Below are 217,493 nucleotides of genomic sequence, written 5' to 3' on the forward strand. Positions count from 1 at the left end.
TGTCTATGACGTAGGCCTAATGACAACCTACCCGAAGGTACGTAGCAACGTACCTTGGCGAGAGGCCATGTGTGCGGAATCCCAGCGCCAGTATGTTGTTTTCGTATTATAATGATAATTCGATGTTGCAATTGCAAAGTGTAAGCGCGCCACCTTGTGTTGGTCTCTTGGCCATGGTTATTAAAGACAGTTACACGTAACCTCAAAGTTGTCTAGTATATTTACTTCTTTTATATTAAGTTGTGCCTTATTAACCCATGGCGCAGAATATTTTCTATTTCGAGGCCGCTTTGTAAAAAAAAAATATTTCAAATTTCTTGTGTTTCTCTATAGACACTAATGAATGCAGTTATAATACGTTTTGTTGTTAGAAAGGTGTGATATTTGCTTACTGAAATATGTCTTTTCTACTTCAACATAAGTTTGCACTTTGCAAAGAACAAGAGAAAATAAATGGCTTACCGTACGTAGGGCAAGTTCGCTCATTTTGCGACGGGGTAGGTCTAGTCTGCAGGCACAGACCATCATTGGAACTTTGATCAACAAGTGTGCCTCCACGCAAAGACTAGCACATACAAAACTTGCTGTTCCAATACGCGAGAGAGCCTTCAGTACACAAGGCATGAGTAGGCTGCACATTCAGACCCTTAACTCGAGCGAAGGGTTTGCCCAGCAGACTAGGGTAGGTCCGCCATAATAATAAACCTATAAGTGTCCTTGTATACATATGCTTGATATGTCAGTATATTGATGCTAAATCTGATAACTTTTCATAGATCATTAAAAAGAGTAGTAGTAGTTGTACCAACATAAAAAAGAATGTTTTGTGCCTGAGAACCCATCGTTCGTTTTTTTTTTCGATATCACTGTTTTTCCTAGTATATGGACGAACTCGTCCCGCCTAACGGGCGAACTGTCTCGGGTTGGCGGATTTTTTTTTTCTGTGCCTGTTTATGTAATAACCGTGTGCATGTTCTCTGTGAAAATAGGATAACAGTACTTGTAGATATTACCTATAGACATTTATTGTGATAAAGCACGACATTCCTACCAAAAAAAAATTACGGCTCTAAAAGAGCGGAAAAAAACGAACTCGCCCCGCTATCCCCTATCACGTATCATTTTCCAATTTTGTATTATCTTTAGGCTTACATGTGAATGATCTCTCAGATTTATCAAATTGTCTATTACATGCATAATCAATATATTATTTGCTATATGCAATCCACTCTCTGCAAGCAGTGTGTACTTTTTAGGGATCCCTCATTTTCAAACACATTTGATTGGATATTATTTTGTACAATCTTTTACTATCATCCTATTGTATATACATGATTTGTATTATATTTGAATTCTATTTGTATTTTATTTATATTTGTGATGGAAATAACGGTAAACAACCATTAATCTTGTATTTTCGTTTGGTTTTTTACTTCACTTCTTGACTCTGATGCCGATGATAATGACGATAATGGTGATGACGATAATAATGAGGATGGTGACGACGAAGATAATGGAGATGATGACTACGGATGATGATTATGATGATGATGTTGAAAATGAAGATTATGGTAATGGTGATCAGGATTGATGATGATGACGGGATTGACGGCGACAACGATGAAATGAAAATTTTGCCAATTTTTTTTTTGTATAATAGGATAATAAAAAAAACGGAATGGAAAATGATAGACATCTTGAAAGACAGGGTGTTGTTCTGTTTCGCATACATTCGTTATTCCGAAGCTTCGTTATTCCGAAGGTTCGTTATTCCGAAGGTTCATATTTCCGAAGGTTCGTAATTCCGAAGGTTCGTTAGTCCGAAAACGAAGTGAGGTTCGTAATTCCGAAGGTTCGTTAATCCGAAAACGAAATGAGGTTCGAAATTCCGAAGGTTCGTTAGTCCGAAAACGAAATGATTAACGAACCTTATTTCGTTTTCGGACTAACGAACCTTCGGAACAACGAACCTTATTTTGTTTCTGGATTAACGAACCTTCGGAACAACGAACCTTATTTCGTTTTCGGATTATCGAACCTTCGGAATATCCGTACCTTCGGAATAACGAAGCTTCGGAATTACGAATGTATGCGAAACAGAACAACCCCCTGTCTTTCAAGATGTCTTTCATTTTCCATTCCGTTTTTTTATTATAACGAACCTTCGGAATAACGCCACAAATGTTCGGATTAACAAACCCTTTTACGTTTTCTGATTAACGAACATCGAGGTATATGCAATTTACGTGTTTCGGAATTACGAAGTACAGTGTAACCGTTCTGTTTATAGGAGGGGGTGGGGTGGGTTAGAGAATTATTCGAAACTGTGTGTAATCAGTTATATTAAAATAATTATGAAGCATTCTCATCGCATACCACCAAATGGAAAGCCACTTAGCTCAGATGAGTATCTCTCATTCCAGTATTCCTCAGCGGTCCAACTATGAGATGCTTCGGGTAGGTAGCCGGCTAGAAGGGCGGCAAAAATGAACAGGGACGTTTTCATGATGCTGAAACGCTCTCAATCTGAAAGATAGTAGAACATACAAGATTATATAAGGCCAACAGCCTTGTCAATAGGTCCACCTAATCTCCTCAACTGCACTGTAAAAAATGAAGTGCTAATTTAATTAGCACTTACAGTGCTTGCATAGTGACTGCACTATATACGAGTGCTGATTTTTTAGTTCAAATTTATTCAAATCAATTCAAACTAGAAAATCAGCACTCGTAGTGCAATCACTTTACAAGCATTGTAAGTGCTAAATTAGCACTTCATTTTTTACAGTGTACTGGAATGTGGTCATTTACCTACCCCATAAGTCCATATTCTCTGAGCAGCGTCATCTTGTGATAAAGGCCAACTTGAATTATAAAACACTAATCAATACATTCGTACCGCAATAACTATACTGCAAGTATCTAAACAAGCTAGAAATTTTAGTTTATCTATTGATCATGTCTATACAAATATAATTATAGGCTAGTTTATTCTCTTTATAAATAATAGTTATCTCCATGTGTAAAAATAGGTCTATTGATTTTAAACACACCGGCCCGTATTCTGAAGTCATGTTTAAGTTAAACTCAGGTTTAAAGTTGTGGTTTAAGTATGGACAGCCAAAAGTATCAATTTTTTTATTAAGTTGTACGTTTCTTATGTTTGCTGTGCTCTTTCCTGATTCATCGATGGTGAAGATAATCATCTATTTATACTTCCTAGACAATTATGAATGGTTTGAGAGCTCAATGAGCTGAAACATGATTTCTCTACCGTTAGTGATTTATGTTACAATTGGCTATCCATATTTAAACCACAACTTTAAACCTGAGTTTAAGTTAAACCCGACTTCAGCATACGGGACACAGCCTATAATAAGCGACAATACACAGTGCATTGCTTGTCACTTTTCTCCTGCTTTTATTTATGTATTTATTTATTCAGGTTTATTTAAAAGCGGGGTACTCCTTTTTGTGCCCAGGTGCCTACATTACAAAAGGTCCCTGTATATACATAGATTTATTTATACAAATGAATGAATTACAATTATATTAAGAAAAATACAATACACAAACAAAATTACATAACATATTCCATGCTATCACATCGAATGAATTGATAAGAAATTAACAACCTAGATTAAAAGCAAATGACAATTCAAAAGACAATGACTATTATTGAAATAAAGTAAAATTACTTCAAAAACAAAAAGTTGGTTGAAATCAAACGACATAAAATTAATATAGTTGTAAAACTTACAATTTAAAAGACAATTAATATTATTAATATTAGATGGCATAATGCACATAACAATAAAATAATGAGGAGAAATAAAAATATATAAAATGAAACAAACAAAATAATAAGTTGCTTCTGACGAAAAATAAGCGTTCCCCTGGGCCTACACTGTTAAAAAAAAACCCTGATTTTACAGGGGAAAAGGGATTTTGCAGAATGCAATAACATAATCATTCTGTTAATTCATAAAACATGAATTTTCTGCAATTTAACAGAACAGGTCTGTTTAAAAAGGGGAAAATGGTGTTTTATTTAAGGAAATTTATAAGGTTCCATACACCATATACCAATATCCTGTAATTTTACATGATATAATGTAAGATTACCGATCTGGTAAGATTACAGGTGTTCTCGAGACTCTGCTGCAGGAACTTCTTTTTATTTTAATGACACAGTGTGTGACACAGTGTGTCATTATCTACACTGTTGTAAGAGTGTGAATCGTTCTTCACATTGTCCAGTATGTGAACACGCTGTACGACACTCACATTGTAGAGATGTTCACACTGTTATATTTTGGCATTTTAACATTCTGTGTAAATGACATTTTCACATTGTCCACTCAGTAATCACGCTTAGAGGTGTAGCGGTGTATAGTGATCTTCACACTGTTGAATTGGAACATTTTAATAGTGTAAATCGTTCTTCACAGTGTCCAGTATGTGAACACGCTGTACGACATTCACATTGTAGAGATGTTCACACTGTTATATTTTGGCATTTTAACATTCTGTGTAAATGACATTTTCACATTGTCCACTCAGTAATCACGCTTAGAGGTGTAGCGGTGTATAGTGATCTTCACACTGTTAAATTGGAAATTTTTAATAGTGTCATAATTCTTCACAGTGTCCAGTATGTGAACACGCTATACGACACACACATTGTAGAGATGTTCACACTGTTATATTTTGGCATTTTAACATTCTGTGTAAATGACATTTTCACATTGTCCACTCAGTAATCACGCTTAGAGGTGTAGCGGTGTATAGTGATCTTCACACTGTTGAATTGGAACATTTTAATAGTGTAAATCGTTCTTCACAGTGTCCAGTATGTGAACACGCTGTACGACATTCACATTGTAGAGATGTTCACACTGTTATATTTTGGCATTTTAACATTCTGTGTAAATGACATTTTCACATTGTCCACTCAGTAATCACGCTTAGAGGTGTAGCGGTGTATAGTGATCTTCACACTGTTGAATTGGAACATTTTAATAGTGTAAATCGTTCTTCACAGTGTCCAGTATGTGAACACGCTGTACGACATTCACATTGTAGAGATGTTCACACTGTTATATTTTGACAATTTAACAATCTGTGTAAATGACATTGACAAATTGTCCGTTTTTTTGACACACTGTGGGCATTGAGAGCTGTTAATAGTGTACAAGGAGTTCCTTATACTGTAAATTTTTAGCTTTTTGAAAGTTTAGAAATCATTCCTCACATTGCCCACAATGTGAACACAGCTTTAACACAATGTTGGCAATGTGCCGAGAAATCACTGCCTTTGGACAATGGACAACATCTGCAAGAAGGGGGTCAATTCACGAATTCATGAATTACACTATGATTAAAAAGCAAATCACACAATTACAGTATTGTATCAAAACTTCAGTATACTTGCAAGATATATCTCATGATTTTTTTTTCAAATGAAATATGAAATAATTTGATCATTTCATTTCATTAAAAACGTAACTGGAGCAGAGTAGATTCGGGACCAAAAAGTATATGTAAACCAAATCCGCATGCATTCGTAATTCCTAAGGTTCGTTATTCCGAAGGTTCGGATATTCCGAAGGTTCGTTATTCCGAAGGTTCGTATTTCCGAAGGTTCGTTAGTCCGAAAACGAAATAAGGGTCGTAATCCCGAAGGTTCGTTAGTCCGAAAACGAAGTGAGGTTCGTATTAATTCCGAAGGTTCGTTAGTCCGAAAACGAAATGATTAACGAACCTTATTTCGTTTTCGGATTAACGAACCTTCGGAACAACGAACCTTATTTCGTTTTCGGATTAACGAACCTTCAGAATTACGAACCTCACTTCGTTTTCGGACTAACGAACCTTCGGAATTACGAACCTTCGGAAATATGAACCTTCGGAATAACGAACCTTCGGAATAACGAACCTTCGGAATAACACCACAAATGTTCGGATTAACGAACCCTTTTACGTTTTCGGATTAACGAACATCGAGGTATAGGCAATTTACGGGTTTAGGAATTACGAACCTTCGGAATAAAGAACCTTCGGAATTACGAACCTTCGGAATTACGAAGTGTAACCATAAAAATCAAAGGTAAATTGGGATAATTTAAAACAAGAGCTCGAAGAAATCAACTGGGATAATGTATTATTGTCCACTGATTGTCAAATTGCTTGTGATAACTTTTATCAAACCATTTTGAAATTAATAGACAAATATGCACCAGCTAAGAAACATCGAATCAAGAATAAAGTATCCCCCTGGATGACACCTGAATTGTTGAATTTAATAAGAGACAGAAATGAATTAAAACTAAAAGCAAGGAAATCTCGGAATCATGAAGATTGGTCTGCGTATAAAGCACTCAGGAACAAAATAACAATGCATATTCGTCAACGCAAACGCGAATATATTGCATCATCCATTGATGAAAATAAGGGAGATCAGAGTTCAATGTGGGCTTCCCTTAAGTTTCTATTACCAAGTAAACACACAAACACTATTATAAACTCAGTTAAAGTAAATAATAGTAATTATATAACAAATCCTAAAGAAATTGTAAACGCGTTTAATAATCAACGCAGGTAAGGAAGTACAGCATGAGATACCACATACTGAGAAGTCTGCATTAGATTATTTGACAGGAATAAACACTTCTTTTGAATTTCATGAAGTAACAACCCAGAAGGTAAAAGATCTATTTAAAAAATTGCCGAAGGGAAAGGGATGTGGACCAGATAACATTACTGCTGAATTTATTCATGAAGTACTTCCTTACATAGTCTCACCAATGCACCATGTTGTAAATCTTTCTTTAAAAACTGGAAATGTGCCACAGCAATGGAAAGTTTCAAAAGTGACGCCTATCTTTAAAAAGGGAAATAAGGAAGAGATGGCAAATTATAGACCGATTTCTCTTATGTCTGTGTTAGCAAAGGTTATCGAAAAAATAGCTTTTGAACAAATGTATAAATATGTAACTAGTAATAATATCTTAGTTGAGAATCAATCGGGTTTTCGGCCCCAAAATTCTACCCACACGACAGTCTTAAACCTCACAGAAGATGTTTTAAAGAATATTGATGAGGGATTACTTACTGGATTGATTATGTTAGACTTGAAAAAGGCGTTTGACAGTATTGTGCATAAGATTCTCCTTGATAAATTACACTATATTGGTATACGAGGTGTCAACCTCAATTGGTTTAAGTCATATTTATCCTCCCGATCTCAATACGTTTATATGAATGGTGTCAACTCAGATTATGCTACCGTTGAATGTGGCATACCCCAAGGTTCAGTGCTTGGACCATTGCTATTCTCTCTCTACATAAATGACATTGGTAAAGTAATTAAAAATTCTAAATTATCTCTTTATGCTGATGATACATGCAATTATTTCAGTTCCAAAAATGCTACTGATATAAAATCTGAATTGGAGAGTGATCTCCAAGCAGTATCAGAGTGGCTTGCATGTAACAAATTAAAGTTGAATATAGCTAAATGCGAATTTGTTCTTATTGGTACCCGAAATCGTATACACAAAGTTGATAATGATATAACTGTATCCTTGAATGGCGAATTGCTAAAAAGAGTTACTAAAACAAAATATCTTGGAGTTGTAATAGATGAATTCCTAGATTGGGGAGCTCATATCAGTCATATGAAATCCAAGATAGCTAAATGTATGTATCTTTTGAAAAGAATTAGACCTTATATATCGCAAAATGACAAAGTCACTGAAAGACTTAGAATGAGAAAGATAATGCTAATTCACAAAATTTTGTATGGAGCTGTTCCAGAATATATAAGTAGACGATTTAACTATCAAATATATTACTATAGAACCCGCAAATCGGCTTATAGTCTTTGCATCCCCAAAGTAAAAACAAATTATGGGAAAAGGCGATTAGAATATAGAGGTGCAATTGCCTGGAATAATCTTACAAATGACTTGAAAGGAATAAGGTCCACCTTCAGCTTCAGATCACAACTAAGACTCCATTTAAATGAAGCTACCATTACGAATGTGCTTTGATTAAAGCTTTAATCAGACATATTGATGAGATTTATATAATGATTTCACTTGGAAAGGGCGGGGAAACACAAGGGGAATAAGGAATACCGATATGTATATTTTTAGTTGTATACCTAAGTCCAAGATAACTGAATTTTGATAATTCATATCCAACTTGCACTCTGTAATGTTAATCTATCCACTTTAGTTGTTTGTATCTGTGTATTATTGTTATTTTTTAATGAATTAGTTTGTTTGCTTAAAAAACTATGATCATTTTGTGTGTTGAATATTGTATATTGTATCACGGCCCCTTTGTAAAACAGCTATGCTGAATGGGCTTTTAACCGTGGTGAAATAAATAAATGAAATGTAATTAAATGAAGGGTTATTGATAAGGGAAGAGAGGGGCTGTTTTGGAGACCAACGTAGAGTTATAAGATAACAATCAATCGATTTTATTTTCAATTCATTAGGAATAATAAAAATGGATCGAAGAGAATCAATAAACAACTTATGTAGGATTATGATATTGGCATCTTGATTCATTCACTTCAGCTATATGCCTATACAGATGCCAATGAAGTTATGAGCTGCAGTAAACTTATCTCGTCACGTTTTATATGGCGACAGGGTGACACAACGTACCTCACTATCTCGACAAGTCGATGTCATTTTAAAGCTTCGGTAGAGATTAATATATTCTAAAAGTTGAGTGAAATTATCTTCTCATTTTCAATGGAGAATAACCCTCAATTCTCTTCACCGCCCCCCCCCCCCCTTCGCTCTCTCTCTCTCTCTCCCCCTCCGTCTACCCCTCCATACGATCATTTCACTCTTCCTCGCTCACTCCCTTTCATACACACGCACTCCCTCACCCACAGGCCACTATCCATACATCTCTCTCTATCCCACACACACATCCTTATACACGCCTCTCTCATCCGCACAATTAAACACACTCCCTCACCCATCTCTTGCTCTCCCCCCCCCCCCCTCTCTCTCACACACATACTCCCTTACCCACATTCCCATATGATCTCTCTCTCTATCACTGTCTCTTTCACTCACACGCACTCTCTCACAACCTATACATACGTCTCTCTCTCTCTCTCTCTCTCTCTCTCACTCCCTCTCTTCTCACACACACACACCCACCCTTCCGTACACCTCTTTTTCGCACACACACACTCTCTCACACTACCTCACCCACCTTTCCATACATCTTTCTTTCTCACTCCCTCTCTCTCTCTCTCACATCATTTTCATATCTGCTACCATGATCAGAAATATTATTGTCTAATCAGTTCAGATTCAATGGGTATGATGATTGAAACGTTGATTGATTTGATATAAGTATCGATTTTTCGATAGCTAGGAGAGATATCTTAATAGATATCAAATGCAATCGATTTTAGGTCCGTGATCCTGACCTCATTCATTGCTATACAATTGTTTCTCTGGCTTTGATCGTCCAGTCTCTTTTTCTCAGTGTTTGGCTTTCGGTTTTCTCTTTTTTCAATTCAATTCTTTTCTTTAATTCAACTCTTTCCTTTTCCATACGCAATATGCTTCATAGCTGAGACCTCTTTGTGTGACTTGCCCTGCATCTGGTCAGTGATTTAAAATATGTTTGCATCAATCTGATTTCCACCTTATCGTTTCTTCTATTTTTGTTTCCTGTATACGCATTTATGATTAAGTCGACAATTCACTATTTTTTTTTTCATTTCCAAGACGGATCCACACTTCACAAGCATTGCTTTTAGTAGACCCTCTCATTTCCATTTATGCTCAATTTTATAAAACTGTTTTTTACGAGATAAGAATTTTCATCTGTGAAATTGTATCAGATTTATATTACTTTGTATTATGTTTGAATGGAAATGTAATGAAGAATTTATTTGCATTATTTTCTCTTTTGATATGTATTTCTCCTTAATCATACATCAAAATGAATGAAAAATGAAATTGACGTTATTGATTCCAACGTATATAATAGTCGCTAATAATAGTTGTAAATATTATCTTAAGAATATAAAAGGCAAATTACGAAACTTATAAAATGACTGCTGCAGTATATCATAGAAGCTGCAGCGGCTTTATCCAGAGTAGAAATTGTACTAGTACTAGAAACCGTGGAAGTAATACCGTAAAATTGCGGTTTAAATTTGTTAGCACGGCACGTTGTTTAAACCTGTCACTCTTTCAACTGTTGCTTAAACTTTTAAACCTGTCCAGTTTTTGTTTACTTTTTGTTCAAACCTTTGAAATTCGGGACATTTCGAGCACTGTTTGAATCACTGAGGAACAGGGTATGTATATTACTAAACGAATAATGCGAGCGCGAAGCGCGAGCTGGACTTTTTTTCTGACCTGCAACATTTCATAAATTGATATATGAATCAATGAATAAACATATAAATAAATAAATGAATAAATAAATAGATAGATAAATAAATAATTGAAATAATCTTACCTTCGATCTTAGGTAAAAGTTTCGTATTCCGACCCCTTTCAGTAGTAGATTAAATGGTGCTTAGGATCCGTCTGAACTTAGGCAAACATTCTGAATCATATATGGCATAATGCTTTAGGAAAAGGGTGAAAAATCTCACCTTTAATCGGTGGAAAGTCCAGGATTCCGACCCCTTGTCAAAACTAGATTAAATCCATCCATCCAGTTTATCATCAATGGTCATCAGATATGTGGTACATGTGTACCTGAAGCGTGAAACAACTTGAATGAATGAACAGGCATGAGGGGGATAGATATCATCAAAATCTTTGTCAAAACGTCAGATAATAATCAATAAACGTGATACTGTGAATCTAATATAAATTGGGAGTCAACAACAACGAATAAAATGCATTGCTAATCAGTGGCGTACCTAGGATTTTCCACAGGGGGGAGGGGGCAAAATCGGCCGCCAAAAAATTTGACAAGCAAAAAAAAAAAAAAAAAAGGTCTTCAATTTAAAAAATATAGGTTTTCGTACCAGAAAATAGTTGACAAGAAAAAAAAAAAAAAAAAAAAAAAAAAAAAAAAAAAAAGGTCTTCAAGCTCATCAGGGGGCAGTAAAGGTCTTCAAGCTCGTCAGGGGGGGGCAAAAAAGGTCTTTTAAGCTTGTCAGGGGGGGCAGGTATATGTCTTTTGTATGGGTTGTTGCTCGTCAGGGGGGGGCAGAGTGCCCCCCCGCCCCGTAGGTACGCTAGTGTTGCTAATGGCTCTTCGATCACTTCGCTTGTCTTTTGATTAATATCATCAACTGTGAACTTAACTCATACCAAGCCACATACAAACCTTCGTGCACCTGTACTCGTACTTTTTATTCAATCATAATAAATAATTTGATCTTAAATGCTTCCAGAACAGGCGTTGCAAAGCATGACACTCATCCTGTTTCCTTGTATTGTGTCGGTGGATACAGTTAAAATAATTCAATTTAATTCAATTCAAAATGGTTTATTAAAAATACTTTCTTTGCGGTAAAAGCCGAATTGCAACAGTTTACATTTCAAACAGAATCATCAATAACAAGGTAAAAATAACTTAGTACTACGAACAAATTTCAATATAGACATATTTGTAACAAAGTATATCATAAATAAATTTAAATCGATACTCATTGAATAAATAGGAAAATATGAAAAATACATGTAAATATACCAAATGTGTTACCATGCTCATTTTAGATTTTCTCATTTGTAAGAAATATGTCAATTTATACCTGATATTAGATTGTAAAAAATAATACAAGAACATGGGTTTCAGTGAGTGTGTTTGTAAAGAGAGACAGATAGAGCTGATAGATGGAAAGTGAGATGTAGAAGAAAAAGAGAAAAGCAAGAAAAGGCATGGAGAGTGAGATAGAAGAAAAAAGCGAAAGAGAATAGGGAGAAGGAGAGAGAGAGGGGGATCACAACCGGATATGCTGAACAATGTCCTAATAATTTGTGTGACAAATGGCAAGGCATGATAACTTAGAATTATAAAAATTACATGCATAATGTTCACATTTATTTGATAAGAATAAACTTATCCGAACTGAGATGAGTGGATACAGGAAATGAATTGGAAAGCAGATAGGAATAGAAATAGTGGAAGAGAGAAGAGAGGCAAAGAGAGAGAGAGAGAGAGAAGAAAATAAATTGATGGTGGAAGGGAAACAGAGAGAAAAGGGCAAAGAAGCAATTAGGTCAAAAATTTTCATGCATACTGCAATATTACATATTTTGGCAATTGTGATTTCAATTAAAATTTTAAGTTTATGGCTAGATATCAGTGAATAATTGCTCATATGAAAGAAAAACATTTTGATTAACAAAGTAAAATCAAATGAAATTCGAATTCGCCAACATAAAAAGAACTCAACATCAGAACTATTATGTAATCTGCATTTTACAAAAAACAACAACAACCTTTTAATGATATCACATTTAAAGAGTCCAATGAATGATGAGTTCTTGAATTCTCAGCCATCCTCATTTTTATGTTATTATTCATATAACGATAGGGGAAGATATTTAAGAAAACTACTCCTTGTAATCAATTCTTTTAGAGTTATGGTGCCGAATCAACGAGGGCAAGGGGCTATTTCTATATCGTGAAGTTCGACATCGCATCTTTACTATTCCGGTCGAGCTTCTAGTCTGATATTGACAAGTCCTATTTTGAGGTAGAAGATGATACAGTTTAGGCGTGGGGATTTGCATAGACTTCGCAAACGCAAGACAGAGTTTGACCCGTCTATCTTCAAGGGACATCAGTTTTGACTGGAATAAAGTAATTCACACTGGACAAGGCATTTTCATATTATTTTATAAATTAAACATACACACACACGCACCCTCACAGGCAACCCTCCCCCAAATATATATATATATATATATATATATATATATATATATATATATATATATATATTCAATATATATTAACGTGGCGTGAATTTAAAATGCATTGAGACTTTACACATGGTAGATGATGACACTTACATATAACAATAAATATTATTATTGAGTATATTAAACCAAACAAAATCATCCTTATTTAGAGGGTCACTATTCAAGAATGACAAAATATTAATGTTCATATTTCATATTTACCACAATATGAGAGAAGCTCGTCAACTTTTCATTGGTACGTTGACAGCATGTACAACCCGACTACTAACACAGGAAGCCCCCCCCCCCCCAAAAAAAAAAAAAAAAAAAAAAAAAAAAAATAGATGAATAAAAAGTTCAACTTGTATCTCAAGTAAGTGATTTCTTTTTGACTGGACATAAACACTGAACAGTTTGCATTCCCCCTTTTTCCGAAAATTGTGAAGAAAAAAAAAATTAAAATTAATACATACTGTATTTACCTTTTGCCTTTTGGATTAGTAGTGAATTAGTCGCCCATGTGAGCTGTTTCAGCGATACGTGTAAAGATACAATACAACAACCAGAAGTTTAAAATTGCGATATTCAATGATCTTGCACCTTTCTGCCTTGGATAACTTTACTGATGATACTGACGTTCGTCAGAGCTTCGACACGGTTTCGCATTTACGACTCTTTTTTCGCGTCGGAGATAACTTTAAGGTAATCGCAGACAATGTGTTTGCCTTGACATCAGCACGCTTTGCGATTTTATGACTTTCGTTCTCTGCGATGATAATTGCTGTCTGTGTCTTAAAGAATCAATTCGCATTTCCTACTAGATGGAGAATGGCGCCTCGCCCCAGTAGCAATGCAGTTTCTCGTTATCAAAACTCTCCCTATTGGCCTACACTGTTAAACCGATGTAATGTTCACATATATTTGATTAAAAGTTTAAAAGTCATGTTCAATATTTGAGAATGAAATATTATACTTTATTGTTAATAACTGAAACACTTGTCTAAACAATTTAAACTATTTAACAACTGCTGTAGGGTTGATATAGTAAACAGGTTGCATTGTATAAAATTCGAACATCGGTTTAAACAAGTTTAACAAGATTAAACAGTTTAAACAGGTGTTTAAAATCTCAAACAGCAAAGTTTGATATTTAAATCTAAAAAAATTAAACATGGTTGTCTAAACTATTAGTAAACTAAACAGCGTTGTATATGATTTTAAACAGTTTTTTTACTGTGTATAGGCTTCAGTCTGTGGCGAAATAATGAGCCAACAATAAGCCTGTTCACGGTTGTAAACTGCACACGAGCAGAAAAAGGTCATTGGAGACAACCATGAAGGTGGCTTTCAAATTCACTGACATAGGCATTTGTGATTTGATGATTATTCATGTTTCCTTTCAAAATATTTATCAATTCCAAGCTGAAGAGTAATGAATAGAGCCTTCATAATCACTGGTATTTGACAGTAGCCTAAACAATAGTCAAATGTGCCAAAGGCAGACAATAAAACAGATTTCCAAACTTTATCCCTGATGTACTATTCTAGTCACCTGGTCTATACAATGCATTTTGTTCTTAGAATTTGAATACTCTACCGGTAAAGCTTACGCAACATCTAGATTTGAAAATGATACTTGATAGTGCTTATCCTAATGAAAAATCACAAAGGTCATTTGAGAAAAGTTGATCATGAGCTAACCGTGAACTGGCTTATTCTTGAGGGGCACACAACAGGGAGTAGATTTTTATTTTTTATTTTTTTATTTGCGGAGAGCAAATATTTTGGCATTTGTTAAGTAATAATAACTAGCTTTATATTAGTTTTCAAATCATTCTTGAAGAAATATTGTTTCGTATTTCACTTTTTTTCTAAAATCAGGCAATTATGTATATATGTATATATATCACTGGCGTAAATCCGTGTTGATGGGTGGGGGGGATGACTGAAATATTTTGGCATTTTTTGCAATCATGTTTTTAGATATGCAAGGAATTGTCATTGATATATCCACAGTGGCGTACCGTGGGTCACGGCATTGGGGGGGGGGGGGGGCACCAGCAAAATTTTTGAATGACTGAGTGAGTGACCTAATAGAGACATTTTAAGGACAATGTCATTAAACGGATATGTATCTCACTGATCAAATAAAGCGAGCGCGAAGCGCGAGCTGAAATTTTTTTATATTCACACCTAAAAAGGGACATTATAATCAAATTTGTGTAATCATGATAGGTACCTGTCTCGCTTAACAATGCGAGCGCGAAGTGCAAGCTGAAAACTTAAATAATTCAGACCTGAAGTGGGGCATTCTAAGGTTTCTTTGTAGGAATTAACTAGGAGCATACGTATTTCATTAACCAAATGATGCGAGCGCGAAGCGCGAGCTGAAATTTTTTGATATTCAGATCAGAAGAAGGGACATTTTAAGGACTGATTTTAGGAAATCATGAAGAGCAGACATATCTCACCAATCCACTAATGCGAACGTAATCACGGAGAGGAAATGTTTCATATATACGAAGACCTTAACATGGTGCAATCACTTTTGAGTCATGAAAAAGAAGCATATGTCACTACATAAAACAATGATAACTCAAGTGCTAGGAAATATATTTGGTTCATATCGACTTGAAAAGGGGGTGTTTTAGTACAACAGGATTATATATATCTCGTTAAACAGACAATGCGAGCACCAGGAACAATGAAGACGTAGGCCCTGGGCAAATTATGTTTCATAAAGTTATGATAAAAATCTTTCTTATGTAATGTAACTTAACATAATTATAATATAATATAACATTATAATGAATAATATTTTCTTCTTTCCCACTACGTTTCTCTTCCTTTCTCCCTCTTTTCTCCTCCCCCCCCCCCTTTCCCCGTTTTTTTTTTTTTTGGTCAACCGATGGGGGGGGGGGGTGTGCCCCCCATGTCCCCCGTAGTTACGCCACTGTATGTACATATGGAAAATACCCCTCCAATATTATTATCTTTTTTACCCAATGATGGTTTAATGGTTTTATTAGCGATTACATTCAACATTTTTTGACATTCCATCTTAATCCCTTCCCAAAGACCCCAACATTGATGAATTGGAAGAAACGGGGGTTTCTCTTCGGTGTTATAATAAGGACATAAGTATTTCGTTTGGAAATGGTGAACTGGCTCTTTATTTGCATTTTATGATTCAATAATATTATTTTATTTGTCAAGCGGTATTTTTGGAAGAATTTTCACCAATAAAACAATTATCTCTTGTGATTTTTTTGTCATTTCTTTCGTAAAAAGTGGGGGGGGGGGATGTTTGTACAGGCCATCCCCCCCTCCTCGAAAATTGGGGGGATATATCCCCCCATCCCCCCCCCCCGGGATTTACGCCAGTGATATATATATATATATATATATAGTGTGATGATAAGTTTACTTCTACCAATCGCTGTTGAGTTGTGAATATTAAACATAATGAGATGAGGCGAAGCCAACTCAATAGATGACGCAGGACACCATTATTTGCTTTAGCTTTCGTCTTTTAATTGAGACTTCGTCAGAAGCGTCTGAAAAATATAAGGAGATACAACATCCAAGTTTGTTTTGCACATCAATGAATTATCACCAATATATTCAACTTGGTGTCCTGCGTCGTCTATTGAGTTGGCCTCGCCTCATCTCATTATATATATATATATATATATATATATATATATATATATATATATATATATATATATATATATATATATATTGTTTTATGTTTTATTGATTTTCATGATTACAAAGAAAACAGATCACCTAATTATATATTTACTTTCCTCCTCATACTCTAGAGCGGGCGCTGATTTTTTTTCTTTTCAAAATTTTTTCTCCAAGGTATTTTTACAGTAAAACGGATGAGAAGTTTAAATAACAATAAAACAATAGATATTTTATTATTATCTGCAAATTCAGCTTTCAGCTATCGTCAACAGGTATATGATAAAAACAGTTCTGGCTTGTCTAAACCATAGGCTGGTCAAGATGTTGTTAGAGTGAGAGGAAGGGGGGAGGGCAAAATTACGAAATTCACTGTCTATTTGTTTCATGAAATGCTGCCCGGGATTTTAACTGAGTCTGCATTATTTTTCCAAGGCCAAAGGAACGGGCCTGGGAAGCGGGGGTGCCGGGGATGCATCCCAAAGATTTTTCTTGGGGGTGCTGCGAGTATTCTCCATATGGAGCACCACACTCTAAAAAACGAAGAGCTACGAAGAGCTAATTTAGCTCTTAAAGTGAGCGTGTATAGTGACTGCACCTCGGAGTGCTGATTCGTCTTTTTAAGTTCAAATTTGAACGAGAAAAATCAGCACTCCGAGACAGTGCAGCTGGAATTCTGGTAGGTGTTTAAAAATGAAGAAATGTACCGAAACGACGAATATTTTGTGGTGAAATCCCTTTTTCCGGGGGTGTCAAATTTACATCAGCACCAACAGTCAGGGCCCTGGCCCAAGGCCAGGAAATTGGGGCAAGGCGGGGTTCATCGTGCGCAAGGTGAACTAAAACTCACATTGCTCTTTCCTCAAAGAGAAAATGATTTCCGCATTAAGGTTCTACCAATTACACGTCAAGCACAAAATACCCCGCTTTCTTCCTCTCCCTGTTATTTAACTTCCAAATGGAGCTCACTTCATAATTCCTAGAGACTGATGCACACATGCCAGCCACATTGTCATGATTGTGGCCCATCTTTTTTAACGTAAGATGGAAATGCGATATACTAAATTATCGTGAACCGGTAAACTTATTATATTTGTTAGGGGATAATAATTGGTAGAGGCATATTGGTCAACAGAAGTTGAATTTGTATTTTCAAAACGTAACAGTTTTTACTTTAAACCAATTCAAGGTTTTAATAAAGGTCAACAATGTAAATTATACACGAGTCACATCCATCATAGGCATAGCAATCTTACACAAAATGTAGTTGTAGGCCTAATTGTTTTTAGCCGTTTGTCAGCTGTGGAAACTTTGAATTTATCTATCGTTTTTATTTCAGATGCCTCTAAAAATGTATGAAGAAAAAAAAAATCAAAACTGCAAAATAATTTCACATTGATTTAAGTGAATATTTGTCCTCCCATTCAGAATTGAACAGTTATGATGAAATTCCCTTTCAAAAGAAAAAAAATTCACAAGACGAACTATTTTGTGTTCCCTGCCATTATTTCCTTGTTCTCTTCAAGTTCGTGGTTGTGTTTTTTTTTTCTAGGAATTTCATCATTGTGTTAAAGTGAAAGGATATGGCTTTATTATTCGTGGAAATAAGACAATATAAATCTAACTGACAAACTTTTCTTGCAGGTTCGTTTCATTACTTTCTCTAGCAGTCATTCACCTATAGATTTCCCACGTTTCTTACCCCCCCCCCCCATATAATAAGGAAGGAATGCTACCGGGACAGAAACGGAATCTCTTGACTCTGGATTACAACATTATTTGCAATCGTTCCTCCGGTGCAAATCTTCGGATGATCTGCAGTCCCAGTAGTCCACCAACTTTCGACGATAGCCTCTCAGCTCTCCATTGTCATGATTTGCATTTTCAAAGGAATCGATGGGTTTTAGAGAGTTTCCCCGTAGTCAAATGCGAAAACTCTCTAGTGTTTTGTGGTCTACAAATGTATACCCACATCTGCAGTGTGTGTACCACAGCTGATTCAAGGAGTCTGCATAGCAGACTAGGTCTAATGTGGCTCGCTTCGCTCGCCCTTTCGGCAATGTTCGGGCTGTTCGCAACAGCGCGCTTTGCGCGCTGAAATCGCTCACGTCATACCTCACGAGCCATTGGCTGCATATAACAGACTAAGTGTTTTGTTAGTTAGTTTTTTTCTTGGGGGGGGGGTAGAAATATTGGGTCATAGCCGCGGTTGCACGACAGTTTGCTCCTGTGACACTTGCTCCGGTCTTAATATATCAGAGGGCATAGGGTAATTAGAGTTGGGAATGTAACAGAGTTTTCGATTCAGAGTAATGCCAAAATAATTATTAGGGTTTATTTACTTTTGGAGGTTAGAATCTATGGTTGGCTTAACCTGCATATTTTCTGTCGGAGCAATTGTCATAGAACCCCTAGCCGCTAAGCCGAACATACTCATATACTCCCTTATACTGCAGCTATTTATGTGATGCCCCCAACCCCTCGGAAGGAGATGTGCACCTAGCCTGCCACTGCCTTTTTTATTTGGTCCAATGCTAATTCGTCCAATTGCCAACTCGTCCACCATATCAGTTCGTCCAATAACCACATGGTCTAATTGCGATTTCGTCCACTCACCATTTCGTCTAATAACCAGTTGGTCAAATAGCCATTAGAAATGTTAATTTGGCAAAATGAATGAAAATAAAATATTAAACCAACTGGTTATGAGACGAAATGGTCATAGACGAACTGATAGGGATTAGACGAAGTGATGATTGGACCAAATGGTTGGTATACGTAATGTTGATGGACGGAATGGCATTAGACTAAATGAAGGTAGACCATGTGGTGAGTGGACAAGTTGGCAGGGCTAGTGGACGAATCGGCAAATTGCCCCCACTGACTCCAAGTAGGAGAATCGAAACGCCCAGGTAAGGTTTTTAGGCCAAATGTTTTTTCGATCACTTTTCGGGGATTTCCCCCTCTTTTCACAGAGTGTATAAGCCCATTACCCGGTAACATAAAGCGCAGGGATTGAACGTAGGGCTGTTCTTCGCAATTGATCATACACAATAACCAATGCGATCAATTGTAGAAATCAACCCTACAATCAATGGCTAACGCTTGTGCTATGGGGCCCGGGTCATTAGGAACACAGCGTATCCTGTTATGTCGACCTCGATATCACCTTCATTTCCTGATCATCCTGATTCTGGAGTATAGGAAGGACATCCTAAATTGATAACATACTTTATTGTAATCTTATTGTTGTGTTTGAAATGAAATATTTAACAGAAAACCTACTTTATTCCATTAAAAAAAAATCGTTTTTTAGATCGACCCAGCTTTTGGAGTCATCTTCCAAACGAAACAATTAGCTGTTTATCCTGAAATACGTTTGAATGTAAATTAAATTATTTTTCTGTCCAGCTCTGGGCTCAGTTGAAGGGGAGTGAACTGTGTGTGGTCTCTCATTGGCTGTGTGTTATAAATACATAGTCTTAGAACATACATTTTTAGATATCTACTTATAGTACAGAGAATAAATTGGCCTATTGTATTGAATGTTTTGAGAAGAAAAGTAATTGTATTGCTACTTGGTAACATAATTATTGCGGTATAAATATGTTGAGTAGTAGTTGAGCAGGTTATCATTCAAGTGGGTCTATATTACTAGACTGCACTAGCATTATGGGTCAGGAAACTGGCCAGGTATGAGTAGTTGAGGACTCGAGATGGCGCTATTGGTTCGCATCTGCTTTAAGATGCACTGGCTGAACAAATATAAGTTATGTATTTGCTTTGTTTTCGACCACCCTTCTTCTTTTCAAAAGGTACTGCGTTAGTTTTTATTTTTTCGCTCTCTCTTTTCTTATCTCACCCATTCCTTCTCTTATTTTGATTATTTCTCCACTTTCCATGTCATTATAATCAAAATGTATCGTGTTGAGATTGTATGTTATCTATAATTGTGAAATATGAGAATGAAATTGTTGTTAATGCTTAGTTCCCACTATGTATCATATAGATGTAACACTATATTCTGTCAATTTATTTTTGGGATGCATGGTGAAAAACAAACAAAGCAAATCGAATCAATATCAGAATATAGATCAAAGGTTAACCAATTTAATGGTTTTTTTAAAAGGGGATAGGGCCTATTATGATTTTCCATTACAGGTTAATGGTTTAATTAGGATATTTATGAGAGAAAAAATAACAAACAAAAAACAACAGTATGTGGGATGAGGAATAAAGAAAGTAAAATATGAAATGGAAACTTTTTTTTATTCTTCCACTGCTCTCACCCCCCCCCCCCCCCTCTCTCTCTTGAAAGACATGTGTAGTATTTCTATATAACATTGTTCATGCTAGTAATTCGGGATTTCATACCGATTATTTTTTATCAGGAATTGTTAGTCGCTGACAATTCCCTGCTTCTGTTTATGTCGATTTCGTCATTTTATTTGGAAATTTGCCATAAATTAAGTCAACGTGCCTGGAGAGATGTAGGAAGTATTTTAATCGAATTTGCGCATGCGTAGAACTAACCAATCACTTCGAAGCGTTCTCAACTTTCCACCTGTCTGAAACTACAGAAGAGAGAGAGAGAGGGGGGGGGGGTGCACTCGAATAGACCTACAAGAGTGGTGCACAACTATGAATTTTTACAAAGAAGGAATATATTCTCATGATTATTTTGTATAGCAATAGTTGGAAAAGGGTTGCCTTGTTACCCCCCCCCCCTCCGGTGGTTAAAACAAATCTTTCTATCAAGTAATCGTTTGGGGATCGATGGCATCTCTTGGTCTTAAGAAATATGATTGAATCGAATAAAAATCCAACCAATTAATTTATCAATGATAAGTTGTGTAAATATGATTTTGTTGATTTGTTGATTGCAACTGCCTGTCCAACTCATTGGCCTCGGGTTTGACCTCCTTTTCTCTGGGGGTATTTCAAAAAGATCTGGCCCGGACAATCCATGTAATAAAAGATATATATATCTTGGGTAAAAGAGAAAGTGGTTGTTATTTCCTGTTCAGACCTAATTAGGTGTATTCGAAATCCCGGATCCTGAAAGGGCTTGATATTGAGGCAAATAAAAACAGTTTGCAACCTGGTACAAGCGTCAGTCGAGGCGTTTGAAATACTTTTACCAAGTTCGCTAACATACACTGGTTGATTTAAAAAAGCGTCTCCTCTTGGTTGACTGAAGATTGGACTGCTTCAGCCCTGATTGGTGTCTTAATCAGCCATCATGGGGTTGGTTGCATTGTTCTTCGTCCTTTCCATTAGTGCATCGCTGATACCTGGAGGAATAACGAATTCTGCGTAAGTATAACACACAGGGAGTGGATTATGTGCTCCCGTTTTGTCCAGTGTTGTGTGCGCCTCAATGACGACTTGCTTGCTTGAATACTCCCCAGGGAGTGGATGATGTACATATTGGTGTATATATCCAGTGTTGTGTGTGCATCAATGACGACTTGCTTGCTTGAATACTCTCCAGGGAGTGGATGATGTACATACTGGTGTATATATCCAGTGTTGTGTGCGCATTAATGACGACTTGCTTGCTTGAATACTCCCCAGGGAGTGGATGATGTACATACTGGTGTATATATCCAGTGTTGTGTGTGCATTAATGACGACTTGCTTGCTTGAATACTCTCCAGGGAGTGGATGATGTACATACTGGTGTATCCAGTGTTGTGTGCGCCTCAATGACGAATACTCCCCATGAGTGGATGATGTACATACGTTGTGTGCGGGAATGACTGATTGGATTCAAAGACCGGGGTAATAAATGATTTGTAAGCGCTTAGGTAGGCGTACGCCATTATAAATAATGAAACTATTGATAGGCCTATTATAAATCAAATTGGTTCAGTCCCCGTTTTGGTATCATTGTAAATAGTCTATTCATTTTCCGCTTCCGAGGTTTAAGTTGCCTCCCTTGAATCTCTTGTCCGTTATCCTCATTTGTTTCCCTCATATTGTATTTCTTAAACACTTGTAGGCTTATATACATGGACAGCAATATCAAATGAGCCTATATTTTTAAATGATAATTGAGGGGACGTATCAAAAGACATTTGCTTAACCCTTTCCACGCGTAGGCCTACTTCCCACAAATGCACGCTCGGTGCCGTGCGAGCATTCCACGTTCAAACAAATAATCCATTTTATTTATCCTTCGGTTCCATAATAATACCATCTGTGAAATTAGATTTTACCCATTTCTGAAAAAGCTTGTGATATCCTCTACAACTTTACTTGAATCATTTCCCCCTCAAAATGTTGCAGTGAAAGGTTATAGGGAGTTGAATTGAGCAAGTCCACTTTGTTTAAAGCTCCTTATACCTCACTGAAATTCAGCAGAGAGGGCGCATCAGTAGGTCGAATACTTTAGCCGACGTATCGAGTCTGGCTCATTTTGGGCTCTTAACTATTTCAAGTGTTGAGAGTCGGATATGAACCCAGGATCCACTCAATTACTAGTACCTAGTACCCACTGGTCGTGTAGTCTAGTGGTTAGAGCATACTCGTAATCGCAAGGTTGTGAGTTCGAATCCCAAACTCTTCCAGTGTCTCCACTTTAATAAAAAGAACCGAGAATAATTGAAATATCTGTCGTTTACAAGGTCATCGTGGAGCAATCGCAGTGATCTTTTCAGATCGTATAACAGATCATATCGGATCAGTCGTGGCAAAGGGAAAAGGGATACCAGGTACTTCACTCAGTTAATGGAATCCAACAAAAAGAAAGCAAATATACGTAAATTATCAATAAGAGATAGAATAACTTTTGATCAAAATGATATAAAAAATGAAATGAGGAACTTTTATAGCATGTTATATGCAAAGAGAGACGATAAGATCCTTGATGATGACTTTTTCTCCGATGTAACCAATTTATCAGACGAATCGATGAAATCATGTGAAGGGAAAATTACGGAAGGTGAATGTTTAGCTCCCTTAAAAGGAATGAAGTTAAATAAATCACCGGGTAATGACGGGCATATAAATAATAACGTAGAATTTTATTTAGTGTTCTGGCCGCTGATTGGGGATGTTTTAGTTGATGCTTTAAATAATGCTTTTATAAGAGGAGAACTTTCGCCATCACAAAGACAAGCAATTATTACTTTAATTCATAAAGAAGGAAAGGATCCATTATATATTAAAAATTATCGGCCCATCTCACTGTTAAATGTAGACTACAAGATTTTGGCGAAGGTACTTTCAACAAGAATAAAGGAGGTGTTGCATGAAATAATCAATGTCGACCAAGTAGGATATTTAAAAGGAAGGAATATTGGGGAAGCTATTAGACTTATAGATGACATAATCTTTCACTCGGTAAAAAATGATATATCGGCATATCTATTGGCCATTGATTTTGAAAAGGCATTTTATTCGGTTTCACATTGTTTTTTATTTAAAGTAATTGCAAAGTTTTGGTTTTGGACCCTCATTTTGTAAATGGATAAGTACTTTGTATAAAAAAGCTGAAAGTTGTGTTTTTAATGGCAGTATTTCAACAGGTTACTTTGATATAGGGAGAGGGGTAAGACAAGGAGATCCGTTATCCCCCTATCTTTTTATTTTATATATTGAAATTTTGGCTAACAGAATAAGACTTGATCCAGAAATTCACGGAATTAAGTTTGGGAATACAGAAGTTAAGCAAATTTTATACGCAGATGATATGACAATTTTTGTAAAAGACACTTAGTCGATTGAAAAGTTAGATATGCTGTTTGAATGTTTTTCCGAAACGTCAGGGTTGAGGATGAATAAAGATAAAACCTTTATTATGTTACTGGGACACCATGGAAAAATAGATCAAATTTTACCTTTTGGTAAAGTGGAGCAGATGGTTAGGATCTTAGGTGTATATTTTTCATTAGATAGAGAAAGTCAAGTAAGAATAAATTAAAAAGAAATACTTAGTAGAATAAAGAAAATTTTGATGTGGTGGAAGCAAAGGGATTTGACATTAATGGACAAAATTCAGCTAATTAAAACATTCCTACTATACTATCTAAATTGATAAACGTTTCTTCTCTTACCCTTGTCCCTACATGGGTAATAGAGGATGTTAATACATTGATCTTTGGATTTTTATGGGGTGGTAAAGATAAAATTAAAAGAGACATTGTTTATTTAGATTATGAGAATGCTGGTCTAAAAATGACAGATTTTCAGTTATTTATTAAGACACAAAGAATTATGTGGATTAAAAGACTTATAATGGGAGAGCCAAAAATGAAATGGAAACAATATTTCAGATACTTAGCACACGGTATGGGAGGATTGCTAATTTGTTATAGTAACCTCACAATGAATTTGATAGGATTTGAACTGCCTGAATTTTATACAGAAATGTTAGATGTATGGTTTAATAAGAAATTCTTTTTACTTAAAGACGAGAAGAATAAAAGAAATGAGATCATTTCAATAATAGGTTCATCCGTTTCAAAGGACAAACATATTTTAATGAAAAGCTGTTTTTGAAGAATATTTATAAACTCTATCATATTGTAGATAAAGATGGGAAGATGAAGTCTATCTCGACCTTTCAAAAAATGGGTTTGAATCGTTTTGAAAAAGAAAAGATATACTCAAAATTTTTAACATTCCATACTTTTGGAAGGACTCGCTAAAAAAAGAGGGTCAAAGTTCCATAGATAGTGAGTTAATTTTGGATTTTCAATTGAAGGGCAGGATTTTTGACTTGCAAGACATCACATCATAAAGAATATATGATACTCTTGTAAGTATGAAAACTGATATACCCCAAGCATTTAAAAGGCTTGAGGAAAAATATAATATAACAAAAATACATATTTCTGATATTTTTCTAAGACCACGAAAATCCACTCTGAACAGTAGACTCAGATAATTTCAATATAAAATATTACAGAATATACTGTACACAAAAAAATATTTATATTTATTTAAAATGACAACAGATGATTTATGTTCATTCTGCAGTAAAGAAGAAGAAACATATGATCATATATTTTTTCATGTGATAAGATAAAAACTATATGGAAAGAATGTGGGAACATGCTTCAACTCCCTATTATCATGATTATTACAAATATAGATCAAAAAGGTGTTCACGTAGGCGTGGAAGGTTCAACTAGAGGAGAGGCTCAATTATTAAATCACATAATAATCCTAATAAAGTATATGATTTTAAAAAATAGTAGAAACACAAAATTTCCACCGACTCTTAACCATATTAAGGAAAAAATACAAGAAGATAGACTAGAAGAAAGAAAACTAGCTGAACAGAGAGGTCTATTAACAAACCATTTCAGAAAATGGGACAAGTTTATTTTCTAGAGATGCTGGGGGCAAAGAAAGTTCAAGCATACAGTTATCATGGTTATTAAACACTCAAAATGCGAGGGAGATGGTCTGGTCCGTATTGTCGCACCCCTCCTGGAGCGGGTCGGAGCAGTCATTTTGGGGTGGTCTTTGTGTCTTTGGTTCCTTCTGAAGTGAACATAGAAAAATAATAATATGTATAAAAAATAACAATACGCTGTTTCGCTCCAGAGGGAGCTAGAGCGCGCTCTCGGGGATATGGATCCCGCTTCTGAAGAGACTAGTCTCTTATCTCTCTCTGGGGGGGGGGGGGGGGGGTGATTGGGGGCCGGAGTGGCTCTTTTGCATTTGGAGTGAAGATTCAGGTGCGCAAGTTAGATCTTGGTTGCGGCACAGCACAGAATGCAGATTGAAATGGTGGGTAGTTGGGGTTTAGGGGAGGGAAGCAGGCCGCGCTTCCTGGGCTTGGATGGGATGGGGGGGGGGGGGGCAGTTGGGATGGGAGGGTGTTTTACTTCTGTTACTCATTCAGTTCAATTGCGTCGCTATAAATTCTTTTTTTGTCATATTTGTATTTTTTTCCTACAGACTAAAGTATCTACTTTGTTCTAAATGATTTGAATGTTATATTCTCTATTTTTTTGTACAATTTTTTTGTATTATGAATTATTATTTATTTGACTTTGTGAACAGTGTTACTTGTATGATTTTGAACTGAATGAGTTTAATAAATACTATTACAAAAAAAAATCGTATTGATCGTAGAGAAAATTTTGAATGGTTCAACCTTCAGTTATGAAATCGTAGCTTTCGTAAAGGATCGCGCACAGTGGGAACGAGGTGTAGGATCCAACCCGTGGCTTGATGGAAAAATTATGGTTCCTCATTCAAGGGGAGTCCGACTCGCCTAAAAAAAAAAAAAAAAATCAAATACCGAAAAAAAAAACAGATATGGGTGAAAGAGCCTTAAAGGCATGGTCCGGGCTAAAAATATTTAAATGTAAATAAATAGAATAAAATTCACAGAGCAAAATGCTGAAAATATCATCAAAGTCGGATGACAAATAACGAAATTATTGAAATTTTAAGTTTACCAATATTTTGTGAAACAGTAAATGTGCACATCGTCATGAATATTCATTTGGTGGGCTGATGATTTCACGTCCCCACTTTCCCTTTTCTTATCTTATTACATGATATCATAAATATTTTATTTTGTTTCATACATAATTATGTAAATGATGTGTCTCCATTATGATGAAATAAGTTGCGGAAACTTAATCAGTTGTCAATCCAATTGTTTTAGTTATTGGTATAAAATTTTTGAATACACCTAATTTAATATAATAAAATACAAAAGAACAAGTGGGGATATGACATTATCAGCCCACCTAATGAATATTCATAAAGACATGCATAGAACTGTTTCACCGGAATAATGCAAATGTTTAAAATTCAATGAACTTCGTTATTTGTTATCCGATTTTGATCAAATTTTCAGCATTTTGCTTTGTGAATTTTACTCTATTTATTGAGATATAAATATCTCCAGCCTGGACCATCCCTTTACATTTCAATATTATAAGCAGAGTATGGCCAGGCCGCTTTTCTCCAGCAATTTTATGCCTTGAACCTAACTATTTTCATGGAAAAATTTGATTATTTTTTTTATTTTGAGAACCGATAGATGCACTGAATATTGTTGAAGTGGATAGGAATATCAAACCAAGCTACAATACGATGTTGATGGCTGGATGACAAAATTATTTCCCTCCCAATTTCATCAATGTCGTATAATTATTGTTCAATTGTTATTATTTTTAGCATTATTATGAGCAGTACGCGATTTTTTATTGCAATATTTTTTTTCGGTTTATAACCCGCCCTTTTACCAATTAATTTGGAAGTATATACTAAATGGAAAATACTATTATAGGTTTTAGGTCTTCAATCAACTGGCGCAAATCTAAGCGGTGAAACTATACATTGTTGAGGGGTGTCAATCTATTGTTACATCCTCCCACTTGATAAGCATGACGTCACGGATTTGCACCTATGCTTTAACCATTTCATAAGGAAAGTGAATTACATTTTTTTAGAAAGTCATATATTGACTAGTTTTTTATAATAATCTAATCAATTTAAGGATGGATGGGAACATCCGGATAAAAATAACTTGTTGAATCTGTCGTGCATCGTGGAGCAAAAAAACTCTCGGATATCTTCTCTTTCTTTCTTTCTTTCATTTCTTTCTTCCTTCCTCCCTCCCTCCCTCCCTCCCTTCCTTCCTGTCTCTCTTTCTTTCTTTCTTCCTAATTCCTTCCTTCCTTTCTTTTTTTCTTTCTTTTTTTCTTTCTTTCTTCCTTCCTTTCTTTCTTTCTTTCTTCCTTCCTTCCTTCATTCCTTTCTTTCTTTCTTTCTCTCGCTAATTCTCTCTCCCTTTCTCTCTCTCTCTCCCTCTCTCTGTCACTCCTTTACAGCTTCTTTATGGTGACATCCCCCAATGTTTTCCGAGTTGGAGTGCCTGAGAAGGTGTTGGTTACCCGGGTTAGAGGCGGTGGCAACAACGACATTTCCGTAAAGGTCTCCCTCTCTAAACCAGGATCTACAGATGAGCCGTTTTCCCATGAAACGAGATCTGTTGGTGAAGGTATGTGCGGATTCTACAGGCTGAAAACATCATGATTTGACAACACAAAAAATAGCCAAAAACAAATAATGAAAACTTGATCAAAATCGAAAAAGGAATAACAAAGTTGTGGCATTTTGAAGGTTTGTATTATTTCGGTGAAACAGTTCCAGGCATGTCTTCATGACAATTCAATGAACTAACCGATGATGTCATATCCCGACTTGTTATTTTGTATTTTATTACATGAAATTATGTTTATTCAATATTTTTCCTCCTTAAACTAACAAATTTGGGTTGATAACTGATTTAATGCATTATATATTCACTGCTGCAACTTATTTTCCTGAAGGGGACACAGTGTTAACGCATGAGGTCTACATTGATGGCATATGGGTGAAGTAAACCTTTTTGGGGGGCATTTGAAGCATTTTTCAAATGTTTCATTATTTTTCTTTCGTTGTTATATTGCTTTAAATCAGGGATTGATGCCTATTGTCAGGGTTTAGATCTATACTTTGAAACATTATTGCATTTGCTGACGTACAGTAGATAAAAGGACAAACAGTTCAGGGTTCCATTTCACAAAAAAGTTAACATGATAACAACTCTTGCTTGTCAACACCATGACAGCAGTGAAAATTTGTTTCCTGGTTGGCTCTTCTAAACAAAGTTGACATTTTAGCAAGAGTTGCTATCTTATCAACTTCTTTTTAATAACATGGGACCCATGTTGTGCGAGCCTCAACAAACATGACAAAGTTGCCCCCTTTATAATGCTACGGATAAATGGTTGAGTAGCTGTTCTTCTCCTTGCACCAAACTGTAGCTTCTTCTGTCGAGTTTGAGGTGGTAGTTCGACCCGAGGACCTTGTGAACAATGAGGGAGAATTCCAGCACATGGTGTTAAAGGCGGAATGTCCTGATGACATCAGCATACTCAATAAGGAAACAGAAGTTCTTGTAACGCTCCAATCTGGATACGTGTTCGTCCAAACCGACAAGCCAATCTACACCCCAAATCAAAACGGTAAAAAAAAATTTGTTAATCTTTTTTATTTCTTTTTTATATTTCTTTCTTTCTTTCTTTATTTATTATTATTATTATCATTTTTTTTTTTTTTTTTTTTTTGGGGGGCGCCTTTGTTTCCATCAATAATAATAGCAATGATAATATTATCCACTAGCGTACCTATGGGGGGCAGGGGGGCAGACTGCCCCCCCCCTGACGAGTCACAACCCATGCAAGGGACGTATCCCTGCCCCCCTGGCGAGTCACAACTGATCCCTGACGAGCCACAAGTAGCCCCCTCCTTTGAAGTTGAAGACCTTTTTTTTTTTTTTTTTTTTTTGCTTGTCAATTTTTTTTCTAGTATGAAATCCTTTATTTCGGGTTAAAGACCTTTTTTTCTTTTTATTTGCTTGTCAATTTTTTTGGCGGACGATTTTGCCCCCCCCCCCCCTGTGGAAAATCCTAGGTACGCTACTGATATTATCTTAGTCTTGCATAGCGCTCTTCATGAGATCCATTTGTATCAGGAGAGGAGAGACCCAATCAACTTTCGATCGAGTCTTACCTGAAGACCTTTCTTTTCCCCCACTCCAACATCATCGCAAGAATAACTTAATAAATTTTAGCACTACTTAGAGAGTATTTGAACTGAATGATGATTCTATTGAATACTGTTTAAATATACTTGTGAGGAAGATACTGGCCTATATAATAACCCATCATCATCATCATCATCACCATCATCATCATCATCATCATCACCATAATCACTTCATCATCACCACCACCATCATCATCATCATCATCATCATCATCATCATCACCATCATCATCATCATCATCATCATCATCATCACCACCATCATCATCATCATCATCATCACCACCATCATCATCATCGTCATCATCGTCACCATCATCACCATCATTACCATCATCATCATCATCACCATCATCACCATCATCATCACCATCATCACTTCATCATCACCATCATCATCATCACCACCATCATCATCGTCATCATTTTCAGAACATGGAAAATACTTGTTTAGGGTACTTTTCGAGACCCCATGGTCGCGCATGGTATCCACTCGTCAATGGAAGTCCCCGGGGGGGGGGGGGGCAAAACTTTAAAAGGACCTAAAAATGTTTTGACAGTCAAGAAATTTTGTTTAACAGTACGGACAGCCGGAGGGCAGCAACACCGATGGGAATTAAGTGTTGACACCCTGTACGTTCGATATTAATCATATATATGTCTTATTGAGTCATCATTAGGTCTAATTTTTTTTTTTCATTTACCAGCGTATGTTCAATTCGGTATTGTTTCTTGCTATCCGGGCTTGTTATGGACTTAAAAAAACAGAAAAAAGTTAGGGAGCAACAAGCTTAAGAGCATGTAATGATTCTGATATGCCGGGCTGATATGCAACACTCGGTTTGTAGATTCAATGAGCGAGTGAACGAAAATCACATTGGCGGTCATTCAAAAGAAGACAATAATTCAACTCCAAATTCCCCCCCCACCCCCTGCCCCCATCCTGTACGCCATGCACACATATAGGCGTAGAATAATTTAAAATTCTTTCATATGTTTCTATTCACTCTAGTGATGATAAAGGTGATGTCTTTGGATCAAGATATGCGTCCATCTGATCGAGAGGTATGTTCGTAGTTACCTCATGGGAAAGTTTGTGACCGTTCATTTCTTCCATTTAAGATGGGGCAAGTACACTGTAAAAACTCCGGTGTTGATTTAACGCCAGCCCGGAGTCTATATGTCAACACCAGAGAAGTATTGAAAAACACCAGTTTGGAATAAAATCGATGCTATTTTAATACTAAATGGTGTTGTACAAACACTTATCTGGTGTTATAGACCAAAACGAAATTAGTTTGTTGTTGTTCTCTGGTGTGGACATATATATACACTCCGGGCTGGTGTTAAATCAACACCAGAGTTTTGGCAGTGTAGCATGCCTGACACTGCAAGATTCACAACTTGCTTTGACCAGGGGAGAGTTTTATTAACATTTATAATTATGTTCGACAGGTTGTCATATTTGACAACTTTCCTTGATTTTGATTGACTAAAGAACCAGTTCCTATGAAACTGTCGGATAAGTACTTGTCAGACGTTTTATCCAACAAGACCTTGGTGCTCTCCTGGGGCCCGTTTCTCAACACCTGGACAAGTTAGTCATATCTTTATCCACCAACCACGGAGTTAGTTCCAATCTTACTAAACCCGTTTCACGAAGGGCTTCCTAACTAGAATCCCTTGATATCGATACTATCGGTAGAAAGAGCAGACGAGACGTAGCCTTAGTCACAAAATAGCATAATTTTTGAAAAGCAAAAATGTGATAAAACTGCAATTATTGTGATTAATTTGGAAATACATCTAATAAAAATAATAGCAGAGGCAAAATATGAACCATGCATACTTAAACCATGAAGACTTGAGCATCTAATTGCTGAGAAAATCAAATTATGAATATATCATTTCATGACTAAAAAATCACATGGGGACAATGAGATGGGTATCCCCGGGATAGTAAATTTTGATAGTTTACGAAAGTAAACCACAATTGTTATCTTTGTAAAATAATGATAATTATACGTTTATTTATGGTTCCAAACATCATCAAAATATAGTTTAAATTAATTTTTTTTTTTTTACATACCGAAACACACGATTTGACAAATTCTTTGCATAAATTAGAGATAGAATTTATCAAAAATGTTGATAAGTGTTTGAAAACGACGAATACGAGTCCAGTTATGGATGACCTGCCGTGGTAGAATCTTTATCGATTCAATTACTTTACTATTTTAAAATGAGTGGTTTTGTTGCGTTTTACCAACAGTTTTGATAGTTTCTGTGCATAACAATTATTATTGAATGATCTATCACACCTGTTTTGCAATGTAATTTCAACTTCTATGAATGATTACGTAAGATTACAATTGTCAAATTTCGAGGCAATTTTGCATGTCATAGTCTACCCACGTGATGCCACTACGTCATTAAAGGACAAGTCCACCCCAACAAAAACTTGATTTGAATAAAAAGAGAAAAATTCAACAAGCATAACACTGACAATTTCATCAAAATCGGATGTAAAATAAGAAAGTTATGACATTTTGAAGTTTCGCTTCATTTCACAAAACAGTTATATGCACATCTCGGTCGGTATGCAAATGAGGGAACTGATGACATCACTCACTCACTATTTCTTTTGTATTTTATTCTATGAAATATGAAATATTTTGATTTTCTTGTCATTGTCATGTGAAATGAAGTTCATTCCTCCCTGAACACGTGGAATTCCATTATTTTAACATTTTGTGCTTCAGGAAAGGAGGTCCTAATCATCAAATTTGTAAAAATTGAAATATTGTATTATTAAAACAATAAAAAACAAAAGAAATAGTGAGTGAGTGACATCATCGACTCTCTCATTTGGATGTAACTGGCTCGTTCATATAACTATTTTGTTAATAATAAGCGAAACTTTGAAATGTCATAACTATCTTATTTTAAATCCGATTTTGATGAAATTTTCAGCATTGTGCTTGTCTGATTTTTCTCTATTGATACAAATCAACATTTTTCTGAGGTGGACTTGACCTTTAAGAAAGAAGTTATGACAGGTTCGGAGGTGTCATAAATATTTAGTGAGGTTGTTGTACCCGATCTTGGTAAAGAGGGCTTCGTGAAACGGTTAGCGGACAAGTAGCTCACTATCTCCGATTTAGTCAAGAAGTTAGACTTATGACGGTGTTGAGAAACGGGCCCCAGGGCCCCGTTTCTCAACACCTGGACAAGTTAGTCATATCTTTATCCACCAACCACGGAGTTAGTTCCAATCTTACTAAACCCGTTTCACGAAGGGCTTCCTAACTAGAATTCCTTGATATCGATACTATCGGTAGAAAGAGCAGACGAGACGTAGCCTTAGTCACAAAATAGCATAATTTTTGAAAAGCAAAAATGTGATAAAACTGCAATTATTGTGATTAATTTGGAAATAAATCTAATAAAAATAATAGCAGAGGCAAAATATGAACCATGCATACTTAAACCATGAAGACTGGAGCATTCAATTGCTGAGAAAATCAAATTATGAATAATTCATTTCATGACTAAAAAATCACATGTGGACATTGAGATGGGTATCCCCGGGATAGTAAATTTTGATAGTTTACGAAAGTAAACCACAATTGTTTTCTTTGTAAAATAATGATAATTATACGATCATCTATGGTTCCAAACATCATCAAAATATAGTTTAACATAAATGTTTAAATTCTTACATACCGTAACACACGATTTGACAAATTCTTTGCATAAATTAGAGATAGAATTTATCAAAAATGTTGATAGGTGTTTGAAAACGACGAATACGAGTCCAGTTATGGATGACCTGACGTGGTAGAATCTTTATCGATTCAATTATTTTATTATTTCAATGAGTGGATTTGTTGCGTTTTACCAACAGTTTTTATAGTTTCTGTGTATTACAATTATTATTGAATGAGCTATCACACCTGTTTTGTAATGTAATCTCAACTTCTATGAATGATTACGTAAGATTACAATTTTCAAATTTCGAGGCAATTTTGCATGTCATAGTCTACCCACGTGATGCCACTACGTCATTAAGAAAGAAGTTATGACAGGTTCGGAGGTGTCATAAATATTTAGTGAGGTTGTTGTACCCGATCTTGGTAAAGAGGGCTTCGTGAAACGGTTAGCGGACAAGTAGCTCACTATCTCCGATTTAGTCAAGAAGTTATACTTATGACGGTGTTGAGAAACGGGCCCCTGGTGACTAGAATTACGTACAGCTCATTCAATGAATGATTAATGAAGCTATTTCTTGAATTTCTATACTTGGAATGCATTCGCATGTTTCTATGTATAGGCCTATACTTTTTTTAGCCAACTGTTATATAAATACCAGTTGCCAATGGACGAATGTTGCTACCCATTGGATTGAAATAGCACATTTCAAAATAATAGGCCTATATGAATAAACAGACATCAAAGTTAGTGCTCATCTCAATATATTTAATCACCATGCAAAGTTTGAACAATAAAAAAATGAAGCAATTTCAAAAAAAAAAAATCAAGCCGCTTATTGTTAAAGTGATGGGCTTAACGAGCGCTAGTGCTCTTTATTAAGGAATAATAATCCCTGTTACCAGGCCTCTTCGGAGAGGACCTTAAGCCGTCAGTCATCTAGCTGTTTGCTTGCTTACAAGCATTCATGCTTTCTAAGGAATCAGGTAAAAAAAATCCCCACAACGTACTTGCTCATACGATTTTAAACAGTGGTTTAAAGTGTATGAACTTCGATCTCTTCCTTACAGTGTATGAACAAAGTAACAGATGTTGGATAACATCAAATAATGATGAGCTGTTGATTGTCAAAATCTTTTCTTGTCATATTGCAGATCCATGTTGAGATCATCAATCCGAATGGTATCAGTGTAAAACAACTTGGTAGGACTCATGCTGAAAGCAACGGCTTTCTGTCTGGAGAGTACACATTTCATGATCATCCAACTTTGGGCATATGGAATGTGACAGCCTTCTATGGTCCGGATGTAAGTATACACCATCGCGGCCCGTACGTATTCTGAAGTTGGGTTTAACTAATTAGACCACGGTCTAACTCTGTTCTATAATTAGGGAAAGCCAAAAATGTCAACATTTTATTTTTGTTGTATGTTTCTAATGTTTAATGCGCCCTTTCACAATTCTATACTATTGAAGAAATCTATCTTATTGCCAGACAGCTAGTGTATGACTTTGTGTGGGAATAACTTATTCATTGAACCTATACCGTCAGAATTGGCTATTCATAGTTCAACCACGGCGTAGAACTGGAGTTTAAAAAATCATTGGTATATCATCCGGATATTTCAGTGGTTTATATTAAATATAGACTTAAGAATATGGGATAGTACTCCGTTTCTGATCTTATAAGGGGGAAGTTCACCCCTACCAAAATTATATATTTTAAAAATAGCATAAACATAATGAAAAAACGGGTGAAGGTTTGAGGAAAATCCAGTAAAGATTAAGTAATTGGAATCGTAAGTTAAGTCTTTGATTTGTGGCATGTCCTTTCACTAACGCTCCGATCCCCAGGGGGAAATTCCCTCTTTTTGTTGGGGGAATTTCCCTTTTTGTTACCAATGTCTTTTATTCCAGACGTCATTGACAAAGTTTATATTTCATACTAAATTCAAAATGAAGAAACTCAGGATCTAGCAAAGTTTTGCAAAAAATCTGGTAAAAATTTATAAGATAAGAAGTAAAATAGACCCATTTGGCTTTTATACCTATTTCAAAGTTGGATTGACTTTGCAGTGGTAAAATTTGATATAGAGTCTAAGCATGGAGCTAAGGTTAGTCTTGTCGATTGAGCACGCTCGCTGTAGAATATACCCACAGTATTACCACACGTATTTCCAGTTCAGTGCCCGTACTGCACAACATTTTACACTCAGCTCAACGCTGTCAAATGAATTTGAAGCCGGAGTCGGATCGTGATTAGCTCGGTATTTTCCAGTCAACCTGAAAAGATAGATTACCATAGATCTATTATTAATTATATGTATGTACTCCTTCATTTTACAACTGTGGTATTCATTATTTTTGTTTAAAGGGGAATCCAGCCTTTAAGTTTAAATTAAACAGAATGGTGAAAGTTTGAAAGAAATCGGTCAAGCAATAAGAAAGTTATAGCTGCTTTGAAATTGAGATCACTAATACTATGTAGATTTCAAATTGGCAACTGGGTAAGTAAATTATGACAAGGGGCAAGGACAACTTTCCCATAGGCCATGTACTTTATTATCAGGGATTTGTGGTTTTCTCCTAAGTACACATTCCCCTGGGGCATCTAAATATAACCCAGGTAGTATATTGTTTTATGTCCTCATGAAAGAAAGATACCACCTTTTGGGAAAAATGACATTTTAGCCATAATATGTATTGGAGTACATGGGAGAGTAGTCCTTGCCTTACAAGTTATATCACTATGCCATCCCATATGCGGCCAATTTGAAGTCTCCATGGCATGGGTATAGTGATTACCAATATTTACAACTTTAAAAAAATTATATCTTTCTTGTTGTTTGTCCAATATTGTTCAAACTTGTCTGATTTTTCTTTTCCTTACAAAAACAAGTTTTTATTTGGGTTGGATTCCCCTTTAATGAGTTGAGGACATTTTTAAAAGGCAAGATGGCTGTGTCCGCAGCACAATGGCAATGCACTCATGCCTAGCCTGGCCAGGCTCCTGGAGAGTAAAAATCAGTCTACTATACCATTGCTCTCAATATACCGTAGGTTTTCCCATGGTGAAACTAGACCTAAAATCTAAATCACACATTTTACTTATCGTTTTGAGCCCAAACTAACGAGGGCCAAAACAATATTTACCCCCCTCATTTGATAACGGTGCGTCTATATTTATTTTAAAAATAGTAGTAAATTTGAAAAATAATTAATAGCACGAGCGTTTACTTACCCAGTCTGTTATCATCGCCATCTTGCCGTCTTTATCCTTACCTAGATACCACACGCATGTATAGAGGGCGACAATATCATGAGCAGTGCCAACTTAGATAAAAAAAAACTTGCATCGGCCCAAGTCTGCATCGGCCGATAAATATCATGAATCGTCAAATACATGTACTTGCATTGGTTGATAAATATAAAGATCGCTTTATGATGTTTATCGACCGATGCAAGTATTTTATTAGTAGGCCTGCACTGTCCCACATGCTTATCTGTGTTAGTTATCATCAGAATTATCAGTTTTGAGCTAAGATTTCATGATTTCACAATAATAAGTTTGCATAAATGTACCAGTTCTAGATCAATTAACCTTGAATCTTAAGACTTTCTTATGAACGAAATAATTGTTTGCTGCAACTACTTTCTTATACCTTTAACAGCTCAATAATAGGGCACTTAAGTACCGTGTCAAGTCAAGTGTGACGTTTGAAGTGAAGGAATATGGTGAGTAAACATTTATTTGCTTGTATTTAAGGACAGCTCATTTCGGAATAACTTCCATATGCGACCAGCCACCCCAAAATCAACAATAATTCTGTAGTCACATTTCCTTTACTAGTAGACTTGTTAACTGCAAAAAAAGGGATGAACGCTGCATTTTTTAGTACAAATGTCCCACTTGGCACAAATGTTCCTTGAGTCAAAAGAAAAGGATTCATCCAAAGAGACACGCTGTATCTATGCAAATAAGCAAGTAATTTGTATAAATTTGCATATTATGTCGATATAGTAAAAACAAGTATTTCAGAATATATTTTTAACCAGAACTGCCCTAAAATTGGAAATAAAGACTTAGGGTAAGAAAGGGAAGAACATTGTCATAAAGTAATTGGGATATCCTTGTTTATTATTACCTAATTTACATAAATTATGCAAATTATAATTTAAAACAGAGTATTTTTTCATGAATCCTGAACTGCTTTTAAAAAACAGCAACTAATACACAATGTCAACATTTTACATGAAAGAGAATATATTAGCGAAAACATCGATATGCTTCATGACAGTATTAGTGTCTTAATTTGCTTAGAAAGAGGGCAAATATGTCCAAATGTATGACGTGATATTGCGCTAAAACGAGACCAAAACAATCTCTATGTCACAGTCACACTCACGAATCAGACAATAAAGCGATCAATGGTATGTCATTCGAGATAACACAATCTCAACACAATAGCTTCCATCGGCTTCTCGTATCACTTTTGTTGGTGTGTCTGCCACACCGTAATCTATGATACATACGGACAAAATGCATTTCGGTATCGGTAAAACACTATTAATTTTGTTTTATTTGTTTCTCTTGGAAAATTTTCAGGAGACATTGCTTTGCAGGTTACTGCTTTAATGAAACTCTGGCACATGAATCATGACGAATGTACCCTACCTCAATCCATATTTTAACTTTATTAATATATATATCTTTTTGGAGACCCCGAAGTGGCAAAACTGCATTCCCCGCGGCATTCCCGCTACTTTACAAAACCAGTTTGACTTGTATTATCGACTTGGAAAAGACAGATGTATGAGACATCAGTTAACATGTTTCCAGAAGATAGTTTTTTTTATTTAAGCCTACGTCCATGGGAGCCCTTCGAATTTACCCCATCCCCTCTCTGTATTTCGACACTAAATAAAACAAAAAAATATCGTGTTTTAAAGCCACCGGCAAGGCAAATTGCGTTTTTGGTATAATAAAGCAACTTTTATATCTATATTTCATATTTATCTATATTATTATTATCATTATCATTAATATTATTATTATTATTATTATTATTATTATTATTGTTATTATTATTATTATTGTTGTTGTTTTGCAGTTTGTAATAATGCTCTAGCACAGTAAAGGCTATAACCCAACAGGAGCATGCCTAGGATACCCTTTCCCCTTTTGGTTTTATGTATTCAAAAATAGTTTATTGTCTTTAGAACTCATATCTTGGAATAGATTGAGGTGAAAATACTCTACAATTGACATGTAGAAGAGCTGTGGTACATTGAAGAAAAGCCACACGTAAGCTCTAAAATACCCCTTTATTGATTCCACTCTATGTTAAATTTAAATATTTTTAGAGTCCATTCGGAAGAAAGATACATTTCTACTACACACAGTAAAGCCTCTTTACTTTCTCCTCTTAAAAAAAAAAAACATAGAAGTCATTGTTTTATATCGCATAAAATAAGTTCGTGTACATGACGGTGGCCTGTCGAAGTTGCCCAACCCTTTATTTTGTTTTGACAATATGTATTTTGAATATCGTCTAAATGAAGCCCTCATCTGGAAAAGGGCACTTATTAAAGGCAGCATCTACATTATATAGAGGAGGCCCTGGTACTTGGAAGCGGGGGCTGAAGCACCCGCAAGATTTTTCTGAAGGGGGGGGGGGGCTGTGCTGCGTGTGTTATTCTCCATAGACAGCACCCCCTGGAATTCCGGCAGATGTGACAAAACGAAAAAAAGAAACGTTACCAAACAAAAAAACTTCATTTTGTAGTGCAATCCATTTTGTTTATTTGCTTGTTAAATTTCTTGATGTAAATTTGAAAAGCAAAAAAGTTTCAATGTAAAATTTTGGTCCGAAGAAATTTAACAAGCTTCAGCCCCCTCTTCCCAGTGCCAGGGCCTCCTCTGTATAATGTAGATGCTGCCTTTAATAAGTGCCCTTTTCCAGATGAGGGTTTCATTTAGACGATATTCTAAATATATATTGTCAAAACAAAATAAACGGTTGGGCATCTTCGACACGAACTTATTTTATGAGATATAAAACAATGCCTTCTATGTTTTTGTTTTTTTTCAAGAGGAGAATGCAAAGAGGCTTTACTTTGTGTAGTAGAAATGCATCTTTCTTCCGATTGGGCTCTAAAAATATTTAAATCTAACATAGAGTGGAATCAATAAAGGGCTATGTGGCTGTTCTTCAATGTACCACAGCTCCTCTACATGTCAGTTGTAGAGTATTTTCTCCTCAATCTATTCCAAGATATCAATACAAACAAAAGTAATCTTTTAAGAGTTCTAAAGACAATAAACTATTTTTTAATACATAAAACCAAAAAGGGAGAGGGTATCCTCCTGTTGGGTTATAGCCTTTACTGTGCTAGAGCACTATTACAAATGGCAGAACAATAATAATAATAATAATAATAATAATAATAACAGTAATAATAATAATAATAATAATAATATTAATAATAATTATAATAATATCAATAATGATGAATGTAAATATAAAAATATAGATATAAAAGTTGATTTATTATACCAAAAAACCCAATGTGCCTTGCCGATGGTTTTAAAACACGATATTTTTTTATCTAAAGTCGAAATACGGAGAGGGGATGGGGTAAATTCGGAGGGCTCCCGTGGGCGTAGGCTTAAATAAACAAAAAAAACTTTCTTCATGAAACATGTTGACTGATGTCTCATACATCTGTCTTTTCCAAGTCGATTATACAAGTCAAACTGGTTTTGTAAAGTGGCGGGAATGCAGGGGGATGCAGTTTTGCCACCTCGGGGTCTCCAAAAAGATATATATATTAATAAAGTTAAAATATGGATTGAGGTAGGGTACATTCGTCATGATTCATGTGCCAGAGTTTCATTAAAGCAGTAACCTGCAAAGCAATGTCTCCTGAAAATTTTCCAAGAGAAACAAATAAAACAAAATTAATAGTGTTTTACCGATACCAAAATGCATTTTGTCCGTATGTATCATAGATTACGGTGTGGCAGACACACCAACAAAAGTGATACGAGAAGCCGATGGAAGCTATTGTGTTGAGATTGTGTTATCTCGATTGACATACCATTGATCGCTTTATTGTCTGATTCGTGAGTGTGACTGTGACATAGAGATTGTTTTGGTCTCGTTTTAGCGCAATATCACGTCATACATTTGGACATATTTGCCCTCTTTCTAAGCAAATTAAGACACTAATACTGTCATGAAGCATATCGATGTTTTCGCTAATATATTCTCTTTCATGTAAAATGTTGACATTGTGTATTAGTTGCTGTTTTTTAAAAGCAGTTCAGGATTCATGAAAAAATACTCTGTTTTAAATTATAATTTGCATAATTTATGTAAATTAGGTAATAATAAACAAGGATATCCCAATTAATTTATGACAATGTTCTTCCCTTTCTTACCCTAAGTCTTTATTTCCAATTTTAGGGCAGTTCTGGTTAAATATATATTCTGAAATACTTGTTTTTACTATATCGACATAATATGCAAATTTATGCAAATTACTTGCTTATTTGCATAGATACAGCGTGTCTCTTTGGATGAATCCTTTTCTTTTGACTCAAGGAACATTTGTGCCAAGTGGGACATTTGTACTAAAAAATGCAGCGTTCAACCTCTTAACAAGTCTACTATACGTTGGCCATACGGCGAGTCAAAATCAGCCGTTTTAACATTTTTGTACCAGTAGGAGTGGGCTATACATGGGTCAAAAATACTTTTTTTGTCATTTTAATATGGCAACAGTTTTTATTTATTCCTTGTAATGTATCTCAACATGAAATGACAATATTTTTTGTCTCGGGTCCGAGAAAAAAGTGTGCCGGGCCAAAATCCAAAATGGCCGCCAAAACCCCTCCCCAAATCACGGTTTTGGCCACAACTTCTTTATTTTTTTGTCTTTTTCTCTGGTTTTGGTGTCTATTAATATGTTTTTGGGGTAGGCAATTTTTTTTACCTAAAATTAGTACTTAAAAAAACCATTATTTGTAGAGTTAAAAGGTGATTTTACTTAAATTTACAAATTTTTAGACCCTTTTTCAGCCAAAAATTAGGTTTCATCGTTTTGTGGTTCTTGGGTATTGGACGATACGAGTTCCACAATAGCAAGTAGTTTCATATAGCTATATTGCTCTTAATCCTCTACTTTGTGTTTTACGGATATTTGCGAAATATATCTTATTAAATAAAAAAAATGTCATTTATCCATAGGGGCTATATACAGTATAGTACAATGTATTGTATACTGCACTGCATACACGTACATGTCCTTGCATTGACCACCGTCTGTAGGATATATAGTGTCATTGAAATGAGCTCTTGAATTAGATGCCTCAGAAATTGAAGATACTGTATTTTTTGTCCCAGAAATTGAAGACATGTTTTGTCAAATATGCTCATGCAGGGCGGAGAGAGAAAAATATCATTAACGATGGATTACGGTCAACCCCACATTATGGCATTTACACTGTGGCTATTCTGTTACCATTATGGTAACCTTGCCATCCCATATTGTAACTTGCATGGAATCTTGGATTCTGATTGGTCATTGATCAGCATTACTATGGTAGTTACCTAACCCCATAAACACAGGGTTAGCCACCACAACCAGGTAAAAACAAGCCTCCAAATGAAGAAAGTATGGCTAAAAATGTGATGTACGTACTGTACATGATGTTTATGTGCAATTTATGTTTATCATCAGGTTACATCATGTACATGTACATCAGCTAACAAGCAATCAAATTTACAAGTGACAATCTAATTCTAAACCTCAGGAGCTCACTTCTATGACACGATAGTTTATAATATATACAGGACTTGTTATATGCCATGGTGGTCAATGCATGGATATAGGTATGTACAAAACATTGTAGCCCCTATGGATAAATGACATTTTTTCATTTAATAATATATTTTTCGCAAATATCCGTGAAACACAATTTAGAGTAATAAAAGCAAGATAGCTATATGAAGCTGCATCATACTTCTCAACTGGTATCGTTTAATATCCAAGAACCATGAGACAATGAAACCTAATTTTTGCTGAAAAAAAGGGTCTAATAATGGGTAAATTTAAGTAAAATCACCTTTTAACTCTATTACAAATAATGGTTTAAAAGTACTAATTTTAGGAAAAACAAATTGCCTGCCCCCCAAAACATATGAATAGACACCAAAACCAGAGAAAAAGACCACTAAATAAAGAAGTTGTGGCCAAAACTGTGATTTCGGGGGGTTCCTTCTTCTTCTTCAGGTTAAATCTGCCTCCTTCAGGATTGAAGATTCTTGCAGATGGTTTATTTGGCATGTGTGTATGGCCAGGTTTAGGTGTGCAGTGCAAAATATATACAGGTGCAAGTAAAAAGTCCCATCTGATTTAGCTCTGGCCTTCCGCCAGTCTTGCAGGCGGAAGGCTTTTGGAGAAGAGGCATTGATTTCGTTGGGAGGAATAGTATTCCATGCCTTGATCGTCCTCGGAAAGAAGGATTGACAATGGTGCTCTGTCCTGCAGTGTGGTAGCTGGTAGCCGTTCCCTTGTTGCTGCGATCGAGTTCTTGTTGATCCAGTGAGTGGGGTGATGTATTCTTCCACTGGGAAGCTGACAAGATTGTGGTGCAGCTTGTACATAAGGACCAGTCTAGAATCCTCCCTTCGTTTCTGCAGTGAGGGCCATTCCAGTTCTTCAAGCATAGATGTAACGCTAGAGGTGTTGTGGTATCTGTTAAGCACAAATCTAGCTGCCCGCCTTTGGATCATCTCAATCTGGTGGATAAGACGATTGGTTGATGGATCCCATATCGAAGAACAGTATTCAACGAGAGGCCGTACTAGTACTTTGTTTTGGCGGCCATTTTGGATTTTGGCCTGGCACACTTTTTTCATGTTGAGATAAGGTAAAAGGAATGCAAAAAAACTGTTGCCACAGTAAAAACCAAAAATCACCAATTTATAGCCCACTCCTAGTACCAGCTACATAATAGGTGTTTTTAATAAAAAATGAACAAAATGGCTGTTTTCGACTCGCTGTACGGCCATCGTATAGGGGAAACTGCAGTACGAGCCACCAGAATATGCTCTCTGTATTAAAGTCGTCAGAATAATAATATGGCTTTCAAAACATTTTTTTTTAAATTTGCTTAAAGCTCTAAAAGTGAAAGAGTGATTCATCTTCATACTGCCAAAATTTCAAGTTCTAATGTGTGATAAGATACAAGATACGCATGCTTCTGTGACACTATGGCCCAAATTCACAAAGGTGGTTTTGAAAACCCACGGTTGAGTCCATGGTTTAGGCAGATTTCCTGTATAAATTACGCTTAATTTAGCGCGTATCGGGCGCGTGTATAAAAAATGTCCAATGCTGATGCGCGCTTTTGTCACAGTGCGTCAAATTGACGCCTGTTACCATGGTTAGATACGCTTTTTTATTCACGAGTCCACTGTGTGAAGAATAGACTCATCAATTCAAAACAGTGGATTCATGAATAAAATAGCGTAGATAACCACGGCAACAGGTGTCAATGTGGTGCAATGTAACAAAAGCGCGCATCAGCATTGGACATTTTTTTAAATATACGCGGTAAAAAAAGCGTAATTTTTACAGGAAATCTGCATAAACCATGGACTCAACCGTGGGTTTTCAAAACCACCTTTGTGAATTTGGGCCTAATTGTCTTGAAATTCAATGGTCGCCATTTTCCTTGCTCTTTTTCTACATTCAAGAGAGTGGAAAAAACAGTATGATTCTAATCCCTCACAATTTCTCCCTTTTTTTTCTTCATGTCTTGATTTCCTTGGCTACAGTTCTACCCACATTTTCAGTGAAGGTCGAAACACCTGCGTACATATTAGACGGGGCCGATTCAGTGGTTTCAACAATAAATGCTCAGTAAGTGACAGTTTTGCTGTGAGCCAGTCGGACGCAAGGATTTCAGGAGCTTATAAAAAATATCGGAAAAAAAATCAGTGATCATTTGTTTCATGATATTCTCCCCTAATGTTTTTACAGATATCGGTATTTGTCTTTCTGAGTGATAGTGAATTTCATTGTAAATGATAAAATATAAATGTGGGGGACGATTTTGAGCAGAAAAAAATCCAAACAAATATCTTTACTGTCCTTGTGGTTTCATAAAGCTGTATGTAAGTTATGCGAACTTTATGAACGACTCACTGTTGATCCTTTAATAGTTCGCTACGAAAACATCACCAGTCATTTTTATAGCCACTTGTACCCATCAGGTGGGTGTTTCATAAGGCTGTCAGTAAGAGCGACTTTAAGAACGACTGGTGATCCTTTCTTGTGGTTAATAGTAAGCACCAAAGCGTTCATTGGCGATGGTTTAGCGCATAAGAAAGGATCACCAGTCGCTCCTAACTTATGAAACAGCCCCCAAGACGGTTTTATGAAAGATTTTAGATGCCTGAGGGTTTATACTGAGGGTTTGCAGTTATAGGCGGGTATCCAGCATCAGATCCTACAAAGCATTTCATGGGCCCTATTGTATGGGGACAATAGAGACTGTTATTATAATGAGCCCCATTGAAGTCAATGTATTATTGGCCTGGTTCTAAATGTTTATAGGAACCAGGCCAATAACACATTTACTTCAGTGGGGCTAATTATCTATTCATGAGGTCATATCTCAGGCCCCAATGAACTAATTCTCACCAGATTTTGATCATTTTCATCATGCTCTACCAGAATATTGTATCCAAAATGCAAAAATTGAAAATTGATGACGTCACACTTCGGTACTCTATCAATTTTTCCTACAGGAAATTTGCACAATATCCCTTAAAATAAAGCTCTTTGTGATGTCATCACATTAGTTGGTACTCTAATGTTCAGGTTGATTGGATCAATCACAACTCTTTGGAAGACCAAACCCATTATAGGCCTAGTGTTGTGTGTACCATAATGAACAGCTTCATGAAAATACCGTCAAAGCCAGGCTCTATGAGGATGAGAAATCAAATAACGATCTCTTCATTATTTACCCCCTTCCCCCCCCCCTCCATGCAGGTATGTGTTCGGTAAGCCTGTGATTGGACGTTATGTCTTCAAGTATGGTATCCTTCAAGATGATGGATCTGTGGAAGAACTAGGAGAGAGAAATGGACATGTGAGTCAATTACCGTGTTTACACGCTGCATCGGCTCGCAGTTCAGAACTTAGAGCCGATGCAGAATCGGCTTTTTTGTTGCGTGTAAACGCGATTAACTTGCATCGGCTCTCGGTTCAGAATCTGCAATTTTGCACCACCAAAGTAGTAGGTTCAGAACCGGGAGCCGATGCAGAATCGGCTCTTTTACTACGTGTATTAGCCGATTCTGCATCGGCAATTGGCACGCATTTCATTTACTTTACCATTATGACGTACTTCAAAGCGCACGTATCCAGTGTTGTCTTTATCATGACGTATATTGTTGGTGCGCGTATCATTTCAGGTTTTTGCCACGCGAGCCGATTCTGCACCTCGAGCTGTAACAGCGTGTAAATGCGGTGCAAGATAAACAAAAAGCCGGTTCTGAACCAACTGAACCAAAAGCCGATCACATGTAAACACAATTGCAATTAAGGGTGGTATATACTGATAGGATGGGCTATTTGAGATGGGGGGGGGGGGTGATGGACCCTCCCCCCGTGATCTCGACCGCCATTGGATCGCGGCGAAATTTGGCACTCATATAGGACTGTATCCGGAAGTCAATTTTAACTTAGACCATGGTCTAACTCTGTGCTCAAGTTATGGGAAGCCAAAAGTGTCAAAATTTCTATAAAGTTGTACGTTTCTTATGTTTACTGTGCTCTTTCCTGATTCATCGATGGTGAAGACAATCGTCTTTTTATACTTCCTAGACAATTATGAATGATTTGAGAGCCAAATGAGCTGAAATATGTTATCTCTACTGTTATTGATTTATGTAACAATTGGCTATCCATGCTTAAATTAAACCTGACGTCAGAATACGGGTCATATATTGTTTGCCACATAAACTACAAGCCAGTATAAAAAAAATTCTTAAAATATATGCAAATTTATTTGCAAAACAATGTTTTTTGCGTATTTAAACACCAAATTTCACTTCAATTTTTTATTATTTTTTCCAGATGTCATCTTCGTAATCTCATTTACAGGTTTCCACAAAGAAAAATTGCAAAAGCCAAATTTTTCCTTATAAATGTATTTATTTGTATTTAGAATATCTTATTTTTTTCTTTGTTTTTTCTGTTTCTCGTTGTTTTTTCAATTGAGGTTATTATAGACCATCTAACACCTAAATTAAACCCTAAATTGATTATGCAGAACAAATTCTATTAACACTTTTGTGGCGTAATGACCCTTTATGGTGAAGATCACCTCATCAAAAGGTTGATTTGAATAAATAGAAAAAAAATAAAACAAGCAAATTCAAATTTCACCAAAATTGGATGTAAAATAAAAATTCCCCCCCTCCAAAAAAAAGTATACCTAGATAAAAAAGAATGATGTCATTTTGAATTTTCACTTTAATTTTTCTTTCTAAAAAAAGGTGCAAAACAAAACGATATGCAAATGAGGGAGAGTTGACGATGTCACACACTCTGACAAAGAGTGTGTCTTTCAAATAAAAAGACACACTTCTTAAAAAGCGGATCAATGTAATCGCTTCCACTGATCCGCTTTATATTCTGCAATATCAGATTGACAGCTACATATACAGACCATGGAAATATATTGTAGATGAACAGTACTTCCAAGGTCCTGTCTTAAAAAGAGTTGCAAATGATCAAATCAACCACAACTATGGAAAGTCAGCAATGTCAACATCTAAAATGCATGTTTCTTCAAAAGGGCTATTCCACGGTTACTCACGTTACATTTGGAGACACCTTGACTCATACTTGGAGCTGTAACTTCATTATTATTGATAGGAACTAAACATCTCTTTATTACAACATAGTATGCAGTCTGACTATCCTTTGTATAAAAACAAAACTTGGGAAATGTCATTATGCTCCTGGCAAATCTTCGAAATGTGTCGGTTACTCATATTACATGATTTGGACATGCATAAAATGAAAAGTGGACATAAGTGAAAATTGTCCTCATACAAGGCTTTTATGAAAGTTGATTATATCCATTTCAAAGAAGTATATTAGGGAGACAAATTTGTATAAAATTAAAAAAATAAAGAACACATGGTTTTTACTAGGGGTGCAGATAAAGTGGTTACTCACGTTACGGTTCAGATGGGCTATATGTACAAAGACACATTGAGCTCATGTCCACCAACCTATGGAATTGCCCAAAATATGTTGTAGATTCCTGTGTATTAATACATACATTGTCTTTTTGTTGTTGAAAATTCAGTGTGCTTTTCTTTGCTTACAAAGGATATTGTGCAAATTCCCTTAAAAAAATTATGACATTTAGTGCTTTCCATACAGTTGAGGTTGATTGAATTGTATTGAATTGAAATTGGTATGGTTTATTGGGAAAAATATCAAACAGGCAGCTCGCAGGCTGAAAATGTTCAATTTACAAGCAATATAATTATACAATGGTGAGAGATAAAACATAAATAAACATTGATAAAATGCCAAATGCAATTGATAGAAATAATAATAAATTAATATTACGATCGATGAACAGGCACTCAACTCAAGCCTACAGCATCGTGGACTTAAAGTAAAAGTATTAATATTCTACTATCATATTTTAAGTCAAAATACAGAAACAAACAAACAGGTCTAAATGAAAAACAATGAACAAAAGCAGAAAATGAGTGGTGTAGTTGAAACAAGGGTCAAGTGATTGAAATTGAAATAAAGTAATTCTGTTGTGTAGATAAAAACAGAATTACTTTGAGTTTAAATAATATCAAAAGAAACAGTAAATTTCAGTGTGCAGCAAAGTCCATGTTAAAGGAAATTTGATAAATAAACATTTCAACAATTTCGGAATATTGCAAATTGATTTACAGATTAACAGGATTGAATGCAGGATAATGATTAACTTAAGTACAGTATAATTAAACACAATAATAAAATGAAAAAAAGGATAAAGAATAACTCTTTGTAAGATTGGGCGCGGATGTTCAGTCAGCTCTTATGTTATTGTGATTGTTATTGTGACGTCAACACATAGCTCCTTTCTGCCTTTATTATGTAAATTTTCATCATGATACACGACAATGTCTCCAAATTAGACAGATTTCATTGACTGGAAATAAAAAAAATGACCCTGTTTGTAGTAGTTGAATATGATGGCACTTTTCAATCTCTCCAGATTATATGCGCCAGTCGCTTTCGTAAGTAGGACCTCGGCAAAGGAAAGCCCATGTGACATCAAACCATTTAGCGACAATTATGCAAAAATACAATATAGATTAGTCACCCATCCACCTATTAGTAGGTCCTACAGAATTTTGTAATATCTTTGCCAAATAACAATTCAATATATAATTGACAAAGTAAATAAAGCTATTTCCTTAGAAGGAGCCTCAAGATGGCGCTATTTAACCAATCTGAACTGATCCACATAGATTAATCAATGGAACACACTGTAGGCTTCACGGGCCTAATCACTAGAGGCAGGCCATAGATATTCATTCGACCCAACCCATTGCTATCTTTTTTATTTTGATATGGCTGATTAACAAAGTGTATGCATATGATTGTCCATCTAACACTGATTCTATTTTTGGTAATTATTGAACTTCCTTTTCCCAAATTGGGAAGAAATATCACCAATTTTGGACTATATTTTGACTGGCGGAAGGATTAGGGCTATTTTGCTGTTTGAGGTGATGAATCTGCTCCCCCCGACGGTGTCTTCAAACACGCCAATTTATTTTTAAAATGAGCCGGTCGAGGGACCCTTTTCTGGTCAGATATGGATTGCCAGACATATATCCTATCCACTGGTAGTAAACATTCGACCCCCGAATTTCATCCTTATTTTTTATGAATTTTTTAAAGTGCCAATTTAACACACGAGTCTATGGGGAATGAATTAGGCCTGTGTTACCTATAATCCTTGACCATAGCCTATTAGTAGGGAAATTCTCTGGTTGATGAAATACCTGCCCAAAAGGGGCCCAAACTCTTCAGTAGCAGATTGCTTTCACTAGTATACATGTTTCAATCATCAAGAGGTCCAAAACTGAACTTCATGGCTATATACAAGGCTACATAGGGGGTATAACAGGTAACAAATTGTGATTAGTAACTCTGTGTTTGTGTACCTAGGCTAGGCTGTGTAGGCTGTGTGTTTGTCTCTGCGTTGCACGTTGTCGTGTGTTTTCGTATACCGACGAGCGCTGTTGTAAATCGTGTATAGCACCCATCACAAGATATAGTACACATTAGATAGGCCTTGCATTAATTGCACTTGTGAAATTGGTTCATGGGGAAGGGAAGGAGAAGAGAAAACTTTAGAATTTGGCTGAAGAGTGGTGGATTCAATAGGGAGGGGGGGGGGGGGTATAGAGAAAAAGCATAGTTAGTATGTTGGGGGGGGGGGGGCTGAGAATGAGTGCTACTGCTATCTTGTTCAACTTTTACTGACTTCTAGCCAGACTAGCCCCCATCCATTTAGAATACAAGCCATCTAACCCCCCTCTCTCCCTGTCTCTCTCTCTTACATCCCTTGGCTGGGCCCTTGTCATAGGAAGATGTGAATGTATAGTATGCTTGTATGTTGATTCTCATTTCTTTTTATTGTTATCTAATTTAACTCATGTGAATCTGGTATTTATATTGTGGGCAGATCTTGAATCCAGATATGCACACTATTCATATCTACAATTTGCATTATAGGATTTGGGCCCTACATTGCATCCATTGTTGAGCTACATATAGGCAGGTAGGATGTGTGTAAATCCATAGGGCACTAGACATTAGGAGTAACATTAAAATTGGTCATTACATAACACATCTGTATATTTCATGCATTTCTTTGTGATAAAGTGAGTGTACAGATGTTAAAGAAAAGCCAGGAAGGTAAATTAAAAAGAAACCTTCATGTGCCATACAATACAGGCTTCACGGGCCTAATCACTAGAGGCAGGCCATAGATATTCATTCGACCCAACCCATTGCTATTTTTTTTATTTTGATATGGCTGATTAACAAAGTGTATGCATATGATTGTCCATCTAACACTGATTCTATTTTTGGTAATTATTGAACTTCCTTTTCCCAAATTGGGAAGAAATATCACCAATTTTGGACTATATTTTGACTGGCGGAAGGATTAGGGCTATTTTGCTGTTTGAGGTGATGAATCTGCTCCCCCCGACGGTGTCTTCAAACACGCCAATTTATTTTTAAAATGAGCCGGTCGAGGGACCCTTTTCTGGTCAGATATGGATTGCCAGACATATATCCTATCCACTGGTAGTAAACATTCGACCCCCGAATTTCATCCTTATTTTTTATGAATTTTTTAAAGTGCCAATTTAACACACGAGTCTATGGGGAATGAATTAGGCCTGTGTTACCTGTATGAAACATGCAGATAAGGATGCCTACTGTAGCCTATAACCTAGGCACAAGCTGCAGATATTGGAATTTGCTTTATGAGTCTGGTTGATTCAATTAAGTTCATTTCAATTTACTCAATCATTTAAAAATCAATATGAAACTGTACATGAATAACAATCATTGTAGATAAAGTTTAGATGAATAGGGTGCTCTTAGAAAAGCAGAAGCTTGAGGAATAGGACACCCAAAGAATAGCCTAGTGGTTAAGTTGCTGCCCGGAAAGCAGTCGATGGCAGGTGCAAATCCCACTGGTTCCAATTTTTTTCTGATTACTATGATTTTGATTACAGATCGAGCATGTGATCACTGTTCAACATGGAAATACCATCAAAATAAGATTGTTAATTGATATAGGTCACCTAAGATATCATTCATGTTTTACACCTACAAAGTTGTCTTTTGTATTTATGTTTTTAAGAATAATGTTTCAACTTCCACTACATACAACCAATGAAATGATAAATCATATCTTTTATTCCTACCACGGTTGTGTTGGTCGCAGCAGGCCAAAAGATGGGAGTGGCTGCTAACCTGTTTGGCATTCAACAATTAAAGGGATAGAGCTACGTCGATCTGGCGCTACTCAGTGCCAGTGGTGGGGGCCCACGATCCCGCACGATTACTTGGGCAAATTGAATTTTCAGAGGATTGCTATTTCTGATTTCTGTTCGGATCAATAAATATGGATTTTCATTTTGTTTTTCATCAGCTAAACGAAGAGGGAAGTTCTCAAATCACGTTGCACAATCTTGCTACTGATTTTGGTACTGCGTCTTGGTTTGACCAGTATAAAGGTCGTCGCTTCCATGCTAAAGCCATTGTACGTGAGACGGCAACCCAGTTCACAGAGGCAGGAATCAGCACAAGTACCGTCTTTGAAAGCTCACCTTACCGATTTAGTACGGAACGAACAGTCCAGTACTTCAAAGCTGGCCTCAATTTGCAAATCAAGGTAGGATAGACTCGTGTGTATGTAAACTCTACGATGGGAAGCACATTTGTACATTAGTCTAGCTGCAATAAAAAAACTTATATTGTTTAATAATAATGATGTTGGTCTTCAAAAAGTAAAAGTAAGGAGATTAGCTTATATCTGAAAGAATAGTATTTTTTTCTTTCTTTGCCCCCAATTCTGGATTTCTTGGAAATGCGCATAACTCATGTTTGAGTGAACCCCAAATATTTAACTGTGTTTTCTCATTGTGTGTAAACCTCTGAATTTTTTTTCACATTCCTAACAAGTAATTGCATTTTGACAAGTTCTATCTAAATTCAAAGCTCAGAATGTGCGTTTTCTAGCTCAATAAAAGTCTAGGAATTAATTCACTTCTGCAAAATGTGTTTATCAGTGTCCCTAAACTCATGAGATCTTGTTTATTATTCACCCAGGCAACGATTCAAAATCCAGTTATAAATTTCTTAGTAATGACAGATTTCCCAATATGACTTTATTCCCAGCCATGGTTTTTCCTTCAGCAAGAAATTTACCCACGTTCTGCTGCACTCAACCCAAGTGAGGTGAACGGGTAACCGTTAGGAAATAATTTCTCAAAAGCTGTGAGCACTGGGATTGGTAGACTAGCTTAGACTAGCTTAGCCGAGGTAATATAGGAGCGCGTTGAGCACCTGCGAGGTGGATACATGTGCTATACAAATCCGATATTATTCATTTATTTATTTCATTTTTTTATATATTTATTTGTTGATTGCTTTATTTATTTATTAATAATTATCCTTGTTCACAGCTGGATTTAACCTTTGTAAATGGAGATGTCGCCCCAGATGTACCTGTGCAAATCCAAGCGTATGGTACCGATACCAATGGCGATGAGAGCGAACTTCCTGTGGTAAACCAGGGGGCAAACGCGGTGATACCAAACACAGATGAACATGGAGGCATTCAAACCTCTCGTGACATCCAGTCAAATGTGGTCAGCGTTCGGGTAGTAGTGAGTATTATTTTTGCCAGCTCCCAACCCCCGATCTATCGCCATTAATTGTGTTGTTTATGTTATAGCGCCACCTTGTGTCGCTTTGACTTGTAGAAGCGTCTTACTGTCTTTTGCTTGCGTTGCATTGCTCTGTCTTCGGTAGTGTCTCCTACCTGCTGCGGTTGTGTTTAATAAAGGGTCAATAAGTACACCTTGTCTGTTGACTCGTTTGTTCCTTCATGGTGGCAGCGGTGGGATACAAACCCATGTCATCGAAATGAATGGTGACTCAGTTCTTTCGTATGAATTATTTTCCAAAAGGGGTACACTAGGCTGAAATTCTTATGATTTGAACAGAAAAAGTAAAATCAGACAAACAAGACACTGAAAATTTCCTCAAAATCGGACACGGAATAACATTGTACGACATTGCATGTTTCTGGTGAAACAGTTCTGTGCATGTTTTCATGAATATGTAATGAGCAACCAGATGATGTCATGCCCCCACTTATTCTTTTGTATTTTATCATATGAAATCATATTTGTTCAAATTTTGTCCACCAAGAATAAACAAGTGGATTGACAACTGATTTAATGCGTAAGATATTCATTTCTTCTACTCACATGACTGTATTTGTTACAAGGGAGACATGTATTTTTTACACACACGTAGAAAAATATCAAATAATCAGCATGTACATGTAGTAACATAAGAAAGAGGACAATGGAGACCTGTGGCCCATCTTACAAAGATTTGCGATTGATCCGATCAATCGCATCTGGAAAGCCATCAAAGTCAACATATAAAATGCATGTTTTGTAAAAATTTTCTCTAGATATGAATGTATCCATAAATTGATTGATTTCTTGACAATTTGGTGTGTTCTCCTTTGTTTACAAAAGACATCTTGTAAATTTCCTGTAGAAAAAAATTATGACACAAAATGGATGACTGTGCATTTAAACATTTAAAACAAATATTGCTAAACTTTAATATTCAATAACTTTGTTATAACTCATCAGATTTTTAAAAAAACTTCCCAGTGTTCTGCTCGATGAATTTCACTTTGTTTATTAAGGTGTATTTGTTTTCAGCCTGGAGTACCCCTTTAAGGCCACCATACACCTTATGTTTGGTCTGCGAGCTGACTTGGGAAGAAATTTGATGCAAATATTGAGACAGACGCAATAAACATACACATAATTACAAAATACAGTTAACGTCACTGTCCAGTATATCATGCAGTAGATCTATGATGATATGCTAGTCATGACAACCTTTGTTTTACGGACTTTCTCATGAAATCACCATTTAATGCAACTACTTTGAAAATTTAAGGGGGATCTAGACTACTTGAGGTAAATTTAGAACAACGGTAGAGAAAAAAATTATTACTGTCTCTTTTTTGATCGTTTTAATCTTCCTCAGACTTTCGATGGTCTGTTTCATTGATTTTCTCTTTTATATGAACTCATCCTGTTTCTTGATTGACATTCTACTTTAAATTGCAATGTTTAAGTGTACTTTTTTCTAAAAGAATATGCTGGTGTTTCTTTTCTTTAAGGTGTCTGTTGTGCAAAATGTGAAAAATTGGTATGTGCATTCTTATGTGAGTGAAGACAAAATGGAAATTATTACATGAACGTTTTTTTGTGTCATTTTTTAACAGGCCTCCACTGTGAGCGGAGACTACAATCCCGAAAACCAAGCGTCCATTTCATTTGAAGTGACTGGTTCAGACCCCGAAAATGGAGAATTCATCCTAATCAGGCCACAGAATGCAGATGATCGCAAACTAGTTGTAAGTCATATGTGTGACCAGTCACCCCAAATCACCAGGGCCCTATTGCATAAAAGTTACTATCATTACAGTAACTTTGCCATCCAGTGGTGACTTCCCTGAAATCCTTGATCCTGATTGGTTGCTTTTCATTGTTACCATAATAGTAACTTTTGTGCAACTGTGTCCTGGAGGGTTTTTCACAAAGAGTTAAGTGTGACATAGGGCCTTTTTCACACGTGAGTCTTGAATCATTGTAATGATGATTGTAATTCGTCTTTAGAATCATCGGGCCTCTCTCACGGAAAATTTGTACCGCAATTTGAGTGAAAATTAATTGGAATTCACCTCCGAACTGAGCAGAATTTGAATTTGTGATTGTGATTAGCATTTGTGATTCTAGTTTGGTTTCACACGTGCTACAAATTTGTCATTGTAACCTTACTTTTCTCTGGAATCATTATTCAAATTACCATTTTTTACCGTGTGAAAGGGCAGTTAGAGTCTCACTTAAATTCACAGTTGTTTGCAGAATAGAAGGCACCATAGAAAATACAGAGTTATGTATAGAAATAAGTCAATGAGAATAGCAATAGCCATGTAATTTTATTTAAAAAAATTAAGAGTTGGCGAGGCTGCTTGTTGTTTAAGTAATACTGTTATTGCCATGATTGAAAAATCATTGTATCATCTTTTTTACCCTTTGAATCATGAGGGTCCTGCAGCTTAATTTGGTCTTGCAATGGTTGAACCATAGAGCTATTACAGAAGGAGATCCTTCTTCCAATTCCTCTGTGAATCCTTTGCTATCGCTTCCCTCTGGCGAAGGAACGATATCTAACATCAATCGGCGAGCCGCTAGGCAAAAGTAAGAGCCCGCTTACGTAATGCGATAAGCCCGCTCGTAAAATCTGAGGTCAGTTATTTTTTTGAAGGTCCCTGCGAGGCACCGCCGAAAACGACGTTCTTCCACATAACTTCCCTTCGAGCTCTGTTTTTTTCAAAATCGAAACACGACTTGCTGTACTTCCAACATCCATATCGCTTCGTACGGATTTCTGATGTACGTCTTTCATGTATGGCTGAACTTCTGAGATGATCCCCTTTGCATACATACCAAACACGTCACAATCTGATTTGACTCAACAAAATTACAAACGGAGGAAGTTGGAGATTGGTCATGTTAGGTATGTCTGTCCTCCTTCCGTAGTTAAATCTTTCCCTGCCCGTAACTGTTTTAGAAATTATAACAAGGTGAAAAAGCATACTTTGACCTTAATTTTTATGCAAAGATCATTTGCGTGATTACAATGGCCTTGATAATATAACGATGAATCTACGGGGCATTTCTACGTCGATTGATGCATCGTCGAGTATCTTCCGGTGCCCCATGTACTCCTATTTGTGTAAGTTGAAGGTGAGTGTGATGCTTGATGCGCGAGCTCCGAGCTCGCGCGCCCTGCTCATTCACACAGTACAGGCCTCAGCTCCGGACCGTTTCGGAAAAACTTGAATTGACGCATTTGAAGAGATAGATCTAGACCTAACTTTTATGATATTTTGTTGATTATGATCTGTAAATTTTATTTATATTAATATTACCCATTGGGTACGAATGACGGCGTTTTAGATTGCATTCGATCAACTTTTCCTATCTTATTTATAGGGCTGATTTACGGGGGGGGGGGGGGGGGGGCTGCGCCTGTAAGTGTGAAAGTGCCGTGATGGACCACCCTGCTTTGAGGGGATTAGTGGTGCCGCGCATGGGGCAAAGCGTTCGAGAGAGTCAGTCCTCTTTCTGTAATAGCTCTATGGTTGAACATATCTCACTGGGAACTGAAGACCAGCACGGGATGAGCGTGTCTTTGCCTTGGTTTGGGATGTGAAGCAGAATCATGTTCCAATCCATGTCTCTTGAATAAAAAATACACACAAAAAGACAGAAATGTTAGCAATTCCAGCCGTCACTGGAAATGAAAAAAAATACTTAATATAAATAAAAGTTTAATGAAAGCACAGCTGAATGAGTCAATTTTACAAAATCTGGAGTGGATGAGTAGTGAACAGATGAACTGTTTTGATAAGATTTGCGTCCTAGATTATTATAAACAAATATTTTCATTCCCCAAAATATGCTATTAACTTACCCTAATTTAACTGGGCTATTTCAGACCAGGATATATGGGGGTGGGGGTCACACGTCAGATCCTGGCAGCTGATTGCACGTGTAGAGCCGGATGTAAACTACAAGACTATGTAGTACAATTTTTAAGAAAATTAATTGTTTATATTTTTTATCAATTAATTATGGGAATTAGAGTATGAAATTTGCCCTGAATTTTGTTTTTTTGTATGTTTTTGCCTGTAACTCACTTGATATAGCTTGTAGAATTGTGATTTTTGGTATTAATTTTACATTTCTAACAGATATCTAAAAAAATTACCAAAATATCTTTAATTACCACTGTATTTTATTGTTATTTTCATTTTTATGTAATTCCTTCATTTTTTTAAACCTTTGTTTTTTGTCTCACCTGCATAGCAGTGTGAGACTATAGGTGCCGCTTTTCCGGCGGCGGTGGTGGCGTCAACACCAAATCTTAACCTAAGGTTAAGTTTTTGAAATCACAGCATAACTTAGAAAGTATATGGACCTAGTTCATGAAACTTGGCCATACGGTTAATCAAGTATTACTAAACATCCTGCCTGAGTTTCATGTCACATGACCAAGGTCAAAGGTCATTTAGGGTCAAGACCATGTTGGGGGAATCAACATCAAAATCTTAACCTAAGGTTAAGTTTTTGTAATGTCATCATAACTTAGAAAATATATGGGCCTAGTTCATGAAACTTGGACATAAGGTTAATCAAGTATCACTGAACATCCTGTGCGCATTTCAGGTCACATGACCAAGGTCAAAGGTCAATGAACTTTGGCCGAATTGGGGGTATCTGTTGAATTACCATCATAACTTTGAAATTTTATGGATCTGATTCATGAAACTTGGACATAATAGTAATCAAGTATCACTGAACATCCTGTGCAAGTTTCAGGTCACATGATTAAGGTCAAAGGTCATTTATAGTCAATGAACTTTGGCCAAATCGGGGGTATTTGTTGAATTACCTTCATAACTCTGTACGTGTATTGGTCTAGTTCATAAAACATAGACATAAGAGTAACCAAGTATCACTGAACATCTTGTGCAAGTTATAGTAGTTTCAAAGTCGGCCTTGCTGGTATATTGAATCGCGTGATGCAGGTGAGACCCCCAGAGGCATTCCACTTGTTTATTTTTTTTATTGAACTTTTGCAGTTATGAATAGCATAAAGTAAATCAATGTAGATTCCCCTACAGGCAGGATGGTTGCAGTGAGCAAGTGCCTTTATTTATGGTTTTTCGTGGCGTGTTCTGATCATTTTTTTCATTGGTGATTTAGGTTGGTAGGAATACTGAATTCCTGATCCAGAGGGTTGGTTCATCAGGAGTGCCTCCAAACACAAATCTTCATTATTTGGTAAGTTACTATATTCAGTTCCTTTTCATTTTTTTTTTCCATTCAAAATTAATAAAAAACAGTAAGTAACTTCGAAGAACAAAGTCTTATGGAATGCTGCCCTCGAAATATAAAAATAAAAGTAACCCCCCAAAAAAAAATATGAAAAGAGTGCATATTTCAAGTAAGTCCAGGTAAGTAAGTAAATCCAGGATTTTCTAAGGGGGGGGGGGCACATTTTCTCAAGGAAAAATTTTACCAAAAAAAATAAGTAGATCTAGGCCTATCTACATTTCATCCACAAAAAAATTGACAAGCAAAAAAAAATGTCCTCACTTTAAAAAAGGGTGCACACTTGTGTTTTAACGGCATTTTTATATTACAAATTTTAATTGTGCCTCTCAAAAGGATCGCCCGAGGATCCGCCAGTGATATACAAATAAGATAAATTGAACATTCATAACATATCATGCAAAACTATATATACATGATTAATACAAGACTGGGATGGAGAGATTTCCCTATGTGTAATCAACCGCATATATTCGTAATTCGAAGCTTCGTTATTATGAAGGTTCGGATATTCCGAAGGTTTTTTATTCCGATGGTTCGTGTTTCCAAAGGTTTGTAATTCCGAAGGTTCGTTAGTCCGAAAACGAAATGAGGTTCGTAATTCCGAAGGTTCGTTAGTCCGAAAACGAAGTGAGGCTCGTAATTCCGAAGGTTCTTTAATCTGAAAACAAGATGACGTTCGTAATTCCGAAGGTTCGTTAGTCCGAAAACGAAATGATTAACGAACCTTATTTCGTTTTCGGACCAAGGAACCTTCAGAATAACGAACATCATTTTGTTTTCGGATTAACGAAGCTGCGGAACATTGAGCCTTATTTCGTTTTCGGATTATCGTACCTTCGGAATAACGAACCTTCGGGATAACGCCACAAATGTTCGGATTAACGAACCCTTTTACGTTTTCGGATTAACGAAAATCAAGGTATAGGCAATTTACGTGTTTCGGAATTACGAACCTTCGGAGCAAAGAACCTTTGGAATTACGAACCTTCGGAATTACGAAGTGTAGCCGTAAGCAATAATAATAATTGATTATTGGACTATATTACATAAAATTGCATCTACTTGTAGAAAAGGAATAGCATTTTACGTGTGTGAAGATATAAATAATATGATGTTGTAATTTCAATATTTTACCAATCTAGAGTGCCATTAACATTTTTTTTGTGGGAAACGCTGTATTACATATATATTTTTTCTGTATTGTCCTTTGTAATTATTTAGGAGATTCTTACGATCAAAGTATTTATTTTGTACTATGCTTTATATTCTGATGTATAGTAACTTTCTACTGAAATGATGTCATTAACATTTTTTATGTATGAATGTGGATATTAAAGTCCCAAGCTACATTATGATTAATATTGGCAGTGCAATGTGCTGGGCCATTCCTTTGAAACTTCCAAAAGACATCCGCAATATTTCTTGTCTTACTACCTTCAAAAATTTACTAAAAACCTGGTTACTCACACAAGTTTTCTAGTGCTACTCTTTTCTCTCTTTAGTAAATTTTTATTCTTTACTGCACCATGAACAGCTCATTATGGATACTGCCATATTACACATTACCATATCATTATTATCATTATAAATTATAAATATTATCATTATAATTATTATTGTTATTTTTACTGTTATTATTATTATTATTATGAATATTATTATTATCATTGTTATGAATATAATTATTAGCATTATTATTATCGTTGTTATGAATATTATTATGAATATTTTTATTATCATTATTGTGAATATTGTTATTATAATAATTGTTATCATTGTTATCATTATTATCATTATTATGAATATTATGAATATTATTATCATCATCATTGTTATTATTGCTATTATTATTATTTTACTTGAACAGTGCATTACAGGGGGAAGGATTGTCGAAAGCAATTTTCAACCTGGCATGCCTGATGTAGGCACATCCCTTCAAATAACGATCACGTCCGACATGGCGCCACAAATGAGATTAATCGTCTACTACATGACTGCCACCGGCAGAGTCATCGCCGACTCCCTTCGACTTGGTGTAGAAGAAAAGTGCAGGCAAAATCCTCCGGTGAGTATGTACCCTAGATGAATTTACTTTCACTCCTTAAAAGCATTCAGCTATCTACTGTACCTCGTCATCTCTCGCCTTGTAATCAGAGGGGTGTTGATTCAAATCCCCGCCAAAAATCAGATGAGGTTTTCAATCAGGGGCGCGCTCCATAAAGAATTACAACTGTTGTAACTTTGCCATTATGGCAAATACCATGGAAAGAGGGCTCAGCAGCCAATCAAAATCAAGGTTGCCATGGTAGTTGCCATAATGGCAAAGTTAAAGAGTTGCAACTCTTTGGCCCAAATTCACAAAGGTGGTTTTGAAAACCCACTGTTGAGTACATGGTTTATGCAGATTTCCTGTATAAATTACGCTTATTCTAGCACGTATACAAAAAAGTCCAATGCTGATGCGCACTTTTGTCACAGTGCGCCAAATTGACACCTGTTACCATGGTTAGATACGCTATTTTATTCATGAGTCCACTGTTTGAAGAGTGGACTCATGAATAAAATAGTGTGTATATATTGATCAATAAGATTACGCGTTACATACGCATTGGCAGTTAAGTGCGACTCTAAGTCATACTTAGCTCTACATGTATGTGAAACACCCCCCTGGTTTGATCTTTCTCATTGATTTTTTTAGGGTAACATTTTTCTGGGCTGGACCTTGCCTATAATACTGAAAATTCACTTTGTCTTTAAGCCAAATTATGTCTTATTATTTATATTTTTGATTCCCTTTGTAGCTATCATTTAGAATGCTTTTTGAGCGACCTCTAATACTTTCACTTTCAGCCAAAATATATCTTGTTTGTTATTTATATTTTTGATTCCCTTTGTAGCTAACATTGAGAATACTCCCTGAGCTAGCTAGCTACCTCCTATAATGATTTCACTTTCAGCCAAAGTATGTCTTGTTTGTTATTTATATTTTTGATTCCCTTTGTAGCTAACATTGAGGATACTCCCTGAGCTAGCTACCTCATATAATGCTTTCACTTTTAGCCAAAGTATATCTTGTATGTTATTTATATTTTTGATTCCCTTTGTAGCTATCATTGAGAATACTTCATAAGCTAATTCCTATAATACTTTCAGGGTACATCTTTTTTGTTATTTATATTTTTGATTCCCTTTGTAGCTATCATTTCACTTTTAGCCAAAGTATATCTTGTTTGTTATGTATATTTTTGATTCACTTTGTAGCTCTCATTGAGAGAAGTTCTTGAGCTAGCTACCTCCTATAATGCTTTCACTTTTAGCCAAAGTATATCTCGTTATTTATATTTTTTATTCACTTTGTAGCTCTCATTGAGAATACTCCCTGAGCTAGCTACCTCCTATAATGCTTTCACTTTTAGCCAAAGTACATGTACATCTAGTTTGTTATTTATATTTTTGATTCCTTCTGTAGCTATCATTGAGAATACTACCCGAGCCACCCCCTCCTCTACTTTCTATCTATGACCCACATTCCATGATTGAGGTTGAAATCACAGCACCAAACGATTCCTCCATCGGTCTGCTAGCTGTCGATAAGGCTGTCTATCTGCTGAGAGATAAGGATAGAATGAACAATCGAAAAGTAAGTCAGTCGGTTACAGGGGCGGATCCAGGATTTTCCAAAGGGGGAGGGGGACAAATTTTGACAAGCCCCCCTCCCCCCCAAAAAAAGTTTTCAACCACAAATTAAGGATATTTCGGACCCGAAAAAAATTGACAAGCAAAAAAAATAAAATAAAATAAGGTCTTCAATTTCAACAGTGGGGGCACACCTCTGTTTTAATGGCATTTTTACATTACAAATTTTAATTTTGCTTCTCAAAAGGGGGACACGTGCCCCCTGGATCCGTGCCTGGTCGGTAGTTGGTAGTTGCCATAATGGCAAAGTTACAACAGTTGCAAGTCCTTTATGAAACGGGCCCCAGGTTTTCAGTAATTATTACGGAAAAATGAGAAAGAATACCGGTGGTCTCATGCAAAATACTGATTTTTAAAGTTTCATTTTATGTGTTGTCCTATGGTATTTCTGTGAAAGTACTGATTTTCTTACCAAAATACTGATTTTCAGCATTTACAATACTGAAATATATGATCTTGATCAGGTGACCCCTATAGAGAGTTACGAAGTAGTACTGGTTTTCAGAAATTATTACGGAAAAATGAGAAAGAATACTGGTGTTTTCATGCAAATTACTGATTTTTAAAGTTTCAGTTTATGTGTTGTCCTATGGTATTTCTGCGAAAATTTTTGAGGGGAGGCTGAATCACCCCCTTCCCCCCTCTTAAGATTAAATACCGGACTACGGGGGTGGCCAGATTCACCCTACAGACATCACCCTCACCCCTCCACTTTACTGTGTTCATCAGTGCATCTTCCTCCATCAACCCACCCTCCTACCCTCCACCACCACTTGGTTCATCCTGGGTGGCGTTTCATGAAAGGACTTGTCAGACGTTTAATCCGACAAGTCCCATTTTATCCGACAGTTACTATAGGAACAGTACCTCTCAGCCAATCAGAATCAAGGAAAGATGTCAGATCTGAAAACTTGTCTGACGAAAATGTTGATGAAACGCTCCCAGGAGCGTTTCATCAACATTTTCGTCCGATATGAAACGCCCCCCAGGTCTCCTTGGGTCGCCTGAAAGGTTTTTCTTTACGTTGGCCCGAGTAGCTATGATTTTTAAGAACAGGGGCTTGTTTCATCAAACTTTTTATCATAAGAAAATTACAATAATAGTTAAGAAGCTACTGAAATCCTTCAATCTGATTGGCTTATAGTAAATTTGTTATAGAAATTGTGCATTTGTTACTATAACAAGTCTGTAACAAGTCTTTATGAACAGAGAGCTCGAGACTGAAACTTTCTTTTAACAGTCTATTGCAGATTTGCCTACAATCTCTTCATATTTTTGGTCTCATCCGTTATATCCTTCGTCTACATTGATCGTGCACTAATCTTTTGGTCTAATTGTTTTCAATTTTGCTTGATTTCCAGTTGGCTAGCACCATTTCTTGCAACATCTACTTTTAAAAGTCTCTATGCTTGGATAGGATGTTTTCTATATTTACTTAATTTTCATTTGACAATTAAAACATTACAAGTTGAAAAAGAGGAAAATTGACAAACTGGGCTAGCTTACAAGTAAATGAGAAATAGTCCAAGTGGGTTAAGGCTAAGAGTACACTTAGACCAAAATGAGAGACCAAATGGGTTAAGCCCTGTTACAGCGACGCATAATGTTACAGTCAACGCACAATGTCGTAGGTTTTCTACTAACACATGACGTCGCAAGTCTCAACACATAATGTCGCAGTATATCTTGGTCTGAAATTCCTGAGTTAAATCATGGTTATAATGTATGTTGTTATTGTTGTTTTTCAGATGTATAATAGGATGAAGAGCTATGACACCGGTTGTGGACCAGGAGGCGGATTTGATACTTCTCAAATTTTTAAGGTAACATAAGAGTTACAAGTCATAAATCACAGTACACAGTTTCACATTCCACGGTTTTTGCTTTTTGTATCAAGAAACCCTGTGTTTTTTTGCATATATGTAACCAAAATATTCAAATTTTACTGTAAATGTTGAATGTTTCTTACCTCGCTTGATGCCCATCTAATTTGGCAATTTGAAACCATGCTCAAATTACTGTCAAATGACTATGTTTAAAATCTGTTACTCTATTAATATGTCATATGACAACTTCTGTTACATGCTACATTTATCACATCACTACTGTTGTCACATGACTACACTTGTCACATAAATTCTGTCATATGACTACTTTTAGTTTTGTGACATGACTACTCTTGTCACATAACTACTCCTGTCATTCAGAGAACAGAGAGCCATTCATATTGCATGGACAATGATCTGATCAACTTTTGGGGTCACCAAGTCCAAGGTCACAGAGGTCAATTTCCCAATAAAACATAAATGTTTAAAAGAGGGTCACAGAGGCCACTATAAAAACGTAAACTGTATTGTCATTTTAAAGAACTCCTTGATGGTTAAACTTCCAACTCGGTTCATGACTGCATACAGGAATGGCCAGTAAAATCATGGAGATCCTATAGGTCAAAGGTCAAAAAGATCATTATCTTCCTGAATATACAGTACATTTCACAATAGCCTCAGAACCGTTTGAGGTTACAACATTTTTATGTACATATACATGTATGTGAATACAGTACTGAACAAAATTTGTCCTTGTATGTTATTAGGACTCTGGAATGACAGTGCTTACTAATGGAAATTTGGAGGTCGGTGTAAGAGCAAGTAAGTTGTTAAGTCTGGGCCCAGTCTTACAGACAGTTGCGATCGATCCAATCAACCACTTTATGAAAAGCCAGCAATGTGCCAACAACTGAAATCCATTTTTCTTTAAAATGTTTTCTAGATTGATATACATTAAATTATTGTTTGACAATTTAGTTTTCTTCTTCCTGTATTTACAAAAAGGACATTGTGCAAATTTCCTGTTGGAAAATTTGATTTGTACATACAGTTGAGGTTGTGCAGGGCCACGTCTTACAAAGAGTTACGATTGATCCAATCAATCGTAACTCTATGGAAATCCATCAGTGTCATAATTTCTTCTACAGAAAATTTGCAAAATGTCCTTTGTACACAAAGGAGAGCACACCAAATTGTCAAGAAATCTATGAATTTATGGATATACATTCTTATCTATAATTTTTTTTTGGAACAAACATGCATTTTATATGCTGACTTTGCTGGCTTTCCATAGTTGCGATTGATTGGATCAATCGCAACTCTTTGTAAGAAGGGCCCCAGATCAATCATAGCTCTTTACGGTGAGACGGGATGCTAGAATTCAATAGAGAGAGAGAGAGAGAGAGAGAGAGAGAGAGGGAGAGAACAGGAGAAAGGGGGGGGGTAGAGATATACATGTAGAGAGAGAGAGGAAGATTGAACAATTTGTTGGCATCGATGTTGTGGTTCTTATCGGGGAGGGGGGGAGCATATTGCCATTTGAAGATGGACAATTTGCTTGCACATAATGAAAAAAAAGAGCTGTTATACATGTACATGACAAGGTGATATATACATGTACAATGGAAAGGGTGTCAATTGCTTTTGAACATTCACTTTTATAGGTAAAGGGTATATACAGTTGTGCTCGAAACTTTGAGAACCCCATCGCAAAATATTCATAAATAATTGCGGAGTGTTAAAATGTAGACAACAACACAAAACAATGTTCGGCGAGTCCAGAGAAACGTACTTTATTGAGTGTAATATTCTATCTCCTGACTTTACAGTGAAATATCTAAAATATGGCAGAATTTGAATGCTTTGAATATGTCCATTTTCTGGTGGGGTTCACCAACTTTTGAGCACCGCTGTATATCACGTGATCATGAAAATGAAATGTAGGAATTTGTTTAGGGTGTGGAAAAGGATGATTGCCCGTGTAGGGTCCAGTTTGATGATCTGTGTGTATACATGCTGTGCACCTTGTAATGACATTTCATCATCTTCTTTTTCTTTGTGTAGTTGCCCTCAGCGAGCTTGCACAAATACTAATGTAGAGAGCCTTTTACCGTTTTGTCAGAGTGGAATTAAAAAAACAGACAAACAAAATCAGAAGTGGTGTTGGATTTTCTGTTTCATCAAAATGAAAACAATAAAACAAAACAAAATCAGTAGCGGTGAACAATTTTCTGTTTCGTCAAAGCAATTATACTTGCAAATGAGTGTTTAATTTTTTAATTTTAACAAGTGCAAACATGAGAAGTCTAAAAGGTTCTTTAAGTTCCTTTATGAAGAGAAAAGTAGAAAAAATGTAGGAAATGGTAAAAAAAACCAGTTTGTTCTGTCAAATCTTTGATTACACAAAAATAATCCTTGATATTAATTGTTGATTATAAACCTTTTTTCTATGTAAAACAAGTCAGAATCATTTTTTGCTCAATATTCTGTTTCCAAATAAGAAAAGCAAATAATCTGATTCCTACGATCAGTTTCAGTTTGGTTTATTTTTATATCTCACAATACAATGTAACATCCAACAAGAAAGAAGATATTAATGATGAAATAATAAACCCCTCGAAAAAAGTTTGGAAATCTGAGTTTGGCCATTAACTTCTCCCAACTCTCAATTTGACACAATACATGTTTGATATCATTCAAAAGATCATTTAATTCTCTTTAAAGTGATACCATGTTTGTTATGATTATGTCATCACTAAAAGAGCAGGATTCAAAAAGTCTTGGATGAGGTCTGAATTGAAAAGCTGCAAAATGAGCAGAAATAGTCACGAAGGGTCAATACAGAACATGATTGTTTTGTCTGTGTCAATAGAGATGAAAATCAATTCAAATGAAGCCCCTGCTTCTTCATTTTTGATGTTTTGATGTTTTGTTGTGGTTTATGAAACATCCAACAAGAAAGAAGAAATCATTAAAAATAAAATAATACAATAAATTACAATAATTCAATATAGATAGACAGTGGTAAGAACAGTCATTTAAATATTGTAGATTTGAGACAGATACGTCAAGATGAGTATATGAAGGGTAAACTATCAAAAAGCAGAGCTTCTTTTTTTTTTCAGTTTCCCTATTAGAGCATAACTTAAAAGTATTGCCAATTTGTTTTGATATCAATATGTTACAAAAAACAGAAAAGAAAAAATAAGTCGCCAGGTAAGGTTCTCTGTAAAAAGCGAAAATTGTAATTTAGTCTCCAAAAGCACAAAATGAAAAAATAGCTTATTTGATAGAGCAATTCTTCTTCTTTATACTGTAAAAATTTGAAGTCGTGAAGTTGAATAAAAGAAAAATACAAGAGTTTCTTGGACACTTTTTTTTCGGACTGCTTGGAAGTTTCAGTGAGATTACATAGAATGCACATCTCATTTTTGTCTGAGTGAACCGCAAACTTTAAAGAGAAATTCCAGTAGTTGCAGTAAACATTGATTTCATGAGAAAGTCTGTAAAACCAGGCTTAATTGTCAGTATATCATCGAGGATCTAGATCTGGTACAGTTACATAAACTGAACTTCGTGAAATCTTGAAATCTACGCTGAAAATTGTTCACACTGAAGATCACCAACACAGATAGGCACACGTGGGAGAGTGTATTATTATTGCTGGAATAAAGACCCGACGGAAGTGACCGAATCCGCGCTTATTTTGCTTATTTCTCAGCAATTACACAATTTCTTCCAGAATCCTTTGGCACATATTTTTTATTCATACAAGTAGACACTTGGGTGGTCATTATATTAGATTCTGTAAAAAGTCATTTTGAGATCGTTACCAAAACTGGAATTTATCTTTAAACCTTGTTTGCTCCATATATTTTAAAAGCATAGGAAGTGACTTTTCAAGCTCACGGTCGACTTATTGTTTTTTTTAATGGTGGCAGGTCACATATGCCATTTGATTTATTAATTCTTGTTGATCTTTGATTATTAGGTATTGGCTGTGAAGAAGAGGCTAACCGGAGAAGAAGGTCTATTGTTCCCGGTAGGACTATCATTCTTTAAATATGAATGTAATTGTGTTTTGTATTTGTTATGATATAAGTTACGTCAACAAATAACAAGTTAGATTAATTTCAAATTTGATCTTTCTTTTATTACTACAAAGGTAAACATAGTAATAAATTATCTTGCATATCCATCATTGGGTTGAAGACATGTCAGTTGTGTAATATTCTGATTACACTTTATATCCAAACTTCTCAAAAACTGGTAAAAACTATTTAAAGGACAAGTCCACTCCAACAAAAAGTTGACTTGAATAAAAAGAAGAACATTCAACAAGCATAACACTGAAACTTTCATCAAAATCAGATGTAATATAAGAAATTTATAGCACCTTATTAAAGTTTTGCTTTAATTTCACAAACATTTATATGCACATCCTGGTCGGTATGTAAATGAGGGGACTGCTGACATCACCCACTCATATTTCTTTGGTATTTCATTATATGAAATATAAAATATTTTAGTTTTCTCCTCACCTTTATGTGAAATAAAGTTTTATTCCTCCCTGAACATGTGGGATTATCATTGTTGTAACTTGTTGTGGTTTAGGCAAGGTGATACTTATCATAAAATCTGTAAAATTGAAAAAAAGAAGAAGAAATAATGAGTGATTAACATCACTGACTCTCTCATCTGCATACAACTGAGTTGTACATTTAAATGATTTGTAAAAAGGGAACTTTTTAAATGCCATAATGCCATTATGTTCAATTCTTGTTTATTGAATGAAATCAGCATTTTTCTGAGGTGGAATTGACATCTAAGTTAACCCTAAAAGGACTAGGCTATTTGAGATGTATTTAGGATGGGGGGGGGGGGTATGATGGCCCCCCTTCTGATCTCGGCGGCCGTTCGCGTGATCACGCCGAAATTTGGCACATTATTAAGCAGACCAAATACAATGGAAAATAATCACTCTTTTATGAATTTCATCTCGCAAAGACTTTGTACACAAAGTATAAAAGTGAGCCACTTTCGGCATGACATTGTCTTGCAATAAGTCATGTGGCGTCGTGATGCTATACCCGTATGCTGTAAATTTGGTCTCAAAAGTTGCGTGAGAAATAGTCATAAAATTTTGTAGCGCTATCTTTTTGTGTTTTAGAATTATTGCGCAAAGCTATCATGGCCCCCCACAGTCCTTTTCGGGTTAAAGTCCACAATGCTGGCGATGATGAGATGTTGAGACGCGACGGATAATTAGAGTCACTGTAACGCACTGAAATGTCTGTGAAGACGAAATCGATGATGATAAACAGTCGATTTCAGCAACCCATGGGTTGAAAAGTGTTCCCTAGAACAGTTTGATGAGATCTGAGAATTCCTCTCTTAAAATAGTTGCAAACAATTCATTGATAACATGAAATAATTTCACAGAAGTTAAAGCAGTATTCCACATTGAGATAAACTATGCACGGACATAAAGTCTAGCTGGGCTATAATTTCAGAGTTCTGATCTCGTCGAAGGATTTCCAAGTCTTTTATATCAATTGCCAATCTTCCAGAAAGTTCCAAATGAATCTATAATGATGAGAACATTTTGCTTTTTCCTTGAACATGTTCTGGAAGAGTCGTGAATAGCCCCAGTGAAATTAACAATGTCAACAACCAGGGGCGGATCCAGGATTCTCTGAAAGGGGGGGGGGGCGCATTTTTCTGAGAAAAGAAAAAGGTTTTCAACCCCAAATTAAGGATATTTTGTCCCAGAAAAAATTTGACAAGCAAAAAAAAAGGAAAAAAAAGGTGTTCACTTTCAAAGGGGGGGGGGGGGAACTTCCCTTTTTCAACAGCATTTTTGCATTACAAATTTGTGCCCCCCTGGATCCGCCACTGTCAACAACATACCTAAATTTATTGTTCCTTTTCCTTCCCACCAATCCTTATAGTCTTCTGGGATTACTAGTTCTTTGTTGTAAATTTCAGCTTACTGAGCATTCCACTGCCTTGTTGAATATGCCATACCATTGAATGAAATGTTGTAACATAACTTAATTGAGACATTCTAGAATATTATAGTCTATTTAAAACATAGCAGTTCTTTACTTGTAATTTCTTACATTAAATATTACAATTTCTCATGTGCATTCGCTATCTAGTTATGTGAACAACCAAATGAAATAATCCTCATACAGTTCTTCTTATGTAACATATTGTAGAGATTCGCTAGTAAGATTGCATGTAGCTTGGTTATTGATTATTTATTATTATTATTATTATTACCATTTTTACTATCATTATTAATGATATTATTATTATCATCATGATGATTATTATTGTTATTATTACTATCATTATCATTAATAATATTATTATTATCATTATCATTATTATTAATATTATTCTTATTGCTATCATTATTATTGATATTATAAGTATTTTTATTATCATGATTAAGATCATTATTATTATTATTATCATGATGAATATTATTATTGATAATATTATCATCATCATTACCATTCTCTGTCGTGCTGCACCAGCATCAGCGCCAGCTATGACAAAGTTCTAGCAAAACTTGCAGCCTAGCAAGTGAAAGGTTGCCAAAAACAGGTAAATATTTGTGATTGTGTAATAAAGAACATTTTTCTCATATTATTATCATTGGAATTATCATTATTATTATTTTCATTATCATTTGATGATTATTATAATTATCATTATCATTATTAATATTATATATATTGTAATTGTCATCATCATTGTTATGTTTGTTATAATTGGTATTACTATTTTATTATTATTATTGTTGTTGTTGTTACTATCATTGTTTGTTTCATTACCATTATTATGATTATCATGGTTTATTTATGGAGCGTTGTGGCTCAGTGGATTAGTCTCCAGACTTTGAAACAGAGGGTCGTGGGTTCAAATCCCAGCCATGGCGTAGTTTCCTTCAGCAAGAAATTTATCCACATTGTGCTGCACTCAACCCAGGTGAGGTGAATGGGTACCTGGCAGGAATTTATTTCTTGAAATGCCGAGCGCTTGAAGGCTGCTTGAGCTACAGCCAGGGTAATAATATCCAAGTCCTTTGGAAGTGCATAGAGACGTTTTTCATAATGTGTTATGCGCTATACAAGAACTGACTATTATTATTATTATCTTCCTCAGGTGAGATATGCTACTCAGTCTACGAATCATCTTGTTTAGCCACCAGAATACGTTTGAAACGTATGCTTTCTAGTACTGATTATGCAACCTATCCATGTTCTCGTCGTGCTAGAATTTTAGCATCTCAATGTGGACTAACTCCTGAACAAAAAACGGTATTTTATTTTTCTTCTTTCAAGGTCATATGAGCTAAGACATTCCTTCTGCCCTAATTTGACCATAGATCTATGCATATAATGTCATAATGTCATAGCGCCCTCCCTCAGAGGATATAGGAATATGCATGAACAGAGTTGTCAGAGGTACGCCAATTGTAGATCACCACTGCATGCAAGGCAATGGCTTCAGCCTCTAAGATGGTGGGCCGATGACGTCAATGCATAAGGTCTTACAAGAGAGTTGTAAACTACCATGAGAGTAAAAAAAAAAACTTCACACCTCACAAATCCCCAATTTAAGGAAAAAAAAAATTTCATGAACACATAACTATTATATATGACCTGAAAGAGTATGTTCTCCCACATAATTTGATACCCTATTTATGTGGTATGTGTTAACGCTTGGATAATCAGTAGGTAGGCCCTATTCTTTGCAGTGATGTAAATTTTAATTTGCACCAAAGTAAGGCATGACTGCAATGAATGAATCCAGATGTCAATGATGTCGTAATCCTACAAGGGTTGCTCTAACCATGGACCTACTACAACTGGACATTCAATGAGATTTATTTGGCAGAACATACTCTTTCAGGCCATATATAATAATTATGTTCACAGCATAATATTTCCTTAAATTGGGGTTTGTGAGATGTAATTTTTTTTTTTTACTCAGCGGTATATAGAGGACATGCAGGATGTACTATGAAGGCCTATTCTTATAGGGAGAGTTCACCTTGAAGAAAAGTTTGTTGTAAGAAATACCATACAAATAATGAAAATACTGGTGAAGGTTAAAAGAGTAAGAAAGTTATATGAACAGCTGTCCCATGTATTACATAATAAAAGACTTAAATTCAAATTTTAAAATGGTTCATGATGCCTTAAAACAATGTCTTTTAGGAGTGGATTGAATTAATTTGTGTGTTGATATACCGATGGTACTCTAAAAATTATTTTCATTTTCTTTTTAAAATGACATTGATTTTTTATATGACGTCATAAATCACTGTTTAAAAATAAAAATTTGTAAATTTGATAAAATTCCTCTTCTATCATTGATTTTGACTCATGTTAGAGTATAACTATATCATACATTTTTTTCAAACAATGAATAAGAATAGGAAATAAGTATTTGTTGTCCATTTGAAGAGAAGAAGGAGATTATTGAGCTCAGTCTAAAACACCGCATTTTTATCATTTGAATTGTTTTCAGAGATTTGAAGTGTGCTGCGAAAATCCTCCCATTCCCAGGGTAACATCTGAAACATCAAGATCAGGTGGTAATAACAACCAGATCGACGGTGTCAAAGTACGTGACGATTTTAGAGAGACTTGGCTCTTTGATGTTTTTCCTATGCCGTAAGTAGTTTTGAAATAAATATTTCTGAAGTGTTTTTTTGTCTGTGCTGAATAAAAATTGTGCATTTCAAAATATACTTTTTTGGAATAATTTTTCAATGTTCAATTAAATTGTGTGTTTCAGAATACTTGCAAAATGTCTCCGCCCTTATAATATTATGTTATATATTATCACACTACGATTATGATGTAACAAGTTCCTGAGACCCCCTTTTTTTATATAATCAGTTCCAGAGTATGGCATTTTTAGCAATCGTTGATCCAAGAGCCGTTCTGGAGACCCCCATTTTTAGACCAAGATTTAGTTTAATACAGACCCCCTCTATTTTTTACTTTCACATAGGTATCATGTTATAATTCGAGTACCCCCCTTGGTACAAGTGTTTGTTTGACACAAATTTCTGCATTTAATCCAGTACTTGTAAGGGTTCTTGTTGATAAATTTTGACAAGCTATTCATGTATATCAATTTATAGCTCAGTATATTTTCTTAATTCAAGCTAAAAGAAAAGAAAATCCCAAAATTCTTTTTTGGCTGCTTATTGTTTGTTTTGGGGACGGCTGCTCATACATGTACACGGGCAGAGTAATGCTTTAACCCTAAATAGACTGTGCTTTTTCGACGCCTAAGAAGACTGGGGGGGGGGCTGATTCAGCCCCCTCTTATCATCTCGACCGTCAATGGCGCGATAGGATGAAAATTGGCACGTGCGTTACCTATGGCATAATGTACAAAACTATATAATAAAATTCTGCGAAAATTATTGCTGAATAATTATGCTGTATGCGTAAAATAAAAAGAAATTGCTCTAATTAACAAAATCATGCCCTGAAAATGCAATTTTTGTCTCACCTGCATAGCAGAGCAAGACTATAGGCGCCGCTTTTCCGACGGCGGCGGCGTCAACATCAAATCTTAACCTAAGGTTAAGTTTTTTAAATGACATCATAACTTAGAAAGTATATGGACCTAGTTCATGAAACTTGGACATAAGGTTAATCAAGTATTACTAAACATCCTGCCTGAGTGTCAGGTCACATGATCAAGGTCAAAGGTCATTTAAGGTCAATGAACTTAGACCATGTTGGGAGAATTATTTTCAAAATCTAAACCCGAAGGTTAAGTTTTTGAAATGACATCATAACTTAGAAAGTATATAGACCTAGTTCATGAAACTTAGGCAGAAGGTTGAGCAAGTATTACTGAACATCCTGCTTGAGTTTCAGGTCACATGATCAAGGTCAAAGGTCATTTAGGGTCAATGAACTTTGGCCAAGTTGGGGGTATTTGTTGAATTACCATCATAACTTTGAAAATTTATGGATCTAGTTCATGAAACTTGGACATTAGGTTAATCAAGTACCACTCAATATCCTGTGTGAGTTTCAGGTCACATGACCGTGGTCAATGGTCATTTAAGGTCAATGAACTTTGGCCATGTTGGGGGTATTTGTTAAATTACCATCCTAACTCTGAAAGTTTATGGATCTAGTTCATAAAACTTGGAATATAAGAGTAATCAAGTATCACTGAACATCCCCTGTGAGTTTCAGGTCACAAAACCAAGGTCAAAGGTCAGTTAAGGTCAATAAACTTTGGCCATGTTGGGGTAATTGTTGAATTGCCATCATAACTTGAAAGTTTATGGATAGAGTGAATGAAATGTGGACATGGGTGTAGTTGACAAGTCTTAAGTCGCCGTTCAAATGTCATTTATGGTCAATGAAAGTGGTATTATGTCATTATATGAATGGTGTTTTTGTGAATGATTATTTTATAGTAGTTTTCAAAGTTCACACTGCTGCTATATTAAATCGCGTAATGCAGGGGAGACTGCCAGAGGGGTTCAACTTGTTTTGTTTTCACACTCTTTACAAGCATTTGATCAAATGTACATTAAAAAATTTTAACATCACATTTATTTTCTTACGTATTCTATTTTTTCAAAATTTCTTAATGTATTTCTATGTTTTTTTACATTTTTTTTTAATTGTTTTTTCAATGGAAATTGTCAGGGACTTTATTTTGACCATAAACAAGATGAAATTAATTGATTTCAATCATTAAAAGGAAAAATAATGATAGATTTATGAATTTCGGCTTAAACACTATTTGCATTGAATTTGTACATGAATTCATGTTTTCGAGCAATTTTGGGCCTGCATGCACTTACAAAATGTTGCGTAATTTCAGAAACACGTCAGTGGGGGTGACAGTTTTGATTTCACAAGTTGTGCGAAAAAGTCAGCGAGCGATGTAAACAAAATTTGTGCGGTGGATTTATCACGAAAACTGTCGAGGGGTGCTGAATCAGCCCCCCCCCCCGTCTTCTTAGGGTCAACTTTCAGAATTATTTTGTTATCATTGAAGCCAGAACGTGAAACTGTATATACAGTGTCCAAACCTACTCCCATTTACCGTTATTCAATTTAATTTCCAGTACAAACGGTGATAAGATGTTACACCCGTTGACCACGCCGAGTAGTATCACGGAATGGCACTTGACGGCAGTCAGTTTATCCCAAACACAAGGAATGTGTATTGAAGATGATACCACTGTGATGGTTTACCAGAAATTCTTTATTCAGCTTCATCTCCCGTACTCTGTCGTCAGGCTTGAACAGACACAGATCCTCGTCACCATCTTCAACTATGGTATTTCACTTGCAGAGGTGGGTATAAATTCGGTTTGAAAAATAATAATAATAATTAAATAATAACGGTATATTTACCCAGGGTAGCCACTTCAGTTCTGAAAACTGTTCTCCCAGCGGGCCCTGCTGTTATTACCGGCTAAGCTAGGCTACTGATTCAGGCTTTCTGAGGAATCATTTCCTGCCGGTATCCATTTACCTCACCTGGGTTGAGTGCAGCACACTGGAGAAATTTCTTGCTGAAGGAAAACACGCCACGGCCAGGATTCGAACCCACGACCCTCTGTTTGAAAGGCAAGAGTCAGAACCACTAGACCACAACACGCCCACTAAATAAATCATCAGCAATTTATTGCCAGCAGGGAAGTCATCATCATTCATCATCATCTTCATTATCATCATCATTATCATCATCATCATCTTCATTATCATCATCATCATCATTATCATCATCATCACCATCATCATTATCATCACCATCATCGTCATCATTATCATCATCATCATCATCATCACTATCATCATCATCATCATCATCATTATCATCATCATCACCATTGTTGAACTCGTCAACTTGTTCAACTATGGTCTCCCTCGTTGAAGGTTTGTACAATAGAACTTAGACCTGTTGCCCCCAAAACAACAAGGTGCCCGGGATTAAAGTTTTAGTGAGCTTGAAAGAGCACATTCCAAACTTTTGAAATGATGGATAACTTGTCAAAATTGATCAACAATAACCAACAATAGGTTCATGAATGAATTCAGTGAGAGCATCATTACCACCACCGCTATCATAATGATCCTCATCACCACCACCACTGTCATCATCACCACCATCATCATCACCACCATCATCACCACCATCATCATCACCACCATCATCATCACCATCTTCATCATCATTATCATCATCACCACCACCATCATCATCACTCACCATCTTCATCATCATCAATACCATCACCACCACCACTATCATAATCATTATCATCATGATCATTAGTATCACAGTGATGACATACCAGGAATTGTTTGTTGGGCTTGAACTCGTCACCTTGTTCAACTATGGTCCTCCTTATTGAAGGTTTGTACAATAGAACTTAGACCTGCTGCCTCCAAAACAACAAGGTGCCCGGGATTAAAGTTTTAGTGAGCTTGAAAGAGCACATTCCAAACTTTTGAAATGATGTATAACTTGTCAAAATTGATCAACGATAACGAACAGAGGTTTACATGTATGAATGAATTCAGTGAGAGTTTCAAAGAATAGAGAAAAAAAGAAGATTGAAAGCTCGCTTGCCACGCAAGCATGAGATGTGCACACTGTGAAATCTTGGTTAAACTTAAAGCTGTCCATCAAACATGGTGCTGAAGAAACTTGTGTATCTTGTTTTATATTCAACTTTACGACTTGAAATTTTGACATTAGAATTATTACATTTTCATATAAGCTAATTTTCTATTTCGGGGCATTTTGAAGACCCGGGGCCGTATTCTGAACATTGTCTTTTCTCCATATTTTACCTTTCTCAGAGATATGACAAAATCGGTATTCTTGGGGATGTCATAAGTTTTGTCACAAAAATTGTCATAATTTCGTCTCTTCTCTTTAGCGCGCACCAAAAATATGCGGCTTTAAATGTGCGTAATCCTTTTATACAAGCAAGAGATATGACAAAAGTTATGACAGGGGGGTAGGGGGTAGCAGTCATAAATTTTGTCATATCTTTTAGTACCAAATATCCCGATACCCTGCCGACTGAATGTCAAGCATATAATATATGACATATATGAATTGTTTAGATTAGATTGTGGTATTAGTTTCACTCATCATCCATGACAATTTTCAAAATTATTATTTCATGCTACAATTAGTTAGGCCCTACATATTAATTCCTCCTTTTTTTCTGTTTTCCTTCTTTTTCTACTTCTCTAAAATCCTTCACAGCTCCCTGTCTCTCTTTGTAATTAAGCGCATCAATATTTGCGTAGTTGCGCGTTGCCAACAACTGTATTGGGGATACGCCCTACCTGTCACGGGGCCTTCCTATTGGCTAGAAGGGCTCCCACTGGGAACTAACGATGATTTTGATTGGTTTGCTTCCGAAAAAGATGGGCGTGAACTTTGAGAGATATGACAGGGAAACAACAATGTTAAGAATACCGATTTGTGACAATCATAGCGGTGTCTTATCTTGGAGAGAAATGACAAAATTTATAACAAAAGTTATGAGTGTTCCAGAATACCACCCCAGATTACTATTTAGGGAGAATATGTTGTGAGAAGCCTTTCATGATGAAGCAGAGTTGGTTGAAAATCAGTGATTCAAAACGTCTGGAAAAAAGTACTTATTTGCAATTTTTCATCAGCTCCAAATCTTAGGATGATCTGCCATTCCTGTTCACCATATTTTGACAAAGGCCTCCTAGCAGTTGTCATTTGACGGGCATTTCATTGTTGGTTTGGGGGTATCAGGGGGGCGTTTCATGAAAGGACTTGTCGGACGTTTTATCCGACAAGTCCCATTTTATCCGACAGTTACCATAGTAACAGTACCTCTCAGCCAATCAACATCAGAGAAAGATGTCAGATCTGACAACTTGTCGGATGAAAATGTTGATGAAACACTCCCCTGGTCCCATATATAGATAATCACATTTTACATGAATAGATTTGAATTCAACCACTTTTTTTTCTTCAATATTTTTAATTTGTACCAATAAATTACAGGTTTTTCATTTTGGCTGTATAAAAAAAAGATCGTTTGGGACTTAGTGTTGGTTTTGTGGTTGGTGAATTTGAAAATGGCCAATGTCTTGTTTGATTTTATTCATTTATGCCTTATCCATTTCAAGGGCCTATAACACAAAGCTTAGAAATTATTGTATACCAGTTTTTTAATATTTTTTTTTACGATCGATTGCTTTGACTACTATGTACATGTACAATTAATGGTGAAAATCAAGTCATGATTAATCCCTTACCTCTCTGTTACAATACAGGTTACAGTATGGTTTTCTGTTGAAGAGGGTCTGTGCACTGCTGAAAATCCAGCCATGCGTATGGTTTCGGTCGAGTCCAAGAATGCCGCCTCCGTTGCATTCATTGTAAGGCCGGTGGATGTAGGTACATTTGATATCAGAGTGAATGCCTCAGCAAACGGCAAGCAAGATAACGGCAAGCAAGATAGCGTCAAGAAATCACTTCTGGTCGTGGTAAGAATCAGTTATTATTTTTTTTTTTACATGTATAATGTGAAAGCTAAAAGAATGTACATGTAATTGCACCATGACCAAACAGGGGTTTTATGAATGAAATGTACATAGATAAGTCTTTAGAATTAGAGTTAATTGCTACTATTTCGTTGGCATTCATCCGAACCATTGTATATTAAAGTCAACTTTCGTTGAAGTATCAATATTGACATTTTTTTGCACAAAATAAAAGCACAAGTTCTACTCTATATGTAGATCAATTCCTAGGCAGCAGTTTATTTTATTTTGGGAGATATGTGGGGATTTTCATGGCGATGCTCTACAAATGTTGTGATAACATGCTATTTAAAATCTCATTGGAAAGATAAAAAAAAAATATAGAAGCTTCTTGCACTAATATGCTCATACTCTGTCAGCTAACCATCATATCTCAGGGTTCCCAGCCCATCAGGGAATTCAGGGAAAATTGTTATTACTTTTTTCCAGTCGGGGAAAATCAGGGAATTTGATTTTTTTTAAATACCTGAAATCAGGGGAAAATGCCTCAAATGAGGGAAAAATCAGGGAATTTTGATCGGCCCAAAAGTTGAAAGCACGGAAGTCAGTCAGTGTTATCTTTTGTTGAATATCAGAGCAACATTTTATTGAATGACTGGTTATTGTGGTACTAATTAGTTTTACATTGTTTTTATGCTGAAAATACATTTAATTCACTGCAACAACTTAGAAAACATGCGAAACTGGGAATGAGTTTAAATAATTATAAGGGAATTTTCTAACTTCATCAGGGAAAAATCAGGGAATTTTGTTTTCTTGAAAAGCTGGGAACCCTGACATATGCATGTATTGCCTTTGCAAATTGATATAATGGTTTGCTGATAATAATAATAAAGATTGATTTATTAAGCACATAATAGAAAGCTCTCTCAATACGCTTTACAAGGTGTAAGACATAAATATTAATATAATACAAAACAAAGTCATTGTAAGAATGCAAACTAGCTAAAAGATATATATTACTGATACAGCATGAAAACAAAACCAAGCATATTTAAATCAAAGTTAACATAAGACATTTGTCAAATAGCATGTAAATTTTAATTTATTATTGTAAAATTGGAATAAACTAAATAAAATGTATTCATTATTGTAAAATTAGAATAAACTAGCATTATATGGAATTATTTCAACAAATGATATAAAAGATACTAAGATTTAGGAAAGAAACTGGTAAGTTTTAAGTAGAGATTTAAAGGACTGTCGCAAGGAAGCCTGGCGGATGTACAGAGCGAGTGAATTCCAGAGTGTTGGGACTGATTACACATATACAGGGATGCCACTTTTCCGTATTTATACGTAATTCCAGCTTTTTTCCTGCTATCTGTCTTATTTCTGTATTTCCGACTTTTCCCGTTTTGTGTATTAAAAAAATCGGAAAGTCCTCCTTTTTTCTCCCTATCTCTCCCGATTGCGATGCATGTCGATCGACCGAGATATTTGCTTTTATTCAGTACATAATTTATAAACGCGCGCACTGCCTACTACGTTCATTGAGTTATGCTTTTATCAAGGCTTTCTGATTAGAATTCTCGATATCCTGGCCAATCAATGCGAGCGACAAGTTCCGAATGCACGCACATAGACAAGCGCAAAGCAGCGGCACGAATCGCGGTATATTAGCGACTGATAAATACGTCTGTAAAGATGATGACGTCATCCAAGATGGCAACTTACGATGACCAACGAAGGAATCGAGGATGACTAAGTTTTTATCATCATTTGAAAGGAATTAGCGGTAACTGCGGTCTAAGATACGATGTTTCTGAATTTTATATATTTTCTTGTAAGTTTGGATGTAATTTTTTTTTTATAATGTGACATTTTATGTACCAAAAACGATCCGAAAATCGGGTTTCCGCCGAATGTTAGATCTAACGTTACTGCTGCATGCTGATACGGAACCCAGGGAGCTCCGGCCCGGAAAGCGGGCCGGAGCTCCCTGGGTTAGCTGATACGTTGTCTTTATGTACGCGCCAACAACTCTTCAGTCTATGTATTGGTGAGTGGAGCCAATGCGGTTCAGCTGAACAACCAAAATACAGAGACTAAAGCTTTTGGTCTAGCGTTCTATGAGAAACACACAACAACTAACTACCGTCAGTTTTTCAAACCTAATTGACTTCAAAGTCATCGATCACAACAAGGTAAGAAGCCACTTGGTCCTCGCCCCCTCCCCTAAATTTGAGGTGGGGGCGGACCCCCCCCCCCTCCTAATTTTTTTTTTTTTTTTTTGCTTGTCCAATTTTTTATCAGTGTCCATCCCAAAATTTAAAGGTGGACCCCCCTAAATTGTTTTTTTCTTTTTACACATTCCCGGCCCGCGATAAGTTTCAGTATTTTTGGAGGACACCTAGTGGCATCCCTGCATATAAGCCTGTTTTTATGAGTTTTTTTATCAATAAAAAAGAGGAGCACTCAGTTCATCAATTTATTTAAGATGAAGAAAATAAATCAGCCCCAAATGTATTTGTATGTTGGGGGAAGTATTGGTGTGTGTATGGGTGTACATGTATTAGAGTAGAATAGTTTTTCCAATCCTGGGTACTTGTGATTTCTCAATGTTTAAATATAAGAATGCAAAAAATGTAACTAATCCCACCGGGTACCCCATTCACCTCGCCTGGGTCGAGTGCAGCACAATGTGGGTACATTTCTTGCTGAAGGAAAACACACCATGGCTGGGAATCGAACCCACTTCCCTCAGATTGAAAGACGAGAGTCATAACCAGTAACCACTAGACCACGACGCCCCCAAAATTGTGCCTTGGAATAGATTATTATGGCTTTTGGGACAAAAATTTGCAATTAGAGTGAACGTGGGTACCCGACTGGTTTAATTCATTGGATGCAGGGTACTAGAGACGTCAGTTCAAGCTCAAGTAGAAGTAATATGCTAGTGTGCCTTGGAATAGATTATTTGTCAATAGGTGGCGCTATATAAATATTACTTTTATATTTACAGCCTACAGGAGTTTTAACGAGGAAAAGTAGATCTGTTACTCTCAACCCTGGTGGGGTCATGTTCACTGATGATGTCACAACGCCAGCCCCGAACAACAGCCTGGGACAAGGTACTGTATAAGAGAAAGTCAAAAGATTTACTTATAGAATATCAAAAGATTGAATTATAATCATTTTTCATTATTATAAAATGGGTTCAAGGATAAAGATAATGATGAGTGCATTCATTCTATGTAAGCCTTTGCTGTGCATTTCTTTGGGCAGCGCTGTCTATTTTTGGTGCTTCAATTTCCCCATAGGGGGCAAAAACTGTTGCCATATTAAATATGCATTATTCAATGGAAATTTTATGGCAATGATTTCGGTGCACATAGTAGGTACGCCTGTGGTGTCATACTGAAAGCAGATGTGGCCTATTTGTCTGTGCAATCCCAGAAAATTTTGAGGTTTTCGAACTAACTTTGCACTACATATTCTTCTGAACTGTTTAATAAAACAAATAATGCACATTTTGATTTTTTCATGTTATTGATGATGCAGGCATCTCAGATATATTTAATATTACTCGAAAGCAGTCAGTGCAAGTGCATCATGCTTGTCGCATATTTCTCTCACCCTTTAATGCACTTCATTGCCACAAAACTCTTTTTATATGCATCATTTGTGTAATATTATTTATCGCAGTATCCGAGAATGCATGGTTTACCTCAAACACACGAAAGCAACGTACCGTTACCTCTTAACCTGTCCCTGACTAATTCACCACACTGTATGAATTGGCTAAATTGCTCAATGAACTATTGCAACCTGCCATTTGTGAAGTACCGATTTAGCTATAAAGGATTCATTTGCTTGTGCTGAATTAATGTGTTAGATGTTCTTGTGATATTGTTAGGATTTTCACTAACATCACATTTAATGAAGCGATTGACATCTGTGCAAAGTTGTTTTTCCACAGCAACAGTGTATGAGGCGCCGTTAAATAATGATCATACAACAAATAATTGTTCTATATAATATTGGTACAAACGGCGCCTCATAACAGTGTGCCCCCCTCTATCCCTGAATCCGTCTCCATGCTGTGGGCCATGCACGGCATGGACTCTAGTTTTGTTATGAATTTAGATTGCTTTATTTTTTTCTTTCATTACAGTTGTTTCAATCCACAATAATCAAACAAATAATCAGGTGGACCTGATACCTATATCCCTGCCCGTGGATTCTATTCCAGAAACAGAATCTTGTAGTGTCAAGCTTATTGGTCAGTATAAATTTATTATTTCTGAGATTTGATTTATTTCCATTCTGCATAGCAATATAATATGGTAACAGACAGTGACGGATGACGTCATTCACTCACTATTTATTTTGCATTTTATTGTATAAAATATTCTAATTTTCTCCTCATCGTCAAGTGGAACAATGATTAATTCCTCCCTAAACATGTGGAATTATCATTGTTTAATACTACATTGTATATGGTTCAGTCAAGTTGGTCCTTATTGTCAAATCTGTAAAATATGAAATATTGTATAATTCAAACAGTAAAAAATAGTGAGTGAGGGACATCATCAACTGTCTCATTTGCATGTCACTGAGTTGTGCATATCACTGTTTTGTGAAAAGTGAAACTTTGAAATGGTGGTAATTGGTGGTAATGTCATAAATTTCTTATTTTACACCTGATTTTCATGAAATTTTCAGCATTATACTAGTTTGATTTTTCTCTGTTTATTCATATCATTTCAAAACATTTCTTCTGGGGTAGACTTGACCTTTAAAATAATACACATCTAGGTGGGTGTTAGTAAGAATTACATGCACGACTTATCTTAAGAACAGTTTGACCTTTTGAAAGGCTGTTTTCTGCTGCCCATGCAAAATGATGTGTTTAATATTATTGAAATACATATGTAGTATGATATTATGTTTTGTAAGGCAGCGATGTGAATTACGATAATAAAAGGTAAAATCATACTATTTACACAATGAAAACAAGAAAATCAGAAGTTACTCTAAGCAATAAATAAGATATAGAGATGTTATATACAAGAAAAATATAAAGAACAAAAAGAAGAAAAGAAAGAAGGAGAAAAGAAGAAGAACAGGAAAAAAAGGAAATGAAGAAGAAGAAGATGATGAAGAAGAAGAAGAATGAGAAATGTTAATAATAATAATCCGCTTTTATATAGCACTTAATACACCGAAACGACCTGTCAAAGCGCTTTACAGATATATTGGGTGATTTCAAGTCCGGTGTTGTCCTTGGTGTTGGTTTTGAAATTTGGATTGTCCCCCCTAGCTCCAAAACTTATTCAGAGTTTGTAAAACTGATCCAGATCACGTAATTGACATCTCAACAACTAGTGAGTGACTTTTCGGGCCCATCTTCATTTTATATTTGGTGTTATAATTGTGTAAAAATTGACCTAACACCAACACCAAAAGGTCAACGCTGAACTTGAAATAACCCATTATTACCCCGGTCATGGGATTCAATCAGTCATTCCTGCGCACAATGTATGCACATCCTCCACTCCCTGGGGAATATTTCAGTCAGTCGCCATGTAAGGCGCACACAGTACGGGACAAGCTACAATGACTTTCTCATCCTACCGGGTACCCATATAGATATAGAGATGATACCGGTATATACAAGAAGATAAAGAAGAAAAAGAAGGAGAAATGTTGCATATTTTTGTTAACTCGTCTGTTTATGAGATTATCTAAAATAGGGAGCAAACTGATTAATATCGTGGGTATCTCATTGACAATGTGTTATAAATGGCTAGCCGTGAAATCAACATTTTGGGACAATTTTAAATGATACAGAGGTTGAGTTAGCTTATAAATGTGTTTGTACAGATATACTAAAATGTTTTTGAGAGGAAAGGTACCTGTTTTGTTACTGGGTAAGATAATTATTGTAATACTGATATATTCAGTTATGAATTAGTGTATTTGGGTCATTCTCAAAAAAATGTTACAATTCACAAAAAACGTGTCTCGACTATCTTATGGCCGCTAGCTTCACAACCCTGAACATTTTCTACAAAAATATTATCAAGAAAATTACAATAATAGACTAGCTCCACAAAGCATATACGACCAGTGACTAATAAAGCTCTAATTTTATTACAAAAGCCTTTTATTTTTGCTTTTTGTTAGAATCGACGCTGTCTCGGGTCAGTTTTAGATTTTACTATCATTCTCTTTCCTAAGTAGTCTGTATTTCTTACCTACATTAATGTCTGGTGAGGGCAGCTTGGTGTAAACGTCCGACATACTGCGCTTATCCTAGTATTTGATGATCCCTTTGTGATTAATTTCACTTTTAACTTTGTCCCAAATTCATTTTAACCTCCGTAACGAATACTGCCACAAGTTTTTTTCCCATTCAAACTGAATGATATTATATGATAATGTGTCTACAAGTAGAGTGATATTCATTAATAAATAATTGATAGGGAATTATCATATGTGTTTCCTGTATTACACGGAAATAAAGGACTATTCTTAAAAAATAAAATGTATGACTAAACAGCTTTAACATCCGTAACGCACCTTAAGAAAATATGCACTTTGGCAGTTCTGTTAAGGATTCAGTATCTTATATGATAAGAGACACCTTTCATAATAAATACAATTTTCAAAGGTATGACTGTTAAATAAGGACCACGTTGGACCATAAAGCATAAAGACATTAACTTCCGTAACGCATTAACTTCCGTAACATTTTTTCTTGAATATGCTACAAATTTGTGCTATACTGAATCACTCCGGATCATACAGATATAAATCATATAAGGTACCGTCCACCTACTTACCCATACAAATGATAGCTATTCATCCTTGTCAAATTATTATTACACACCTTATTTTTAACATCACTTTGAAAAGAGGGAAAATTGCCAGCGAAAACAATTTCCCGAGAATTATATATATTTAATGTTTTTAGAATTTTAAATAATACATACTACAAATTTTGAATATTGGCATCTTCTTTAGAACTTAAGATTTCTAATTTCCTTTGCTATATAAAGTGCATTAACTTCCGTAACAATTACTGTTACGGAAGTTAATACACTTCTTTGCTGTACTTTGCTAAGATTGATAGCACGATTCTAGTTCCAGAATAGGTGACATGGCTTTGTCTAATGCTGTAGTCGGCAGAAATGGTGTAGAGAAAGGGAAGAAGGAGAAACAATTAAGCTTTCATGGACAAGGAAAGAGACAGAAAAACTGTTTGCAATGACTCATGAGGAGGGTTAATGTATCACCGATCAAAAATGTGAGCGCAAAGCGCGAGCTAAAACTTGTGAATAGTCTAACCTGAAAACTTGAAATTCTAGCATTTTTTGTAGAAATGATCAGGATGTTATCTGAATAAACTATTAATGCGAGTACAAAGTGCTAGCTGATTTGTTTTTCGTATTCTGACCGAAAGCTTGACATTCTAAACACTCTTTGTACCAATTACAAGGATGGGTATCTTAATTGATGCGACTGTAAATTTTTTATATGTTGATCTGAAAACAATAATTTTTGGACGTTGTAATTTGAGAACAAGATATATATCCAATAAACAATTATTGCAAATGTAAAACGCGCGCTTTTTTAGGTTTAGTCCCCAAAACGGGACATTCTACCAACTTTTTGTAATCATAAAAAGGATGGGTGTCTTGCTAAGGAAATGATGCGCAGTGAGTGCGAAGCGCGAGCTGAAAATATGTGTCATTCCAATATGAAAACCAGACATCTTAAGCACGCTTTCAAATAAAGAGGATATAAATTGAATAAAAAATAATTTCATGCAATAGAATACAAAAAAAACAAGTGGGGATTACATGTATGTACACCATCAATCAACTCTTTTAATATTCATGAAGATATGCATAGACTATATTGTTTCACTAAAATAATGCAAATCTTTAAAATGGCATAACTTCGCTATTCCTTGTTCAATTTTGATAATATTTGCAGTATTTTGTTTGTCTGCTTATTATCTGTTCAGATCATATTTTTCAGCCTGGATGACCCCTTTAACGTGCATGAAAAGCGCTTGAATAATCGATATAGGCCTACTTACATGAAAACATGGAAAGGGGTATTTCAAACTCTCACGGTTTGTTGGAATTTATAAATGAAATACGTATTTCGATAATCAAACATTTTGGCTATTCATCATTTTTTTAAATCACGAATAGAATGTGTAATTGCGTATCTCGATAAAACAAACTGATGAAAAAAAATCGCGATTAGATCATATAGATTCCATTAATAATTTATGTATTTGTGAATTTTTAGCCTCTTGTTTCATTCACCTTACTTTTTTATTATTCATTTCCCCATGTCCTTTTTTAAATGTTTTTCCCTCTTTTTCTATCTTTTTTGGCTATTGGCAGGCGGCGGGATTCCTCGTAACCCAGAGAACTCATCCTGGTAACGGGACTGCGATTGTTATATTTTGTTTATTGCCAGAAACTTTAAAGATGAACTGTAATTCTGTTGCCCGGTTATTCGGTTTTTTCATTCCAACTTTGAACAAGAACGACAATAAAATTACAGTTTCCGTTTCCTGTTTATGTTTTTTACATTTTTTTTAGGGGGCGGGGTTGGCAAATTAAGCTATGCGTTCCACATTTATCTTTATTTATTAATAAACGGTTATACGAATACCTAAATATGGATTTTCCTAAGCTAACAAACAAATACTGAAATTTGTAACTTCATTTAACTTCCGTAACGAAGATTGACAAGGGTACATGCCACTCGAGGATTTGATGGTAAAGTATCTTTTGATTCCCAGCATTGGTCATGCATTGCTTAGGATCTCAGGTTATGGATGAAAGTTATTTTAAGGTTGCCTCATTCAAATTATGAACATTAAACTGAACGAAAGATGTGCAATGATTTTTATGGTTCTTTTTGTTAAATGTTATTTGGTAAAATCCTGCTTCTGAAAAAGAATATTGAATATTTTTTCTATCTTGCAAACATTTTTGCTTCAGTAAATAAAATTGTTGATACCACACTGAAACTTAATGGTGTGCATTTCTATTTCAATCATTTCAAAGGTGATTTAATTGAGTAACATAAGTGAACAATGCTAACGATTAACCTCCGTAACGTTGATATACAGTGCTTGAGTTAATCCGGTCAGTACTTCAAATTGACGCAACAGCGACATGCCCCTTTTCTGTTGCCACTTTCTCATACATGGTACTTTCACAATCTGTATTTTTCAATCCATTTTGTAGATTTTATTTTTACGATTTTTCCTCCCATCAATTGTAGCATTTTTCTGAGAATGACCCATTTATCTAGTGGGTCTATATCACTAGGGGCATTTTCACCACAGATGGACACAGAGGCAAAAAAATCAAGTTGATATTTATGTCAAATGCTTTATGTTTTTTAATAAAACAAGACCTGAACTTTCTGAGACACAAATTTTTCCGACTCTGGCAGCCATTTTTTATTTCAAAATGGCTGCCAAAGTATGGATACAAATTAGTGTTGAAAATAGCAAATTGATACATATTTTGTTTTGACAGATTTTTAAAGAACAGGTTTGATCATGATGTTTTCACCTGTGATTTAGCTTGCTATTATAACACTTTTTTAAATCCCACAGAAAGAAACACCAGTTATTCATTCTTCTGATAAAAAAACATTGATGAAGTATGTGATATGGTATGTAATGTCAGTTACCGAAAACAAGAACTTTTTTTTCTCATTTCCTGGAAAAGAGGATATATTATATGAAACTTGGTAGATTTCCTCTCTAGGTAACACCCCTCCCTTCTACACCAAAATTAAAGATTACCAATTAACAATGAAGCCATAGGGTACCATTAAATATATGTAATGTCAGTTACCAAGTGGAGACAAAAAACGAATTGTTCAATATTTTGACACATCTTAACCTAGTAACGGAGGTATATTTACATTTTATTCAAATTATTACTCTATCTACTCAGGGACATGAGATATTTCAATTTTAATGAACACCCTGAAATTGCATGTCCTTTTGCGTAATGTCAGTTACCGACACATTTTTGCTTGCTGATGCGTAAAAAAATGTGGTTACATAGGAAAACATAGTATCAGAGTATACAGCAAGGTTCACTTTATTAACTCTATCAAAAGCAAACTCCTATCATTTGTTGTTTTAGAGATACAGACAATGAAAGGTGTGAAAACATTGTGCCGTGTAATGTCAGTTACCGTGAAAATGCCCCTAGACTACACTGCAACAGAATGTTGCATATGGGTTTATGGACCAGGTCAGATATGAGTAGTTGAGGACTTGAGATGGGGCTATTATGGCTGCTGGTCCGTATGCCTTTTATGGGGGCATTGTGGTCTCGTGGTCATGACTCTCGTCTTTCAATCTGAGGGACGTGGGTTCGATTCCCAGCCATGGTATGTTTTCCTTCAGCAAGAAATGTACCCACATTGTGCTGCACTCAACCCAGGTGAGGTGAATGGGTATCCAGTAGTAAGAAATTCCTCGAATGCCAGAGCACTTGGAGGCAGCACGGCTATAGCCGGGGTAATAATAGCAGCGCATTAGGCAAAAAGCACATTAAAAATCTAGCTATTATAATTATTATTATTATTAACACTCTCACGCAGTTTACATTTGCATTTATATCCAGGCACTCTGCTAGGTACGATAGCTACGGATCCTATTCAAGGAGTAGAAAATCTTGTTCAACAACCTACCGGGTGTGGCGAGCAGACTATGATTCGCCTAGCTCCAACTCTTTTTGTCTATAAGTACCTCCAGGCTGTAGGAGAGGATACAGGGGACCAAGAGGAACTCCTCACAGAATACATAAAAAATGGTAATATGATTGTCAATTATACATGACCAGTTACCCCAAAGCCAAAAATAAGTCGCCCAAAATGAATTTTGAGAGGTTTTTTTAGTCATCCTGCCTGAGCTTCAGGTCACATGACCAAGGTCAATGAACTTCGGGCATGTTGGGGGTATTTGTTGATTACCATCATGTCTTTGAAAGTTTATGGATCTGGTTCATGAAACTTGGACATACCTGTAAAAGTAATCAAGTATCACTGAACATCCTTTGTAAGTTTCAGGTCACATGACCAAGGTCAAAGGTCATTTAGGGTCAATGAACTTAGATTGTGTTGGGGGAATCAAAATGAAATCTTAACCAAGGTTAAGTTTTTAGAATGTCATAACTTTGAAAGTTAATGGATCTAATTCATGAAACTTGGACATAAGAGTAATCGAGCATCAATGAACACCCTGTGTGAGTTGCAGGTCACATGAATGAGCCAGTGAATATGAGCCAGTGACATCGGTTTTATTTTCAGCTGGGCATACGTGAAAAATAAAAACAACATTAAAGCAACAGCAAATATTAAACACGTGATACAGGCTTATATATTTCAAGTACATTAAGGTAAATACATGTACAGGTTTGTCTCACAAACAAATTGACCAATCAGATTGCAGGATTCATGAAAAAATGACCAAATAAGAGATACATCTACTTTAGGGGTAGAAACATGTCCTGTCTCTCAGGGTTGTAGTCAAGGCCAGTACTTTTGAGTCACAAGGGAACTGGATGAAACCTTCTTCCCATAAACTTTGTACACATGATTCGGCCCAAGTCCAGAGGCCAAGGCCGGCAAAACATGTGTGGCTTCGCTGCTGGCCTCGGCTACATTCCAGCTCTCTGTTTAAAGACCACATTTGTGGATCCGCTTTAATAATATGTACCGTCAATACTGCAAGATTGGTTCCCTTGAATAGGATATCCCATCAACACTTGTTATTATATTAACGTGACTACCTGGTGGGTGTTTCATAAAGCTGTTCGTAAATTAAGAGCAACTTTAAGAATGACTGGTGAACCTTTCTTAAGCGCTAAACCAGCCCCAATGAGCATTTTGGTGTACATGTATACCATTTACCGCAAGAAGGGATCAGCAGTCATTTGTAAAGTCACACTTACCTTACCAACAGCTTTATGAAACACCCACCTTGTCATAAAACAGGTTACTCTGTAGTACTCAGTAGAACAATATATCAGGAAAATAACTGTTTTAACCCATTAGCTACTTGAACCGGGTGTTCCCATTACAAAGCCTTTGGGAATTACAGAATTTAATAGTCAACTGGCTAAGAAGCACTTTGATTTATCTCACCTGTACACCAAAGCAAAGTTGCTACATTATAAGGGTTAGATGGTCAATAGAAAAACATTGGGTTCTTATAATGATGATGATGATGATGATAAGAAGAAGAAGAAGAAGAAGAAGAGGAAGAAGAGGAAGAAGAAGGACATTTGCAATGCTCTGGTTTCCATCATACATGTAAAATGAGGTTTTTGGCACAGAAAAGGAAACAAAAATAAATATGGAAACCTAAAATAGGGTGAAGAATCGGAATTGCTTAAAAACTTGTGGGAATAATCAGGTTTTCAGAGAAGTTTTACAAGTTTTGAGTCAAGAAATATTGCCGATGTCTTTTGGAAATTTATTCCATAGAAATGGCCCAGCGTATTGATGTGATCGATCCCCCCATGGATTATGAGATTGTAGTACAGCAAGTAAGGATAAGCTAGCGGATATTAGGTTACAAGAGGGATTGTAAGGAGTTATCTCGGTACAGATATGCAGCCAATACACATGAAGATTGGTAGCACATGCAAGGTATCTTTGGAACAATTCATACATGCCCAAGGCATAGCCGAGGGCATTACGATTGTTTCAAAGCTACATGTAACAAGTATGTGTAATTGTTAAGGCAGCGGCAAAATTTGTGTGTATTACATGTTTCATATTGTTATATCAGTAAAGTGCTGTGAAACGATGATTTTAACCGTAGTTTTTGTAACTAAAATGTTTTGCCCTGAAAAAATTGCGTTTCCCATGATATTTTGTAAATATTGTGCTCCAACTCCTGTGAATTTCTTATGTTTCCTGGTGTTAAACAACTTGGTAGGTACCTTGGGGTGTTTTACAAAGATTGAAGTGTGACTAGAGTCGCACTTGAATTCCCAGTTGCGCACGCTATAGAAGACATCACCACATTGGTCAGATCATGCGCACGGGACACGCACTACCACTTAACCATCATTCATATTCTATCATGTGTGCATCTGCATCTAAGCGCGACTCTAAGTCACTTAAATCTTTGTGAAACACCCCCCCTGGTCAAAAATCATATTTTATTGTTCGAAGTTGATATGAAATGATATTCTCCGAAAATTTCCTTCGAAACTTTGCTATGCCACATCTTCGAGCATGAGTCCTGCTTTCAAGGCATAATGCTATAATGAAGTGTGGGAATGGGTAATAGAAGGGACCCTTGCAGAATTGGGCCTAAGTCCGTTGCCGCTAATCCTTTTATAAACAGAGCGCTGGCAGCTGACGCCCATCAAGCCCATCGTAAAACAAGCCGTCACTGATGGACAGCAGAATTCAATTGTGCGCTGCTCCTACACATCGCGATGTTGTTTGTTCACTTTCAAAAGCAGTACACACAGCAGCGAACGTTAGTTAGCACTATGAAAATTATCGCAGAAACAAGAAAACAGGCGTGCATAAACATATTTTTTACGTAGTACATCATTTACAACCGCTCACAAAATTGCATTGACATCACCATGCAGATAAGAATAGCTACAGCAAAAAAGCAGTAAAAATTCGACTGAGAAATGAGCGGAAAGACATTAAAAATGCACCTTTTTAATTTGAGGACAATACTGATGTTGAAAGTCGCACTTACCTTCGGTCAGAAGTTCATTTGGGTGTATGATTCCAAAGCATTGGCGAAATTTATTAGGATTTTTTCTGATGATCAGTTGACAATTGCACAATATTGAAAGCGTGAAATAATGTATTGAAAACTGGAAATAAATTGTGCATTGCATTGTAGGTAATATAGGGACTTTCCCTATTAGCAATCGGGGCTAAAACATGACTGTCTTTGGTCGAAAGAGGGCCAGTGATCGATCGGTGACCATCATAGGCCGAAAGGAGCTTGTGTAAACATTCGCCCCGCGCGGTCGTAGTTACAACAGCGTAAAGAGAAAGTAAAGTGTATGACAGCAATTTTGACAGCTGGAAATGGGTGGTGGCCATAAAATGCTCTTGTTGAATGTCCAGTTGTAGTGCTGGAAATTGAACCCCAGACTTTCATGGTGTAGTCAGGCTCCTCAGACCACTCGACCACGGCACTTTGCTTGGTGGATCCACAATGAAGAGCGCCACCTATTGGGTGTGGCATACAGGCCAAGGTCGACATCACAGCCACAGGCAGCTCACAGCAGTGCTAGTGTACTGTAACGTGACTGTGTGTTCATGCAACCATCCACTGCAATGCCTAGCATGCCTTGGCAAACGCGAAGGAAGAATTCACCGAAAACAGTCTAAATTTCACAAAGAAATATGCGGCAGGTTTCTCTCCCATCTCATGGACCCCGGTCGACAGCATATGCAAGCCGGCCAGCGCAGCATAATTGGGAGCATGGAGTGCCAGCGTGTGCCACAGAGATTATTTCTGATAATGATGATGACTTTTTCCCATAAGGCACTGCAAATTTTTGCCAGTCCGCTGCAACCAATAGATAGTGTACCGTATTGTGAATCCACCAAATTCTCTGACTTTACAATGTCTTATTTATAGGAGTGGCAAGGGAGATCACCTATAGACAACATAACGGTGCCTACGCAGCATGGACTAATCGAGCTGGAAGTACTTGGTAGGTAGAAGCTTATTTCATCACGATATTGGATGAAAAATGAAAGAAAAAATAATCTGGAGACTGATCCTGCATATATGCGGGGCTAGAGTCTATGGGAAACGTGTTATAGCAACATCATTCGGTCTCCAATCAGTTACGAATTCCTCGTCAACCTTTGAACTGCTTTCTTTGTCTTCTCTTTGTAATATTTTTGTCATCCAGCAAGTGTAGGTTTGAATCCCAATGCAGCACTTCCGTTGTATTAAGCATTGTATAAAGTGCTATTATACAGCTGTTGCATATTATTAATGGCGCGGTCACGTTTCTCCTCTGGCGGCTGTACGGCGAGTCGAAAACAGCAGTTTTAACAATTTAAGTAACAGCTACGCATAGGTGGTGTGAATGAAAATGAATAAAATGACTGTTTTTGACTCGCTGTAGGGGAAATGTTACTGCACCATAAGCAGGGGTCAATAATAGTAAGGCCCGCTGGGAGAATAGTTTTCGCAACTGAATTGGCTTTCCTTAGTAAATAAACCATAATTATCATTATTATTTTTGTTATTATTATTAGTTAGGCTCGCCCGCTCATATTCTGTATTAAATTTCCTATTTTTGTCAGGTTGACAGCATTTGTTGTGAAGATCTTCAGTCAAGCAAAGCAGTTCAATGCTCTAAATGATGAGAGCCACGTAGAAGGCAGTGTAAACTGGCTCATAGACGAAAATCAGCAAGTTGGCGGTGAATTTCATGAAAATAACCAGGTTATTCATCAGGAAATGATCGTAAGTATCTAAGAAATTGTAAATGGTGACATAAACAGTTGAAGTTTGGTCTCTTTGCTCGTTTGACTCTCAAATCATTGTCATTTCATTGATGTGCATCCCACTGCTGCCACCAAAAAGGCAATAATTAGACGCAGTCATGGTTGAGCAGAGGAGTAGTTTTGTGTTTAGGGGTGGGGGGCACAACAATAGATGTCCCCCCATGAACAAAGGATAATCCTCTACTCCACTGCCCATGGACGCAGTCATGTTATTGTGTGCTGTTTATTAACATCACAACCAAGAGGTCGAATATCCAAATATTGATATCACAAAATTTACGACACGATTAGTGAAACATCATAAGGCACTCACGCTGTCATTTATTTGTATTTTAGGGAGCTGTAAAGGGTGATACTTCCAGGACGGCATTTGTTCTCATCTCTCTTCTGGAGGGTAGGAACTTACTGGATAGCCTGAAGAATGAGGTAATGCTCTATCTGATATGCAAATACCTTTTTTGAAATGGATAAATCCATAAACGAATCAACCCCTTTGTAAATCCGACCCTCCATTTTCGTTCCTCCAATTTGCTTCATTTCATGGCAGAGATGTAGAGAGGCCAGTGCTTCTGGTTGAGGAGGTCACTTGAGAAAACCTCCCATACACTTTGTAAACAAGATTCGGGCTGGGGGGACCTGTGAAATGTTATTGCTGTACACATGCGTGGCCAAATTATTTCCAAACACCCCCTAAATAAGTTTTTTATCTGTGTGCAAAATACCCCCTAAACAAGTTTTTCGTGGGCTTTATTTACACAATTTGGCCCCTAAACAAGTTATCGCCAGAATATGACCTTGAGGAAAAAGCTTGGGAAAAAAAGCATACCCTAAATGCATTTGGCTAGTCTTTCAAAACCACCCTTTTCCTTTTTCCTTGAAAATCAGCGTTTTTGATACCCTTAATGAGTGCACACGTGGCCCGCCGTCCAAAACTGAAAAAAACACTCCTTTAAACATGTTTTTTGGTCACGCATGTGTACAGTAATATATTTGACTGCCCCCTCCCCCCCTCCGGGATTTGGGTCTCGGCTGAGGCCGGCAAAATCTGGCCGTGGGGCCGGTCTTGACTACATCCCAGCTTCATGAACTTTAACTACTCAAACCATTATAATTTGAAAGCATTGCAATATTGTGATGGTCTTATGAAACACCAAGCATAGAAGAATCATTCCAGGAAGATACTGTATATAGTAATAATAAGTCATTGTCCCAAAGTCAAATACTTCTTTATCAATCTTCATATATTCCAAGGACAGCTCGGCTGTGGAATTCACTCCCTTCCAACACATTTAAGAATAGTGTTAATTCATATTTAGTTAGCTTGATGTAAAACCTTGTACTTTTAATTTAATTATGTTTTTTTTCGTGGCAGTCATAGGCCACTTTTTGTCATTTTATTATGGCAACATCAGGCCCAAAGAACAATCTAAAAAAAAAATAGTAATAGTAGGCAATTATACAGTGCGTATCAAAAAAAAAGTTAACACTTTGAAAAAGCCCGTGGAATTAAAAAATATACAACATGTGGATAATTTTTTCACATATATTCTTGGGTTTGGGTCTCATCTATCTAATGAAAGTAAAAGTTTTGACAGAATGTTACACTTGAGTGAGCACTGTCCATTTTTTAAAGCACGCAGAAATGCTTGTTTTCACGCTGTGTTGAGGGGAAAGGGCGAAATCAAACTTATCCTGCAAAACATTTCTCATATATTTCCCTTGCACTTTTAGTCAATTGATATAAAACGGATACATGCAAGCATTTTGGAACAATTTTGCCACCCAAATTGAAATTTCAACACTTATTAAGCACAACCTTTACCCTTTTTGTGCCCGCTGGATCTGAGGACATAACTGAATCTGATCAAAAGTTTATATCAGACATCTCCAGCATTTTTTTTCAGCATAAGTTTTTTTTTCCAGCATAAGTTTTTATCATTTAATGTGGGTTTACATTTCATTGTTCATTTAATACTTGCTTCTCCAGACTTTTCCCAAGGTTGACAGTGATTAACAAAATGAAAACCAAGCCTAAGCCATTTCATGTAGATCACAGCTCAGTGTAAAGCAAATGCCACTACGATGGCCTTGGTGTGAGGGGGAGTGGGATGGGGCGCAATGCACTCTTCGAAGTGTTTTGGGCAATAAAATAAGTTTAAAAAGGTAAAAGATATTTTCAAATTAATTTTATTAGCTAAATTCCATGTGTTTTTCATGATTAAGGTCTACTTTTATTCGCATAACTATTTCAAAGTTCTGCGCAAATCATTTTCCACTAATTTTTCAAAAGTAAGTGGTGCTCACTCAAGCGGAAATATTTTTCAACAGTTATATCGTCATTTGCTTAAACGGATCTGTACCAACGTTAAAATGTGAAAAAATCTTCAAGATATTACAAATGAATAATTTTACAGGATTTTTTCTAAGTGTAAACTTTTTTTTGATACGCACTGTATAGTGCCATCTTTCTAGAAATAATCTGTTCCGAGGTGCATTGTTATTATTGTTATTACCCCAAGCTATTTTGTGGGGTATTACATGGGGCCGAATATATATGAATTATTGAATTGCCCACTATTGAAAAAAATTGGTTTGAAAATGTTGAAATTGTGAGATTTATCCCAGGAATTCTTCATGAATTGTACTTCAGTTCAAAAAGTCATTCTACTTTACACGTATGTACATTTGTCATATCATAGCATACTTCATTCAATAAGATGTATTGAACTCTATGCCAAGTAAAAGTTAGTAAAATAACCTTTAACGGTACTTTGCATATCGTGATCATTTGTGCATTAACAATTCAGTGGTTTTTAGTGAGGGAGAATGCATTTTGAGGCATTTTACATGAAATACGTAATTTTTCTTCATTTTGACATCATGGGTCTTTGCACGTTTTCTTTCTTTACAGTCGTGCATGTGATATTGATATGTTTATAATGAAACATGCATGAAGTGCACTCCCTTACTTCCTTCTTATTGCATCTTACAGAAAATCAATAATTCCATTTCTTTGGCGATTCAATTCCTCCATAACCAACTTGAAAATGGATTACCGAGGATGTACGACAAGGCTATCGTCACATATGCCTTGGCAATGGCTAAAAGTACAAGGGCTAGAGATCTGAATAATGATCTATGGGCTCATAAAGAAGAGGATGGTAAGTAGACCAAATGAAAATTAGACCAAGTGGGTATTAGACTAAGTGTATTAGACCAAGTGGAGCAATTAGACCAAATGAAAATTAGACTAAGTGTATTAGACCAAGTGGAGCAATTAGACCAAATGAAAATTAGACTAAGTGTATTAGACCAAGTGAGCAATTAGACCAAATGAATATTAGACTAAGTGTATTAGACCAAGTGAGCAATTAGACCAAATGAAAATTAGACTAAGTGTATTAGACCAAATGAAAATTAGACTACATGTAAGTGTATTAGACCAATGAGCAATTAGACTAAGTGTATTAGACCAAGTGGAGCAATTAGACCAAATGAAAATTAGACTGTTATTTGACCAAGTGCAGCAATTAGGCCAAATAGTAGACCAAATGACAATTTGACTAATGGAGTATCACATGTAGACCAAATAATAGACCAAATAGTGTTATGCTGTTCTTAAAAAAAAAACGTAGTCCAACTGCTGAAAGATCAAATGAATGTAAACCATATTGAATTGTAGCAGTGGCAGTTTCAACCCTCCAGTAATATGTGAAATACTTTTTCTCTCCTATAATTTGCGACCAGACACCCCCAATCCAACAATAAGTTGTCCAAAATGAATGTTGAGATTTTCGTTGGGTTTTGAAAAAGCAACTTCCTAAGCTTCAAAATGATACATCTTTTGTCACGATTGTTCTGCAACCGTAAGTATTTGATCAAATGGAGAAGAAATTCAGCGAGAGCTCCCGAAAATAAGGAGAAAACCAGGTTTGAAGATCGGGGGTCACCCAGGTATGGGATACATGTATGTGCACTGTGCAGTCTCTGTGAATGTTCCAAGCAGTCTGCAAACACCATTTTCAAATAAAACTCATGAATCTTGTCTGTCATTCAACTTTACAACTTCAAATTTTGACAACTAGTACATGTATGAAGAAGAAGAATTATTTCTTTCAGAAAAGCTTATTTTTTTTAATTTGTACTGTTTGAAGACAAAATTATTGTTTTAGCTATCTAACGAGAACCCCCGGGGGGGCCACTTCCATTGACGAGTGGATACCATGCGCGACCACGGTGTCTCGAAAAGCACCCTAAACACATATTTTCCATGTTTTGAAAATGCACCCCTTAACAAGTATTGGTGTCTGAAACCCTACCCTTAACAAATATTGGAAACAAAACTATACTCTTGGCAAGTATTCCCTGAAATGAACCCTAAACAAGTATACAGCGATATTTTATTGTTGTGACACGTGTCCGTCAGTCGTCGGTTTACCTAATTTACACACCATTTGGTTTATACGGCCCCACTTTCCTCACCTCGCGCAAATCGGGACTCTAAACACGTAGTGTTGGGGCAAAAAGGACATCCTTTATACAATATTTTAGTTTTGTTTCATCATCCCCGCAAATTTGACCCTAAACACGTAGCTTTCCTAGCGAAATAGATACCCTTTTATCATTATTTTTGTGTTTTTGACACCCTTTTCACGTTACGTACATAACGTGCCCTATCTTAAAAAAGACATCCTTTTTACGTGTTTTTTGGGTCGCGCATGGTATCCACTCGTCAATGTAAGTGGCCCCCCCCCCCGGGTTTAGCTATCTAAAGAGAACCTTCCTTTGTGACTTCTGTTGGTTTGGGATGGCTGGTCACATTTATACTGTTTTGGTTGTAGACCAGTGATAGCTCTACGTATCATTGTAAGGCCATTTGACCATTATTTAAAGGGGAATCCAACCCAAATAAAAACTTGTTTTCATAAGGAAAAGAAAAATCAGACAAATTGATAGGTGAAAGTTTGAACAATATTGGACAAACAACAAGAAAATTATGAATTTTTAAAAGTTGTAAATATTGGTAATCACTATACCCATGGAGACTTCAAATTGGCCGCATATGGGATGTCATAGTGATGTAAGGCAAGGACCACTCTTCCATGTACTCCAATACATATTATGGCTAAAATGTCATTTTTCGTAAAAGTTTTATTTCAGATTATATTTTTCTTTCATGAGGACATAAAACAATATACTACCTGAGTTATATTTAGATTACTGCCCCAGGGGAATGGGTACTTAGGAGAAAACCACAAATCCCTGATAATAAAGTACATGGCCTATGGGAAAGTTGTCCTTACCCCTTGTCATAATTTACTTACCCAGTTGCCAATTTGAAATCTACATAGTATTAGTGATCTCAATTTTAAAGCAGCTATAACTTTCTTATTGCTTGTCCGATTTCTTTCAAACTTTCACCATTCTGTTTAATTTATTTTTCTCCTTCCCAACACAACATTTTATGGCCAAGGCTGGATTCCCCTTTAACCAAAAACTGCTTATCTAATAGAAGAGAGCCAATGGAGTAAATTAGAGAGTTAAAAGGGGCCTTAGCTTTCGATCATAGCAGAATCTTCGTCGGAGGCAAAATGCCAAACATATATAGTGGAACTACCATAATATAGACCATAGACATGCAACAGCAACACTAGAAACAAGGAGACAAAAAGGGCATTAGAGAGTTGTGATGTCCAATCAGGTTAGAGAAGGGGATGAAAGCAAAGGAGTAAGCAAACACAAAGGGAAGTTAGTGTAAGGCCAGTAAAAGACCTTAAACTGTGAGGGATTAAGATAATTGGGCAGGCAACATCAAACAGGATCTGGAACATAAGAGTGATAGGGGGTATGAGGAAGAGATGAATATTAGTGAGAGGTGGGTCAAACTAATATTCATCTCTTCCTCATACCCCCTATCACTCTTATGTTCCAGATCCTGTTTGATGTTGCCTGCCCAATTATCTTAATCCCTCACAAAGGCATAATATTTAAGCTACAGAATCGTATGATACAATATATTTAAAAGCAATGTAATCTACTTCTGTGTTGTGGGATTCACGGTACACTACGTAATAATAATAATAGGCATTTATATAGCGCCATCTATCTAGAAATATTCTATTCCAAGGCGCGTTGTTATTATTATTACCCCGGCTTTAGCTCGAGCTGCCTCTCAGCGCTCATGCATTCAAGGAATTAGTCCTGCCGGGTACCCATTCACCTCACCTGGGTCGAGTGCAGCACAATGTGGATAAATTTCTTGCTGAAGGAAATTACTCCATGGCTGGGATTCAAACCCACGACCTTCTGTTTCAAAGTCAAAAGACTTATCCACTAGGCCACAACGCTCCATGTAGTCTTTCATGGGCAATAGTTGGTCCTAAAAAGGAGAACCCAAATGCGATGTATCGACTAGTGTGTTCTAGTCTTCTTCAGGAAAACAATATTGTCTATGGTATGCTATGCTATGCGGTAACTTTGCTTATGGTATGCCATATGTATGTGGTGATTGTCATTGATATATTTTATTGCCATGTGATTCTTTTTAAACTCGCTACATGTTAGGGGTGCTTCAGAGATAAGTGTTAGTCATCATTAATTGCAGACGCGCACTTGATATGCGACACATGATCCTATTGATAAATATACAGTACATGCGTCCTCTTTGCACGATTTAACCAATGCGATGCAGCCTTTTATAACACCCATAGGTAGGAACTTAAGTGCAAGTCTAAGTCAGACTTAAATCTTCATGAAAATAACTACCTTGTCACTAGATTTTCATAATCCGTTGTTATTATTTCACTTTCAATGTTCAGATACTGGTGCGGTCTTCTTCCCCTTGGATTCATCCCGCTATGAATATATTGGCAACCGTCCAATGTGGCGGCGGATACCGACCTCCTCCATCGATGTGGAGACTGCTGGATACGCTTTGCTAGCACAGCTTGCCTTGCACCAATATCAGAACGCTGGCAGGGTAGCCCTTTGGCTCAGTAAGCAGCAGGATTACGGTGGCGGATTCGTCTCTACTCAGGTGATGTGATAACAACTATAATAATAATAATGATAATGATAATTATAGCTGGATTTATAAAGCACTTTTTGCCTGAGGATACAACGCGCTGCTACTATTACCCCGACTTTAGCTTTGCTGCCCATGTAGGCACTCAAGCATTCTAGGAATTTCCCAGTCACATTTGTTAGGAAGTCTGTGGATGTTATTGACCTTGTACTTATCCTTCTATTTGACCTTGGAACTTGACCTTGTATTGTTCTTGATGGCATACGGGATACAGTTGTTGCTCTTCAAGCACTAGCCAAGTATGCTTTAACATCTCTAGTTCAGTACATTTGGCCTTGTATTTGACCTTGTATTTGACTTTGTAACTGACCTTGTGATTGACCTTGTATTGTTCTTTATGGCTTGCAGGATACAGTTGTGGCTCTACAAGCACTATCCAAGTATGCAGAGCGTCCTCAGTTCAGTAACATAAACATGGACTGCACTCTATCAACAGGAGGGGATATTCTTAAGAGACATGTGATTGAAAATCACAATGCTAAAATACAAGAAGAAGTCAAGGTAAGCAGTGGCAAGTAACACAAAGCTTACCAATCATTGTAGAATATCTTTAGGGCTTATACTTTTTAGCAGGCAAAATTGTCAAAAGAGCTTGTGGATATACTTGAAAAGGTTTTAGAGTTTGATCAATGGATAAAACTTGCATCGGATGGGTTTGTTAAAGCCTGTGATCGTGCCTACGTAGTTACGTGCCCCCCCCCCCCCCATGGACATCACTACCACCTCCTTTCCATCAACCAATCACTTCATACTTGGTCGTTATACTTTTTATGTTCTCTATCCCTCAGGTCTCTCAGTCTATCGGACATGACCTACAAATCAATTCAGTTGGAGAAGGAGTTGCTCTGGCAAATGTAAGATGTTTATTTTTTTTGTTCATCAAATCCTTTTTATAGTTAGCCTATTTTTAGTTTGGTAAATCCCCTGAAAAGTATGTGTCACTGGCATTTATAGATTATATAAATGCCTGTTCCCCCAACCGATTGTGTTATGAAGGTTATAAACTTCGAATATGTTTTTATTAGATGAATTCATCGGTTTTCAGAATTTAATTGACCGGGCACCTGTTCAAAATAGACCATCTGTGTTTTGGAACTTTGCCTATATAAAACACTTTCTCAGGCATGGAAATGGCTGAAAATTTCAGGATATAATCTTTTTCAGTAGTGTTCCTTTTATTTTTGTGATCTCTATTTTACAATTGGAATTGATTTTTGTATGTACATGTTAACAGGACATCAATGAAAAACAGCCTTTTGGATTTGATTGTTTCATTTTTATCCTGTATAATTATGTTGAATATGAATAAATATCCAGATATTTCAAGTTTATGCTGGCCATGAATGAAAGTAAACTGAAAAGAGAATATTATGGTTGAACATTAATGCAAGACTTCTATCTTCATCGTCTTTCTCGATAAGTTCTTTACTTTCTGCTAGAGATTCCATCCCTCAGTTTACATTTACGAGATGTGAAGCTTGCTATATTGGTCAAAGCCAGATGTGATTATAATGTACATGTATGTATCAGAATGAAGGTTATCCAAATTTAGATGGCTAATATGAAATGATAATTGACCATTGCATGTAACTTACAAACAATTTAATAAAACGCACCAGGGACGAAGTGGTAAGGTAATGAGTGCAGCGTTCTGTCAGCCGGGACGTAGTCTAGGCCGGTACTTCTGAGTTGCAATGCCGCTGGAGAAAAACTTATCAATGACTTTGTACACATGACCCAGCCCCAAGGCCAAGGCCGGCAAAACGTGACCTTTTGGCCGGCCTCGACTACATCCCTGTCAGTCAGCTTATATCTCTGCTTCCTTCTAAGGTGGAACTGCGGTACAACACTGAAAAATCTGATCTGGACACCTGCCCATTCCATCTGAACATCACTGCTGCTGAATTACCTTCTCAGGCCAATAATGGACAAAATCTAGAAGGACTTCGAATAACAGTATGTACAAGGTGGGTTGTCTGTGCTTGAAGCCAAGTTTCAACTTTGGTATATCCCAAAAAGTGAATGTTGCTCATCCTGTTCAGCATTAGATTGTATGAGTTTGCATACCCAAGCATAGGATGTGTAAGATGTGATATAAGATTGTTTCAGTGAAACATGTAAGATAGTAACCACCCAAAATTAACACTAAATGTGGCTTTTATAGACTTGTGGCTGCTACAGATGGTTCCTATACACGCAATCTGCATGGGTAGCAGTTTTAGTGGTTTTCAGTGAAGGGAGCACCCATATGAGTAAGCATTAATGATTGTATGATTGCACTATTGATTGCAGGTTTACCAGTGAAGGGAACACCCATATGAGTAAACATTCATGATTGTATGATTGCACTTTTGATTGCAGGTGTACCAGTTAAGGGAACACCCATATCAGTACTCAAATCATAACTGTATGATTCACTATTGATTGCAGGTTCACCAGTGAAGGGAACACCCATATGAATATGCATTCATACATGTAATTGTATGATTGCCCTATTGCAGGTTTACCAGTGAAGGGAACACCCATATGAGTATGCATTCATCATTGTATGATTGCACTATTGATTGCAGGTTTACCAGTGAAGGGAACACCCATATGAGTAAGCATTCATGATTGTATGATTGCCCTATTGATAGCAGGTTTACCAGTGAAGGGAACACCCATATGAGTTAGCATTCATGATTGTATGATTGCACTATTGATTGCCGGTTTGCTGGTGAAGGGAACACCCATATGAATGTGCATTCATGATTATATGATTGCACCTTTGATTGCATGTTTACCAGCGAAGGGAACACCCAAATGAGTATGCATTCATAATTGTATGATTGCACTATTGATTGCAGGTTTACCAGTGGAGGAAACGCCCAAACGAGTATGCATTCATAATTGTATGATTGCTCTATTGTTTGCAGGTTTGCTGGTAAAGAGAGTGCCCATATGAGTTAGCATTCATGATTGTATGATTGCACTATTGCTTGCCGGTTTACCAGTGAAGGGAACACCCATATGAGTAAGCATTCATGATTGTATGATTGCCCTATTGATTGCCGGTTTGCTGGTGAAGGGAACACCCATATGAATGTGCATTCATGATTATATGATTGCACCTTTGATTGCATGTTTACCAGTGAAGGGAACACCCAAATGAGTATGCATTCATAATTGTATGATTGCACTATTGATTGCAGGTTTACCAGTGGAGGAAACACCCAAAAGAGTATGCATTCATAATTGTATGATTGCTCTATTGTTTGCAGGTTTGCTGGTAAAGAGAGTGCCCATATGAGTTAACATTCATGATTGTATGATTGCACTATTGCTTGCCGGTTTACCAGTGAAGGGAACACCCAAATGAGTATGCATTCATAATTGTATGATTGCACTATTATTGTTTGCAGGTGTGCTAGTGAAGAGAATGCCCATATGAGTTAGCATTCATGATTGTATGATTGCACTATTGATTGCCAGTTTACCAGTGAAGGAACACCCAAATGAGTATGCATTCATGATTGTATGATTGCACCATTGATTGCAGGTTTGCTGGTGAAGGGAACACCCGTACATGTATGAGTTAGCATTCATCATGGTATGATTGCACTATTGACTGCAGGTTTACCAGTGAAAGGAACACCCTATGAGTATGCATTCATTACACTATTGATTGCAGGTTTACCAGTGAAGGGAACATCCATATGAATATGCATACTTGATTGTATGAATGCACTATTGATTGCTGGTTTGCTGGTGAAGGGAACCCCCATATGAGTATGCAATCATGATTATATGATTGCACCATTGATTGCAGGTTTACCAGTGAAGGGAACACCTAAATGAGTATGCATTCATGATTGTATGATTGCACTATTGATTGCAGGTTTGCTGGTAAAGAGAATGCCCATATGAGTATGCATTCATGATTTTATAACTGCACTGTTCTTTTCAGGTTTGCCAGTGAAGGGAACACCCATATGAATATTCATATCATAACTATATGATTGCACTATTGATTGCAGGTTTACTGGTGAAGGGAACACCCATATGAGTATTCTTGATGTAGGATTATACTCTGGATTCAAGGCTGTTGAAGACACTAAATCAGGATTGACAGGACTCAAAGAGGTACCCAATACAAACTTTTTTATACCATTATTTACCAAGTTCTGTAATTCCAATGTTCTTTGTACACGATCGGCCTGGTTTCGGGAGGCAATGGAATAATAACCTAATAGCAATGTGTATTTGTAGCAGAGAATCTCCAGGTTTCTGCAAAGTTAAAAAGCAGGGGAAAAATCACAAGTCCTGGATGATTGCAGAACTCACATAATTTCAAAGAAAACTCGTTTTTTGAGGCCCAGGGAAAATAAAATACAAGGAAAAAATGTGAAAGATCATCAAATTAAAAGCTACATGTAGATTCATTACAAGTACATGTAAACTGTGTGTTTGGCATGTATTTGTCTCGTATTGTCTCCATGGAAACTTATGTTTCTGTATGATTTTTACTATTCACAATTGTTTTATCATGATTTATATGTGTCACTGAAGAGCACAGAATGTTATTTAAAACTGAAGAAAATATAATTTTTTATTCTAGCAAACAAAACGTAAGGTTTCTAATGTAGCACCACATCAAAGTCCCCAACTTCTTAACCCTATTTTAGGAATATTTCAGACCAGGATATACTGGATTCCCCCCCTCCCCCAGATTGCGGCCGCTGATTGCGTGATTGCCGCAAAATTTTGCACGCACGTAGAGCCAGATGTAAACTGAAAGATTGTAAAGTAAAATTTTCAAAAAATTTGTTTAGATTTTTTTATTAATTAATTATGCAAATAAGCTTATGAAATTTGCCCTAAATTTTTTTGGTGTGGATGTTTTCGCCTTTAACTCACTTTATATAGCTAGTAGAATGCTAATTTTGGTGAGAGTATCGATTTCTACATTTCTAACACATACATATGTATAGACAAAAATTTGCCAAAAATATAATTATTTTCTATGTATTTTATTGTTCTTTTTAAAGTTCTTATGCATTTCTTAGTTTTTTAAACCTTTGTTTTTTATTGTTTTTCTAATGAACTTTGTCGGGGACCCTTTTGCGATCATAAATATCATAAAATAAATCCATTTACACCAACAGAAGTAAAAAATAATCATACATTTATGATTTTTGGTTGAAAAACACAATTTGCATTGACTTCGTACACTGAATCACGTTTTTTTTAGCAATTTTAGGTCTGACATGCACTTACAGAATGTTGTGTAATTTCGAAATCGCGTACCCGAGGGTTGGAAAAAATGTTCAAAAAATTTCGCGCGGCAGTGAAACAATGAAATTTGTCGAGGGGGGGTCAAATTGACCCCCCCCCCCCATCAGATAAGGGTTGATGTGGCCTTGTTTCTGGCTCTACATGTATATGCTACTCATTATATTCATTGCCAAGAAGCGAAACAAGTACTTCACTCCTCGAAATACAGAATATCCATTGCAGTTTTTGAGCCTACACAAAAGAATGTGTAACTTTGGAACCCTGCGCCCGGGCCTCTCTGATTCGGTCTTAAAAGTTACAAGAAACTTGAAAGAAAAAAGGTCAAGAAATGTTGTGGTGAAATCACTTTACACTTAGGAATTATTGGGTAAATTGTCAAAGGCAAGAGGGGGGGGGGCTTCCAACCTTAAAATATGTAGGATCTAACAAACTTTTATCTTTTAACAAAATTACTGTTTTTCTTTTTTTTTTGTAGTTGATTAATGGCAGTGACTCGATTTCTTCATATGAAGCTGGCCAACGGTCTGTCATCTTCTATTTAGATGAGGTACAGTAATAGTGATGATGATAATAAAAATAATAGTAGGTTTGGTTTAATGATGCGCCAAATTCACTCTTTGGAGTGGCCAAGGTGCAATGAAAAAAAAATGAGGAAAGTGAGTGGGAGACAGTAGATACACTGTACGATGGTAAATCAATGTTGAACGTGGATTGGAAGCATGGTGTGGACTATACTCCAGGTGATGTATAATTATGTCAATGGAAGTGCACTTCTTCCATAACCAGGGAATGTCATTCCAGGGAACTTAGCCAGGATATGCAAAATCTCATGCTCCCATGCCTTTGTGGAACCAGATTTAGATGAATGTAGGAATCTGATAGGAATGTATTTGTCGACCAGGGGCCCGTAACACAAAGCTTTGCAAAGATTGTAAAATAGTTTTCTACGATTGATTCCACTGACTACAATGTATAATCAATCGTGAAAATCGAGTGTACGATTAATTGCTAACTTTTGTGTTATGGGACCCAGATCAACATTGTACTGAGGAGCATGATCATCGATTGCTTTGAGAACAGGGAGTAGTATTTTCAAAAACCTACACAGCAACCAGTGTATTGGCTCTGCTGGTAGAGCGTCCCTCTCACAACAGACAGGTTGGCAGTTCAAAGCCCGGCTGCGTCAGACAAAAAGAGATTAAAGGATGAGAGTTGCTGCTACCCTTTTTGGTGTTCAATGATTCAAGGGATAGCGCTACCTGGATCCGACACTGCACAGTGTCTGCCAGGTTCACAATCAATTGGGCACAAACAATATTGGATGTATTTTTATTTCACATTTCATTTCGGACAATGAAATATGGATTTTCATTTTTTTTTTCAATTTCATTTTCAATTTGTTGTTTCTTAGCGCTACAGGCTCCAGTAACAAAATGGTTAGGGGATTAATTGTAAACTTGAATTTTGCAATTAATTGTACATTGTAGTCAATGGAATCAACTGTAAAAAAATGTTCTGTGTTGATAGCTCAGGTTGTGCTACGGGCCCCAGATAGTTATTATTATTATTATTTTAGATCTGCAGAACATCTGATACAAGTGCCATATGAGGTACATCTATACATTAAGGACGTTCCACAGTTATGTTTGTGCGCATTATGATCTGCGCATTGTTTACACTCTGCGCGCTGACGTCACAATGAATGAACAGGTGATTAATTAGCTGCAGGTTTGAGCTGATTTTTCTCATCTTCTGCACTTTAACTGCAGATCCTATGCGTTATTTCATGAAACTAAAAAATCGAATTATTCAATGGACCATTCAAAAAAAATTCTCTACAATCTCAAAATACTTTACTCTGCAGTGCTGCCAAGAATCACGAATATTACCCCGAGTTTGAATAAATGGTAGAGTGGTTTTGATTTTTCTTCACATAGATACAAAGCATTCGCCGCATTTTTGGTGTTTTAAAAAGCACATTTGCTCTAATAAAAATGCTGATGGTTTAAAAACAAGCACATGAACCCCTATTTTTTAATGTTTGTACCTCTTAGGTATACCTTCCTCTACAACTCTGCAAATTTTGGTGAAAATGACATGGATTTTGAATAAAGTGCAGCATATATTGTACGTTTGTAGTTTGTTACTGAAATTTCACATTTTTTAGATTGGGATTTTGTTATCTTTTACGCCATTTTTAAGAACTGGCAGTGCTGTTAAACTTAAAATTGCAAACAAATAGCACTATAAATAGATTCTCCATTCTAATGATACAATTATTAACTCTCTTGCGAAATTTGATGACTTGTTCATGTATTTTGACTGAGTAATAGAGGTTTAAACTCATTGTAGTAATCTTGGGCGGTCTAAAAATGCCAAATTCGTTTGAATGCGCAATTCTTAAGAATATCAATTTTGGTGAAATTTGAAGCTCTATAGCAAAAAATCAAGCACATGGACCTATGTTAATTTTTGCATATTTCGAATATTAAGGTTCTAAAGTATCTATGAGCAAAGTTTGGTGAAAATGACATGGATTTCACTTTAACTGTGGAACGTCCTTAAGCTGTTGGAGCTTGAGTCTGCATATATGCGGGCTAGAGTCTGTGGGACACATGTATTACAGCAAAATCATTCATTTTCAAACAGGTTGAAGACCCTGGCGTGAAGTTAGTTTATGTTGGTTCATTCATTTAAGTATAACACTAATATATGTGAGGGTGGACTAGTGTGTGTGTGTTATGTTTAATGGGCTTTAGGAGAAAAAAAGCTTTGTGTAATCCTTTAAAATCTACTCGTACTTGTACTGATGATGTACATGTATTTAAATATGTGTCCATATTCATATTATTATTACTGTTATGTTTTTTGTTTGTGTTTATTATTATAACTGTTATTCTTATTATTATTATCATTAGTATTATGAATTGTTCTTATTAGTTATCAATATTTTTGTTTAGATTATGATGATGATATTTGTTATTATCATTATAATTATTTGTTATTTGTTTTTCTGTAACCTAGATTCCAAAGACAAGTGACCTATGCTTCACATTTTATGCTGAAACTGAAGTGGTTGTCGGGAATGTACAAGCGGCCGCTGTTCATGTGTATGACTACTACGATCCCGGTCAGTACCTTTTACATTTGACCTATCACCCCCAAACCCTTGATAGTCGCCCAAATTGAAATTTGCAATTTAAATCGAGCGTTTTTAAAGCACAACTTAATTTTGAAAGGGATGTACATGTATAACTCTCACTGAATTTATTTTACATTCAACCAAGTACTTGCGTGGATTCTGCTTCAGTTTCTATGCACATTGTTTTTGACATGCCTCAGTATATATTTTCTGTAGTCTGACTGAATGAACAATTCGTTTGGTCTAAAATCAATAAAGAGAAGTCACTCTTAATGTTAGATTTCCCATCAAAACCTGCTTAGTGATTGCTACATTCATCTCTGAAAAAGGGTTTCCTTTTTTTGTTTTCTGTGATGCACAAATGCATTTTTAAAGTTCAAGTTACTTGTTTAATTGGAACTTTGTTTTAAGCTTTGTTTGAAATGTTTAAAATGGATATCATTTTGTTTTGGCAGCTTAATGCTGTCCCTTCATATTTCTAGATGTTTTATTGTCTTGTTTGCAATACAGACCTGTCCTGTACTATTTTCTACAAGCCTGGCACAGGTAGTTCCCTTTTGAACACACTGTGCTCTGAAAATGAATGTATCTGCTCTGGTGGTTCACTTAGTAAGTATCCAGTCACCTCCTATATCCCCTCTGGCTCCTTACCCCCTCCTCCACCCACCCCCCTCCCCTCCATCTTCTTCTCCCTCTCTTCCTCGCTCACTCCTTCTCTCCCTTCTCCCTCCCTCTCCCAACCCCCCTCCTCTCCATCCTCCTCTCTACCCTCCCTCACTCTCTCTCTTTCCTTCCTCTCTCCCTCACTCCCCTCCCTTCCCTCTCTCCCTCTCTGCCCCACCCCCTCCCCCATCTTCCTCTCCCTCTTTCTTCCTTCCTACCCTCCCTCCCCTCCCTCCCTCCCCCTCTCCCTCTCCTTGCCCCCTCTCTCCCCCTTCCTCTCTTCCCCTCCCCTCCATCTTCCTCTCCCTCCCCCTCCCTCCCTCTCTCTGTCCCTTCCGTCTTTTCCCCCTCCCCTCCATGCCCCTCACCACTCTTTCTCTCCGCTTGGGCTTTTTAACCATGTCTGAATAAAATCAGTCTCATCTTATTGACCGATCGGGCGATGTACATTTTATTTGTGTAAAAAGATTAATTTGTTTCTGTTTATTCTGTTACAAAATTCTGCAACCCTACGGGATAATATGTATGGAAATCAAATGTATGGAAATCCATCTTTGTCATATTTTTTTCTGCATGAAATTTGCACACGTCCTTTGTAAACAAAGGGAAGCACACTGAATTTTCAAGAAAACAAAGAATGTATGAATAATAATAATAATAGCGGTATATTTACCAAGGGTAGCCAATTCTGTTCCGAAAACTGTTTTCCCAGTGGGCCCTGCTATTATTACCCCTGCTTTAGCTGGGCTGCCTAGGCACTCAAGCATTCAAGGAATTAATCCTGCCGGGACCCATTCACCTCACCTTGGTCGAGTGCAGCTCAGTGTGGATAAACCTCTTGCTGAATGAATAAACATATCTGGACAATATTTTGAACAAATTTGTATTTTAGATGTTGACTTTGCTAGCCATCCATAGTTGTGGCAGTTCGGATCAATCTTTGTAAGACGGGGCCCAGACTTTTAAAATCAAGTCAATGTTAGCCATTGTCTTTAAGATGTAAAAATGCCTGTCTTACAACAAATTATGATTAATCTGATCAACCTTAGATGTATGAAAATCCATCAATGTCATATTTTTTCTGCATGAAATTGATTGATGCCTATTTCAATTCTGTTACAGAGTTCTGCAACCCTACTGATCGGTGCCCTCGTTTATATTCTGCTAGTGAATTGGAGGCAACTGCCTGTCAAAGCCACAGCAGTTATGGTAAATGATAATAATAATCATAATAAACAGTTCTTGTATACCACATATCACATTATGATTACAATTGCCCGTATTCTGAAGTTTTCTGAAGAAGGCTTAACTCAGACCATGGGTAAACTCCCTGCTAAAATTATGGGAAGCCAAAAGTGTCAAAATTTTATTAAGTTGTGTATTTCTTATGTTTACTGTGCTCTTTGCTGATTCATCGATGGTGAAGAAAATAATCTTTTTATACTTCCTAGACAATTATGAATGATTTGAGAGCCAAATGAGCTGAAATATGATATATCTACGTACCATTAGTGATTTATGTTACAATTGGCTATCCATACTTAAACCAAAACTTTAAACCTGAGTTTAAGTTAAACCCGACTTCAGAATACGGGCTAATGTCTATATTACTCTCTATTACTCCGGCTTTAGCTTGGCAGCTGTAATTGGTTCCATGAAATTTGCTCCGGCGACAATTGCTCTGATGGAAAATCTACACGTTAAAGGACAAACCCACCCCAACAAAACATTGATTCAAATAAAAAGAGAAAAATCCAGCAAGCATAACACTGAAAATTTCATCAAAATCGGATGTAAAATAAGATAGTTATGACATTTTAAAGTTGTACTTAATTTCACAAGACAGTTATATGCACATCCTAGTCGGTATGCATATTAGGGGACTAATGATGTCATCCACTCACTATTTCTTTTGTATTTTATTTTATGAAATATGGCATATTCCAATTTTCTTATTGTCAAGTAGTGAAACAACAATAAATTACTCCCTGAACATGTGGAATTAGCATTGTTTGATACTATATGGTTCAGTCAAGTTGGTCTTTATTGTCAAATTTATCATTAAATGAAATATTGTATAATTAAAACAATAAAAAACAAGAGAAATAGTGAGTGAAGGACATCATCGACTGTCTCATTTGCATGTCACTGAAATGTGCATATTATTGTTTTGTGAAAAATAAGCGAAACTTTAAAAAATATCATAACTTTCTTATTTTACATCCGATTGTGATGAAATTTTCGGCGTTATGCTGCTTTGATTATTCTCTATTTATTCAAATCAACATTTTTTCAGGGGTGGACTTGATCTTTAAGCCATAGAACCCAACCTTGAAAACTAAATAAACCCTAATCCTGATATTTACATTCTGCTGAAGCAAAAATTCTATTGCAATCCTAACTCTAACCCTATGCCCTCCGGAGCAAAAGTCGCAGGAGCAGATGTCTTGTCATCGCCGTTATAACAGCGCATAAGCATTTTAAGGCATTAACCCTAAAAAGACTGGGCTACATGTATTTTAGATGCATCGAGAACTGAAGGGGGCCATCATGGCCCCCCTTCTTATCTCAGCTGCCGTTCGCGCGATTGCGCCGAAATTTGGCACGCACATTCTTTACCACATATATGATGGGGTGACCATAAATTGCGCACATTTAAAAAATTATCATGAAGTTGATTTTCAATCAAAAATTTATCAAACCTCACACAAAATTAATCAAAATCATAAATACCAAATGGAAGGCAAGATCCCAAAGTCAAATTTGCTTGACGGAATTATAAAGTAGGTCAAGGGCTTCACTGGCATTGTGATCTCAAAATTCCATGACGATCGACTAGTGCGCGCTCGGCTGAAAAAGTGTGATCTTATTTTGTGCACAATCGTTTTGCAAGGCTTTAGAAAAGATATTAAGTAGACAAAGGTAAGATAATTATATCAGATGGAGGTTAAAATACCATAAATTCGATTGGTGCCACATTTTACTTATTTGGAGACCTCTGCTTGCGCAGACTAGCGATTTCTTGATGCTTGTCGAGAAGATCAGATTTAATCGGAGCGGACGCCAAAGGTAACAAAATTTGCTGATGTTTTGCGAATTTTTTTACAAAATAATAGAGACCTTACCTTCAACAAAATTACCATATTGAATAATTTTAAGTCGTTCTTTCTGTTGGTAATATCAGTTTTTCAAGATATTAATTAGATATTGAGATATTCGACCATGCGCAAAATTAGGTTACATGCGAATTAAGGTCGTCACACTACCATACTGCAAGCCAGTATAAAAAATCTGTTTTATTTATTATGAATGAAATATGCAAGATTATTCGTGAAAAACATTATTTGCATATTCAACCCCCAATTTCACTTCACATTTTCTTTTTTGTCCAGATGTCATCTTTGTAATCTAATTTAAAGGTTTCCACAAAGAAAAATTGTGAAAGCCAATTTTTTTCCTCATGTATTTCTTTGTTTTTAGAATTTCTTATGTATTTCTTTGTTTTTTCATCTTTTGTTTTTCATTGTTTTTTAATGAAAATTATAACAGATCATTAAACAACTAAATTTAACCCATTGGTATTTGTCTTCAACATTCATGCTAATCTAACATTGTGTTTTATTGTACACAGCACTCAAGATCCACATTGAGCAAGAACAAGTAATAGGCGGATTCAGGGTGTACAACTTCACCGTCAAAAAACAAATAAAAAGGGGTAAGTTTCAAATTATTTAGCCCTAGATGTACTACCACGGGGTATTGAAATAGCCCCCCCCCCCCCCATTAACATTTTTATGATGAATCTGAAATGTTTCAGGATTGCACCACTTAGTTTATGACCTTTCTTTTAAAAGTCTTGAGTTAACTTTTGAGATTTTGCGACATCCTTGTACGCTGTTACGAAAGTAAGCATCGGTATTTAGGTGCATGTCAGACCCAAAATCGCTATGAAACTTTTTTAACTATTTATGACCAAATAATGTTCCCAACAAATTTTCTTTAAAAAAAAATCATACAGAGGAAAGGTTTAAGAATACAAACGTGCACTGTAGAAATTCAATAAAACAACAAATAACAAGAAATAAATTCTGGTAGCAAGATTTGTCTAAAGTACAATTATTGTGAATGCTGTTACACCAATCATTAGCATTATTCTATACTTTTTTGTTACTTAAGATTTATATTTATATTTTACCTCTGACAATTGTAAGCGATGTGATACTTTTTGTGTATAGCGCATATAAATAACCGTTATTATTATTATATGAATTAGAATAAAAAAGTATGATTACATTCAATAATTACCATAGTTTATATATATGTCGGATTTGAACATAATTTTTGCTATTTATCTTACTTTATTTACTTTGTTTATCTGTATATACTCTGTTTCTATGGTTTTACACAAATTATTACTTTATAGTTAGTGTTTCACCCAAGTTTCCATTTCCTATAGTGCCCGTAATTATTTCCTCACTTTCATTTCAGTGGTTTTTACCAGTGAATAAATTATACGATTTGCAATTTGTATCTATATTTTTTGTTCTCGTAACACTTAAGTCATTTTCATGTTATCATTTATGTAAAAATATTTGTTTATTTATGTTACTACACTTTGCCTCTATAATAACTCAGAATTTGATTTTATTTACATGTATGATATTGATGATTTTTGTTGTAATCCTGATTCTGTTTACATCAGATCATTTATGAAAAACAGCATTTTACTGATCTTATGTACCTGACTAAATATATTCAAATAAATGAATAAATAAATAAATATATAAACGAATAAATAAATAAATGAAAAATGAATAAATGAATAAATAAATAAATAGATATATAAATATATAAATAAATAAATATAGAAATGAATAAATAAATAAATATAGAAATGAATAAATATATATATAAATAAAAAAAATAAAAAAATAAATGAATGAATGAATATATAAATAAATAAATATCTAAATAAAGGTTATCATATATAATAACATATATCGATTTAGCAAAATTTACCCATGCAATTGCGTAGATTTTGCTTCATTTCAGACATTATGAGCAGTGTATAGGCGTGTAATATAGGTCCACTTGAATGATAATACAATATCCCTTCACTACTCAGTATTTTCATACAACAATGATTCTGTTAATACTAAGTACCAGTAGCTGAACAGGAACAATTGAAATTATTGGGAAATATATTCTTGGTTTTGTTGATAGTTATGTAAAAGAAAAAGGTGTATATTATTAAAAAGGCCAGTGCTAAGGGGGTCAATAAACTCTGACCAGTTTATTGAGGTTCAAACTTGTTTCATCTTGAATTGTCGTAATAACTTTGAAAGTCAGGTCACAATCAAGGTCAAAGGTCATTTGTGGTCAATAAACTGTCCATTCTGTTGATGTTCAAGCTTGTTGTTTTATTTGTTTTCATAAACGAAGGAGACGAAAACATTCCTTTGAACGGGATGAGGCAGTTGTATGTCAATGAAGGTTGTAAGTGCCCCAAAATTGGACAACGAAGTATCCCTGGTGACTTTTTACTCGTTGGCCGGGAATCCCTCAAGTACACCACCAAAGATGGAGTTGAAAGGTATATTAAAAGTAACACACATCATGGAGGGTAATAGTAAGAATTATACACACGTTTCTATGGTAACAAGTGTGTGTAATTACTCAAATGCCCAATCAAAATGATGTGTATTATTTGTTTTATAAGTTAGTGATGTGAATCATTTTTATTTGTTTAACTATTCTTAGAGACATCAAATTAACCCTTATCTAACGGAGGGGGGTCAATTCGATCCCCCTTAACAAATGTTGTTTTTTTAACCGCGCCGCTCGCTGAATTTTTACTTTCAAGTCTTGCACATCTTTTTAGAACAAATATCCGACACCCGGGTTCATGGTTCAGAAATTTCGCAATATTTTGCATGTCAGACCCAAAATTGCACAAAAACGTGATTCTGTGTACAAAGTCAATGCAAATTTTGTTCTTTCAACCAAATATCATAAATGTATGATTATTTTTACTTTTGTTGGTTTAAATGGATTTCGTTTATGTTACTTATGATCGCCAAAGGGTCCCCAACAAATTTCATTGGAAAAAACAAATTTAAAAAAGGTTCGAAAAAACAAAGAAATACATAAGAAAAAAAATAAATACATGTACATAAGAAATTGATTATATTTTGGCAATTTTTTTGTAGATATTTATTAGAAATGAAAAAAATTGATACTCTCACAAAAATTAGCATTCTACAAGATATAAAATGAGTTAAAGGCAAAACATTCACACACAAACATTTTTTGGGCAAATTTCAAATGCTTATTTGCATAATTAATTTGATAACAAAATATGAACAATTTATTTTTTGGAAATTTTACTATTCAGTGTTGTAGTTTACTTCCGGCTTTACAGGCGTGCAAATTTTTGTGGCGATCGTGCAATCAGTGGTCGAGATCTGAAGATCCTTATACCCTGGTCTGAAATATCCCAGTGAAAATGGGGTTAAGCACTAAATAAATTTTGCATATTATTCTTATTTTTATGATTATTTTTCTCATAATGAAACCATGACCATTCAATAATCTGTACCATAAGGTCGGGGGGCAGATTCCGCTGCCCCTCTACATTTTTCAAGATAAATCTGCCGCGCGAAATGTTTTAAATCGCGCCGCTCACTGACTTTTTCCTTTCAAATCTCGCACAACTTTTGAGACCAAATTTGCAATGCCCGGGTATGCGGTTGCGAAATTACGCAACATTATGTAAGTGCATGTCAGACCCAAAACTGCTCAAAAACTTGAATTCATATACGAATCCCATGCAAATTGTGTATTTAGCAAAAATTCCTAAATGTATCATTATTTCTACTTTTACTGATTAACCTTAATTAATTTTGTCTTGTTTATGATCAGAATTAAGTCTGCAACAAGTTCCATCGAAAAAACAAAAAAAACAAAGAAATACATTAAGAAATTTAAAAAAACAAAATACATGAGAAAAAAATTGTGATACCAATTTTTTTAAATAGTACATTTGATCGGATTCTACAAAGAGTCTGTGAATAAAAAATTAGCAGTTTTGGGGCCGTATGATAGTTGATTAGAGCAAATGTTTCATTTCATGCATAAATTATCATAGTTAATTCATTATATGAAAAATCTTATTATTAAAAAAAAAACTAACCATACAGCCTTGTAGATTTTATCGCACACTACCATTGTGCAAATTTTCACGGCGCTCGCGCAATCGAAGGCGGAGATCTCAGGGGGGGGCGGTCCAAATAACCCGGCTCTTTTAGGGTTAAATAAATCATGATCTGATTAATTTCAAAGTAATCAAATTACAAACAATACAAAACAAATACAAACAGCTTTATGAAACATATGCATGTTTACCTGATTGTTATTGTGGTAATATTTTATGCAAAGAAGCTACTCGGGGGGACCGTAACACAAAGCTTAGCAATGATTTGACAACATTTTTCTATGATTGATTGCATTGACTTCAGTGTACAATTAATTGTGATAATCAAGCGTACGATTAATCACTAACCTTTGTGTTACGGGACCCTGGTCCGTAATCACACTTTAATGAGACAATTTCACTCCTTTCAGAATCAGAATTGTGTCTTTTGAGAGAACATTCAGCTTTTTCGGAGTGGAAATGTCTAAATAGATCCCCAGTTCACTCCAAAGGGGTTGGTGCCTGATTGGGTTTGAACTTCTTTTTGGAGTGGAAATGTCTATAAATGGATTCCTAATTCACTCCTGAAGAAGTTATGATGTAATACCTGAAGATGTATAGTTCACTCCAAAGGGCTTGATCCCTGGTATCACTCTGAGAGGAGTGTCCGGAGTCTGATTTAGGACTAGGTAGGGAGTACTGTCACGTTATGGTCTCAAGATTGTCATTAGTTTTCACTTCGACAAACTTCTTTTCTTTGTCTAGATACCGGTACTTGTATGGAAAATTCTCCAAGATGGTACTTTATCCAAGGCAGAGTTTAGTCAGAAATTTGGACATACGCCAAGCATTGAGTACCTTTGAAACGAGCATGGATGAAGCGACCGCCTGCTCTGGTGAGAGTTAACTCACTTCAGTTCGGAACCAGTTAATAGTGGGACTGTCCTCTAACGCCATCTCTCATGACTCATGCCCAGTAACGTCACCATGCCAATAGGTATATCATGGGTTAGTATTACCCATTGATCAGTATCACCCACGTATAAGCCATTACATGTGTCTTTATTGTGATGATATCGCACAGTACACACGCTCAACTCATTTTGTTGTGAGCTTGAATTCTTATTTTTTTGCATGTGCAGCAACAGTAATGTTTGAAAATGGGAATTTTAGAAAATCAGAACTTATCAAATCTACCCTAAATCAAAACCCAGCAAAGGCAGATAAAGGAATATTACAATTATTAGATGGTAGGTTGATTACTACTATTTTTTTTCAAACTTTGGATATCATGACAAAGTTGAATTAACAGACTCATCATATCTGTTTAGAAACTTTCAAAATTTTGCTTCTCTTTATACATATTTTGTTCTTTTTTTAATGTCATTGTTTATTTGAGTTGTTTCAATTCTGGATTTAGAATAAGGTTATTTACTTAATTACTTAATGGATTAATTGATTTAATGAATACATTAAGAATTGAATGAATGAGTAAATAAATGAATGAATTAATTAGTAAATTTATAAATGAGTAAAAAATATACATTAGATAGATGAATAAATAACTAGATAATTATATTAATAAATGAATGCCCAATACGTTTAGTGTATAGTATAAACTTTGATGAAATCTGAGCTGAGTTAGTAAAACAAAAACTAACTCTAGATTCACTTGAACTAAATAATCTACAATAATAACAATAATAATTTTACATCATGATTTATTATTATAAGTGCTCACTCTGTACTTTATATACTTGCACACAATCTGGCTAAAACTGAATTAATAAAATGTACCATATCAGGTATGATTACTTGTTAACATAACAAGACACAATTGATATTTATGATAAATTGTATAATTGATTTGTAACCTGTATGCGAATTATGTGGCTCCTATAGAGTTGAATAATTTGTGCTTTTATTGACAAATGGGATCAGTTTAGCTTTGCAAATACATCTCATTTAAAAGCAGTTGCAATTCTTGTACAGTGCAGCAAATGAAGTTTCTTTTTGAGTAGTTTCAGTACAGTTAGTGTGCTTAAATGAAAGTGTATGATTAAATAAAGCTGTATTGAGAAGCATGTGGTTTGTGTACAGTTATTATGACTTTTATGTTCTTTGTGTTTGTGTGTGTGGGTGTGGCAGTGTGTGGAGGATTTGTTTTTTATGAATTTTGTAGCCATTTTAACTGTGGTTGTATGAAAGTGTATGATCAGATAAACCAGAATTGAGAAGCATGTAGTTTGTGTATGGTTATTAGACTTCTATGTTCTTTGTGTGTGTGTGGGGTGTCAGGGTGTGTGTGTGAGAGTGAGAGATAGTGTTTTAGTACATATTTTGTATAAATTTAGTAGCCATTTAGCAGTTATTGTGGTTTTAATGAAAGTGTATGATCAAATTATCCTGTATTGATAAGCATGTAGTTTGTGTAAGATAACTATGGCTCCTGTGTTCTTTGTGTGGGTGTGGGTGTATCAGAGTGTGTGTGAGTTTTATTACATATATAAATCAGTAGCCCTTTAACAGTTTTTTTTTAAAGTTCTCGTTTAAATGACCTACCATAATTGTAAAGCTTAGAGTCTCCTCTTTCATCTGAAATTACTTAATTTATTTCTCATTCACGCACGAATGAGCAAAAACAATTTGAAGACGGGATAACGAAGTCACTTGTATCTGGGTTTCAAAAAGAAATCCACGTTTTCAAAATGTTCAATATCTGCTCTTTAATTTGATACCTCAATTACAGAGAATGGCAATAAATAACAAGGTTCTGGTTATATGAAATAAGGCTTGAATTTCAATAATTTCGTTTAAAATGAAGAGGTTTTACAGGCTAGCGTTCACACTCACACGACACTCCGTTTTGTTGACGATCAACCATGCATTAATTCTTTTGTTAACCGTGCGATATCGTAGCTTCTGTGGGGAACCGGTGAAAAAATGTTTATTTAATAAAATTATGGATATACAAGCATTGTTTCGAGGAAACAGAACTTTTTTACTTCTTGACCATTTTCTGTGATTAAGTTATCAAATAAAAGAGCAGATAATGAACTTTTTAGGCATGTGATTTTCTTTTTGAAATTCAGATACCCCCAGCCAAATTAGTTTTTGGTATCCTTTCTTCAAATTGTTTTTGCTCACTCATGCGTGAATGAAGAATAATCTAAGTAATTTCAGATGAAAGAGGAGACCCTAAGCTTTAATTTGGTAGGTCATTGTCGATTGTATTTATGATTAAGTTATGATAAATCATCACTAAATCTCAGTTTCATTTTTTGTGGGACGTAATATATTTCACGTAGGCCTGTCATGTTTTTTTTTTTAAGTTGTACAAGTAGATTTCTTAATGTGCTTTCTGTTGTCATAGTAGCCTTTTCGTAAATTTTAACTCGATGAAAAATGCATGGTTGATTAAAATCATGCGAAGGTATGGAGAATCAGACTTATATTCGCACACAAAAGAAAATAAAATAAAAACGGCTGTTGGGAAGGGAATAATTGATCTTTTATATTGTTGGTTATTTTGTTTCTGAAGTTCAATGCACTTTTGTATGATGTTGTGTGACTTACAAGCACAAACTCGAAATGTGACTATGTATGTTTGTTAAGTGAGATTATGTATCTTTATGATTATTTACTTAGTTTTCAATATTATTTATTTCTTTTATCACAAGACCATTTCTATAATGTTTTTATTGTTTAGAATAAGTACACTTTGGACTCATTTGTTGAGATTGCAAACGAGGCAGTACAGGTTAATTCAATCAGCATTTTTTTCAGTAACAAAACCGAGAGGGAGTTATGAACAGAAGGAAATATTGATGGGGAGTCATAACGTATAATGGGCCAGAAAAATTAAGGACAGGCATGCACAGAATAACGGATGGAGAAGTTCTTAGTGAGTCGTGACCAAGAAAACCGAGATAGCGACAGCGATAATGTGAAAGGTCCATTTACCAAATTATGATAAAAATGTCATGGGCTCCTTTCTACAATTCCCTCTAATCAATTAATCCGTATTCAACGACTACAAAATTGGGCAGCATGATTAATTTTACAGGTTTCCCGAGATCATCCTTCCTAACCACTCTTTAATTCTTTTCACTGGCTTCCTTTTAAACAGAGAATTACGTTCAAATTACTCTTGATTGTCTACAAAACACTGAATAAACAGGCTCCACAGTATTTAAGTAACTGCTTGAATCTGTATACACCAACTAGAGCACTTAGGTCGGCCAGTGATCACCTTCGCCTCACGTATTCATTAACTCGTACATAAGCTGGTGACAGAACTTTTACGGTGTCGGCTTCAAAAATCCTGGAACGACCTGCCACTAATAATTAGACAGTCTCCAACATTAGCAATTTTCAAAAAGTCGTTAAAAACTCATCTCTTTCGTACTTTGTAGTTTTTAAAATATTACATTTAATTAATTCATTGTAAGCGCTTTGGGCCTAATGGGAAAAGCGCAGGACAAATAATAAGTAATAATAATATTATTAACCCCATATTCCTTGCCTTTTATTTTCCTATAATTTTCCCTTTCCCCTTTAACGTTCTTGATCGTGGATTTTTATTCATAAGGGGGACAGTGACCCTAACCCGTACCTATACGCCATATAAGTGGGGCGCAGGTGTTGGAAAGTATATGAAATTAAGAATTGGTCAGATAACCATGATAGTGTAAACTTTAGAGATGAGTATAATAAGCTTAGATTAAAAGAAAGAGAGAGAAGGGGTTAGAGGGAGATAGAAAAATAAAACAGAGAGGGGGGGGGTATATTGAGAGTATCAATGAAATCACTTTCCTTCTTTTTTTCACTTGTTCAAGTGCTCTGTCATTCTCTATCACTAAATCTTTCTCCTATCCCGAGGCTATTTAATAGAAATTAAATGTTCACTCCCTCCCCTTCCCCAACCCTTTCTCCTTCAGCCCGCCCCTCCTCATCAATCACATTCTCCCCCCCCCCCTCCTCATCAATCATATTCTCTCCCCCCGCCCCCTCCTCATCAATCACATTCTCTCTCTCCCTCTCCTCATCAATCACATTCTCTCTCCCTCTCCTCATCAATCACATTCTCTCTCCCCCCTCCTCATCAATCACATTTTCTCTCTCCTCATCAATCACATTCTCCCCTCCCCTTCTCATCAATCACATTCTCTCTCCTCATCAATCACATTCTCTCCCCCCCCCCCTCCTCATCAATCACATTCTCTCTCCCTTCCTCATCAATCACATTCTCTCTCCCTCTCCTCATCAATCACATTCTCTCTCCTCATCAATCACATTCTCTCTCCCTCTCCTCATCAATCACATTCTCTCTCCCCCTCCTCATCAATCACATTCTCTCTCCTCATCAATCACATTCTCTCCCCCCCCCCCTCCTCATCAATCACATTCTCCCCTCCCCTCCTCATCAATCACATTCTCTCTCCCTCGATCCTCATCAATCACATTCTCCCCCAACCCCTCCTCATCAATCACATTCTCTCCCCCCCCCCTCCTCATCAATCACATTCTCTCCCCCCCCCTCCTCATCAATCACATTCTCTCTCCCCTCCTCATCAATCACATTCTCTCTCCCCCCCCCTCATCAATCACATTCTCTCTCCCCTCCTCATCAATCACATTCTCTCTCCCCCTCCCTCATCAATCACATTCTCTCTCCCCCTCCTCATCAATCACATTCTCTCTCCCCCTCCTCATCAATCACATTCTCTCTCCCCCCCCCCTCATCAATCACATTCTCTCCCCCCCCCCCTCCTCATCAATCACATTCTCTCTCCCCCTCCCTCATCAATCACATTCTCTCTCCCCCTCCTCATCAATCACATTCTCTCTCCCCCTCCTCATCAATCACATTCTCTCTCCCCCTCCTCATCAATCATATTCTCTCCCCCGCCCCCCCCTCATCAATCACATTCTCTCTCCCCCTCCCTCATCAATCACATTCTCTCTCTCCCTCCCTCATCAATCACATTCTCTCTCCCCCTCCTCATCAATCATATTCTCTCCCCCGCCCCCCCCTCATCAATCACATTCTCTCTCCCCCTCCCTCATCAATCACATTCTCTCTCTCCCTCCCTCATCAATCACATTCTCTCTCCCCCTCCCTCATCAATCACATTCTCTCTCCCCCTCCTCATCAATCACATTCTCTCTCCCCCTCCTCATCAATCATATTCTCTCCCCCGCCCCCCCCCCTCATCAATCACATTCTCTCTCCCCCTCCCTCATCAATCACATTCTCTCTCTCCCTCCCTCATCAATCACATTCTCTCTCCCCCTCCTCATCAATCATATTCTCTCCCCCGCCCCCCCCCTCATCAATCACATTCTCTCTCCCCCTCCTCATCAATCACATTCTCTCTCCCCCTCCTCATCAATCACATTCTCTCTCCCCCCCTCATCAATCACATTCTCTCTCCCCTCCTCATCAATCACATTCTCTCTCCCTCTCCTCATCAATCACATTCTCTCTCCCCTCCTCATCAATCACATTCTCTCTCCCCCCCTCCTCATCAGTCACATTCTCTCTCCCTCTCCTCATCAATCACATTCTCTCTCCCTCTCCTCATCAATCACATTCTCTCTCCCCCTCCTCATCAATCACATTCTCTCTCTCCTCATCAATCACATTCTCTCTCCCCCTCCTCATCAATCACATTCTCTCTCCCCCTCCTCATCAATCACATTCTCTCTCCCCCTCCTCATCAATCACATTCTCTCTCCCCCTCCTCATCAATCACATTCTCTCCCCCCTCCTCATCAATCACATTCTCCCCCCCCCCCTCCTCATCAATCACATTCTCTCTCCCCTCCTCATCAATCACATTCTCTCTCCCCCTCCTCATCAATCACATTCTCTCTCCCCTCCTCATCAATCACATTCTCTCTCCCCCTCCTCATCAATCACATTCTCTCTCCCCCTCCTCATCAATCACATTCTCTCTCCCCTCCTCATCAATCACATTCTCTCCCCCCTCCTCATCAATCACATTCTCCCCCCCCCCCCTCCTCATCAATCACATTCTCTCTCCCCTCCTCATCAATCACATTCTCTCTCCCCCTCCTCATCAATCACATTCTCTCTCCCCCTCCTCATCAATCACATTCTCTCTCCCCCTCCTCATCAATCACATTCTCTCCCCCCTCCTCATCAATCACATTCTCCCCCCCCCCCCTCCTCATCAATCACATTCTCTCTCCCCTCCTCATCAATCACATTCTCTCTCCCCCTCCTCATCAATCACATTCTCTCTCCCCCTCCTCATCAATCACATTCTCTCTCCCCCTCCTCATCAATCACATTCTCCCCCCCCCTCATCAATCACATTCTCTCTCCCCCTCCCTCATCAATCACATTCTCTCTCCCCCCCCTCCTCATCAATCACATTCTCTCTCCCCCTCCTCATCAATCACATTCTCTCTCCCCCTCCCTCATCAATCACATTCTCTCTCCCTCTCCTCATCAATCACATTCTCTCTCCCCTCCTCATCAATCACATTCTCTCCCCCCCCCCTCATCAATCACATTCTCTCCCCCCCCTCCTCATCAATCACATTCTCTCTCCCCTCCTCATCAATCACATTCTCTCTCCCCCCCTCCTCATCAATCACATTCTCTCTCCCCCTCCTCATCAATCACATTCTCTCTCCCCCCCTCCTCATCAATCACATTCTCTCTCCCTCTCCTCATCAATCATATTCTCTCTCCCCCTCCTCATCAATCACATTCTCTCTCTCCTCATCAATCACATTCTCTCTCCCCCTCCTCATCAATCACATTCTCTCTCCCCCTCCTCATCAATCACATTCTCTCCCCCTCCTCATCAATCACATTCTCCCCCCCTCCTCATCAATCACATTCTCCCCCCCCCTCCTCATCAATCACATTCTCTCTCTCCCCCTCCTCATCAATCACATTCTCTCCCCCCCCCTCCTCATCAATCACATTCTCTCCCCCCCCTCCTCATCAATCACATTCTCTTCCCCCCCCCCTCATCAATCACATTCTCTCCCCCCCTCCTCATCAATCACATTCTCTCTCCCCTCCTCATCAATCACATTCTCTCTCCCCCCCCCTCATCAATCACATTCTCTCTCCCCCTCCTCATCAATCACATTCTCTCCCCCCCCCCTCCTCATCAATCACATTCTCTCTCCCCCCCCCCTCCTCATCAATCACATTCTCTCCCCCCCCCCCTCCTCATCAATCACATTCTCCCCCCCCCCCTCCTCATCAATCACATTCTCTCCCCCCCCCCTCCTCATCAATCACATTCTCTCTCCCCATCCTCATCAATCACATTCTCTCTCCCCCCCTCCTCATCAATCCTATTCTCTCTCCCCCCTCCTCATCAATCACATTCTCTCTCCCCCCCTCCTCATCAGTCACATTCTCTCCCCCCCCCCCTCCTCATCAATCACATTCTCTCTCCCCATCCTCATCAATCACATTCTCTCTCCCCCCCTCCTCATCAATCCTATTCTCTCTCCCCCCTCCTCATCAATCACATTATCTCTCCCTCGATCCTCATCAATCACATTCTCCCCCCCCCCTCCTCATCAATCACATTCTCTCCCCCCCCTCCTCATCAATCACATTCTCTCTCCCCCTCCTCATCAATCACATTCTCTCCCCCCCCCTCCTCATCAATCACATTTTCTCCCCCCCCCCTCCTCATCAATCACATTCTCTTCCCCCCCCTCATCAATCACATTCTCTCTCCCCCCTCCTCATCAATCACATTCTCTCTCCCCCCCCCCCCCTCCTCATCAATCACATTTTCTCTCCCCCTCCCCATCCTCATCAATCACATTATCTCCCCCCCCCCTCATCAATCACATTCTCTCCCCCCCCCCCTCCTCATCAATCACATTCTCCCCCCCCCCCCTCCTCATCAATCACATTCTCTCTCCCCCCTCCTCCTCATCAATCACATTCTCTCCCCCCCCCCCCTCCTCATCAATCACACTCTCTCTCCCCCCCCCCTCATCAATCACATTCTCCCCCCCTCCTCATCAATCACATTCTCTCCCCCCCCCCCCCTCCTCATCAATCACATTCTCTCTCCCCCTCCTCCCCACCCTCTCTCTTGCTCTCTCCCATCTCTTCCTCTAGCTGTCTCGATTAGTTTTATCTTTATTCATTCATTGAATACATTTATCATATCTTATCGGATGCTGAGTAAATCTGCCAACAACTATATGAAAAAATATCCAACTTAGGTTATTAGAATAATAGAAAGAGCTCACGAGAAGGGGTTCAAATATTGGGCAAATATTAAAGTGTAGAGTGTAACATTCGTCCACCAAGCACTACTTGCAGATTCCATTGTCGTGAGTATTGATTGTTTTTTAATCGTGACAATCCATATGCTTATAACAAAGGCGAAATGAGTGTGATCAAAGTCCCAAATTCATTTGGAAATTCAGTATTGTAAAGTTAATTATCAATATTTTTGTGCATGAATCATTTACAGTAATATCATTAATGATAAATAAGGAATAAAATGATTCAGTCAGATCAACGAAACCAGCTTCCCGAACGTTGGTGACAGTCATGGGCGGAAATCTGTCCCGAAAGGTAGGGGGGACAACATGGGCGGATCCAGCCTTCGCCAATGGGGGGGGGTGATTTTTTTTTAGCCATATGTTATCCCCCATCGGCCTCTCGAAGGTGATTGTTGTTTGTTTCATTGAAGGAGTAGTCCTCATGGCCACTTTTAAGCTTTATTCTTATAATTCAACATAAATATATAATATCATAATCCTTATCTATGTAATGCGAGCGCGAAGCGCGAGAATTTTTTTTTTTTTTTTTTGGGGGGGGGATTTTATGTATTTTTCCCTAAAATTTGAACATTCTGGGCAATGTTTGTTATCCTGAAAAAGATGTATATGCAACTAAATAATTACTTCAAATGCGAAGTGCGAGCAGATGTTAACTGATGGAAAAGGTTAGCCATGAATACGTTACATATTTCAACAATCAAATAATGCGAGCGCGAAGCGCGAGCTTAAATTTTTTTTGAAATTTTTGCCTAAAGAATGGAAATTCTAAGCACTTTTTGTAACTGAAACATATAATAGGTATATAACTAAACAATTGATGCGAAGCGCTAGCGGAAAATTTTGAGATTTAGACCTAAGAACGAGACACTCTATTCATGTTTTGTAAATCATGAAAATGATGAGTAATTGGGGGCCTTCCTTATACCCGGTCCTTACATTAATGCGAGTGCAAAGTGCTGCCATGAAACGTTTTTTTTTTATTTGAACTGATCGAAAAGGTACTTGTTAAGGACTGCTTGCACTTAGCCATGAAGACGTTACATATTTCAACAATCAAATAATGCTAGCGCGAATCGCGAGCTGAAAATTGTTGACATTTCTACAAAAAGAATCGAAAATTTTAATCAATTTTCGTAATCGTGAACAGGGTAGCTATATAACTAACCAATTGATGCAAGCGAAGCGCGAGTAGAAAAATTCGAGATTTAGACCTAAAAACGGGACACTCTATTCATATTTTGTAAATCATGAAAAGGATGAGTAATAGGGGATCTTTCTACATTAATAATGCGAGCACAAAGCGCGAGCAGAAAATTTTTGATATTGTGATCTGAAACTGGATAACGATTTAAATAGAGAACAAGTTGAATATCTGAATAAACATGCGCGTGTTTCAGATTTAGACCTAGAATCTAGGCATTCTACACCTCTTTTATCATGAAAAATCTGAAAAAGAGTCCATTTCAGCTATATATTTCAAGCACTTTGTAGGAAAATTGTGAGGTGGATATGGATCGCACTTGAGAGCTGATATTTTTCATTGTCATTTGAGTTTTGACATAGGACCGGGACATCCTTGGGACATGTCATATGAAAATGATGACTATATCTTCCTATTCCTCTTGCTAAGCGCGAGATGAAACAAAAGGGACAATTTAATCGTTAAATTATCAATATCTTATTTATTAATGCATAATGAGGGCGAGAAATCTGATGATATTATGGCCTGAAAACTGGACATTTCAAGCAATTTTGTAATTCTGAATAGAATACATCAGTCAAAATATTTTTAATCATTAATGCGAGCGCAAATCGCGAGCCAAAATCTTTGATAAACTGTCATGAAAATCAATATTGAGACATACATAAATCGCCAATTAAAATGCGAGCGAGTAGCCAGCGCTATCTGATACGTTTTGACAATCAGACTTGATTTTTTTCAAACTAAATGGAATACACAAAAATAATAGGTACTTAATAAATCGAAATTTGCGAGCACTCAGTGCGAGCAGATAATGTCAATATTCAGACCATGAAGCTGTCACTTTTACAGAGCACTTTTTAAATATCAGTTTGTAAATCACACAAAATATTAAATGAAAGTTCGATTTCCGAGGTGAAATGTGTAATGTATATTGACTTCCAAACTTGATATTTAAGCTCCATATTGAAAAATCATCTGACAGGTCTTTTAGTCCAAAATACATGTATTATTTCGAATGTGAATGATGCATTTTTCTCCATCATAAAAGACCAAAAATAGTAGGGGGACATTTGATATTGTGTCTCCCATACTATTTTTGGTAGGGGGACACGTCCCCCCTGTCCCCCCTGGGATTTCCGCCCATGGTGACAGTGACATCGTTCAAATCTTTCTGGAATCGACGATGTACACTATTATTTATATAGGATCCGTTGCGAATCGATTATCGGATAAATTGTGAGACTGGTATGAATGTTTAAACCCATAAAATCTTGACCAAAGTTCAAAATATTGTTTTGACGACTAAAATCTAAATTTCCAGTTTTTTTTTTTAATTTAGCTTTCCTGACGGAATAAAAGCGAATAAATTCAAAACCGTTATGATATCGTCGTCGCCTGCGAGTTGATTGGACGTCACTCCAACCACAAGGCGTACAGAAAAGCAGAATTGTTGTCTAAATTTACTCTTTGGAAATTTCATATTTAATCCAAAATACAGTTTCTTCAAATCGCAGCGTAGACGGATCGTGTAGTGTGCGGCTGGCTTTAAAGGGATGCTTTGTGCTGAAGATATTTATATCTAAATATTGAATAAAGCAAAAATTCACAGAGCAAAATGCATAAAATTTAATCAAAATTGGATAACAATAATGAAGTGATTGAATTTTAAAGTAAAGCAATATTTTATGAAAACAGTTATATGCGCGTCGTCATAAATATTCATTAGGTAGGCTAATGATATCATATCCACACTTTCCTTTTTCTTCTGTTGTTACATGAAATCATAATTGTTTCATTTTTTCATACATGTTAATATGATGTGTCTCCGTTATGATGAAATAAGTTGCAGCAATAAATAACTAATGCACTTAATCAGTTGACAATCCGATTATTTTAGTTCTTGGTAGAAAATATTTGAATTAACCTTATTTCATATAATAAAATACAAAAGAACAAGCGGGTATATGACATCATCTGGGCGTTGTGGCGTGAGCCTGTAATCCAAGCTGTGGGGAAGTTACAAATTGATGCAGAGGTTCGATCCCTGGTCACGTCTTTTGGTTGGGGACGTTAAATGTCGGTCCCAGACGTAAGTAATCATATCTGATTGATACACGTCTGACAAAAATCACACACACACACACACACTCATCTGTCCAACTAATGTATACTCATGAAGACATGCCTAGAACTGTTTCACCGGAATAATGCAAATCTTTAACATTCAATAACTTCGTTGTATGTAACCCGATTTTGATGAAATTTTCAGCATTTTGCTCTTAGAATTCTACTCTATCTATTGAGATACAAAATATCTTCATCCTGGAGCTTCCCTTTAATGTGACAGTTATATCATGCTACGATCATACAAGCGAAACTGAATCCAGACCAGTGGCGTACCTAGGATTTTCCACAGGGGGGGGCAAAACCGTCCGCCCAAAAATTTGACAAGCAAAAAAAAAAAAAATAAATAAAAAAAAAAAAAAAGGTCTTCAAGCTCGTCAGGGGGGGGGGGGGGCAAAGATACGTTTTTGCATGGGTTGTGACTCGTCAGGGGGGGCAGAGTGCCCCCCCTGCCCCCCCCCCCCCCCCCCGTAGGTACGCTAGTGATCCAGACTGACCAGCGATTGAGTTACTACCAACATGATCAATGACATACTCGGGGACATACTATCGGTCGATTTGGAATCGCTTTCTTTTGGTGTGACTTTCCATTAGCATTACAGATCAAACAAAGAAAAGCTCATCTTAATCATAATCTGGAAACCACTATCTAAATGTCTTTTATATATACATGTCATTCAATATGAAATATAGATTTTCTCTCTCAACAGAGTGGATACTTTTATAATCATTAAAGGACAAGTCCACCCCAAAAAAATGTTGATTTGAATAAATAGAGAAAAATCAAACTAGCATAACACTGAAAATTTCATCGAAATCGGATGTAAAATGAGAAAGTTATGGTATTTTAAAGTTTCGCTATTTTTCACAAAACAGTGATATGCACAACTCAGTGATGATGTCCATCACTCACTATTTCTTTTGTTTTTTATTGTTTGAATTATACAATATTTGATTTTTTACAAATTTGACAATAAGGACCCACTTGACTAAACCATAGAGTATTAAACAATGCTAATTCCACATGTTCAGGGAGGAATTAATCATTGTTTCACTTGACAATGAGGAGAAAATTATAATATTTCATATATCAAATAATAAAATACAAAAGGAATAGTGAGTGGATGACGTCATCAGTCTCTCATTTGCATACTGGCCACGATGTGCATATAACTGTTTTGTGAAATTAAGTGAAACTTTAAAATGTCATAACTTTCTTATTTTACATCCGATTTTGATGAAATTTTCAGTGTTATGCTTGTTGGATTTTTCTCTTTTTATTCAAACCAACTTTTTGTTGGGTGGACATGTCCTTTAAGAGTAAGGTTAAGTATTCAAGCTATGATCAACTGAATAAAAAACCACAAATACACGACTGATATATCCTTTCCTATTAACAAAATATATTATTATGAAAAACAAGGCTTTGATGTTTGGTCAATCAATTTTACAATCTCTCTGTGCAAACGACAAATATTGGCAATGAAGTATTTACAAGCATATAGTATCATTACACACGTCTATCTTAATCGCTATACCGAAAGAGTGTGGTTAACTCGAATACAATGCGGGGCCACAGAACCGTCTTAGAAAATGGGGGGGGGGGAAGGGTTGTGTAAAAGTGTCGGGGGCTGACCATGAAAAATCACATCAGATTAATTTTTAATCTTTGGTACACGGTTTGGAAAAAAAGTGGGCCCCGGTTCTAAATATTTTAATCTAATTCTCAGTGTCTTCTCATTAAGTTTCGGTGAATCGTTGTCTCGGTGTCTTGTATTGAAGTCTCGGGGCCTTTCCACACGTGAATTTTGAATCACCATTGTAATGATGATTGCTATTGTAATCGTGACTGTGATTAGCGTTCGTGATTCTAATCATGTTCAAATTTGGTTTCACACGTGCTAAATATTCGTCATTGGCCTTATTTTCCACTGGAATCATCATTCAAATTACGATTTTTTTTTACCGTGTGAAAGGGCGGTCGATGTCGTATATATAAGCTTCCTTATTGTCTATTTAATTCTCAGTGTCTTGTATAAGACCCTTAACAAGTCTCGATGTTTGTTTTAAAGTTTGAACCCGACTTCAGAGTATACCCTGCTGGAAAAAAACACAGTGTCGCACGGTGTGATCACAGTGTGTTCACATAGTGGACTATATATATATAAATTTATTTTTTACACTGTTAAAATGCTAAAATATATGACAGTGTGAAGATGACTTCACATTGTGTTCCACACTATGGACACACTACACTATGGTACATACACTGCAAAAACGCTGGTGTTAATTTAACACCAGCCAGGTATCTACATCGATCAGTCCACATCGGAGAGGTGTTGAAACAAAAACCGGTTTCGCGTCAGGCTAACACCAATCTGGCATAGTGTTAAACCAATATCGGTTTGATTCTTAACTGGTGTTTTTCAACGCTTCTCTGGTGTAAACCGATATAGATATGGACTGGTGTTAAAATCAACACCGGTGTATTTGCAGTGTTCTGTGGGACATTGTGTTCTTTACAGTTGGGATATGGGCGACTGTAAATACTCGCTGTCTTTTCTTAAGCCGCTAAATTAAGATAATGATCAAGAAAGTAACCAGAAAGACAGCGTACACAATAATTCCGAACCAGAGACCCCAGAGATACCATCGCCTGGCAGAGAGAGAGGCAACCTGAGCCGCTTCATAATGGCCTTGGATATACAGAGAATCAACCTGAGTAGGAGAGAAGAGGAGCAAGAGAGAATTATTTTGTAATATAATTAAGTATTTGTTGAAAATTCAACACCATAATCAAGATGTAATTACAAATAATTCAAGAAAATTACGACCATGCAGCGTACATAAAGAGTATAAACAGAGAATGTCAAACGTCCACTTATATTTAGGCGTCCTGTACCATGTCATATCGGGTTATCGCGTCGGGTCGGGCCTGTTACAACCGATAATGTCGCAGTAACGCATAATGTCACACCAACACATAATATCGCAGATTGCGACATTATGCCAAGAGCATCCAACGCATAATGTCGCAGTAAACTCATAATGTCGTAGCTTTTCTACTAACGCATAACGTCGCAAGTCTTAACGAAAAATGTCGCAGCGGTATTCGCTTCAGGACTCGAGTGAAATATACGACATAAAATATTTTTTCACTGATTAATTTGTGCAAGGTCTGGTGGTGGGGCAGGTGCGGATGCAGGGGAAGGGGTCAGTATCAAATTCATTGTCATGCAGGAGAAGGGGGTGGACTTTGAAAATTTTTAATGTGTGGACTCGTGAAACGCAAGTATACGCATACCACCAATCATCTGTGCATATCGCTGTACATGCAATTTAACTTATTTTACAAGAGAGTAAAGTCATCTGACTGAAAATTAAATCCAAATTTAATTACATTTCATTGTTGTTCATGACATTTTAATAAAGAGATTATAGCTTGTATTGTTACTAGGAATGTGCCAGCAATATATTAAAATTTTAGCGCGCGATTCTCGCTCGTATATCTTATACTGCCAAATACTGCTCAGAATGTTCATTGCTTTGGTCTATAATGCATCAAATATCCAAAAAGTTGAGCTCGCGCTTCGCGCTCTCATCTATTTAGGCAATGTGAAATAGCCTAATTGTTTGTAAGAATAAAGCTAATTAAGTGTACTTAAAACTTCAGTCTTTAGTTGGGACTGTTCCCTCTATAAACCAACGGCAAAAAATTACTTTTAGCGGCCGATCGGGGAAACATGAATGAAAACATTCTGCGCCCCACCCCCTTTTGGCGAAATCCTGCTTTATATACTGTATTAGAAACACGTACTATGTCATGTGTGCTCTGCCCCTGGACTCCAGCAGGGACCAAGAAGTTGGATCCAGCGCCCTAGTCACTAAGCTCGCGCTTCACATTCCATTTTGTGAAACATGCAAAATAAATTGTATTCCCCCTCTATCCCTATTCCTCTGCCACTCACCAGTTTTAAAATCATGGTGCCGCCACTACTCGGGGGCTCTCGTTATTTAGAAGAGAAACGAAAATAGGTTGTCAATGCATCTAAAACATTGTAATACCCGGTATTTCCTTTTAAAGAAATATATACGCATATTTTTTTCTGTGACGAGGGGATGTGAAAAACGAATCTTAAGTGATATTTAATGATTTCGTGCACATTTTATTAATTTTTGTAAAACTCTTCAGTAAGAAAGAATGGTTTTCACTTTTTTTCCAGGGATGCCGGGATGCGAAATTATTTTTCCCACCGAGTTCTGGACCGACATATGAATATTCATGACTTGCGTCTTCGGATTGAGAGTACGCATGCGCGTGGATTTTGCCTCGACCAGTGCCGCATTCACGTGAATTAGCATCGTCAAATTATAGTGGTTCCATGCTGATACAGCGTAGATCAGAGTCTAACCTAGATATAGAGACTAGACTAGAACTAAGATAATTTTTTTTTAGATCTAGGACTGGTTTTGTATACGGACTAGACATATTAAACCATGGCAAATAAGCTAATATTTGTCTAAACCTAATTAAACGTGAAGTTCGGAATCAACCAGTTCGAAGTTAACCATGGCATTAGTCGGCTATTCAGTGTTGTAGTCAAGGCTCAAACCTCCAAGGCCAAGGCCAAGGCTGTAATACCCAAGGCCAAGGCTGTAATACCCAAGGCAAAGGCATGGAAACCCAAGGCCAAGGCCTGAAAACCTCAAGGCCAAGGCATTTCAAACTTACGATATACAGAACAATGAACTAACAATACTTAGGCGGCAGACATCACACATGGTAAAATGTATGTGAGCGAGGGGACTGAGCGAGAAAAAAAAAAAACCTTTGTTTAAAACAAAAATAATTTCATGATAGAGACATATCAAAGTAATGATATAGTTACCTGTGTACACATAATCCATAATTTTTCTATAGGCGATTTACATTGCAATAATTATTATTACCACGGTCATCTGATCCTGGCATTCTCAACGTACCGTATGTTTCAGTCTCCACTCCCTGGGACTGGGGCAGCAGAAAATTATTATGGGGGGGGGGGGTCAACGCCAAAAAGGCACCCATTTTTCAAAATGAGTTTTTTTGTGCAAACAGATACATGTATTTTCAAAATGAGATTATGAACTGCGTGAAGTAATTGTGTGTTTTATAGAAATTAAGTTGAGCAAAGGCTTTCTAAAGTGATTTTTAATTATAAGATAGATATTTTGCTTTAGGTTTTACTTCTCAGCGAGAAAGCATAGCGAGCAAGCGGTTTTGAAAAAAAAAATCTGAAGTTGTAAAACTTGATTTATGGTCAATTATGGGGCTAATCATTGTTGAAATTTCCTTGCGCGATGTTGCCAGCGCGAATCACCAGCTCAAACTTCTTGACATGTCGTGTAATAAGACATGGAAATTATTTTATTCTGAGCTGGTTTTGTAATCATGAAAAAGATGTGTATCTAACTAAAAAATAACTTTGCGCTCGCTAATTCTTTTTATATACTGACCAGTAAAGGAAGCAGTTAATTACTGCATTTTAAATAAGATACATAACTCACCAATAAAAAATAATGCGAGCGCAAAGCGCGAGCTCAAAAATGTGTAATATTCCAACCTGAAAACTGGACATTCTAAGCATTTTTTGTGAACGGGAAGAGAACGAGTACAATCATTGATGCGAGTGCAGGAAGCGAGCCAAATATTTGTGATATTTCAACCATAAAGCAACATTCTATACATTTTTGTAACCATTATATTAGCAGTACTGTACTAAACAATAATTGATTCAAGCACGATTCAAAATCTGTGATTTTCGAACCTAAAATGTATTATGTTTTATTATTAAAGAAGGTATTTCTTTTTTAAAAAGGGCACATTTCATTTGAAATGTGGGATTTTTTTTTTGGGGGGGGGGCAAGAGAACACAAAGCGCAAGCTAAAATTTTCAAATGCTTAAACTGAAAATGAGTAACTTTTAGGACTCTTGTCAGTTTTCAAATTTTTTTCTGCTTACAACCACTTTTATTAAACAGTTAATTAATCATTAATTATTAATACTTATTGATAATATTAATAATTATTGAATTATTTTTTTTAATTATTATTTCTTGAAACCATATTGACACAAAAACAAATATGTTGTTTATTTCCTTGAAACTGTAGAGAAATGAGATTCAATGTTGAACGATATATGATTAAAAAGAAGTAAACATTTTTTCCCCTTTGTTTTGTCAATGTGACCCAAAACAACTATAAAATTTAGAAGAGAGATAGAGAGAAGAAGAAGTCCCACCACCAAGAATAAACTTAGACAAGGGGGGAAAGGGAAAGGAAAAGATGGAGTAAATGTGATATTATTTTTTAAACAATCTATTGCAAAATTAGCTTTTCTTATAGAAAGAGGGGGACAGGTTTTGTTCACTCGCTCGCTTCAATCGCTTTCTTCTTTTTTGGACAGAAATTTTGCTCTATATATGCCATGCTTGGCCTCAAAGTTTCTGGCTCATCATGCCATTGACATAACCCATTTGGATATGACAAAATTGGAGACTGTGTTCAAGTTTACCAAATCTTTTCAGAATATCATTAAGACTTAAAACATTATTGTTGGCCAAAGAAAATAATACAAGGAAAATCCTAATGGAATAGAAATCAACCTTGTTATTGTTCTTTAGAGTTAGCTATGTTTAAAGTTTGAAAATTGTTGTCAAAATTGCAGTCAGATGTAAAAATTATTCTTGTCATCTTGATCATGACCATTATTATTTACTGTCATTATCATCATATGATTACAACACATTACCAATACATAATGCTATTTTTCATAACTGATGTATTCTTTGTTTGAATTTCTTGACAATGGTGACAATTACAATTGATGACACTGCTAGTATACACTTACTACTGCTGCTGCTACTGTTACTGGTGATTGGTAGTATTGACCATTAGTGTTATTAAATATATATATAAAAAACAATTGAAACATTTATAATTACTTATTTAAAACAAATGAAAGTACAAAATACAAAATGCCTGGAAAAAGCCTTAAAATTTCAAGGCTCAAAATCCTCAAGGCCAAGGCTTTGAACAAGTAGCTAGGCATTAAGGCGCCTAAAGGCCAAGGCCGAGCATCAAGGCACTACAAACACTGATTAGTACTAGGAATTAATTAGACAGGTCCAGAGTTGAGGTAAAGTTAATGCAGCTAGTTTATTAAGTGTTTAAGAATTGGATATATATATATATATATAGATCTAAGCCTATAAGACCTATATATGTAACTATGTAAGGGTACCGGTAATTTGACGATGCTAATTCATTCTGAGCAACGTGAATGCTTACGATCGGCACTGGTCGAGGCAAAGTCCACGCGCATGCGTACTCTCAATCCGAAGACGCAAGTCATGAATATTCAAATGTTGGTCCAGAACTCGGTGGGAAAAATAATTTCGCTGCCGGGATGGGCATTAATTCTGCCCATCCCGCTACGTACCAACATGTTCTTAATTTATCACGTGCTCCCCTCTGCCCCGGGGAAATTGGTATAGGACATATCGCTTTAAAATTATTGTTCATACAGTACATTCCGAGTTACAATACGAAATATAATTTCTTTCTAAAATGTAATGAACAACGATAAAAGCAGATGACAGGGCTTGAAAAAATTACTGGGTGAAAACATATCACTCGATTCCTGAATAAAATACCGATGCGACATTATGCGTCGCTGCGACATTATCGGTTGTAACAGGGCCCTCTAAGTGCCCTAAAGGTCGGGTCCACTTTACCTGCCCATTCGAGAATTTTGCTATAATTTTCGCAAATCACTGGGTAGACTAAACACTGCAAAAACTGCGGTGTTAATTCAACACCAGTTCTGAATTATCAATATATCACCACACCAGAAAAGTGTTGAAACGTACAACACCGGTTTGAAATTAAATAGATACTGTTTTAACACTAGTCCAAATTCTAGTCCACATTAGTCCAAAACCAAACCGGTGTTGTTCAACACTTCTCTGGTGTGGTTATACACGGCAAAAACTCCGGTGTTGATTTAACGTCAGCCAGGAATCTATATATATCCACACCAGAGAAGTGTTAAACAACAACAGTTTCGTTTTGGTCCAACACCAGATAGGTGTTTGTACAACACCAATTAATATTGAAACAGCATCGGTTTGATTCCAAACTGGTGTTGTTTCAATACTTCTCTGGTGTGGACATATATAGATTCCGGGCTGGTGTTAATTCAACACCGGAGGTTTTGCAGTGTATATAGATTCCGGACATGGTGTTAAATTAACAGCGCAGTTATTGAAAAGAACCGACCTTTCGAGAATTTAGGGTACCCTTTTCTCGAATGGTTTGGTTATGCGATTGCTCGACCAGACGCGACAACCCAAGAGATGGCACAAGCCCACTTAGGCCTTCTATAATGCGAAGAAAGATTAACTTTTTTTTTTGAGCGATGTTGTATTTTATTTCTGATTTGATCATTATGTAAGTATAAATGCACTGCAAAAACTCCAGTGTTGATTTAACACCAGCCCGGAATCTATATATGTCCACACCAGAGAAGTGTGATACAACACAAGTTTGGTTTTGGTCTAACACCAGACAGGTGTTTATACAACACCAATTAGTATTAAAACAGCATTGGTTTGATTCCAAACTAGTGTTGTTTCAATACTTCTCTGGTGTGGACATATATATAGATTCCGGGCTGGTGTTAAATCAATACCGGAGTTTTTGCAGTGTGAAGATATCATATATACTTCATGGGTGGTTTCAAGTACGGTGTTGTGACTGGTGCTGTTGTCACAACACCGACAGCATGCAGGAGCCCGTATTACAAAGAATTTCGATTGATCCGATCAACCACAACAATGGCAACGTTTACATCTAAAAGGCAAAAAACATTTTTTTTTTAGATATGATGTATATATTTATACATTCATCGTTCTCTTGAAGATACGGTGTGCTTTTTTTGTTTATTAAGGAGATTGTTCGAAATTTACTGTAGAGAAAATATATTGTATGGATCGATAGATTTCCATACAGTTTAGATTGACTTGATCAATCGTAACTCTTTGTGAGACAGGGCCCTGGCTTCTATCACCGTATGTGGGGGAGGAGGATGAGATGATGGCGATGATGATGATTAAGAGGAGGAACAAAACCATCAGTGTTAATCGTCATCATAATCACCTCCATTGTTGCAATACCCACTGTCATCGGCGTCACCATCATCATATCCTCTTCATTATCCTCCTCATCTTATTATCATCATGATCATCATCATTATCATCATCCTCATCATAAAAATTATCATCATCTTTACCATGATGATAATAATGATGATGATGACGACGATGATCGTCGTCGTCATCATTATCATCATAATTATCATCCTCATCATCATCTTCATCATCATCATCATCACCACCACCATCTTCATCATCATCATTTCCATTATCATCACCATTTCCATCATTTAATTTCTTCATATCTTTCAGCATTAGCATTTGCTTTGTCATCAAAATTAATTAGTAAAAAAATAATCATCGCAGCGTCACGCCAATTATACCGAATCCAGATCGAGCATCACTGTGTAAATATTATTATACTGTATAATTGACCGATATAGTGTGAGATAATTATTCTATATTGACCGGCTGATTATTAATATCCATCAAAGAGGGCCGGGTATGAAATTATGTTTGTGACACCGCCATAATGGTTAGTCGCGTGCATTTGAGTGTCCGAAAGTCCACACACACAGCTTCAACACAGAGAACAGTGGTTTTCATGGACGTGATATTGCAGAAATCCGGGTATATCTTTATAATCTCACACCAGATTGATAATAGTGTGAAAATTTTATCAAATTCCATTAATTTGATGTAAATATTATTACAATTAATGCACTATTTACGTCTCGCTGTTCATTTGAAAGTGTCCATGTTCACAACTCTTGCTATGGCAAACGGTCTGAAATCACCCATATTTTCAAGTCCCTGGCACCTTTGTTTTCCCAATGGAATATCCCTAAGGGTCAAGGAGGTCGAGATTGATTGTCATCTCAATGCTAAATAGATTACCTACAGTTTGATGTATAATACTTTATGACTGGTATACAGAAGCGGATTTAGAGGGGGGGTTGGGGGGGTTGCAACCCCCCCCCCAAAAAAAAAAAAAATCCGGGGACCATTTTTTAAAATCTTATCTTTTTTTTTAAACTTGTAACGCCATTTTCACACACAGATTTTCAAAAATTTTCCCTACTGTGGGAGGGGGGACACCCCCCTCCCACACCCTCCCCCCTCGCTCGCTCCGCTCGCTTGGACTCGGTCGCTACGCTCCCTCGCATACCACCCCAACCCCCCCTTTATAAAAAGCTGGATCCGCCCCTGGTATAATGGTTACATCTTATTTTCCCCCCAAACTTTGAGATCGAGCAGGCAGAACATGGCATTTTTCTGCGTACAACGTCACGTGACTAATGTATGATAGTTTTTGTGCCTAGACCCTATTCATTTGGAACATTTAATACAGTCCAAATAAACTTAATTAAAGCATTTAATGTTGAAAGTAAAAACGTTCTTCTACTATAAAACTTTGCCTACTGATATTTATAATTTAGCTACAGTTTGAGGAAGCAAATATCGAGTCCGGAATTGATTTTGATTTGCAATAGGGTTTGTGGAAGTATACTATATACTAGCAGGCTAGCATCGTCTGCTACGTAAACCAAATGAGCGATAATGACCGAAACTAACCATTATATGCCCGTAATGGATCGTGTGACCGCCGATTCACCAATCGCACGTATATATATATATATATTAACAAGTGCACACCTAGTTACCGAGAATGCATATAGCATTTCCATTTATTTGAAATCAATGTAAGATGAAAGAGCACTGTCAATTAGCTAAACGCAATGCTCACAGCCATATAGGTGCAGTGGCCGGGAATCGAACCCCGGACTTTCAAATGTCTATAACACTTGGCCACGGCACAGGATGATGTTTTTGATATCATACCATCGATCGGTTTAAAATAGATATCATCGGTGTGCCTGAGTCTTAGTAGTAAATATTATAAACCGTCTTACCTGCGAACCCTTAATGACTCCTATGATACCGAATAATAGACAGCAAAAGAGGAGCACGAGGATGTTATGAATTATATACTTCTCAGGCAAAGGAGGGGCACCCTGTCTGTGAATAGTCGTAGCGATTGGCACCTATTGATACACACACAAATGAAAACAAAAATTAAGTCCGGGTCTAAAGTTTTATTTCTACTTCATCATAAAAAAATACAGACCATTTTAAACAGCAAAAAAAAAAAAAAAAAAAAAAAAAAGAGTTAGTGAGTGAGCCTGATGAGCCTTGTATATACGTGACATGTGTAATGCACTGTCAATTTAGGAAAAGGGGGAAAAATGATAATCTTGACGTATAAATTTCGATCTTTTCAGCATTTAATTCCTTTGTATATTTCATATGATAATGGTATCATAATATTCAGCGTTTTAACCGTTTAAAAAAAAGAATTAAAAACGGTCATGCAATTTGGCTGTAATGATCATACCCCGATGCAATAAACCGATTTAAATAAACAATAAAAAAATTCGATGCCGTTTTATTACTTTGCCCCCCCCCCCTCCCCTTCTCCCCCCCCCCCCTAACAACCGATGTTCGATCGCGTCCGGGGGCACAATTTTTTTGCCCCGGGAGACTTATTGCCTATTAAAGATACGCTACTGGTTGTTGATCGCGTTACTGAACGTTGGCATTCTCGAAACATTTGATAAATATATATTCATTAAAAATGGAAGGGGATGATTCTGATGTCGGGAAGGATGGGCAGGGGCAGGGGTGTAATGAGTCAAAATTGTCCACATTCTTATTACCAAAGTCAAATTTTGTGATATATATGGACATAATATAATGAACTTTGGACATAAAATAATCCACTTTGGACATAAAAGTAATCCACTTCATCCTTCTGTCTTTTCTTTCCTTCACTTTTCTCTGTTTTTCTTGGTCGTGAAAATTTTACGGGGCAAGCGCCCCAATTAAGCCCCCCCCCCCCCCCCCATCTGTACGCCACTACGGAGGGGGAGATAATTTAGGAGAACTGTTTCCTTACCCCAACAGTGACCGTTTGCACCACCGGTACAGTGTGATGTGGGTATGGAGGGGGAGCTACACCTCCACCACTTGGGGCTGGGGGGCCTGTGGAATACCCAGCGTTTCCGTACGTATAGGCGTTGTTCCCGCTGGCAGTGCTATCGTATGGAGCGCTGGGTGTTTGGTCGTAGGGGGCGCTTTTCATTTCTATGTTCAGGATAAAATTAATGAAGAAAACAACACAAATATAAACAACAGAGGAATAATGAATAGAAATGAAGTTCCGTGTAATAGCATTAAGCTTCATTAATTGGCATTAGGGTCAAACAAGGAGAACTGCAAATAAGGGTAAAGAGCTTTGACGTCAGCTATATACCTACCGACCGGTTGGGTGTTTTTCTGTATCGGGGGGGGGGGGGGGGGAGAAGCCTTCTCGTCCCAACAAACAGATAAACAAAAATCACCGCAAAATCATTTGTTTTAATACTTACACACAAATTTTTCGGTATCATAATATTCATCAAAATTGGATTTGAGATAAAGAAGTGTAACGGTGAAAAATTATTCATCAAATCCCTTTGTAGAATAAATAAATTCATTTTAAGCTTTCGCTGATTTTCATAGAACGGTTATATATTATACACAACACTGTGATATGCAAATGAGACAGTCGATGATAATCCCTCAATTACATTTTTATACATAATATGAAATCAAGAAATATTTCGATTTTTTCGATTGCAACAATAATCCTGTAAATCAAATGAGGAATCGAACTTTGTTTCACGACGTGCATAACTCTTTATTTTTGGTAAAAATAAGCTAAAATTCAAATTGTCCAAGTTGTTTTTTATAGGCCCTACTTAACAGTGGATTTCGATGAAATTTTCAGCGCTATACTTGTTTGCTTTTCCCCTTTCCTTTTCTTCCATCCAAATCCGAGTCTAAGTTTTGTTAATTGGGATGCATGTAATTTCCTGTTAATCAAATGAAATGAAATATCAGCCTCATTGAACCAATAGCAATAATTTCTGGATATGATTTTAGCTTCCCATTTTGAATTTTCTGTGATTTAGGGGCCATAATGGGAGGGATCGATTTTCTTCAATACTTGGGGGTGGGGGTGCATACATTATATACCAAGAATGCTTGTAGTATTTAAATAGGATAAGGAACAACGATGAAAGGATTAATACCTTGCTTTATAGGCTATGATGTCAGATATATATTATTAAACATGTTCAAACCCCTGCATTTGTAGGCCTATTAAGTAGTTGGTTGAAGCTATAAAGAACATATAGAAATTGCGTTTTAGCATGCAGGTGCCGTGGCCGGGGATCGAACCCCGGACTTTCATGTGTCGTGTCCCGTGCCTCATACCACTCGGCCACGGCACCTCCACGAATAAACTTCTCCACAAACTTAAAAAGAAAAATCCATGTGCACCCCACCTCTTTTGCCTCATAATAGTGTAGGCCTATGCACTAGCGTACCTACGGGGGGGGGGGGGGGGCAGGGGGGCACTCTGCCCCCCCTGACGAGTCACAACCCATGCAAAAACGTATCTCTGCCCCCCCTGAAGGGCTTGAATAACCTTTTTTGCCCCCCCCCCTGACGAGCTTGAAGACCTTTTTTTTTTTTTTTTTTTTTTTTTTTTTTTTGCTTGTCAATTTTTTTTCTGGTACGAAATCCTTGATTTGTGATCGAAGACCTTTTTTTTTTTTTTTTTTTTTTTGCTTGTCAAATTTTTTGGCGGACGGTTTTGCCCCCCCCTGTGGAAAATCCTAGGTACGCCACTGGGCCTATGCGTAGCAATTTCTTGAGATTTCTTGTCATTTTATAGGTGAGGGGGACGAGACGGCCCTCTCTCATAGGCTACTCTACTACCCCCCCCCCCGTTTTTAGGATCGCCGACCACGCATACAACTTACCCGCCATTTTATTCAATTCAATCAATTTCTGTTATCCTTCCACGAAATATGTTGGTTAATATCCTTACGTTTGCAGATGAAGATCGTCCGAAACCAACATGAACACTACGTTTCAATAAATAATCTGCCCGAAATACAGCGTCGATATATATATACGCCTATCACTGGCTGGTACAATGTGCCTCTTTATTATGATGAGATGAATTTTGAACTTAACGTCATAATCAATATCTTATCGGGTGCCTTTGATGAGGCATTGCGTAGCATCTAAAAATGGATTTGTTTTCTTCATCTTATCACAAATTAAATCTATACAGTCACACTAGCAAAGCCGACTCCAGTGCCCCGTCTTACAAAGAGTTACGATTGAACCGATCACCCTCAGCTACACTGCAAAAACCCCGGTGTTGAATTAACACCAGCCCGGAATCTATGATGTCCACACCAGAAAAGTGTGAAACAACACTAGTTTGGTTTTGGTCTAACACCAGATAGGTGTTTATACAACACCAATTAGTATTAAAACAGCATTGGTTTGACTCCAAACTGTTGTTGTTTCAATACTTCTCTGGTGCATGTGGACATACTGTAAATAGATTCCGGCTGGTGTTAAATTAACACCGGAGTTTTTGCAGTGTATATGAAAATCCATCAATATCATAATGTGTTTTTCTGCAGTAAATCAGCATGTCCTTAGTAAAGGAAAATAAGCACACTGAATTTGCAAGAAAAAATGAAGAAAATGTTTTGCTCAAAACTTGTAGTTAAGATAGGCTGGCTTTCCACAGTGGTGTTTGACCGGATCGATCGCTACACTTTGTGAAGACGGGCCATGATTGATCAAAACTACAACGAAATTTCTCATAACTAATCGTTTTGGAATCTGTATTGACGGTGAGACATGATCTAGCATACATCGCTATAGTTTAATTAACATCATGTCGAACGTGTCATGTAGTCTTTGTTATTATTTCAATTGTTACTGTTCTAATTATTTGTATTGTCTGATTTTATTATCAATTGGATACTTGAAGTGATATAGGCCTCACGATCGGAAAGGAAGGATGGATCAGCGAATGTGATTGCCCAACATAGCAGTCTACTCAATTATAGTTTCATCTGTCTCCTCCTCCATGCACTATAGCGCACAGATGGGGCTTTTTTTGCTTAACCGCCCCCTACACATACACACACACACACACCATCTCTCTCTCTCTCTCACACACACACACACGCACGCACGCACAAAGATTCACGATTAATTGAATTAACTTTAGCTAGACTTCTTGGCTTACAAGACTCCGTTATAGCCCTCAGAGAGCACTGAGAGCTATAAAGTAATGTCCAATTCTGCGTGTCCAATGCACATATGAGATAATTTTTACTTTTATCACGCACGAAGCAAAAAATCTAATGAAATTTCAAGAAATACGAGTGTGGTAACATATAAACCACGACAATAGAGAAGTCCTGTAATTTATCCCTTATGTTCAATTGATCGTCTTACAATATTTCTGCCCTATACCCCCTATAAGTTACTAAAGCATCCCTGTACCGCCCCTGGGGAGAGCGGAGGGGGGCAGCTGTTACACTCCTTTTGCTGATCAATGAGGCTGCCCCCCTGAGCATAGGTCGACATATTATCAATTTAGATATTAATTATCATCAAACATAGTTAATGATTTACAAAGGGTGATAATGTAGCTTGAAAAAAGGTATTTCTGCAAGATTTCATGTCATGGTAGGCCTACGTTACAATTTTCCGTGCATCGTCGATGAATATTGTTTCTTCTGAACGATGTCACTGAGTTATACCAGTGCGCATTATCATGTTAATAGTTATATCTAATGTATCTAATTCGCATGACTTTGAAGAGGGAAGAAAGGGAGTAACTTGCAAGAAAATCACACAAAAATAGTTTACTGAAAAAGTTGGGGGTGAACCCTCTAAAGCCTCCCGTTTCACGACACTGGTTCATCTTTTTAGTGTATTTTATACAAGCCATACCTTGGCTTTCTCATACACCATTTTCCAATCACGTTAAATTGTACTTTTGTTATGTTTTCTGCTGTCTGTTTTAACATATTATCCTATTGATTTGTGATTACATGTTTTTATCGATTACGTTGAATTGATTTGGAAATAAAGTTTACCTTTACCTTTAGTATGTGATCTTTAGTAGGCATTAATTAGTTTAATGAAAACAATATTTGAAAGTGTATACAGCAAAAACTGTGGTGTTAACCGGTGTACATAGAGGACCACATCAGTTATTTTACACCGGTGTTAAATTGTCAGTGTTGGTTTAACACCTATAGGTGTTATATAACACCTTTGGTTGTTATATTTCTTTGGTGTTATGTTTAATCTCTATATAGGGTGTCATTTTAACACCTCAGGGTGTGGTCCTCTATTAACACCAACTACATGAACTAGTGTCACTTTTAACACCACAGTTTTTACAGGGTAACATGGAGTCTGTACATCTTGAATTTCCATATCGTACAATATACAAAAAATGCGCGTAAGCGCGTGCATGCAGGGCCAAATAATGAATGATGTGCGAGAAGAGCCAATGGATATACCGCACCGAGGTCCGCATATAGGACCGAGTGCGGTATATCCATTCGGCGAGTCGAGCACAGAGTTCATTATTTAGGTCCTCTTCACAAGAATGCGTGCATTGTTTGTTTTATACAACCCCCCATGTTACTGAGTTGCCCCAAATGCTATATTTTATCTAAATTCTAGATAATTCTAGATAATTCCAGACCTTGCACTATCCTGCACTCTGACGTCAGAGTGCAGGATAGTACTTTTGGTATGACGTCAGAGTGCAGGAAAGTGCGTTTTGGATGCAATAGTGCAATTCGCTGAATATCATGTGATCCGATTTGGACCAATCAGATTCTTGGGAGTTGTATAATCGGCGATGGGGCAGGGCCCTAAGAATTACGAGTTCTTTTCACTGGGGGTGCTGATGTAAATTTGAAAAGCAAAAAGAAAAAAAAAAGAATTTAGTACAAAATGGAGGTCAAATTGGTCTTGATAAATTTGAAAAGCAAAAAAAAGTGTTACAAAAAAAAAATGATGGTCACTTTGGTTAAATTTCTAATTTTTGGTTAATTTTTTACACATCTCCCAGAATACCTGGTTGTGCTGCTAATGGAAAATAAGTCCAATAATACATTTCATTTTTTAGCGTGTGAAGATCACAAAAAAGTAAAATGCCCTTTTTCGATATCACTGATTCAAAAAGTAGCGGAATGTGTAGGTCATTATTACGATATCAATATTCCACTTTATTCCATTTTTAAAAGGAGAAATATACATTTTTCCGTAAACATAAGCTCCTTTATTATGCCGAGGTGCCTAAAAGGGACACTTCTCGCCAACTATAGAGACCTCAAATCCGGGAGCGGGGGGGGGGGGGGATGACAGCCCCAAAGATATTTTTAGGGGGATATATCGACCCCCTCCCCCGACCCCAATAATTTGGTTACCCTGAAAAATTACAATTCATTTCAAAGCATTAGAATTATAAAACCACCAAACTTGGCGTAAAAATACTATCAAAGAAACAAAATTGCGCCGAAAAAATTACCGATTTGTTTTAATTTTGCCCCATTGCCACCTCCGAGGCATTGATGGACGCCCCTGTCCATCTATCTGTACACAAGGAACGGATCCAGGATTTTCCACTGAAGGGGAAGCACACTTTCCCGAGAAAAAATTGACAAGCAAAAAAAAAGGTATTCACAAAAAGGGACACTTCTTCTACGAAAATATTTTGCACGGGCCGGTTCCCCCCCCCCCCCTGCATCCACCAGTGCTGTACCGCATGCCTGTGCGCTCACCTCTATATTATCCATCCATCCATCCATTTATTATTTTTATTTGGCAGTTACTTTTCTTTAACTAAAATGATTATTTAATTACCGTTTCATTGCTTAAGCTTAAAATTCATTTGTATCTACAAAGTCTTTTCATCGATTTTACTTTGGGTATGAATCTTGATTATCTGATTTTTAAAAATCATTTGTTACATACTTACTCTTTTTTTCTTTTTGTTATACTCTCACGTGAACATGATCAATACGCCATGTACTTGGATTCCTTTCAACTTTAAACGTTCAACCGACTGACCCAACACCTTTTTTCTAATTTGATAAACGATTAATTGCTTTTTTTAATCTAACATCTTTCTTGGTTTGATAGGTAACCAATTTGTTTCTCCTCATATAACAATGGAAAGGAAATGAAATCAAATAAATAAATATACAAATAAATGAATGAGTAAATAAATAATTAAAAAATACTATTTTGATCACCATTAATTAATGAGAGAGAGAGGGAGAGAGAGAGAGAGAGAGGGGGGGGGGGAGAAGGGGGGGGGGGGGGCAAACAACCCCAAGAAGCGAAACGAAAAACTGATGACATAATGTTATCAGCAAAACTGTTGAGGAGTACTTCCCGATGTTCTCAGACAAGGTAATAAATAATGTTAATTACAGAATAAAATTAATTAAAGGCTAACTACAAAAGGGGGCAACATTTCGACAATCCTGAAAAAATATATGATAAGCACATAACAAGAATAATTTCATTTAATTCTGGCGATCCATGATACGAGGATCCGCATCCTACTTTCTTGTATTCCTTTTTTTTTTCGGGGGGGGGGGGGGGGCTGAAGCGCTTATTATTCTCTACGATGCACTAATCAGCTCCACTGAACTAGAGATACGTATTTCTAGTTCAGTGATCAGCTCTTTCATATCATCGATCTCGAGATTACCGCAGAGGGCGACCGATACGGCTGCAAAAATTTGCTAGAAATATGGCCTCCTTGTTCAGAGCCTTTGTAAGTCACCAAAACTCGATATCATCACGAAATGATCAATAATTCATTTTTTTCCACCACAACTCTGTTCCGTGATTATGCTTCATAGAGATATATACTAATTTGTGGTATATATCCCTCTATATTAACCTCACACTAATTGTCCTTGTCAATCTAAAAATTGAAGGACTGAAACTAAAACTAGCGATAAAAGTTCCTTTGGCCAATCACCGCAGAGAAGGCCAGTGACGTAATCCTATTACTCACCGCGCGCAAATTCGACGTTCGTTCTGTGCTTCCGGGGTTCCTATTGACTTTTGTACAGTCTTTGTGCACGTAGCATATTATTACAGCTAGCCAGCCGCCCATTTTTGTTTACGTGCAATCCATTCATTCATTTTGCAAAGGCTTTGCGTGCGAAAGCCATTGTTTGAGTGGGGTAGCGTTTGGAATCGAGGCGTCGGAATGCAGCCAACTTTTGACGACAAATACAATTTTCCCGCAATAGATCTTTTACTTCTTTCATCACTTGGAAGTTCCTGAGAGATGTATGAAACATGAATTCCAGACGATTTACAAGGTACCGGTAGTGGCAAATTATCAATGTTTCATGTATTTTAAGACCGTTCTCTCGTTCTCAATCTCATCATCATCTTGCCTTCTTGGCCAAGTCTGCGCACCTAACAAAGTTAGAGACCTAACATTTGACATGTTTGAGTTAAGATTTATTTTAACATGAATTTCTTTTTATTTTACATAATCTTTCAGCTGATAATTTTCTTTATATTATTATGATTAAGTGAACCAAGTATTTCATAAAGATTTGAAAGAAATATATGATTTTCTTGGAAAAAACATTGCCATTGGTGATTGGGAAGTAATTTTCAGATTGAAAATCATGATGAAAATGGTACCCCAACTGGCCCAAGTCTGCGCACCCCCATTCACTTTGCAGGTGATTCGGGGATTTTGATGAAAAAGAATGCGTTTGATTTTGAGGCTGTCAAATGAAAATGAAATGCCAAAAATTCATTATTTTTCCACCATTTTGAGTCAGATATTTTAAAGAATAGCTTTCTATGTATTGCAATTTTGCATATGTAAAGTTAAACAGCTGGCAGCCGTCTGTTTCAAGGAGTTTTACATTTCTCCTCGTACACAGACGGCTCGCTGGCGTGCATGCAGCCACAAATTGGGGGTTAACAATGCAAAATTCCCCAGACGAGGCTCATCGATTTTTGTCTTTATTAAAAAAATATATATTATAAAAAGAATTGGGCCAAAATGGTCCAAAATAAAGATTATTAGGCATTTAGGGTCTATTCCGTTTTGGCATGAAATGCACCAAAACGGGGAAAAATAAACTTCAAAGGGGAAATTCGGCTGTCGTGCGACTCCCACTTCCCTGGTTGATCCGAACTTAAAAGTATGGCCATTAAGTCCCTGTACAAATCGAGTTAGAACTTTTGGTCTAGATCTATCTGTAATTGGCCTTTGGTGAGTGGAGTTCAGCGAAACAACCAAAATATTATTACAGAGACTGAAGCTTTTGGTCTAGCCATGACATGTCTGTGCGCACCTAATAAGAGTTTACGACTATCAACATTTACATGAATTTATTTTAAATTTAGTTCACAAAATTTTTCAGGTGATAATGTTCCTCATAATCCTATGAGTAAGTGTGATAAATACATGTATCTTATAAAAATTTGAAATTTTCTTGGAAAAAATCTTGTCCAATCATTTTCAGATTGGACAAACATGGACATGGTGTCCCATGACTTTGTATGTGCACCCATTCACTTAAACCTTGATTCTGGGAGATGAGAAACTAAAAGGCTGCATTTTGAGGCCATCACATAAAATGCCCAAAATTCATTATTCCTCCAAAATTTGAGTCAGAATTTTTAATGAATATCTTTTTATATCTTAAAGTCTAGATCTATCATCTAGATCTATTTTCATTACATTAAGTCTGTGGTCCTCAGGTCATTGTGTATTTACCCAGTTGTGTGCCCAGACAATCGGTTTGGAATTGGATAAGTTAGCAAACAAAGACAAAGTCTCATCAATTTTTAGTAAGAAATATTCTAAAACAATATTATAACCTTAACATTAGAGATCAAAATTGAAGAAGATTAGAGAATCTACAACAATTCTACTGAATTCATATTTTTTTGTGTAGGCCTAGACTCTAGATCTAGGCCCTCATCCAAAGTCAAAAACAAAAAAAGAAGGCTTCAAAATGTTAGTGTCCAGACACCCACCCCCCCCCCATCCTATTCGAATCGCAGACTTGGAGGACCTTGCCTTAGACATGGTAAGGACAAGTTTAATAGGATCATTAGAAATAAAGACTACCGGTATATTAATGAGCATTTCTTGATAATTCCTGTAATTCTTGTTTTTCCTTTGAGCAGTGATTATGATGACACCGATAGTGCCAGCGATGGAGATGATTATACCGATCAGGATATGAGCGATTCTTCATTTTCATCATCGTTCTATTCACGTAAAGAGATTAGCAGAGCAAGATGGACAAAAGATGAGGTGTGGTTCATTTCTCATTACATTTTCTTGATGGCACATTTTAAAGGGCAAGTCCACCCCAGAAAAATGTTAATTTGAATAAATAGAGATAAATTAAACAAGCATAACACTGAAAATTTCATCAAAATCGGATGTAAAATAAGAAAGTTATGAAATTTTAAAGTTTCGCTTTATTTGTCACAAAACAGTGATATGCACAACTCAGTGATGTGTAAATGAGAGAGTTGATGACGTCACTCACTATTTCTTTTGTTTTTATTGTTTGAATTATACAATATTTCATTTTTCACAAATTTGACAATAAGGTCCCTCTTGGTTGGACCACGATATGTTCAAACAATGGTAATTCCACAGGTTCATGGAGAAATGAAACCTGTGCAGGCATGACTTTTCAGATATCTGTGACTGAAGATATAGTATATCCTCGAAGTGTCTAATTGTAGCCCATTCTAGATTTTTTCAAAGGACATGTATGCTACTTGGTTTCATGAATTGAATGGTTTGAAAATGAAATTCAATCTACGCTCTATTTTCAACTGTTCAATATGTGTGCGTGTACCAAATTAGCATGATATTGGGCTCATCGATGTGTTAATTTACATGTATGCTTGATTTCACACTTCCTTCTTTAAAAAAATTTCACCAGTGATAATGAAAATAGAAGGATTAATGATTGAATACAAGGAATAATTTTGCTTTACAAATTTGAATCACATTTTTGGTCATAAGAAAAAAGCTCTCAAACTAAATAATGTACAGTCCTAGATGTAAAAGTATGCTATACAAAAGACTTTATGCATAGCAGTCTTTCGAATAAGTGGAGCAAATTGCGATGCGATACCAGGAATATTATTCCCTGGAATACGATTAAAAACTAAAGAAATCTTTCAGATTACAACAAGAAATTATATTGACCTACATGTGATGTATACTGAATTTCTCAACAGGCAAAATTTGGTAAGACCATTTCAAATTTTCATCAAGAAACATTTACAAATAAAGATGATTATTGATTTAAACATCATTTTGGACTGTCTGTGTTTAGGACGACTTGCTGAAGCAAGCGATCGAGGTTCATGGTACTCTGGACTGGAAGCAGATAGCGAGTTTCTTCTCAAACCGATCGGAACTCCAGTGTTTTCATCGTTGGCAGAAAGTTCTTAACCCCGACCTGGTGAAAGGTCCTTGGACCACAGAGGTATGTAAGGTCAAGGGTCAATTAAGGTCAAAGGTTAGGTCATGTTTTATGGAGGAAATGATATGCAGATTTGCTTGATAATTTCACTGCACACTGCTATAATACATTTCAATTTCTTTTTTAAAAATGTAGGGAATAAACGGTTTGTTTTGTGGTAAGTTAATAATCTTCTCTTCTTTTTTACAAGAATGGTTGGTATCCATTTTCAATGATGAAGGAGGATCTGTTAATAAGGCAGTTAGTATTAGAGTTAAACAACAAACGTTGACTGGTCTGTTACCATTGCTATATCCATCTTCTCTCTAACAAGAATGGTATCCCTTTTCAATGATATACATGTAGGAGGATCTGTTGATAAGGCAGTTATCATTAGAGTTAAACAACAAACGTTGACTGGTCTGTTATCATTACTATATTCATCTTCTCTCTAACAAGAATGGTATCCCTTTTCATTGATATAGGAGGATCTGTTCATAAGGCGGTTAGTATTAGAGTTAGACAACAAATGTTGACCGATCTCTGTTACTATTGCTATATCCATCTTCTCCCTAACAAGAATGGTATCCCTTTTCAATGATATAGGAGGATCTGTTAATAAGGCGGTTAGTATTAGAGTTAGGCAACAAACAGTGGTCTGTTATCAGTCAACATATACCAGGTAGAATAGGCAAGCAGTGCAGAGAGAGGTGAGGGGTTGCCAAGTTTTAGAGAGTTGTTTTCTCAGTTTTCTTGTTCCGGTTGTTATTGTTGATTTAAGTGTTTGGCTGTTATTCAGTTTTACAAGTGTTTCCCCTGGCTTCCGGCCAGCATTTTGTTCAGACATTCAATCAATTTCTTTCATTTTTGTTGTTGTTTACTTTGCTATTATGGTTTGAATTTAAATCCTGTGCTTCTTTTTCAGCATTTCTCTTTCATGACGTTGAATTACCGTTATAAAAACAGACACATTTCCAATCAGAAGCAATTGTTTATTTTAGAAAATATCCAAGATCGAGTGCCTTTCAAGTTCAAGTTTCAGTATTAACAATATTTCATCTTGAATTATATATACAAATCTTAGCTCTCCGCATGTGCATGTATGTGCTTCTCAACTTGAACGATGCAAACTTTGCAAAAGTTTAATAGATGCAACAGTTTTCTGGTTGTAATAAAACTGCCAAACCCCTAAGTGCGGATCCAGTCGGATAAGACACAGCACCATTTTAGGGGCCATATTGTTTTTGCACAATAGTCGGCCTCTCAAAACTAATATGTCTAATATGGCTGGATCTGCGGCTGGTCAAACCGATCCCAAGCTGGTATCACATACACATACATAGATCTATGTAAATGAAACAGAGCGTTGTGAATGACCAAAGAGGGTGCTGCGACTACCTGGGGAGTGTTTCATCAACATTTTCATCCGACAAGTTGTCAAATCTGACATCTTTCTCTAATGTTGATTGGCTGAGAGGTACTGTTACTATGGTAACTGTCGGATAAAATGGGACAAGTCCTTTCATGAAACGCTCCCCAGAACCTTACACGTATTTCAAATCGATTGCAATGATAATTGATTTGAAGCCTTGCAATTGATGGATCAATTGGGTGATTTCAAGTCCGGTGTTGGCCTTGGTGTTGGTGTTAGTGTTGGAATTTGGATTGCTTCCCCTAGCTCCAAAACTTATTCAGATTTTGTAAAACTGATCCAGATCACATTATTGACATCTCAACAACTAGTGAGTGACTTTTCGGGACCATCTTCATGTTATATTTGGTGTTATACTCGTGTAAAAATTGACCTAACACCAACACCAAAAGGTCAACACCGGACTTGAAATCACCCATTGTCATACTTAAACATCCATTAGTTGTATGAAGCAGGCCTGCAATCAATTTGCATACAGTATTTAAATTAATTTTATTTTGGAGTGGAATTTCTTTTCTTTTAACTCTTCCCCACAAGCATGTTAGAGGAAGTACAAAAAATAAAAATTTATCCATCAAAACTGTCATAAATCATTGTTTTTATATTGTGCAGTTCTACAGTATTTGTTTGTCCTCCATCGTGACTTCTGGGAAGCCTCATTGATGGTGATTTCTTGTTTCAATTTCATGAATTGAAATAAACCTTTTAGTTTGATTTTATTATGCATGCTTTTATTGTTTTGCATTGCAAATTCTTTGCTTTCAACTAACACAGGAGGATGAGCGAGTAGTTGATTTGGTTCGTGAGCACGGCCCAAAACGTTGGTCTCTCATCAGCAAGTTCCTTGTAGGACGAACTGGAAAGCAATGCAGAGAGAGGTAATGACGCAATTTTTTTTCCGGGGCTACTTTAACAACTTTCTGCCTAATACCTCAGTCACATTTCCCCTACGGCGGCCGTACGGCTTGTTGAAAACAGCCTGGACAGCCTATTCAAACCACCTACATGTATATGTAGCTATTACAACAATTGATAAAACGATGGTTTTAACAAAACGGCTGTTTTCGACTCGCCTTACAGCAAATGTGACTGAGGTATTAATCTGCAACATTACATTGCGATGAATGGAGATTTTCAAGGTTCCTTTGCTGATCTCTCTTGATCATTTTTGGGGCTAAATCACCCCCCAGCTCCTGTGTAATTTCTTCCCTGCATGGGATGGAAGAAAGGCAGCATCTAGTCTGATTTTCACGTGACAAATTTTTGTTCTAAGCCAATCAGATAAAAATAATATTAATATAGGTATATTTACCCAGGGAAGCCACTTCAGTTCTGAAAACTGTTCTCCCATCGGGCCCTGCTATTATTATTACCCCGGCTTTAGCTGGGCTGCCTAGGCGGCCAAAGCTCTCAAGGAATTCCTACCGGGTACCAATTCATCTCACCTGGGTTGAGTGCAGCAAAGTGTGGATAAATTTCTTGCTGAAGGAAATTACGCCATGGCCGGGATTCGAAACCACAGCCCTCTGTTTCAAAGTCAGAAGACTGAGCCACAACGCTCCATGATGCAATGAATGATTCCAGTCTCTTCTAACACATAGTGAAAATCACTGATTATTTGTTTCATGATGAATTGAAATGTTCCTTGGGCTGGAATATGAAAAATGTCGCTAAGCTTTGTCTCATAGGCCTTAGAACCCCCCCCCCCCCTCCCCGCATTGTGTTTGTTATTTCATTTAAAGTTTTATTGCTGTTTTTTGTTTTTTCCCATAGTTTGTTGTCATGTTTGGTGTAAAGTGTTTGTTCATAATTTATCTGAACAGAGTGAAGATGTTATTTCTTTTCCTGTGTTACACAGATAAATGGAAAAATTCCTGTGTGGTCATTTATCATCCAAGGTATTACTAGATCTACATGTGTCAGCTTTCATGACATATTTTAGACCATTAATCTTGCAAAAAAACATTACTATTTATTTATTTTCAGGTTAGCATGCAACCCTGTTAGCAAGTACTTATAAATACAGGAATTTTGGATCTTTAAAAAGTTGTTTAACCCCAAAAATGGGCTGTATTCCAATACTAATATTAGAGGGGCTCAGGCGTGCCTCTCTTTGACTGAAGTACACTAATACAAAATAATAAATAGCAAATTTTTGAAATTTTCAGTTTCACCTGTAATTGGATAAGTACTGTTTGTTTGATGGGATGTCATGTAGGAAAAAAAAATCATTCTCCCTCTCTCACTCGCTCTCTCTTTCTCTACTTTTTGTTATCTACATGTCAATTCAAGGTTACCTTTCTATGTTCCATTACTACAGGGCCACCGTTCATAAAGACTTATTATAATAACAAATTCACCATTTCTATAACAGATTCACTATCAGCCAATCCGATTGAAAGATTTCAGAAGCTTTTAACTGCTATTGCAAATTCATTATTATAACAAGTTTTATGAAACGGTCCCCTGGTATCTAATCCTCGACAACTTCTCTCTTAGCCCCTCTCAAATCACATTTGCCCTTTTCTCTTTCTCCCCCCTCTCTCTCTTTCTCTTTGGATAGTATGTCATAAATCTCTATTTTCCAATACCATAACGATCCATTTTCTTTTTTCTAGATGGCACAATCATTTGAATCCTGACATCAAGAAATCGGCGTGGACGAAGGAAGAGGATTGCATAATCTACGAAGCTCATAAAAAGCTTGGAAACCGATGGGCAGAGATTGCCAAGCTGCTACCCGGAAGGTGAGAATACATGAAAAAATAAGCACTGAACTGTGGAAGAGCGTGGAAGAGCCGTGGTGTAGTGGTTCAGACTCTCGCTTGTAAACAGAGAGTCATGTGTTCGAATCCCACCGCGGTCTAGCGTCCTTTGGCAAGGCGTTAATCCACACTTTGCACCCAGGTGCTAAAATGGGTACCCGGTAGGATGCGAAAGATATTGTATGTTTGAATTTGCCAGCGCCATAATGAGGCTGCGATGAATGCAAGGAATGCTCCCCAGGGAGTGGAAATTGTGCACTTTTCGTGCGGGATTGAAATGAATCCAATGACCAGGGTAATAATATGCTGTAACGCGCTTTGAGCCATCCTGGGAAAAGCACTCTATAAAAATTGGCTATTATTATTAACTGTGACAAACTGAAGCTTTTCAACATGCACTTCTCACAGTACCACTTACTATCAGGGTTGGCACGTTTTAAACGGTGTGTTTTAAAACATGTTTTAAAACGCGTTTTAAAACACCCGTTTTTTTTACAAAAAAAACGTGTTTTAAAACACCTCATAGACTTGTGTGTTATAAATATGCATGGACGTGATTTTACATGAATATATTTTTTATACTTTTTTTCTTAAGTGGTATATTATTTTCTTCTAACTAAATCTCTTTCTTACAACCACTCTTTTTCTCCTCTCTCTTTCCCCCCTTATTCTCCCCTTTTCCATTGCTTTGTCATGTTCCTTTCCTCCTGTTCAATTATGTAGATCAATCTATATATTCTCATTTTAACAAGCATTTGAGTGTTGTGCTCACTTTTAGACAGGGAAAGAAACACTATTTAAAATAAGCTCAAATATGTAATAGTAGTACTTGAATGAAATGGAAGTGTTGCACAAGCACAATAATATTTTGCAAATAGACAGTATAACTGACATTGTAACCTTGAGGTACACACGAAAGTAGGTGAAACTTTGCGCTTTGTAAAGATGAAGAAAAGTAGTTTAATTCAGAATAAGATAATCAGCTAGCAAACCTTAAAGGACAAGTCCACCCCAAGAAAAAGGTATTATGCTGAAAGTTTCATCAAAATCGGATGTAAAATAATAAAGTGATGACATTTTTAAGTTTCGCTTAATTTCGCAAAACAGTTATATGCGCATCCTGGTTGGTATGCAAATGAGGGGACTGATGACATCACTCACTATTTATTTTGTATGTCGTTATTTTCTCATTGTCGTAATGTGAAATATATTTTTTTTCCTCCCTGAACATGAGTGGAACTACCATTGTTTTAACATTTTTTGGTTCAGTTATTAGTTGGTCATTATTATCAAATCTGTATAAATTGAAATATTTTATTGTTCAAACAATTAAAAAAACAAAAGAAATAGTGAGTGAGGGACATCATCAACTCCCTCATTTGCACATCACTGAGTTGTTATAAATGTTTTGTGAAAAATAAGCGAAACTTTAAAATGTCATAACTTTCTTATTACATCCGATTTCGATGAAATTTTCAGCATTATGCTTGTATTTTCTCTACTGATTCAAATCAGCATTTTTCTGGGGTGGATTTGACCTTTAACCCTAACAATCCCAGGGGACTGTAATGGCCCCCTTAAAAATTTCTATGATAAATCCATAAGAACAGCAGGGCCACGCCATATTGTTCAAGACTATTTTTTGGATACATGCATGGATATGCGGTTATGATATTACCATGGAGCTATCAACACATTGATAGCTCCATGATATTACACAAGTAAAGCCAATGCAAATTTTTCGCCAACATTTTATCTGTATCAATATTTGTACTTTTTGTTAATGATTGGAAAATAATTGCCAATAATTTCCATTAAAAAACGATAAAAAAACCCAAAAGTAACCACAAAACTGTACATAAGAAATTTAAAAAAAAAACAGTTAAAACAAACATTGAAAAAAACAATTTGATTAAAATTCCTCAATTAAAGAAATAAGCAGTTCAAGGGCCTAATATTTATAGATTTAAACCCAAACTTATATTTCATGCACTTGTGGGTACCCGGTAGGATGTGAAAGTCATTGTAGCTTGTCCAGTACTGTGTGCGCCTCACTAGCGACTGACTGGAATACTACCCAGGGAGTGGAGGATGTGCATACATTGTGTGCGGGAATGACTGATTGAATCCGATGACTGGGTTAATAATATATCTGTAAAGCGCTTAGACACGTCGTTCCAATGTATTAAGCACTACATAAAAGCGGACTATTATTATCATTATTATTACTTAAAATTTATATAATTGATACAAATGAAATAAAGCATATTGAATAAATGAAATTAAGCTTTGAAAGCCTATAGTGTATAGATTATGTTGTTTTCTTACATAGTGCAACTTCTTCTCACCCCTATAGATTGATAAGACTAAAAAACCTGAGACTACATGTATGAGGAATAAACCTATAAAATGTCAACTTAATTTTTTGGCATTCAATTTCCTTGATTTAGTAATTTTGGGAAAAATATGAACTTTTCTGTTGAAAATTCAGTAACAAAAATTGTAGTCATCTCTTAATACTCCAAAAATGTAATTAAAACATCAAGAGCTTAAATCATATTGTATTAAGTGTATAATTTAATTGATTTACAGGAAAATTACATCGTTCGTTGGAAAAAAAACGTTTTAAAACGATTTAAAACGTTTTAAAACAATAAAAAACGTTTTATTTGTTTTTTTTAATAAAAAACGTTTTTTATTACAAGTCACTTGAATTATCAAAATGCCAGAATGAAATAGTATTTGAGAATGGCTGCCAGAAGGAGTTCATTTGCGGCTGTTTATTAAGCCTAATTTTGTTTACCGTGGTAACCAGTCACAGCTCGTTATTCAGCATCCTCTCTTGTTTTCTTTGTCATCCTCATATTCATTCATTGTAGCGTTCTGTTTATTCATGCTATTTCACTCTGATGTGTGCATGTTGAAAAGCTTCAGTGCGTCCATGTTCAATGCTATTTTCCAATTTTGCCGTACCAAACACGTATTCAATATAAAAAGTGTACAAAGTTTATGGCAATAGTTTATGTCTGTAAATGAATACATCCAGTGGTGCAAAATTGTAATGTGTGTATTAAACTTCTGCATCTTGTGTAATTTATAGGTTTTTAGGTAAATTTGTATATTTTATATTTTGATATATTTATACAGGTAAATGTTACATAAACCGGCCTTCAATGTAAGTCAGATACTTGCCCAAATTTGTTTTTTCTTTATATAAAGACAGACTCTTCGGTGGGTATTTCATTGGATAATTTTCTTGTTTGAGATCATTACGGCAAATGGCATGAAATGTTTGAATAATTCTTGTATCAATATTAATTTCTTCCCAGGACGGACAACGCAATCAAGAACCATTGGAATTCTACGATGAAGAGAAAAGTTGAGACTTGTAACCCGTACACACCTAGTAAATCCTCCCACACTCCCCATTACACCAACACTAATGAAAATCAGGTAATTCAAATTTGAAAGATGTTTTATTTTATGCATTATGGTGACCCCTCTTGAGATACATGAAATTAAAAAAAATCAAAAAAATCCCCTTTTTTCCCTTCCACAGGGTTCTTTATTTTCAAAAAGCATTTAATTACACTGTATAAACATTTACACTTTTTTTTCAGACAAACAGTAGATAAACATGGTATATACATAATTCCTAATACATGTACATAGACATATAGTCAAACTGAATTATACAATCAATAAGTTGTCACAGCCAAAGCAAATTTGGCAAGAAAAATAAGAGATCTGATACATATATCTAAGAAATAAACATTGGTAATAATTATGTTTGTTAAGGTGACAGATTGCCAGGAGATACATGAAATACTCAGAAATTTTCCCATTTTTGTCTTGCCTGCATAGTAGAGTGAGGCCATGAAATTTGGACATAAGGGTAATCAGGTATCACTGATCGTCTTGCGCAAGTCATACTTGTAGGTCACAATATCAAGGTCAAATGTCGTTAAGTGTTATTCTCATATGAATGGTGTTTTTTGTGAATAATTATTCTATAGTCGCTTTCAAAGTCAGCTCTGCTGCGATATTGAACTGCGTAATGCAGGCGAGACTGCCATAGCCGGTCCAATTGTTAATATACTTATAATGACTGCTCTGTTATCTCTACAAGTCTTGACAAATAACAAACTTTGCATTAAAACAATAAAAATGTTATCTGAAAAGATTCTGTTTATTAGACTTGAACTAATAGCAATCAAATGATTGAGAATATTAACTCGCACAAGGAAAGGTTGCCAGTCACCAGGGGGAAAAATTACACGGGGGCTTAAAAATGTCATAACTTTCTTATTCTACATCCAATTTCGATTAAATTTTCTGTGTTGTGCTTGTTGGATTTTTCTCTTTTTATTTAAATCCACTATTTGTTGGGGTGGACTTGTCCTTTAATGTTAATGTTATTAAGGTAATATTCGAGCATTTTGGCTCACAAGTTTTAATCCTAAATTTTATTTTTGTGTTTTCTTTTACAGAAGCCGAGTAGCAGTAGTTCAAAGATCTACACACCAGACAGTGACTTCATGAATGCAAATTCTATTAGAGGTATGCACTTCTTGTCCTGTTTTTCGTTTCTAATTTCATTCAAAATTGCACCCCCGTCTCGTTTCTCTATTTGTGTGTTTCTTCATGCATTAAAGCAGATACGAACCAATTGCGCCTTCTCGAGTCCTCAACCACTCATACCTGGCCAGCTTCCTGACCCATAGTGCTAATGTAGTCTAGTAATATAGACCCTTCTTGAATGATAACATGCTAATTAACTACTCAATACATTTATACCGCAATAGTTATATTACCTAGTAGCAAAACAATTACTTTTCCTCTCAAAACATTTTAGTTTCTCTATACAAATACAATTATAGGTCAATTTATTCTCTATAGTTTTGGTAGATATCTGAAAACGTATATTTTAAGACTATGTATTTATAACAGACCGTCAATGAGAGACCACACACAGTTCACTCCCCCTTTAAGGCAAGATGCACCTGTATCTCCTCTGTGTTTACCGTATTTTCCGGTGTATTAACCGCACCTTTTTCCGTCGGGGAAAACCTCGAAAATGGGGGGTGCGGTTTATACACGAACACAGAGAAATCAGACCTCAGAAACTTGATTGACTTGACGAAAATTTAGCATATATAATGAATGTGTGACATGTTTGAAACGTGGACTTGTAAAAAGAATGAAATAAAACTCACTTTACATCATCTCTGTCTTTCTCTTTTCATAATTTAATGATTTAAATTTAATTTAATGGTAATCCTGATTGTTTTCTCGAACACAGTATTCCCAACACCATTCTTAAAAATAGTGGATGGTAATCTGAATTTAAACCTATGTTTAACCCTAATCGAAAGTAGAATTTTAAACCTCACTTCTGTGGAATTCTAGCTTAATAATACTTCTTCCATATTCATGGAAATATCAAATAGTGAACCAATAAACTACTTAAAATTAATATATTTCTAATTTTCATATTGACCCCATTTCACGACTCAATTGACTTTTGTGCAACTTTTTGTCGCAGGATGAAAATGATTTTTAATTGGTGAATAGGTTAACAACTGGCACTCAATAAAAGTGTGGTCAATGTTAATGCAGGTTTAAAGGTAAAAGACACTAGGTGCAGCAAGCAATTATTTCATGAGAAAGTCTTTAAGGTTAATTGTCAAAATATTATCATACATCTAGATCTGGTACATTAATGTAAACTTATCTTTGTAAAATCATGAAATCCTATCTCAAAATCGATAATTCTGATGATCACTAACACGGAAAAGCATAAGTGGGACAGTGTATTAATATTGCTTCATATAATAAGATACAAAAGAACAAGAGGGGATATGACATCATCAAGTTGCTCTTTGAATATTCATGAAGACATGCCTAGAACTGTTTCACTGGAATAATGGAATGCCATTACTTTATTATGCCTAATCCGATTTTGATCAAATTTTTAGTGTTTTGGTTTTGTTTGTCTGATTTTTCTTTATCTGCTTAAATCGTGTTATTCTAAGCCCGGAGCACCCCTTTAACTAAACAAGGGCTATCAGAATAGCACCCAGTGTTCACAGAACTCATTGAAACACTAGTTTTCCTGAGATCCAATTTGCAGTTCTACTGATAAATCCTTCACCTTCCCTGCGCTTGGGATTTATCGTTCATTTAAATATTTCCTTTATTTTTCAGTTCTCACTTATAGCGCACAGGGAATAATTAGAAAAAAAAAAGATATTTTCATTGACCCCTGCCTGGTCATTAAATTGTCAACAAAATCAATTCCATATACATGTTTGTACAAAGGGTTGCATACTTACCAAATTCAATTAGCATCTTTAGTCATATGAGAAAGGATTTCAACTATGTTTTGAAAAGTCCTGTGTAAATACTCTGCTTTGCAAAAGACTTTGCATAGCAGTCTTTAAAAAAATGTGAAGCAAATTGTGAAGCTTTGTTTGTTTTTATTAACCTATGAAAATTAGAAATAAAATACATGAAAATCAAGAAAATATGTAAAATGGAGGATAGCCCATTTCAGTGATATTGACAAAATATCAGTTCTTCCATGGGGTCATGCGATAACAAGAAATTCATTCCTGAATAAAGACGAACTCGAGCCGATAACATGGATGGCTGTATTTTTTTTTTATTCAGATGCTCTGAGGATGCGAGGTCAAGGTCAACGAGTGGTGCGTACCCTCTATCCTATGGGTCATGAGAGCGTGGGTCAAGACGGAGGTGAAAGTTCAAAGGTCACACCAGATTTTAATAGTCCTCCGAAGTGGATGAACAACAGTGGGGAAATATCACCCTTCAGGTAAACATTCTAACAAAAAATTTCTGTCGTTGTTTAATGTTTGAAAATAAATTTTATAGTTCAATCTAGAACCTTCAGAAATGTTTGGCCACTGATATAGTAAACGGTAATTTTTAAAAAGATAATTTGTTTAAGAAGAATTTCAATGGTTTAACTCAAATGTATTAAGATATGCTTCTATTTTTTTTTCTTTTTTGGGGGGACTGCTTTGCATTTCAAGGACAAAGTCACCTTCAGCCCCTTAAAGGCATTGGCTAGCTTTGGGAATAGTGATTTAAGAAAATTCTCAAACCACGATGAAACTTGTATATGAGTACATTTATTATAACCAAAACATGAAGACGACCATTATCGAGAATGAAAAAAGTACAACACAAACTATTTTTTAATAATTTCAATGCTTCGAGTCATTAATAGAACATATATCGCATATGCGATGAAATTAAGGTGTTTGCCGTCACCATATATATGTTTCCCTTTTTTGAAGTGCTCACTAAAAAATCTTTGGATATGATTTTTTTCTGGGCTTCATTTTTGTAACATCACAGGCACATGTAAAAAGTGGGAGCTTGCAAGTCAGATTCTTTCTTAAAGTCAAATCAACCTTTTTTTAAATAGCCTATGCCTTTAATTGTATTCCCCCACCCCTCCAGGGCTTTTTAGGAAGCATTTGGAAACTTACTCAAACCACCCCCTCTCTTTTACGTCCATTCCTCTGTAATTGATCCTAGGGGCTTTGGATGCATTTAACTTGTTGGAGACTTTAATGACTTTGCAAATAGCAATTGTTTCCCTTAGATTCCAGCCCGCATATATGCAGGCTCATTCTCCAAATGGTCCCGTGTAATTTTCTTTTTCCGTCGAAGGGGTAATGTTCCATCTCTTTCTTCCCTCGACAGAGATTTTCGGGAGTTGATTGAGGCCAGCGCCCATCCGTTTGATGTGGATGACAAGGATAATAGCATCACGACCTTTGACCTGTCACTGGGCATCAATTCAAGTACTCCCATAAAGTTCACCCATATGAACTCCAAAGGCTGTGTCGGTATGTCACGTTTCAAGGTTCTCACTTCAGTACAGGGGACAGAGCTAGAGAGCGATTTCATATACAAAATGGCCCGGCGTACACTGTACTATCCATTGTCATCCGTTTTTCAATTAAATTGACATAGCATAAGATATGAACAATTCAGCCTATAAAATTTTAAAAACAATCAAAGTTCCTAATAGTTCTGTATCAATATTAAAATGAAATTCCAGTGTGTCTAGCCTCCCCTTAATAGCGATAAAATGAAATCCTATTCCAAATGGTAATGACGTCATTATCGGCTGTGACCTTGAAACAGTTATGACTTTACTCTGACCTCAGGGCTTGCATCAAAGCATAATTTGAATTTTAGTATTCCTAGCACTACGTGGACTTCAAATAAAATGATTTTACATCTTGGAATTTCATATTTTAATTAAAATGCATTTTGTTAAAAAATAAAAATATTTGTATAAAGAAAAATAATATTTGCATAAAAAAAATCCTGTTTGTTCTTGTTTCAGCATAATTAATTTTCATACGGATATTGTTACTACACATTATTTCTTTCCTGATAATGTCAAAATGCAGGTAGTCCAGGGGTCTGTTTCATGAAACTTGTTACAATAACATTTAAAATATACTGAAATCCTTTCTGATTGGCTTAATAATAATAATACCAACATGCTTATATAGCGCATATCACTGCCAAATGCGTCCCTATGCGCTTTTGAAGGAGACAGAACAGGCAAAGAGAAAATGAGAAAAAAATTTGTTAGTATTAATTTGTTACTGTAACAAGACCTTATGAAATGGGACCCAGATTTCTTTGGTTACTTGTATTTTGCAAACGTTAGAATGGTGAAGTAGTTACAACTATAGTCTTTCAAGTAGAGGGAAGTGGATTCAAGTCCAAGCCATGGCATGTTTTCCTTCAGCTGTAAATTTACCCACATTGTGCTACACTCAACCCAGGTGAGGTGATTGGGTACCGAGCAGGATTAATTCCTTGAATGAACCAAGTGCCTTTAGCGGCTGGAGCTTTAGCCGGGGTAATTTATAGCGCGCCATTGAATAGGCAACTAGAAAATCGGCACCTTTTGTTTTTATCTTTCTCCTATTAGACTATCGTTTTGACGGCCAGGCGCTTCTAGATCTCTCCAGGGAGACGTCAGGTGGTCTTATTCCGATCACGTCACCTGTCACTTCTAAGTTTAGCACCCCTCCAACTATCCTGAGGAAAGCCAAACAGCGCAAGGTTAGTGAAATTTGTAAAGTCATGTACTATCTGAACCAACCATTCTCAGGAAAGCTAAGCAAAGTGAGAAGTCAAACTAAGTTGAGGTATACATCGAGTAATTTCAAGTACGGTGTTGAAATCTGGTGTAGGTGCTGTGACAACACCAGCTACAACGCTGTACTTGAAATGATGCTGGTGTCGGGATTGACCTTGGAAAATATGACTTACTTCTGGCAGTTCGTGTTGAGCGCTGGTTTTGAATGTCGTCTGCTGAACTGAGCATCACAGCTGGCGTTGACGATCTACGTGTAATTTCACCAACACCAACCCCCAGAGATTGGGAAAATTGTGATTTCAAGTTTAGGTGTTGGTATTGGTGATATAAAGCCCAAGAACAGGAGGCAAACAGGCTGAATCCCGTAAAATTAGATTTTTACAGACAAGATGAGTGCAAATCACTAGAGCCGTATACATTTTAATGGACAATATTTACTCTTTCGGATTGTTCAAGTAATTTTAGCCTTTGCATTCTGTTAAGATGAGATTTTACTGTAAAATTCTCCTCGATTTCACTTTTGTCGAGAGGTTCTTGCACAAAGTTGAGATGATCAGCAGTGTGGTTCGTTTCAGAAGCATATTCACGCTCTCAACACCAACATCGAACTTGAAATCACCCGCTGAGTTTGGTGTACTGTCTAACCTGATCATTCTTATCCCAATCACTTGAACTGTAACGTCTAAGTTTGGAACCCCTCTAAATATTCGTTAGGCATCCTAAACAATGCAAGGTATTGCCCAACAATTCATAAAAAAATTGAAATTGAATGACAAATAAAGAGTACGAATTTGAGCTCCCATTATGCAATCTTTAAAACCATTTTATTCCAGCCATTACAGTGCCATGGAGTTATAGATTACAATTTGTTCATTAATACATAATATTCTTTCCCCATATCTTTTCTCCTCTATTTTGTTCCGCAGCGAGTGAGAACAAGCTCCTCTTCCTTTGATGTCTCCATGGATACATCTTTAAGCTCCACCCTAAATACGCCCAATACCTCTCGGTATATAATAGGGGAGAATAAGACCCCCCAGGGTACCCCAATCAAGACCCTACCATTCTCCCCCTCCCAGGTAAGATAACACCTCTCATTAGCAATAAAATATTCTTTACATTAAGAAATATATGTGAATGACCTTGTTGCCAATTAGTAGATATATTCTATCTAGTAGGATTTTTTTGGGGGAAATTGACACTAAGAAGAATTTTTTCCCCTAGAAATAAGATTTTTTTTTTAACATGTAAGAAAGATAAGAATTATGGTTTTCAGGTTGTTTTTCATAATTTAAAAGAAAGTTAGGATTTAGGCTTGAATATAGGATGGGAAGGAAGGAAGGAAGGAAAGAAAGAGGGAAAGAAAGAATGAAGGAAAGTAAGAAAGAAAGAAAGAAGGAAAGAAAGAAGGAAAGAAAGAAAGAAGGAAGGAAAGAAAGAAGGAAGGAAGGAAGGAAAGAAAGAAGGAAGGAAAGAAAGAGGAAAGGAAAGAAAGAAAAAAGGAATGGGCAGTAGTAGTAGTAGTAGTAGTAGTACATGTAGTAGTAGTAGTAGTAGTAGTACAGTCGTCATCAGTATTATTGTTATTGTTAGGAGTAGAATGAGTATTATGATGATTACTATTATGTTTTTCATCTTTCGGTCTCGTATTTTACCGTCATAGTTTTACTCAAATCACTTTATTTCTCTTAGTTCCTGAATGTGAGCACCCCGGCAACATGCTCCTCCTCTTTACTCCTGACCTCCACTCCTATTGGTGGAAATCATTCTCAAGCCACACCCACAATGCTCTCAACACCAGTTGGGTAAGATATACTTCTTGGCCGTATTCTTAACTCGGGTTTAAATTAAACCCTGGTTTGAAGTTGTGGTTGAATTATGGAGAGCCAATTTGGGTACAAATCCCTGATTGTACACATCCAATTAATTATCTCATATGATGCCCAAATTGTCTGGGAATGGTATCTGAAGTATTTTTCTTCATTATGAAAGCAAAAGGAAACAAATAGTTAACATAAGAAATATACAATATAAACATAATTTTTTAATTTTTGGCTCCCCATAATTTTAACACAGAGTTAGACAGTTAGACTGTGGTCTAAATCAAACCCGACTTCAGAATATGGGGCAATGTGTTTCTCCCATTTTATTCTTGTTTTGGTAAATAAAATGAGAAAGGAACTAAATCAGTCTCTCTTAGTTTCATCATCATTATCATCATCATCACTATTTACCTTAATTATCATCACCATCATTACTATAACCTTATTCACTATCATAATAATCATTATCTTTATAATAGCCACTATAACCTAATTCGTCATCATCATCATTTATTTTTTTAAGAAATGCCTAATCAGAATCCTCATTTTGTTGTATATTTTGGCGTTAAAATAGCCTTAACCCATATTAAACTGGGGGGGGGGGTAAATTTGACCCCCCCCTCAACAAATTTTGTCACTACGCCGTCGCACGAATTTTTTTGACTGCGCCGCTCTCTGACTTTTTACTTTCAAGTCTTGCGCATCTTTTGAGACCAAATTTGCGACGCCCGGGTACGCGGTTCCAAAAGTACGCAACGTTTTGTAAGTGCATGTCGGACCAGAAATTGCTCAAAAACGTGATTCTGTGTAAAAAGTCAATGCAAATTGTGTTTTTCAACCAAAAATCATAAATGTATGATTATTTTTAGTTTTGTTGGTTTAAATGGATTTATTTTATGCTATTTATGATCGCAAAAGGGTTCTAGACAAAGTTCATCGGGAAAAACAATAAAAAAAATACATAAGAATTAAAAAAACAATAAAATACATAAGAAATTAATTATATTTTTGCAATTTTTTGTAGATATTTGTTAGAAATGTAATAATTGATACTCCCACCAAAAATTAGCATTCTACTAGCTATATAAATTGAGTTAAAAGTAAATACATACACAAATAACCAAATTTATGGCAAATTTTATATGCCATGAAAATTTTACTATACACTCTTGTAGTTTAAATCGGCTCTACGCGCTTGCAAATTTTCGCGGCGATTGTGCAATCAGTGGCCGAGATCTGAGGGGGGGTCAAATTGCCCCCCCCCCCCCCCCCCCAGTATATACTGGTCCGAAAAAGCCCAGTTAAGATAGGGTTAATCTATAAACTGGCCCTTTGTGTTGTTCTCTTCTTTACAGTTTGTTTGTCTTGACTTCATATTGTACACTTTTCATAATTATGTTTGTTCAATTCAATTCAATTCAAATAAACATTTATTTTCTTCCATTTCAAAACACTTTTTATAAACATTAGTTCATACAAAAATCAAATTGTTATGAGGAATATAAATATGTACATGTTTGGTATAAAGAAGAAGGCGTATACCCTAAAAGCCGAGGCTTGTGACGGGATACGCCTATAGACAGAAATACAATACAAAATACAATACAAAAGAAAGGGCAGAGAAAAGAAGAGAAGGAAATGGAACGAGAGAGGGAGACGTGAGCGGGAGGCGGGCATGAATTACTGTATAAAATAGAATGCTCAACAAATGTATCAGTGGGGGCAAAAATATAAATGCCGCAACAACAATTGTCCATGGTTCATGTTAACTTAAAGTCAAAAGGAAACGTAAGTTGAAAAATATTCATATATAAAATGACAGAAGAAGTTTTTTCATTTTATACTTAAAGCTACTTGACGATAGAGATTGTTTTATGTAATCCGGTATTTCGTTCCATATTTTGGGGCCAGTATAACGAATGTTGTGTTGAAAGATTATTTTTCTATCTTTGGGAATGAATATTTGATTATTTGAGCGGGTATCAAAATTATGTATGTTGGAAACATGCGTAAACAAATCACGAAATTTGTGTGGAATTTGAGAATTTAAACACCTGTAGAGAAACTGACATTGTCGAAGTTTATTGATGTCGTCTAATTTCAACAATTTTAGGGAATGAAACAAATTTTTAGTATTTGCTAGTGGTATATTGTAATCTGGAGAAATAATACGCACAATTTTATTTTGAAGGGAACATAATTTCTTAAGATGTGTTTGGTATGTGTTCGCCCAGACCAAATTACAGTAATAAAAATATGGCAAGATTAAAGAGCAATATAATGTACGCAATACAGTTTTAGGCAAGTAAAAACTTAGGCGATGTATTATTCCAATATTTTTTGAAACTTTGTTCTCAATTTCATTTATGTGATGTATCCATGTTAAATTACTATCAATAATTACGCCAAGAAACCTTGTACTTTCAACTCTGGGAATAATTTGGTTGTTAAGTTTCACCACTACATGATTAAAATCAATACGCCTTGTGGAGTTACGGAATATAATGTAATTGCATTTTTTATAGTTAATGGTAAGCTTGTTTGCACAAAACCATTTACAAACATTTGTTAGTTCAGTATTTACAGTTTCACACAAGTGATGAAGATTTCTATCAGAATAAACAATATTGGTATCGTCGGCGTACATGATAAAGGAAAGGAGATTAGACGAACGATAAATGTCATTAATAAATAGAATAAACAAAAGTGGGCCAAGCAATGACCCTTGTGGTACTCCACATTTAATTGTCTTAAATTCAGACTGAACGGAGTTATAAACGGTGCATTGTTTCCGATTTGAGAGGTAACTAGAAAAAAGGTCGAGGGCAGTTCCACGAATACCATAGTTAGTTAGTTTTGATAAAAGTATATTATGATTAATTGTGTCAAACGCCTTTGACAAGTCAATAAATATCCCTATTGCGAATGAGTCGTGCTCAAAGGAGTCAATTATGGTATTTGTTAATTCGAGAAGAGCTAGTTCTGTTGAGTGGTCACTACGAAATCCGTATTGAGATTCAAAAAGACACTTGTTATTTTCAAGAAAATTATAGGCCCTTTTATAAATAATCTTTTCCAATATTTTAGAAAATATAGAGAGCACTGATATGGGTCTATAATTACCGATCTGCTCTTTGTCACCAGCTTTAAAAATTGGAGAAACTCGCGCAATTTTCATTTTTTCAGGAAACACCCCAGAGGTTAACGATAGATTGAATATATGACATAAAGGTTCGCTAATTAGTTCGATTATAAGTTTAACAATCTTAGGTGAGCATTCATCAAGACCTGGGGCTTTATTGTTATCGAAACGCATGACAATGTTACATATTTCACGTTGGCTTACCGGATTTAAAAACAAAGATTTTGAATTTGGTTCAGATAGATAAGTTCTGAAATCTGTATTATTTTGAGGAGTGATATTAGCTAGCTTTGGACCGATTTCAACGAAAAAATTATTAAAAGCATTTGCTATTTGGAACGGGTCTGACGACCGACCTTCGTCACAAACTATGGTGTTGGAGGTTGATTTTTTTCTTTTATTTAATATTGATTTGATCATTTGCCATGTACGATTTATATTATTTTTATATTCTTCAAATTTAGATTTATAATAATGTTTTTTAGCCTGCCGTTTCAAACAGTTAACTAGTTTAAGAGAATCTTTGTATTTAAGTTCGTTTCTAACTGTTGGTTTATGGATATATTTTTTATATAGATTGTTTTTATGTCGAATAGATTGAAGCAAACCATCGGTCATCCAGCATTTCAGTTTAATTTTCTTACTAGGTGTTTTTTTTAATGGAAAATTGTTATTATACAATGTAGTAAATTTGGTTATGAATATATCATATGATTCATTAGCATCCTGCATATTAAAAATTTCATCCCAATTTGAATTTTCGATTTCGCTTTTAAATTTCGCAATATTTTGTGATGTAAAAGACCTACGGAGTACGTTATGATTTGTCGATTTAATTTTACTAACATTCATGTAAGTTATATGAAATATTGGTAAGTGATCTGACACGTCAGAGTATATCACTCCACCTTTACTATCTAAGTCAAATTGATTTGTTAAAAAATTATCTAAAAGGGTGGCACTTGTCTTAGTAATTCTTGTGGGCCTGTGAATTAAAGGGAGAAAAAAATTACTGAAAAGACAGTTCACAAAGTTCTTACTTTGAGAATTTGAGTTGTGTTTTAAAATATCTATATTCAAGTCGCCCGTCAAAAATACCCTTTTATTTTCCCTGGAAAGACGGATCAAAAGGCTATCAAACTCTTCAATAAATGAATTAATGTCCAACGATGGGGCTCTATACAGGGTTCCTACAATGATATTTTTCCCTGAGCACTGTTCCAGTTCGATGAATAAAGAATCGCATGTTGCTTCGCTTAAATTAAGGTCACTGCGTACTACGAAATTAAAAGAGTCATGGATATACATTCCAACTCCACCACCTCTAGAATATTTCCTATTATTGCAAACAAACGAGTAGTTAGGCATATAAACAAGGGGACTTTCGAATCTTAGCCAGGTTTCGGATATGGCAATTATATCAAATGTAAATTTCAAAGAGTTAAGACAGCTTGAAATGTCATCAAAAGAATTTAAAAGACTTCTAGCATTAAAGTGAATGCTTGAAAATTTACCGCTGCTCGGGACACCAATATTTTCAAAGTTTGTATTAAATTCTTCATAACAATAGTACCGAGAGTCATTTGAACTCTCAGTATAGAATTGGAAGTCTGGGTCAACATCGTCATTTGGGACAATGCTTTCATGTGCTAAAAAAGGATCAAAATGTAAATGAGAAATTCTGTCAAAATTGTCTTCTAAGGGTTCATCAGCCGATATTACATCATCGAGCTCGTTATCATTCAACTGGTTGAAAGGAAATAAGTGTTCAAGACAGTGTTTACAACAAGAAAAATATTCGTTCCAGTCATGGTTCCGACACATTTGCTTACACATGTAACAATATATGCGATTTAGGTCACTGAATTCTTGTATAGGTTCACTCGTCATCAAAGTAAAAATTTGTCGCTTTATCATGTAGGAATTTCAATCCAGACTGATACCTAATTTGACAAATGTCATTAAAATATATTAGGTTACATACTATGTGTATTGTAGCTTTGGCTTTGGGAAAGATAACAAAACCTATGCAAATTGTTGTTGCAAATTGAATGAGTGCGAACCAAATAAATACATATTGAACGTCAATTGCACGTCGTTTGGTATACACGGTAAAGTCATGCCCACAAGAAGGTTGGAGGAAGAGAATAAAGTTAGTAGAAAAGGAAATATGTGAAGAAGAAGAATTTGCCCTTATAATTAAGCTAATTTGGTACAAAATTATAAACATCGTGGATATAAAATCAGTAGAAAAATTCATCGTATAACCACTAATAACCACTATAAGGAGCCAATTATAAGGCAAAAGAATGATTAAGTGGATGCGTCTGCATCAAAAAGTAATATGCATTACGACATGAATTATTCAAAATAAATTGCTATGAATGATATCATATCTCTTTCCTTATACACATTTTGTGAGTAAAAATAAATACCATAAATCTGATTTTTTTTTTTTTTTTAAATACATTTTTCGTGGTCTTGTCATAAATAAAGACATGAGTTCTTCTTGAGAAATTAAGAATAGTTGGACAAGATAAACTTCAGACAATCAAAACTATAAAAAATAGATTGAATCAAAAGACGAGACTACCTGCATACACCATAGTTTGATGATTTTTTTATATATAAAGACAATGAGACAAGTATAAAACGCAAATGCATGCAGTTACCTTTTTATCCATATCTTTTTTACATAACTGATATGTGCATCTATATTATGTAATCAAGTAAATTTCCAAAAATCTTGACAGTGCAATGTTGTTATATAGAATTAAATACTTCATATTCTTCAAAATTGTGATAAAGAAACTTCGTCTAACAGTAAAATGACCCTTCAGCAGATTCTTGTTTTATCTTATTCTTTTTGTTTACAAGCTATAGGTACATCAATTTGTTTACAATAGTTTTGTTTCATAGATCAAAGTTGCACATCTGAGCAGAAAAAAAAAATCATCAAACTCCGTTTAGTCAGGTGTGTTTACATAAACCTTTATATATATATATATATATACATAATTATGTAAATCATTCAAAAACTCATTAGGCCTGAATATTGCTCAAAAACAATATTATAATACATGGGCATTAAATATCAGTCAGTACAGTCAATTAAATATCATTATTAAAGTGGATTGATATGTATTTACAAAAAATGAACCTATAGAAACCATAATAAAATCTTGATCATGGGAATGCATATATGCCTTTTAATAATAATGTAAACATTTTCATTCAGAGTGATGTAACAAGATTTCTTACATCTAAAAGACAAGGCACACATTGTACATACAATATCTCACTATCTGAGATCAAAGCCAACATCATGATTCGAGACACCCTCAATCTCAATCCTGACATAATAACAAATAGAGGTCAATGTTCATCACTCGCCAGAATGGAAAGGATACTCCAAGTGTCCAAGGTTTACTTAGATGATGTTGTTATGATTATTATCAGCAAGAAATAAATAAACATTGTACAAAGAGGCAGAACCATGGGTACAATTACTAATCACCGTGATTACTTAATTGACTTAATCAAACAATGGCTTAAGTAATCCTTTTTTTTTTTTAGATACATATTCCTCAGAATTGTTAATCAAAAGGTCATTTTACTATATATAATACAATATAAATCTTACAGGTCAACAATCATGAGAAATAATCACCATAGAGCAACGGCCATAGCTGTACAAGTAGTAAGATTCTGTTCAGATATGTGTATAACATGGAGTTCTACCTGAGATGTACAGTCTTAGCACTAAAGAAAATTCATATAGATGTGATAAATACTGTAATGGTGGTGATCTCTTTTCCTCTTAAAAAAAAAATCAGAGGTAATTATCAAGATACAGAAGAGTCATGTCAAGGATTGATCTCAATACCAGGTATTTTTCAATGTAAATGCCCATGGACAGGATGGAGCTGACGTATCAATCAATAAACAAAGATCTTAGTTTAAAAAAAATACTTATTGAAAGACAGTAAAGAGAGCATATAGGCAATGACCTTATATGGTACTTGTTCTATCTTTTCTTGATTATCATATAGAGTCATTAATATAAGACTAAGTAAATATGCGTATAATTATAAAGGTATCATAATATAGGGCAGAGCCCACACTCTCTGTGCACTTATCTTATTTTTTATTATTTTTAATATAATACTGTGCATTATCGGATCTTACTGAGTAAAGGTTAGAATAAAAATATATCAAAATTGCAAATAGGCAAGTGACAGCCTGACTGATATTGATGTGATGAATTACTAGAATGCATTTACTAGCAACAGACTATAGGGATGATAAAGTTAGTAAATTGCATTAGGACAAGTATTCAACATGTTCAATGAAAGGAATATTTGGACGCCAACGTCAGTAACATGGCCAAAGGGGGGGGGGGATCAATATTGGGATCAAGTTTTAGGCCTATGCTAAAAAGGTACACCTACTGAAGTGAATCAATTGGACAAAATTGAGTTCTCACTCATTTGTATAAAATAGATTGGTTTAAGGCAAGCTTCATAGAATGTTGAATAATTATGATAGTCATATAAGCAAAGCCAGTGAGATGTGGTGTAGCTTTTAGCTTATTAAGGACGTTCCACAGTTATGTTTGTGCGCATTATGATCTGCGCATAGTTTACACTCTGCGCGCTGACGTCACAATGAATGAACAGGTGATTAATTAGCTGCAGGTTTGAGCTGATTTTTCTCATCTTCTGCACTTTAACTGCAGATCCTATGTGTTATTTCATGAAACTAAAAAATTGAATTATTCCATGGACCATTCAAAAAAAATTCTCTACAATTTCAAAATACTTTACTCTGCAGTGCTGCCAAAAATCACGAATATTACCCCGAGTTTGAATAAATTGTAGAGTGGTTTTGATTTTTCTTCACATAGATACAAAGCATTCGGCGCATTTTTGGTGTTTTAAAAAGCACATTTGCTCTAATAAAAATGCTGATAGTTTAAAAACAAGCACATGAACCCCTATTTTTTAATGTTTGTACCTCTTAGGTATACCTTCCTCTACAACTCTGCAAATTTTGGTGAAAATGACATGGATTTTGAATAAAGTGCAGCATATATTGTACGTTTGTAGTTTGTTACTGAAATTTCACATTTTTTAGATTGGGATTTTGTTATCTTTTACGCCATTTTTAAGAACTGGCAGTGCTGTTAAACTTAAAATTGCAAACAAATAGCACTATAAATAGATTCTCCATTCTAATGATACAATTATTAACTCTCTTGCGAAATTTGATGACTTTTTCATGTATTTTGACTGAGTAATAGAGGTTTAAACTCAATGTAGTAATCTTGGGCGGTCTAAAAATGCCAAATTCGTTTGAATGCGCAATTCTTAAGAATATCAATTTGGGTGAACTTTGAAGCTCTATAGCAAAAAATCAAGCACATGGACCTATGTTAATTTTTGCATATTTCGAATATTAAGGTTCTAAAGTATCTATGAGCAAAGTTTGGTGAAAATGACATGGATTTCACTTTAACTGTGGAACGTCCTTAAATGAAAGAATCTCAATTTGATATACCATTTCACATGCTCAAATGAAAACAAATATTATTGACAACTAAAGTCTAGTTGGTGATGCATAATAATTTTAAAAAGCAAAGGTCTAGTGTATAAAGGATGTAGGTTTACCCAGCAAAATGTTGAAGTATCAAAAGTTCTAAAATACAAGAGTGATACATAATTATCATAAGTTAGTGACCAACATCCAAAAAAGGCATGGTCACTGGCGGGGTTGTCACGTACGGTATGTGGTGGGCTAAGAAGTAGAAAATGTACATTTTCATATGCCGTTACATTGATTAGTGCGTAAATCTACCTTATTAGCAAATTTCATGTAATAACAAGCTGTAAACATGAACGAGACCATTACTACTCCTGAGTCTAAGGTATATTTAATATAATTGTTTAAAGATGCCTATATAAAGTATGTCAACTAGGAGCTTGTTTCGCTTAGTTTGATTTATATCTTTGCTTATTAAAGGGTTTTCTCTAAAATGAAGGAAGAGTTTTCTCATGGACCTAGGTCCATGGTGTTACCCTATTAAATATATTATGCATTGGGTTATTGAAAAAGAAAGCAAAAGTGTATTAATTGGAAAAGACAGATTCAACTCCTGCAATTAGAAGGCCATAACCTTTGACGATCCCATATAGGTGACAGGTCAAGAATCCACCGAATAAATGCAATGCTAAGGAGGTTTGTAATTACCACACATATCATGCATACCATGGTTCAAACATTTTTGTTGAATCAATGCGTTATGCTAAATGGCCAGTATACATCTTTTGAGTTCAGATATTCAGTTTACATAACATCCTATGTTATGAAAAGACTCATCAAAATATAGGCTTAGTGTTTGAAAAATATCACTTGATTAGCTTATGAGAGACTAAGATTGATGACAAAAGGTATTCAAGAGCACCAAATGCACTGATATTGAAAATAACGCAAAAGCACTGATTTAGGCCAACTTATGAATCAGAGATATGTGAAGTAGGGATTCATATTCACTAATTTGGCAAAGAGTCATATTACAGAGCAAATAAAATGCCATCATGGTATAGTTTATGTTCTGTAAGTAATGTTTTATACATAAAGTGTCATACGGAATATGAAAGTAGATACGTTAATCAGAGAGAAAGCGTTGACTTCTCACCAGTTGTTATTATAAAGCAAAGACAAGTGCCATCATGAAATATTTTTGTACTTTAACTTATAGTTTATACATTTGCAGATGGACACAATATAGTGATTGAAAGCATAGATTTCTCACCAGTTTCACGGGGTTTACTCTGTGTATATGTCCCACGGAGCTCCGGCTTTACCCTTGTCCCGTGTTTCTAGTTGAAGCTTTGTACCGATGAGGCGAACTCTGGTAGATTTACCCTTGTCTTTGCGTAGTGAATAAGCCAATTTCTCAAGTTGAAATCGCTTGGCCTTGAGATGTGGGGGGAGATCCGTGCGGATAGTGAATCCAGGACGAGAATTTTTGTCGCGAACCTTGCTCTCGAAAGCTTGTAGGACTTCGTCGCGGTCAAACATTGATCCAAACCTAGCAATTATCGGGTCCGGCGTTTGGCGTTTGGCGTTCTTGGCTGCTTCCTGGGTAGGGCCTGCGTGGGAGCTGATGCGCGTTCACAAAATACATTGCATTCACCTTCTCTGGAGAGAATCCTAGCGTAGAAATGGCGACGCGAATATCCTGTAAAGCATTCTTTGATGTCTTGGGCGCTCCGGGTGTTGATTTGATTCCGTAGAACAACAAGTTGAGTTTCCGCTCATGTATGTCAAGACTAGTAATTGCATCTGTTAGCTTGGTCTCCGACTCATGGGCGTTCTCATCCATTTTAGGTAGCACCACATTCTCCAAATGCGCAATTCGCGCCGTCGTATTCTCTGCAAATTTTTGTAGATCCGTGGTAGTTTTTCGCACAGCTCCTATTTCTGCTCTCAAGTTAGAAATTCCGTCATTCATAATATTCAATTTTTCCATGATTTTATTCATTGACCCGTCAAAGTCGTTACGTAGCTTATCAATGGACTCCTCTGTTGCATACTCACGACGGCCACTTTGTTCGTTGATTTCATCGTCGGAAGAAGGCTTATTCCGCAAGGAATATGCCTTAGCATTAGTAGATTTGGTGTTATTAGATACTTTGCTCATGATTCTGTTGTGAAAAAGCGTTATTTGAAGAAGATGCAGACGGATTTTGTTGTGTATTTTTTAAGCTCCTAAAATTTCGTGCTACATGCTCAGTGCGCCCTCTCTATCCAATGTTATGTTTATATTTCCATTATGGGGCCTCCAAGGAAACAGTATCTGTATGCCAATTACTGATGGAGCCACCCTACTAAAAAAGACTTAAAAATGAATAAATTATCACTATTATTATCATTATAATCTGTTTTTATCATCATTGCGACACTTCTAACATGATTATCATCAGTAATCTTCCATTTCACTAACATTGTTGAAAGAGCTCTGTTTCTGTTTTTTTTCCTCCCCTATAGATAAAACCTTAATAGAACTATTACTAAAGGTAAATCAGGTTTCGAATAAAAACTATAAGCGCAAAACGCTTTTTGTTCATGATAATTATTGTCGGCCTGTTTTCTGTTACCATGGCAGCACATTCCGAACACCACGAATCAGACGATCACTGATTGACACGCCCAGGACTCCTACCCCATTCAAGGACGCCCTCGCTGCCATCGAGAAAGCAGGTGGACCGATCAGGAAAATGGTAAGCAATTTTTTTAAAGAACTGTTTGAACCATTTTCAACATTACACAAAATGAAGTAAAAAGTTTAACCCATATTCTGAATTATAAATACATCTAGCTAAATATATTTGTAAGATAGGAAATAATAGCAAAAATAGAAAGATATATACTAGTGATCAAAGTATATAGCTGTGGTGAATTATGGAGTTCTACAATCTAACTCCTACAGAGAAAGTAAAATTGAATTCCTATTGAATTATCTAGTTTTTAACACTGAAGAGGCTCCCCTGGATAAATTTGCCATTATTATTATTATAATAATTCTTATATCTTGAAGAACAGACAGAGAATCTCATTCAAAACACTGTTAATTGCATATAAATCATTATTACTTATACAAGGCATTTTAGGAGATTAACAAAAGCCATATTTTGCTTGCTACTTTCAATCAGAGACCAATGAGGTAAACATTTGCCATGTTGCCCTCCTCGGGCTTTGCCCATAGGAATCCTGTATAAAACAGAAGGCAATATTGGCCATACATGTATTTCTGCTAATGCGCTTGTGCAGTAGGAGCCGATTTTGATCGCTAATTTCAGTGTTTGAAAAATCTGGCTGGAACCAGTTTATGAACCAACGCATTGTAGATTTCTACGCGTTATGTGTATGTGCGCGCCATGCATGATGCGCGACTGGAAGGTAACAATTTGCGTCACAATTGCTTATTAAGGGTTACTTCGCTAAGTTTGTGAATAACCTGAAATCAAAAGTAGTGAAAAGCAAACAGGCATATAAATTGTTCCAAATAGTAGCTTGATTTGGACTTGAATTTCATATTGTACAGGCTTAGGTAATAATAATAAATATCGACTGGCTCTCAAATATGTCGCCCTTAAAAGAACCATATTGCCCTCGTCTAAAGACTCGGACCAATATGATTCTGTTGCGGGCGACATATTTGATGTTACCCTCAAGGCCAGTCAATATATAATTAATCTTTCAAGCCTTTATACTACATAACAGAATTACTCAAACTTAAAACCCAATCACATAGTCAAAGCCTGTGAAGTTCCACAGATAAATTATTATTCCAGATCTCGTCTGACAAAAAAAAAATCACACTCGGCGATCATGCATTTGCACTTGCTGCCCCCAAACTATGGAACATCCTGCCAATTGACATAAGAAGCTCTCCAATCTTGACTATCTTCAAATCAAAATTGAAAACATTTCTCTCAATTGCTGTGTACACATAGAATTAAGTAAAAAGAGCTCCAAACAATCGCAGCTGATTATATTCATATAAAAGCTGCGCTAGACAAATTAATGATTATATTTATGTTTAGATATACGAAGCAAATCTGAATAAAAAAGTGACACAATTCCTTCTCTTTTTCTTAGCCTCATACCCCAAACCAGCTTTCCGATATCTCAGAGATCATCGCGAGAGACGAGAGAGAGGGACAGAATAAAAAAGCAGTCAATAATTTGAAGCGTTCCATCCTCCAGAAGGTAAAGAATCTTTTTTGATGTTGTCATGTTAATGTGAAAAATTGAATTTAAGAGTGACCCAAGTCTACTTCTTGGCTAAATTGAAAACCCTGACCGCAGTGACTACCTTCAAGAGCAACCTGAAAACATACCTGTTTAAGAGTGCTTTTTAATAGACATTGACTTATTGTTCAGACATGTATTATATGTATAGTTTTTGTTCTGCTCTGAAGTGCCTTGAGCATCTAATCAAGATGGAAAGCGCGCTATACAGATCTAATGTTATTAAAGTTATTAAATTAAAGGGAAACTGTAGCTTATCAATGTGCTTATCTTGTGTGTAATTCATCCTGAAATTCCACTGAGTAGGGCCATGAATGAATGACACATGGGGGCGTTGTTGTTTAGTGGTTAAGCCTCGCGTCTTTCAATCTGAGGGACATGGGTTCGATTCCCAGCCATTTTTCCTTCAGCAAGGGTATATACTTGTATGAATAAAAACATTTGTGCCATAGGATTCTGGAAGAAATGTCGTTCTTGCTGAGAAATAAGCAAAATAAGCATGACATTTGTCAGGTCTTTTTCCAACCAATTGTAATTGTATCAGATCTAGATCCACAATGATATAGTGGCAATTAATCTTGGTTTTACAGAATTTTACATGAAATCAGTGTTTACTGCAACTACTAACATTTGTCTTTATAGCGCCCTGCAATTGACCAAACTCATTATGGTTATTTATTTCGGGTCATCGCAGTGCTAGTTTCCAACAATCCCAATTCCTAGACTCTTAACAGGTCTCTTGATTGCTAAACCACAATAAATAACCTCTGTGAAGTTACATGTTTAAAAGTGAAAACATGCAGTTTACTTCTGGTTGGTTAGTCTTCTAAATATTGCTCTCCTATAACAGACATGCCGCGTCTATTACATAACACCCCCAGGCATGCAGCCGAGTGAAAGACTTTCATCCCTTCTCTGTTCTGATATTAGCCTTGATTTCCCCATGATTTGTCAATGTAAGGTCGCTTTAATAAACATGTGCTCACCTGTTCTTCGCCCATTATTCTTTGTTCCAGGCTGAATCAGTATCGCCCATGAAGAAAGTCAGAAAGTCACTGTCCAGCTGCTTACAAAGGGAAAAAGAGAATGGGTCTGGAAACCAGACTAGGCAGGAGCCAGATGTAAGTTATACTTAGATGGAAGTGAAATAACTTAGCTCAAACTAGTAGAGCTAATTGCTTTTGCTGATTCCCCATATTAACAGTTTTGATCTAGGCCCCGTCTTGCAAAGAGTTGCGATTGATACGATCAACCACAACTATGGATGGCCATCAACATCTAAAATGCATGTTTGTTCAACATATATTCTAGATATGATCTATATGCATACATTCATCAGTCCCTTGAAAATTCAGTGTGGTTCTCTTTGTTTACTAAGGAGATTTGTGCAAATTTCCTGTACAAAAAATCATGGAATGGATGGATTTCCATACATTAGCTGAGATTGATTGGATCAATCATAACTCTTTGTAAGACGGGCCCCTCATCTGTAGAGTCACCACTCGAATCAACACCCATTTTCTGACTGTGGTTGAGTGAAACTATGTCTCTGTGTATTATCTCAGTTAACCTAAAATGGGGGGGGGGGGGGTTGCTCAAAATTTCTGTGACCATTCTGCGCGAAATTTTCTGACCGTGTCACTTTTTACCTTCATATCTTAACATATTACTTTAAGACCAAATTTGAGATGATATGTATGTGATAGTTATGCCCGGTTGACACTTGCACGCATTGTGGTGCCCACATTGCCCTGCATTGATGCACGCCAGTGCGGGACACTTTATGGCACGACTTGGCTTTATCAGTTCACTCATTGTCGCGACACGTTCACGACTTGTTTGCGCATAGTTCGTGTATAGTTCACGCTCTGTCCCGACGTGCTTTCAGCAAATATTCTCGTCACCCTATTCTGTGACGTATCTAGTGCAAATTTAAATATTCCAATGTTCTGGTGTTGTCACCCTCTACGTTCGTTGATTAGGACGACTTACACTGATCACGTGGTCTGCACTCAAAATTTTGCGCATATCATTCGCGAACTATGCATGAAGTTTGCTTAGCCTATGCGCAAAGTATACATGACCCTGTCATGAACTGCGTGCCACTAACCTGGGTGTGTGCCTACTCTTTTTTGCGCCACAAAATTTGATGCCACGCAGTGGTATGGAGTGGCACGACTAGGTTGCGCAAAGTTCATGAATTTGTAATGCGTGCCAAAATTGTCAACTTGTTCAAAATTTTGTCACGCACTTATCCGAAAGCTGGCATGCATAGTTCGCGCATTGGCCCGCATGATTGCGTGCCCACGCGCAAGCTATGCGGGAACCATAAAGCATGCAAGTGTCAACCGAACATTAGGAATCAAATCACCATTTCATAATACACATCATTTTGCTAGGAAGTATTGGAATAATGAAAAAAAAGTTTCTATCTTATCTATTTCTGCTTTCAGGAGAGTATCCTGGCGTCAAGTCTACTATTGTCGCCCCCAATTGGTAGTAAAGTGCAAGGGTCAATCCTCGGCGGTGAGATGAGTATAAAAGCTCTCAACGAAGCCTTCAGCATGCCTTCCACCCCATCCCCTGTCGCTCCGAAGAGGTCAAAGGTCAAAGCTGAACCTGCCAACAAGCCGCTAGTTCAAGCCAAGGTGATAATCACAGATAAAGTCACGCCAATGTGAATTTCCAATAGTTTCCTCAAATGGACTCAAACACCAAATTAAAGGGGTACTCCGGGCTGAAAATAATTCTATTTAAATAAATAGAGTAAAAATCCCCCGAGCAAAATGATGAAAAATTCATCAAAATCTGATAAAGTAATTGAATTTAGTTATTGAATTTGAAAATTAAGCAATATTTTGTGAAAAAATATACGAACACTGTCATAATAGTTCAACAGGTGGATGATGTCACACCCCCACTTTCCCTTCTCTTATGTTATGACGTGAAATGATTAATAATTCATATGATATGTCGCCCTTATAATAAGTAACAGCACTGAATGTATAATGCATTAAATCAGTTGTCATTACAATTTTTTTTCTCGGAGAACAAAATTTGATAAATATGATTTGATATAATAAAATACAAAAGAACAAGTGAGGATTTGACATGAGTTTGCTCATGGAATATTCATGAAGACGTGCATATAACTGTTTTACTGAAATAATCCATAACTTAAAACTGCCATTATTTTTGTTATTCCATGTCTGAATTTGATAAAAATATCAGTGTTTTGTTTGTCTGATTTTTCTTTATCCATTCAAATCATATTTTCAGCCAGAAGTATCCCTTTAACCCTAAAAGGACTAGGGGGGCCATGATGGCCCCCGCCTCGACGCTTAGCACGATATTTCCGAAATGCAAAAAATTAGCGATGCAAAATTTTATGACTTTTTTCTTTGAAGTCTCGCACAAATTTTGAGACCAAATTCGTGACATACGGGTATAGCATCGCGATGTCACGTGACTTTTTACGAGACAATGTCATGCCGAAAATGGCTCATTTTTATACTTTGTGTACAAAGTCTATGGGAGATGAAATTCATAAAAGGGTGATTATTTTTTATTCTAATAGGTCTGCTTAATTAATTTAGTGTTTTACTTAGTTGTTAAATGGTCTGTAATAATTTCCATTGAAAAAAACAATGAAAAACATAGATGAAAAAACAAGAAATACATAAGAAATTCTAAAAACAAAGAAATGCATAAGGAAAAAATTGGCTTTCGAAATTTTTCTTTGTGAAAACCTTTGAATTAGATTAAAAAGATGAGATCTGCAAAAAAAGAAGAAAATTCATAATGAAATTGGGTGTTAAATATGCAAATAATGTTTTTCATGAATAAATTAGCATATTTTATTCTTAATAAATAAAAAATAATTATTTTCAGAATGTTTTTTTTAATACTAGTAGTTTATGTGGTGAGGAATGTGCGTGCCAAATTTCGGCGCGATCGCGTGAACGGCGGCCGAGATCAGAAGGGGGGGGCCATGATGGCCCCCCTAGTCCTCAATAGATCTCAAATAGCCCAGTCCTTTTAGGGTTAATTAGGTTTCAAAATACCTGATAATTCATGTTCTGTGTTTACCTGAAACATAAAGTTTGCATAGATATGAGCCAGCAAAAAGACAAATTAGACACATTCTTATAAAGTTCTTGTAATATCCTTTCACACTAGAAAAATTGTTATGAACTTAAAGTATATTCCTGTTTTGTTTGTAATTTTGAAAAGTACCAGAGAACTTTTATTTTAAACACTGTATCTAATTCACTGGATGAAAGCCCTAAATGTCTTTTACAGTATTCCATCTTCCCCAGCAAGCCTTTAACTTTCCAGTCCATTGATGCGTTGCCAATTTATTGAATCTTTACTGATTTTCTGTATCTTTCCAGGCGTGTCCAAACAAAGAATGGTGGCAGATCACTCTCGGTCAGACTCGGGACCAACAGTTCATGAGCGGTCAAGCGCGACGGATGATTCTACGAGAACGTGTCCCTAGGTCACTCGTACTTTAAGCTGAAAAATGGCATATCAGGTCATTCCTTTGTTTTACACATTTGCAGTTCCAAAGGAGCATAAACATTGTATTTTCATCTGACTTCCGATTTTTTCCCCCCTGCAGTAATTCCATTTGGGAAGCTGTTTGAAGTAAGAATGCATTGAAGTGCTCTGAAGGGACTATACAATAGATATTTCAGATGATTTCTTCTCTCACAATTGAATAGTCATTCACCTGAATGCCTAAAAGTAGCTTTAAAAACTGGTCTGAACCAATGACTTATGCAGATTTCATTTGCGGATTGTGCTAAATTTGGCGTGTATATTGATAAAGCGTCCAATATGGTTCTTGAAGTGACGCCAGAACGCGACTATTTTGTGTTGCTGATTTTTTTTTTTAAATAGAAATATACAGAACGCAGTTGAGAGCTTGTTTTATCATTCTGGACAACGAAATGTTCAAATTGAAATGCTTTTACGCTTCGTATCTGAACATGCCCCCAAGAATTAGGAGTGCGCATTTTTATTTAATCATATTATACTTCAAAATACAACACTTCAATTTAAATGCTTTATCGCTTCATAACATGTATCCGAACATGCCTTGGCAAATGTTGGAAGTATGTTTGCTCGTAGCTTTCAAGTTTAAAGGTAAATGAAAGTAATGTATATCTTTGTATATCTTGTATCTTGAGATTGCAGAATTTGATATATTTCTGGCATGCCTCTATTATGAAACTATGTAAATATAGTGTATTTCATACCAGGCAGGATGTTGTACTAGGAAGTCACTTAGCATAAATGGAATCTGAAGCGATCTCTCCAAAATGGGACCATATCCCATTTTGCCATTTTCATAAAAATGTGCCATAATTCGTTATATTAATATTTTCAAAAATATGATTTTTATTTCCAAGATAATTTTTCCAAATGAGCAAGTGGGAAATGTTCTCTTATTTTTCATTTTTCTTTTTTATCAAAGCGATTTGAGCTCTTGATGTTTCGTCCAGAATAAATAGATATGATCTGTTTTTTAATTTTCTTGACAAACGGTCATCTGAGATCGCCTACGTGCAAAACCACATTCATTATGTTAGTAAAATAATCACTATTGATCAGTTTCTAACTATGATACAATAACTTTGATACAACAATACATGTAATATATAAAAAAGTACAAGTAAAAACATTTTTTTGATTATCAAATAATATTTATTTATTTGTCATAGACAGATGTAACATGATTATAAACATACATAAAAAATAATGAAACTCTTCAATCCCTTATAGACAAATAGTTATTTCACATAACTGTATAAATACGTTTTAATACTGTAAATCAACGGTGGTTTCTTTCATATCAATAATACACAAACAACCATTAAATATAAACTAAATCTGCCAAGCACATATGTTGTTAAGTTTGCAGCTCTCACGAAAATTCAATACATGTATTAGTACTCTAATAATATCAATATGAACTATATGAATTTAGTGCAACTAATCATTCTAATAATTAACAAAATAAATGCACTTAAGAAAATTTGAACAATAATGTATAATTATGTTTTGTGTTCTATTTAATTGGTGATTTGTGCAGTGTTAGAATAGAGTCATAAATCAGGAAAGAAAAACAAAATATAGATACAAAGTGAAGATTTTACGTGTGTATTTCAATGATGAAACATTTTCACTAAAAGTGGAGAGCCTGAATCACTACAAAAAAAAATGATTTGAAAATTTATGTTAATGAGATTCTAGCATCAAAAGTACTTGATGATAGAGTAGCAACTAAGAAACAAATAGTAAAAGAATTTGACAAATACAGATAGAAGGAGAAAGTTGATCTGGATGGTATGAAAAGGTAAGAATAATAATGGTATATCATGCTAACCAAGATTTTGTACAGACAATGTTGTGTATATACCCAACTTTTGTATAAATGGCTTAATTTATATAATTATTAGTAACTGTAATCGAGTGGACTTTGCTTTTAAGTCTACATGAATTTCCAAATTCAAGAATAGTTGGCTAGACCGCTTCCATGACATTTTATCCGGCGACATTGCTCCACTGCAGATTCCACACATTAATGGAATGACCAACTTCAAGCCTGGATTGAACACTATACCCTATCCTAAACCTAACCCTCCTATAAAACCCTATCTCTATGTCTTAGACGAAATAAAGTCTGGAGCAATTGTCGCTGGAGCAAAAGTGGCGTTACCGGCTAAACCTACATGTACATGCTGTGTTAGATAATAATCTTATATAAAATCTTTTATTAGCAGTTGGTTATTTTTTATATTTTTTTTTCTCTTGGTTTAATGTTTTGTTGTGTATATGATGTAAATATTGTAACTGCAGATTATCTTTATCAGTGCTATTTTTGGGTTATGAATGTATTTAGTTTATAGATCTTAATTTTACTTTGCTTTTGTTGTGTATGTACATGTATGCATTCCAAAGAAGTGGGGACGGGCGACCAGTCTAGTTCAAAAATCTTAAAAGATGATACATTCTTGTATCCCCAAACATCCTAAAACAAACATTGATTTGCAGGTATTTAGGAAACTATTCTGCTTACATTTCATTTTGTTCAACTTGTACACAAATGTTTAAGGACAAAAACATTAGCATAAGTTTCGATTTTGTTATACAATCATTTGCAATATCAATTCTCATCTACAATCACCAGTTTTGCCTTTTGATAGGATTACAAATTTGATAGTGTATTTGTAGCATATATGCTATATATTTCATATTGTAAGTGATATGAAACCAATTTTTGAATGATTTGGTTTGTCTAGTCTACACAGAACATGAAACTAATCTAATCTCTTAATAAATCGTCTGTGTCAATATGTCATATTTCCACTTTTGTTTGTAATCTCCATTTGCCGATAATGACATCTGTAGTTTTGAGTTTGAAATTGGAATGGCAAAATAATACCCATAGCACTGTTGAATATTCTGTTTAATTGAAAAATAGGTCCCATTACCAGGTATTACGTTAGCTGTGTTTAATTTTTCTTTTGTTTTCTGTCTTTTATGCCATGTCAGTAGACAAAAATCTATTGTTTTGGGGGGGTTGGAAAATGTGAATATCTAGATTATGCTACCTTCATGATCAAAAGTTTAAGCCTTTTGAATATCACTTTGTTCAGATAGTAGGGATTCTTGTGTTACATAATGAGAATGTCTTCGGGGACGCTAAATGCTACAACACGTTTCAACAGGATGAAACCACCAATCAACCAAGCCAATTTCCCTTCCACACGTGAGGCAAAGATCCTCTACTCTGGCTGCTGCCTTTTCGTGGAGTCCTTTTGACAAAATAACGTTAGGTTCAGTGAAGAAAATAGACATTGGAGCCCTTGTCTATATTGTGTGAGGGAAAATTGCGCTTCATACATTATGTGAAATTGATAAAAAAAACCTATACATGTATGTATTTTGTGTGTATGATGTGAACAAATACATTGCAGTAACTTTATATCATGGCTATCTGAATATTCTTTTTGCTTGATTTCAATGTATACTAATCGCCGTGGTAGTTGACATTCCAGCAAGATTTGCTATCATAGCAACTCTTAATGAAATGGGGCCCTGAAGAGAGAGATTAACAGAAAATGATTATTTAATACATATCAGAGATAAATTGCCACTCTAACATTACAGAAAGCCTGTCTCACACTATGCGATTCGTTGCGATCCGAATTTCAAATTAATTGTGATAACATTTGGTACGAACATTCCAACCAATAAAATATTACGGATCAGAGTTCACATTAGTAGTAGGACTACTGAAATCCAAGTTCAGTCCATTTAGGGCCTCCCTAAATGAATAAAAACAAATTCAATTCCAAATCGTAATGACATCGCCTGCGACTTGAAGCCGATTTGGACTTTACTCCGACCATATAGGGCTTGCCACAAAAAATATGATTTTAGTTTTCCTAACAACATGCCAAACTTTAAATAAAATTTTTCTTCTTGGAACTTTTATATTTAATGCAAAATGTGATTTCTTGAAAAATCGCAATGCACCGGATCACATACAACATTGAAAGTAGATAGATATATTTTAGTCTCTGGGAGACATTGCCTGACATGCTGCAATTCTTAGATTTGGCAAACATGATGTCTCCTCTAATCCACTCGGCAAGGAATGCAGTCTTCCAGAATACTTGGAGTGATGTCTTCCATGGTGTCCACCGGGACTTCTCATGGACACTATTACTATTACAGGTCTGGTGAAGACTATCCCCAAAGATAATACCTATGAATGGACATTGTATATTAACTGGAACTGTGGGAATAAAGTCTTTCACGGAGATTACTGCCTTCTGGACATCTGTATGTGTTACACCAGCACTCCCCCTGGTAAGATCTCACTTCCAGTCTTTTGGACAATGCTGGTTAGGATAGGTAATGAGAGCCCTGCTTTTAACACCAACATCCCTGATTCATGGAAAAATGTCCTCAAGAATTATTAAGGCAATAATTATATTAAAGGATTTTACAGGTACTTTCATTGGTAAGGACTCTGCTCTTTCTGCCTTTTGGACAATGCTGGCAAGGATACATGTAGATAAAGAGAGCCCTGCATATGATGCTTTCGAAATCAATACCCCTGATTCATGGAAAAATGTCTTCAATGATTCCTGAGGCAATGTCTGCAAGGATTCCTGTGGTAATGTCTTCAAGAATTCCTTGGGCAATGTCTTCAAGGATTCCTGAGGCAATGTCTGCAAGGATTCCTGGGGCAATGTCTTCAAGGATCCCTGGTGCAATGTCTTCAAGAATTCCTGGGGCAATGTCTGCAAGGATTCCTGGGGCAATGTCTTCAAGGATCCCTGGGGCAATGTCTTCAAGGATTCCTGGGGCAATGTCTTCAAGGATTCCTGGGGCAATGTATTCAAGGATTCCCAGGGGAATGTCTGAGGGCTAAACAGATACTTCCCTTGGTGAGGAATCTCTGCTCTTTCGTCTCCTTATCACTGCTGCTATCAGAGGTGCTGTTATGAGAATCCCGCAGATGACATCAATAAACCCAATGACACAGAAGGAGATGTTATATGACTTGGTCCTGTCATAGATACCACCTGTGTACATAAATTAGAAAGAAGGAGGGTGTCACTGTCAATCAATGATTTGACTCTTTCAGCTGAATTTGTTGGATATCTCATATGGGGCATTACATTATTTTAATGCCTGAATGATCTAATTTTTAAATTGGTAATGTTAGTATCATTTTTTTTAATTGCTACAATTTTTTCAAGTTTTCAGAAATGAAATACAGATTGATAATTCTCTCTATAAATGCACTTGCTTGTTTGAGAGAGATACAGTACGTATGGAAACTTGCTGGAAAGTAAAATGATAAATCCGACAATATTTCAAGTTCTCAATTCTAGAGAGGTTGAACTTGAAAGCATTGAGGAAACAGAATACCAATAGTACACAGCTCCTCGCCACAATATTGAAGTTTACTTACAGTTTTCTGTAGAATCTGATTTTTTGGGGTGATATTTCCCCAATTTTGAGGGGTGGATAACACAAATCTTCTTGTAATTGCAAAATGTATAAATGCCGTTTTCCGCAGTTGCCATGGCAACAGATTAATCTCGAAAAAGAATACGCATTTCCCAGTTATTGGTAGATAAACATGGTATAAATGATCCAATTGATCAAATTCAAGCTTCCAAATTAATACAAATGAAATTTATGAATATTTTAGGGTAATTAAAATAGTCCCCATTGGCCCATAGCCATTGTAACAGCTTATCCCCCCATCATCCGAAAAGTGCACATTTGATAAAAATATAGAAATCCGTCTGTTTCATAGCTCACCTAAGAGGGCGCCACTAATTGGAAACCCAATACCAAGAGAGACAAGAAGCATAGAGACGGCTGCCTTGTACCTCTCAGTGGCAACAGAACCATTGACAATGATGAACTGCAGCGATGTCTTGGCTCCTAGAGAAAAACCATTTACGAAAGACAGCAGAGACAGAAACCAGAAAGTAGTGGCACCGTAATTGATGAAAAACGCGACTGAAGATAAAAGGTTCATGATGAGGTACGCGACCTCGTTAGGAATGAACTTCTTGGCTGTGAAGAAGCCAATGCAGAAGCGTCCGAATATATTCCCGACGCCGCCGGCTGTCGCGACGTAGACGGACATCTGTGAGTCGAAGCCCTTCGCTTCTGCGTTAGGAATAACAAAGAGAACCCAGCCATCGTAGGAGACTCCAAAGAGGATTGTTGCGAGGCATATGCCAAAAAAGACTGGGTAATCCTTGAAGAGGTAGAGGTCAAATAACTCGGCAATGCTGTGGCACCATCTTCCAAAACAAGTCCGATTTGGGTTGTCTTTTGGACAGTCTTCAGAGGCGATTGCCTCTTTGACAGATACACTGTTTGAGGTTGTATTGTACGATGCTACTAGTTCGTGGTGATGTTTGCTGTCCGAGTTTTCCACTTCGGAGCCAAAGCTTGTATAGCCATTGGGGGGTGCATCTTCGGTATCGCTGATGCGACGTATAAGAACTTTGCCATCTGATTTGCAATTGGTGTTGGTGTTTTCAGAGTGTCTCAGATGACCATTGCCAGTATGTTCATGAAGTATCAGATCATCTGTCTCACCTTCTGAATCAACATACAAATCAGTTGTACCATTTTCTTCTTCTACCCTCCCGCATGCTCCTGATGAACAATGTCCACTGTGCTCCCTTTTGCTCTCCCTCTCCATCTCCATTGTGTCATCCAGAGGCAATTCTCCTGTTGCTGACTCCTCTGCCTTTGGGACTGGTTCTAAGAGGGCGCCACTCACGAGTGTATTAAGATTAATGGCTCCTAGGAGCATCAAGGCACCCCTCCAACCATAGCTGGTGACAAAGACCTCAAAAAGAAGCGGTAGAATCATAAGACCAATACCTCCACCTGTCAGGTTGATGCTTGAGGCAATTTCAAACAGATCAGGGAAGTAATCCACGGGACTGGAGTTTGCTGGTAAAACCACTGTGCTAAAGCCGATCCCTGATGCATTGAGAAGAAGAGGGGGGAAAGGGACATGAGAAACAGTACAAAGACCCATTCTTGCAAACATTGATGCTTAAACAAGGAAAGTTCATATCTGACAACTTATAGGATGATAAATTTTGATGAAATACTCCTAAAATGTGTTATCATTTAATGAAGACTATCCAGGAATGAAAATGTTCATTAAAAAACGGTTATAATTATAAACAAGTGGAATGCCTCTGGCCGTCTCACCTGCATCACGCAATTCAATATAGCAGCAGTGCTGATTTTGAAAACTACTATAACTCGCACAAGATGTTCAGTGATACTTGGTTACTCTTATTTCCACGTTTTATGAACTAGACCAATACACTTATAGAGATATGATGGCAATTCAACAAATACCCCCAACGTGGCCAAAGTTCTTTGACCTTACATGACCTTTGACCTTGATCATGTGACCTGAAACTCGCACAGGATGTTCAGTGATACTTGATTACTATTATGTCCAAGTTTTATGAACTAGACCAACACACTTTCAAATTTATGGCTGTAATTCAACAAATACCCCAATTTGGCCAAAGTTCATTGACCCTAAATGACCTTTGACCTTGATCATGTGACCTGAAACTTGCACAGGATGTTCAGTAATACTTGATTACTATTATGTCCAAGTTTCATGAATCAGATCCATAAACTTTCAAAGTTATGATGGTAATTCAACAGATACCCCCAATTCGGCCAAAGTTCATTGACCCTAAATGACCTTTGACCTTGGTCATGTGATGTGAAACTCATGCAGGATGTTCAGTGATACTTGATTAACCTTATGTATAAGTTTCATGAACTAGGTCCATATATTTTCTAAGTTATGATGACATTTCAAAAACTTAACCTTAGGTTAAGATTTTGATGTTGATTCCCCCAACATGGTCTAAGTTCATTGACCCTAAATGACCTTTGACCTTGGTCATGTGACATGAAACTCAGGCAGGATGTTCAGTAATACTTGATTAACCTTATGGCCAAGTTTCATGAACTAGGTCCATATACTTTCTAAGTTATGCTGTCATTTCAAAAACTTAACCTCAGGTTAAGATTTGGTGTTGACGCCGCCGTCGCCGCCGCCGCCGCCGCCGCCGCCGTCGCCGTCGGAAAAGCGGCGCCTATAGTCTCACTCTGCTATGCAGGTGAGACAAAAATTGATACCGAGGACAGGAAGGTAAGTACAGCTAGGGGCTGCAGAACGGTTTGAAAGGGTAGGGGGTGAGCCAAAAGGTGACGGGGACTGACCATGCCCCCCCCAAAAAAAAAAAAAAAGATCTGATGGTCATTTTAAAGTTTTTGTACAAGTTTACTGAGAAAAGATGGAGAAAGGGAAGGATACCCACCCGTTCCATTGCCCCTGAAGTATACGTAAAAAATATAATAGCGAAATTTGAATAAATAATTGATTTACCAAACAAAAACAGAGCTGCAGCGAAGAGTGATCCTTTCATTGCAAAGGCTGATAAGATGAGACCTAGTGATCCAATCAGGCCACCAGCCATGACTACCTGACGGACAGAGAACCGCCTTAGAAGAGGGGTGTTCAATACCGCTGGAGAAAGATAGATAATACAAGAAACGTATTCTGAAGCCGGGTTTAACTTAAACTCAGGTTTAAAGTTGTGGTTTAAGTATGGATAGCCAATTGTTACATAAATCACTAACAGTAGAGATATCATATTTCAGCTCATTTGGCTCTCAAATCATTCATATTATTTTGCCTAGGAAGTATGAAAAGATAATTGTCTTCATCATCGATGAATCGGGAAAGAGCACAGCAAACATACAACTTACAAAAAATTTTGACACATTTGGCTTCCCATAATTTTAGCAGAGAGTTAGACCATGGTCTAAGTTAAACCCGACTTCAGAATACGGACCATAATGTCTTAGATCAGAAGAAAATCATACCTGGGGACGTTTCATGAAAGTTGTCTGCACTGACTATGCTGACTAAATTGTCAGTGCTGACATTTTCAGTGAAATCCTTGGTTTTGATTAACTAAGAAGCACTGACCTCTGATTGATATGGTAAGTGTCGGAGGAAGACATCTTTTCACTGCTGACAACTTTCATGATTCTTTTATCCATGAGATAATTGGATTTTAATTTCGGGCAACAAGTTAAATCAAAGAACTAGCGTAGCAGCAAGTGAGACAAAATATAGGCCTATGGCTACAATTATTCAAGGGTTTTGAAAATCAAGCCTCATACCATTATCCAATCATGTTTATTTAAAAGACAAGTCCACCCCAATAATTTCATTCAAATCAGATGTAAAATAATAAAAAGTTATGATTTTTCAAATGTTTTCTTATTTTTCCCTTAGTTGATAAAGTCACTCAATATTTCTTTTGTATTTTAATGAATGAATCGTACAATATTTCATCCCAGGTTTTACATAAAGGGAACCATTTAATCAAATCACAATGGGTTCCAACAATGGCTATTCCACGTCCATGTTAAAGAGAGGAATCAAACTATTTTACACATTGTAACGAGTAGTAAATCAAAATGTTTCACATTTCATGCAATAAAATAGAAAAAAATAAAAATATAGTGAGTGGGCGACGTCATCAATACCGACCGGAATCTGCACATAACTCATCATGGAGATGAAATTAAGCAAACCATCAAAATGTCATAACTTTCGTTTTCACATCCGATTTTGATGAAATGTTCAGCATTGATTGATTTTCCCTCTTTAACTCAATCAACCTTTCGATAGCATTGAATTCCCCCATCGATATAAAACACTATCCGCATCCGGAGTATATAAGGTTCCGGAATCCGATGTCGGACAAATAACAATAATCGGTCCTTGCTGTTTAAATAATCAATACTGGTGATTAATTCTGACACACCCGATACTCAATTAAAACAAGCATAATCAATGATGAATGAAATTCAGTAAAAATCAGAAATCATTTGTGGTTTTGAATTTGGGAAATTCTGACGTCACCTGCAACTCTAACCACGCAGAAACCATGGAAACAAAAGGATCATAACTAGTATATTGGAGTAGCATTAAAAAAAGAGATTGAATGACCCAGGTGAATGACGTCTCTTGAACAGCGGGAAAAAAGGTTTCAATTTGGCCGATATTATTGATGTTTATAGGACAATGGATGAGAAAGACTAATTCAAGGGGAACTTTGGCTCTAAATTTCTCATTATCCCCGACCCCAGCGTTATTTATAGATTTTTTTAGGGGGGCGGAGGAAGCGGGGGTGGGGGGTCCTGTCCCCCCCTAAATTTGAGGTGGGGGACGGACCCCCCTAAAATTTATGTTGATAATCTTTTTTTTTTTTTTGCTTGTCCAATTTTATACCTGTGTCCATCCCAAAATTCCAGGTGGGATCCCCCTAGATTTTTTGGCTTCCGCCGCCCATGGGCGGCGGAGTTAAATTCAAAGATGTTCCGTTGCGAGTCCACCAATCTTCTGTTTTTTTCCAAAGTCATTGATAAGAGTTTTCATTCCAGCATGTGTGAATTATTGATTTAAGGTCGCCACATGGTAGGCAGTACAGAGACATTGATTTCCGTTTATTTTCGGTGAACTTGATTCAACAATTTACCATCTGTTTTCTATAAAACAAATATCTAATAGCAAATAATACAAAGTCACGCAATCCACTATTGCATGGTGGTCAGTTATAATGGTGAATGACATCACAAATTTCAACGACGGTGTGACCTTTTATGAGAATTTTAATTTCATTGACAATTACAATTAAACGAAAACGGAACAACAAAGAAATGCAACCGGTATTATTTATTTTTTTTCACTTTGCTTTAACCTATAAGCCAATAAAAACAATGGTTTTAACCAGCATATGGTTGAATTGGTACCAAAATGAAGTTGACTTATTATCAACACTCTATTTTCGTTAAGTTTCAGTCCTTCCGAGAAAATAAAACTTGCGAGAACTTGATGACTCTATTTACAATCAAAACATGAACCATAAGTGAGAAGTCAAATAGAATACGGAACATATCACAGCATAATCGCATTTTTACTTTGAAATAATAATAATAATAAAAAACTTTTTATTTGTTGATTTGTGTTTTTACATACTAGTCACACCCCTTTTGTCTTTAACCACGGTCCAAGTTCAGCTTCCTTTGAAAATTATCCACAGTTATCCTCAAATTTGATGATTAGATTTCTCTTACTTTGCTATTATTCACAAAAGATGAAATAAAAAAGGACGAGGTGACCAACAACATATTTTTAGAAATGTGCTTAGCTTAAAACATTTTCGTTATTAGAGTTATTCATATTTACCTATATTCTTAAACAAAAACTATAATATTCTTCGTCTACGATTCCTTTAACTCCCGATTGTCTAGAGAGCATCTTAAGTGCCAAGTACTGGACTAAAACCAGCGACATATTGTCTTGTATTTTTCTAAATTTCCCTCTCAATTTCAAGGAACTTCATTTTGGTAATCGATAAACGTTAATTGCCTTTTTGTTCTCTCATTCCGTTTTACTGGCCATTTAAACGTTCAATGAAAATTGTGTTATCGTGAAAAGCCACATCCCGGAATTGAAGAACATTCGGACGCGAACAAATCGTACAGTGTCATTCGACGTATCTTTACGTCGTATATCCATACGTCGTACAACCATACCTGGTGGGCGTTTCTTGCTAAACTTGATCGTAAGTTACGAGGGACTTGACGAACGACTGGTTAATCAACGCCAGTACAATATATGGCGCACTTATTTTACCACAAGATAGGATCACCAATCGTCCGTAAAGTCACTCGTAACTTACGAACAGCTTTATGAAACACCCACCAGAACGTTCTCGTGTGGATGTGACTTTCAATTACAATACAATTCTTGGGATAGGCTGCAGTAAATGAAAAAAGGAAGAAATATCAAATGGAATATTGCTTACATAACCAATACGTAGCCCCATGGGCCATGCCGATGATAGTTCCAATGTAGGCCGTGGAGGTCCCGAAGTCTGACGTCATATCATTTAATATCACCCCGAACGACCGCACGGTACCGGTCTCCAGGAACGATACGAAGAATACACCGGTCAGGATGAACCATCGCTTGGTACCACGTGTTAACCGATGACGAACCTCCATTGTGACGTCACAATTAGTCACGACTCGCCGGTGAGGAATCTAAAAAAGTGGGTAATGAAATGATAGATATCATAAGCCGTCATTAAAATCATCGACGTCACTGGTGGTAAATTTCAGGTAGGTGTCGTTCTTACCGAATTCTGACTTTACCAGCGAGCTTTTGTGATATCGGGACGGTTCCCGAGAATGCTAAATACTACAATAGGAGTCAATATGGAACAAACTGATCAACCAATCCATGTCCCCCTTCCACGCATGCGTCAACAATACATCTCTGCGTCTGTGGCTGTTTTGCGTTAAGTCTACAATACTTTGATTTAGTTTCCCTTCCTCTTGAACAGTGACTTTGTTCAGTCATGATACGGTTAAGAGTACAAATGAACCATTACTGTCAACGTAATGCCCTACATGCAATGTTACTTTCACTTTGAACACTCAGTTACACACAGAGTACAGGGCCGGAACTATAGGGGGCGTTCAGGGTCCCCCCCTGAAAAAATATGAAAACAGAAGATTAAACCGCTTTTGTTTATTTTATTCTTTTTTTTTTTACTTGAAAGCACCTTGTTTCCTCTTGTCAATTCCTTCCCCAGGAGGCAAACGTTGAGAACCATTATTTCATTTCTTTGGTTTATCTTTATTTTATTTCTTTTATCTATTCTTATTTGTTTACAAGTGAACTCCATCACAAAAACTTTATAGGTATGCGAGCTGGGGCCCGTTGCAGAGAGAGTTGCAATCAAACGCATCTTTAAAAATCATGCGTAACTTCATTTTCAACCAATCAACAGCACGCATTTTGGACTTGCGATTGATTTTTTGACTTGCGTTTAAACGCAACTCTTTCTGCAACGGGCCCCAGATTGTATAAGCAGAACATCCGTCTCGCAATGTTGGGTTCAATGGTATTTCTCTTTCCGCTAAATGAACAATAGGCTAAATTAAGGTTGGATCAAAATTCATCGTCGTGTGTGCTATATGATTTCATTAAACTTGTCGCTTTGAATGATTGTTTGCTTCAATTATGTTTTTATTATTCAAACCCCCCCGCCCCCCCCCCGATGAGAAAAAAAAATCAACTTCTTCAAACGGGGGGGGGGGGCTAAAAAGAGAGTGATGGGAAGGTTAGGGGTAGGGTACTTGCACCCTGCACCCCTAACCGTGATAAATAAATGGATAATTGAATGAATAAACTAACTAAGCATGAACTAAGAAACATATATGTATAAGCATAATACAAAATACAAAATAAAACCCCGCTCCTGAGTGTGCGTGTTTTTTGTGAAATAAAAAGATAACAGCCTTGAATATATAAAAATGTGCTTCATATAATATTGGACAGCATACAAAAAAATGAGTGTTCTCGTTCTTATACCCAACAAATTGCAGTTTGAAACTTACAATACAAAACGGCCTCAATATGAAATCTAAATTAATCAAAAGCCCTTTGAAAACAATGTAATTCAGGTCTTCGTAACATACGCTTTTGAAGCCTTTCTTTGTTTTTTTCGATTTGTATATGAAGTGATATTTTGCTCCTCGTGTTGACGCTATTGTTATTCCAATTTGGCTATAATGCCTGGTAGGTTTTACGCAACGGGTCCCGGGGCGTTACACCTCTTTAATAATACCGAATTCAACCGAACAATGGTCAATTTCTTTTACATGTGTTGATTAATCATGTAAATGTTGGCTATGACGGGTACCAGCAAAATTATATGTCAATCCAACGCTAAATATCACATTCACAATAATACTATATAGAATACACGTCCACGGACAACATAAATAAGTTATAATCTCCGTTGTGAATACAACAAGCAAATTCAGATAATTGTTATACTCCTCATAGTATATTTCTGGCATTTAAGTTTGATAAATAAGCCCCTTAAAGGTGAAAATAAATCTAAAAGTTATCGGCCATTGCTTCAGATGCTGAATACCATTTTCCTTTTCAACCTGGACAAAACTGGAGAATGCGCAACTCTATGCTTACTTCCTTGCAACAGTTTTCAAAAGGCGACAAAATATATGCGTGACAATTTGCATGGTGAACATAACGAAATATACTACGTATTGAAAAAAAAATCCCGATAAAGGTTCAATCATTTACACTCTATCGATCAAGCTCAAAAAACCTCCTGACTCAAACATTGTCATCCTAACCCAACCCTCTCCAAAAAAATAAAAATAAATAACAATAATCATACCCTAAGCACACAATACTGCTATCCCTCCTTTAATATTGTTGTCCTGTCGCACAAAGATCGGTCATAGAAATAGTCATATATCAGCAAAGTAACAACCAAGGTCATATCTCGTTCATTTGAATACGATAAGATAATCCACATCAACAAAGTTTTCGGTAGTACACGGAGGCTGAATTCACAAATCTATCAAAGTATAGTTATATCATGCAAGTCTTCAGTAGTATTACAATAGTTGAAGCAGAAGAAAAGAAAACATCCACCGGTGTGTATTTTTTCAAACAAGCTGCTGTCCCATGTTACAACACGTCTTTTATCGGGCGATATAACTTACTATTGACCTCACTTATGAATGTGTTTGGGATCCGCGCGCACGTTGCACTTTTCGATAATAAGCGGACGTGATTGGTTCAAAGTGCGAAATGTTCATTCTATCCTACTTCCTGGAGCGACGAGTTGTTTCCGCGTCGGTGTGTAATCGGTCTATCATTCAGTGCATGGGTGTGATCGTCTCGTGAGGCGTGAAATCTGGAAGTACTTTATTCTGAACGAGACTTTTCAGGGTTGCTTTAAAACTTGGTCATTGCCATCGTCAAAATCATATGTCAATGAAGGATTTTTAGCTTTAAGTTGAAGGTGTCTTTGTTTGAAAACTAGTTCTTTGGAAAGAGAAAAATGGGTTGTCAATATTTAGCCTATACATCAACCATTGGCCTAATAAGTCCATGCATCAACTGGGCTGATAATGGTTTTCCAGCAGAACGGGTGATAATGATGTATAAATTTCCAAAGGGTCGATTATTTAGTTGCCTATTCTATGGCGAACTATAACATACCCGGTGCAATAGAGCGAGATCCAGCTGCTGTAAAAAATCTAATGATATCATTATCTTGCTATTTCTTTTCTAATTCAAAACAATATCCGACCACATCAATTATTTTTACGAGTGGATACACGGCCCTGGGAAACGCACCCCCAAGATTTTTTGCTGAGGTGGTGTGTATGTTAAACACCAAAAGCAGCACCCCCTGGAAATCATGGGAGTATTTCATGAAAGGACTTGTCAGACGTTTTATTCGACAGTTACTGTGGTTACACTGCCTCTCAGCCAATCATAATCAACGAAAGTTGTCAGATCTGACAACTTGTCGGACGAAAATCATGCCGATGAAACGCTCCTCTTTTTATAATATCCTTTCTGACTGGTTGTTTCTTTGAACGAAAGCTGTACGAGGTTTATCGATAAAAAAAGGAAGAAGAGTAAACAGCGATATTTTATATTGTCTGTATGTTTTTATGAATAGTTTTTCCCCGAATTCCCAGGCCCGGCAATGTGTTGAAGTAATTCCATAATAATTGTATTTATCCGAGGGTCTGTTATGTAAGCATTTACGAGCTAGTTGATCATGACCATGTGATCAAAAGCGGGAGTGCGGGTGGGTATGTTATACCATGGTTGTACACCATAATCAGTAACCCATGCTAAAATTAAAAAAATTGACACATATTCCTGGTATTCTTTATTTCGGAATCGATATGCTTTTATTATTACATGTTATCATTTCATTTTTTTTTCTAAACCACAAACTCCATTTTAGTTTAGAAATGGAATATTCATTTTCTCCGACAATACCACGAGAGTGACACACGCAACTGTTGTGTGAAGTAGAGTTCGGCTGCTGTGTAAAAAAAATCACAGGCAGACCCGGCGGGATTCGAACCCAAGATCTCTGTGATTTGTGTTCTTTCACAGCAGCCGAGCTCTAGTTGCGTGTGTTACCCTCGTGGTATTGTTGGAGGAAAAAGGAATATTTTATTTCGTGTCTTTTATCACCCAACGAATTATTATTAGTCCATCCATTTCTGTTTGTTTTAATAAAGCCCACCTTTTTGCTTTTATTTTTTTTTCTCGTGATAAAATTCCCTTCATTTTCCACTGAAAACTTTTTTTTCAATTTTTTTTCTTAACAAAATCTCCTTTAATTTTTGAGTGAAGACCATTACGCATTAACCATGTTAACCATTGATCCACATTGTGAAGATCTTCATTTCATTACAGATTCATTATCCTGAGCATGTGCACCACTATCATGACTATCAGAGCTGCATTATCTGCCTACAACACGATTTCACACTTATTTACAACCGCAGCAATATCGTTCACCATTATCGAGAATAAGAGGGGTTCCAAGATAGACCCTTGAAGGACTCCACTACAAACTTCACCAGTATCAGATTATACCCCCCTTTTACACAATTTGTACGTAGAGTTTCGGCCTTTCAGGTATGAGCCGAAGCACGTATAAGTTCCTATCCTTCCAGACGGTGAGATTATCACATGGTGTTTTCACACCCCTATGACATTAATAATGTATATTATTCGTTTAATTATTTTCTTCTTAAAATTGCAATTAGCCAAACTACCTGCTCCTGCTGCCCCTTCTTCTTTCTTTCTACTTAGTGTACTGCACTCCTCTGTCCCTCCTGTCTTCCCCCCTCACCTCCCCCTCTCTTATAATATTGTAAAACGTAATTTTTTTTCTCACACGATCCATCAGTTACGTTTTTGTCAAGTGCACAAAAATTGTTTGTATTTATTTTTAAACAAAATTATTCTTAAGACCCAATATCTATTTGTTGTAATTTTCTAATGTAACTAAGATAGGGGCTTGTCTCTTGTACAAGCTTTGCTTTTTTTCGGCAAGTCCCTCCGTTTTACTTTTAAATACAAATGTCATTTAAGATATCTTTATTTACTGAATTGTGTTCCTTAAATCTATGATTATGTTATATATATTATATTTTGTCTTGTAGTATTTTCGACCTTGTTATGTTATGTTTATCATATTATGTACAATTGTGAAACGGAAATAAATAAATCAAATCAAATCAATAATAACTACTGGAGAATTAATTTGTATGAAATCACTTTTCCAGCCATTCCAATCATTATTTTGGTCATAACCATCTGGATTTCTTATGTAAGCTTTGCATCTAATGTAAACATATTCCCATATGAAATCTCTAAAGGCGACCGCACACCTTACGATTGGTCTGCGACCCGATTTCAGAATAAAATGTAGTAGGATTTGATGCTAATATTGAGACTTGGAATATCTTACTGTGTAATGTTCTAAATCATCGTACGAATACCTGTGTTCAAATCTGTGACTGTGCTATCATCCTTCTTAGAATAAAAGCGAATTTAATATCTAGTCGTAATGAAGTCATAGCAGTCGTACGATTGCCTACGATTTGAAACTAATTTGGCCTTTACTCTAAAATAAAGGCTTGGAATCTTTCAAAATGGTTATATTAGTATTCTTTCAATTTATTTTAACCTCAAATAAAATGATATGTTCCATTCACTTTTTCAGAAAATGAGCAAAATGCTATTTGTTCCAAAATCGGATCGCGAACAGTCGTAAGGTGTGCGGTGGCCTTAAAACGATCGAAAGGTAAGAACGTTAAACTCCTATTTAGGCTTAATATACCAGGTTGTGTGTGGTCACTAAAGACCCTCTGTCAAGACAGAACCGTCGTGCAAACGTTATTAGTAGTATTGGTCAGAATAATATCGATGAGACTGCTACTGTTTTCGATTTATTCTAGTGGCAGTTTCGATAACTTATTTTAAATCATTACTGTCTCGTAGATTGTCAATAAAACAAGAACTAGAACACTTACTATCACAATTGAAGTCTACCACATAGACTTCTTTTCCTTAAATAGTTGCCCTATTATATAGACTCATATGTTTCTTTGGTACGAAATATCAGAGTTTGGAGGTCGAAAATGTGTGCCAATTAATATATTGGTGGACTATTATAACTTGAGTTCAATCTATAATGATTCGAGTCCATGTTCAAGATCATATCTACGTGTGTTATGTAAAGAGTCTAATACATAAACTGCAACGTCACCACTGTGATGTATGATCCAGTAACAAAGCAAATAAATGGAAGTTGAAGTTGTTGAATTAAATTTATTACAAACTCTCACTGTCAGGTTCATTTACATGAAATAGTACACATGAACAAAACATTTGGTCATTAGAGCTAACATAATAGCAAGAGGTTATGTTAAATTGATCAAATTGCAATGTCTTACTGGATAATTATATTTATGGGAATCGCGCACCAAGCACGCAATTTCCACAGGTAATCTGTCGTCCGAATAAACAAAATATGAACTTGACTTTCGTGTGTTCTGAATGTCAATAGTGCTTTGAGAGGTCACAGGGAAGTAAGTAGGCCCTATTGTTTCGAAACTCGTAACTGGTCATATCTAATGATTACTCCTGGCAGAAAATAATATAATTTGAACAGATAAAGAAAAATCAGACAAACAATACACTGATAATTTGATCAAAATCGGAAAAGGAGTAACAAAGCTATGGCATTTGAAGATTGGCATTATTTCAGTGAAACAGTTCTATGTTGTCTTCATGAATATTCAACGAGCTAACTGGTGATGCCATATCCCCACTTGTCTAGCCTTTTGTATTTTATTACATGGAATTATGTAAATTCAAAATTTTTCCTCCGATCAAGTACCAAAAAAATTCGCCACTGATTCAATGCGTTAGATATCCATTACTGCTACTTATCTTATTACAGGAGACATAATCATGCACACATGTATGCAAATGTGAAATAATAATGATAACAAGGAAGATGTGACATTATCAGCCCACCTTATGAATTTCCACGACGACGTACGTATATAAATAATTGTTTTCACAAAATAGTAGGCCTAAACTTTGAAATACAATGACTTCGTCATTTTCTTATCAGAATTTGATGAAACTTTCAGCATGTTGCTCGGTGCATTTTATTCTAGTTCTTTACTGTATTATTATTTTCATGAAACCATAATTATTTCATATCTTCATACATGTGTATATGATAATGTCTCCCGTATAACTAAGAAGCAGCAATTAATATCTGAGCCCACCCCCCCCCCCCCCACACACACACACACACCCTCACACACACTCACATGGGGCCTACGCTACATCATGAAACAAAGAGTGAACGTGTTAAGAGGGGAGTGAGGGTTGGTAAGAGGCAAGATGGGGGAATTTCGATCCAACATTGACCTTTTTCTCAATGTGACCTTGTGACCATGAATGAGATGGATGACGATCAGGAGTACGATGCATGGTGGTCGATGTATTCGTCTCACTCTCCACACACACAGTCCCCCGTGATTGGAATACGATCAAGTTTGAAGATCAATAGGTCATTAAACAATGCTTACTACGTACTGAGATAAGCCTTAACATCGTACGTCACAGGTAAAACAGTGCAAGATAACTTGATATTGACTCTGATCTCCCTCCACCCCTTCCTCTCACTCTCTCCACCCCCCCCCCTGTCCTCACTTCTAAAACCCTCTCTATCTCCTCTAACTTTATCTCAATACCATAGTCTACACAATATAATGTGTACCTATGACGCAGGGGTCACGGATATGGGGGGGGGGCTGAACCCAGCCCCCTTCCTACGTTTGGCTCAGCCCCCAACTTTCAAAGCTGTTCTGTGGCCCTTGTGACGGACTCTTTTCCGTTTGTTGTTGTTGTTGATGGTGTTCTTGTTCATAATTATCAAATTATAAATTGAATTATATTAACATGATAGAGTTACCATAATAGTAACTTTAATGCAAAGGTGCCCTAACTTGCAATCAGTCAGCGCTAGGCTTATTGTTTACTTTGCCAATGTCTGCTACATGTACCATGAAAAAAGTTTATTCTTATTTACTGTTGAGCAATTTTACGATGGTAATTACCATGCACTGGGTAGCACAGTGGCCGTTATAATGCAACGTCATTATTATACACAGTAAAAACGAAATTTACAATAGTTGTTCAAACAGTCTAAACAAGTGTTTAAAATCTTAAACAACAGAGTTTGGTAAATGGTAGTGATTTGTACCTGATTGCTATGAAAGCACGAATGCTTGACAGCAAACAACCAGAGGACCGACGGGTAGGGACCTGGTAACCGGGCATGGTAATGAGAATTTAAATACCTAACCAAAGGACACTAGCGCACCAATTGGTAATCGAACCCGGGTAACCGGAATACTAAACCCCCGCTCTACCATGGCCCTATCGCACCTCCGCTTTCATTTTAAATATATGATCCTCATTAAATTAAGCATGGTTGTTAAAATTTTTAAGCAACTACTGTAAGGTTCATATAATAAAAAGCATTTTATTATGTACAACGGGGCCAAGATCAAGCAGACAGATTGCCATTTTTAAATAATAGTGAGTTAGTTTGGGAAGTTGCATTTACTCCTGCATCGATCAGGATCATAGCATTTCCGTCTTAGTTCTTCCGCACTACACGGTGTTTTATCATTCTGATAATATATTTCGATACCATTCATTCTCATTTGATGACAGCACAAAATGATTTTGTAATATTGAAAAAATTATCAAATGACAAAAGACCGAGGTCCCGTCTTACAAAGAGTTACGATTGATCCAATCGACCACAACTATGGAAAGCCAGCAACGCCAACATCTAAAATACACATGTCGGTTCAAAATATTTTCTAGTTAAGCCGTACATTTTTTCATGTATTCATAATTTTCTTTGAAAATCAGTACATGTGCTTCTTTTTGTTTACAAAGGACTTTGTGAAAAATCCCTGAAGAAAAAATTACGACATTGATGGATTTTCATAAACTTAAGGTTGATTGGATCGACCGTAACCATGGTAACTCTGTATAAGACGGGGCCCAGGCTTGTCACCCATATCCGACCGATTTGAATTATTTCTAATCAACGGTAAATAAATGCCAATATTTGTTTACCTTATTTTATATTGATTGCAGACGCTTTGTCAGTATGCATTTATCTCGTTAACACAGATACCGAGTTAGGTTGACCGTCTGAATAAATACACGTGCAAATATAATAAAGGGACAAGAATAAATACAAAACACAAAGACACCAATATCAATTACCCTTAATATATCATCACTGCAAATACACACAATGACTTGCTAAATAATGACTGAACAATGAACCGAGTCTGAACTTGGATCCTCTGAACGTCAACTTGACCACCACACGAGCACACGTCGTGGCTAATCAACATAAAAACAATGACTGCAAAATAAACATTTTGTTTATGGGACCGCAACATATCGCGTCTATAACCGGCCTTTCACACGGTAAAAAAAAAATCGTTATTTGAATGATGAATCAAGTGAAAAATACGGCTAATGACGAATATTTAGCATGTGTGAAACCAAACTAGAACATGATTAGATTCACGGACGCTAATCACAGCCACGATAACAATAGCAATCGTCATTACATGATGATTCAAGAATCAGGTATGAAAAGGCCCTTCCTCTACTGAATAAAAGTCTCGTTTAGGTCGTTGTGGGCTCCTAATAGGAGTAAAATTCTATTATGCGTGGATTAAAATTCAAAAGGTATTAATCTAATCTCGACACAGACGGAGGTTGTTTGGGTCGGAGTAGTGTCCGTCTGGATAGAGTAACGCCGACCTGTCCTCCGACCGGGCTTCCTGCGACCAAAACATCCTACACTGCAAAAACTGTGGTGTTAAGACTGACACCAGTTGGTGTTAATAGACGACCACACCATGAGGTGTTAAATTTACACCCTATAGAGATTGAGCATAACACCAATTAAAGAGTGTAAATGTAACAACAAAAGGTGTTGTAATAACACCTTTAGGCGTTAAACTAACACTGTCAATTTAACACCAGTGTAAAATAACTGGTGTGGTCGTCTATGTACACCGGTTAACACCACAGTTTTTGCTGTGTACGCCTGGGTCGTGATAAGACTTTAATCCATTCATAACAGAATATTACTCCGACTGGACTGGGATCCCAAGTCTGCACGAGGCTGATATTACTAGAATGTACTTTTCTTTTCTTCGAAAGGTAAATTATATGGTAACCTTGATTTTTACTGACTGTCCAACCTTGTCTAGTTAACTCGATAACTACTACTACTACTACTACTACTACTACTACTAATAATAATAATAATGATAATAATAATAATAATAATATGCAACATTTATATAGCGCTTAATACAAATGTTTCTAATCGCTGCATTGTTAATTCTTAATGTACTGGGACATGCATGGGGAGCCTTTCATGAAAGGACTTATCGGACGATTTATCCGCCAAGTCCGATTTTATCTAACAGTTACCATGGTAACAGTAATTTTCAGCCAATCAGAACAACGGAAAGAAGTCAGATCTGACAACTTGTCGGACAAACATGCATGTTCATCATCATGAAACAGTCCCATGATCATTATATAAGCACTGTGGTGATGCGTAACCATTTTTAAATGCGAATTTCAATTCACAAGACTCGTTATAAGACTTTAATTTTTCGAGGGGACAAACGGGGGGGGGGGGTATAGGGGAGGAGTGGACTTTGATTTTGTTTATATGTGGGAGGGGCTTAGGTTTTGTTCATTTCCGTTCAGCTAAACTTATGTATTTCGATCTAAACTTGCATCTTAATAATTCAATAAAAGTGTTACATTAAAGATAATCATGAGTTAATCTCTTTTTAGAGGAAAATGAAAGTTTTGTTACTTGGTATTTGAATGTGAAGTCGGGGAACCAAACACACATCTGTAAAATCTAACAAAAAAATCTGTAAGGTATAACAAAAAATCTGATGCAATAGCGTTGTGTGTAAGCGTGCCTCACCACTGTATTCAGTGCAGGTGTGAATGCAGTTGGAAAACACTCCGTCCATCAGAAAGGACGCAAATGTTGGTCCTGTGTATAGGAGAGTCACAACCTATGCACGTTAAAAATCAATACACTATTCGTCAAAGAGTACGGTGTTAACCCGGTGTATTGCACCTGCCGGTCGCGGCAAAATACAGGTCAATTCAATCTTGACGTACATATGCCATAATAACCAATATAATGATTGTGGGCATTAACGGAAAGACAAGACAAGATTTAAGTCAACATTTTTGGGGAAAATGATAAGGCTTCCCTAAACCAGTTCGTTTAAGACTATTCATTACAAGAACTAGACACAGAATCATAAAAAAAAGAATGCTTGAAACGTCGTAAGAGCCTATACATCTTTAGAATATCCCTTTTCTTCCAAACATGGCCATATTTTCAATCCTCCTTGCGTCCGAGTTTGCCCATCCTTAAATGACAAGCCCACCCCAACAAAAAGTTTATTTGAATAAAAAGAGAAAGATCCAACAAGCATATACACTGAAAATCGGATAAGAAAGCTATGATATTTTAAAGTTTCGCTCAATTTCACAAAACAGTTATATGCACATCTTGGTCGGAAGTCAAATGAGGAGACTGATGACATCATCCACTCACTATCTCTTTTGTATTTTATTATATTGTGAAATATGAAATATTCTAAATTTCTCCGCATTGTAAAGTAAAACAACGATCAATTCCTCGAGCTCCCTGAATATGTGGAATTAGCATTTTTAATACTGGTTCAGTCAAGTTGGTCCTTATTGTCAAATCTGTTAAAATTTTTGTATAATTCAAACAATAAAACACAAAATAAATAGTGAGTGAGGGACATCATCGATTGTCTCATTTGCATGTAACTGAGTTGTGCATATCACTGTTGTGTGATGAATAAGTTGAACTTTAAAATGTCATAACTTTCTTATTTTACATCCGATTTTAATGAAAATGTCAGCGTTATGGTAGTTTGAATTTTCGCTATTTATTCAAATCAACATGGGACGGACTTGGCCTTTAAAGATTCTATCATTACTTCCTTATAATCAGGCAAGATTGAAAAGAAAATCACTCAATGTGGTATAAGATTTTTTTGACTGATATCTCTAAGGGATAATCTCATAAAATCAGGAAAACTCTCGGTAATCTCTGAGCGTTAATAACCCGTTAAGATCAACTAATTACAGAATGAGTAATGCATTCTTCTAATAGGACATATCTTGTTACGAACATTCTCCTTCATGTTTTTTCGTGTTTTACATGGACATTTTATAGTTCTGAATCATGATATCGCGATGGTTATCATCACAATTACAGAAGAATAGAAACCATAAGTAGTAACAATAATAATAATAACAATAATCATAAAAATTATAATGATAATAATAATGACAATAATAATATAATAAGACTAATATCAATAATAATAATAGGGCAGTTCCATAAAATAATCAACCTTTTCGTACGTCCGACCCACATTTTTCTCAAGTCTTACTTCACTTCATAAACAGACCCTTGAGAACATTACTGACTGTCAAACGAACAAGAAATCAGAGAAAGAAAATTTCACGAAGGCCCCACATATAGGCCCTGGGGTCGGACGTACACATTTTATGGAATTGCCCAATAATAATAATAATTACAACAATAATCATTATTATTATCATCATAATCACAATAATCATACACGTTCCTAATGTTCTTTTTCTCTTTTTTTTTGGGGGGGGGGTGGGGGGTGCTTCCTTAGTCTGAGTTTGCTTTTTATACATTACCCTCAATTAACACTAATTCGTTTAGGCTAAACTTCTAGGGATTTTCAAAATATAAATGATTTGATCTCTGTCCTACAATGCGATCACCCCACCGAGTATCATTGAATTCAATATTCACATTTTCTAATCCCTATGTACTTGCATTGCAGATATCATATCAGGTAGGCTAAACGCTAACATGCGGAAACGTTTGAAAATATTTCAAGTGGGTGTCATGAGAAAAAAAAACAGTTGTCATGGTTACACAGCATCTAATTTCTCTTGCTATACGGTTTGGCATTGGATTATGATGACATCATTTTGTAAAGTGATATAATAGATGTTGTTTTATAAATCTTTGAGGAACTTCATGCACAGGGTAACTCGGTGAGAGGTCACAAAAAGAGAATCTATTCGAAATTATAGGTTAATCATTCGTGAAATATATAAAGTGAGCGTAAGAGAGGCACCTCCACCGCCCCCAATAGTCTACATAGGTACAGACCCTTGGTTTTTGCAATTCACATAGTGCATGATGCAGAGTCTGAATTAGTAAGACTAGATTCACTATGTACTGTGGCTAGCTCTATTTGACACAGACAGATTCTATGGAGTCTAGTTTTCACTCTAGACCTGTTATTGGTTGAAGTGTCAAGTATGGGTCTGTGCATGCAGACTACACACCACCACATTTCCCAAACTTGCATCCGTGTTGGTCCTTCAATGCACTATACTGTCCCCCGATATATTCTCGGATCGCCTATCTATAGTTTTGAAAGGGGGACGTTGTATATACATGTAGATGAAAATTAAATAGTAGGGATTCGAATGCGAGCGAAGGGTTGATATAACCCAATAAGACGAAGGAACAGTGAGTAATGGTTTGATATGGCGTGCGATTAGAAACGAAGACGAGGGAATAGATCAGGCAATCTTGTTCGTTGTGTCATCGGGTTGCTTCGTTACGGGTTCTTTCGAGATCGGTCCACTTTGGCAAAAGCGCGTAGAGGGACTATGCGCGACAAAAACACACGAACGGTAAACGAACGATTACCTCAGACTAAATAAGAGGTGCGAATTCAAATAGATGACCAACGATTATTTCCGCGCGAATTTGAATAATCGCAGCTGTTAGTTCAGAAGTTTACGAACCCAAACACGAAGGGTAAATATGATTTACTATCAGTTACCATTGAAAACGATTAAAAAGTGCCTTTCGCAAGCCATCGCAAGGCATATTTCAGGCGATTCGTTTAGGTGTGAGGGGGCCTTTAGTCAGAAAAAGAAATAAGGGTTCTTATTCCAAACTTTCGTAAGTCCTAAAATGTAATCTAATGTTCGTTAGTTTTTCGTTTTCAGACAAACGAACATCGATGTATACAGTAAGCAATTTTCGTATTTCGGAAAATAAACGAACCTTCGGAATAACGAACTGTCCTCAGATATCACCTGTTCTGTCAGGATGCAGTCTTAAGTCCTTAGGAAGAGGACTTTGGCCCTGGGCATTATATATCAATAATTTAGAAGGGGACATGAATCACAAATGTGCCATTTCCCTGGCGAACACTACACATTAATGTTTCAGTAATAGAAGTCCGTGTTTGACATAATTTTGTACAAGCTTTTATTACAAAATTATCATATTGCAAAATTATTATACTTCTCAATTAATCTGTATATAGGCCTACATGTACTTAATATGTGAATAATGGGATGTATATTTGTCATGAAAATAAAGTAAATTTCTAAATCTTCTTGAAAAAAAATCTTGAAAAAAAAAGAATATTATAGGAATGTTTAAATAGGGCCTATATCGATATTTTGAGGGGAACATTAAATCTAAAAATTGCATGGTGTAATATACGCTTTGTCCTCTGTCATCTGATTATGCAATATAGGTAAGCCAACATTGTTTACGTGCCAATATCATGAAGACCGGATGATTACAAAGTATCCGTTTTCAAGGATATTGTAGTATCCACACAGATGGAAATACCCTGAATAATAGCATATCGAATGTCGAATATGGTCATATCAAAATTATCCATTTATCATGTCCGTTTAAGCTAGCGGTTACTCAACATCGATGAGGTAGTATGGTTTTCACGGGAAACCGAAAGTGACAATTACACGATCTAGCTTGATGCATGCATACTATTTTAACGATTATATCATCTATTTATTTCTTTAGTTTATACATTCAGTTTTATAAAAAAAACAGGGTAGTCCTTTCAGTGGATTCATTTTCATTTAGTTCAGTTCCAATTCGTCCAATTGCCAACTCGTCTACTATCATTTGGTCTACCATCAGTTCGTCCAATATTCATATGTTCTAATTGCCATTTCGTCCACTCACCATTTCGTCTATTTAACCAGTTGGTTCAATAGCCATTTAGTATTTTAGACCGTATACCATTTGGTCTAATTAGATTAAGTGTTATTGGGCAAAACGAATGAAAATAAAGCGAGTATTAAACCAACTGGTTATGAGACGAAGTGATGATTGGACCAAATGGTTGTTGGACGAAATGTTGATGGAAATGGCATTAGACTAAATGAAGGTAGACCATGTTGTGAGTGGGCGAGTTGGCAGTGGACGAATTTACAATTTACCTTTCAGTGCCCAAAGGTCTGCTTTCAAAATTGTAAATTGTCAGCACATTTGGTACTCAATCTATCCACTTTAAATGTCACAGATTTTGAAATAAATCCAGGGTCCCGTGAACACAAAGGTTAGCGATAAATCTTATACGCTTGATTTTCACGATACCCTTCTCTGGTCAGATATGGAATGTCAGATATATATCCTATCCAAAGGTAGTAAACATTCGACCCTCTAATTTCACATTTAATTTTTATGAATTTTTCAAAAGTGCCATTTTAACACACAAGTCTATGGGGAATGTTTTACGCGCGTGACACATTGTGTATAGGCGTGCTTCCCACCTATTACCACAACCCAAGGGAAAATGTGTCCTCTTGATACAGGACAATTATAGATAGGTTCTGTAATTTCCTTATAAACTTGAGATATTGTTGATGGCCACTAAATACAGGTTTTCATTTTAGACAGGTGGCCGATGAGACAAGTTTGACCAGGTGGGTGTTTCATAAAGCTGTAATTCGTATAAGTAAGGAACGACTTTAAGAAAGACTGGTGAACCTTTCTTTAGTTTCTTACGCGCTAAATAATCACCAATGAACATTAAAATGGTAAATGTCATTTACCACAAGAAAGGTCACAAGTCGTTCTTACAGTCACTCTTAACTCACGAACAGCTTCATGAAACGGCCCCCAGTAGGTAAAGAGCCCCCAACGAAAAGGCTGACATGGCGTATAATAAACAACTATTTTGAACTTTTTAATAAAAAAAATATAAATTGTTGAACAGATTTCGATATAACATTCAAAATATGTAATATTTCACCATTTTTATTTTCATTTTCTTTCTTCTTTTTTTTTTCTCTCTCTCCTTCTTGGGCATGAACTTCCGGGAGCCCACCCCACCTGTACGCCAGTGGAGTGACTGTATTTTCATTTTCTACTAATAGGCCCTTACTGCTTCTATGTTTGGTCAATAAAATTGCAATAATAAAATAAGAAAAATCACCAAACACATCATTGTGAGTCTCTGTCACCGCGTGCTTACAAAATTAATGATTTTATTTGTTTAGTCCATTTTTACTGATTGACACCGATAGATTAACGATTGAACCTATTGAACTATGCACACGCTCTGTTTGCTAATCAGCCACGTGTATGGTGAGTGTATACTTTGCCTTCTTTCATGTCTTTTGCATTATTTGTTTTATTTGAATGTTTGTAAAGAAAGGAAAATGTTCAAGTATCGAGCCTGGATGTTCAAGATCAAAGTGCACAGAGTTCGTAATAATCACGATAATACCCCGAATGAAATTTTATTCAGGATGAGACAGTGGCAGCTATATAGTGTCAACATAATGGATGGAGGAAGGCGACGCCAAGGGGCGGAGGCAGAGGGCGACCGTCGCGAATTGCCCCCTTAAAAAGATAGTGAAAAGCGGGGGGGGGGGGGGGTTGAATGAGAAGAAGAATTTAAATGAAAAAGAAAGTATAAATGTAGAGTCTATGAAATCAAGACATCTAGATCATTAGAACACCCTTGTAATTCAATTCTTCGGGTCTTCCAAAATATAAGACAAATAAAAGGTTAATTCAGCGACCTCTGGCTCTAACAAAATACATTCCATGGTAACAATGATCATTGTCTAATACGATAATTGAGAGATATGTTTGTTTCTCTGCGATACAATCATGACTGTTTGTTGAACATGACCTGTGTGTATGTTATGACCTATTCTCTATTGTCATGATTATCTTTAGGACTTTGACTTTGAAAAAGATGCCTGATTCATAAAGTCATTATCCTATTATATTGTCTTGATATGAATTAGCGCAAGCAAGTTTTCATTCGAGTCAAAGTTCTAAACATTTAACAAGTTTGTGACTTGTTTAATGCTCAGGCCCTTCATCAGACCTGTTCTAAAAGACTAACGATTGTAATAATTTTGCTTAAAGGAATATCTACCATTGAATTTTGCTTTTTTTGATTTGCTGCTGAGCCCTGTTACCATGGTATTTACCACAGTGGCAAAGTAACCATAATACCTAATATTTCTTAATGAAATGGACGCCAAAAATTGAAAGGATAGTGAGATATTGATGATCAGCTAAAATTCGATTTATGAATTAAAATTTGATATGGGGCTACATAAAACACTGAATCGCTTTATACAGCATGTATTCGTGTATATTCATCGAAATGGTAAAGTAAAGGTGCCCTAATTCCACCCGTGCATTAACCCCCCACGTGTCCCCTGGGGGCTGGGGAGCATTTCATGAAAGGATTAATTTTGTAGCAAGGTGTTTTTTTTCGACAAGTCCCCTTTTCCGATAATTTACAATCGTAACAGCGCTTCTCAACCAATCAAATTCAAAGAAAGTTGTCAATCTGACAACGGCAACATGACGGGCAGCATTGTTGATGAAACGCTCCCTAATTGGACCTGCGCCTAAAAATCCTTCGCTTTGATTCTTGAGCGTCGTAACCAAGGCAACTTGTCATTTATTGTTGGTTTCCATAGTAATCTGAGACAGGGTGAATATCAGTTGTCTAATTTGAAATGAAAATTAGAAGCGAATTAATGTCCTTTTTTTTTGTATTGCATGAAATCATGTTAGTCGACATTACTCCCTGCAGTGCCAGATCATATAACCTAGAGGTATACGTGTTGGGGAGAGAGGGGGGGGGGGGGGGGGACGTTAGTCAATGATATCGACGTCATTTTTTTTTTCTTACTCACTGCATAAATACAGATATTATACCGTCTATCCCACATGCATGTATCCCTTTCTTTTAAATATTATTCTTGCGTCTTTCCTTTTTATTTTTCCTCCCTTTTTCCCTTAAATACCATAGGAGACATAGGAGACAAACCCCACATCTCCTACCTTGAGACTCTGCTGTGTGACCCTTTAATAGGCCTACAAAGATAGGTGCATGCATGTTACATGTCCCAATGACCCTCATTTGTCTTATAACTCCCATAGAGATCTCATTATGCGCCGATTTCTTCGGCGTGCATCCAGTATAACACGTTAATCCATATTTTAAAGGGAGTGATTCGTGTTAAAAGTACTTCTGGCACCTTGTCCATTTGCACAGTGGTGTATCTTGGAGCATCAGGGCGTGCCTCATTTTATTTTACTTTTTGAAAGTTGCTACAGTAGGATAGTAAATATTGCTGTCATAATGTGACAATGTGACAGTGACAATTCTGCTATCATGACAACTTTTTTTTGTGTGAATGGGGCCCAGATCTGAGGGGGTTGAGGATAACCCCATATATATTGGCGGATCCAAGGGGCACGTCCGACCCGTGCCCCCCCCCCTCCTTTAAGAGGGCATAATAAAAAATCATAATGGAAATATGCCGTTTTTACACAAGTGTGCCCTCCCCCCTTTGAAAGTGAGGACATTTTTTCCTTTTTTTTTGGGGGGGGGGCTTGTCAAATTTTCATTGGGAAAATGTGCCCCCCCCCATGGAAAATCCTGGATCCGCCCCTGCCCATAAAAATCACGACCAAGAAAAAAAAAGTGAAAGAAAAGGGAAAGTGGTGAAATATGATATTGTTTTCTGGATATGATATTTTCATCGAAAAGGAAATAATCATATAACAGGAGCATGAAAACACCCAGAAAACAACTTTCTTACAATAGTTAATAAAAATTCACGTAATTAATGAACAATGGGAAATGTAAGAAGTCTCTTGACGTCACGTCACTTAAGAAACACGAATCAATTATGTTCTCTATTTCAAAGCCATTTGTGAGGGGGTATTTTCTTTCTTCTAGTAGGATCCATGACACAGGGGATCCACTTTCGATTGCAGAAGTGATTACAAGTCGAGCGCTAAATTGGTTTACGAGGACATTACGATCCAATCCAGTAATTAATTATCACTATAGTGTATTTACTTTGAAGATAAAACACGGACGGCCAGACAGCCGTAAAACCACAGTCGGTCATTATAGACCAATAATCTATCCGTCCTGCAAATTGCAACGTGCAGCAAAACGTTTTTTTACCAGCGAAGTGTCACGTCCACCCTAACAAAAAGTTTCTTTGAATAAAAAGAGGAAAATCCAACAGGCATAACACTAATAATTTTGATCAAAATCGGATGTAAAATAACCCCCCCCCCCCCCCCCCACTTTCAAAACTGTTCCGTGGCCCCTGGTTAAAATGTGAAATGACCATTGTTTTAACATTAATGGTTCAGTCAAGTTGGTCCTTATTGTCAAATATGTAAACATTTAAATATTGTATAATTCAAACAAAAAGGGTGAATTAGGTACATCATCGACTCTCTAATTGC

At 36.4% G+C, this 217,493-nt stretch overlaps 5 protein-coding genes across 7 annotated transcripts; 3 read left to right on the forward strand and 2 right to left on the reverse strand.

Annotated features, from left to right (window-relative positions):
• Positions 1 to 21,624: 21,624 nt before the first annotated feature.
• On the forward strand, positions 21,625 to 119,857 carry LOC129263253 (complement C3-like). Its single transcript, XM_064101040.1, has 40 exons — positions 21,625 to 21,929; positions 28,421 to 28,590; positions 29,399 to 29,599; positions 31,195 to 31,247; positions 35,048 to 35,200; positions 37,565 to 37,628; positions 44,741 to 44,825; positions 45,963 to 46,062; positions 52,180 to 52,422; positions 53,216 to 53,419; positions 55,072 to 55,203; positions 58,625 to 58,702; positions 60,624 to 60,821; positions 62,226 to 62,396; positions 64,201 to 64,275; positions 65,046 to 65,100; positions 68,270 to 68,320; positions 71,455 to 71,609; positions 72,826 to 72,971; positions 75,413 to 75,644; positions 78,630 to 78,842; positions 81,865 to 81,973; positions 83,017 to 83,124; positions 89,528 to 89,716; positions 93,535 to 93,610; positions 94,215 to 94,377; positions 94,755 to 94,844; positions 97,411 to 97,579; positions 101,237 to 101,454; positions 101,851 to 102,003; positions 102,291 to 102,356; positions 103,333 to 103,469; positions 105,519 to 105,624; positions 107,252 to 107,323; positions 109,801 to 109,906; positions 110,429 to 110,527; positions 111,704 to 111,790; positions 114,213 to 114,296; positions 116,024 to 116,174; positions 118,539 to 119,857. The coding sequence occupies exons 1-40, from the start codon at positions 21,856 to 21,858 to the stop codon at positions 118,678 to 118,680; spliced, it is 5,178 nt and encodes a 1,725-aa protein (XP_063957110.1). The 5' UTR covers positions 21,625 to 21,855; the 3' UTR covers positions 118,681 to 119,857.
• Positions 119,858 to 131,044: 11,187 nt separating this feature from the next.
• Positions 131,045 to 144,663, reverse strand: LOC129262880 (proline rich transmembrane protein 1B-like). Its single transcript, XM_054900858.2, has 4 exons — positions 144,471 to 144,663; positions 142,559 to 142,746; positions 141,516 to 141,647; positions 131,045 to 133,125 (listed from the first exon to the last, which is right to left on the reverse strand). Exons 1-4 carry the CDS (start codon positions 144,475 to 144,477, stop codon positions 132,979 to 132,981), a joined length of 474 nt encoding a protein of 157 aa, XP_054756833.1. The 5' UTR covers positions 144,478 to 144,663; the 3' UTR covers positions 131,045 to 132,978.
• Positions 144,664 to 149,620: 4,957 nt separating this feature from the next.
• Positions 149,621 to 169,153, forward strand: LOC129263725 (myb-related protein B-like). Its single transcript, XM_064101041.1, has 12 exons — positions 149,621 to 149,891; positions 151,732 to 151,861; positions 152,907 to 153,059; positions 155,242 to 155,345; positions 157,086 to 157,214; positions 160,562 to 160,685; positions 161,723 to 161,792; positions 163,905 to 164,067; positions 164,967 to 165,112; positions 166,219 to 166,352; positions 167,316 to 167,468; positions 168,082 to 169,153. Exons 1-12 carry the CDS (start codon positions 149,869 to 149,871, stop codon positions 168,196 to 168,198), a joined length of 1,446 nt encoding a protein of 481 aa, XP_063957111.1. The 5' UTR covers positions 149,621 to 149,868; the 3' UTR covers positions 168,199 to 169,153.
• A 10,038-nt stretch (positions 169,154 to 179,191) lies between these two features.
• LOC135154328 (myb-related protein A-like) lies at positions 179,192 to 189,169 on the forward strand. Its single transcript, XM_064100431.1, has 6 exons — positions 179,192 to 179,217; positions 179,525 to 179,639; positions 181,021 to 181,131; positions 182,190 to 182,294; positions 183,627 to 183,821; positions 185,568 to 189,169. Exons 1-6 carry the CDS (start codon positions 179,192 to 179,194, stop codon positions 185,688 to 185,690), a joined length of 675 nt encoding a protein of 224 aa, XP_063956501.1. The 3' UTR covers positions 185,691 to 189,169.
• On the reverse strand, positions 188,761 to 200,416 carry LOC129263726 (riboflavin transporter RibJ-like). Of its 3 annotated transcripts, none has more exons than XM_054901635.2 (5): positions 200,070 to 200,416; positions 197,661 to 197,898; positions 194,162 to 194,302; positions 191,530 to 192,717; positions 188,761 to 190,781 (listed from the first exon to the last, which is right to left on the reverse strand). In XM_054901635.2, exons 2-5 carry the CDS (start codon positions 197,857 to 197,859, stop codon positions 190,624 to 190,626), a joined length of 1,686 nt encoding a protein of 561 aa, XP_054757610.2. In that variant the 5' UTR covers positions 197,860 to 197,898; positions 200,070 to 200,416; the 3' UTR covers positions 188,761 to 190,623. The 3 variants fall into 3 exon arrangements, with proteins under 3 accessions (XP_054757610.2, XP_063957113.1, XP_063957112.1); XM_064101043.1 differs by lacking the exon at positions 200,070 to 200,416 and adding an exon at positions 197,994 to 198,008; XM_064101042.1 differs by lacking the exon at positions 200,070 to 200,416 and having other exon boundaries at positions 197,661 to 197,925.
• Positions 200,417 to 217,493: the final 17,077 nt, after the last annotated feature.

This window comes from Lytechinus pictus, chromosome 6 (genome assembly GCF_037042905.1).
Source record: "Lytechinus pictus isolate F3 Inbred chromosome 6, Lp3.0, whole genome shotgun sequence".
Taxonomy (NCBI): Eukaryota; Metazoa; Echinodermata; class Echinoidea; order Temnopleuroida; family Toxopneustidae; genus Lytechinus; species Lytechinus pictus.

Coding starts and splice junctions, on each gene's coding strand:
- LOC129263253 (XM_064101040.1), top strand. CDS start 21,856: ATGGGGTTGGTTGCATTGTTCTTCGTCCTTTCCATTAGTGCATCGCTG. Junction 68,321..71,454: donor AAGAAGGTCTATTGTTCCCG/GTAGGACTATCA, acceptor TATCTTCCTCAG/GTGAGATATGCTACTCAGTC. Junction 94,378..94,754: donor TTATTCATCAGGAAATGATC/GTAAGTATCTAA, acceptor TTTGTATTTTAG/GGAGCTGTAAAGGGTGATAC.
- LOC129262880 (XM_054900858.2), bottom strand. Junction 141,648..142,558: donor TGCAAACGGTCACTGTTGGG/GTAAGGAAACAG, acceptor GTGTATCAATAG/GTGCCAATCGCTACGACTAT. Junction 133,126..141,515: donor GAGTCATTAAGGGTTCGCAG/GTAAGACGGTTT, acceptor TCTCCTACTCAG/GTTGATTCTCTGTATATCCA.
- LOC129263726 (XM_054901635.2), bottom strand. CDS start 197,859: ATGGAGGTTCGTCATCGGTTAACACGTGGTACCAAGCGATGGTTCATC. Junction 194,303..197,660: donor TGGGGCTACGTATTGGTTAT/GTAAGCAATATT, acceptor ATCTTTCTCCAG/CGGTATTGAACACCCCTCTT. Junction 190,782..191,529: donor AATTAGTGGCGCCCTCTTAG/GTGAGCTATGAA, acceptor TTATGTACACAG/GTGGTATCTATGACAGGACC.
- LOC129263725 (XM_064101041.1), top strand. CDS start 149,869: ATGAATTCCAGACGATTTACAAG. Junction 155,346..157,085: donor GGAAAGCAATGCAGAGAGAG/GTAATGACGCAA, acceptor TCTTTTTTCTAG/ATGGCACAATCATTTGAATC. Junction 164,068..164,966: donor GGGGAAATATCACCCTTCAG/GTAAACATTCTA, acceptor TTCCCTCGACAG/AGATTTTCGGGAGTTGATTG.
- LOC135154328 (XM_064100431.1), top strand. CDS start 179,192: ATGGGGCCTCCAAGGAAACAGTATCT. Junction 182,295..183,626: donor AGACTAGGCAGGAGCCAGAT/GTAAGTTATACT, acceptor TTCTGCTTTCAG/GAGAGTATCCTGGCGTCAAG. Junction 183,822..185,567: donor AGCCGCTAGTTCAAGCCAAG/GTGATAATCACA, acceptor GTATCTTTCCAG/GCGTGTCCAAACAAAGAATG.